Source organism: Podarcis muralis, chromosome 6 (genome assembly GCF_964188315.1).
Source record: "Podarcis muralis chromosome 6, rPodMur119.hap1.1, whole genome shotgun sequence".
Taxonomy (NCBI): Eukaryota; Metazoa; Chordata; class Lepidosauria; order Squamata; family Lacertidae; genus Podarcis; species Podarcis muralis.
Window position 1 is genome coordinate 21620277 of NC_135660.1, and position 277348 is coordinate 21897624.

The 277348-nt window shown below is 44.9% G+C and overlaps 2 protein-coding genes and 1 long non-coding RNA gene across 3 annotated transcripts; 1 reads left to right on the plus strand and 2 right to left on the minus strand.

The window, feature by feature from the left end:
* Positions 1-15728: 15728 nt before the first annotated feature.
* On the minus strand, positions 15729-36182 carry LOC144327956 (uncharacterized). Its single transcript, XR_013393132.1, has 3 exons — positions 36055-36182; positions 19756-21545; positions 15729-18669 (listed from the first exon to the last, which is right to left on the minus strand). It is a non-coding gene; the product is annotated as an uncharacterized LOC144327956 (long non-coding RNA).
* A 25-nt stretch (positions 36183-36207) lies between these two features.
* On the plus strand, positions 36208-43778 carry SSR3 (signal sequence receptor subunit 3). The gene is made up of 5 exons (XM_028731362.2): positions 36208-36468; positions 38780-38906; positions 39878-39976; positions 40715-40846; positions 43384-43778. The coding sequence occupies exons 1-5, from the start codon at positions 36315-36317 to the stop codon at positions 43448-43450; spliced, it is 579 nt and encodes a 192-aa protein (XP_028587195.1). The 5' UTR covers positions 36208-36314; the 3' UTR covers positions 43451-43778.
* Positions 43779-45519: 1741 nt separating this feature from the next.
* Positions 45520-213934, minus strand: KCNAB1 (potassium voltage-gated channel subfamily A regulatory beta subunit 1). Its single transcript, XM_028731361.2, has 14 exons — positions 212617-213934; positions 116462-116505; positions 95633-95670; positions 86456-86535; positions 85539-85583; positions 84103-84147; positions 76302-76345; positions 74189-74275; positions 63055-63140; positions 60699-60819; positions 56688-56782; positions 54754-54874; positions 49440-49528; positions 45520-49231 (listed from the first exon to the last, which is right to left on the minus strand). Exons 1-14 carry the CDS (start codon positions 212835-212837, stop codon positions 49142-49144), a joined length of 1206 nt encoding a protein of 401 aa, XP_028587194.2. The 5' UTR covers positions 212838-213934; the 3' UTR covers positions 45520-49141.
* Positions 213935-277348: the final 63414 nt, after the last annotated feature.

A 277348-nucleotide genomic window follows, 5' to 3' on the forward strand; every position in this document is an offset into this window, starting at 1 on the left:
CGTTCTCACGCACACCCGGAGCGCCCTGGAGAACCGGGACCGCTTGCATTGCAAAAAAAGGGGGCACTTTGTTCCAGGCAGGGCGAAGTTTGTTGCACGGCAAGAGGCGCTGCAGACACGTGCAAACACACACACCCGCCCCTCTTCTTCCTAACCCCCCCCCCGCGCGTGCACACACACACACACACACCCCTGCGGTAACCCGAGAGGCGCCTTTGAACCGAGCACTGCGAGGAAACTGGGCGTGGGAACGGGGGGCCGCGTCGTCTTGCGCCGCGATTGGGCAATCAACTTGCCGAGCAACAGCCCCAGGTCGGATTTCGGGGGAAACGAGACTGAAGCATGTTAGTTTCTGTCTTCGAGCCGGCGAGGGGGAAATCGGAAACAGAGAATTGGAGCGAGCGACGGGTTGTCGCTGTCACCTTGACATATTGAGGAGCTGGCTTAGCAGAAAGCTATCTCCCCACCTAACCCCCCCCCCCGTTAAATCTTCTTTGTATTGCCATCGCCATAAAGCAAGGAGCCGGGCCAAAGAGGGTGGGGACGAAAGTCGAAGCTGAGAAACGGCTTCGAGAAGAGCGATTCCGTGCAAGGAAGTTGTTCGTGAGAAATGAATGAGCAGATTTCATATTCGCTTTTGGCACACAAAGAACCCCCCGAGCACTGATGACTAGTTCCCTTGTCCTGTTGGGAAGTATCGAGGTGCAAATACGAAAGGGGTAATTTAATCGTTATTTACTCAACGCACCTTCCCGTCTCATTCATCTCCTACTATTTGCATACAGAAAGCATACAGAAAGCTGCGGGGTTGCTATTGCTTTAATCGGCAAAGTATCTCTGGGATTGCCATTGAATTTCCCTCGCAGCAAAATCCCTGAGCTACAGAATCCCCATTTTACAGAGAGGGAAACTAGAGGATTGCAGGTGTATCTCCCTGTAAATTCCATTGGACCCCGTGGGGTTTACTTCTAAGTAAATATGTATAGGTTTGCACTGTAAGGGAATACTTGGGAGTAAGACCCAACATTCGAGGATAGCCTTCAGCATGAGTTACAGTATAAATTAAATTATTGCTAATTATTAAATAAATAATTAAATTTGTATGAATTAAATTCATCCATAGATCTCAAGGTGGTTCAAAATACCTCATAAAAATGAGAACAACTCTCACAAACCAATAATACACACACACACATATACATACACACACACACACACTACAGTATATTATATCAAATACTATATTTTCCAAATTATTTTTATTGATTTTCCAAATTATTACAAATCAAACTGAATTACTTTAATACAGTTTCTTAAAATTAGGTTTTCCGCTCTTGTGGCAAACATATGCAGAGTGGGTGTATCAGGTGGGCTGTTGCCCTGGGCGCACTTGGAGGGAAGGGGGCTAAAACAGGCGCCCTCCCAGCAGAGATCTGGCACGCAAGGGCCTGCTCCTCCAGGGCGAGGGACGGGCTTGTGGAGGGTGAAGCTCATGCCCCATCTGGCGATGAGGGCCTGGTGAACATGAGCGCACACTCACCTTGGGCGCTTGTGGAGGTGCTATACCTGTGACTCCTGCTGCTACTCCTAACGCAGCTTTTAAAGGCAAAGGCCCCCTAGCCAAACGGAAAATGGCAACCCTATAACTGAATAGGTTGCATACTTCTGCCGCCCCCTTTCCAATTCCTTACAGGCTTTGCTCTACAGTGGTACCTTCAGGTTACATACGCTTCAGGTTACAGACTCCGCTAACCCAGAAATAGTACCTCGGGTTAAGAACTTTGCTTCAGGATGAGAACAGAAATCGTGCTTCAGCGGCGCAGCAGCAGGAGGAGGCCCCATTAGCTAAAGTGGTGCTTCAGGTTAAGAACAGTTTCAGGTTAAGAACGGACCTCCGGAACGAATTAAGTACTCAACCCGAGGTACCACTGTACTGTATATTTAATTTGTGCATTAAATTTTTACCTGCAAACAATGTCTATTGATTCTGGGTAGTAAAAAAGAAAAGAAAAAAAGGCCACATTTTGAAGTCAACATTTTGATTGCATTTATTAAGAACAATGAAGTTAGCATTTTTACCATGCCAGTCCATGCGACACTTGTGTTTGCTCGCTTTCGCCACCACGAGGCCCTTCCTTGGTTTTTTTTTTTTAAAAAAAACACATGGTGTACATATTTCCTCTGCTTTTATGACTGAGGAAGGCAAATAGTGTGTTCTCTTTCCCCTTTAACTGCCACCTTTCCATCATGCTCCTTTTGCGTGCTGTGACCAGCTTGTTGTCCCTCCCTCCTGCATGCTTCTAGCATCCTCTGTTCTGAACATTATGCTCGGCAGTGACATTTGAACAAATATGTCAGGTCTACCTGGCATTTTACCCTTATGAACTGTCAGGCTGTATGGAGAGGCAAGCAAGGAGATCTGACACATTTGTTCACATGGCCCTGTCAAGAACACTGCTGAGGACTTGGCAGAAAGGTAGCTGTCAGGCGGCTTTGAAAAAAGGCAATTCACCTGTAAGCTTCTGGGGGAAAGGCAGCTATTCAGCTACAAGCTGGGCGGGAGGGAGGTGGAAAACTATTTCTGCTGCTGTCTGTCAAGGGGGCTGTTAACAATTCGTGGCCTTATCATTATCCATACTCTGCCTCTCTCTCAAGATGACTTACAGGCAGAATACTTAACCAAGTCTTCTGGAAAGGATATTGTAGAGCTGGGAAAAGATTCGGGAAACTGATACTGTACAGGGGATGGAGCAACAACTTCCCTTGTTGTTGCGGCATTTTGGACTTTTCTGTTTGGAGAAAAGGAGGGGCAAAAGCAGTGGCACAAAAGAGGAGTTGACAATTATGCATGGAGAAAGCAGACAGGGAAATGTTTTTCTCTCTTGTAACGCCAGAACTCATGGACATCCAGCCAAGCTGAGCGTTGGAAGACTCGGGACAGATAACAGAAAGTACTTATTCACGCAGCCTGTGGAACTCACTCCCACAAGAGGCAGCGGGGGCCACCAACCTGGACGGGTTTAAAAGAAGGCTAGACAAATTCATGGAGGATAACAATGACTGGCTTGATGGCTGTGCTCCACCACCAGAGCCCACCTGCTTCTGAATTCTAGTTGCTGGAAACCACAGGAGAGTTCTCCTGTGCTCCTATCCTGTTTGCGGGTTTTCCACAAGCATCTGGTTAGCCTCTGTGAGAACATGATGCCTGACCAAATGGGCCATTGGCTTGATCCAGCAGTTCTTAAACTGTCTTTTGGCATAGCCCTGCTTCTCCTTTACACCTGCGGGTGTGGCAGTAGATGTTCTGGACTGTTGCCTTGCCTCGGTAAAGGACTGGATGAGAGCCAACAACCTGAAACTCAACGGATACAGCATTTGTATGGTCAATCCTGACCACATCTAAAAGGAGACCATGAGAAACTTCCTATGTGTCGTTTGAAGAATACCTGCATGAGAAGGAAAACCATGCACTGCAGATTAAAAACCCATCATCTGAGAGATTGGTGGCAGTTGGCTAACGTATCAGAATTGCAAAAGGTACAGTCATACCTCATGTTATGTTTGCTTCAGGTTGCGTGTTTTCTGGTTGCGTCCCGTGGTGACCCGGAAGTAACGGAACAGGTTGCTTCCGGGTTTCACCGTTCGCGCATGCGCAGACATGCAAAATAACATCACGCGCATGTGCAGAAGCGGCAAATCGTGACCCGCGCACGCGCAGACGTGGGTTGCGATCTTTTCAGGTTGCAAATGGGCCTCCGGAACGGATCCCGTTCGCAACCAGAGGTACCACTATATTTTAGAAGTGCCTCTCATTTGGGATGGAAAGCACCTGTGTAATTTATTTCTGGAGGGCGGAGGGCGAAAGCTTCTGTGTGTATCTCCTATGAACCACTAAGAGGAAGGAGCATGTTTCAAAACTTCCTGCACCATCGGTCTCACTATTTAAAAACACAGATGCTTTTGTCCTGGCTGGAAACAGCGAGGCATCTCAGGGGAGTTTGATGTTATGTTTTGCAGGCTTATTCATCATCTTGACCTAATCAGTTGGAAGGCTTGGTGGCAGAGCAAGGCTCTGGAAATGGAACCAGGGAGATAAGACCCACATCCGTTCCTGCATTGCAGTAGAGGCCTCATAGTGCAGCCCTCAAGATCCGTCTGTCTCACCCACCATGCAAGGCTGTGTGTATGGGCAGACGTGCACTTGGAGACGACCTTCAGCTAGGGAATGACTTCAGGAGGAAAACAATACACCGGCCATGATTCACAAGAGACAGTCATCCGAACTGTATATCAGAAAGCAGGCTTCCTCCTCCCCCGCAAAACATTAGCAGCCGCTCCTGTCTGCCTGTGAACATGCAAGTGCCGTGCACTGATGTGGTTTTCTACCACCAAAGCACAGAAACAAAATTAGCAAGAGGAATGAAACAGAGAGAGGCTTCCAAGATCCTTGCAGTCTGGTGTTTTCGCAAGGGTGGAACGTGGGGCTGAGCTAACACATTCGTCGAAATGTCCGTATCTAAATACAGTATTCATGCTGGGTGACATCTATATAGTGCTTCCATACCTTTCAGCCTTCTGATCTGAGCACTCTCCTGTACTCTCCTGTGAATGGAATAAAGGAAAAGATACTGAATCGGACCACTAGTTCCTACAGTTCAGCATTATCTGCACTGACTGGTCTTAGGTCTCCACAGTTTTGGGAGGGGGTCTTTCTCAGTCCTATTTGGATATGCTGGAGATCAAACCTTGGACATTCCCCATATACAGCCTGTGGGAATGTTGACAACAGTAGGAGAGGATATATTGATTAAATACTATCCTTCCTCACTCACGCTAGTGAGCTAGTAGCAGAGCACATTCCCTTGTACATTGCAGGAAGCAGTTGATGGATTCATGAGAATCATTTGATTTACGCAATCCAGTCTGGCTTGTCCAGATTGAATTGTTCTTGGTAAATCCCCTTTAGTTCCCTCTTAAAAACAATCATGACACAACAGTCTTCTTTTAAAAGTAATGATAAGGTTTACTTACATTCAGTTCACAGTATGGTCCTGAAGGCAGGCTTTATCTTGTAGTTACAGTTACAGAGAAAAGTGTGGGTTCATCCTCTGTGAGGGATGAGCCCATGTGCTGCTGGCCGAGAGCCCGCAGACAGCAAAAGGCAAAATGGAGAGAAGGGATCAAGAGAGACAAGAGGAAGATGGCTACGCGACTAGCCCCTTTATAGGGTCTGCCAGGGTCACTCCCATCTACCTGGTCACATGCAGGGGGAGGATGCTCCAGACCAGGTGTGACAGGAAGTCCTCCTGACTAGAGCAACATTCCCCTGTGTGTCCACTCTGGGCAAACAGGAAATGTTGTATTTGAGTGCTTCAGTGATGTTACATCCCACACAGCCTGTGCTCTGCCTATGAGCTACAGGAGGCACATCCCAAGATGGCACTCTATTGCATCCAGTAGTTATATCCCATGGTAGCAATTCATTGTTCATTTAATAAATGTGCTTGTATCAAAATTTCAACGGAAAAGTTAGGTTACTGGCCAGCATGAGATCTCCTAAACTTTCACAACATAATATTCCTTAACCCACCTTCCTTTAAGGCAGGGGCAGCAAACTTTTTCAGCACTGTCCCTAAGAACTTGTGGGGGGCCGGACTATATTCTGAAAAAAAAGAACGAATTCCTATGCCCCACAAATAACCCAGAGATACGTTTTAAATAAAAGGACACATTCTACTCATGTAAAAACACGCTGATTCCTGGACCGTCCATGGACCGAATTTAGAAGGCGATTGGGCTGGATCTGGCCCCCGGGTCTTAGTTCGCCTACCCATGCTTTAAGGTGTTTCTCCCAACACATTCCAGTGGATGTGCTCAGGAGTCGCTTCACAGGCATAGCAATGATGCGTCGATGGCAAATTTGCTAACCACATGCTCCTCACTACTTGAGCTGTGCTGAAGGCATCTCCTACTCTTTCCTTACAGGCTGCAGGAAAACAGACTGGAGCGGGAAGCATGGTTTTGTAGCAAAACAGGTAGGGTTGCCACCTGGCTTATCCTTGTGCTTTTAACAGCAGCCGGAACTGCAGAAATAAGCAGGGGATGCCTTTCATAGCAGGGAAATCAACATTCTTCCCTGCTAATGCCTGCACATCAAGCTGTTATTAAAGGCACGGTGTGGAACATTGTGTCTGTGGATAAGAACTGGTGATAAGAGTTCATTAAAAAAACAACAACACTCTGGTGAATCGGACCAAAGGTCTATGCAGTACAGTGGTACCTCAGGTTAAGTACTTAATTCGTTCTGGAGGTCCGTTCTTAACCTGAAACTGTTCTTAACCTGAAGCACCACTTTAGCTAATGGGGCCTCTTGCTGCCGCTGCGCTGTCAGAGCACAATTTCTGTTCTCACCCTGAAGCAAAGTTCTTAACCCGAGGTACTATTTCTCGGTTAGCGGAGTCTGTAACCTGAAGCGTATGTAACCTGAAGCGTCTGTAACCTGAGGTACCACTGTACAAGAGTTAGCCAGCATGCTGCCTTCCAGAGGCCATGGACTATAATTCCCATCAGTCCCAGCCAGTATGGTCAACAGTCAGGGATGATGGGAGTTGATTTCAAAGGCGCCATATTGGCTAACTCATGACCACCATTTTGTTTCTGGCAGCGGTTAGGCATTTCCTTTGCAAAGCTTCCAAGCTGGGCACAAAATCACCAGCATTTAACAGTGTTGGCGTTTGGATTTGGTGTGCTCAAAAAAGCTGAACAGAGCACACTGGATCCCTGTTGAAGGAGCACCTTTTTACCTTGCATATAATCTCACTCGGACTCCCAAGTTTAGGAGACCAACAAAGCTTTTCGTTTACTGCAGGAAGCAGATCCTTCATAGGAAAAAAAGAGATCCTAGTTCTATCTAACTAAGGCGTTTGAGACATGCTTGCTCTTACACACATAGAGAGGTCTCCTCCCACAAGGTGAGGATGATGAAGAAGGAAGTAGAAAATGAAGCAGCAAAAGAGCAAGCAGAATGATCAAGGGGTGAAGCAAGTCCCCCAGGAGGAAAGGCAGCAGCATTTGGGACTTTTTCACTTACAGAAATGGTGAGTAAAAGGTGGCTTGGCAGGAAATTATAAAATTATACATGGCATGAAGAAAGCAGATAGAGAAAAGTCCCCCCCCCCCCCCATAACACTAGAACTCATAGACATCTAACGAAGTTGAATGCTGGGAGATACATTCAGATAAAAGAAAGAACTTCTTCACACAGTGCTTGGTTAAACTATGGAACTCCCTGCCACAAGAGGCAGTGGTGGCTACTAACCTGAATGGCTTTAAAAGAGGGTTAGACAAATTCTTGGAGGATAAGGCTTCTCAACAGCTACTAGCCAATATGGCTATCTTCGGTCAAGAGACCACATGCTTGTAAATACTGTTTGCTGGAAACTGCAGGAAAGGAGAGTGCTCTCGCACTCGAGTCTCGCTTGCAGGTTTCCCACAGGCTTCTCCTTTGGCCATTGTGAGAACAGGATGGGCCCCTGGCCTGATTTCAGAAGGCTCTTTTTATGAGAGTATCAGCCCGAAAGCGAAAGAAGATCAATAGGTCTGTGCAAGGACAGTCTGGGAAGATCAGAGGTTCCTCTCTGTCTACCATTTGCTTGAAAGTATGTCAGCCTACGGTGCAAGCTGAGCAGCGCTTCGAACAACCAGCCTCCACTATTTGCTGCTAAGAAATATGCAGCCTTTGAACATGGGCTCGTGCCTGTAAAGTACTTTCAAAGCAATGTTGCTTTTATTCCAGTGCACATGACAGTTTATTCTGTTTTGGGCATGTTTCAGTCACTGGTTTTTCCCACAGACTGTGCATAGATCTGTGTGTATGTGTGTGGTTTTTAAAGAAACTGTTATTAATTTTGCTTTGCCGCAGCAGCTGCTTGCTAATCACGCTGTCATCTGTGCCGCAGTACGCTGTGTGTGTACATGTGTGCTTTGCGTGTGCATGCCAGAACATGGTGGGTTAATTAAACGTGGCGGTGCCATTGGCAAAGATGCTTCTGTGTGTGAGTCACACACTTGCATTTGATTAGTAGTCTTCAGCGGAAGGTGAGGTTCCTTGTCCTGTCAATTTTAAGTGAGCCGAGAGTTAACATAATTCCGCACATCTTGGTAATTAACACCCTTGAATGAGTCAATTGTGCACAGCTGACTAATAAAGTCAAGACCATTGGTCACATGACACACCCAGCTTGCCAGTTCCTTTGGCAGGAAATTTGGATGTAAGAAAATATGGGGTTGTGCACCAAAATGCCAGAGTTCTCCTGCATGCTTAAGATAGCAAAACTTGTACATAAAGTATGGCCATTTATAAACAGCAACAGATACTTTGAACCATTAGGGTGTGGTGGGTTTCTGAGGCTGAAGCAAAGCAGGGCTGGATCCTTGGATAAGAGGGTACATGCAGCCTCCGGGTAAGAACAGAATATAATTAATATACTGTATTGTATAATGTTGAATCTAGGGACGCGGGTGGCGCTGTGGGTAAAAGCTCAGTGCCTAGGACTTGCCGATCGCATGGTCAGTGGTTCGAATCCCCGCGATGGGGTGCGCTCCCGTCGTTCGGTCCCAGCGCCTGCCAACCTAGCAGTTCGAAAGCACCCCCGGGTGCAAGTAGATAAATAGGGACCGCTTACCAGCGGGAAGGTAAACAGCGTTCCGTGTGCTGCGCTGGCTCGCCAGATGCAGCTTGTCACGCTGGCTACGTGACCCGGAAGTGTCTGCGGACAGTGCTGGCTCCCGGCCTCTTGAGTGAGATGAGCGCACAACCCTAGAGTCTGGCAAGACTGGCCCGTACGGGCAGGGGTACCTTTACCTTTTTATAATGTTGAATCTCTCAGAACAAGATGGGCCTATTTGAAATGTTGATTCAACATTCCCCCCCCCACACTTTTTTTGCAGATAGACCTGGATTGAATTGTTAATTAATTGACTTGGAAGGTTACTAATATGTTTTGTGATGCATAATCATCTTATTACTGGGCTTTTATGTTTATGAGAGGTGATTTGGGCATGGTTTACTTTGGAAAGGTGGCATCTCTCTCTCCCCCCACCCCCCGCTAAATTATGATAATACTAAATAAACTGAAACAAAACTGTTAAAAGTGTTGCTCATGCAGCAAAGCAAACAAACCTTGAAGCCTTAAGATTATCTCATTGTTGTGCTTTGCTCTGATGTTTATGAGAAGCGCTTCGGGCATTCCTTACCTTGGAAAGATGGCATCTAGAAAACTGAAGATGCTGATGAGAAATAAATGGAAATGAAAAAAAAAGAAGCAGCTTGAATCCTTACGATTATTGCTAAAATTTATTACAATTTTATCCCACCCTTCCTCTAAGGTTTTCAGTGCCCCATGTTGTGATCGCAACAACCCTGGTAAGGTTTGTGAGATTGGGAGATAGTGACAGGCCCAAGGTAAGTTAGGGAGCTTCAGGACTGAGTGGGGATTTGAACCTAACTCGTCCTTCCCTGAGATCTGCAACACACTGGCCATCAGTTACATCAGAGGTGGGGAACCTCGGGCAGGTGGCCCTCCAGATCTGGCCATCTGGCCCTCAGAACTCTCACCAGGCCACACATCTCCCCAAACCTGCTTCACACCCCAAGTGTTTTCCCCCAAGGCTGGAATCTGTCGTTGAACCCTGGCTATGCCTCTGGCTAGCATGGATGGAAGATACAGAGAGGATGTGCAAAGTGCTCAGAAAAGAGCCTTCTGTAGAAACTAGCATTCATTGCTTTGGCTTCTTTGGCCTCTGGCCCTGTTTATCACTGCTATGTGGTCCTTGGAAGGGAGCCCAGAAGGGAACCCTTGAGCTGAAAAAGGTTCTGAGATATGAGAGGAGATATATCTCAAGGGCTGTCACATGGGGAAGAAGCTTGTTTTCTCCTGCTGTGGAATGTAGGACCCATACCAATGGCTTCCAAGTTACAAGAAAGGAGATTCTGATGAAGCATCTGGAATAACTTTCTGATGGAGCTGTTCGACAGTGGAACAGTCCCCCTTGGAAGGCTCTCCTTCCTTGGAGGTTTCCAAGCAGAGGTTGGATGGTCAACTGCCATGGATGCTTTAGTTGAGATTCCTGCATAGCAGGGAGTTGGACTAGATGACGCTTGCAGTTCCTTCCAACTCTACAATTCTATGATTCTACGAACCCTGATCAATATACAGCTATGGCAGGTGTGGTGGGGCTGAGTTATGGAGCTGAAGGTGTCACTGCAGCTTATCTGAAAGTCACCCCATTGAACATTAGTGGAACTTAAGTCTAAGTGTACTCAAGGTTATGTTGTTATCAGGAGAAATCCAGGTTTGCCATGGAGCAGACAGCCAACAGTGGGCTGCTGCTAAAACCTTCTGTCCATTGACATTCACACTTTGCATCTTTAAGTATACATTCCAAGTTAGGTGTGCACCTAGAAATGTGTAAGGAGGCCTTCAAACCACAGATAAAAGGGGTGTTGCAGGTACAGAGACGTTTTGTCTGATGACTACCTGGGAGAAGGAGAAAGATTTGCTGATTAAGCCTCCTAGGAACTCCCAGCCTTGGAATAATCGAAGGCACCAGCCTGGGGTCAGTTGTGAGATGCTAATTCTATGGGCATGCACACATAGCCAGTTCCAGTGTAGACAATTTGAGCACACATTCTCATGGGAAATAGTAGCATGAGCAAAATAAGGAGCAATCCCTTCCCATAGTTAAGTATATTCAGACATACTGTACTTTGTAAGGATCGCTAATTAAGGAGTTGTATGGTTCACTCTCTCATCAGTGCCTCCAGAATGAGATTAAGAGAGTTTGGTACTGGCGTCGGAATCCTTGGATTCCTTCCTTGCCTTGCAAGACTAAGATAATGGAATTCCAGTGATGGTATGAAGCGTACTTTATACGAGAATCTCCCTAGAGCAATATGGGGTCTGAATGTGCAAAACAACCACATGAAAACTAGGAGAGGCGAGAAGCACATTTACCTAATTACATCACAGCAAAACGTTCTTCATAATTATTAATTGGAGCCTTAAGTCTGAACCCAGAAAAAATTCACACGGGTGCTTCATAATTCTTCCTGCTCTTGGATTGCCCCAGTGCCTGAAGCCAAATATTTTATGTTGCCATTTGAATTAGATGGGTGGGATTGCGCTTTTCCCTTTCCTGCCCCCACACTTGCAAGGACATGCGCCGGTAAGTAATACCAGGAGCTGCAGAAATTGAGGCAGTGGGAACAAATGCACAGCACTGAACACACCAGCAAAAGTATTCCGAGACTTACAGTGCAAACTTAACCATGTCCACTCAGAAGGGAAACCCCTTTGAGTTAAATGGGATCTACTCTGACAGGGAAGTGTATATAATAGGACTGTAACCTGAGTCACCCCTTCATGGATCACTGCCTTGCCGTGGCGAAGGGGCTTGAATAACTCAGGTACGAAGCTATGAACTATGCCGAGCAGGGCACCCAAGATGTACAGGTCATAGTGGAGAGTTTGACCAAACGTGATCCACCTGGAGGAGGACCCGGCAAGCCACTCCAGTATCCCTGCCAAGAAAACTCCATGGACAAAGACAACAGGCATATAAAAGTTATGACGCTGGAAGATGAGCCCCTCAGGTCGGAAGGCGTCCAACATGCTACTGAGGAAGAGCGGAGGACAAGTACAAGTAGATTCAGAGCTGATGAAGCGGTTGGGCCAAAGCCGAAAGGACTCTCAGTTGCGGATATGCCTGGAAGCGAAAGGAAAGTCCAATGCTGTAAAGAAAAATATTGCATACCAAACTGTGGGAGGCAGTGGAAGACAGAAGTGCCTGGCGTGCTCTGGTCCATGGGGTCACGAAGAGTCGGACACGACTAAACGACTAAACAACAACAACAATAACAACCTGAGTCAATGTAAGATCTTTTAAGACATGCAAACGGTGAGAATGCAAACAGGAGTATGGATTGTTCTGCAACAAACCTTGACATTCCACACAGGCAATGGAAATAATATACAGCCTATTTTGAAACACATGGGGTTACGTTAGAAAGGATTAGGCTTACTAGTTATTTATCTCAAAACTAGTTGCGTTCAATGCTAATGCTGGGTTACACGTTGTACTGGACACAGAGGCAGCATGCAATGCAGTCCTGTAAGTGTCTATTCAGAAGTTTCACTGTGCTTAATGGAACCTTGTTGTTTAGTCATTTAGTCGTGGTTGGACAGTGTTCTCGAAGCTACGAACATGAGTTTGACCAAGCTGCGGGAGGCAGTGGAAGACAGGAGTGCCTAGCGTGCTCTGGTCCATGGGGTCACGAAGAGTCAGACATGACTAAATGACTAAACAATGGAACTTACTCCTGGGTAAAAGTGCATAGCGTTGGTTCACTAGATCATTAGAACAGCCTTCCTGGATAAGGTCATAGGCTCATCGAATACAGTGGGTTGGGGACAACTGAAACCATCCTTAACCCTTGACCCTTGACCAGCCAAACTGGAATTGATGGGAACTAGAGTCCAACTTACCTAATCTAGTCTCCAGCAATGGCTGGTCAAATGTCCCTGAATCACTCACACATCTATCTGCAGCTGATCTTCCACAGTCTCTGATACCCTTAGATAGATAGCTCTTTAGCTTGGAGGTTCCACTCTAAATCACTGAAATATTGTCTCCCCCATTTGTCTAATTCCTTTAAAATAAAATAAAAACTTTACACAGTGCCTTTTTTTAAACAGTTACTTTACACACATTATCGGCCTAAATCCATAACATAGGGCAGTATTATGTATAAACCCCCCCACAGTGCTGCATTACCAGGGCAATCCTACACGTGTCTACTTGGAAGAAGGTCCTTTAAGTTCAATAGGACATATGCCCAGGTAAGTGCATGTAGAGGTTGCCACCTAATTCTTGCTTGAAATCTAGACTGATCCTAAATCCACGTTCTAAACCAGCCTTCTCCCACGTGAATTAAGATCTTCCGCAGAGGACCTTCTCCAGATCTCTCACTATTGGAGGAGAGGTGGGTGGAGACTGGTAACCGAGGACAGCGTCTTCTCTGTGGTGGCGCTCCAAACTCCATGACAAAGTTCACTTTTTATCATTTTGGTGCTAAGTTAACCCCCTCCTGGGCCATTTAGCTTGGTACTTTGAATGCTGCTTTTTATCTGATCTTGCAGCTGCTGCTGTTACTCATAGATTTCTTGTTATTACATTTGTTTTTCATTTTACTGTTGTGTTTTTAATCTGTGCCATGGGTGTAGCCAAGGGGAGGGCAGGGAGGGGCAGCTGCCCCCCTAAATCAATAAAAATACATAGCAAACTGAGGTTCTGCCCCCCCCCCCGCAAAACGCCTGCCCCCCCCAAAGCTGGCTACACCCATGATCTGTGCTATAAATCATTCCAAGAATTTCTGAAAATGTTTAGAGTAACAATCCTTTGTGTTCTTATCTGGGATTAAGTCCCATTTAATTCACTGGGGGTTGCTTCTATGTAAACATGGGGTTGTACCACACCTTACTCAGAGTAGACCCATTGAAATTAATGGGCATGGTTAACTTTGGTCCATTAATTTCAATGGCTCCACTGTGCATAGGACTTAACTGGATGCAACCTCTGCATAGGATTGTGCTATAGCTAAATAGTAATGCAACCTTATCCATGTATACTCAGAAGTAAGCCCCATTTCAGTTCAATGGGACTTACTCTCAAGTAAGTGTGTGTAAATTGAACTGTAGCCTAAATATACTATCTAGCAGTCACAGCAAAATCAATTGGGGAATGAACTGTATATGTTAATTGTTAATTATGAAGAAGGCACACAGTCTAAATTAACATTACTTACATATCATGCAGGTGGATAAACCTAAATAGGCCTGATCTTCAGCTACTCTGTTTAGGCAAAGAACGGGGCTTACTTACGAAGAAACCAACACTTCTGAGGACAGAGGTAATTACACCAAATTACTGCACTCATGCAGACAAACCCAATTCCCAGTGGCTATATATAGTTGTGTAGATGCGAAATGTGAATGTTTGTATTTTCATTAGGCAGCCATGTAATTTAAGATGATATGTCATGACACAAGCCAAAGGATTACAAAGTGATTTCTGAGGCTATGCCACACATAGAGGCAGCAGCCGTGACCACCGTGAAGGCATGATCTCATTCCTAAATACACGTTTCTCTGCCCTCAGCAATAGAGCACGAGCTTTAATTAATTCTTTTCCACTGGCAAATTGCACTCAGAATGTGTGCATTAGTTTATAATTCAGACTTCCACGCAGTAACTCAGTGTGTACCCTTCCTTTCCATAATGGATCACACAAGGTGGTTTTCTCCCTGAGCTTTTTGTACTTTTTAAGAAAAACAAATCCTGGCTCCAGCATTTTTCTTGATCTTAGACAAAAATCAAAGAGAATCACCTTTTACACCTAGGTTCTATTTTTAAAATGCCAGCTGTGTTTAGATGTAACAGAAAACCTTGGTGAAGCTTCACACCAAATGAAGTCAGCGTAATAAAATAAAACAAACCCAAATCCCATTTTAGAGTTATCAGAATAACCTTCCGTGAGCCTTGGGCTGGTGTGTTTCCCTCTGCAAGAAGGGGCAGAAGATTAACTGCAGTTTAGTCTGTTGTTCAGACCATAAACAGTGGTTAATCTTAACTACGGTTACTTGAAACAAGCAAGCTTCGTAAGCTGTGCTATGAATTTGGCCTGTTTGAACAGGTTAAACACAGTTCATCTGGGTATAGGCGACGTGGCAAGCTGCGGTTAATCCAAAACTGAAGTGAAAGTTTCTGAACTCTCCTTGCAGATGTGCTGGAGGAGGACCAGTGCAATAACTCGTTCTTATTATGCTAAACCGTGGCTTAGCATTATGTCCAAACCAAGGCTGTTTAATGGGATTCCACGCAATTTTAAATACATCCCATGTGTTCTCCCCCCCCCCTTCATTATCCTCACAAACATCCATATCCAAGTGGCAGCTCGCATTCCCCCCTTTTAATGTGGGTTTTCCTGATCCATGGATAATGCAACAAGGAAGAAAATCACATAAAAGCACATGTTGTCCAATTGTGGATGTACTAAAATGCATTATGTGGCGTTCTTTGGATGTGTGTGGTGATATTTTGGTGGGTGCCATTCTTCATCACACACCCTACTTCCATTGGCAAGGCCTCCTTAGTAGGCTCTCTCTCTCTCTCTCTCTCTCTCTCTCTCTCTCTCTCTCTCTCTCTCTGTGTGTGTGTGTGTGTGTGTCTGTCTGTGAACATGCTCAAAATGGACCTCAGGTTTCTGGAACTCAGGTTTCAGGAACTCAGGGATGCGAGTGGCGCTGTTGGTCAAACCACAGAGCCTAGGACTTGCCGATCAGAAGGTCGGTGGTTCGAATCCCTGTGACGGGGTGAGCTCCTGTTGCTCGGTCCCTGCTCCTGCCAACCTAGCAGTTTGAAAGCACGTCAAAGTAGATAAATAGGTACCGCTCCGGTGGGAAGGTAAATGGCGTTTCTGTGCGCTGCTCTGGTTCGTCAGAAGCAGCTTAGTCATGCTGGCCACATGACCCAGAAGCTGTCCCTCGGCCAATAAAGCGAGATGAGCACTGCAACCCCAGAGTCGGCCACGGCTGGACCTAATGGTCAGGGGTCCCTTTACCTTTATTAACTGAGGAGAGGAGAAAACACCACACTGTGTGAATGCATCCTATTAAGCAGTGTCCTCTATGGGGAACACTGAGGCAGAGTTCATTTGAAAGCGTTAATGAGTGGACATAAGTACTATGTTTTGGGGGGGGGGGGATGAACGATTTCCTATGCCCCACAAATAACTCAGAGATGCATTTGAAATAAAAGGGCACATTCTACTCATGTAAAAACACGCTGATTCCTGGACCATCCGGGGGCCGGATTTAGAAGGCGATTGGGCCGGATCCGGCCCCTGGGCTTTAGTTTGCCTACCCATGGCCTGAACCAATGGCTGCAAGTTACAAGAAAGGAGATTCTGGCTAAACATCAGGAAGAACTTTCTGATGGTAAGAGATATTCAACAGTGAAACAGACTCCCTTGGGAGGCTGTGGACTCTCCTTCACGGGAGGTTTTTAAGCAGAAGTTGGAAGACCATCTGTCATGGAAGCTTTAGCTGAGATTCCTGAATTGCGGAGGTTTGGACTAGATGACACTTGGTGTCCCTTCCAAGTATAAAATTCTTTGATGAAAGCTAGAGTCCAGCAATATGTGGAGGGCCATAACTTCCCTATCTGTGGTACAAAACACAAGGACTGTGTACTAAATACAAATTGATTTGTTCATTGCTTTTTATGATACTGGTACTTGATATTTTGTGAGTTCTTCCTCTAAAACATTTCTCTCTTGCTCTCTCCCTTCGGAAAAGAGTTCCAGATAAAGAAGTGTTGTTCTTTTAAAGTTCATGGCTCTGCTAATAGATTGTCGGGAGAGCGGGGGTTGGAGTTGCATTTTCTTTTCTTATTATTGTACATGATGTCGTTACATTGGTTTGAGAGTAAAATATTATACATTTATTTCAGAAATTGCCCTTGAGGACACGAGACAGCTCAAAACAAACAAGTCTTTAGATTCTGATAATAAAAATTCCAGAGCACTTGCAGCCTTGTTTGTATTTTGGGTTGGTGGATTCCTGCTGCTGCGGTAATAGATCTTTCTTTCTTTCTTTCTTTCTTTCTTTCTTTCTTTCTTTCTTTCTTTCTTTCTTTCTTCTTGAATTAACACCTAACATTTATTGACCCAGAAAACATGTCATTGGAGATGAATTTACTGTGTTTATTCATTTATTATATTGGAAGCCCACCTTTTAAAAATACATTTTTTTTCATTGAAAATAAAAATGCCAGCACCAAACCATAGACATTCTGTGATTTTAAATATTATTTTAAATAGTTTTAAATATATTGTTGACGATATGTTTAGGTCAAATTTTGAAACAATTCAGATAAATTTAATAGAAATGCAATACATCTCACCATAGTGTGGGGGGAGGATTGTGTGATCAAGTGACCTTTGTGCTTGCTTATTCTGCTGCCTAGCTGCTGCGTGTAGATGGTCAACTTCAAGGCCCCTTGTGGCTCTTCATCCTTAAGCCCGACTTGGACCAGGCAGCCCATCAAGCAGAAGCTTCCTTCAGCTTGAGGGCCACCATCTGTAAAGTAGGATAGTAGCTTCTCTATTGTGAAGCTGCAGAGTGGTGGTCCACAGACAGGGCAAAACACTGCCTCCTTCTCTGCAGACCCTCTCCGATGCAGAGGTGGCCCTCTTGATGACTCCATCACCCTTCAAGGCTCAGTGGCGGCCCAGGAGAGGGCCTACTCTGTGATGGCCCCTAACCTGAGGAACTCTCTCCCCACAGAGATGCACCTGATGGCTGGTGACTTCACTCCACAGCTTTCTGCAAGTGCTGAAGGCACACTTCTTTACATCTTGGCTTTGACACTTGAGATGAAGAGAAGAAGAGTTTGGATTTGATATCCCGCTTCATCACTGCCTGAAGTGTGACTAGCCCAAGGTCACCCAGCAGCTGCATGTGGAGGAGTTGAGACGTTTTGACTAAGAACCAGTACAGGGAAGTGGAGAGAGGGTTTGGTACAAATCTCTGTTTACCCATGAGGCTCATGTTGGACCAGTTGCCTTCTCTCATCCTAACTTATCTCACGGGGTTGTTGTGAGAATCTTGGTGGTGGTGGGGGATAAATCCTATATGTGTGATAAATGACAGATGGGCAACACTGAGTTTGTGGGATCTGCTCGGTGTTTTTACAAGAAGTTTGGCAATTAGCTGTACTGGAAAGATTGTCTCACAAACTTCAAGTAATGAGAGGTCAAAGAGAGACGGACAAGTTTTTGGCAGACTGGTTTTTGTTTATTGATTTTATAAATAGCCAGGAATCTGGTAGAACAGTTCCAACTGCATATGAAATGGTTTGGGTTTTAAAAAAAGGAAAAATAGGATCATTTTAAGAAGGGTTCGAGGAATTAAGAAAAATGAAATGTGGATCTAATTAATGGAGTCATTTGTTTTGATTATAGGTTATAAAAAAATGAATGCTGTAAGGGGAAAATTAGTGTTATGTATTATAGCAGATTGAATATTACATTACACAGAAGATTCTTAATCCTGCTTGTAGACTATATAGTGTTTTAAAGAAATGTAATTTGAAGACTAAAAAACCCTCTCCTAGTGGGGGAGGAGGGCTTAATTTATATTTATACTTTAATCAATATTACTTTAGCAATACATTTTGCTAGGAAAAATATTTTTTTTAAAAAATGAATGTAGAAACATTACAAGACTTCTGAGACCCCAGGACCCTGGAGTCAGGTGCAAAAACGTGGCTGGCAGTGGATGGGTATACTGTACAATTAGATTTAAGAAAAAGTGTGCCTCTGAGCACATGCTCAACCCAGGAATTCATTTTCGGTACCAGAACTTAATTAAAGAGTCCAGTCACACTAGAATCTACTTCCCACCACCAGCCAGGTTTTCTTCATATCAGCAGCCAAATTTAGAAGAGGGGGAAAACCCCTTTTTGTTGTGATGCAACCAGGAACCTTGCTGATCTACTTCAAACCACTCAGAAATCTACCAGTAGATCCTGATCTATCTTCTGCCGAACCCTGTGATGATGATGATAATGATAATAATAATAATAATAATTTATTTTATGAATTGGTTCTTACGAAGCATCTCAAAGTGATTTCATCGTACAATAAAAACATGTATAAAACAATTGTATATACATAAAAACAGATAAAACAATCACAAGTATTAAAAAAACACCATTTCAAAACCAATACAGATACTGACTAAGAGAAAACAATCTCCTCTTAGAATGCTGTTGAAAGAGAGAAGTCTTCAGCAGATGCTGAACAACAGCAGATAAGGCAATTGTCTAACCTGTAAGAGGAGGGACTACCGTAATTCTAAAGGGTAGGTTCTGCCACTATAAAGGCCTGATTCTGACATTGTGTGGAAATGACTTCCTGATGAGATGGAATCTGCAGGATGCCCTCTCCGGCAGAGCACAGTGATTGGTTGGGAATATAAAGGACGAGATGCTCTTTTAAGTATCTGAGTTCCCAAGCTGTAGGGCATTGTAATTCTTTCAGCCAAGGTATAATACAGTGGTGATATTCTTTCCAATGAGTAGCTCAGCTGCCACTTTTTTGCACCAGTGACATTTTCTGGGTCAACTTCAGCCCCACCTATATTCCCGATGAAGGCCATCCATCAAGATGACCAAAGCTGATTCAGTCCCAGGCTCAAACCAGTGAGTCTAGGGTGAGTCAAAAACCCACTTCTTTCAAGCTGCAGGGTATTGGGGCGGGCGGGCGGGGGGAGCCTCCAGCCAAGGGGCCAACTACAGCCCACGGGGCCTCTTAATCTGCCCCGTGGAAATGTGCCCTGAATACCTCATGCCTTTGCACATTCTCTGAATGGGGCTGAAAGGTTGTAAGCACCACTTGTGTGTGGTAAACACAGCTATACTGTCTCTAAACACTATTTTAATTAACCTGGCTCGTAGGATTTTATTTTTTTTTAATCGTCTATGAGCCATTCAAGTTTGGGGGATATTGTGGGACCAGCGCTTTCGAAAGAACTTTGTTTTCTACCTTCTGGTTTCTTAACAGCTCAGAGAAAAATAACTCTGGAAGGTGAAGAGGCCCTTCTCTCATTAAGGCTGTGTTTATAAGCATACTTACCAAGGAGGACATTCCAATGAAATCAAGGCTGCGTCCAGCTGCATCACCCTCTGTAGTCAGCTGCCTGAAACTGAAGTGTGTTTGCATTTTCATTTTCTCAAACACAGATAGCTGAACTTTGAGACGACTAAAAGAAAAGGCTCTGAATGACTCAGGCTGTTGTGTGGTATAGATCTCGCTTGCAAGTCACCCGAGCCAGGTCCTCTTTCAGATAAAAGGCGCAGCAAAGCCCGGCCGCTGCTCTGCAAACCAGTTTGTACAGGAAGGCCACCGCCCCTTCTGAAACCTCGGTGTGACTGGGAAAGGGGGCTAAACACAGTTGTTAAGTTATTTCGAGAGATTAGTTATCGGAACCGGAGGAAAACTAGCCACAATGGCTGCCTGTTTTGCAAGAGAAAAAGGACGGGCGGGAGCAGTGGTAGCGAGACACGTTCCCTTGCCTCTAGGGTTGGTGTTGGAAGGCAGCGTCTGTGGGTCAAAAGGCCCTGGGAGGGCCTACAAAGAACAGGAGAAGCTGTTCACACCTGCCCTGTCCCTCTGGGCAGTGGTGAGGATTGGAAATCTGCATCACTGCCCAGAGGGGGAGAACAGGCTGCTTGCTGCATTTGACGCTTGCCAGCTGCCAGGTACAAGGAGCAGCTGTCACCTGCTCTCTCATTCCAGGGAACAGACTGGAGAAGGAGCTCAAAGTAGATGCCTCTAGCAGGGTCAAGGAAGGAGTCCTTCGCAAGTTGTATTGCCAAGACCTCCCCCTGTCCTCACAGAGCCTGGGGTGGCTCTGCTTGCCTTCCTAGCTCAAGAAACATAGGCGGTAGCAACAGGGATGTTGCCTTTGTTCAATCCAGTGTTGCCGTTGTACAATTCAGCAGGGAGGAGGATGGGGACAAAACCAGAATTAGAGGGCTCCCAATTAGAATTAGCTCTGGTTCTATTTACCGTTGGCCTCCTTGCACCCTGTCCCAATGGAAACCGGACTCCACTGCCCAAAGGTATTGTAAATTCCTTTACTGGGAATGAAACTTGGCCTGAACAGGTGAAAACTAGAAACCCTAATCACTAGAGATAAAGATTCAAAAGCCCAACCCAAAATATGCCCTAGTTTGTGGAGCACAGAGGTAACCAGGAAGAGAAGTGGAAATCTTATGCACTCGCACTAACTTGGGTGTAAGTCTCACTTAACTCTCTGGTATTTCATTCCAAGTCGATGTGGCATAGGTTGGGTTGCACACCTGATAATGCCAGTTGTCCCTCCTCTAGAGTCAAAACGATGAATTTATGAGTCAGAGAGTGACAGCACCAGGTGAAAAAAAAAAGTGTTGCTTTTCCTGACTTGTCTTTTACAGACTGGATGCATATCGGTTTTGTAACTCGCCCGTATTTCTGCTGCAGGACAACAGAAAAGATTAGAAAAAGTTTGTGATTCCTGTGTCCCTACATTCTATTGCTAAATCTGATGCAGGAAAATGAAGCAGTAGAGTTATTGAGATTATCCAAATGGACCGTATCAGTTCAGTATACAGTAGATTATGCCCTCTGAGGAATGGTCAAAAGAGCTGGGAATAGCTAACCTGGGGAAGAGTAAGGCGAGATGTGATAGCAGTCTTCCAATATCTGAAGGGCTGGCATGCAGAACATGAAGAGGTTGCTGGAAGCTCTTTTAAAGCCATCCAAATTGGTGCCCGTCTCATGGGAGCAAATTCCATGGTTTTCACTAAGCACTGTGTGGCGGAGTCCTTTTTTTGTCTGTCCTGAATCTATCAGCATTCATCTTCAATGGATGACCCTGGGTTCTAGCAGTAGGAAAGAAGGACAAAAATGTATCCTTATCCGTTTTCTCCACACCGTGTATAATATTATGCAGCATTCCTCTTATCAAGTACAGCCACAACATAGGTTTGTACGTCACCATGATGGCATTGGCAGTTTTGTTTTCAGTTCCTTCCCTAGTGATCCCTAGCAAATGCTCCATACTGGGTCAACATCTTCACCAAGCTGCCCACTGCAACCCCAAGGTCTTTTTCCTGGTAAGTCACTGTCAGTTCAGACGCCAGGAGCATATAAGTGAAAATTGGACTTTCTGCCTCAATGTGCATCATTTTTCACTTGCTTGCATTGAACCTCCCTTGCTTCCATTTTACTGCCTATTCAGCCACCTTGGAAATATCCTTTTGGAGCTCTTCACAATCCCTTTTTGTTTTAACCACCCTGAAATAATTTAGTATCATCAGCCAACTTGGCTTCCTCACCCCTAACTCTAGATCATTTATGGGCAAGTTATGGTCCCAATACCGATCCTTAGGGGCCTCTGCTTTTTGCATCCCTCCATTGGAAAAGATGGAGCGGACTTGCTCTCTGTGTTTCTGAGGGCAGGACTAGAACCAGTGTGTGGACATTGCAGGGAAGCAGAAACACTGGAAGAAACCTGATGGGGAGAGCTTTTTGACCGTGGAACCGACTGCATTGGGGAACCATGGGCTCTGCTTTCCCAAAGGTATTGAAATAGAGGTTGGATGGCCACTTGCCAAGGATGCTGTAGTTGCATCCTACATTGGTCAGGAGGCTGGAGTCAATGACCTCTAGGTTTGCTTCCCATTCTTGTGATTCTGCAGTGTTTATGAATGCTCCTCTACTCCCTACAAGTAGAAGACATACACAACAGGGAGTGAGTTGGGCTAGACCCTCTCTCTGTGGTTTACTTCTTCCTTTTACTTCCCTCTCCTGCAGCCATAACTGGTACCGTGGATTCTACCATTTCATAATTCTACCACGTTGTTCTACTGGGAACAAAGATTCCAACTATTTGATATGCCATGGGGACACTTCATGAAGGTAGACACAGGAGTGTTTGTTGCATTCTTTATTCTTGTAGGCTACTCTGTCCCAAACATTAGGGGTAACGATTACTCAGTCCAGATGTGAAACTGCATCACCACTTAACCCTGGGAGAGATTCAAAGCACTCCATTTACTTGTCATAAGCAAAGGAAGAGTAAAGCAATATTGGCATTTGACAGAGTAGTCAGGGTCCTCTTACTCCCAGATGTCCTGTAAACAGCAGAATTAATGGTTCAACATAATATTTGGCTTATTTATTTTAGGGGGAAAGATTACACCCCACCCTTCCAATGCTCTTACACTGCTCAAGGCGACTTGCAACAATAAAAAAAACCCCACAACTGCAGCGGGTTGGACTAGACGACCCTCAACTGCACAAAAAAAGAAACTGACTTTCTAAAACTTTATGACACAGAAAAATAAACTACCCCAACTTGCCTGGGCATGACACTACTGCTGCTTTTGAAAAATTCCAGTTTCAAGTGTATATAGCATTGTTCATTGGGTATATCTCACATTTCCTCCAAGGAGCTCAAGGTTCTCACCCTCTCGATTTTATTCCCACAACAACCCTGTGAGATAGGGTAGGCTGAGAGAGAGTGGCTGGCCCAAGGTCACCCAGAGAGTTGGGATTTGGACTCTGGTCTCCTAGGTCCTAGTCTGACACTCTAACCACAACTACTTGCTTAGTCATTGTTTGCGTCCTCTAGGGAACTCTACAGCTTCCTAGGCTTCTTGGTGGTGGTGTTGGAGTCATGATACTGAAACTGCCGTGTTTAGCCTTTTCCAGTTAAGCAGCCAGGACATGAAGTATGGCCTCTTGGGCTCTCCTTATCGACAGTGCAAACTTTAGCTGTGAAACTTTCTCGCCCAAGCCAAAAGTCAAGAATATTGCTACCCTATTTTTATCTTTTTATGGGCTTCCCTAAGGATAACTCCGCACCCTCACGCTGGCCTCAAAGGAGTTCCTGCAGTTCCTTTGTTCTCTTCCAATCCCATGGAATTCCCCCCCCCCCAGATTAGCCCTCCAGGCCCTCCCCCCCCCCCACTGATGTCACACTGTGCTCCGATCACTCTGCATCTCCCTGGAAACCCCCAGCTGAGACAAAGGCTCTTTTGGCATGATAAGTCAAAGCATGTCCCATCCCATTTTTAGTGTTTTAAGAGTTGCAAAGTCCCTTTTTCCAAGCATAAATAACAAAGCAATTATCAATCACACATGCACATGATGTGCGGAGCAGGACGGATGCCCTTCAGTTTGCAAATTAGGCAGATTAGTGTTAAATTGTGAAATGGACAGGTTTGTCCCAAATCTCCCCTCTTTCTCTTAAACGGGGACTTTATATCACCCAGGGGTTGCTCAGACCAGGGTTTAGTCTAACATGAAACATGATGCATTTTTTGCATTGTCAAAAAAAAAATCTATGTGATTGTGTGGTTGGGTATATGTTATTTAACAAGGAGGTAGGTCGTTTCTGAAAAAGAAACAGATGAGGAAAGAGAATTAGGAAATAAATATGAATATTGGTTCCTTACAAATCTCCATAACCTTACATTAATAGTTTATTATTGGACTATGAGAATAGTGTATTAATTGACTAGTCAAAGGCATTCACTGAATCACACTGAACTCTACTTAAACAGTATGTAGCTATACAATAGTTTACATACAGAAGACCATGCAGTTGTGCCACGGTGATTCCTCACACATTATGCTGAGCATGTTAACTTTTCTTTTGTTTCAGGATGGGGCCCCTCAGCTTCAGCCATGCTTTGGGAAGGAAGGAAGTCTCGGCACCCAACTGTAGGTTAAGAATGGGAGATAATCTCTTCCCCCATATAACGGGAGGGGCGCATCCCCTTACTTCTCCATTCATTTAAGTTCTTCCTTTAAGTTACAAAAAGTTCAGGGGTGGCCAAGGGGCTGGCTGCTTATGCAGAAGAGGAAAAAACTTAGAATAAACCCTGCTTCAGACCCTGCTTTAATGTGTGTCTATGATTGGCATGTTAGCTTCCACACATTTTGTTTCGATAGTCATTGCTGTTACTATTCACAGTGGTGGGCAAACTGGACAGAATGTGGCCTGTTTTTATCAACCTCTCCTCCTTCCTCCGATACCCTTTTCTGTTCTTGGCATGCACACAGGGATTGCTGTACCTGTGTATGCACAGCTTTATTATTATTCAAAACCCAAAATTCTTCCCTTGGGGGTTCCTCAGCTGGTTTCTCCCACCATTCATCTGTGTCCAGCCAGTCCATTACACTTAGCTGGTCCATCTGCACCATGCTGACCTCCATGTTGTCTTGCCCTCTTGGTAAAACCCACCTCCCAGGAAGCTAACGTACCAGCTCCACTCACCCACAAGAACCATTTCTGTGTGATAATGAGACACTGGTGGTGTCTGTGGATGTTTAACAGGTTATTTTTACTTATTGAATTGTCCGCAAAGCGAGTAAATCTGGATTAAATGAAGAAAAAAGTATGGGCAATTTGATGACGACGACGATGTAATGTGGACGATGAGAAAAGCATCTGAGCATGAACAGTACATGTTCCACAACAAGTTCCCATGTGAAATCCCACCTGTAGTATCATCCAAAATATCCAAAGTTCCTGCTACAATTGTAGAGACACATTTTGCACAGTAAACGCTACAAAACAGGGTGGTTTGAATTAAGGTAAGCAAAGTGCATTATCTTCACATGGGAACCCAAATCTAGGAGGGAAAGCACCGCAAGGAAGATAATTTACAACAAATGAGGAACTAAAACTTATTGGTTGAGCGGCTCAAGAAAGACTTGCAAATTGGACTTGATATAAAGCTTTCACAAAGCACAAGTAAATCACTTTAGAGCTGCAAAGCAACATATGAAGCAAAAGCAGGAACTACAATGTGTGAACTGGAAATTATTCCTCATGTAGTTCTACAAAGGCCAGACTTGTTTTTTATACCCTACTTCTTTGTTGGCTGGCATTTGTCTGTCTCGGGTGAGGTGTCAAACAGTTGGAAGTTGCAGCGCCTGTCGCTGTGGCTGCAGAGACCGATGTGGGAGAGACATGTTTTGCTGCAGCTGGGGCAGATGAAGACGTTTGGTTGTGCAATGCAACATTTATTTGTACAAATCAACATTTCAAGGAGGAACAGGTTAATTCCTCATGCTGGCCAGGATTCCAGAACTCTCACGTATCCTGTAACTGGGTATGTTCCATGCAACATGGGAAATACTAAGCTTTTACAGGGTATTGGTGGCTATTTCCCTCGCTTTGCAAAACTCCAAGATAATTATGGGAAGTTATGGCTGTGAAGCTGGCTGGATCCCCTCTCTGAAGCTATTTTTTAGCATTCCAGTTAATTCAGACTTTACAGCTGCTTCTTCTGCTGGCAACCTCTATGCAATGCATGCTTAAAGGTAAAGGTAAAGGTACCCCTGACCATTAGGTCCAGTCATGACCGACTCTGGGGTTGCGGCGCTCATCTCGCTTTATTGGCCGAGGGAGCCGGCATACAGCTTCCGGGTCATGTGGCCAGCAGGACTAAGCCGCTTCTGGCGAACCAGAGCAGCGCACGGAAATGCCGTTTACCTTCCCGCCAGAGCAGTACCTATTTATCTACCTGCACTTTGACGTGCTTTCGAATTGCTAGGTTGGCAGGAGCAGGGACCAAGCAACAGGAGCTTCCTGCACTGACCTTCTGATCGGCAAGCCCTAGGCTCTGTGGTTTAACCCACAGCGCCACCTGCGTCCTTTGGCAATGCATGCTTAAAGGTAAAGGTAAAGGTACCCCTGCCCGTACGGGCCAGTCTTGACAGACTCTGGGGTTGTGCGCTCATCTCACTCTATAGGCCGGGAGCCAGTGCTGTCCGCAGACACTTCCGGGTCACGTGGCAAGCGTGACGAAGCTGCTCTGGCGAGCCAGAGCCGCACACGGAAACACCGTTTACCTTCCTGCTGGTAAGCGGTCCCTATTTATCTACTTGCACCCGGGGGTGCTTTCGAACTGCTAGGTTGGCAGGCGCTGGGACCGAGCGACGGGAGTGCACCCCGCCGCGGGGATTCGAACCGCCGACCATGCGATCGGCAACTCCTAGGCGCTGAGGTTTAACCCACAGCGCCACCCGCGTCCCTAATGCATGCTTACTCTGAAGCAAATAATAGTGTTCAGTGAGGCCAACTCTCAGAAAAGTGTTTACAGAATCGAGGCCTTACAGCAGAATCCTATATGTGTCTACTCAGAAGGAAGTCCTGTTGTTTGCAGTGGGGCTTATTCCCAGGTTGAGTAGGCACATAGGATTGCAACTGTAACAATCTTTAAAAAATCTGTAAGGAAGATCTAAAATGTGTGTGTAATTTTACAACACTTTTATCTGTCCAGCTGTGACATGAATGTGCCAGTAACTAGGGAAGCTATATAAATTCTTAGGGTAAAGGAATGTTAACAATGCAGACATCAAACAATTAGGTCTATCAGTATTTGAAATTGGTGAGAGGAGGAGCTGTGTTTGCTCAGCTTCTTTGAAGGGAACATCAACTTCAATAGCGAAGTCGTTACATTTATATGCAAAGTAAAGGTAAAGGTACCCCTGCCCTTACGGGCCAGTCTTGCCAGACTCTAGGGTTGTGCGCCCATCTCACTCAAGAGGCCGGGGGCCAGCGCTGTCCGAAGACACTTCCGGGTCACGTGGCCAGCGTGACATCGCTGCTCTGGCGAGCCAGAGCTGCACACGGAAACGCCGTTTACCTTCCCGCTAGAAAGCGGTCCCTATTTATCTACTTGCACCCGGAGATGCTTTCGAACTGCTAGGTTGGCAGGCGCTGGGACCGAGCAGCGGGAGCGCACCCTGCCGCGGGGATTCGAACTGCCGACTTTTCGATCGGCAAGCCCTAGGCGCTGAGGCTTTTACCCACAGCGCCACCCGCGTCCCTTATATGCAAAAGTCATGTATAATTTGATGGGGGGGGGAATGCATTTCTTCACCCTCCAACTGCCTTATCACTCACCATTATTCTCCCTTCTCAACTCCCTGCTCCACTTCCCACCTCTCCTCCCACTCCAAAAACAATGAACTAAATACTTCAGCTTTGCATTCTGGGTAAGGGACTGGTTTGAGATAAGGGGACCAGTCTCTGCTCCTGATGGAAATGATCCTTCCCCTTCTCAAAGCCATCTCCTGGGTAAAGAGACAAGTGTTGAAAACATGCTGCCTGGCTTTCAATTCCAGCTTGAAGGTTTCCCACAGGTACCTGGTCAGCCACTTTGAAAACAAGATGCTGGGCTAGACAGGACATTACCTGATCCAGCAAGTTCCTCTTATGTTCTTAAGACACTATTGCAAAGTTTATGAGCAGGTTCTGGAATTTCCCTACCTTTAGATGCATTTCTTGAAATGCCTCTTGGATCTGTCATGTAAATGCTCCAGATAGCCATCTTCCCAGTCATTGCTTACACAATGGCAACCAAGTGATGAGATTATTGACTACTGTACTGAGAGCCACATAAGGAAAAAGAAAGCAAAGTTGCTAGTATAATTGAAGTTGTACTTGTAGCTCTGGCCCCATCTGGTGACATAAGTGTGAACTTGCTGTGTCCTGAAAAAAATAACCTTTGTGAAAAAACCAGAAGCCTTCTTGTTAGGTATTTTAGGACAAATAAAAACCGGACATTATTTATGTACGCCACTACAGCAGCAAGAATTCTAATAACACAAAATTGGAAGACTGGAGAAATACCATCTAAGGAATAATGGCAAGAAAAATTGAAAAAACTATGCAGAATTGGCAAAGCTAATGGATAAATTGCATGAAAAGGACAATAGCAACTTTGGAAAAGAATGGGAACCTTTTACAACATACTTGCAGAAACAACAAAAAAAATGGACTCGTTGGCAGGATTTAAATAAACATTTACAACTTTATTTACAGAGAACAAGAAATATAATTAGTGATAACAGAACATTATATATAAACAGCAGAATGTAACATTTGGTGTAAGAAACCAGAAATGGAAGTTGGGGGAAGTCAACAGGGAGGGGGAAACTAGAAAATGGATGTTAAATGATGATATTGAATATTTGTTATGAGAAAATGACAGCATAATGACCCACCGATGGACCCCAGAAATATCACAGGTGTGGCAAGCATTCTTTCTTTGTAAATAAACTTGTACTCAGAAACTATGACAGCGATAGTTAAATACCCTATACAGTAATGTATACCTCTTTCTTTTGGTTGTTGTTGCTCTGCTTAGTAACTACACAGGTTTATTTATTTATATACACAAATTTGTACCTCCACTTTTTCTGGTGTCTGCACACCATTCAGGCTGGCTAACAATTAAAACCAATCTCTAAACAAACACACACACGCACGCACACTAATAAAAAGAGAGAGACATGAAGCAGATTCAAACAAAAGCCTTGGTCAAAAACTTACCTGTCAACCACCTGCCTAAACTGCAAGATTCTTGCCCTGCAGTAAAACATCATTATGGATGGAGCCAACCAAGCCTCTTGGGATGAAGAGTTCCAAAATTTAGGTGTGGCCACAGAAATTTCTCCCTTTTTTTGGGGGGGGGGGGGTTTGAGGTATGGGATTGAGGCATGTTTTTTTGGCTCCTGGATCCCTGCAGAACAGACTGGCCTCCGATACAGAGGTTGACCATCTTTCAGTAACAACGCCAAAGAAATTTGTGTTACCAACACTGCTTTTGTAATTAAGCTTTAACATAACCCTCAAGAGTTCATACTTTTTGCAGTTCATTTCACATATGGACTCTGATTCATGAACACTTCCGCATATCCTATAATTGCAAGGTTCACTCAGAAGTCTTATAGGTGAGACACTTTGTCAAAACCTTTTGACAATCCACGAATACCCTTACCAGACCTCAAGATGCATTGTCTAAAGTGTTTTGCAATCCATCTAGTTTTTATGATGTTTTCACTGCTGCTGTTTGTTTGCTTTATTGCTGGCTTGTCTTTGCTGGTTCGATGATATTGACTTATTAATTGCTTATGGCTTCCTTGAACTATGAGAAAAGGGCAGCATACAAATATTTTAAATAAATAATCCATCACCCTCAGCGTCTTGGTCAGGTGCGCTATAATTTACTTTGATCACTAAATTACTTTTGAGGCCTGGTATTTATGTAGAGGTAATTCTGTAGAGAAGACTGCTGCTCCTTTTACTTTTTTTGTTTTTGTCTGCACAGGGTTTCTATCCAGAGAAAACTGTAGCCGCTCCAACTTACCTTTATTTGGCTTGGAGAAATTAGCATATGCCTTTACATTGTGACCTTCTCCTACATGGCACACTACATTCCTTTGAAATCTTTGACTGGCAATCATTTATGTACAATCACTCACTGCCATGTTCCACCTGTCCCACTGATCACAAACCCATCTCCCTGTATTCCTAATGCTCAAATCACGGACTACCACAAACTACTAGACCCTTACCAAATATCTCTGGTGAGAGGGTATCAGTTGGTTAGCCAAGGAATGGGCCTCTTCTAAAGGATCATTTCCCTCTTCATCAAAATGACACTCTCCTTCCCCCTACACCCTAATTTCTGTGACGGCAGAATAGCAGTCACCCTGGAAGTGGGAAAACACCACCACATCTAAGATACAGAGAAGTCTCCATAACATCAGAACTCAGTGAATGAAATGAAACAATGAAGTTCTACATCTATGGTCAAAGGTCGTGAATACCAGTTGCTCATGCCTAGCTTGAGGGCTTCCCATAGGTGCCTGCTTGCCCACTGTGAGAACAGGATGTTGGACCAGATGGGCTATTAGCCTGATTCAGCAGGTTCTTCATATGTTCTTAACGTGGGAAGATTCAGAACAACAACAACAACAAAGCACCACTTGGCTACTCCCAAATTCACTCAATGAACAATGAATTTTGCTACCATGTTCTACTTCCACGGCTGGAGGCTGTATGCCTCTGAAGACCAGCTGCTAGAAATCACAGGTGAGCAAAGTGCTGCTGCACTCAAGTTCTTTCTGTGTACTTCTGAGTGGCATCTTTGTTAGCCACTGTCAGAACTGGATGCTGGACTATATCGGCCTTGGCTGCAACTAGCAGGGCTTTTCTTATGTCCTCGCGGCCTGGTTTACATACCTTTCTGCCTCTCTCAGCATTTGCAGGCTGGCTACCTTGGCTCCAATGGGACCAAACTGATTCCAATAGACAGGAGCTCCTTGTATTCAGAACACACCTATGATTTCTACCCTGTATGCAGAGTGTTATTCGTGTGATAGTACGGGTGAAACACTTATCTCATGACCTTTCAGCTGAGTGTCTTGACCAGTTTTGTCTGCAAGGCTTGGTTTTGTTTCCGTTGTTGTATTTTTAAAAAAAGGCTTACATTTTTACTAGAAGATCTGCACCCTGCTTACGTGCATAGGAGGCAAGTGAGCTGGGTTGCCCTAGCTCAGGTCTTAGATGTGCCCAGATATTCAGCCTGACCAAGTACTTTCTGTGAGGCTTTGTGAGCTGAGTCTCCTGCTCATTGAACTGTCTCCCTCACAAGCTAGCCCTAAATTTATGCTGCAGGCACTGACAGAGGAAGAGGCGTGCAGGGGGAGCGCACCGCCCCCGGCAGCGCGATGCCGGCGGGGTGCCATTGCGGCTGCCCCCCCCCCCGCACTGGGTGCCACATCCCTGCCTGCTCTCTGCCCCCCGGTGCCGGAGCATGAAGCTCCGCCACTGGCTGCAGGCAGCAAGATTTCAAGGTCCTAGTTACATGGTGGACTGCACCCCCCATGAACTAAAGGGGTAGTAGGTCACTCAAGCCCTACAGGTAATGCATCTGAGGCACCCTAAGCTTGGCTAAATCAACAGCTCCGGCAGTTGCTATGAGGACCTGTCTTCAGTAAGAATCTTTCTATCACCTTTAAGATCAGCCAAGGATGCCTTATTGAAGGTACCATCAGAGCATCAATGTGCCATGACTGAACAGCAAGGGAACATGAAGAAGTGGGTGTCTCACAGTTGCAGAACGTGCTGCTCTTGAAGCTAGTTCAGTAATTTTTTTATGAACAAATTTGTGATGTCAAAGGCAGCTTTGGATATTTTTCAGAGCAGTTCACTGTTATCATACAGACAAGACAAGTGAAGTAGTCATTTTGCACACAGAACACAGCGATTTTCAGAAACAGTAAATTTTGCCCCCAATAAATAAGCCCCAAAAGAAGGTAAATAAAAACCAACTCAAGACAAACACAGCCTGAACTTCTGAAACCATTGTAACTGTTATTGGTTGTGAGAGTTCTAGGTTCATATTAATTAGTTCACTGAAATGCATGCTCTCTATCCATTGGCCTATCTGTTTAAGCAATTGGAAGTTAAACAAATTATTAGCAAAGATGGCCTCTGTTAAAAATGGGATCCCATGCTACGGGTGGTAAGGCTTTGAGGGAAGGGAACAGCCAACTGATCACATCTGTTGTGTAGGACAGCAGGACACATGTCTAGCCAATATGGTGCCCTCCATATATTTTTGGACTACAACTCCCATCAGCCCCAGCCAGGGAGGAGAGGAGTTGTAGTCCAGCAATATGGTGAGGACCCCATGTTGGCTAACAACAGCACAATACACTCACCTATATATTATCCAACACTGAATGGGTGAATGTTTGGGCATGAGACAGTGTGGTCAGGTAGGAAGATGACACAGAAAATATTGCATACACAAAAGCATATCCTCAAAGTAGGCTACGCACCAGTCCTCCATACTGGGGAAATCCCATGTCAGATCTGCATTTCCCTCTCCTGTAAATCCATACACATATACCACCAATATTTTCATGGTTACAAGTTAAGGCCCCAATTAAGGATACAACCATATCAAGGATTACTATTTTGTCTTGTGAATTCTACACCATCCAGGAAGGCTTTAAGATCTCACATGAAGTACGTGATGCAGCCCTGCCTGTCCCTTTTGTGAGAAGCACATTAATCTTCTGATACAGCTAAAAACGTATTAGAGACACAAGCTGAACCGTGATCTGATTATGTTTTCTAAACACGTTGCAGCCTTTGGACTCTTGTGGGGATTCGTCGTGAGTCACGAGACACTTGAAGCATTGTTCCCCACTCAGCGACTCTCCACGGCCCCAGCGACAAGAATTTCATCAGGTTGCAGATAAAATCTTAATGTGTGTATCAGATCAATCAGAGAGTGCATCTGAATATCCCTGCTGTCATTGAACCAATCCTGTTACGAATTCCTTTGTTCAAACTGGGGAACCCCTCCCATACCAACAGGCCTAAGGCATTTACAAGACAAACAATAGAAACCTAAAACCTTAAAGCAGCTCAAGTCAACATGACTTGCAGCCTGACATTGTGACTGTTGTTGGCATATGAGAAGGGAGAAAACATTGATCAGGCTTTGTCCCCAGCAACTAATAGTTTGGAAAACAGATGCAAGGCATCAAACTGGGGCATCAAAAATCGTAAAAACAATATGGCATATAATGTGCCCAGTGTAGGGTTTCCACATATGGGCCTTGTTAGGGTATCTGCCCATATTACCGAACTAGAAATAAGGCCTGGTTGAATTTCACACTAAACCTTGGCTTGTGATGATAGGAATGAGTTTCAGCAAGCCTAAGGCTTCTCCCTCCCCTTGCTTCCTCCAGTGACCATGAGGAGGAGAATGGAAGTTTCTGCTTCTGTTTTTCCATTCAGTGTAGTTTACCATTCTGTCTGAATCCTAAACTGTAGTTAATCTTAAGAGTTGGTTGGAACAAGTCAGCTTCAAAGCCATGTTTTGAAGTCAACTTGTTTCAAGCATGAAGAAAAAAAGGACTGCCAAGAGCTCCAGATGCCAGAAATCTACTTTATTGCAGGCCCAAGGCATTAAATTTATTCTCTAAGAGTACATTTTAAGAAACAGTGCTCCCTTTCAAGGTATACTGCTGTTTAACTGCATACTAAATCCAAGCACTCCCAGATGTACACAGATTGGCTGGGGAAACCCAGCCAGATGAGCAGGGTATAAATAATAATAATAATAATAATAATAATAATAATTCACAGCTGTACTATCATGTGTTGATGCTTCTCAACAAGACTATTTACATGGAGCTAATTAACTCTGTTTTTAAATATCTATCTAAATTTAGGTCCCAAGAATATTTAAGTATCGACACATAACCGTTTCCAGGAGTTAGGACAGTATATTTCATGCCTACAAAGATCATATTGCAGAAGCCCTTGGGAATAACTACAGGTCCTTCTTTCCACATTTAAAACTTATTCACCAATCACTAAATATAGCTATCACTTCTGAAACCTTGTTTGGAACGAGATTTACCCTTAACTGACTGGCACAAATTTTTGAAGCAGTCAATTTCCATGTGAAACAGAGCTGCCGTAGGCTATGTGTATTTTGCAACCACAAAAATTCACCCTGGAACTAAGCTTTCGACAAGGGCGGCTTCCAGAGAACACTTAGGTAAAGCAGGCTTAACAGCTGATTCATTCTATGGAGGTTTTTTTCAAGTAAGAACTACCTGTTTGAGAAGAGAAAAAATGAGTTTTTGGGCTGATAAGCATGTTATTAGGCAGTCTTCTAAAAGCTGGAGAAGCTCCACAGTGGCAGTTATTTACTTTTGGCCACTAGGTGCCTCATTGAGCTCTCTCTCTCCCCACCCCCCCGCCCCGCCCAATATCTCAGACTCCTTTTATGGAGGCTGCATATTGCTGTGTACTACAAGTCTGAATTTACTCTGAGGCTGCGCAAGGCTAGGAAGGCTCCCAAAGTCAGGTTTTGTACCTCTGCTACTTTACAGTAACACCACTGCATGCCAATAATTGGCTCTTTAGCTAAAAAAGGCTCCCACAGCAATTTACATCAATGGAAGCTAGCATACTAAATACCAAAATATAATATTTGGGCAAAAATCTGGCAAATATTTAAGCATTCAAAAATTCTGACATACAAAATTAGACATACAAATACACAAAATTGTTATTAGAATTTTGTGTGCATAGGGGTAAATTCTACAAAAATCTTAACACCCACATTCCTTTTCATGCAGGTTGAATGAAATGCTACAGCATCATCTAATGGGCAAAGGTCTTATAGGCAGCAATCTTATACCCATTTATCTGGCAGTATGCACTATTGAACTCAATAGGATTTACATTTAAAAAATGGATTGATTGTACTTCTAAAAGGTATTACTCAAACAATGAAAGAGGCTTTGGGATTTCCCACCCTTTAGTTTTTACATTTTAGTGCCAAAATATCACGTCTATGCATAAAAAAATGGGTGGTCAGTCTTCCTGCGGGCAATATTTCCTCACTAAAAGGAGTAGTGGTACTGGTGTTCACCACCTTAAGCAACAACTAATCATTAATTTCAGCCATGACAGCACTGTGCTTTCAGTGCTATGGGAACTGATATCAAAACAAGAGTACAACTGTCAATGGCTCCTCACAATGGCTCCACATGTCTTACTCAGATGTAAGCCCTATTGAGTTCAATAGGGAATACTCCCAGCAACCTAATATTGCGAGCCAACCCTGTACAGTTACTTTAAAACACTCATTTTATTTATTCACCACCCACACTGCACCCTTGCAGAGATCACACTGATCCCCATGGGCAAAGAGGAGTAGAAGAACCATAGACACAGGATAGCTGGAAAAGTCTGCTCATGATACACTGGAATATCCTGAATACTATACAAGTGCAAAAGAATATCCTGAACAGAGTCTTACATGAAAACCTCTGTTCCAGCCTCCCTATGCTCCCAATTATTGCCAGACTTTTAAAGCGAGGCACTGTGAAGCATCGGCTTTTGCAGGGGGGAAACACAGCCCGTTGTGGAAAACTTGAGACAGGGCAGCTAATTTCTCAAGCAATCTCAACAATTCAAGACTTCTACCCACTTAGTAGACCCCCTAGCCATCTTTAACATACAACTTTTCCTACTAACTGCTGTCAGTGCAGACAGCACAGGAGCGTATGGAAATAAACAAAAGCCAACTTCTGACCACGTTACAAAAATCACCGCTCCGTTTTCAAAAGCAAATCTAAAACATCAATTTATTTATGCTCTAAAACGGAGGTCGTATTAAACTTCTTCGTAAAGCAGCATAACTACCACTAAAAAAATAAAATAAAATAAAAAAGATACCTACACGCAAGAATTAAGCAGTATTCAGAGTGGGAAACCAAGAGGTCGCTACCCTATATAACAAATGCACCGTTTATTCTGCACCTGAGCCAAAACAGAATGGGCTTCAATGCAGACACTGCAAGCCACGCCCCCTCCGTTTTTTAATCCCGGCTACAGAGAAGAGCCAATAAGACTCTGCCCACAAGCCCCGCCCCTGAATCCAAGCAAAGGACACGTCAGCCGAGTCCTGATGACCCGGATGTACAGGCTTGGCCCAATTCTCCTTGCTTATTACTTTTTTAAAAAATGCTACACAGACTTACTCTCTGCTATTAACCAAACACTCGTAGCTCCGCGGTAGAGATAATAATTCTATCGAGAGAAACGGGGCAGCGGCGGTCGGGGTGTGTGGAATTGACAGGCGACAGCGGAAGTACTCTGTGAGGAGAGCGGCCGTTGGTCGGCGGAAGTCCCGCCTACCAGGCCGTTGCGCCGCGTGTGCTTTCGTGGGCGAGTACGGCAGCCGCGCGGGGTCAGTTCCGGTCTTCCTTTCGAGCTCGGGAGAGAGAAGGAAGCGGCAGCGATGGCTCCCAAGGGCGGTAGTGGCGGCAGCAGCGGCGGGGCCCGGCAACAGTCCGAGGAGGAGCTTCTCCTGCAGGATTTCAGCCGCAACTTGTCGGCCAAGTCGTCGGCGCTCTTCTTCGGCAACGCGTTCATCGTCTCTGCCATCCCCATCTGTGAGTGAGGAAGGGTTGGGTTGCCACGTCTCCCTCTCTTCGCCCTGGAAGAGCTGCTCTGTCAGCAGCGGGGGAGGCAGGGATCCACCTCCCCCACACGCGAGGCTCCTCCCGGGGCGCGGTCTCCGGGCGAATCCGGATAGGAAAGGCCACAGATTTCGGGGTTCGAAGGGGACCCCCGAAGGTCATCCAGCCCAACCCCCTGCTGCAGTGCAGGGGCCACAGCTAGAGAGGCCCTGACGGAAGGCCCTCCGACCTAGAATCACGGAATTGCAGAATTGGAAGGGATCCCTCCTGGGGTCATCTAGTCCAACTCCCTTACTGCAATACAGGAATCTGAACTTAAAGCATCCGTGACAGATGAGGCTATTTAACTTCTGCCTGAAAACCTCTCAAGGAAGGTGTGCCCCACCCAGTGTTAGAAACGGGAGATAGCAAAGCTAGTAGCTAAATGGCGCCTTAAACCTAGAATACCGGCGCCACAATGCACTTTTTAAAAATAACAAGAATACAAAGCTGAAAATGAATGAATGGCAGCTGGTCCTTCCCCTGTCCACCCCCCTAATATTCTTAAGAAGGTCTTGTCTCTTCAGTCTCCAGAGAGTAGCTGGAAGTGGGAAGGCAGAAAAAGGTCCACATTTCCTTCCACTCTGCAGTTTTAATCTGAAATCTTAGGTGCAGTTCTGCGCCCAGAGCTCATGAAATTCCCTGTCACAAAAATGTGCCTAGAACAATGGGAGTTTGTCAAGAAACTGCAATTACTGTCAGAAATTTCTTCCTGGTGTTTAGTCGGAATCTCCTTTCTTGTAACTTGAATCGGCACATATTCCAACTGTCCATATTGTTCTTAAGCTTAAAATGGCATTTCCTCTTCCTCTTTAGGGTGGCTTCTGGCCTTCTCTTAACTTCAAAGCTGTTATTCACTGTGGACACGCATTGCAGTGGGATATAAGAAATATTATTATTATTAAAGTATGTCTCTTTTTTGAACATCACAAAGAGAATATGGAAGTATTGCTATGTGGTTCATATTATCCACTTCTTTGGTATAGATTGAGTGAGGCAGAAAAGGTGACAGCTTATATACAGTGGTACCTCGGATTACATACGCTTCAGGTTGCATACGCTTCAGGTTACAGACTCCGCAAACCCAGAAATAGTACCTTGGGATAAGAACTTCGCTTCAGGATAAGAACAGAAATTGTGCTCTGGCGGCGCAGCAGCAGCGGGAGGCCCCATTAGCTAAAGTGGTGCTTCAGGTTAAGAACGGACCTCTGGAACGAATTACGTACTTAACCCGAGGTACCACTGTACTTCAGGCTCCATGCAAGATTATAGAAGTGCCTGTATACCACTGATTCTCACTAAAGGGGACAATGTGCTGATGTGAGACAAATAAACAAAATTGGCTGCTCATCTACATTTCCATTAGCCCATCCACTCCCCCCCCCCTAGTAAAACACGGTTTAGTGTTGAATTGGAACAACAGCAACCAAGTTTCCTGTGCCTAGAAAGCACTAGACAAGCAGGAAACTGCCCAAACCTGTGTTTTTTAGGCACAGGACAGGTGGAAGTGTAGAAAGCCCCAAGTCAAGGTTTCTAAGGTCTGCGTGTGCTTTAAGGATTTGAAGAGCAAAGGGTTTCAAAAACTATTTAGAATAATAGACCACTAGGTGGCATTGCTACACCTTTGTTGGGTGTTATCATGTTCGTTGACTGTAGGTAGTAAAATGAAAAGAAAAGACAAATGTGCTTGAAATCAGTTTCACACAATGCTTCTGAAGCTATTCATCCTTGTGAATGTGGCATTCTGTTAGTTGTTGGGTCAGTCCAAAGATGACGTATTTCTTCACATTCAGATACTCCCTTTATTATTTTGCATGCTGCTGTTCAGGCAAAGGAAGACATATGTGGTAGAAGGTAGAATAGAAGATTATCCAAAACAGTATGTAAACTGGAGATACATTGTTCAGCTAATCAACATGAGTTGTTGTTGCTTAGTCGTTTAGTCATGTCCGACTCTTCGTGACCCCATGGACCAGAGCACGCCAGGCATTCCTGTCTTCCACTGCCTCCTGCACTTTGGTCAAACTCATGCTGGTAGCTTCAAGAACACTATCCAACCATCTCATCCTCTGTCGTCCCCTTCTCCTTGTGCCCTCCATCTTTCCCAACGTAGCTGCCTTATATAGGAGGTGGGCCTGTTGGTCAATCTAGCTAAACTGACCGGCAGTGGCTTTCCAGGGGTTAAAACTAGAGACACGTTTTACGTTCAAAAATCTTAACCACCTGCACAATGTTTTTTCCTTAGGGCTCTACTGGCGAATATGGCACATGGATCTTGTTCAGTCGGCAGTTCTCTACAGCGTTATGACCCTTGTCAGTACATATCTGGTGGCTTTTGCCTACAAGAATGTAAAGTTTGTTCTTAAGCACAAGTAAGCATTTGGACAGTTCGTTTATATTTCTAGTGCTTGGGGTGAGTTAGGATGTTTATGGGGAAAATGAACGGGAGCTAGCAAACATCTTGCAATATTCCCTCAGACTACATCACCCTGGCTACTAAAAACCATTTCAGATCAGCCTTTCTGTATTTCTGGAGATGGTCTTTGGAGGGTCTATGAAGCAAGACAGTTCCAGAACTAGGCAATATCCATTAAAGTTAATATCATAGCTTTACATGACTTTTAATTTTGGACAAAAAATATTTTGAATGGACGTTTTCTTTGGAAGAGCACTTGTGCTTTTACTTAGACCAGGGTGTTCCAATAGTACTTCAACACAGAACTTGCAGGCCACACACTGAATTCCATTTCCATATCATAAATTAAAGTGTTCACAATAGGTTTAATAATACTTAAAAAACACCAATTAATATATATAATTAAATACACAATTAATAGATTTAATTATTAAACAAATTTAATACTCAAACAGATTTATGCACTTTTGTTAAGAATGCATGACACAAAAAATAAGGCAAAGTTTTTTTTTATCTTGAACGTTGCTGAGGGCCGCCAAAAACGCCTTGTGGGCTGCAGGTTAGACTATCCTGACTTAGACCCTAGTAAATATTCATGCATCCTGCTGCTAGTTGGATGGTTCCAACTGTTTGTTTCTCCTTCAGTGAACTCTGTGTTGTATCTAACAGTTATATTCAGAGTAAACCTACATACATCAATGGGCCTAAGTTAGTCCTGGCTATTCTTTTCAGCGAACCCATTAACATTGGTTACAACCCTGTGATTGGAACCGTTGAGATGGGGCTTGCCGGCCTTGTGGCTCCGCAATATGGGCAGTGGGTCTTTCACAGTGCGGAGGGCATTTTATGAAATGGCTAGTATCCTTGAATTTATTCTGATCTCCCCACCCCAAAAACATTGGGAATGTAAAATGCTTTCTCTTTCAGAGTAGCCCAGAAGAGGGAAGATGCCGTTTCCAAAGAAGTAACTCGAAAGCTCTCTGAAGCAGACAATAGGAAGATGTCGCGCAAGGAGAAAGACGAGAGGTGACGGTCAGATGCATTGTACAGCTTTGTTTGCAGGCAACCTGAATTACCCCCCTCTGTTCATAAAGAGGGATTTATTTCTGTGGTTTTGTGTTTGTTTGGACTTGGCTTGTTGATTACCTCCATCTTAATGCCTACTTTGTTTTGGGCTGAATGTGTTTCAGATGTCACCAGTATTTTTTTAAAGCAGCATGGTTTGTGTATAGTTCATCATTTTATATAACTTGATGCATTAGAAATGCTTTAAAAAGCATCCTAAAAAGCTCTTCAGTGGTGCTAGATTGAATACTTGGCAGTAACTTCCCAACCTAAGCTTCTAATTCTTCATTAAGTTACTATTTCATAGCAGGAGATTCAAACTTGCTTTATTAAGTTTGAGTTATGTGCTTTTTTTAAAAAAAAAGATCTCTAATAGCTAGAAACAAAGACTACATTCAGATAGCAAATTTTCCCCTTTCTCCTGATGCACCCATATCTCATAATTTCAACATTTTATGCAATCTTTCACACAGTGTAAAAACTGCTTTTGGAAATCTAATGGAAGTTTGGCGCTCATTACTGTGTTTCCAAAAAAAAACCCTGTTTGCCTATTGACAGCTGGCAGGTGCCTTCACTGTACTACTTTTGACTCTTAAATAAAATAATCCTTTTTTCAGAAACTGGAATTTAGCATCTAGGTCATTTGGCAGTGGAAAAAATATGCCTAAATTGTTTGAAATGCTGCTTTTGCCTCTGCAGAATTTTGTGGAAGAAGAACGAAGTTGCAGACTACGAAGCAACAACATTCTCCATCTTCTACAACAATACACTCTTCCTGGTCTTGGTCATCATTGCTTCCTTTTTTTTGCTGAAGAACTTCAATCCCACCGTGTATCCTTTCCTTCCAAAAATTTCAGGTACTTTGAGATAGATGGGTTGCATAAGTCAGGTGCGGTAACTGTACTCCTAAGGGTTATAGTTTCAGGGCCTGTAATTCAAAGAAACCAGACACATTATGGATGCAGTTGTAGCAAGAACAGACAACTTTGCCATCACAACTGTAGAGCAAATAGTTCCTGGGCGCCATGAGGACAAAGCAAATAGTCCTACCAGTAATAGAACAGGACAGAATATATGGACAGTATTGTGACACTATTTTATTAGTGACTAAATTACAGGGATGTGTGGGGTATAAATAATAAAATTATTTTAAAAAAATATTACAATGAGGAGCTAACAGAATGTTACTGAAGTGGAGGTACTTGGGACATTCAGGTTCTTAATCTCTGTAAAAAGTTCCCAGTCCTCCTTAGGATTCTCCCACCCTCTGGAAAAGTAGGCATTCTAAAAATCAAAAAAATGCTTTTAATAGCAACTGCAACATGTCATTTTCTGGAAATATTTCTTCCCTTTTGCACAGCCACCAGTAACCCACAAACAGAAAGGAGCCTCTTGATGTGGAGAAGCTTTTGTGACATCATTGATACTCATTCTAAACTCAGATATATAAACCAATTGCCAAATGGCACCTTAAACCCTGGTTACAGTTGCCACAGCAGAATGTCTAGGCACAATTATTTCGTCAAGGAAATTTATTATCATCACTATTACTCATTTTATTTCTATAGTCATTTTATTTTTTTCTTTATATTTTTAAGAGAAAATCTCAAAATGGTTAGTAACGCCTTAAAACATCAAATAAAACAATGCAGAACAAAACAGATTAAAGCTTCAAGGAACATATTTCTGATCCTTCTCTAAGTTACATTTACTTAACTTGTGTGGTTTGGTGGTTAGAGTGTCAGACTGGGACCTGGGAGATCAGGGTTCAAATCCTCACTCGGTCATGAAGTTCACCGGGTGACCTTGGGCCAGTCACAGCCTCTTAACCTACTTCGCAGGGTCGTTGTAGGGATTAACTGAGGAGCGTGTGAACCATGTACTCTTTGGGGAAAAGGGTGGGATATAAATGCAATAGATTAGCTCTTCTGCTTACCTGCTAAAGAAATCTGGAGAGGCCAGCCAGATGGAGATTTCAGTCGCTAGCCTGGCGTCCAGAGATCTCTCCACATGGTTGCAATTGGGTAATTTCTAACATTATTCTAGAACTGTTTCAAGGGGACAATGTTTCCCCATGGGCACAAGTACTGCTGTTTGTGCCAAGGTCCTGCACAGTACAGATGAGCTGTGTGTAGGCCTTATGCTCAGGGTAGGTTACTCCAGATGTGGCTTCCTGCGGGGCTTTCTCTAACCAGCTTACCTTTATATGGGAGTCAGTTGATAGGTTTTCTGGCACCAGGTCTGATTGCTTTTCAGACACAGTGGCACATTCCTCAGCTGTTCCATAGGATGGGCTATAGGTACCGGGGCAACAGCTTATTCTACTGGAGGATTGCTTTTGAGGAGCAGATGGGTGGAAGTCAAGGGTCTTGCTTCCCTCTCCAGTTGCGATTACAAGCCAGTCCTTTGACCACAAGCTCCTCTACTTACATAGAATCATAAAGCAGCAAAGACCTGATGAAGAGAGCACAGCAGAGGTTATATTTTCTGAGAATCCTCCGGAAAAACAATCTCTCAAAGGACCCGTTGATGGCCTTTTACCATTGTACTATTGAGAGTGTATTAACATATGGTCTGTGTGTGTGGTTTGGGAGCTGTACGGTCAGGGGAAAAACGACGCTGTCCAGGGTTGTAAGGACTACGGAGAGAATAATTGGGTGCACTCTTCCCACCTTGGATCAAATCTATGCTTCCAGGTGTCATAAGAAAGCTGCAGAAATAGTGCAGGACAGTGCGCACCCCAGAAATGATCTCTTTCAGCTTCTGCCTTCTGGAAGAAGGTACAGGGTTATAAAGACTAGGACTAGCTGCCTGAGAAACAATTTCTATTCAAATGCGATTTTGGTTTTAAACGCAGTGTAAAGTAGTCTCTATGGGAGTATATTGTATTTAATTATGGGGTATCAGAGTTTTTAGGGGGCTAACCAGGCTGGGATAGCAGGCTTGTTGGTTTTTGAAAGTCTGATGTAGATTCCCCCCCCCCCCCCCAATTCCGTTGCTCTGTATGGGACAATGACAATAAAGATTATCGTATCGTATTGTATTGTAACTGCTCTTGGAAGGGACCCGGGAAGGGGTCATCTAGTCCAGTGCCCTGCAATGCAGCGATCTTCTTTGCCCAGTGTGAGGCTCAAACCCATGACCCTGAGCTTAAAGAGTCTCACACCCTACCAACTGAGCTATCTCACAGGCCTCTTGCTTCTGGGATGGGATGCATAGTACTGGGTTTGATTCTTGGACTTGGGATAATAGATCCCTATTTATACGACACCCTGTTTTTGTAGCAGTTGCAATGGTAGTGAGCATTGGGAGATATACTTACCACCCTTAGTGTTTGGGCTTTCATCCTTAACATGCTGCTTTATCAGAAACTACATCCTGTCCATCAGCGCTTCGTCTGGATTGATTGCTTTGCTGTCTACAGGTTCCAAGTAGACAGAATTGTTTGGATGGGTCAGTCCTATCCAGTCACACTCAGCAGCCTGGATAGAGAGGTGTTGCTTTTTTATAGCTTGAAAACATGAGAAACTATTTTTTGCAAGAAAACAGAACGGAAACACAGATTATGGTTCCTTCATAAAATAACAAAAATGAGTGCACCAGGTACTGTCATTTTAGCTCATGAAATTGTTTTTCAAAACATAAATATGTTACAAATAAGTTTCTCTTTTTTCTGCCAGTGAGATGGGCTTTGTTGACTTCGAGCAGTGACTTCATCCCGTAACCTTTTGTAATCATGTTTGAATAAAAGCTTAAAAGAAAATACAGCCTGAAGCTTCTTCCATTGTGATATCGTCCTCTTTTCTGTTCTCTGCATTGCAGTCTTTAAAGAAATTTTCACTGTGTTTAGTTGAACTTACTCTTAGGAAAATGCATAGATTTGCAGCCTTTGCCCGGCTTTTCCAGTCCTTTTATCTTGTGGGTAAGGAATGTCTTCCTTCTTGCTTCCATTGCAGAAGAGATTCTCACCCCCATCATAGGGTGAAAACTGAAAATGTGAGTTTCCATCATCTTATTCGGTTCAGACTTGTTAATTCACAGCAGTTTGCCAATAGTGAAATAGCATGCCATAAAAATCCATCCTACTTTAATTAAAACTGAACTCACCCTGTGCTAAACTGAAATGAGATGAATTTGAATATTCTAGTTTAGTCCCATGTTTCCCTTTCTGTATGCACCTCTAAATGCTGTATATCTGAGATGCCGCAATTCCGAATCTGCTACATGCAGTAGTTTGTCTACCCTCCCCCCAAAAACCACTACCCTTCATATTATAACAAGCAAATCGAAGCAATGATTGAAGGTGTTGCAAAGAGGACAGAAGCTTAACAAAAGATGATTCAGTTAAGAGGAGTGATCACTGATATTAATTTGGTATAAATCACTGTCTAAAGAAATTTTGCATGTGGGATGTGCGAGGCTTTCTCCAGTAGTAGGAACCCTAGGATTTGAAATGAAACTCATGCAACAGTCATCGAATAATTTAAGTCTGCAAATGAGGCCTGTCAACCAGATGCCCAAAACAGTTTTTCTAGCATGAGGTCACAAACAGTTCACATTTCTTTATGGAAGGTTCACCACCTCTTGTGCAAAAGTTATCTTTTATTCTGCTGGGCAGCACCCTCCCCCCTTTTTTGTAAACTCTGCTTCTTTTAGGCCAGTGGTGGCGAAACTTGGCCCTCCAGCTGTTTGGGGACTACAATTCCCATCATCCCTGACCACTGGTCCTGTTAGCTAGGGATGATGGGAGTTGTAGTCCCAAAACAGCTGGGGGGCCAAGTTTGGCCACCACTGCTTTAGGCCGTGCTGTATCCTCAAAACTGTTGAAAATAAGCTAAATTCATTGTTATATGGCAGGTATGATGATGTCATGGGGCATTACTGAACTGTCAGGATTTCATTGGGCAAAAAACTTTGGGGCTGTAGCAGTCGATTCCATGAATTAAGTTTAATTGTTCTCATCCTTTCTGCCGTCGATCAGCAGCTGACTTTTCTCTGGAACAGTGGTGATGGAATAACCCTTGTTAAATTGCTTAAAATGTGAAGACAAGGGGGGTTGGGGAAGCAGAGACACCCTGAGGATTTCTGTGAAGCCATGTAGGCCGTCTCAGATGAATACAAACTTTGAATAAATCTTCTGAAGAAGAGAGAACGTCTCTAAGGCAATCAAAAATATCCTGACCACCCCCTCCCCCCCCCCGACCCCACTGCATTCCATACTTCAAATCAACGTATGTTAATAGTCACTGGTATCTTATGAGAGACACTGCCCTTTAAATCTGTCTTTAGCTAATGCTCTCGATGAATGAACATTTTCTTTCCTATCAAGCACTCTGTGTAATGTGGTTATCCCTACTGGGAAAGAAAAGTAATATGTATTGATTTTCAAAGTAATGAATCAGAAAGATACAGTCCTATTTTAATCCTAATAATGTAGGCTCTCCACCACTACCCTCCCTGCCCCCGCTCCACCACTCCAAATTAATGGATCCAAAGTAATTAAGCTAGGTGCATAAAATGCCTTTATTATGTCCAAGCAGAAATAGAAAGCAGTTCCTAGTATACAGCAGCTGAATTCATTTACACAGACCATTGCTTTGATTAAACACATTAAAAGAGGAAAAAGTATATTTGTTCTTTAGAACTCGGTGCCTTCTGTACACTCCGTTGCTAGGACTGTCCAATGAACAGTTCAAATGCAAAGGCCCTGCCTGATGGAGGGGAGGGAGGAGGAGGCTGTGATTCAGAAGCTTAAGCTTCACACAGGGTGCGACCTATATGTGCAAATGCACCTTTGCTGCTTTCTGTGGGACGGTACATGTTCCATGTTCTAACCCAGACTTCCCTGTAAGTTCATTGCAGCGGCCGGAGCAAATCTTTGGTATACAATGAAAACAGATCTGCTTGTGCCGCCGAAATGAGCTGAAGAAGTTGTGCCAGGCAGAGAAAGACAACCAGACCAGATGAATGGAGTTGAATACATGTGCATGTTACCCCTGCCCACCAGTTGAACTGGAAGATTTCTGGATATGGAACTTGGCTTTATGGCCATTTGCCTTTAGCAACAAGAGCAATTATCCATGAAAGCAGGTTTCACATCAGTTGCCCCAGATCCAGGCTATCGTATGCAAAAAAGATGAAATGCTTGTTCACCATTTTGGGGTAAGGATACTCATCTGGGGCCAGAGTTAGGCAATATGAAATTACTGCTGATAAGGTACAGCATCAAAAAGGAATCCATTGTTTAGCAGTGGGTATTTAGTATGCTTCTGGATCTGGGACTTGAGCTGCAATCCTATGGATTAGGCCCCACTGACTACACAGATTGCAGTTCGTGTCTGTCCTTTAGAGTGCAGGCTGTGGAAGTGAGATGTAGTAAACTAAAAGGATATTTGTACTTTCCATATAAATACAGTGTTCCCTGCTCAAAGGCCTTGGCACCTCCCCACCCCCAATTGTATGCACTTATATAATTTATTACAGAGGTGAGGAGCCACTCCAGATGTTGGACAGTGGCTCCATCTGCTGGCCATGCTGGCTGGGGTTGATGCAAGTCAGAGTCCAAGATCTGTAGGCTCTCAGGCTCCCCACCTGTGTTTTACAGTAGTGGATCTCAAAACCACTCTTGAGACTTCAATTAGACATGAAAAAGTGGACCTGTCCACAAACGTAATAAAACATCTCAGCTGAGAAGACCTCATTTCTGTTGGCCAAGCCCATTGAAGAAAAAGAAGAGTCCATGATAAGGTCTTTGCAGCCCACAAAATCAAAGTATTCATGGAAAGTAAGAGATGACAGGGTTGTAGCTGGGAGGGTGTGCTGTTCCTAAACGGTGCTTTCAAATGCAATGGTTTGGAGGATTTCTAGAATACACGTATCATATGATAGAGATATACAAATCAAGAGGCACAAAACAGCTGCATTTCATCACTGTGGGATCATTGCCAATTGAATACAACCATGCAAATGGGGCAGGATAGGAGTGGGAAGAAGGGAGAGGAGATCTCCTTATCTGTATTAATCATCTGCCCATCGAATGAGACAGATGGATGCCAACAACAACACCTACCCATCAAATGATTGCTTTCAAGAGCAGAATGGTGTGGGATCAGCCTTCTACCTGGCTGCGCTGCCTAGGGCAGATGGATCTTGTACTCCAAAACATTGGAGGGCAAGAGGTTGGGGAAAGCTGTTCTAGACTCTTTCTAGCTCTTTGATTGCTGATGCTTATGGGCTGATTTACACACAACACTCGCAATTTTCAGTAATGCCGACTTCTAGCTACACTGCAAAAGGAGCTTGCCCAAACCAGCCAGCTTCCATTTGCACTTGGCAAAGCTTGGATGTTTTTGGCATCCCACCACTGGTACTTAAAAAAAGATGCTCTTGTTGCATCAAGATGCTCTTGTCCATCACAGGCCATCCTGTGCCACTGGCATGTGCATGTTAAGTCCAGTGCTTGGCAATGCTTACCATTCAGCAGCACAAGATCACTGAAAACCACAGCTGCCATGTGCCAAAACAAGGATTGGGAACCAAAACCCACGATGTAATGATGATCCTAAATACAGTTTGGAAACGAAAGTGAGAAAAGGCAGAGGAGATTGGGCAAACATAACATTTCCTGGGATCCATTAAACTGTCATGAAGTGCTTACAAACCGCATCAGGCTTTTCGATGGAGGTACAAAAGGGGAAATGAAACCCTTTCCAGTACACCTTCAGAAAATTGTACAACTCTGCACATTTTGTACATTTATTATACATTATATTAGTTAAGTTTAAGTAATCAAAGTTGCAGTAACTACGTCTACAAGCTGCCAAAAGTAAAGCAGGTTCTAATAAAACAGCATTAAATGTATGGCATTTTTTATTTCCGTTTTTGCAGCAGCAAAATGATTATGTGAATTTTACTTGCCTAGCCTAGCCTCTTTCAGCCTGATCCTAAGCACGTTGACTCAGGTGGGGGGGGACCTCTGTTCTGATGGTGCAAACCTCTAGGGGGAACATGTGGCCCTCTCCAGATGTTTTTGGATTGGTGCTGTTTTCCAGCAACATCTGGCGAGCCGAAGGTAAACCACCTCTGCTTTAAGCAGGTGATAGAACTACAACCTTTACTCTTTTTATTTTTAAATGACGTAAAGCTAATGGCTACAATCCAGCTTAAGTTAAGCACTGTGAAGTCTCCCCACCCCCAAAATGGGGAGTGTAGAGTATATGCATTCAATCCTGTGCACTTTTCCTTGGAATTAAATCCCAGTGTGTTCAATAGGGTTTACATACTCCCTGGTAAGTGTGCACAGAAGTGTAGCCAATGGTTGCTTAGCTTTGGATGGATCGAGTCCATTCCCCACCCCACCAGTGAATCTGGAGCTACCATATACGACCTGCCTCTGAAATCCTAAAATAACTGGAAGGCAAAGATGCCATCCTCTGTAATTCTTTGATTTTCTGCCTTTAAATGGACAGCCCGTACTCCCCTAAACAAAGTCCAAACTAGGCTAGTACCCTAGAACTCAGATTCAGCATAAAAAAATGCAAATGGAAAAAAACACACCCAAACTTACTCATCTTCAAGATAGCTCGAAGAATTTTTATGCTTGAAATTGTCTGATATGCGTCTTTGACCTATACCTGTATCTGGCTTTTGTGTTCGTTGAAAAAATATATCTGTACATCCTTCTTCTAATTTCCAAGTAACTAAAGCTTAGAAGAAATCTTTTATTGTTTCTTTACAATGTGTATTTTCACTGCATAAATGGGAAGTGCCGAGAGGATAAGAAGGGTCAACAGGGACCGGGCACGACCCGGCAAGAAGTTGTGCACAAACTCTGCGGAAATGAATGCTAGCGCACAATGTCCTGCAGGATCTCCTTCGTTTCAACAGGGCTTGTGCTGGAAAATCTGTCTGGAGTAAAAAAGAAGAAGAAGCGAAAAAGCAAAGGCAATCTCAGCTGTAAAGAGAGATCGGCTGTGCTTTTGGATTCCGGCGCAGCACGCCGCCTTGGAGAATCTAGTAGACAACAGAGACTGCCGAATAATTCTAATCAGGATATTATTGACTTGGTACTGTACTAAGTACAGAGCGCTATTTTAGCCATGCAGTCCAGTTTAATCATGCAATGCATTAGGATCTGTAGTCCTTCTTGCTGTAAGGTTTGTTTCCCAAGATGTTATCGATCTCATTCACAATGTGGGACGTCATCTTCGGAAGAACCTGTAAGCATAAAAGCGGGCAGGATACGTTCAGGATCATTACGTGCTTTCAGTTCACAAATTAAAACAAAAATGACATTTTTCTCCAAAGGAATGCAGGTAAAGATGGGTTATGCGCTGTGTTCAGAATTTGCATACGTTTGAATAAATTTGCCTATTTTGATCATCCATTTGCTTCGGCTCATCACAAAGCAGGATTTTGTACTTGCCTGTATGGCACCAAGATTCTCTATTAGCTGCTCCGGATTGGAAGATCCTAAGAGGACAGAGCTCACACCCTCGTTACGTAGACACCAAGCTGGGAAGACAGAAAAGCCCATGGCTGTGTTAGGGCTGGTATCGGTTGATGCTGGTGAGCAACCTTAGTTCAGAGGCTTATCTCATGCAGTGGTTAAGACCTTATCATTCAGACATTTTTCCAGATAGGTTTTTTTTTTAACACTGCTGTGATAAGAAGAAAAAAAATTATGTGGCCTTTGGCTACAAACAAAACTTGCTTATGCACCATTTGCAATATCTATTGCAGGGACCTGTCAGGGACAGGCTAGACCATGGGTAGGCAAACTAAGGCCTGGGGGCCGTATGCAGCCCAAACGCCTTCTCAATCTGGCCTGCGGACGGTCTGGGAATCAGCGTGTTTTTACATGAGCAGAATGTGTCCTTTTATTTAAAATGCATCTCTGGGTTATTTGTGCGGCCTGCCTGGTGTTTTTACATGAGAAGAATGTGTTCTTTTATTTAAAATGCATCTCTGGGTTATTTGTGGGGCATAGGAATTTGTTCATTTCCCCCCCCCCCCCAATATAGTCTGGCCCTCCACAAGGTCTGAGGGACAGTGCTGAAAAAGTTTGCTGATCCCTGGGCTAGCCACTGAAGAGTGGTCACTGTGTACAGAGGAGAGGACATTGGGAGAATGGGGTGTTGCAGACTGACTTAGGTCAGTGACCTGGGGGAACCTGTAACAGCCAGGAGACGAGAGTCAGGGGCAGGAGAAGCTACAGGGTTGAATAATGAAGAACAGGGGCAGGAGGAGGAAGAGATAGATCAGGCTGCTGTAGAGTTGAAGGCTTCCACATCTTCTCCTGCCCACACCTCACCTGCTCTGCTGTCTTCCAGGATGAGAAGAGGATTGAAGAGGGAGGAGCAGAAGCAGGTTGCACGCTGAGGCAGTCTTCACCTGCTTGTGTGTAGCTCAGGTGGGGAAGATACATAACCCGAGGCCTCTCTGTTGCTGCAACAGCCTCAGCGAGTGCACGGCTAGGAGTAGCTGAGGGACCTACGACTGATAGACATGCCTTTTCCTAACTTGCAAGTGTACTTTTGTCAATACACTTAATTCTGCCCCTGGTACTGTGACAGGACACCTTTTCAGCTCAAGGGCCACATTCCCTCTCTAGGCAGCTTTTCCAAGGGCCACATGTCAGAGGTAGGTAGAGCCAGAAGCAAAAAGCAGGCAGAGCAGCAATATAAATGAAATTAGGAGCACACAGGTAATGGTGCTGAGGTGAACCGAAACCTATTCTGTGCAGCCACTTTGGGCTACTGGCTTCTGGGGAACGTTCATTGTCACCACGTACTGCCTTTGCTTTCTCCCCGGTTGCAGATGACGAGAAGCTTGTTCCTTTGCTGGTTGCAAAACTGCGAGGAGCACTTCACGGCTTACATTGTCTAGGCAGCAGCCAGAGAAATGGGATTGGGCTGCATTGCTTACCTGGTTTCCCAATGTGGAGGATGCTTCTGGTAACTGACAGAAAGAGATGGAGGTGATGGGCAGGTTGGTGCGGTGCAGGTGCTATGGCAGGAGCAGGGAATTAGCTTCACCTCTGTGTCCGCAGGTGGCGCTGTGGGTTAAACCACAGAGCCTAGGACTTGCCGATCAAAAGGTCGGCGGTTCAAATCCCCGCAACGGGGTGAGCTCCCGTTGCTCGGTCCCTGCTCCTGCCAACCTAGCAGTTCGAAAGCACGTCAAAGTGCAGGTAGATAAATAGGTACCGCTCCGGCGGGAAGGTAAACGGCATTTCCGTGCACTGCTCTGGTTCGCCAGAAGCGGCTTAGTCCTGCTGGCCACATGACCCGGAAGCTGTACGCCGGCTCCCTCAGCCAATAAAGCAAGATGAGCGCCGCAACCCCAGAGTTGGTCACGACTGGATCTAATGGTCAGGGGTCCCTTTACCTGTGTCCGCACCATGTCTGCCTCCCTAGTGTCTTGCCCCTCTCAGCTACCAGCAGTGACCTCAGCATTCGGAAGCCAGGTAACCAGCACTGCCCCATCTTGCTGGCTGCTACAGAATCTGGATTGTTTTGTTTTGTTTTAAACTTATTCCTGCACTGAATGTGTTAGATGATTTTTTTTTTGAAAAGTCATCTGCCAGGGCCAGAAGTGATATTTGAACTTCATCAGACCATTTATCTCCCACCCCGTCATCCCTGTGAAACATTTAAATCGTGTCTTTGCCAAGGCAAGAACGAGACAGCACAGTTAAACATGATTAATGGTCTCTCTCGAATTTCTGCGCTGTGTTAGCTCTATTTTCGCAGCCTGAGTCAATCAGGGCTACACAGCTGTTGGGAAGGAACTGTGCCGGGGGGGGGGGGGAGATTAAAAGGGAAAAAATCCAGTCCTGCTCATGATTATTTCATAGTAATCGCTAGCCCAACTTTGTTGTTGTCGTCCATAAAAACAGCTATTCTTCCCACCCCCAAAGATAATGCAGTCAGTACTGTAGCTGTATCCAGTATCCGGCAAGGTACTTGGATGACTTTGTAAATATTTGCATTCCATAACCAGGCTTGCTGTATTGTTGGGTAAAACAATAGACTTCCTGTCCTGGAAAAGACAGCATTTTTACTGCAGCAGCAGGCGGAAGGAAATTAGGGGATAAATCACAGGTCAGGGGTAGAGCATTTCTTTTCTGGCAGAAGATCCCTGGCTTGGTTCTTGGCATCTCCAATTAAGAGGGTCTCAGAGTCGGAGGATATATCTGCCTGAGACACCCAGGAGCTCTACTGCTAGAATGTAGCACTGGGCTACATAGAGAAATGTTCTGATTCAGTATAAGGCAGCATCATACATTCATTCCCCGCTAGGTCTCTGTGGGTCACCTGAAGATTTGGCTTGCATCCATGTTGGGAGGGACTTGCAAGTGGAAATCGGAGAGAAGTTAGTTTGATCCAGTTAACATTTTTAGGTAAACTTACCTAATTTGTGCTGCCCGAAACAAGGTGTGAACTAAAACAAAAGCAATCTTCAAATTTTGCAATTCTTTGAATTTTGCAATGCAGTTATCAAGTCAAGTAACACATACAAAAATGCATGTACTGGAGTAAAGTGTACATAAAAATGCACAAATCAGCGAAAAAAATGAATTATGTTGGGGGAAACGGCTTTGCAAAAAATGTGTGAATTTGGCAAAACTGCGTACAGATACATGCATATTAGATTGAATTCACTAAAATGGAGATGAAATTTCACAAGGACTTTTATTAGAATTGCTAACTGATGTGGAAGTGTGGAGAACTGATAAAATTTGGAAAGTGAGAGAAACAAAATTGACAGATTGGCTCATCCCTACTTGCAAGAGCAAAACCACAGGAGCTGAGAACACCCTTGCTGAGAATCAGTGAGGGACCAGGGGCCAGTGTGTGTCCCACTTCAGCCTGAAAAACCCAAGTCTAAATCAGTACATTATTTTGCCTCTGTCAGTCATGGCAACATCTTTTACAAATATGAGAACAACAGTTATCCCCTGCCAGAAGCTGTTATTTAATCAGATTCTGCTTTGTGGGAATTATCTCAGTTACAAGGGGATTTATCTTTATTGCCCTAACTGTGAACTGTCCTAGTGTTTTGAAAGGACTTCCTTCTAAATCAGGGATAGTTGATGTGGACCTTCAACTCCCATCAGCCCCAGCCAACATAGCCAGTGGTCAGTGACGATGGGAACAGTTGTCCAACTACATCTGGAAGACCCCCATAGCTTTTCCTCTTCACTGGCAAGTCTTTTAGCCTCTTTCCCAAAGGGATGCTGCATCTGTTTCTTAGGATTTCATGGTACACTCAATTTGTTTTAATCAGGGTTGCAATTAATTAATGTTTAATTTGTTAATGATTGTTTGATTAAACCCTTTTAATCAGCCAAATAGTGTCCCTAATTTAATCAGCCAGCAGGTTTTTCTTTTTAAAAAAAATATTTTTAAGGCAAGTACTATCTTAAAAGAGCGTTCCCCTTTTCTTTCACATAGTAGGGACCTTCTAAGATTATGCTTGCTATGACAATGTGGTGCACATTATCTAGAAACACGTACGGTTTTTACCCCTTAAGTAAATATATGCAAATATAATCAATAACCATAAACCAGCTGAAACTCATAGGAGAAGGGGCATGGTTCAGTGGTAGAGCAAAAGGTCTTAGGCTCATTCCTAGGCATGCATCTCTAAGTAGGGCTGGGAGAGAACTCTGTCTGAAATGCTAGAGAACAACAACAACAATAACCATTTATTATTTATACCCTGCCCATCTGGCTGGGTTTCCCCAGCCACTTTGGGTCAATACTGACCTCAATGGTCCAAAGAACTCTGTACAGTCATACCTTGGTTATTGAATGCCTTGGTACTCATATGTTTCGGCTCCCGAATGATCAAAACTCAAAAGTGAGTGTTCCAGTTTCCGAACATTTTTTGGAAGCTGAATGGACTTCCAGAACACATTTGAAAACCAAGGTACGACTGTATATGATAGCTTCCTATGAACCTTAATTGATCATAAGAAGCTTGATTAAGTTGGGTGTTGTTTCTTTATGCCACCCTCAGTTTTGGAAAAGCAGTATAGAAATGATTTAGATAAATGCATAAATAAAATTAGCTATTGAAGACCACTGCAACCAACTCTCAAAAAAGGCACTGGATAAGTACCTCCTTTGCACCGCAAGTAGCTCACAGTGCCAGCCCAACTGAACATCACTAATGATATAGGTTTCTTTGGGGGGGGGGTGTATTTGTCTATGTATTCTTGACATAATAATAGTCCATTAAAGGTAAAGGTAAAGGGACCCCTGACCATTAGGTCCAGTTGCGGACGACTCTGGGGTTGCGGCGCTCATCTCGCTTTATTGGCCGAGGGAGCCCGCATACAGCTTCTGGGTCATGTGGTCAGCATGACTAATCCACTTCTGGTGAACCAGAGCAGCGCACGGAAACGCCATCTACCTTCCCGCCGGAGCGGTACCTATTTATCTACTTGCGCTTTGACGTGCTTTCATTAGTGGTGGATTATGGGGCTTCTCCACCCCACCCTCCAACATTTGTGGTATGAGAAGTTACAGGATTTCAGCAGAAAGTTACACGATATGCACTGATTGGAAGTGAAGCAGTGTGACTACCCCAAAACCCGAGCAGGCACAAACAGTATTGAATGCGGAGTTGTGTCTGACTTCACTGATAGCATCATGAACACGAATAGTCATGAATACACAATGCAAAAGACATTTGGAAGTGCCCAGAGGGGGACTCCCAGAATCACCCACCAACAGCCAGCTGAGGTAGGGTGCATCCGAGGCGTTCAGCAATGGGGAAGAGATCTTTCAGCTTCGACTGCTGTTTTCTCCCCTCCTCGCTCACAATCTTCTCCTTTAGCCACTGATAGCACTGGGGAAACAGAAGACAACAAGATGTTAAAAGGAAGACAAACCTTAGAACCCTGCAGTTTAAATCATGCACTGCCCTGTTAGAGCTGCTCTCTATGTCACAACTGCCAAGGGTGCTGGCAACTCACGGTGTAAGCTGAGGCCATGGAGTAGCATTTCCCCATCAGCAACGGCAGGGTGCAATGTGCAACATGCAATAGCTTGAGCACATGCAGTGAACACTAAACACAGCAGAGAGATGGGAAACTGGGCTGCAGCTGCCTCTGGTATGACATACTGTATTGGCCAACTCAAGGAGCAGTACTTGGGCAGTACTTGTTTTCCAATGTTTTAGTGCTCTCTGGGTGAAAGAAGGAGAGTTTGGATTTGATATCCCGCTTTATCACTACCCAAAGGAGTCTCAAAGCGGCTAATATTCTTCTTTCCCTTCCTCCCCCACAACAAACACTCTGTGAGGTGAGTGGGGCTGAGAGACTTCAGAGAAGTGTGACTGGCCCAAGGTCACCCAGCAGCTGCATGTGGAGGAGTGGGGAATTGAACCCAGTTCCCCAGATTACGAGTCTACCGCTCTTAACCACTACACCACACTGGCTCTATGAGGAGCTTATTGAGTTTATGAATGCTACGCTCTGGAGAGAAACCGGGGAGAAATGAGCTCCTGGCTCTCACTCGCAGAGCCAGCAAGCAAACAAACACTCAGTTATCCTTTGGCCGCAAATCTTTAGCGCTGGACAAATCCATTTTCCTTAAACACGTGGCGCTTTGATGATTTCTTTCAAACATACCACAATGATTTCAGTGTGCTGCCATCCTTCAAAATGTCAAACAAGGTTGCTGTGAGGGGCATGGGGGTGGGTGGGTTGGCAACAGTGACAGTATGTCACAGATAACAGGCTATACTAAACAGGCTGCAACAGCAGCCAGTCAATGTGTCTGGGCAATTCATGTCAATATGTCCTTGTTAAGTTTCCTTTAAAAAGGCTTAGAAGCAATTCTGGATACAATTTGTGGCTGACATGCCAGCTTGATTTAATCAATAACGCCAGGAGTGAAAACACTGATCTAAGTGTTTCAGAGCAGACTAAAGGCTGTGGAGGGACATCTGTTGGTCTTCAGTATATATATCAAGGCTGGGAAACCTTTTTCAGCCTGAGAGATGCATTCCTTCCCTTGTGGGCTACCATTAGGGGCCATGGGCAAATGGTGGATGGTGTCAGAGGCAAAAATGTGTAGCAGAACACAGCTGGCCAACCGTTCAATTGCATCCCAATGTGGTGCAAAGATGCACAGCCATGGAAAAGTTTAAACTGTCTCTAGGTCTCCTCCACCTCCACCTCTTGCGTAGTGAAAGCCTATCATGTATTCTTATCTAGCCCCACACCACGAATCTTAATAATCAGGGAAGCAAGAAGAGATAACATGGAAATATGTACAGTATGTAACAGGCAACTTGGATGTTCTCCCAAGAATACTTAATGAAATCAGAATCTCCATCCAGTTTATGAATAAAATCAAAATGGTAGCAATGGGATAGGCTTGTATCTAATGCTAGTCATACTGGGCGTAGACCTCAGCAACAATGTTCTCATTAATGCTGAAATCTTGATTGTCAAGGGAATTATTATTGTTGTTGCTATTTATTAAATTTGTATACCGCCCTTTACTTGTAGATCTCAGGGGAAATTCTTGCCATCATTCAAACATGTGCACCTTCACACTTTTCACCTACAATCCTGAGCTCAGAAAAGACATTTCTCTAGAGCACGGGGGAAAATACGTCGTGATCGTATAAGTGGTTAGCATGGGGAAAATACCTTCAAAGAAGCCCTTGAGCTTTCGGGAATTCCATTGGCGTATTTCCCTGAGACAATCCCACAGGCGAGAGGGGACCACGTCATTGCTCCAACTCCTGCAGAACAACCAATCAGACAAGAGATAACACTGAGATACAGTAGTACCCCGGGTTACATACACTTCAGGTTACAGACGCTTCAGGTTACAGACTGCGCTAACCCAGAAATAGTACCTCGGGTTAAAAACTTTGCTTCAGGATGAGAACAGAAATCGTGCTCTGGCAGCGTGGCAGCAGGCCCCATTAGCTAAAGTGGTGCTTCAGGTTAAGAACAGTTTCAGGTTAAGAACAGACCTCCGGAAGGAATGAAGTACTTAACCCGAGGTACCGCTGTAATGTTAACAAGATCCTATAGACACCTCTCTCTCTCTCTCTCTCTCTCTCTCTCTCTCTCTCTCTCTCTCTCTCACACACACACACACACACACACACACACACAAAACATGTGTGTTATGGATTACATAAGCAAATAAAAGCAAATATATACCACAAACGACCAAAGTACCTTTGCTATGAGGAAAAACTACATCATTTGGCCTTTACAGTTTAGAAAAACAGAAGGCTGAGCTTCCAGGGGCTGGAGGGCCGGAGGCGACATGATAGAGTTTTATAAAATTACAGATGGTGTGGAGAAAGAGAGATGTTTTCCTCCCTCCTTCATAATAATAGAAATTGGGAGCATTCAATGGAACCATTGCTTAGTGGGCAGAACCACAGCAGATTCCTGACAGTGGGACCAGTGCTGCTTTACTGGGAGAGGGAGGGAGAGGGATGAAGGCTGTCTCTTGTGCGGATTCCCCAGCAAAGCTGATTCAGTATTCCCACAGCAGCCTCTGCACGGCTTCTACCGCTTGGCAAGCGACAGCGACTCCATCGCTGGGCAAGCTGCCCCCGAGTGAAACTGATTGGCAGGAGGTTCAGGAGAGGCAGAAACAAGCAATTCTTCCCGCAAAGCATAATTAAAACATGAAATTCATCGGCACGGGACATTGCGATGGATGCAAACTCAGACGGCTTTCGGAGGGGAAGAAGGCAAATTTGTGGAGGAGGGTGGGTCTGCTGGCGGCTGTCAGTCATGAAGACTGAATCATGAAGATTGAATGATTCACTGCCTCTCTTGAAAGGCAGTGAATATTAGTTGCTGGGAAGCAACAAGGGGAGAGAACATTTTGTCTGTGTGTGTGATTTAAACAATTTCTATATTGCTGGACTTGTGAGTGGTGTACAAGAAATACAATACAGAAAAGGGAAACATCATTTTAAACTATAAAATCAGACTCCAAGTTAAAATGCCTGCTGGAATAATAATTAAAAAGTCTTCAGTAGGAGCTAGAAGCTGCACAGGAGGTGGTGGGAGTTGCTGTCTGACCTCAGCTGGAAGATTGTTCCATAAAATTGGACCCACAACAATAAATGCATGGCTTCTGGAGCATCTGAGATGCACATCTGAGCCATGGGGGACTGCTAACACTGAAGACTTCAATAACTGGGCAGGGATATTAGGGATTGGTTGGTCCTTGAGGTCAGTGGCGTAGCATGGGTTGTCAGCACCCGGGGCAAGGCAAGTAATTTGCGCCCCCTAACCTGTGGATTTGCGCCCCCTAACCCATGGATTTGCCCTAACCCCAGATGTTGCGCCCGGTGCGGCCGGCCCCCCCTGCACCCCCCACGCTACGCCACTGCTTGAGGTACCCTGGGCCCAAGTTATTAAGGGCCTTGTAAATTAATACCAGAGCCTATTGCCCTCATGCTCTGCCCATGAGTTTCCTAGATACAGCTCATTGGCACTGGCATAGTGGAGGGGGAATGTGGGAGAGTGCATCTCCAGGACCTTTTTCCAGAGTGGCAGCCATGTTTCCAAAAATGCATAGATTAGAGTAAAGTGTGCTATTAATGACGAATACATTTGCAGGGGTAAAGGCACACAAAAATGCATTATTTCAGGAAAAATCGCTTGCGAAAAAGTGCACATGAGTCAAAACTGCACTAAAATGCTGAAGAATGTTTATGAGGATTTTAAAAAAGAATAGCAAATTGCTGCAGACTGAATTTAATAGTAATAATAGTAATAGTAATAATAATACATTTTATTTATACCCCTGCCCTCCCTGGCCAGAGCCAGGCTCAGGGCGGCTAACACCAATAAAATCACAGTAAAAACATGATAGGGGGGGGGGGGGACCACAATTTGAAATACAGGTTAAAATGAAATTTAAAATGCAGCCTCATTTTAAAAGTAGCTGATAGATCAGGACCATAAGGGGAGGGCAACATAAGGGTCAGACTGAGTCCAAACCAAAGGCCAGGCAGAACAGCTCTGTCTTGCAGGCCCCTAGTCTCTTGTGACAGAGTGTTCCACCAAGTCGGGGCCAGTACTGAAAAGGCCCTGTCCCTAGTTGAGACTAATCTAACCACCTTGCAACCTGGGACCGCCAAACTTGTCATTTGTGGACCTTAAGGTCCTCCGCGGGGCATACCAGGAGAGGTGGTCCCGTAGGTACGTGGGTCCTAGGCCACTGGACAAATGAGAAACTTGTAGACTAGAAACTGGTAGATGACTTTCATCAGTGGTGACACAGTTGAATCACAGAATTGTAGAGTTGGAAGGGACAACGAGGGCCATCTAGTCTAACCCCCTGCAATGCAGGGATCATTGCCCAATATGGGGCTTGAACCCACAACCCTGAGATTAAGAGTCTCATGCTCTACCTATTGAGCTATTCCAGCTCATGACAGTGAAGCAGTGATCACACACGTGCCATACCTGGGTCTGAAGGAGCAGGAGAGATGTCTAGGGTAGTACTCTGTGTAATCCTCTGTACTGAACCACAGAACTGTAAGAGTTAGAAGGGACTCCAGGGTTCATCTAGTCCAACCCCAAGCAATGCCGGATTCCTGCCCACTGATGTTCCTGCGTGGGCTCGAACCACCAACCTTCTGGTTAATAGCCAGATGCTTTGACCCATTGTGTCACTGTGGGGCTCCCCATGTTTACTTGGATGTGGGTGGCGCGGTGGTCTAAACCATGGGTAGGCAAACTAAGGCCCAGGGCCCGGATCCGGCCCAATCGCCTTCTAAATCCGGCCCGCAGACGGTCTGGGAATCAGCTTGTTTTTACATGAGTAGAATGTGTCCTTTTATTTAAAATGCATCTCTGGGTGATTTGTGGGGCCTGCCTGGTGTTTTTACATGAGTAGAATGTGTGCTTTTATTTAAAATGCCCCCTGCTGAAAAAGTTTGCTGATCCCTGGTCTAAACCACTTAGCATCTTGGACTTGCTGATCAGAAGGTTGGCAGTTCGAGTCCACATGACAGGGTGAGCTCCCGCTCCTCTGTCCCAGCTTATGCCAACCTAGCAGTTCGAAAGCACACCAATGCAAGTAGATAAATAGGTACCACTGCAGCAGGAAGGTAAACAGCATTTCCGTGCACTCTGGCTTCCATCGTGGTGTTCCATTGCACCAGAAGCGGTTTAGTCATGCTGGCCACATGACCCGGAAAGCTGTCTGTGGGCAAATGTCGGCTCCCTCGGCCTGAAAGTGAGATGAGCGCCACAACCCCATAGTCACCTTTGACCAGACTTAACCGTCCAGGGGTCCTTTATCTTTTCACCCACTTGGAAGTAAACTCTACTATTTTCAAAGAGGCTTTCTCCCTAGTAACTAGAACATTGTAGTTAAGCATTCTGCTTCTTTAGCCTGACACTATGGACCTGCTATATAGGGTTCTGATGACACTGTATTTATTATAATAATAAATTACAGAGGAAAGCCATCGAAGAAGCCTGGCAGACATGCTGTCACTTACCTCTTCGCACAGGGATAATTGCTGCTGGCAAGAGACTAATTGCACCTCTGATAATTATTGAACAGCAGGGGCTATGAAATATTTTCCGAGCAGACACCTTTTGCATAGAAATGATTCGTTCCTCATTCCCTCGCGAATATTAACAATACAGGCTTTCTGACATTACCTATCTTGTGATACAGTTCCGGCAACTGAACCTCTACTTTCTCTCTTTGGAAAAGGTGGTATTCTGCTTGTTCGCACACAGGTGGAATCATATTAAACTGCCTCGCTACAGAATAGGCTTCCTGTGGAGAGTCAGCAAAAAAAGAATAGCACATTAGCGGAGAGTTCTCCTGGGAGAAATGACGGAGCATTAATCAAATCAACTCTTTCCAAGGCAGTACACAATACAGATGTTTTATTAGGGGTGCAATGTTTAATACATTTGAACAAATTGATTAAAAGAACATCGGATTAACTGGAAGCCCTTAAAAAACACACACAACTACAGTCATACCTTGGTTCTTGAATGCCTTGCCAATCAAATGTTTTGGCTCCTGAATGCCGCAAACTCGGAAGTGAGGTTTGAGAATGATTTTTGTAAGGTGAATATCCAACACGGCTTACACGGCTTCTGATTGAGTGCAGGAAGCACCTGCAGCCAATCGGAAGCTGCGCCTTGGTTTTCAAACGTTTTTGGACGTCAAACGGATTTCCGGACCGGATTCCATTCGAGAACCAAGGTACGACTGTGCAAATGACAGGGAACATCTTCTGTCCTGCTTGCGACAAGGCATCACTTAAAAGCACCTGCCTGTACCACAAACATATGCAGCCTGCTTTTCTTCTCCTGAATTATTTTTCTTATATGCATGTCTATGTGGATTTCATCAATTCTTTCGAGATTCCTATCCACCCCCCACCCCACCAATGATCACACTACCTACCACAGCGAAAGGGGTGTGGTCTGTCGAATTTTGGATTGCTTCCAAGTAGGTGGCTCCTAGAGCTGCTGCTACCGCAACTTACTCTGATTAATTAATTAATTAATATACTGCTTAGTGTCAGAATAGACTTCTAAGTGGTTTAGAAAACAGAGGAACCAGGAACACAAACACTGCTAATGAATGCTTTCCCGCTGTAAGCTGGTTTTCAGATTGCCTTTTGTACTGTTAGGGGCATTGCACTTTTACTGTGTGCCCATGCTGGTATGTTCCCTGAGTCCCTGTAAATAACTAAATTATTATTAATAATAATAATAATAATGATGATGATGATGATGATGATGATGATGTCCCATTGAGCACAGCTGCTTAGGGTGGGAACGGCTAATTTCCAATTTACTTGGGCAGTCTTCTGTCTTTCTGTCTGTCTGTCTGTCTAAAGTGATGCTTAAAAATAATAACCAAATATTGAATTAGTGCTAAGTGCTTATGCATTCATGTCCTTATTGATTCAAGCTCGATGGCCCATTGCTGAACACAAAACATTTTTTTAAAAAAAATAATTATTAAAGATTTTCTTGTTTTACAGAAGTAAGTGTAATGTCTCTCATATTTTTTCCATGTAACATTTTTACAAATCCGTTTCATTTGTTGAGACATTGGAGGGGGGGGAAGGGGGTGGAGGGAGGGAAGATGGGTGGGGTTGGGTGGCGATGTTTCTGTTATGCTTAATGTATGTAGGGTTTGGTGTCAGCGCTGTTTGTTTTCTTCACTTGTGTTCCTTTGGTGGTGAGAGAGGTTGGGGTTGGCCTAGGGTGTGGTTGTTTGTTTGTGATTGGCTATGGTGATCTTCGTTTTCGTGTGTGAGTGGGGTGGGTGGCTGTTTCGGATCAGGTTAGCCATATTGATTTGTATGCTGTTGGTGGATTATTGTCATTGTCTTGTTGGGCTACCTCCTCCCACAAAGTTTTTAATATTTGGACTGGAAGTGCAGATTGGAAGCCCTTATCTAGAGAAAAATGCACTAAAATGACAGCGAGTAGGAAGGCAGTGGGGAGTCAATTTGTTTTTAAAAAATCATTTTAAAATGTGTAATGGAGCTATTGCTGAACTTTAAAAAAGTACGGTATATAGATGGACCCGTGCTTAAGAGACTTTAGCATAAATAAAACTTAAGTGATAACAGGAGTGAAAAAGCAATAGCAAAGGTGTGCTGAGCAGGCAGTTGGTTTTGGCAATAGGGTTACTGTCTTAATATTTAACTGCACACATCAAAACTCCAACCTTTTAAATAATAATAATAATAATAATAATAATAATAATAATAATAGTAATAATATGGAAGAGAAGTGCTATGGGAGTCTCTACCAGCTATGTTCTTCTCTTCTTCTAAAAAAAGCTAGACTTTTTGGAGCCTGGGAAAAGACTGAAGAATCGGAAGAAAAATACAGGAAGGCAATGATTGGACGATGGCACTGTGTGGATGCCCCGTAAAAAACGAGGGAACAGACCATGGCAATTCCACAAATCACACCTGGCGCTGTTTCAATGCTTGCAGCTCTAATAACGCTGGATCCTCTCGCAAAGCTACCTTACCATTATTTCCATGGCACTCCATCGGGAAGTTCCCCAGTACATGGCCATGCCTTGGTTTATCACATGAGTCATCGCCCGGACAATTTCTAAATTGGAAAGAGAGAGAGAGAACAGAAACATATCATATGCAATTGCAAGCAAGGTGGTTAGCAGAAATATGCATTTGGGACCAAGGGTGTGTGTGAGAGAGAGATGCAACGAGGTCGTACACTTAGCAATCCTCCCTAAAAAGAAAGTTGGCATTTTCTTATTTCTCTTCCCATATGTCGGCCTGCAACTTATGCTAACAAAGGTTGGAGTCCAGCTTTCAATTATGCATTTATAAGTTTGCCTCTTTTATGTGTTGTGCATCAAAAGTAACCGTGGAAGAAAAGGCTCCCCCCTTTACGTATTCAGGTGGTATGAATGTTCTTCATGCGCATTTAACTTGTGTGCATTCAGCTTTATGAGCATGGCAAAATAATATTTTTAAAAATATTAAAAGAGGTGGGGTTCCGGGAATAATGACCGTGGCAAACCCTTCCACCACTGAGCCCACTGGGTTTTGACTATACAGTCATACCGCATGTTACGTTTGCTTCATGATACGTTTTTTCAAGTTGCATCCTGCGGCGACCCAGAAGTACCGGAAAGGGTTACTTCCAGGTTTCGCTGCTCGCGCATGCACAGAAGCGCTAAATCATGCTTTGCACAAGCGCCAAATTGTGCCGCACACCTGCGCAGATATGGCGCTTCAGGTTGCGGGATTTTCATGTTGCGAACGGGCCTCCAGAACGGATCCCGTTCGCAACCAGAGGTACTACTGTACATGATTTTGACTTTAGGTATGATCCCCAGAACATATCCCTCACAGAATTTGCAGACTTACTATGAGAATATGCAACCATATACATGTCTGACCACCTGCATGTTGTTGAGGCAACTAGAGTCAAAATAAGGATAGGGAAAGGATAGTGAAACAGCTTTGGTGGATCTCAGTGTGTGTATGCCAACCTAGGTGTTGAGCCTATTTGCTGCTGCCTCCATCACCCGATGCTCTCTGGCTGGTCATCTGGGTATCTTGGACTTTGGCCCCCTAGCTGTACCATCTTCATGATGAAATATTCACATATCCCTATGGCATGCCATAGGGCTATCCCTATGATAGCCCTATGGCATGGTCACGATAAATAAACTCACTGCAATCCACCAGGTTGTGGGTTAATATCTAGTAGATTCAGTCAGGACACCTTGCAAATGTCTAAGAATCATCTGTCTCCAGATGTTCTGGTGTCTACACTGTCTCTGGATTGTGGAAACTGAGATGCTGATGGGCAACTTTGAGCCCCACATCACATCTCCAAGGCTGATCGCAGACGCAAAATATTATCCTCGCTTTCACACAGACAAACCATGGGAAATCATTACCAGGAATATGGAAGGTTGCCAAAGGCTATTATTACAAATTGTATTTGTTGTTATTTTGTGAGAGGCTAGTGTAATTTATGTACAACTGAGGAGAATCAACACATGATTTTGTGAGTTTCCTACTAAGCAAAAAAAAACAAAACAAAAACACACACACACCTGTCCACAAAGAGAAAAGTTTAAAACTTAAACAACACAAGAGGGCAGCATTGTAGAAAGAGATATATGGGAATACTAAGGTTTTTTGGGTTCTTTTTGCTTTTAAACTTCATTGAATTAATTTCTCAAGTGGAAATCAGCTTATTGATCCAAGGGCAAGATGCGCAAGGCTTGCACAGTTGTGCTTTTGTACAAATCCGTGTATTTGGGCCCAGGGCATGGTCTAAAGCGGCAACCTTGCTAAAGCTAAGCAAGATAAGTGCCTAGATTAGAAGCCACCCAGACTGCATCCCCATGCATGTCACCCAAGCAGAACATGTGGATAGGCTTGTCCTCAATGAATCCATCTAATATTCTTTAAAAGCCACCCACCCAACTTGGTGGCCATCACTGCCCCCTGAGGGAGCAAGTTCTATCATTTAACGATGTGCTACATGAAGAATGACTTCCTTTTTATAAAAAGGAAGCCTACAATGGAAACATAAATAAATTTCAGTGGGTCGATTCCTACAGCCATTTTGGGATGATGGCTGTTCCGCTGATGAGGAAATTGGTGCACTCACAAAGACTCTGACATGGCTTGTGCCTGTGCAGGATGCTGCGAGGTGTGAAAAGATGAATTCATCCTCTCTTTGCATTTTCTGTGTGTAGCTGCAAACCGAGCAACAGGAACACTAGGAGTGGTGTGTCAAAAACTGATCTAGACTTCATCCAGCACATAGCACCACTAAGGGAACAACTGCCTCACCCTGTCTGGCAGGACTAGAATTCAGAAAAGACCAAACTTTCATCCATAGTCACCATGAATTAAGGTAGTGAGGACAACTGAACCATCCACCAGGCCTCTACACACTTCTCCTCCTCCAGCTTGCACTGTAGATCTTGCACTGAGCTAGGAGTTAGGCTTGTTGTTGTTTAGTCGTTTAGTCATGTCCGACTCTTCGTGACCCCATGGACCAGAGTACATCAGGCACTCCTGTCTTCCTCCCGCAGTTTGGTCAAACTCATGCTGGAACACTATCCAACCATCTTGTCCTCTGTCGTCCCCTTCTCCTTGTGCCCTCCATCTTTCCCAACATCAGGGTCTTTTCCAGGGAGTCTTCTCTTCTCATGAGGTGGCCAAAGTATTGGAGCCTCAGCTTCAAGATCTGTCCTTCCAGTGAGCACTCAGGGCTGATTTCCTTCAGAATGGATAGCTTTGATCTTCTTGCAGTCCATGGGACTCTCAAGAGTCTCCTCCAGCACCATAATTCAAAAGCACCAATTCTTTGGCGATCAGCCTCCTTTATGGTCCAGCTCTCACTTCCATACATCACTACCGGGAGTTAGGCTAGATGACTGCTAAGGTCAGCTCTATAATTCTTTGAGGCCATTGTCTCCTTCTCCCTTAGGGCTGGTCATGTTTGGTTGTGGCTCTCCGTGGTTTCCAGCAGACCTCTCTCCAATGAGCTGCTGCCTAGTCCTTTTTACTGGAGATGCCGGAGATCAAACATGGATGCAAATCACAAGCTCCAACATTGTGTGACAGTTTGAAAACAACCACATTATTTTGTCTTCTAGCCTGCGACACATACATGGGATTAATAAAGTGCTGCTGCTGCTGCTGCCCTTCCCACAGCCCAGTATATATTCCCTCTGAGCTTTCTGAAACCACTACAAGATCAGAAAAGCCAAGCCAACTAGTGACCAGAAAACAGTATACGTGTTTTTTCTTTAATGAAATGTGTAAACTGTGCCAGTTTCTATGGGCCTCGCTTAGTCATCCATCTATTGAGTTGACAGCGCAGGGGATGATTACATTAGAACTTCTTAACGCCTCCAGGAATTTTTCACTGTAGAGTTTATTATCTCCCATGCCCCAGCCATTTATTTTTATTCAAGGCATTGTTGCTTTTTGGAAGTTAACTCTTTTATATCTTGCTGCACAATCTTTTGCTTGAATGAGGAAAACCGTATCAATCAACACAGAGTTGCCAACCTTTGGTCTTAGGGGAGGGAAACTACAACTAATCCAGAATGCGGCAGCTAGACTGGTGACTGGGAACGGCAGCCGAGACCACATAACACCGGTCTTGAAAGACCTACACTGGCTCCCAGTACGTTTCCGAGCACAATTCAAAGTGTTGGTGCTGACCTTTAAAGCCCTAAACGGCCTTGGCCCAGTATAGCTGAAGGAGCATCTCCACCCCCATCATTCTGCCCGTACACTGAGGTCCAGTGCCGAGGGCCTTCTGGTGGTTCCCTCATTGTGAGAAGCAAAGCTACAGGGAACCAGGCAGAGGGCCTTCTCAGTAGTGGCGCCCTCCCTGTGGAATGCCCTCCCACCAGATGTCAAAGAGAACAACAACTACCAGACTTTTAGAAGACATCTGAAGGCAGCCCTGTTCAGGGAAGTTTCTAATGTTTAATAGACTATTGTATTTTAATATTCTGTTGGAAGCCGCCCAGAGTGGCTGGGGAAACCCAGCCAGCTGGGCGGGGTATAAATAATAAATTATTATTATTATTATTATTATTATTATTATTATTATTATAGCTGAACATACTCTCTTTGAGAGTTACTTTCCTGACCTTCAAAGAGTAACAGGGCCCACCAGTCATGGATCTCCCCACATTGCATCTCATAGGTACCTCCAACGTTGCAAGATAAAGCCATCATAATATGAACCCATTTCACAGTAATCAGGCAGCAAAGGTGTGAAACAGTATGAACTAGGTAGGTCTTCTTTCATAGAACCAAAGAATTGTGGATTTGGAAAGGGTTCAAAGAGTCTGCTAGATGGCGACGCAACCTCTGTTGAAAAACCTTCAATGAAGGAGAGTCCACGATGTTCTTTTATCATCCTCAGTCCTCTTCATGCTCAGAAATTCTGAGAGGAAGGCCCTAACTTTCAAACCAGGGACTGCAATTGTTATGGGTACTACAAAATTCCCATTCCGCAGAAGAAAAATGGGCAATGCTCAGAACCACCCCTGCAACCCCTCCCCCAACCCAGGCAAAACACCTACAGTCAAACGAAATAACACATATACAACAGAAGCAGGAAATACTCAAATACTGTAGACAACACATCACAACCTCCATATCGTTGAGCCTTTCATTCAGCTGGACAAACCATTGGAACCTGCAGTTTCTAGTCTCTCGCCATTGCTATCCTATCTCGCTTCAGATCAATGCTGTTGATTTTTTAAGAACAAATCATAATAGTAAATGCAGCTTCCAGTAGCCAAAGGTGTTGCTGTACTTGGGCACTGTGGCTTGTTGGGATGAAATATCGCACTCAGTCTTAATTGCAAAGCATCCGTTTAGAAAAACAAAACACATAACAAGCCAAAAGATGGCTTCATCCCTCAGGGCCAGAACATCAGAACTCATGTGTGTGTGTCTGTGTGTGCGCGCGCACACACACGCACACACAAACGAGCAGTTCAGAGTGACATAGAGTGCACCGTTGCCATGGAAACTCCACACATGGTAGGGATGCCAACAAATTACCTCTGCCTTCCCCATTAGCAAGATCCTATGCACATTTATTTGGAACTAATTCCTACGGACTACATTGGAAGTTACACCAATGGATATAGGATTTCAACCTTATTCTCTACACTTCTGATACAGGAAGAAAGCAATGCCTCTGATTACTGCGTGTCCAGAAAGGAGTAACGAGAAAGATATTCACAAAAGAGGAGGATGGAAACAGAGTATTTTGAAATGTTCAGAGTTCCTGCCCCCCTCAGTATTGTTGCATATCCCTCTAATCTCTGAGCAGTGCAAGATTCCAGGGGTCCCAGGTGCTTCCCCAGGGTTCCTGTTTCCACAGAGACTGTGATGTCTTTATGATATATGGTTTATTTCCACATATGCACAACCTGAGCCTACAATGGAGGGGTCCACAGCATTAACACCACCAAAAGGGTCTTGTTTCTCCCATTTCCGCAGCCTTGGATTCAAACAGAAATCAAACATTGCTCTCCAATGCTGCTCTGACTCTCTCTCCAGTTTGCTGCTTTATTTGTAGGCCACATCACTGCCAAACTCTGCTCTAAAACTCTAAAGAACTTTGTCCTTCTAACTAGCCACAAGCTGGGAGGGATCCCAGCCATTTGCCATCTCACACAGAGCCCCTTTGCTTCCCTTAATGGCCCATCACCCAGGCTATCGCCAACACATGAAGCTAGACTGGCTTATATTTCAACATTTGATGGATCCAGGGGTTAGAAGGGTCTTGCACAGAAGGTATAGAAAGCTCCCTCCCCGGCCCCAAACTCATAACAATTAGAGTGTTATTCTCCTCGGCATCTTTAATGCCATTTGTGACATGTAACATAGATAATAGAATAGAATTCTGGTCCAGGAATCTTTTGCCCAACACAGGGCTCAAACCCACGACCCTGAGATTTAAGAGTCTCCTGCTCTACCAAGTGAGCTGTCCCAGGTCCTCGACTACTGTTGTAAATGGGCTAAAAGAGCTCAGCCTCCTCCCCGTCCACTCTGTCAATTGCGGTTCCATGGATATTAAACTAGCACAGACACTCCCTCTCTCTTGCCAGCAAATCATAGCAACCCTCCTTTCTGTGTGACACTCAAATCACATGAGCAGCCGTGCAGCGAGAGTATTTCCAAAAGACAGCGGTGCAAGGGATGTAATTATCACAAACACCATGTGGAGCTCTTTGTTTTCTCTTGTCTATCTGCCGCGTGCGCGCGTGCATGTGCGTGTGTGCAGCCTCCCACGAACTGCTTAATTCCCTGTCAGTCTAGAATGTGAACAATGAAGTGTGATCTCCATTATTCTTCCCTCACCCAGAGATTGACTTATTTCGCTGCCGCCACCACTGATTCAAGTATTAACCCCTCAGATATGCCCGTAGGGGGGGATGCCATGAGGCAGCAGGAGGAGATGGTGAGAGGGTGGAACAAGTGATGCTTGGCAATAAATCAAGCCTGAAGAAGGAAGAGTGGGATTGAGAAGGATCAAAAGCTTGAAGGCAAACCTCCTTCCCATTCCACTACCCCTTAAGATTGTTGCTGTTCCTGAAGCAGAGTGTGCAGAAGATAGACTGGGATCCACGGGTAGATTGTCATATGCCCTCTTTTCTCAGGACACATCCTCTTTTTCATGGGTAGAGTCATCATAGCGATCCATAGTTAAAAGTAGACGTTGACGAATGTGTCCTCTTATTTTTTGCTCTTCAAAATATGGCAACCCTAAATAAATCCCTCTTTCAACAAACTTTCTAAAATAATTGTCCCAGTTGGTACCCGTCTTGGAACTGATTTTATTTTCCTATGTGCTGTTGCTTTAAACTGTTTATATTGATATTTTTTTAAAAATCATTTTTAAACGCAGTGGCGCTGTGGGTTAAACCACAGAGCCTAGGACTTGCTGATCAGAAGGTTGGCGGTTCGAATCGCCACGACAGGGTGAGCTCCTGTTGCTCGGTCCCTGCTCCTGCCAACCTAGCAGTTTGAAAGCACGTCAAAGTTCAAGTAGATAAATAGGTACCGCTCTGGCAGGAAGGTAAATGGCGTTTCTGTGCGGTGCTCTGGTTTGCCAGAAGTGGTTTAGTCATGCTGGCGACATGACCGGAAGCTGTACGCTGGCTCCCTCGGCCAATAAAGCAAGATGAGCCCCGCAACACCAGAGTCATTCGCGACTGGACCTAATGGTCAGGGGTCCCTTTACCTTTACCTTTAAAAATTGTTTTAAAAAATGCAATCACTTTCATTATTTTTAGATATTTATCTGATATAGATAGATGATAGATAGAGAGAGAGAGAGAGAGGGAGAGGTATTGTATAATATATAGTATTATAAATCACTTAGTGATGCCTCAAGGGAAGAAATTCATAAATGACATAAATAACAGCAGCAGCAGCAATAAACAGATCTCTGTGTGATTTGCAATAGATCAGCATGGGTTTCTGACTCCACATCCTGGAGCATCAGATAGCAAAAACTAAAAAGCTTTTTCAACCCTTCCAAATTCAGTTGCTGAAAAAGGATGCTGGGGAGCGGAGGGGGAGCAGGAAGATTTGGCTCCCAGGCCTGGTCTTCCCCATTCCTGTTTTACAGCAATACCTACATCTTGTCCGGGGCTGTCTCAACCTGACTTGACCCAAGCCCAGTTCCCCCCACGAATTGGCCTGATTTGGTTCTGAATCTAGCACACAGGTTTAGTGCTGACGCCCTGACAAAATGCTACGAATTTAGCATGGCTCATCATTGCTAATGCTGTGAAAGCTTTGTGAAAGTGTAACATTAAAAGGCTTCTCTCTGGCATTCTGCTATTTGCTCAAAAGATTCTTTTGCACTTTGTCAAAAGCAGCAAGTAAAGAAGTGCCGTGTTGACTTGTGGAACAGCCATGAAGGCTGCTGGGAAAGGTCAAGATCATCTGCTAAAGAGGTGAGTCGCTGACAGCAAGCAGCAAAGACAGTGCAAGTTCTGCTGCTGCCGCCATACATTGTACAGGTTGTCCAACGGTAGGAGCAGCTTACTAGGCGAACCGTGAAGAGTTGACTGTAGGAAAGAAATGTCCCTAAGGCTAAGGCTGCAATCCTACACCTAGTTACCTGGGATGAAGCTCCATGTGACTTAATGAGATTTACTTCTGGGTCAACATGTATAGGATTGCACCGACAGTCTCTCTTTGAATTATTCTCACCTTCTGGGTTGCACAGATGGCTGTCAGAGGTGTTGCCATTCTGCTGGCAATATTTCAAATTGTCTCCAGTGCCTCAAGTGGAAGCACTTAGTGGAAGCATAAATACTTGTCACTATAACCAAGAGGGGGAGCTGCAAAAATGTGTAGACGGAGCTGACAAACCTCCCTCCTCCATCATCTGCTCTCTGATGTGTAGTTATCCCTGCTGAGGATTAATGGGATGAGTCACGAAAGGGCTTTTACTGCTTGCGTGTCAGTGCGACGAAGAGGCTGGGCAATTGCCTGTACATCTGCAGAAGCAAACAGGGAGGGAGGCTTCGGAAAGTTGCTGCGGCTTGTGGCAGAAGGTGAGGAGGGTGATGCTGCCTGAGCGGTATCAGGGGTGTCACCAGACTAAATAAATCTCGCAGCACGACCCTTTGCAGTTTTGTCTATTTAGACGTTTAGCCCCAGTGAGTTCACTAGGACTTACTCTCTGGTAAGTGCGTGTAGCAGGCGTGGGGAACCTTTTTCAGTCTGGGGGGGCATATTACCTTCTGGCTGAATTTCAGGGGGCCGCATGCCAGTGCTGAGTGGGGAAATAATAATAATAATAATAATAATAATAATAATAATAATAATAATAATGCAATAAAACATCAGACATTAAAAACTTCCCTAAACACGGCTGCCTTCAGACGTCTTCTAAAAGTCAGATAGTTGTTTATTTCCTTGACATCTGATGGGAGGGCATTCCACAGGGTGGGTGCCACTACCAGGAAGGCGCTGTGCCTGGTTCCCTGTAACCTCACTTCTCACAGTGAGGGAACCGCCAGAAGGCCCTCGGAGTTGGACCTCAGTGCCCAAGCTGAACGGGGTAGAAATAAATAAATAAATAAATAAATAAATAAATAAATAAATAAATAAATTATACTGGGCTGAAGCCATTTATAGTATGGATTAGCTTCAGTTACACCAGTACAAACTGTGCCTTTCACCAGTGGAGCCAATGCGTAATACTTTTCCTCAAAAGCAGGACACAGAAAGCCCCCATTCCCTTGCTTTCCCTTGTATAACTGGTGGGCTGTTGCACCAGCCTTCCTAGTTTTTATGCTCCAAAACAGCCCTTAGCTTATGGCTGTAGAAGGGAGATAAAGGCTACCTTTCTCCAATCCGCCTGCCAAAGCTGCAAAAACCCACCTTTTTGCCACACAGGATTTCCTCCGCTCTTAGTGTGTGTAGAATCACAGGATGTTTATGGCCCTTTAAGTAATGCTGCCTCAATCCCTTGATGTGGTACATTTCTCTTAAGAAAAACAGGTGCTCACAGTTCAAAGTGGGAAGCTTACAACCTGGACGGGAGATGCTCGAAAAAGCACGAAGCAGATGGCACAGAACATCCAGGGTCAAAATAGACAAAGCAGAATGCTAACAGCCGAGATGGGTATTGGTACAGAAGCACAGGGCCGTCAGAAACTAGCACTCGTCAAAAAAGGGAATCGCAAGAAGGCAGCCTGGTACTTCTCCAGCTAACAAGTCGGGGCAAACTCCATGCTTCTTGTTTCAATAGACTTGGCCAACTATGTGAATGTCACCCTCCCACCTCCCTCTCTCTCTCTCGCACGCGCACACACACAACTTAATGTTATATATAACAACTTAATGTTATATGTACCATGATTGCAATCCTGTATAAGGTTAGGCGTCTCAAATCCCATTGACTTCAATTATCTTCATAGTTAGTAGGCTACTGGGCTTTAAGAGATTTTAGCTATGTGCAAGATTGCAGGCCTGTTTTTTATCTTTCTATATATTATAACTGACTGAGCAAAAAGGTTATGTCTCCCTCCAAGATACAAGACATGTTATGCTCCGTGACCTCATCAACTGCTGGCAAATTTGCACTAGACTCCGTCTCCAGTGAAAACTCTCAACCCTACAACCGTAGGGCATTGTCAGCAAGCATCACATCAAAGCAGCCTTTCAGAAATTGATATTGGCATTTGTTCCAATTTACACTAAAGGGCCGCATCATTTTGCTTTGCAACGTCTTACAAATTCATCTACGCAGAGATTAATCTACATGTAGGAAATTGTGCCTGATCTGTGCATTTGGGGGGAAACAAAAGCCCATGTCGCAGATTATGTGTTTGGAATAAGGAGTTCTCCAGCTGACCCTGGGCTCAGGAGAGGTAAACTGACTGAAGTCCTTTATCCTGGCTGAGATGGAGATACTCTGGTGTAAGTCCTCTATCCCAGCTCAGCCAGTTCAGCTGGGATTCAGCCGAGGCTGTGGTAAATCCCTTAAAAGTGGTGTTTTTAGGGTGTGGCAGAAGGAGACTTGCTATGATTTCACACTCCATTCAGTCTGGTCATGAGATCTAGGAAACCAGCAGAAACTACATTGGCAAAAAGCTTTATTTTAAATGTTTATTTTCCCTCTGAGCTGAACAACGGTAAGATACATCAAAATAATTTACTCCCGTGTAAACAACACTGGCTTTCTATAGTTTGGATTGTGACCACAATCTCTGTAACGTTTTATTTCCATGGTTGGCGACTGAGGCTGAAAAGAAATTGCGAAAACACATACAAACCCCTGCAGCCAACTTTAATTTGTTTGACTATGTCAGGAAAAAGAAATATTTACATACATGGAGTGGATGGCATCAAAGTTGCTTCGGGGATATTAATAATCTGGCCCTGGGGTTATAGACACAGTTAACACATTCTTCCGCAGAGCTGAGTCCACACACAACTTTCTCAAGAGTGGAAATGTGAAAGACTCCAAGAGATTAAGACTGAGATGTTTTTCAAGTAATTTCCCTCACCTGAATACCTGAGGAGAGCCATTTTCCTGTTGGTATAAGCTCCTGAGCTGGGGCCAGCCAAGCAAGAACTTTTATTAAATCTCTTACTAACCTTCCATTGGGGTATTATTGTCTGGTCGATTTGCAAAGACGACGTCCACATATTCAAGCTGCAGCCTCTGGAGAGAGCCTTTTAATCCTAGAAGTAAAATAAGGAAGCATTAGAAAGAGAGAGAGAGAAAAAGAGAGAAGAGGACGTGCGGAACCCATGACAAAGAATCTGATGACTCAAAAATATCATGGGCCTGAACCATCTTTAAATCTGCTCCAGAGATCAGTGACGTTATGTTGTCTATTAAAAACAACCAAAGCATGAGTTTATGCAGAATTCATGGCCCTCCACATTTTTTAATTTTTTGAAAATCATAATTACATTGAAACTTGGATTGGAGTCGACAAGCATTTAACCACAGTATCCTTCTGCGCTTGTCAAACTGTAGCCTCGGGGGACAAAGCTGATAGTGCAGATTTTGTTTCACAGTACGTCTAATCAGAATCGTGTCAGAGTGAATTATTTTGCATACTCCGCCTCTCCCTGCAAGACTGCACTGGTATTGTTCCATGGAATTAAGCCCTGCCAATCAGCGAACCACTAGGATTTAAAATCTGGAGGTGAATCTGGCACTCTAATATACAGTCATGATTTCCAACCTGGTACAATGCTGCTGAAGGCAGATTCCAAACAGGCATCCCTGCAGCAGGGATGAGCAAATGCCTGTGAATTTTGATTTCTTTCAGTTTTCCAAATCTTAAGTTCAGTTCTTCTTCATTTCTATTATTTTAAGTGAAAAGGTCCTCCAGCAAATTCGCCAGCATTTTAGCACGAAATTCTCCCAGTATGTACATTTTTGTATGCAATTTTACCTAATACACATATTTTTGAAGCACACATTTCTCCCAATGCAATGCATGCATGCATGCTATTTTTACTTACTGTATTTTTCTGTGTATAAGACGCCCCCTATTTTGGGGGACTACAGTTTAAGAAAATGGGGGGAGATGGCCCAGAGTTGTTGAGCTTTTTTTCCGGGGTGGGGGGTGGGTGGGAATGCCGACTCACCAACGCTGAGAATCACACATGTCAACAAAGCAAACAAGTGTCTGCCTGCTCACCACCAGCAGCCAGCAATCACCCACCCAATTGTCGCAGCAGAAGCCAATCAAAAAGAGCCCTTGCCGCAGACTCCACCCACCCACCAAATTGCCGCAGCGACAGCCAATCCTAAGCAGCCCTAGCCGCAGACACCAAGCACCTACCCAATCACCAGTGACAAGCTGCTGCTCGCGGCTGAAACAAATCGCCTGTCCCCACTCTGCACTATCCATGTATAAGTCAAATCCTGATTTTTAACATTCTTTTTCAGTAAAAAAAACCCCTCGTCTTAGACACGGAGAAGTATGCATTTTAATGCGCAGTTTGCCTTAGTATATGTATTTTTGTACACATTACTGGCAAAGTGATTGTTCCATCCGGACAAGTGTTTTGGCTTGCCAGGTGGAACAATCTCCCCTTCTCCTCCCCCATCCAATGTTCTGGGGGTTGTCTCCAAGCCATTGGGGGTTGCATGGGGTGGGGGTGGGGAAAGTCCCATTGCCCTTACGCAGGGCGTCCACAGGCAGCACTCACTAGCTGCATCCTGCCCTAAGTGCATATCTGGTCTTAAACATGGACTCAATACATCTTAAGCCACTATTTACTAGCTTCAGCTCTTTACTTGCAAGCAACTGAAGAGCAATGCAGGAATAGCAACATCATTGGGTTGTTGCCAACTATTCAGATTCATTGAAATTAATGGACATGATTCACTCATACCCTCCAAGTGTCCCTATTTTTGAGGGACAGTCCCGGATTTACAGAAGCCATCCCGGTTTCTGAATGTTGGAGGGTATGTTAAGTCCACTCCTTTCAGTAGGTCTACTCTGAGTATACCTGAGCTGGGTAGAGCCCAAGGCTATTGCAATATTATGCCAAATGCAGTGCTTTTTTCTAAAATAATGTTTAGGGGTACTCTCATTTTCCTACTCATATTCAAATACTGCCCCTCAATGAGGCCAAACTTGGATTCACAAAATGTTTAGGGGTATGCACACCCCTATGGGAAGCACTTTACCATAATAACACATTATCACATGCACACCAAGTATTTCTTATTCATACGATATACCTTCAATAATGTGTTTTCTTGAGAGTCCTCTTTCTGTTTCAGCTCTGCAAGGAGAAAAGGCATACATTTTCATGTCAACATTGTTGTTCCATACCCTTTGACTTACAAATGGGATTCTGCTGCGTCAAAAATAGTCTCATAGGACCTTTCGCTAACAGCTAATACCTTTGGTTAAAGCAAACAACTGGCTATATTGAACAGGTATCCCAAAACAATTATCACACATTGGTAGATCCACTTGCTTTTATATATATATATATATATATATATATATATATATATATATATATATACAAACAGACGAATAAATGCACGTATCGCAGAACACAAGAATGCCGTCAAAAAAGAAGAAAAAACTTCCTCTCTTTTCCAACACATGAAAGAAACAGGACACGAAATTAATTTTGCAGATTCCAAATTGCTCTCTAACATGGAACATCACCACAAAAGAATAATCATGGAAGCCATCGAGATAGAGAAACACCCTCACAACATGAACAAGCGTGACGACACATCCCGCTTGCCAGACATCTGGAAATTAGCCCTCCCCACAAAAACTGACACCAGATCCAGAGGCACACAGAACGCCATCACCAATCAACCACACCAGACCCAAACCCAGACCCTCTCCACAGATAAATTACAGACACCATCCAGTAGCCAAACCATGGTGGCACCTCCGGATGCTGCACCCCCCTGCAATCCCTACACAGATCTGGCTGGCACAGGCCACAAAACCACAGCTCGCCCCTATACCCGAAGCCAAGCCAGAGCACAACTAAATGCAGTACAGCCATCTTCTCAGAAAAACTCTTCACAAAGTTCAAGAGGTCAAGACACAAAGGCTTTAGCAACTAATCCACACCTAATGACCCACCTAAGTGGTACTCAGGATATCACTCAAGAAATCACTCAAGATATCCCTCAAGCAATTAAGGAACAAAAGAAGAAAAGGCACACTAGCCTGGGAACTTCCTCTCGGCCCAGAACATTGGAGGCTATACACCACACCTCCTCAACAGTATTTATAGGAACTCAAACACTGAGATCCTGCTCTGTTCCAGTAACAAGAAGCCGAAAGCACCAGCCTGAAGATGACGAGTGAGACCTCGTCGAAACGTCGCCTAGACACCCCAACTTTTACACGGGAAGACACCCGAGGACACCAAAACCTGCATTCCTGTACCCGTGAAAATCTACGAAAGCAAATATATATATATATATATATATATATATATATATGTTAACCTTGGCTTCAGCAACAGATGAATAATTCTACATGAACACTTTTACAATTCACAGTCCGGATCCGGTCTTTCATAGTTACCTATGTGTATCGCTGCATAGTTTGCCAGAGCAGAGAATTTGAAAAGACCAGCCCAATTGCAATGCAGATTCCCTCAGGGCTGATAGGTTAAAATTCTTAAGCAGAGCAGGCTCCCTAAATTAGGGTTGCTGTGTGCAGGGGTGGAGGAAGGGGTGTGTGGTGGGGGCGGACTGTCCCAGGTGTCTTTGCTGAGGGTGTGTGTGTGACATTTGGCAGTCGCGGGTGGGTGGCGCGCCGAATGTCCGCCATCGGCAGCTCACTCTGCCCCCGGCTGCAGGGTGCACACGCCACTCTGTGCACCTGAGCGGCTATCCTGCGCCTGGGAGGGCACTCTCTGCGTCCCACCCGCCTTGGGAGCGTGCCCACCCTGGGTAGTGCGGGCATATGCTCCGCCGCTGACTGTGTGTCCTCCTTTCCCCAGACATGTCCTTCTTTTTCAGGAGTAAAATTTGGGACACATTCTATTTATTTGCTTTGAATGGCCATCATAGCATTCTCTTGTTTTGCTCTTCAAAATATGGCAACCCTACCTAAACGGCCTGGGTGTTTTGAAAGCTCAAACAGCAACACTCCCTATTTGTACAGAGCATATACGAGAAATAATGCCCAAGCAGTAGTAATCCAATAACAAAACATTTATACCAAGATAGAGCTGAACACCAGTTTAGTCTCTCTGAGTGTGTGTGTGTGTGTTTGTTTGTTTGTTTGCGTGTGTGTGTGTGTTCTTGCGCACATAAAACCAAGCAAAAACTTCTTGGTTCAATTAGAAAGCACATTTTCAACTTCCTTTTAAAAAAAGCCTTTTCAAACTGTTGCAGGAATTTATGTATAGGATGGGGGGGGGGGGGTTGCCCCTCCAGCAGATATCATGCACATGCAGCCCACTACCAAAATCAGCACAATCACTTTTGTGACTTTTGCGATTTGTCCCCACAAAACACTTCATCACGGTTTCTTCCTAGCTATTCAAAGGGCCTTTGCTGCACGATACCAAATGTAACAATTCACTGATAAATGTATCTATGTACTGGCTCACTGGGAAAACTTCAGAAATTCATATAGACATGTGAGTTCAGCTATTCAGCAGCCCCTCTGCCTGAGTGATAATCCCTGGCCTCCTGATACCTGAGTGCCAGACAGGTAGCCATTCAAGAAATAACAAACCCAGATGAAGACAAAAGGGTGTGATTAACTTGGCTTGGAAACAGGGAAATGTAAAGATCTCTTTTGTTACACTTGATGGGTGTTTGGTGGAGGGCAAGGAGAACCATAGGGCAGCATCCAGAATGCTCAGATTACTGCCACCAGACCTCCCCTTTCATGATGTAATCATGATGTATTAGTGATGTAGTTGGGGCGGGGTGTAACATGGGGATTAAAGGTAAAGGTACCCCTGCCCGTACGGGCCAGTCTTGACAGACTCTAGGGTTGTGCGCCCATCTCACTCAAGAGGCCGGGGGCCAGCGCTGTCCGGAGACACTTCCGGGTCACGTGGCCAGCGTGACATCGCTGCTCTGGCGAGCCAGAGCCGCACACGGAAACGCCGTTTACCTTCCCGCTAGAAAGCGGTCCCTATTTATCTACTTGCACCCGGGGGTGCTTTCGAACTGCTAGGTTGGCAGGCGCTGGGACCGAGCAATGGGAGCGCACCCCGCCACGGGGATTCGAACCGCTGACCTTTCGATCGGCAAGCCCTAGGCGCTGAGGCTTTTACCCACAGCGCCACCCGCGTCCCATAACATGGGGATTAGCAGATAATAAAAGCTTGGGTTCTCTTTTGTTCGGGGCTTCCATCTTGTTCCACCTTGTGGCAGGTGGGAGTCCTGTCGCGACAGTCTTCAATAAAGACCAAGCCTACTGGCTGCTGTTTTGCTCTAGTATTCCTGGCTGGTGTCCTTGTTTTTTGTCCAAGGGAGCCCTCAGATTTCTCCGTTAACAAAACAGAAATCTGAACCAAGTCAAATAACTCCGATTTGTGACGCAGCTCCCTGCAATACCAAAATTTCTCTTTCTGTGTTAATTCTTTATTATTATTTTTTTAAAAAAGAACAACAAGAAGTTTCAGTGTTGCTTTCCTTCTCCTTCAACTCTACTGTCTGTAACAAGAGCCTGAGTGTTGGCAGTCAGACACACAGGGGTTTCTGAACACACGCACCCCCGGTTTCAGAAGTCCGTGGAAAGTTATATTGCAGCTAAAATTGCCAACTGGCAAGCAGCCAGACATCCTTACTTAATAGGAAGGAGCTCAAAGACGTTTGGCATGTAGGCTACATTCAAAGCCTGCATTTTAGCTTAATTCACCAGAAGGAAATCTTCATGCTAATTATCCAGGATTAGATTCCTATGTATCAAAGAGACCATTTCCTCCCCTACGTAGCTAGGACACGCTATGAAAGGAGCTGGATTCTGATTAAACTCTCGTCTGAGCAGCAGGAAAGAAGGCAATGGCTACCTGCCCCCAGTTCCTGAAATGGCCATTTTAAAAGTGCAAAAATATTTTTTTGGCTTCATCAGCATGCTTTTGATTTTGTGTGTGTGCTTGTGTTCATTTTCTTCCCCAGCCTGCATGCTGCAGCTGGAAGTTAGACAGGAACAACCTCATTTGTGGTCTGCAATCTAAGAAGTATGATTTGAATTTTTAGTTTCTGCTTCACCAGACACCTACAGACTTCAAGCACTAGAGGGAGGGGTGGTCCGTTGGCCTGTTCTTATGTTCTTAAATTATTTTCTCATTGAAGGCAGCAAAATCCCACAAGCACTGCACCTCTCTCTGGCAGTAAAAAAAATGCAACAACAAAACATTAAATACGGCAACTAACTGTTTCCTTCCCTTTTATGACACCCAAAATCAGTTGCCTCACTCTGTCTATCAGGTGAAGTGTTTTTATTTTAAATGACTTTTAAAAAATAACAGTTAAAGCCTATTCAACTCTGAATAATTTTGCCTACAGTTCAAATGGTGGATTGAGCACAACAGTAGTAGTAGTAGTAGTAGTAGTAGTAGTAGTAATAATAATTATAATTATAATAAATTATTTCTACCCTACCCATCTGGCTGGATTTCCCCAGCCACTCTGGGCAGCTTCCAACAAAAGATTAAAAATACATTAAAACATCTGTCATTAAAAACTTCCCTAAATGGGGCTGCTTTCAGATGTCTTCTAAATGTCATATAGTTGTTTATTTTTTTGACATCTGATTGGAGGGCGTTCCAAGTAATTTTAGCCAGCAAAATTTGTACAGAGTTCCTGTGAACAGGGGGAAATAAATTTTTCTCTTCCATTTAGGCCAACATGGGAAGAGAGAGAGAGGTGGTCACATTTTATTTTAAACAAGATGGTCTTTTTGACCTGGTCTTACTACAGGGAGTGATCTGAGCTTATGCCCCAGGGGGTCACAGGAAGATATTTTTAACTTTCTGACATTAAATAAAATGCTGCCATTTTTGGCAAAGGCTGAATATTATTTCCCCCTTACTGCTGAACATTACGCAGTATGCACACTTTTTAAGCTGAGTTTGGAGGAACGAATGGGAGGCTATTTATATATATATCTTTATTATGCCTGCAATCCTGCACCCATTTAGATTGCTGAAATTGATTCAAATGCTCTTTAAGCAGCCTGTGTGGAGAATTGCAATTTCATGTATGTATGTATGTATGTATGTATGTATGTATGCATGTAATTTAAATCTTTCTAGGCTACCTCATAGGGAAAAGCCCTCTCAAGTTGGCTTACATGAAAAAAAAGAAAAGGGAGAAATAACACAATTGCAATAAAACACCATCGTGTTAAAACAGCAGTTCAAACATTTTATAAATGGCTTGGATGAAGGAATTGAGGGGATGCTCATCAAATTTGCAGATGACACCAAACTGGGAGGGGTAGCTAATGCTGCAGAAGGCAAAATCAGGATTCAAAATGACCGTAACAGATTGGAGAACTGGGTGCAAGCTAACAAAATGAATTTCAAGAAGGACAAATGTAAGGTTCTGCACTTAGGCAGGAAGAACCAGATGCACAAATATAGGATGTGGGACACCTGGCTTACTAGCAGTACATGTGAAAAGGATCTAGGGGTCTTGGTGGACCACAAACAAACAGTGTGATGCAGCAGCAAAAAGAGCTAATGCTATTCTAGGCCGCATCAACAGAAGTACAGCGTCCAGATCAAGGGAAGTAATAGTACCACTCTATTCTGCCTTAGACAGACCACACCTGGAATACTGTGTCCAATTCTGGGCACCACAATTTAAGAGGGATGTTGACAAGCTGGATTGTGTGCAGAGGAAGGCAGCCAAGATGATCAAGGGTCTGGAAACTAAGCCTTATGAGGGGCACTTGAAGGAACTGGGTATGTTTAGTCTGGAAAAGAGGAGACTGAGAGGAGATATGATTGCCATCTTCAGATATCTTAAGGGCTGTCACGTGGAAGAGGGAGCATGCTTGTTTTCTCCTGCTTTGGAGGGTAGAACTCAAACCAATGGCTTCAAGTTGCAAGAAAGGAGATTCTGACTAAACAATCGGAAAAACTTTCTGACAGTAGGAGCTGTTCAGCAGTGGAACAAACTCCCACGAGAGGTGGCGGACTTTCCTTCCTTGGAGGTTTTTAAACAGAGGTTGGTTGGCCATCTGTCATGGATGCTTTAGCTGAGATTCCTGCATTGCAGGGGGTTGGACTAGATGACCCTTGGGGTCCCTTCCAACTCTCAGATTCTATTAAAAGCGTGCCACACTCAATATAAAATTAATTCAAACAGCTAAAAAGAACAATTTAGAACCACCAGCTTAAAAACCAGCAGCAATATAGGCCATGAAAAAGTCCCACCTGGCATACAAATTAAAAGCAAGCAAACAAACAAACAAAATAAACAGGTTTTCAGGGTGCATTGAAATCCAGCAGTGATGGAGCCAAACATCTGTATTTTGGGAGTCCCACAGATGCAACCACTGAAAAGGCCCTGTCTTTGGGGTCTGCCAATCTAGCAGATCTTATAGGGCTCTGCAAGCAAGGCCTCTGAAGCTGACCTTAATGCCTGGGCAGGTTCATATGGATACAGGCTGTGCTTCAAGAATGTTACCCATTTAGAATTCACAAAGGAAGAGGATGAGGATACAACTAGAATTAGTTGGCTCTGCTTGTCACTGGCTCTGGCTCCCCCTCCCAGATTCCTGCCCCACAAGCCTCAATGGGCACCAGCCACCCCTTAAGGCTGATGGGGAAATATTATGAGGGGAAAGGGCCCTTCGAATACTCTGAGAGGCCCAGAAGCCCACTTCCTTCTCTTCAGTTTCACTGTACTATTTGCCAATATTCAGGAATGTCAGCTTGGCCCCGCGACTGTGGGTGCCTGGGGCTATGGGTGCCATGCACCTAAATTTGTGGGTGCACGGCCCTTTCATGGGAAATTTTGTGGGTGCTCAGGGGCCCAGGGAGTTGGCACATATACCAATATTGATTTGAGGCACACAGCAAGGCCTGGGGTCAGTTGCTCCCACTGCTCCCTAAATGGGGTCATTTGAAGGAGAGAATTGGGTGGCGATAAGAAAAGTTTAGTACTCCGCCCTTTTGCCTGTTGACCTTCCCTCATAAGTGTGCTAATTATCCTGGCAAATGCTAGGCCAGGGGTCCGCAAGGTTTACCTCACCTGGGCTGGTTCACTCCCACAGAGATCGCTCTGTGGGCCAGATCGCGTCTGCGCAGACGCAATTTCTGGCGCTGCGGAAGTGAGTCCCCACTCTGCGCTGTGCCGGTTTAGCACAGCATGTGGGGACTCACCTAGCGGGTGGCTTGGTTTGGGGACTCATGGGCTGTTTAAACAACCCCCGTGAGCCGCTTGTGGCCCATGGGCTGGAGGTTGCCGACCCCTGTGCTAGACATTACTTAGCGCAAGGGTGGGCACGCTAAGATGTTGTTGGGCAAACATGGCCAGGGATGTTGGGAGCTGTAGCCCAAGCCCAACCACATCTGCAGAGTCACAGGTTTCCCTCCCCAGGGATTTTTTTCCAGCTGGAACTCTACAGAACTCAGTTCCAGCACCTCTCAGGTGGGCGCCATTACCATTCTAAGAGAACGAGGGAGGTCTTCATAATGAGTTATGGCCCCTCTTTTTCTAGAAAAATAGTACTGCCCAACCCTGATATAGCAAGTGGTACGAAGAAGCTAAGAAAGTGATGGGAAAATGCAGTTACAAGTGTGAGCTAGCACACTCGTGAATTAGAATGGATGCTCATTAAATAGCCAGTGGTTTCTAATTAGGATGAACGCTCAAGAAACGGTTAGTCTGAAAGCTACCTAGGATAACTCCCAACTCCGCTCTCAGGTTTAAAAATCGACGGCTCTTCAAAGAAAGCAAATTATCTTTCTTGGTTTCACCAACCTAAATGCGTTTTGATGGTACAAAGCCATGCGGTACATTTTTTACTTTTAATAACAAATGTTTTCTACAACACAATGATTAAAAGAAAACTTACTTTCCTCCCCAGTAGAGTTTTGTTGTAATGACCAGACTTGACCTCCTAAACAAATAGAACACATAAAAATTGAAAAACAGGCCATTATTTCTTTTGCAACTGCACCCTTCCTAATATAGCCATGCCTGAAATTCATCCATAAAGAAGAAAGGGAAGCAGCAATAGCTCTTACATCATAAAAACTCTTCCATCAAAACTGTGCAGTTATAGAACAAGCTCTATACGGAAACTGACAGAATGTTGGCACTGTGACCCACACACACAAAGGGTGTGTACACATTACTGGTTTACAATGCAGCTAGGTCCTTATTTTTCTTAATTCGGTTTTGGACCAGGCATTACAGGAAATGTCCAGGACCCTTGAATTGCCTTTGCCCTAGTCATTCCCAGGCCATAGCTGTCAACTTATAGATTTGAAAATAAGGGACCAGCAGCCTCGAAAATAAGGGATCAGCAGCCAAAATAAGGGATTTTAGTCAACCACCTGAAATACGAAGTTAAAAGGGACCAGATAATTTGGGAGAGCAGCACCGGTTTTTGCCCTTCGTTTCCAGAGGTTGCTGCTCAAGACACTAGCTGATGAAAAACTGCAATTAAATAACTACAAGCAGCCACCACTTTTCGCGCAAAACGAAGTCCAAGCTACGAAGATGCTGCTGCAGTTCTGTATCTTTTCTCTCGTGCTCCATCTGCAGCTCACAGTTCCATCAGGCGGGGCAGGAGGAAGAGAGGGGGGGAAATAGTGCCCGAAGTAAACCCACAGATCAGACCATCTATGCTCGTCTACCACTACAAATCTATGGGAGAAGCACTTGCGGTCCTTCCTCCGCTTTCCCCCTCTATGATTAGCCCTTGGAACACCTGCCTGCACCTCTGCCTCCTCCTCCTCCTCTCTCTGAACTGCTTTCCCTATGGTTGCCCGCGCTCTCCTCTCAAGGCTCCTCAGTCCCAGTGGGGAGGGGCTCCCGGGGGCCGAGGCTGGTGAGAGGAGGCCGGAGGGGGGCAGGCCGGGCAGCCAAGCAGCCAAGCAACACAGTTGGAGCTTCCCTCCTCCCTGGCTGGCAGGGAGGGAGGGAGAGGAGCTGTTTCCTTTGAAACCCGGGAAATTTAAGGGACATCATCAATAAGGGACAGCAGCGGGACACGGCACTGGGATAAGGGAGTTTCCCACCAAATAAGGGACGGTTGACAGCTATGTCCCAGGCCGGCCGCTTCTTCCACATAACACCAGCAAAGAGCAACTTGGAGGAGGTTAAGCAGCCTGAAAAGTAGAAGAATCTCAATACTAGCCTAGTGTTGGCTTGTTTTGTGGGCAGGTTTGCCAAGCCTTTGTAAAGCAAAGGGCAAAGATTCAGAGTAGCTCTGTAAGTCCTGATTTAGTAGTCTCAATTCCACCATTGCATACCAAGAATTGAATGCTTAAATCTTTACATTACCTCCAGCCTTTCTTTTTTATTATGCTTCCCAAAATCACCTCGGCCCTGTGGGAGGAATAAAAAAACCCAGATGCACCATTCGGAAGAAATGTTTTTGGACATAGCAGTATGGTTCCACACTCGTTTATCGTTTTATGCTACCTGTTACAGGTCTATTTATTGCATTCAGTTGTTCATTCATTCACAATATCAGTGCTTGAGTTATTTGCACAATTTCATTGCAAGTCAGCATTGATGCTGCTTTGAAAGAATACATCTGCTCCGCACTGTGTGTATAGGCACTTCAGAGCTTAAAAGATAACCAACAATAGCTAGTTTTGATGCTACTTGGTAGATGTCTTCTAAATCAGGGATGGAGAACCTGCAGCCCTCCAGATATTGTTGGACTTCAACTCCCACCAGCCTCAGCTAGCACATCCAGTGATCAGGGATGATGGGAGTTTTCGACACATCACAGGAGGAACCAGCTTGGCTTAATTAGCTTTTGACACATGTTGATCGCATGATTGAGAAGTGTCTAGTACACAGCTTCAATACATATGAGTTTGGCCTAATACACATGAGTCTAATACACAGGGTCTAGCTATGTTTTAGCACTCCTGGACTTAATTAAATTCTAGTACCCACTGGATACAGGTATTTAAGGGTGTCTAGCACCTGCAACCCATAACAATATTTTATGCATGATGGAATAATTTATTTATTTTAAAAAACCCCAGAACACAATTGAAATATTCAGCTGAGAAATTAGCACATCAACACATGGTAGAAATTAGACGGCCATAGGGCCATTTTATCCTAATGCCCCTTGTTACTCATGCACGTTTGCTAGATTCTTCTGTTCTGCCCAGGTGCTGCAGCAGAGCTGCAAGTTAGTTTCTTTAACTGGAAGCAACAAAGTAAGCACAGATACTTACTTTCCAGCTGCGTACACCTCTGCTGTGTCAAACAGGTTTACTCCACTCTCGTACGCGATAGTCATGAGCTGTTCCGCAATCTTTGGGAAAGGGAAGACATGACATTAGTCCTAGAGAACATGAAAGGTAGCACCACCATCTACTGCTCTGTGCTGCAGAAACTACCCATAATTGAGTGTGCGTTTGCATAGAGAAGGACCAAGGAACTTCACCCAAACAAAACCCCAATTTTTAAACCGTAGAGAATGGACCAGGGGTATTGCAGCGCAGGAAAGAGAACTGATGCTGCTTCGACTGCCACTTCCCATTTACTCAGTAGTGGCTGGTGTTCATTTGGACAGACAGAGCCAACTATCTATGGTTCGTCCCCTCTTCCTTGCTGCTGAAGTCTACATGAGCCACACTGAGACTAAGGAGCAGGAAGCTGACAGGTAGAACTACGGTACCCCCTGGAGTGGTTCCCAGTAAGAAGGTGGGAAGTGGGGGCTGGCAAGAGCAGACTGAAGTGGGTGGGGCAGCACCCCATTCACCCTAAGGAACCAGCCTCTGCTGCAATTGTCACCCCCCAAAAAAGTAAGAAGCATCAGTGCTGATTACAGAATTCAGGAATCTTTCACACAATGTGAGGCTCAGACACACCATCCTGAGATTAAAAGTCTCATGCTCTCCTTTGTGTTTTGAAGACACAAAGTAAATTTGGCCTTTGCAGCAAAGCAAAAATAGTATATATCCATATGTATTTCCACAGTTTCATGTTGGGCAGTCAAGTACACATTTGAAAAACCAAGCATTAGCAGCCACAGCAGTAATTACAGATGCCACAAATGGTTATGATTTATTTTGCAAGCCTATTTAGGACCGGCTAGGATGATGCCAGCTAGCATAGCTGAATCAGCGTTGCCATTATATGAAGTACAATGCTCAGGGGATTGGAGAAACTTGACCATTGCAATAACGATGATGAAATAGTTGGTCAGAAGCAAATTATGAAAACCAGGCTGCTTGTTTTATAGTTGCATCAAAACGGTGTCTTGTTTTAGCGGCAGGAAAGGCAAACTTAAATGGCCATTTAAAACGATTACAAATCTCTCCATTGCAGGTGAAAGGCAATTATAAGGAATGTGCATAGTACATCCAGCATTTTTGAAGCGCTTCCCTTATAAGAGTTTTATTCTGGGACTGGTGCCATCTCTTCCCATTGTTACAATCAGGCCCCATCTGCAGTGTTGTATCCGACAGTTATAGCTTCCCCCAAAGAAATCTGGGAAGTGTAGCAGAGCTACAATACTCAAAATTCCCTGGGGAAATGGAGTGGTTGTTACTCAGATAACTGAAGCTCTGTGAGGGGAATGTTGTTGTTTAGTCGTTTAGTCGTGTCCGACTCTTCGTGACGCCATGGACCAGAGCACGCCAGGCACTCCTGTCTTCCACTGCCTCCCGCAGTTTGGTCAAACTCATGCTGGTAGCTTTGAGAACACTATCCAACCATCTCGTCCTCTGTCGTCCCCTTCTCCTTGTGCCCTCAATCTTTCCCAACATCAGGGTCTTTTCCAGGGAGTCTTCTCTTCTCATGAGGTGGCCAAAGTATTGGAGCCTCAGCTTCACGATCTGTCCTTCCAGTGAGCACTCAGGGCTGATTTCCTTAAGAATGGATAGGTTTGATCTTCTTGCAGTCCATGGGACCCTCAAAAGTCTCCTCCAGCACCATAATTCAAAAGCATCAATTCTTCGGCGATCAGCCTTCTTGATGGTCCACCTCTCACTTGCATACATCACTACTGGGAAAACCATAGCTTTAACTATACGGACCTTTGTTTTTTGTTTTTGTTTTTAAATTCTTTTTATTGGTTGATTCCATAAGAAAATAAAAACTAACACACAAGTAAACAAAGAAAACAAAGAAAAATAATACACAAACAAACAAAAATAGAACAAGAAAGAAGAAAAGATACACAAATTTATAATTTTCACATCAGCACAATTACTTAGCCATCCCTTTCAAGACTTCCTTCAGCTTGTCCATAAATCATTCGAAGTAGTGATTAAAGTTATGCATTTCCAGGCTTCTATTGCCATTATACCTTTCTCTGTCTCCTATTTTCTTTGTACAATAACTCATAGTCTTTCACAGTGCATCTCTGAATCCCTTATACGGACCTTTGTTGGCAGGGTGATGTCTCTGCTTTTTAAGATGCTGTCTAGGTTTGTCATTGAGGGGAATAGGGGTGTCCAAACCACTCTTAACACTCATAACAAACTACAGCTCCCAGGATTCTTTGGGGGAAGCCATGACAGTTTAAAGGAGTATGATACTGCTTTAAATGTAAAGTGCAGATAGGAGCCTAAAACTAGCCTGACGTACCAAGCCAAAATCAGCCTCTCTCTTGCTCACCGTAAGCAAGATAAACCCATGTAGTTTTTGCCCGAAGGCATGGCAGCAAAGCTCTCCCAAGCTGGGCTCAGAATCAAACTTAGGAATACTGGGAAGCCAGATGCAAAATGAAATGTGCCTTTTCAAAGCTCCAAACTTTCTTGCTCGCTTGGATCAAAAAAGAAGTCCTGGCTCCTCACCTGTCTCCAACATCTTCCAATCCCCCCATACCCAGCACCCACAGGTCCCAAACACATTCTCTGGTCCCTCGCCTCTTTGTTGGCAGTTCCACAGGTATGGTGACAATGGCAACTGAAGAGGCAAAATGGAAACTTTCTCCCACCCTATTCACTGTTGCTCAGACTGAGTGATGTTGTGATCAGGGTTTGGGGACTGGATCCAGCCAGCAGGACTGATTCTTATTTCCTCCCTTGATGGCTGGTTGGGACCAAACACCTGCCAGTTATCATAGAGCCATAGCATTGTGGAGTTGGATGGGTCCTTTAGTCCAACCCCCATGCAATGCCTGATGTCACCATGACCCAGAAAATCCAGGGTGGGGGAAATCGCGGTTCATTTCAAGGAAAGTAATGCAGGGCTCCTCAAGGGCTGTCAATTCATTCCTTTATTTCACAACGTCTGGCTAACTGGGCTGCAACTGGAATGAGGAGTCCCAGGTACATTTGCAGAGCTGGCTGTACCAGTAAGCAGGGTGAGTTAGTCCACCTCAGAGATATCACTAGAGATGCAAGAGTAAAAATAAATGTGGCATCAGCAAGTCAGTTGTTAAGAATTTGAGAATAGGTGAAATTTGAGAAAAAGTTAATTTTTTTTGGTTAATATTATGCTTAATTAAGTATTTAAGCTTTTGGAAAATAAACTTAAATCTAGAGACATAATATGGGAAAAACATAAATAAGAAACTGAAACAAGGTGATAATTTGCTGTTTAGAATTCTATAAATTTGGAAAGCAGGAACGAAAGATGTGAGGTAGTCCAAAAAGTGAGGAAAGTATGAATATCAAGAATTTGGATTTGATGTTATATTTTTTCCTTTTCTGTATGTTTTTGTGTTTTCTTTCTTGTTTGTCTATTGTATTGTTGGGGACGGGATTATATGTGTTGGGTGATAAATGTTTAAAACTTTGAATAAATATTTAAAAAAAAACAAAAAACAGAGATATCACTAGAGGAGAGTTGTGTTCCAAAAGCAAGGAAGGATTGGAGTCTGATTAATAAAATATACACGAGGCTTGACCAGCAAGACTCTGGAAGTGCCAATAATAATCCGTCCACACCTTGGCCCAGGTCGTTTTATTGACAAAAGAACTTTTTACACAGTGTTCATAAGAACCAATCAGATTTCCTCTGAGCATTTAAAAAAAACACCATGTGGGACAAAGTCAGATCAGAAGAAATCCTTTTAACTACAAAAGACGACTTTGAGCATGCATACATATCTGAGAGTAAATAAAACAGGACTAAAGGAGGAATGCATTCAGCAAAACCCTGGAGGTCAAAAACCGGCAGAAAAGGAAGGAAGGATGGCAAGGGAAGAGTATTTACCATCTCCTTGTGAACTCTCTTCCTGGCCCTTAAGATCTACCTAAAGATTAACAAACTACATCAAAGCTACCTTATATCTTTATGACCCAGGATGCCTGGTGAAGCAACTGGCCTGTGTTTCGAATGCTTATACGTGCCTGTCAGGCGTAGAGAAAGAAAATGGCAGAGGTGCAGAGAGTTGTGGGATTTGATCAGAAATTATTGTCAACGAATCAAACCCAGTCAACGCAATGCTTTCATTGCGAACACAATGGCTTGCTCCATATTTCATAATTCCTCATCGCAATCCCACCTGACCCCCACACTCTGGATATTTGCACCCCCACATCGGAGCAGAAAACGGTCTGTTTTGTATTTATTATTCTTTCTTTATCATCATGACAACACCATGTTGATTTTCTGCCTCAGGTGCCAAGACTATTCTTGGGCTAAGTGTCTCTTATGGATGTTTTCAGCTGAATCACAATCGCTTCAGTTAGGTCTGCAGCTGATCTCCCAGAAGGCGAAGTTACAGAGAAAGCGCTCGTTATTTCTGTTGCCAAACACAGCCTTCATTAACTTGGTGGCTTCTAAGTGTCTTGAACTACAATTCCCATCAGCCTCAGCCAGCTGGCTGGGGCTGATGGGAGTTGTAGTTCAAAATGTTTGAAGTCTATCAGGTTGGTGAAGGCTGGCTTCACTCTTAAAACTTGGACATAACAGCCTGCAGGTGACAAAGTGCTTGTAAAAGTCATTTGTGGCTGCCTAAGATTTTGGCACTTTATTTCACTCCCTGCAGCATTTCCTCCTGTCACAGTGTTCCACTTACTGGATTAGTCCCGTAATCAGTCATTGTCTTTCCCCACTGCATATAACCTCTCTTATATGTAGCAAATAAAATAAGCCTTAGACAATTTGTGGAAGGAAAAGAAATATCTCCATGTAGCAGGGTTTTCCCCCCTTGTCATTCTCCTGAATTTAAATGTTCTTCAAATGGCACTTCCGTGTCACTATTGCTTCTTTGAAATAATTTAAAATATTGATCAGAAGAAGATAGCTTAACTATAGGAGATGACAGGGAAAACTCATTCTTAAATGTCTTTTTTTTTTTTACACCTTTAGTTAAGGCTTAAAATTGGCTTGTCAGGCCTTTAGTGCATTGATTGGTCACATTAAATAAAATTGCATGTTGCCGAACATCAATACAGGTGCCTTGTTTAAGGACTCTGAAGGAAAGTAATTTCCTCTTAAGGGAATGTGCTACCATAATGCCCTTGGTGAAGCCTTCATTTTAGTCCATTACGATATTGGCATAACCAAAGAACTGCATCGGGGGAAACAGCCTCTCAGTCACCTTCTGTGTTTCTGGCCTTTTACCTTATCTGCTGGGGTGGAATCACCAGGAAGACTGCACTGTAATAATGATAAGAATAAAACTATCTGGCTGCAAAAGATTGTGTCTTTGATCTACAGAGGCAAGTTCTCTTGAGAGTGGGTGCTGAAAGCTTGAGTTTGACAAATGTTAGGGTTTAATTAGAACTTGCATGTTGGCACCACGAATAGCCAGAACCAAGTGTATGCTAGGGGTAGTCAGAGATGTGATGGACTCACTGATAAGCCTCTGTAAAAATGCTAGTTAAGTAGGCACACTTCCCGGGTTGTGTGTTGGACATTGTAATCCAAGCCAAATCAGCAAGTGTTAATGAAGTCAGAAAGACTTCTTTGTGAGGTGACCTCCTGGGGTGGGGAGAAACAATTAGGGGGTTCAGAGCATCAAAATATTAGGTGTTCACACAACACAGGATCAAAGGATGTGAGAATGCAAATGTGAGGCATCTCCCTGTGTTAGAAAAGGAGAGCCTAGCCCTAGAAGCTATGGAGTGTGAGCCAGGAATGATGGAACCAGGAAGCAGAGAGGTTAAGCTGGGATGTTCCCTGCAGAGCAAGAGAGGTTGCAAAGAAGGGATGCTGATGCTCCTACTATGGAATAAGCTGGCGTGTTTTGGGGTGCTGTTGCTGCTGCTAGCCCCTCTGTTGAAGGTTCTAGGTTGCATGTATATGTAAATAAACCATATGTCATAAAGACACTATAGCCTCAATTGTACCTAATTTTCCAAAAGAAACACAAACCCTGCGTGAGCACCTGAAGTCTCACATACCGCTCAGCTGAGACTGAGGCAATTCGTAACAGGTATAAATTACAAGGATAAGCAGAACAATGGAAGCTCATCCCAAGTGTCCTGTAAAACCAGGAAACAGTTTATAAAATAGCATGGACTTAGTTCAGTAAATTAGCTCATAGGATGGAATCAATTCAATAATTTTTGTAAAGGTGTAAATTTAAATTTGGCAATAATAATAATAATAATAATAATAATAATAATAATAATAATGGCAGCTATATATCTCCAATGCTGCTGCTACAGAGCCTATTAACTACACATTCCCCACTTCTTGTCACCATTATTAGAAATCATTGCGAGGGCTTCTCAGCGGCACAATTTATTTCACCAACACTTGCAGGCACAGTTTCTTTTCTCCATTGCTACGCAGTGCTCTGCCACTCTTCATTTTTGCAGCCGAGCAGGCTTATTTTGGAAAACAACATAGGGCTCTAATCTACATGTGTCCCAAAGGAGACACTGAATAGTGGAGTGAACGCTCCAATGGACTGGAATATTCCCACTACGGGGAACATCTGCCAGAATTCTGCAGGGGTCTTCAAAGGGCTCTTGTAAGTTGCACAGTGTTGAAGTGCTAATGCTCTGATTTTAAAAGAAATAGGGCCTATACATTCTATACATGTGTACTCAGAGGTCCTAGTATGTTCAGTGGGGCCTACTCCCCACTGTTAAGATTGCAACAACAACGGCAGGAATTGTGCTTAGAGCAAAAAATAAATGACAAATTCCCCTATTCTAAATACGATTTCTTTGTTTTGGTTGCTTTTCAGATACAAGTGAGTTCTGAAGCTGCGCTGATTATTGAGTAGAGCAGTCAGGAGAGGCAGCTGTGTGTTGCTTTATTTTAATCACTCATCTAAGTGACCCTCAGGGACACGGGTGTCGCTGTGGGTTAAACCACAGAGCCTAGGATTTGCCGATCGGAAGGTCGGTGGTTTGAATCCCCGCGATGGGGTGAGCTCCCGTTGCTCGGTCCCAGCTCCTGCCAACCTAGCAGTTCGAAAGCACGTCAAAGTGCAAGTAGATAAATAGGTACTGCTTTGGCGGGAAGGTAAACAGCGTTTCCGTACACTGTTCTGGTTTGCCAGAAGTGGCTTAGTCATTCTGGCCACATGACCCAAAAGCTGTACGCCGGCTCCCTCATCCAATAAAGCGAGATGAGCGCCGCAACCCCAGAGTCGGTCACGACTGGACCTAATGGTCAGGGGTCCCTTTACCTTTACTAAGTGACCCTCAGAACACAGAACCCACATCCGAATCTCCAAGGCACTTCTAAAGTCTTTGGGAAGCACTGTGTCTCTCAACAGGAGTTGCACCAGGGAGTAAAGTCCAGAATATTTGGGAGAGCACAGACCTTGGCCCTTCCTTAATATTTGCCATGTTGCAATGAAATACACATGAAAACCCACCCAGCATTCTTTTGGGGGGAGTGCTCCCCAAAGAAGGAACTTATCCCTACTGGCCCCCAATTTTTGGACTCATTAATACACACTGCTATTTTTCTTTCAGAGATTTAAGAAGTCACCCAACTAGAAATATACAGTGGTACCTCGGGTTACAGATGCTTCAGGTTACAGACGCTTCAGGTTACAGACTCCGCTAACCCAGGAGTAGTACCTTAAGTTAAGAACTTTACCTCAGGATGAGAATAGAAATCGCGCAGTGGCAGCGGGAGGCTCCATTAGCTAAAGTGGTACCTCAGGTTAAGAACAGTTTCAGGTTAAGAATGGACCTCCGGAACGAATTAAGTTCTTAACCCGAGGTACCACTGTACTTTGCTCTTTCTGTTCCCTGCCTGATGTCCGCCACCAATGCCAGCAAGGCCAGCGGTCAGGAAAGATGGGAGAAACGTCTGGAAGGCTGCATATCCCCTATGCTTGCTTTAGTGATACACAGCTGGAATACTGATGGGGGCAAGCGCCTTTCATGTGTCCAGCACACCATTTTGAAATACTGCAGAAGCAGGGCCAGCGTAAGGGATTATGTGAAGGACAGATGGTCCCCTTTCTTGGTGGACAGTAGCCAACTAGATTGGCAGTTACTCTCACTTGTCACACATCTGAAGCAGCAAGCCAGGTTAGGAGGGGCAGGATAAGCTGTGCAACACACTCAGCTCTGTCCTCTAGCACGTTGCCACCCGCCGAAAGATCTGCTTAGCAGCCTCTCCCACCCCAAGCCCAGAAAAGTCCCCTCATAGGTCTTCTCCCTTATAACCTCCCTTCAGCTCATGTTCAAGCAAGAAGGACAAGTTTTAAAACCTGAAACCTGAAACCCATGTATTTACTAGCTTGGAGTAGCTATCAAATGTCAACAACTTGGACCCTGTTGCCCACCATCACGGGCCGATGTCATGGAGAGAAAAAGAGGCCAGCTTTGGCAAGCCAACCTTACAACGCGAATGTAAGAAATGGGCAGCGCAATCCTGCTGAGAAATGTTCCATTGAATTCAATGGGACTCACTCCCAGGAAAAATAATCATCTAGGATTGTAGCCTCTTAACCACTGTTTTAGCATAACATAGAGAACATAGAAAGGTGTGGAGAGGAGTGCCTAAGAAACAACGAAGATAATACCATGTTATCTGTGTAACCAAACACTACTGGGGATATGTTGCCAGTAGGAGAGGTCTTGTGTTCATAGTCATTTGTAGCTGGTGCCTGAGGTTATCGACTGAGCCCATGTTGGAGCTGAATTGTGAATCAGGTCTGCTAAGCTCACAACTCACGCTCCTCACTGCCCTGACCTCAAAATGTATTCTTCATATCCCTGTCAGTGTTCCACAGGTGTCTTTTCTTTTCAGGAACATGTTTAAAAAGGTATTTTAATTGGATCGCAGAGCCATTTAATGCCAGAGGTGCTGTCCATTAAATTCCAGGTTCTGAAAACATGTTCTGAAGTGCAAGAAAAGCACAAATCCCTTTTCTTTTATGTATGATCATTCCTGTTGCCGGAATGGACTCTGTACATTCTGTCATCTGCGGTTTGCCTTTTAATTAAAAAGACATATAAGAAATAAGACGCAGCCAAATCTCTCTTTTTTTTTTTTTGCAAGTTGTAGTTAAATGAAACTTTGCTTACCTCGTCTGAAATTTGACCTCCAAACGTGACCCACGTCCCTAGGAAGAAACACAGTGATTTGTTACTCTTTAGGGCTTTCCTTTAATATATGAAACACATAATAATTAGGAAATTTTCCCTCAGAGAATCTCCCCAAGCTGATTTGTTCGACGAGCTCTTTCCTAATGAGAATGTACTCCAAGGATGTTGAATGCTTTCAATTTAATTGCCTGACAAGCGACAGTGGCCGGGTTTCCGTTACTTAAACAGCCTTGTCATAGCTAGGTAGGGATTTCTCCTTTCTGAATAGGACATGGATGAAATGTTTCGATAGGAAGAGATTACAGTCAGTGAATGCACCGCTCCTGTTAGCAATTATGGGTAAGTCAGTATGAAAAAGAGCCCATGGTGCAGCTAGAAGCTAGATTTGATCAGACATCCGCTCCACATGGCAGTTCCCACATTAACTGCTCTGCGCAGAATTTCTGAATAGGCGCAAGTCAAGCTCACTTAATTCAGTTTGCAGCGCAGTCCTCTACATGCCTTGTTAGGAGCAAACCCCACTGAGTTCAATGGGGTTTACTCACAGGTGAGAGAGTGCAAAAGCAAGCCTTCCCCTTCATAGCAACCTCTGAATGTTTTGGAGTACAACATCCTTCAGTCCCAGCCAGCACCCAGTCAGCTCCCAACAGCACATTGAGGTCATGGATGTTGTAGTGTAAAAGGTCAGAAGAAGGTTAAACCACAGAGCCTAGGACTTGCCGATCAGAAGGTCAGCGGTTTGAATCCCCGCGACGGGGTGAGCTCCTGTTGCTCAGTCCCAGCTCCTGCCCACCCAGCAGTTCGAAAGCACATCAAAGTGCAAATAGATAAATACAGTGGTGCCTCGCAAGACGAAATTAATTCGTTCCGCAAGTTTTTTCTTCTTGCGAGTTTTTCGTCTTGCGAAGCACGGTTTCCCATAGGAATGCATTGAAAATCAATTAATGCGTTCCTAGGGAAACCGCTTGCCAGGCTGGCGGTGCGGAGAAGGGCTTTTCTCCCCACCGCAAGCCTTCAGGACAGGTACGGGAACAGAGGGGAAGGCGCGCAGCGCTTTCCCTCTGTTCCCGGGGCTTGCGTGGGAGGAGGGTTTTTCCTCCCCACCGCCAACATTCAGAACAGCATTCTGAATGTTGGCGGTGGGAAGGAAAACCCTCCTCCCACCCCAAGTCTTCAGGAAAGCCATCCGAAGCCGGGCGGCGGGAGAAGGTGTCCCCACCCCGCCGCCCGGCTTCGGAGCTTTGTTCCGATGCCGGGCGGCGGGAGGAGGCGTCCCCGCCCCGCCGCCTGGCTTCGGAGCTTCGTTCCGATGCCGGGCGGCGGGAGGAGGCGTTCCCGCCCCGTCGCCCGGCTTCGTAGCTTCGTTCCGATGCCGGGTGGCGGGAGAAGGCGTTCCCGCCCCGCCGCCCGGCATCGGAGCTTCGTTCCGATGCCGGGCGGCAGGAGAAGGTGTCACCGCCCCGCCGCCCGGCTTCGAAGCATCGTTCCAAAGCCGGGCGGCGGGAGGAGGTCCGAGGACAGTGGGGAAGACGCGCTGCGCTTCCCCGCTGTCCCGGAGAATTCCCTAGGGGCTTTCGTCTTGCGAAGCAAGCCCATAGGGAAATTCGTTTTGCGAAGCGCCTCCAAAACGGAAAACCCTTTCGTCTAGCGGGTTTTCTGTCTTGCGAGGCGTTCGTCTTGCGGGGTACCACTGTAGGTACCACTCTGGCAGGAAGGTAAACGGCATTTCCGTGCGCTGCTCTGGTTCGCCAGAAGCAGCTTAGTCATGCTGGCCACATGACCTGGAAGCTGTACGCCGGCTCCCTCGGCCAGTAAAGCGAGATGAGCATCGCAACCCCAGAGTTGGCCACGACTGGACCTAATGGTCAGGGGTCCCTTTACCTTTTAAGGATTGAGTCATGGAGCCCTATCGGTCAGTTTATGCGAGTGAAAACTTCAAGAACATACTTGCAGCAGTTATACAGCTGGCTTCTGTATGTGCCGCTAGATCTGCAATCAGCCATTACAGATTAATTTTACTCTGGTAGGTGGGTGGGTGGGGGGAGAGTATGATCTTGTATCCGATAACTCAGCTAGTAGAGAGAGCAGGATGTCGTGACGATGCATAGTTCCTGCCAGCGCTCATTGCCACCAGCTGTAGAGAGATAATACCCTGGGATTTGAAAAACCTAACTAGAGCTTGGATTATGCATATCATTGCATTGTAGGCAACATTAAACCTATTCAGGCACTGTGGAGAAAAAATATATACGTTGATAAACAGGCAAGGGAGAAGGGCAGGCCCATACACACTCACCCGACAAAGCCCCACGCTCAGGCTTAAGCAATAGAGAAAGATTGAAGTTCTTCATGAGAGCCTCATTCTCTGGCAGGGGCAGCAGGAAGCCAATTGCTGCCTGTTGTGTCTTTCCTGCCCCCCCCAGCTGTCAACTTTTGGATTTGAAAATAAGGGATCAGCAGCCTCACCTGTCCCAGAGACAGTCTACGGCAGCCTTTCTCAACCTGTGGGTCCCCAGATGTTGTTGAACTACAACTCCCATCACCGCTAGCTAGCAAGGCCAGAGCTCAGGAATGATGGGAGTTGTAGTCCAACGACATCTGGGGACCCACAGGTTGAGAACCGCTGGTCTATGGGATATCTAACACTCCGGGATAGCAGCGGGAAGCAGCAGGAAACGGCGCTGAAATAAGGGAATTTCCTGCAAAAAAGGAAAGGTTGACAGCTATGCCCCACCCCCCGCCAGCCACATACTGTACTGTGGTGAAGTCTATGGTGGGGAGTACAGCAATGGTGGATAAACTTGGTGCGGCTTGCCTTTCAGTGAGAACCCACCTAATGTGCACTTCCTAAACCATTATGTGAATTGAAACTCAGTTGGTTAGAGCATGGCATTGGTAACATGAAGGTTGCAGGTTCGATCCCCTTATGGCAGAGGTTTTCAACCTTTTTTGAGTCCACGGCTCCCTTGACCAACTGCATTCTTACTGTGGCACCCCTGTGGGGCTCAGGAGCCCAGTTATGCCACCCCTTGCCTGCAGAGCTGGCAACCTCTCACCCTTTTCAAACCCTTGTGGAGTGTTCCCTCAGCTGCTTCTCCTTTCCCCTCTCCTTGGGAGTCCTCTGGGCAGCTGCTGCTGCCATCCCTGGTCTCTGAAGAAGAAGAAGAGTTTGGATTTGATATCCCGCTTTATCACTACCCGAAGGAGTCTCAAAGTGGCTAACATTCTCCTTTCCCTTCCTCCCCCACAACACTCTGTGAGGTGAGTGGGGCTGAGAGACTTCAGAGAAGTGTGACTAGCCCAAGGTCACCCAGCAGCTGCATGTGGAGGAGTGGGGAAGCGAACCCAGTTCACCAGGTTATGAGTCTATCGCTCTTAATCACCACACCACACTGGCTTTCCTCCCCTCCCCACCACAAAGAGAAGTCACTGTGGAGCTTATAGCCATGGCTGGTGCAATAAACAGCTGTGCAAGCCTTTGGGAGGCAGAGATGCGAGAGGGCATCAGAGGGAGGGAGGGAAGGAAAGAGGGACAGAGGCCAGTGTTGCCCGCAGCACCCCTGAATATCGTTCAAGGCACCCCAGGGTGTCACGGCACACTGGTTCAGAACCACTGCCTCATGGGACAGCTGCACTTTCCCGCATTGCAAGGGTTTAGACGAGATGATCCTCAGGGTCCCTTCCAACTCTAGAATTCTTTGAAAGGCAGCTATTTGCAGAAATTCACATTTCTCTGAATTTTGTGATGCAATTCTCCAACCCATAAAACCCCCCAACATACAAAAGTGTGCCTAAGAATTGGTGAAAATAACAGCAATGCATTGTAATAGGGAGAAATGCCGGGGGGGCGTATATTGGGCAAAATTGTATACAAAAATACTGTGTCTTAAGAAAAATGCGTTCTGGAATGTAGATTAATGTTAATGAGGATGTCCTCCCCACAAAAGTTTACAAACAGATGTGGAAAGGTGGCAAACTGAACTTATGATTGGGAAAAATGAGAAACGGAGAAAAACTGAAATTGACGTATGTGATGAGCAGACTTGTGCAGTCAGGGATCTACATTTGGGGGGAAGCCTACATGCACAGAGCAGGGTTCCCTTGTGTCCCCCAAATAGTAAATGGGGTGAGGGGAGGTCAGCATAGATGTGGCAACAGGGGCCGGATCAGCAGACACAGCCCTCTTCTCTCGTCCGCAATATTGCAATCATGTGTGAAGGGGAATACATAGTTAACCTTAATTCTAGATGTAACTCTTGCTTCATGGTGTCAAGATGAGTTTCGAGATTTCTGAAACCTCTCATCAAACATTAAGGTCATCATCCACTGAGAAGTTCTCCCGTCTAGGCCCCATGAGAATGATTGAGAGCTGTGCAAGATCATGCAAAGTTCGCAACAGCTAATGGCACAATCATTCTGTTCATCTTTAAAGCTTCTGTGTTTGTTTTCCAGTAATGGATTAACCCAGCAACCTCCCTGGTAGTGAAAAGTGAGTGTGAGAATGAGTTTTAAAATGAACCTGTCTGCAATATAGAAGAATACTATTTTTCTCCTTAGTATTTTTCTTACTTCTCTTTATTATTTTAAATCCTTTTTGCGCTTTAAAAAGTCCTATCACACACAAAAATCTCTCACCTGGAGCAAGCATTTTTTTTGGCGATTTTGACAGTTGGGACAAAGTTGTGCGTTCTGTTGTTCAAGTTTGCCAACCAGTGCCCTAGTCATTTGTTAAGGGGTATCCTTTACAGGTATGCAATATGCTAGTAATTCTCTCGCTGTGTGATCTATCTATCTACCATATTTTTCGCTCCATAAGACACACTTTTTCCCTCCTAAAAAGTAAGGGGAAATGTGTGTGCGTCTTATGGAGCGAATGCAGGCAGGAGGCTCTGCTCAGCGCTCCCTTTAAAGAGCCGCACGGAGCGTGTGTGTGGCTTTTGGGGGTTTTTCCCCAAGGAGGGAGAAGGGACTGACGGGCTACCCTCTGTCCCTTCCCACACCTCCCGGAGAAGCCAGCAAGAGTCGCTGCCAGGCTCTGCTCAACGCTCCCTTGTAAGGGCTCCCTTTCGTCCCTCATCCCACTTTGCTGGGAAGCCAGCAGAACAAGAGGCGCTGAGCAGCTATCACTCTTGCTCTGCTGGCTTCTCAGCGAAGCGGGAGGAGGGAAGGAAGGGTTTAAAGCAAGAAAAGCGAGAGCCACTTACATGCTCTGCGCAGAATTTCCCCCCCTTGCTTTCCCTCTCTAAAAACTAGGTGCGTCTTATGGTCAGGCGCATTTTATGGAGCGAAAAATACGGTATCTATCTATCTATCATCTATCTATCTATCTATCTATCTATCATCTATCTATCTATCTATCTATCTATCTATCTATCTATCTATCATCTATCTATCTATCTATCATCTATCTATCTATCATCTATCTATCTATCATCTATCTATCATCTACCCACACAACAGTTAACATATATAAAAACAGTTAAAACAATTGTAGATATATAAAAACAATTTAAAAGTTTCATATACAGTTTAAACAGCTCATGTATAAAATCAATTCAAATCCAATACAAATGCCAATTAAGATAAAGATCTTCATTCTGAAGATCTGCCCTGCTCTTGTTCGTCAAATACCTAAAGCTGAAAAATACCACAGATGAGTAAGAGCTCAAACAGCCTTTGCTTCTGTCACCATCACTTGAGTTTGCACATCATGATGCAGAAGACAGGGTGCTGTAGTGTGAAAAAATGGGAAATTTAAAAATCACCCCATGCTCTTTATCACCTAGTTACCGTGTCACTTTGATTCAATCACAGCCGCAAAGCAGCCCTAAACATGTCTCGCTCAGAAATGCATGTGTGTTAATATGCGCATTATCAGATAGTCGGAAACCCCACCGCCTGACTCCTACCCTGTCCCCCATTTTGATCAAATAATGCTCAGGGCCGGCTGAAGACTTTTTGTCGCCTGAAGCAAAGGACAAGATGGGGCCTCTCTCATTTCAGCACAAAAGCTAACCCAATGGGCAGCTCCATCTTACTTGAACACTGGCGATGGGAGAGTATTTTTCACCAGAGCCAGACCAGGTCATGTGGCATGCACAGCTCTCTCCTCCAAAAGAGGGGAATGGTTGGAGGGCTCAGGAGCAGCAGCCATGGGGCTGACAGCACAACCTCCAGCATCTGCTACCTGGGGCAATGGCTTCAACTTTACCTAATGGCAGGGCTGGCTGTGATCATGACCTCCCCAGTCTTTTCAAAAAACAGTAGCTTGACGTTAGGAGGCTGGAAGAAAACCACAGTGCCACTACCTACCTATGACAGCTGCTGCTTACCTGAATGGGCAGGGCACCAAGAGAGGTTGGGGCTTTGTACATGTTGCAGGAATTTATGTATAGGGTGGGGGGGGGTTGCCCCTCCAGCAGATATCATGCACATGCAGCCCACTACCAAAATCAACACAATCACTTTTGTGACTTTTGTGATTTGTCCCCACAAAACACTTCATCACAGTTTCTTCCTAGCTATTCAAAGGGCCTTTGCTGCACGATACCAAATGTAACAATTTACTGATAAATGTATCTATGGCTCACTGGGAAAACTTCAGAAATTCATATAGACATGTGAGTTCAGCTACTCAGCAGCCCCTCTGCCTGAGTGATAATCCCTGGCCTCCTGATACCTGAGTGCTAGACAGGTAGCCATTCCAGAAATAACAAACCCAGATGAAGACAAAAGGGTGTGATTAACTTGGCTTGGAAACAGGGAAATGTAAAGATCTCTTTTGTTACACTTGATGGGTGTTTGGTGGAGGGCAAGGAGAACCATAGGGCAGCATCCAGAATGCTCAGATTACAGTGCTTGCACCAGACCTCCCCTTTCATGATGTAACCATGATGTATTAGTGATGTAGTTTGGGGGGGGATGTAACATGGGGATTAGCAGCTAATAAAAGTTTGGGTTCTCTTTTGTTTGGGGCTTCCATCTTGTTCCACCTTGTGGCAGATGGGAGTCCTGTCGTGACAGTCTTCAATACAGACCAAGCCTACTGGCTGCTGTTTTGCTCTAGTATTCCTGGCTGGTGTCCTTGTTTTTTTGTCCAAGGGAGCCCTCAGATTTCTCCGTTAACATACACCAGGAGGAGCACAGGATTGGTTCCCCTGGTGCACCTGGGCAGCCCCAGTCTAGGAAGCCAACTACAAACCTTGACTCCAGATCATGGTTTGTTTCCGGGAAAACAAAGCATGATTCTGTACTCACACCTCTTGACCCACCAAGTTACTTGGCTTGCAGCTCCTGCATGCACAAGATGAGGAACAAAGTAGGAGTGATCTGCTCATTGCCAGTAAGTCATAAACCATAGTCTACCATGGCATGTGAAAAGAGGCGATTGTAACGTTAGTGGCATTTAAAGAAGCTCTGTAAAGGTCTAAGAAATATTGTAAAAAAGAAAAATAGATGTGGTAGGGTGTGTTAAAAAGCAATAGTAAATTTAGGAAATGTGTAATTAGGAAAAAATTCGGATGATTGTCAGAGAGGCAGAAGGAAGTCCAAAAAAATGAGAAAATTTGTGAGTTGTAATGTGGTGTGATATGCATTTTTTATTGATGGAAAATTAATAAAAATATTATAAAAAAGAAAAGAAAAGAGGCGATTGTAGAATTCCTTGTAGACTCATCAAGCATCTCAGAAAACCTTGGCAAAAACAAAGACCCAAAAAAGATAAAAATGGAAAAGGAAATATTAGTGGTGTCAACTCACAAAACCAACTAACCTGCTAAATAAAAACAATCCAGGAAACTTACATTTCAAAGCCTTAATGGTTTTCACTATTAAATGGGTGAATTAAAATGGTATTGCTAACTTTATGAAGAAACCTTCTGACTGACCTTGTTAAATATTGCTGCACATTTCAAAAGGTTTAGGGTGACTTATTGTTTGGGTGCAGAGGCATAAAGGAAGAACAAGGAAAAAGTAATCATGGGTGCACTTTGTGGATTTAAGATAAGAATGTATGAACAGCAGAATGTATGGTCCTACTGAAGATAGGAGAAGGGGGAAGCAAGTTGCCAAAATACCAAAGCATTTGGAGATAAACATGAATGTGGGAAGTATTCTGCACCTGCATGATCCTGATGGGTACAGTCTCTTTCTCTAACTAATGCCTGCTATTTACTCTAGCACTGGAGAAAGGCAGATTCACAATGCTAATATGATTCACTCTGTTAATTCCAATATTCAGCTGCATAGTTAAGCTTTGGAACTTGGGGAAATAGAGTTGATCATTAGTTACATTCTTGAGTAAAACTAGCCTCTCTGTGTATTTTATAAATTTGTCCACGGTCCCCTCATACAAGCCAGTTTGTTGTTGGAACATTTATTTGACCTTTATTTATGCTTATGCATTTTGATGCATTTTAATTTATTTGTGCATTGACATATGCAGGAGGTTGTGCATTAGGTGAAAGCTAGCGTACCATACTGCAGCTAAGAAACTGAGATTTGAGCTAGAAACTCCAGCGTTCAAATGTCACCCCTGTAGGGACAGGCAGATCAATCTATTTCTGGACTGTGTCAGTTTCTCATCTATTGATTCATATACCCAGTCCATCTCATTTTTTCCCAGCCCCCCTCCATAAATATATGTATCCTATCTCAATGGGCACATTTCTAAACATACTTTTAAAATCCTAAAATGTACATTTGACACATTTGTGATAATGAACAACCACCAGCAGTTGTGGAGATTGCTAAATGTATGTGAATCATTTTGAATAAAGCCCTAAACAGCTTTGGCCCTATATACCTGAAGGAGTTTCTCCACACCCATCATTCAGCCCAGACACTGAACTCCAGCTCCGAGGGCCTTCTGGCAAGTTCCCCCATTGTGAGAAGTGAGGTTACAGGGAACCAGGCAGAGGGCCTTCTCGGTAGTGGCGCCCTCCCTGTTGAACACCCTGCCTTCAGATGTCAAGGAAATAAACAACTATCTGACTTTTAGAAGACATCTGAAGACAGCCCTGCCCAAGTGAAGTTTTTAATATTTGATGTCCTATTGTGTTTTAATTTGTTGGAAGCCGCCCAGTGTGGCTGGGGAAACCCAGTCAGATGGGTGGCATATAAACAAGCAAACAAACAATCCAGTCACATCAGCTCCCTGGTTTTCTGGGTAGCTTAGCTGGAAGCAATGAAACAGCTGGGGAGTGTGTCTGTGGAAGGCTTGTGATAAACCCAACCGAAAACTGACTAGAGCCCATTTTAAGGATTTAAGGAGGGTGCCTAAGAAACCATTGACAGGGCTCATGCTCTCCACTTTCAAATATTACTTTCAGGGGCTGCTTCACCGTCCTTGAAATCTCTTGCAATCCTTCGCATTAAGCCATTTCAGCCTTCCAGTAATTTCTCCATTATGATTCTTTCAAAAATGACATGTTACCAAAGCAACCGAGGAAACCTGAAAATGTTTACATGCAAGTGCTTTAAACCTCATAGGCAGAGGTAACTTGTAAACACTGGGAGATGAAAATCCCAAAGCACAAAGAGCCAAGCATATGAGCATATTACTTCCAATTTTTGAATTGCTTTATCTGCTAGTGGAGGAGCTGTCACTTATCTAGGTACCAGGCAGTGAAAACAGATGTTTACTTAGGAACATACAAAGCAGCCAAATGCAGGTATCAAACTATTGGTCCACCTACCACAGTATTGTCTGCTCTGGCTGACAGTGGCATTCCAGAAGTTCCAGAACTACAACTCCCATCATTCTTGTCCACGGACCAAGCTGACTGAGGATGATGGGGGTTGGAGTTCAACAACAACTTGGGACACTGCGGTAGAAATTCTATGGATGCAGGAAATCACTGCAGCTGGGCACCAAACTGCCATTTTATTTCTCATCCACTTGCCTTCTGGAGATTTCTTTCAAAATATTGATAATTACATATTCAGAAATAATGGTAAACCATGGATTGGCAGTGGGAGCACTCCCTCTTCTTCTCATGGGCAAAGGTTAGAAACTTCAGACCTTTTACCGTTTGGTTCCAATCTGGCAAAGCTTACACTGAGGTTTGGACTGAGGCTCCACCCACATTGTGGCCTAATGTACACAGCACTGGGTACTACAGTTTAACACTCATCCTGGGAGCTATAGCTTACCATTCAACTCCCAGCATACATAGAATCATAGATTTGTAGAGTTGGAAGGGGGACCACAAGAGCTATCTAGTCAAAACCCCCTGCAATGCAGGAATATTTTTGGCTAATGTGGGGCTTGAACCCACAACTGTGAGATTAAGAGTTTCATGCTTTACCATTGGAACAGACTACAGTTCCCACAGAATTCTTTATGTGAGGGGAATGATGTGTTTTGAATGTGCTTCAATGGCATGGTGTATATGCAAGCTTATGCCCAGTCTTTATTGAACATTTGTTCTGATTTATTTGTGGGGAGCTTCCATGACGACAAGCATTCATCCTGACCCAACACTTTTAGTGCATTCCCTGGTTGCTTTCTTAACTATAAAAACCAGATGATTCTTATTACAGTGGTACCTCGGTTTAAGAACAGTCCGGTTTAAGAACAATTCGGTTTACAAACTCCTCAAAAGTGGAAATAGTGTCCCCGTTTGAGAACTTTACCTCAGTCAAAGAACGGAATCCGAATGGTGGAAGGGCACCGGCGGCGGGAGGCCTCATTAGGGAAAGCACGCCTTGGTTTAAGAATGGCTTCGGTTTAAGAACAGAGTTCCGGAATGGATTAAGTTCGTAAACTGAGATACCACTGTTTTTTTTTTAAAAAACTGCACCTGGATTTGTTGTGCAAAGTGACAAACCTTTAATCCACTTGAATAGCACAAACCTACATTTCCAGTATGTGCCTGAATTCCTCCTGCAAAATACTGACAGCCTGGTAGCAACTTTAATGCGTTTCTCTAATGACTGCCAATTAGACTAAAAACAATCACTTCAGTACTCCTATGAAAACTCTAGAGTATTCCAGCAAATATTGAAGGTTTAATCATGCATGGTCTATGATTCACCTAAACACTGTCTACTCAAACATGCCCAGTAATTGAGAGATCTATGTAGGTGCCTGGGCTTCCATGCTGCATAGCAATTTGTCTGATTCAACTCAGGGAGAAAGTAACAGCTAACTGTCTCTAGCATGAATTGACTGGAATAACAAACAAAAGCTACCCTAGAATTGTATCACAAAACTGAAAGCAGCAAGCCCGAGAAACCAGGGCAAGAGATAAAATAGCAATTTAAACATCAAAGGAAAAGCTAGAAATATTAATGGATTAAGGATATTGTTTTCCACACACTAGACATTCCTAAGGGTGGTGGAGCCAGCATGACGGGGGCAAGAGAATAAGGTCATTTCCAATGTTTTTGATCACTTTGTTTCTGGAAGGGTAGACACTATCTTGTGGTGCTGAAGTCTTGGGTAAAATTGCCTCAAAGGTCCTATATTAATTATAAGGATGCGGGTGGTGCTATGATCTAAACCACTGAGCCTCTTGGGCCTGCCGATCAGATGGTCAGCGGTTCGAATCCCCATGATGGGGTGAGCTCCCATTGCTCTGTCCCAGCTCCTGCCAACCTAGCAGTTCGAAAGCACACCAGTGCAAGTAGATAAATAGGTACCACTTTGGCAGGGAAGGTTAACGGCGTTTCCATGTGCTCTGGCACTCATCACGGTCCTCAATAGTGGTTTAGTCATGCTGGCCACATGACTCGGAAAGCTGCCTGTGGACAAATGCTGGCTCCCTCAGCCTGAAAGCGAGATGAGCGCCACAACCCCATAGTGGCACTCATCGCCTTTGACTGGACTTTACTGTCCAGGGATCCTCTACCTTTTACCTTTACATTAATTATAGCCCCCCCTTAAAAAACAAAGTACTCATGAGAAGAGAAAACTCCATGGAAAAGACCCTGATGTTGAGAAAGATGGAGGGCACAAGGAGAAGGGGACGACAGAGGACGAGATGGTTGGACAGTGTTCTCGAAACTACCAGCATGTGTTTGACCAAACTGCGGGAGGCACTGGAAGACAGGAGTGCCTGGCGTGCTCTGGTCCATGGGGTCACGAAGAGTCGGACATGACTAAATGACTAAACAACAACAACAACTTAAAAAAACTAATTAGAGGATTCTCTCCTCCCTTCTATATCTTGAAACCCTTGAGATGCTGAAATAAGGATATGTCACAGAACAGGGTGCTATCGATTATGTGAATGATCCTGAGTTACATAGATAATTCCTTAGGAACATAGGAAGTTGCCTTATACTGAGTCAGACCATTGCTCCATGTAGCTCATAGAATCATAGAACTGTAGAGTCTTCTAATCCAACCCCCTGCAGGCCAGGAATCTCAACTAAGGCATCCCTGATATTCAACCTTTGCCTTCAATGATGGGAGCCCATCACCTTCCGAGGGTGTCCATTCCACTGCTGAACAGCTCTTACCACCAGAAAGTTCATCCTGACGTTTAGTCAGAATCTCCTTTCTTGTAACTTGAAGCCATGGATTTGGGTTCTACCCTCCAGAGAAGGAGAAAACAAGCTTGCTCCACCTTCCATGTGATAGCCCTTCAGACCTTTGAAGATGGTTATCATATCTGATCTCAGTCTCCTCATACCCAGCTCCTTCAACCATTCCTAATAAGGTTTGGTTTCCAGACCCTTGATCATCCTGGTTGCCCTCCTCTGCATACATTCCAACTTGTCAATACCCTTCTTAAATTGTGGTGCTAAGAACTGGGCACGGCATTCCAGGTGTGGCCTGACCAAGGCAGAATAGAGAGGTACTATTACTGCTTCATTGATTTTTTAAAAAAAGAACCCTCCAAGTGGTGTAAAAGTAAAGGTAAAGGTAAAGGTACCCCTGACTGTTAGGTCCAGTCGTGGACGACTCTGGGGTTGTGGCACTCATCTTGCTTTACTGGCCAAGGGAGCCGGCATTTGTCAGCAGACAGTTTCCAGGTCATGTGGCAAGCATGACTAAGCTGCTTCTGGCGAAACCAGAGCAGCGCACGGAAACGCTGTTTACCTTCCTGCCGGAGTGGTACCTATTTATCTACTTGCACTTTTTGGCGTGCTTTCGAACTGCTAGGTGGGCAGGAGCTGGGAGTTCACCCTGTCGCAGGGATTTGAACCGCTGACCTTCTGATCAGCGAGCCCTAGGCTCTGTGGTTTAGACCACAGTGCCACACGCGTCCTCTTCTAAGTGGTGTACAAATATATAAAACAAAACTTTAAAAAAACATTGATTAAAAACAGTTCAAAACTGGTATTTAAAACATTCAAAAGATTATTAAAATCAACAATAGAGGGAAAAGAGTTAAAACAGATGCAACTTCTATATGTCTGGATAGACCTGCCTAAACGAAAATGTTTTAAGCAAAAATAATTCAGCCAAGGAGCCTACTGGATACCAATAAGCAGGGAGTTCTGAAGCGTAGGTGCTGCCACACTAAAAAAGATTTCTTAAAAGTGTGAAATAAGTATTATGGGGAACTCATAACAGTGCTGGTTTTGCAGGTTGATGTGGCCAAGTGGGGGTATATGGGGCATGTTGATAATCCCATCACTTCAACAATATTCCCCTTCAGTAGGCAGTGGAGCACCATAAAACTGATTCAGGATAACTGTTTGACCATTCAGTGATTGACTGTTGTAATCTGGTGCCAAGCACTCCACGACAGCGCTGTTCAAAAGGGCCACTGCAGTGCCCCCATGTGTTCTGCATATGCCCATGTTAACTGCAGCCAAAATGTATGACTCAAGATCTGGAGGTGGAGAGCAGAGTAAGAGCAGTTCATATATACCGGTATACTGAGCTTCTTTGGAACAATTAATGGATTAAGGATTTCCTCTTCCGAGCGGCGAGTGCGGCAAACTGTATCCCCGAATATCAGACTGTTGCAGGCTTGCTGATAAATATGTTGTTACTAAAACGTCTCTGGGCTTAGAAAGTAACCGTAAATATTTGGCATTTGCCAATTGATTGCTAGCTAAAGGGAACCATGAAGGCATTTTAAGTTACGAGCAAGTGAATTGGGGTGGGTTGTGAGGGGAAGATCACATATTCACTTGGACATGTACGAGTCCCCTATTGCCAATTCTTTCTTTCCGTGCATCGAAGGCTCCTTGTCCGCTAGAACTTCTTCTAGTAATTGCTATGGCAAGCAGCCGTGTGTTTCATTTTCAAAGGGCAAATCAAGTAGAATTGGCCTCTTTAGTTTTACGCTGCTGTATTATATTTTTGGGACGCGGGTGGCGCTGTGGGTAAAACCTCAGCGCCTAGGACTTGCCGATCACATGGTCAGCGGTTCGAATCCCCGCGGCGGGGTGCGCTCCCGTTGTTCGGTCCCAGCGCCTGCCAACCTAGCAGTTCGAAAGCACCTCCGGGTGCAAGTAGATAAATAGGGACCTCTTACCAGCGGGAAGGTAAACGGCGTTCCGTGTGCTGCGCTGGCTCGCCAGATGCAGCTTGTCACGCTGGCCACGTGACCCGGAAGTGTCTGCGGGCAGCGCTGGCCCCCGGCCTCTTGAGTGAGATGAGCGCACAACCCTAGAGTCTGGCAAGACTGGCCCGTACGGGCAGGGGTACCTTTACCTTTACCTATTATATTTTTACATCTCTTAAAAAAACAGCAACAAATTCCATGATCTCCCCAATTCTAGATCTTTCAAAAGAAGGGAATGGTCTGCAGGCTGCTCCCCCCCCCCTGTTAAATCAAAATCCACTTGCAATGTCTTACCACAACAGCTTTGTCTCTGCCTAAAATGCACATGTGTGCGCTCGTGCATGTTTTCACATAGCAAAGATATGCATTTGCTAGGCCACATTTGACTATGAACATAGAATAAACAACTCTAGTCCATTGGACTAGATGAGCCTTGGAGGCCCTTCCAACTCTACAGATCTATGATTCTATTCAAATAGCTCTATTTGTTCCAGCTGTAAAGTCCCAATTCTGGATTTGTCACCATCAGCAATTCCATGTCCCATACCCACCTCCCCCATCATTGACAGAAAGCTGCCCGTTCAAATGCTATAAGGCAAATAGATCTGGAATGACAGGAGATCTGCATGACAAAGTACTACATTTTGATAACTGGGAACTCTGCGTCTACCTTTCATGAGTAAAGATTTGAGCAATAGTGGTCAGCAGGTGAGGGCAGTGGCTGCTATCTGACCTCCCTTCACTGTCATAGCTGCGGCATACCAGGGAAAGGGCTGTGAGATGGTTGGTGAGCTGCAACCCAGCATGGTTGGCTGCACTGCTCTGACCTCACCGCTGCCTCCGTCTCTCCCAGTAAGCCCAGTAATGCTGGTGATGGGGAGGTCAGTGTATTGCCAAAGGGGCAACGGTTCTTTTAGGGTTTTGAACACAATGAAGACATAAATGGAGAGAGGGTTAAATATTTCATTAAGTACATCAAACAAAGCTACACAGCTTTGTCACAATCTCATGCCTCTTGGCTTTTTGGGTTCCTGGGAACTCTCTTAGGAACAGGCATGACCCCTGAAGACCGTCCAGAGGTTCTCACTAACACAGTCCCTGGGGCTTATATGCCCTTGGGGCCCATCTTCACCAAAGTTACGTAAACCACAGCTTGTGTTTGGGTAAAACATCCACTTCCCATCAGAGTTGAAATACTAAATAATACTAGGCAGGAAGTCAACACAGATAACTTCCAAGGACTCTTTACTCCAGGTGTCAGCTGCAGCCTTATCTTAAAGATAAACATTCATGCACATTTATATCCCATGAGAAACTAGGCTGCTTATTTGTGGAATAAACAGAATTAACCACTTAACGGCTCAGGATTTAGACATGATCTGGGCATGAGAAGGGTAATTGCTAGGCACCACCTTAATCTCCTCACGATAACAATTGTCTTCCACAATATCGCAAATGCCATCCTCCTGCCCGGCCAGCTGCTCCTGCTATTAAGTCAACACATTTTCATTCCCCCCCCCCCCTTCTAGCCATGAGAGCTAGAACTTTGCTATTTTCAAAGGAGAAAGAAAAAAGATTAAATTTACATTACAAGCCTCATCTTTCCCTCAAAGGTAACCGAAGCCTAAGTGTGGGACAACAGCTGCAGTGTGAGAATTTAAAAACAACCAACCCTACACTGTATATAAATATATGCTGCTGTTTCTGCTAATAGCAGCCCATCTGGAAACTGCCAGATGCTGGCGAACGGCTAAAGGTCTAACAGTTGAAGCGTGGTACCAAATGATCTGGGCAGTGGCACTGGCAGAACAACTAACATGCCAAATCCACACAGCAAAAGGAAGTGCAAGCTCTTCTTCTTTTTACACAGCATGGCAACTCTTTATATCACATGCAAAGGTGATGGGGGGCTGACGTCACAAGCGTGACATCATGTGTGATGTCAGGAGGAGCTTCAATGGCTGGCGGCTCCTCCTCCTCCTCCAGCAGGGGGCTGCTTCGAACATCCTTCACCTCCACATCAGGCCACTGAAGCCACACTTTGCTTAGCTTCTCACTTGACCTCCTCTGCCCCCTGATTTTGGGGAACATTGGGGGGACTGCCCCAACCCCCCCAAAAATTGGGCCCCCCAAAGGGCTTAGCACTCATGAGTGGACATCCCTGTGAGGCAGGAAAAAACAGACAAGGACTCCCCCCAGTTTCATGGTGGACTTTGGAGAGATCTCCTTGATTGGAGCATCGTCTTGTGTGCTATTTGTACCGCATGACAATGTATATTATTTTCAATCATGACTCCTCTAATGCAGAGGTTTTCAACCTTTTTGAGTTCATGGCTCCCTTAACCAACTACATACTTTCTGTGCCACCCCTGTGGGGCTCAGGAACCCAGATATGTCACCCCTTGCCTGCAGAGCTGGCAGCCTCTCACCCTTTTTCGAACACACTCCCTTGTGGAGGGTTCCCTCAGCCTCCTCTCCCCTCCCCTCTGCTTGGGAGTCCTCTAGGCAGCTGCTGCTGCCGTCCCAGGTCTCTGAGCTGAACACCCCCCCCCCAAAGAGAGGTGCCTCCTCACACTGCCCCATAGGGGCCTGGGACTTGTCTGTCCATTCCCAACAGCAAGAGCTGGTGGTGGACTGGCTGGCTGGGCTCCCTCGCCTGCTTATTCTGAGGCCACATCGGCTCCTAGAATTATAGAATCATCTCGTCCAACCCCCTGCAATGCAGGAATCTCAGCTAAAGCATCCATGACTGATGGCCATCCAACCTCAGCTTAAAAACCTCCAAGGAAGAAGAGTCCACCACCTCTCGTGGGAGTCTGTTCCACTGATGAACAGCTCTTACTGTCAGAAAGTTTCCCTCAATGTTTAATCGGAATCTCCTTTCTTGCAAAGCCTCTCCTCTTCCCAGAGGGGGGGGGGGCGTGTTGTGAGCGGGAACCGTTCCTGTGTTGGTTCATCTCCCTGGCTGCCGCCCGGGAGATAAAAATAACAAAAACCGTAGCATTTATTAATTTCTACGGTTTACCCTACATCTATAACACCATGCAAAGACAGTCAAGATATTTGTAACAGTTCTTGTCCGTTATATATTGCAAAATGAGAAGAGGGGGAAAAAAAAAACACAAACACAAACCAAACCAGAAATAAAAGAAAGTTAATTCTGTCTGAGATCCAGGGGCTTAAAGTTGGAATTTTACTATCTGTAAAATTCTCCCTTATAATGAGCGCCGTTCACATTTGCTTCAGAGTGTGACTGGTTTCAAGAAAGACCAGGATCCTACACATTATCATGTTTTTATTGTTGGATCTTTAAGAGGCGTTCAAGTTAATCCCATACTAAAGGCAGGGTTTTCTGCCCAGCTTTGTGTAACTTAACTCCCTTCTGCTTCTTCTGCATTTCCCTCTGTTCTTTAACCTTATCTGAACAAGATTCCCTCTCACCTTCCCTTACACATGCATTCCTTTGTTCTGCCCATAAATCCTCAGTCCTGTCTTGCTCCCAGCCGACAATGGCACCTCTTGCTCCCAGCAGATGCCTTTTCAGCAGCCCCAGCTGCATGCCAGAAGGTTTCCTTTGTCTTGCCTTCAACTCACCATTCCTCTTCTGGCCTGCCAGTACTTAGAATCAGGTCATCTGCAAGAGCAATACCAAGGCATCACCCCCCCCTCCTTCGCACAAGCCTAGTGACCTGGTGCAGTCACACCTCAGAGCCCTCTTTGGGCTCAGGGGAAAAAAGGTGTGCAGTGTTGGCCCTTGGCTGCTATCAGACAGTATGAAAATGTTTGTGCCTAAGGATGACCAAACCTGTCAATTTTTGTTTCTCTCTGTTTCTCATTTTCACACCCTTAAGTCCAGTTTTCTGGACCAGTTCCTGATTTTATTTTGAAGTTTTCATGAACAAACACCTACCAGCATTTTACTGCAAATTTCTCCTCATATACCGTTTTGTATGCAATCTAATACAAATATTTTTATAAGCAGCCCCACCCTGACCATAGGGCATTTATACATGTTATTTTCACTCATGCATGTATCCATGCACACATTCTTCAAGTACATACATTTTTGCACACATTATTTGATTGGAGAACTGCCTCAGAAAACTCAGAGAAGTGATGATTTTGAAGGATGGCTATATTTCAGTTCATATAAAATGTCTTAAAGGTGAAAGTATCCCTGACCGTTAGGTCCAGTCGCAGACGACTCTGGGGTTGCGGCGCTCATCTCGCTCTATAGGCCGAGGGAGCCGGCGTTTGTCCACAGACAGCTTCCGGGTCATGTGGCCAGCATGACTAAGCTGCTTCTGGAGAACCAGAGCAGTGCACAGAAACGCTGTTTACCTTCCCGCCAGAGAGGTACCTATTTATCTACTTGCACTTTGACGGGCTTTTGAACTGCTAGGTGGGCAGGATCGGGGACCAAACAACAGGAGCTCACCCCGTCGTGGGGATTCGAACCACCGACTTTCTGACCTGCAAGCCCTAGTCTCTGTGGTTTAGACCACAGCGCCACCCATGTCTTATATACTGTAATGTCTTAGGAAGCACATATTAGATAGGTTTGCCTTTAAATGTGAACTGGATCAAATTTCTCCACCAACCTTAATTGCACTCTAACAAATTTTTAACTTAGAATTCCCCGAAGGAAAAAGAAATCAGGTTTAAAAAGTCTAGTGATTTACCAGGGACTGGTACAGTACCAGAAAATATATCCCTGGTAAACAGAATTAGTTGCAGTGTGTGAATCTGGCAAATTCCTCTTCCATCCGGACCTACTTCTGAAGTCCACTGTGAGAATAACAATAGGCAGCAGAGCCCTGTGATTATGGGAAAAGTCATATAAATAAAGAAGGATATGGGGCAATGAACAGGTTGCATTTCAGGCTATAGGGTACACTTTGTTGCCAGGGTACGGTCTTGAGGACGTTTAGATATCTCTGCTTATAAATTGATACGTTTTCTCAGGATTAATCCAATTTCAGGTTGCACAAAGCCTTGGGAGCAGTCAAATTTGATTATTATGTTTTCACTCTCATCTATGGACCCCACAGCGTCGAAAAGCTTACGTCTCATAGCAACACAGTGAGGTATGCTAAGCTGTGCCAGATTCCACGCGGTGGAAGGTTTTCAGAAAGAGCCCCCGTACGATAAGAAAACTCTGGAGGTATGAATTTCAAAGTTGTCTTAGATTTAGAGGCAGTGAGCAAATGACACACATAGAACGCATTACTGGTTGGACCTGCATGCAAACTGGGGTCTCTTTGAAGCTATGGAAAATGTCACTGCAATGCATGCTTATAGGGCTGGATTGTGCTCTTCCTCTAAATGGAAAGTTGATGGATTTTTTTGGTCTACTGCCCAATATATGTACACAGAAATATATCCCCTGAATAAGAACATTGGAAGCTACAAATCTGAGTAGAAAAATTTCTTTTCTTTTCGGGGGCACAACTCTGAATCTTGCTTGATTTGAAATCACTGTTCCTGAATCTAGCTGCACTTAAATTCATCATACATGGGACTCGAAAATGTTAAATAAACTGCTTTCTTGACTGTGCAGATTATCTGTTTGAAAGCGCTGTTTGATCTTAGAAGCACTAAAGGCAAAAATATGCAAGATGTATGGAATATAATATTTTTATATGCCCCTGTAGGTGAACTAGATGCATGCAACATTGACACAGTTTCATAGAAAGTGAAGTCAAATAAATGCACGTGTCATGTATTCATGCAAATTTTCAAATCAAAAACAGTACTGGCCTCCCATTTGTGGAATACTCTCCTCAAGGAAATTCACCTGCCAGTGCCTCTGCTAACATCTTTTAAGCATCAGGCATTTGACTTGCTTGTTAACATCTCTCTTATCTTTATGGGTGTTTTAAGTGGCTAGTTAAAGATATTATTATTATTATTATTATTAGTTATTTCTTGCTGATCATGTTGGCCTGCATGCGCTTGGAAGAGAGTGGGGGTATCTGTTTGTTACTTTTAGCATTAGGCTGCAATCATAACCCCACTTACCCGGGAGTAAGCCCCACTGAATTCAATATGATCTACTTCGGAATCAACATGGTTGGGATTGCATTGTGGGAGTATAATAATTTGTAAGTGCTTGTTGTCACCATTTTAATATTGTGAATATTTTTCATCATAATACTGTATATTTTTGCATTATGCTGGGCATCTTAAGAAATGGAATAAACAGAGGCAATAAGAACATGGGAAACTCACTATTATTCACATTTTAAGCCAGAGCTACTACCATTAGCAGAATCATGCAGATGAACATGGCTAGTATAATTTCTTCCCTCTATCCTTAAAGTAACAATAAAATACTCACCTAGCCCCAGACACGAAACTCTTAATCCAGACTTTCCAAGGTTTCTAGAATCAAAATAAGAAGACAATTAGCTCAGATTTCAATTGATATAATAAATAAATTATATGATTACTGTTACCAGATTTATCTCTGTGCAGGCAGTAACATGTGCTAATCATATACATGTTTCACACACATTGCCTGCACACATGCAAGTGAGCTTCACCTTCCCAATATCTGCACACCAGGTGTGTATGCAATTTGTAAGATAGTACCTTCCATGTGTGCATTTATTAGAAGTATTTATATATCACGCGGGTGATATATATATGGGACGCGGGTGGCGCTGTGGGTAAAAGCCTCAGCGCCTAGGGCTTGCTGATCGAAAGGTCGGCGGTTCGAATCCCCGCAGCGGGGTGTGCTCCCGCTGCTTGGTCCCAGCGCCTGCCAACCTAGCAGTTCGAAAGCATCCCCGGGTGCAAGTAGATAAATAGGGACCGCTTACTAGCGGGAAGGTAAACGGCGTTCCGTGTGCTGCGCTGGCTCGCCAGATGCAGCTTGTCACGCTGGCCACGTGACCCGGAAGTGTCTTCGGATAGCGCTGGCCCCCGGCCTCTTGAGTGAGATGGGCGCACAACCCTAGAGTCTGTCAAGACTGGCCCGTACGGGCAGGGGTACCTTTACCTTTATATATCACCCATTAATAAAGTTTTCTGCGTGGCTTGTAGAAACATTAAGAGTACAATTATAAACTGTAAGAAAAAAGGGGAGGAGATCTTGTGCAGCATGAATACCTCAGTGGAAGAGAATAAAACCAATGAATTAAACACACACCCTTAAAAGGCGTGGAAAACCAAACAGGTTTTCTTCTAGCCCAGAAAAGAGCAAAGGAAAACAAGTGTTGTCAGGGAACCCTGGTTTGTTAAACCCTATACAGATCTGGAGTGGAGTCTCTAAGATAGTTGGATGGCACCTTGTATGTCTCCTTCCAGGAACTCCTGCAGCCAAACATCTCTCTGCTTTCCTTTGGACCACTTCAGGGAGGCTGAGAAGTCTTGTCTTCTGGGCAACTCAGGACCTCCATTCACACTACCCAGGCTTGCCCCCTGGGGAGGTCGGTTTGGTGCTGCTAAAACAGCAGTTTGACTTCACCCCCAAAGTTGCACTCCATTGCCTCTCGAGGCAGACAGATGCCAACAACAGCAACAACAACGTCAGGGAAATATTTGGGTTCACTACCCAATACCTTGTGGGTTCAGCCTGGACGGCCAATAAAATCTAGATTCCAGAGGTCAGCAAAACAGGACGTTCTTTTATTAAAAGCATTGCAATGGATGCAAAAGAGGAAAGTATCATGCCAGGTAAAAGGCACAGTAATATTTAAACTTTGAGCTTTCATAAACAATAGGTATTCTGTCTGGCTAAGTCATGTAGCATAACAACACCCTTCTGACATAGCAAGGGCCTTCATCCTTCATCCTCCTACAGTTTCTCCTGCTTACGTGCTACTTTGTCCTTCTCTCCTGGTTCTCTTGCAAGCACAATGTTCACATCCCACCCTTGCTCAGCCCTTCTTTCTCGCACTTCAATTTTCATTCTATATTTTCTATAATTCCAAAATTTTCTCTGACGTGCGGTGAACAGGCCTCCCTAGTGGAGCACTCCACTGGGGTGCTACCTCTGAAGTGGTCCTGTCCTAAATACACATCTGCCACACCTCATTCGGTGAGGGCATCTGGAGATGAGTCTCTGAGGATAGTCCTTAGGTAAGGGACATCAGCTACGAAATTAAAAGACAGCAGCCATGAAATTAAAAGACGCCTGCTTCTTGGGAGAAGGGCAATGACAGGCCTAGACAGCATCTTGAGAAGTAGAGACGTCACCTTGCCAACAAAGGTCCGTATAGTTAAAGCCATGGTTTTCCCAGTAGTGATGTATGGAAGTGAGAGCTGGACCATAAAGAAGGCTGATCGCCGAAGAATTGATGCCTTTGAATTATGGTGCTGGAGAAGACTCTTGAGAGTCCCATGGACTGCAAGAAGATCAAACGCATCCATTCTTAAGGAAAGTGAGTGCTCACTGGAAGGCCAGATCGTGAAGCTGAGGCTCCAGTACTTTGGCCACCTCATGAGAAGAGAAGACTCCCTGGAGAAGACACTGATGCTGGGAAAGATGGAGGGCACAAGGAGAAGGGGACGACAGAGGACGAGATGGTTAGATAGTGTTTTTGAGGTTACCAGCATGAGTTTGACCAAACTGTGGGAGGTAGTGGAGGACAGAGGTGCCTGGCGTGCTCTGGTCCATGGGGTCACGAAGAGTCGGACATGACTAAACGACTAAACAACAACAACAAGGGACATCAAGGAAGAAGAGTTATTTCAGGTAATCTGATCTCAAGGCATTAAAGGCCAAAGCCAGCTGTCTGGAGCCAGAGGCAGAGGCAGGACAGCAATAAAACATCCAGTGTCAGTGAAGTTAACCCCTTATTCAAAGAAATCAAAGCACTGCAGGCCTAGTGATCACAGCAACTCTTCCCAGTAGGTCTTGCCCCAAAGAAGGTCCCTGCCTTCTTGCTGCTCTCTCTAAGGCTCCTTCCCTAGCAGCTTAAGGCTACTTGGCCTGGCCTCTCTTTGCTAGCAGCACCCACTGGAGGAAGGAAGTCTTGATTCCTTCCAGCGGATGCTGCTAGCAGAGGGACCCAGAAGTGGTGGTGGTTTCACTAGCAATATACCACTGAGTGAAGGCAGCAGTGTGGTGTACCAGTTAAGAGCGGTAGTCTCATAATCTGGTGAACCGGGTTCTCATCTCCGCTCCTCCACATGCAGCTGCTGGGTGACCTTGGGCCAGTCACACTTCTCTGAAGTCTCTCAGCCCCACTCACCTCACAGAGTGTTTGTTGTGGGGGAGGAAGGGAAAGGAGATTGCTAGCCACTTTGAGACTCCTTAGGGTAGTGATAAAGCGGGATATCAAATCCAAACTCTTCATCACAGTCTGCTCTTCATACCAGTCCTGGGAGATATATGGATCTATTGCCCAGGCCTAGTGTGTGCTGGTGCCCCTCACCTGTGCACAGGACTCCCTTTAGAGACACAGATGCATCTCTGACACATCAAGTTTGGACTTGAGAATGCAATGTAGGTACAGTCAGAGATGGGGGGCGCAGCGGGAAGGATGGCAGAGGATCAAACTAGGGACATTAATTGCATGTGATTGCAATCAACAAGTTTAGTTTGTGGGATTTGTTTCTGATCTCAGGACTGGGATGGTAGTGCATACGGAGGAGGGCTTACCCTCCCGTTGTTATAGTACCAATGACAGTCTATCTGTCCTCCCCGGGAGCGGGTGGCACTGTGGTCTAAACCACTGAGCCTCTTGGGCTTGCTGATTGGAAGGTCGGCGGTTCGAATCCACGCAATGGGGTGAGCTCCTGTTGCTCTGTCCCAGCTTCTGCCAACCTAGCAGTTTGAAAGCACACCAGTGCAAGTCAATAAATAGGTACCGCTGCAGCAGGGAGGTAAACAGCATTTCCATGTGCTCTGGTTCTGTCACCATGTTCCATTGTGCCAAAAGCGGTTTAGTCATGCTGGCCACATGACCCAGAAAGTTGTCTGTGGACAAACACCGGCTCCCTTGGCCTGAAAGCGAGATGAGCGCTGCAACCCCATAGTCACCTTTGACTGGACTTGACCATCCAGGGGTCCTTTGCCTTTTTTATCTGTCCTCCCCACTCCCTCAAAAACCCTGGCAATAACCCCCATAGGCACAAATGGAAACTTCCTTCCAGGAACCAAAAGCAGCCACTGTACTATTTTCATCAGGGCTGCAGCATGGGAGGAAAGGGTTAACCACTTCCCCTACGCATTGGGTCCTGATCTTATTGCCCTGTGCACTTCTTTCTCTCCCCACCCATGGCTGCTATTGGATTTTTTCAAGCTAGACATGTTAATTGCAATTACCCAATTATCACCACGCTTCATTTGGCCTCTAGGCAAACCCTCCTCCTTGCCTCTAGGCTCACCTATGGCACGCAGACATTTCAACACCGCTTTCAGAACTGGAAAGATGAGGCTTCTGATTCTCCAACAGCTTTTTATTGTTACGATTCCATAACCCTGAAGTCTTAAGTATGGGTTTCACAGGCAATGATAATTGCTGTAAGAGTCTGAAGTGCTAAATACCTCTCAAGAAGCAATACTGGATGGCTTCTTAATGTCTGCACAAAGAGGAAGATTGGAATGGGCTGGACATTATTGGATTTGCGCGTCTGAGGATGTGGAGACGATACTGTAATTTGGGGCACGGCTGCACAGATCTCTTCCGTTAGCTGTTTTCAAGAAGGATGTATTGTCTTTTATTACCAGAGAGGCTTCTGCTGAAGCTTCATGTTGTAGTTGGGGAAATAAGTGGATATATTTAGAGAAGTGTGACCTGACGTGAGGTGTGCTGCGCATCTTCAATTTCGGATAGTCTAGCCAGCATTTTGCATGCACTGTAGTAACACTGATTAATGCATTGGCAATATTCGTAACCCAGAGATTGCATTTTTGCACCAGTTCAAACTTCTGGATGCTTTGCAAGGCTTTACAGTAATCTGGTCTCGGTACATCTGTGATTTGGTGTGATTACCCCCCCCCCCCCGCATCAGTTATTGTGAGAGAACACACTCAAAAGACAGTAGAATTAATAAAGCAAGATGTCAGGAAAGATCACTATCATTAAGGCTAATGAGCATGCTACGTTAAACATGGACCCTGGCTCAAAGTGATCTCTGTAGCATGTAACTCCCTTTTAATTATACCTTTCTGCTGGAGCACTTAAATTATCAGCTGTACTGATAGCAATTTGGGTGCTTTCCCCCTGTTTTGCTAAGATAAAAGGTATAATTTGCTAACAATCTCTCCACCTTTGATTCAAGAAACCGTCAGCAGCTCTAGCCTTCTGGGTAATTTTATGCAGCTGTGAGCATGTGTTATTTTAAAGCAAAACATGCCTGAACTGTTTTTCTCTTAACGTGGCTTACTTGGGCTGGAATCAAACTTAGCGGCTCATAGAGCTAGAGACTTGGCCAAGAAATAACGCCATTCAACCTGCCCTACATGTGTAATAAACTGCTGAGTACTGCAGGATTACAACACAGACCTGCTGATTTTGGATAGACAGATGGGTTAAAAACAAAAACAAAAAACAAAGTCTGCTCAAATTGGTCTTCATTGGGCCAAGCTAATGAAACCAGACGAATTTCCATCCATAACCCTTAGCACACACTTGAAATTTTGAGAAAATGGCTGCCGTGGAGGCACGATATATCGCTAAATGGCAGCAGTGGGACCCACAACAAAACACAGCTGTGAGATAATGGCTGTCACATCTACAGGAACAGAATACAGTGGTACCTCTGGTTAAGAACTTAATTCGTTCTGGAGGTCCGTTCTTAACCTGAAACTGTTCTTAACCTGAGACACCACTTTAGCTAATGGGGCCTCCTGCTGCTGCAGTGCCATGGGACCGCGATTTCTGTTCTCATCCTGAAGCAAAGTTCTTAACCTGAGGTACTATTTCTGGGTTAGCAGAGTCTGTAACCTGAAGCATCTGTAACCTGAAGCGTCTGTAACCCGGGGTACCACTGTATGAATTGAGGCTGCAAAATGAGGGGAGGACATTCCCCCCCATCAATGGAGGAAAGGTCCCTACATCGGTCACCGCCACACTAACTCATACATGCCCTCCAACATTTCTCTGCTGAAAATAAGGTCACCCTATTTCACACCTGCCAACATTTCTCCAGTGAAAATAGGGACGTCCTGAAAAGCTGGACATTCCATTATCAGGCCAATGGTTCATCTAGCCCAGCATCTACTTCTGACAGTAGCCAACCAGATGCCTTCTAAAACCCTCCGAGTGTCCCAATTTTCCAGGGACAGTCCTGGAATTATGAAAGCCACCTTGGCTTCTGATTTCTATGAGGGAGCATCCCTGTTGCCTCTCCATGGCTGCCACTGTCAGCCTCCTCCCTTGGGCAGCTCGTAGCAGCCGCTGGAGAGCAAGTGAGGAAGAGTTGAAGAGGCTGCCACTGGTGGGGCTCAGCCCCACATGCCGGGCTGGCTCTGAGGGGCAGGCAGAAGGCAGGGCCACCCTGGGTGGGAATGAAGGGGGAGCAAGGAGTCTTGGAGGAGAGGGAGAAATGTCCCTACTTTCATCTGAGGAATGTTGGACGGTATGAGAAAGACTGTAAACCTGTCTAACCCTGACAAGTACATTTTCACACAGGGAAAGCTGTGTATGCCCCTCTCCCCCCCCCCTTCCCAAAGGACCATATAAATGCTGATGTGTGTGAGTCTTAAATACATTTGTTTTCTTTCATTGCCTTGGCACCAATTTTCCTAACCAAAAAATGCCCCCCCCCCCTTTAAAAGCCTTTTCCCAGTACAGCTTTTTCACAGAACACCGTTCATTCCTTAAGGTACATTGATTTGGATGGATCTTTAAACTCCACAAACTCAAACTCAAAATTACAGTGAGCTCTGGAAATGAAACAATGGTGGTTCATTTTTTTTTAATATAGGCTGTGGGGTTTTTTGGCTTCTTTTCACTACTTATCAATTACCAAATGTAGTATTTAAAATGCTGTAAGGTTATAGCTGTCTGTGTGGCTGACGGAACATCACAGGCTAGAGAGCTCAAAACTGATCTCTTGGGATGACGTAGAATTCTAGATTACTTTGTGAAATGTTCCACCCACTCCAACATGCTCTTTAAGGAACTCAAATCCACTTTGCCTTTTAAAACACGTATAGAAATTACTTTGTTTCTCTCTCTTGTGTGTGTTTTTTTAAAGTACACAAGCGTCCTGCTGAGGGCTAAATTGCAATTCATGGTTGACTAATGAAATGTCCATCATTATGATAGGATGAGGGGAGGACTGTACACTTGCAAGACCCCCCTGAGCGTGGGGGTGGTATATTCCTGTGAGATACACTGCACCCTTATGGGGCCTTGCTTTTAAGATTCTCTTCATCTTAAAGATATATCAACACACGTCAGTGATGATATTCCAGATGAACTATTTAAAATTTTAAAAGATGATGCTGTTAAGGTGCTACACTCAATATGCCAGCAAGTTTGGAAAACTCAACAGTGGCCAGAAGATTGGAGAAGATCAGTCTACATCCCAATCCCAAAGAAGGGCAGTGCCAAAGAATGCTCCAACTACCGCACAATTGCACTCATTTCACACGCTAGCAAGGTTATGCTTAAAATTCTACAAGGCAGGCTTAAGCAGTATGTGGACCGAGAACTCCCAGAAGTGCAAGCGGATGAAGCTGGGCACCGCCCCTCGTGTCCACACCAACATGTGGTCGATAAGCATTTAAACTCAGGTGCATATCCTGGCTTCATTGTCCTCTGTCCCTCCTCACCAGTTGCCACTGCCCAGAAGAGGAAAGAATTAATGTGAGTAAACAGAGGGGGGCAATAAAAAGGAGCTTAGATACTGTACATGTCACCCACCACCTGGTGACAATTTTCACCAGTCAACACGACGGTTCTTTATCCTGTTTTACTGTAGGGAGACAAAATCTCCCCCGCAGCTTGTTTGTCTCCATAACTGCACTATCCACGTGCTTATAAATAATTTGAGAGAGTGCCTAAGGCACGCAACAGAAGTAATCCATTATCACTTTAAGTTTCCTTAAGCAGTCATTTAGCTTTACAGCTCCCTTCTCAGCAACCCGATGTTGAAGTGTTAATCAGGAAGAGAATCCACTGAAGGCAAGAAGAGAAAACTGTGTTATGATAGCTAAGTGGTGGTGGGTGGGTGAGTGGGTGGCTGTGGAATGGATCTGGTGGGTTATCTAGATCCTTCTCTCAGCAGGCCATGTTCAGTGGATGGGGCAGGGTGCCTCTCTGTCAACTGACCTGCCTTTGCCCTACATAGTTTGAAATCAGACTTTTTTGCTGAGGGAGCCAAAACCCACAAAACACCGCAGATCAGATGACCTGCACAGTGCCTTGTATGCTCCAGCAATCAGCTGTGTGTGTACCCCAATGTATATAGTTTGAGCATGGAAATAATGTTGCTTTCTATCATTCATATATATATATATATAATTATATATATATATATATATATATATATATATATATATATATGTATATATGACACTTAAAAGCCCTGGAGCAAGCACTCAGGGGCGTGGGTTTAAGCCCCAAGTTGGGCAAAATATTCCCTCATGGTCGCTTCCAACTCTACAATTCTATGATTCTATGACTCCTCTCTTTGCCAAGCTCTCTTGCTATTCAGCAAGCACACCATCAAACAGAGTATTTGGCAGGTTATAGCCTCCTAATGAAGATGTGATGAATGCTATCATCTGCTGTAGAAATGTTCGCGCTGCAAGACATTTAGTTGTGTAATATTTTTTTTTGGCAGGTGTCAGTCGAATAATTATTATTATTATTTTGCAGGTGAAAGATTAAGGTTGCCTTGGCAGCGCAGGAAAAACTCATCTGTACTCATTTTTAAGTACACAACAGAAATGAAACTTCAAAATATTGTTTCACCGTATATTAAAAATTAAGGGACCTGCAGCTTGCTCATTTTTCATGCAGTGAAAACTGTCGCTGGCTCTCTGAGAATTAGGGGGGGGGAGGCACAGCAAGGCTGATAAAGAATTTGCAGGTGCTTTCAAAACATTTCCTTTCCCCACCCACAAAAACCAAGCTACCCAGCACAAGGCCAGTTGAGATGCCACACCTACAAAGCCTTATCTAAGAACAGGGGTGGCTAATATTTCTTGGTCTGAAGGCTACATTCAGCCTCTGCCAATCCTCTGGGGACTGGATCCCAGTGGTAGGTGGGTGTCAGGCTGGCAGAAAAGTCCTTCCATCTGTGGGGCCACCCCACACTCTTGTTCCCATGCACAGAGGACAAAGAGGCACCCAGCCCCTGCCCTTTAGGTGACCCATGCAGATCAATTGAGGATGGGAGCTACTCCCCCTCTCCATTCGTCAAATGATCAGTCTGAGGTCCAGGAAGACCTTGATCTGAATTGCTATCAGGGCTCCAAACTCTGCCCACACCAATACTGTCTCCACTTTTCTTTTTCTCTGCCAAAATCAGTGGAGTCTGGGGGAGGGGACTTTTATCCGGCCCCTGTCTTAGAATATGAGTTGCTGTAGCAAACAGGGATAAAACAGAGGAGTGGGGAGAGTCTTTCAAACAGCAAAGTCATACGTGGGGTGGGCTCAGAAGTGTTCTCTCAGCTGGGCTCCAAGACTGGAAATTAGCTCAGCGGTTGGGAAAAGCCTTTTTGGATCTCCATGTATGGAGGCGGAAGTGGGCAGAGGGAACATTCTCAGCTAGGTTCTTGGAATTGCAAAACAGTGATGTATTTTAAGAGCATTTGCTAGAGTTACTTTTAGTATTGCATAATAATGGGAGATGCAGGTGCTCCAGAATAATAATCGCATGAAATGCAAGGCCTTGATTTTATTGCAGTGGTGGGAACCTGTGGCTCTCCAGGTGTTTTTGCACTACATCTCCCAACATCCCTGACCACCAAACATCGTGGGTGAGGCTGATGGGTATTGAAGTCCGAAATCTGAAGGGTCAAAGGTTCCACACTGCTGTTTTTTTCGTTGTAAGGTAATTGTCTGTCAGCCACCTCAAACTTTTGTGAGAGTATAGATGTTTTAACTAAATAATAAGTGGGGCGGAAATCCTCTTCAAACTTTTACAAGCTCTCCCCCAACCTGGCTAAAGTTTTTTGAAGGCTATCAGGGGAATGATTTGGGTCTGGGTGCAGTCAGGAGGCAGAGCTTATGGTTTCATCGTTGTCATATTTATTTGCATGCTATTTGCCCACAAGGTTGTTCCCAGAGCAGCTTGCAACATGTCAAATGAAGCGCAATAAACATATATAACGAGGTGCACAACGCAGCAATAATCTACAAAGCATGGAGGCTAGTACAGTGGTACCTCGGGTTACAGGCGCTTCAGGTTACAGACGCTTCAGGTTACAGACTCCGCTAACCCAGAAATAGTACCTCGGGTTAAGAACTTTGCTTCAGGATGAGAACAGAAATCGCACGGCGGCGGCACAGCAGCAGTGGGAGGCCCTGTTAGTTAAAGTGGTGCCTCAGGTTAAGAACAGTTTCAAGTTAAGAACGGACCTCCAGAACAAACTAAGTTCTTAACCTGAAGTACCACTGTAATGGAGTAGCAACTTCCCCCTCTATCTTAGCACCAGCAAACATCTACAAGAATACCACTAGATCAGGGGTCAGCAAACTTTTTCATCAGGGGGCCAGTCTACTGTCCCTCAGACCTTGTGGGGGGCCGGACTATATTTTGAAAAATATAAATACCCTGCAAACCAGTCCTGCAGCTGCCTCCAGACCTGGAGGAGGAACGCGGTCTGCATGTGCCGGTCGCTCACCAGTGTTGTTGAGGAGCAGCAGCTGCTCCATCAGTCCGTCCCCACAGAGCTCCCAGGCAGCGTGCACCACGCGCTGTGGCCCATTGTCCAAGGCCAGGTTGACGGGCAGGCCATGCATGTGGAGAGTTGGACAGGCGCATAGCTGTCAACGTTTCCCTTTTTTAAAGGGAAATTCCCTTATTCCGAATAGGATTCCTCGCAAGAAAAGGGAAAAGTTGACAGCTATGGACAGGCGGTGCACAGCTCGCCCTCCAGCTGCTCCAGCGCAGCTGCCAAGTGTGCCACCAGCAGCAGCGCACACCAAACTCTGGTTGAAGCCCTGTGACGCGCCCGTCACAATGCCCATGGCCCAGACCTGCCACCCACCCACCCGCCGGCCTCTCCATCCATGCCTGCGCCAGGTTTACCTCAGCCATGGACGGTGAGGCTTCAGATTGGCTGCAGGAACTTCCTGCAGCCAACCCAAAGCCGCACCAGCATCACTGCCCACCCAGAAGCTGTGCCAGCGTTATGGAAGTCAGTCCCTATGTGGCGAGGCATCTGCAGTGCACGGGGACTAACTGAGCGGGCGGCAGGGTCTGTGGGCTGGATTTACAAGCCTGGGGGGGGGGCCTGCATCTGGCCCCTGGGCCTTAGTCTGCCGACCCCTGTGCTAATGGTGAGTAATTTGAACATGCACCATGAAAACTTATGTACCTTTCATTAATGGCTATTTGTTAACATTTGTAGACCACTGCTCACCAAAGTGCCATAACAACTGACAACTAATAATGGGGGGAAAGAAAATGCTTTCATTTGCCTGTGGAAAGTCAGCAAGGAAGCTATTCAAATTTGCTTTGGCTGGGAGTTCCATGAATACTGGAGATGCAACAAAAAATGCTCTGCTTCTGACAGGCTATTTTAGGCTACATCCATATGATACATTTAAAGTAGTCTTGCACCACTTTAAGCTTCCCCCAAAGAATCATGGGAACTGTAGTTAAGGGTGCTGAAAGTTGCACCTCTCTGAGGGGTCTCCGAACAACTCTCAGAATTATGAACAAATTAGAGTTCCCAGCAGTGCAATAGCTATTGGGTGGGGAGGCTACCTGGGTCTTTGCCCCAAGCGAAGCCTCAAGAGGGCCACCATTGAGGCTCCCAGCCTCTGTGTATGTGCATGCAGATACACCTGGTTGTGTGTGCCAAGCTGGGGGAAATAAAGCCTAGTTTCACCCCTGATTCCCAGAATTCTTTGGGGAAGGATGCAAGAGTGCTTTAAATGTATGAGGTCACATCCAAACCAGACATCTCTTTAAAATGACTTTTCTTCCCAAAACTCACTCTCCCAGAGGTTTCTTGGACAATGTGCAAGATAGCCGGGATGAATAGACAATGAAAAAGGGGTGACCAAATTTACTGTGACAAGTTAGCCACCCCCCCCACCTTAATCTAAACACTTTTCACAGTGCTAAAGCCAATGCATATTCCCCCACATAGGTAGAATTTGTCGCAAAGAGAACATTTATTCAACAAATAAAATGAAATTGTGCTGTAATTGCAAAATAAGCAAACAAACAAAAAAGCAAACTAAAAATACTTATTTGGTTTAAAGGTAGAACACATTGCAGTAACACAAGTCATAGTACACAGAGAAGGTAAAACTAAAGAAGGTAAAACTGTCCTAGCTCATTTGGGAGTCCCACACTCTTTGATGTCCTATGAAATACCAAACAGGCTAGCCGTCTCATTCATGGAAATTGGCACAAACAGTTTATGAACTCCTGTATTGTGTGACATGTTCAGAGTGTTTGCAAACTAGATGAACCATCTTATCCCGACATCTGGGAATAGCAGGCAGTGTCTCTGTTGCCCGAAGACATGACGCTCAAGAAGATCAAATGAGAGTCAGATTTTTCATGAGCACACAAATATATCTAGCTGCAAGGTCAGCAGCCAACAGCCATCACAGATGCTTTTGGTTCCTCATTATGTGCCCAATTACAGTGGTACCTCAGGTTAAGTACTTAATTTGTTCTGGAGGTCTGTTCTTAACCTGAAACTGTTCTTAACCTGAAGCACCACTTTAACTAATGGGGCCTCCTGCTGCTGCCGCGCTGCCAGAGCACGATTTCTGTTCTCATCCTGAAGCAAAGTTCTTATCCCAAGGTACTATTTCTGGGTTAGTGGAGTCTGTAACCTGAAGCATATGTAACCTGAAGTGTATGTAACCCAAGGTACCACTGTAATGATTATTGTGATGTGTAGAATTTGGGGTGCCCTGAGTGTGTAGGAAGTGGAAAGAATCAGGATTGCGCCTGCTGGTTCCACTCTCAGCCTCACGTGTGAATCTTGTATTCTGTACCAGGACCTGCATACTTTTCAGATACCTTTATTTCTTTAAAGTACAAGTTCATTAAAATCAATACTGTAAGCAACAGACAATACAGCAGCATGCCTAACCAACTAAAATACGGCAAGTCAAACTAATAGGTCTATTTAGGAATGCCCTCAGCTCACAGAAAGTCTGACCATTTTTGGAACGTTCAGCAACACACCCATAATATTTATGGTGGGAACCATTTCATGACACCATTCTATGTTATTTTCATTTATCTTTTATCTGTCACAAAAGTCCAGTAGTGCACAAAAGGCAGGGCCGATCCTCACTTCCACTTGTACTGCTGCTTTCCCCTGGCGAAAACCACTCTTCCGTGCTCAATCGGAGCGAAGAGCAATTTGGGTTTTCTCCAGATTGACATTTGCTCAGATTTAGCACCAAAGAGTGGGTTTTCCCTGGACCCGTTCTTTCTAGGCATGAGACAAGTGGAAGTGTGGATGAGTCCTCAGTTGCAATTCCTTTTGTGGAAAGGCAATGACATATCAATTTCCCCCTGCAGGAGTACGGCAGCCATTTTGGGTGGCTTACTCCCACGTGATTTGGGGCCAAGATCTCACCCTGAAAAAAGCATTTTTTTTCCAGGTCCGCAATCTCATGTAGGTCACGTGACTCACACAGGATTTCGGACCCAGAAGATGGTGTCCCAGATTTGGGCTGCATTGTGTTGGAGGGTATTCAGTAACTGGGAGCTGTTCGTCTGGGAGCCGCCTGAGCCTTTGATCCTTACTGGAAATCTTTTCCTTTCTCCTTCCCTGTGGAAGTTTGTTTTTTTGCTCCCTGACAGCTGAGAATTGGCACCCTGCTTAGCTTAGAAATGCTCCACCTGAGCTGGAGCTATTTGGAAGAATTAAGCTGCATAACACAGGCACTTACAAGCTTTATATTACAAGTTTTGCATTTCAGCACAGCGTAGGCATGCCAGCATTTCAAGATGCCCTGATTTCTTCAGTAAGCGGCTTTTGCAGATTGACACATCATTTTTACATTCATTTCGCCCCCCAGTCTGTTTGCGAACTACTGTTGTGCTAAATATCAGCAACTCCTATCGCATCTTTTGGGGGTGATGTAAAACAGGACTTTCTTTAGAACATGTGGAGCTCCCCAGCAGCCTTGTCTTATCTCCTGGAAAAGAACCACCAGCCCCATGAAGAAGCTCCTTCATTCAGCTGATAAAGGAGTAATGACTTTATTTTTAGCTGGGAGATTACAGTGGTAGGGGAAGGACTACAGCTGTCAAATTTTGCATTTTAAGCGCTCTGGTGTTGGGGCAGGATCAGTGACCAAACCAGGGCTCTGGCACTTGAACCAATAGCTTTTCAGTGTAAAACTATATTGGCTATATTGGTGATGGGTTGTAGAGCATGTATCTCCAGGTCTCAAAGAACCTTTCAGGCCCAGAAGAGGGCTGTGAAAGTGCAAGAAATTCAAAGCCTCTGGATTTGACATGATTTGTACAAATTAGAGACAAACAAAAAGGTTTAAAACTATTGCCTTGATCTGGATGAGCAAGCAGAAGAAGTGCATGAAACTGGGGGCAATTTCGGGGGGGGGGGGGAATGAAAAATCTCACAGGGTTTCAGGGTGTTGATTTGTCCTTTTAAAAATGCAAAACTTTTTGCCACTGCCTGTGGTGATGGACGAGTTCCTCTTGGCAATCGGTGGCTGCTATCTTCCCCCTGCCCTTTCCCCCAAATGCCTCTAAACAACGTTACTTTATGACACAAATATTTTCCCGGGGGTATTTGCGATGAGGAAGATTTGGGATATAGGTGTGAAATGTGGAATGGTGGTCATCAGACTTCAGCTCCAGGTTTTTTTGGGGAGGGGTACTGTGTAAGGGACTCGGGTGGCGCTGTGGGTTAAACCACAGAGCCTAGGACTTGCCGATCAGAAGGTCGGCGGTTCGAATCCCCGTGACGGGGTGAGCTCCCGTTGCTTGGTCCCTGCTCCTGCCAACCTAGCAGTTCAAAAGCACGTCAAAGTGCAAGTAGATAAATAGGTACCGCTCTGGTGGGAAGGTAAACAGCGTTTCCGTGCGCTGCTCTGGTTTGCCAGAAGCGGCTTAGTCATGCTGGCCACATGACCCGGAAGCTGTACGCCGGCTCCCTTGGCCAATAAAGCAAAATGAGAACCGCAACCCCAGAGTCGGTCAAGACTGGACCTAATGGTCAGGGGTTCCTTTACCTTACTGTGTAAGAGAATCCCAGTGAGGTCCACTCCTCTCTTTCCTAAGGCACCACTGTCCACTCACCTGCCCCTCAAATGAAAAAACAAACAAACCACCATTTATAGGGGGGCTTAGAAGGTGCCCAATGATGCCTACCTGGTATCAGAGACAAGAAGTCAGATTCATCATCTTCAGGTGAAGTGTTCAAGGACTCTGAATCAGAACGGGATAGGCCAGGCTTCCTCAACCTCGGCCCTCCAGATGTTTTGAGACTACAATTCCCATCATCCCTGACCACTGGTCCTGCTAGCTAGGGATCATGGGAGTTGTAGGCCAAAAAACATCTGGAGAGCCGAGGCTGAGGAAACCTGGGATAGGCACACAGGGCCAGCCCCCAAAGTGCTTCTGTTGGACAAGCCTGTGAGAGCCAGTGCCCCTCTCGCCTGGGAATGTGGCACTGCCATTTTGGTCTGAGAGACTTTATTGCAGAAGACCCTATGGGACTGGAGGCTCCTCTGCTCTGGTGTGATAGGAGACTACTGGAAACAGGGCTAGATCCCTTTAATTGAATCAGCATCTTCCAACATAGATGGGGCTAACAATTTTAGGATGCACCTGCTGCTCATTCTCAGGTTAGTTCTTGCTTCAGAGTTCTGTGTTCCTAGTGTGTGGCCTGAGCCCTGCCCCATCTTGCAGGGCCTTGAGCCTGAAGCATGCTTTACTTTGGCCTGTGCCCTCCCCTGTCTTGTACCTCCACTATGAGTCCTAGGTCCTGCTTGGACCCAGTCTGGGCCTTCTCACAGAGCAGGACACCACTAACCCTGGCTCTGGTTTTAGGGAATACCTGTATATAATATTGGGCTTTATCATGGGCAGACAGTATAACATCTCTGGTTTGGACAGTATGACTATCAGAACCCTTGCTTGCTGTGGCCATCAACTCCGTTGTCCCTTGGTCATGCCCATCAGTTACCTCCATCTGGAGAGAACACACTGGCCACAAATATATTTGCCTTGGACTGATTGTGTGTGTGGCTGGCCCCAGACTTTTGCAGTCCATAACTTCACCACTAATTCATGAATGCTGAGAAAATCACAACCCAACATGACTTTACTTTCAGTCCAAAATCCACTTAGCTTGACCTACACTCCCAGTACGTTTCCGAGCACAATTCAAAGTGTTGGTGCTGACCTTTAAAGGCCTAAACGGCCTTGGCCCAGTATACCTGAAGGAGCGTCTCCACCCCCATCATTCTGCCTGGACACTGAGGTCCAGTGCCAAGGGCCTTCTGGCGGTTCCCTCATTGCAAGAAGCAAAGCTACAGGGAACTAGGCAGAGGGCCTTCTCGGTAGTGGCACCCGGTCTGTGGAATGTCCTCCCACCAGATATCAAAGAGAAAAACAACTACCAGACTTTTAGAAGGCATCCGAAGGAGCCCTGTTTAGGGAAGCTTTTAATGTTTAATGGGTTATTGTATTTTAATATTCTGTTGGAAGCCAGATGGGTGGGGTATAAATAATAAATTATTATTATTATTATTATTATTATTATTATTATTATTATTATTAAGCCAATTTAGGATAGCAGCAGTAGGGTTGAGCCACACAGGCATTCCTCCCTACTTCTCCATAACGAAGCCAAGGTAGACTGAGTTTTTCAAAGGGTTTTGGTATGATGACGAGCCAATTTCATGAATCCTTCAACACGTGCCAGCACTGCAGTGCACCGAATGCGAGTAAAGCCTGCTTTCCAGGACAATGTGAGCTCGGGATCTGGGCAGGGATTCAGCTCAATCGGCAGAAGTTACTGAAAAGTCTGCAGCAACACTTCCTGGTGGGAGTGAATGTCCCCAGGGGCTTAGCTGGCATTGGCAATATAGCTGTTAAAATATGCCATTGTATGGGTGGGTAATAAGACCCCTGTGGGCAAAAGGCATTACGCAGGTGCAAATTGTTAAGAGCCCATTCATTACATTGGTAAGAATAACCTCACGCTCACTGCAGCTCTCACCTTTCCTCCAAGCACATTCAAAGTTTTCACGACAATCCACAATCGCACTCTCAGATTTCCTCCTTTCCTGTCACCAAGTGGGCATGATTGGAAAGAAGAGAAGGGCAGGGACTACACTTCCCTTTCTCAACATGGGGTATGGGGAAGGGCCTCTATAGGTGCAGCAGCAGGTGTGGAGCCTTGGATGGGGGGGGCAGCGGAGCTCTCAACAGGTATGAGGCAATGTGCACTTTTCCATAGCAGATAATTTGCTGATTTGGAGAAACTGAGTTCAGTCTCCCGCTGAAATTGCCAATGAATCAATCTCTCAAGGCACTTGAACACAGTGGCGTAGCGTGGGGGGTGCAGGGGGGGCCGGCCGCACCGGGCGCAACATCTGGGGTTAGGGCAAATCCACAGGTTAGGGGGCACAAATCCACGGGTTAGGGGGCGCAAATCCACGGGTTAGGGGGCGCAAATCCACGGGTTAGGGGGCGCAAATTACTTGCCTTGCCCCGGGTGCTGACAACCCACGCTACGCCACTGCTTGAACATAGGAACATAGTAAGCTGCCTTATATTGAATGAGTCAGAACATTGTTCTATGGGCAGGGATGATGCGTGTTGTAGTCTGAAACATCTATAGGGGGTTGGAGTAACTGGACATGAGACAGGGTTAATTTTCTTCAAGAGCATAAATCACCCTGTGGATGAGCTAATCACAAGTGCAAGGTCAGCCAAGCCAGTTGCTATGGTAACAGCCCAAGGCCCCAGCTATATCTGTGATTAATGCAAGTCAGCTCAGTCTGTTACTTTGTGAGTCATCATTCTCTTAGTGTTACTTGTCCAGTGTTACGTCTTGAATTGTTGAACTTATTTAGCGCAGCTGAGACACTTTGTGCTTGTATATATCTGTATCTGCAAAAGCCTACCAAATGCATATATCTATGTCCAGAACTGTTTTACTGAGCCTTATCTTCTGCAGCAATAAACTATCTGAACCTTTCTCTGCTTCCCTATCATGACTGGTACTGGGAACAACTTCCACAGCATGGCTATATCACCTGTGATTCCCTTCTTGGATACCATGTTGGCTACCCCTGTTCTACACTGACTGACAGCAGCTGTCCAGGTTTTTCAGACGGGGGACATTCTCAGTCCTACCTGGAGAGGATAGTGCTTGGACCTGGGACCTTCTGCCTGCAGAGCAGCTGCCCTACCACTGAGCTATGGCTCCTTGTGTGTTTTCCTGATTTATGAACTTGCTCCAATGAGCATACAATTTAGCAGCAGTCTGCTCAGCGATGAAAATTTACTAAGGATAACTTTCATATATAATGGGTGTTGTTCAACTAAGTCTTCCTCAGAGTAGATCCGCTGAAATTAATGCCCCCAACTTAGCTGCGTCCATTAATTGCAATGGGTTTACTCTGAACAAAACTTAGCTGAATGCCACCCATGGTTATAAATTTAGGACATATGCCATGGCAGACCATAGATCCATCTAGCTCACTATTGTCTATGCTGTTTGGCTTTCCAAGGCTGCAGAGAGGAGTTTTTTTTTCTCAGCCCTACCTGAAGATGCTGAGGACTCAACCTGGGACCAAGGGAAACAGATGCTCTGCCACTGAGCCATTCTCTACCTCTCAAGCTGCCTAGAGGAAAGAAAGCCTATTCTAAAGACACAATGCAATAAGCAAGCTAAAGATGATCACAGTCCCATACCGAAGAGGCAAGACAGATGGAGTCAGGTTCCATGCACATGCTGGGCATTCAGAAGACTTGTTGTTGAGTCTGGTAGGTGACCACATAACATTGCCTTTACATCACAGGGTTGGGCAGCATGCCCCCCTAGCGTAGGGTTACCAGATGTCCCCGGTTCCCGGGGACAGTCCCCAGATTTGCAAATCTGTCCCTGGACAAATTCTGTCCCTGGAATGTCCCCAGATTTGCAAATCTGCCCCCGGGAAATGTGGCAGTGGCAGCCTCAGCAGCCTGGAGCCAGCCTGGTAGCGCAGTTGGCTCTGGCTGGCTGCTCACTGCTGCTGCCACTGCCAAGGGGAAACCAGGGACGTCCGAGGGTACAGATCTCCTGCCCCCTTCCCCCTTTGTTTTGACAGATTGGGGGAGGCTCTGGAGTCATGGGCAGCATGCCGTTGCCCAGTTTTTAAAAACCTCAGAGCATTTATGTTTCACAGAGTGCGAAAGAAGGGTTTCCACCTTTATACAATATACATGTGTGCTTGAGCCCAGGGTCTTTTGCCTCACCGTCCCCCTTACTGATTCCCTGTAGCTACTCAGCTTTAACAAAAATAAATGTCCCCAGATTCATTGAAAAAATGAAGATTGGACAATTAACAAGTTAGCATAACTAAGGTGCCATTCTTACATCAAAGAACTGAAAGAGTTTAAACTCAAGTATGTCTAGATGAGATTCCGAGATGGTAAGCAGGAAACTAGACCCCAAGTCCAGGACAAGAGCAGGATCTGAGCACAAGATTTCAGATTGCTACAGTTCAGAACCTTATGTGATTATAAAGACAAAACAGTAACTCATAAGAACATTAAACCAACAGTGTAGATACCTCTGTAGGAGGTGGAAAAATAAACCCCAAGATACAGTATTTCTATTTCACAGTGATTGCTATATGCCAGAATGGTCCAAGGCATACATACGTTTACAAGGGGTTGCAAATGCTTTGCTTAAGATAACAGGCTAAACAGACAGACAAATTCCAAGACAGAAAAAGACACAGTGTGTATGAGAGAGCAGTTCACATGTAGCCCTTTGCCTAATTTAATGTAGGTGGCAAGGTGCGGGGGGAAGGTGGCTGGCAGAAAGAGAGGCATAGAGGGAGAGAGATTAATGAAGGCAGCACCAACCAGCTTTGGCTCCAGCCCTGCCCAATACCAATGCATGCACCCCAGCAGATTTAACCCTGAAGCAATGCACATATCCCTCAGGAGGAAAATGGTTTCTCATCCTTGCCATATAAGAACCAGAGAGAGAGAGAGAGAGAGAGAGCACAGATTGCTAGAATTTGAGGCACACAGGAGCGCATTTGATGCTGATCTAATGCCTGGGCTCTGTTAGTGGTGCAGAACATACTTAGATTTCCCAAGACTTCAGAATTCCTCGTGTGTATATTTACCAAACAGAGAGCATGGAATGACCAAGGGAAACGGCTTCAAGTTTAGAACCGGAATTGCAAAAGAAAGCAAACCAAGCTGCACTTTTGAAATGCCAAGTACTTGTTAGCTGGCAACGTCGTGTTGTGAGATGTGACACAATGTCACGCCACAACTCTCTGAGAAATTAATCAAGTGTGATGAAACCCATTGGAGGAGGAGGCTTCCCTCTGGGGCTGAACACGGCGATTTGCCAGGAAGATTTCGAAAATGTGATCATTATTCATAAATGGAGAGGGCTTATTTCAATCAGCTCTGTTTCTAAATCCTGCTAATCTCAAAGGGCTTTCTGAAGAGAACTACCTTGAAAGTTGCAGCTTTGATCATCTACATGCAGTGCATTTGATCCCCATGCTTGTCATTTCAGGTTGTTTTTTACTCAGCCCACATCCACACTATGCGTTGAAATAGTGTTGCCCAAGGTTGTTGGACTTCTCTTGGCAAAATCACAAAAACCCCACAAAATTTTCATTTTTGAGCTATTTTAAGGGGAAAACGGCAGTCAGCACTGCCGACATGGGCTGCCATACAGCTGGATTTTCCCAGACATTTGGCCGATTTTCGCCTGGACGCTGCTGACGAACACGGTATTCCGAATTTGTCTGGGAAATTCCGGACGTATGGCAACCTTCATTTAAAGCACTATAATACCACTTTAACAACACGTATGGCAACCTTCATTTAAAGCACTATAATACTACTTTAACAACGTCTTCCAGTTTGTTTGTTTGTTTGTTTGTTTGGTAGGTAGGTAGGTAGGTAGGTAAAAGAAATCAGGTGCCAGTACTCATGTCTTGATAAAAAAAAAGTCATCAATGCCAGCACAGAATGACTGCCATGGGCTTCCAAAAAAGAGATGACAGTGTCTGATACTGGTGAGTAACTTTTTATATATATAAAAAATATGCACTGATGGCTTACCCCAAAGAATTCTGGAAACCTGTAGTTAGTCAAGGCTGCTGAGAGTTATTATTATTTATTTAATTCATTATTTCATTTATTATTATTACTATTACTATTACTATTATTATTATTATTATTATTATTATTATTATTATTATTATTAAATGGACTTTTTGTGGTTAAGAAAAGGATAGGGAAATGCACTGAAAACTGTAGGTTGAATGAATGAATAATAGGAAGATGTATCAATGCAATGCAAGCGAATCAGACTGATTGCTCAATGAAGATCAGCAAAACATAGTACTGTTTCACATTTTCGTCTCACTTTTAACTCATTGTAGTTTCCCCTCACTTCCTGCTCAGGGCCAGTCACCAACTCTTGGTCTAACCTACCTAACTCAGCTGTTGTGAAGAGGTATAACATGACTGCAAAAGGTGCTTGTATCAAAGGAATCAACCTATTTATTACAAAGGTATTTGGAAAATTCAGGTATATGAGATATTGTTGTTCTTGTTTTCCTGATTCTAATGCTATTGCTTCTGTCCAGTTTTCTAATGTTCCTTCTATACCTGTTGGGTTCAGGAACTGTGGCTTTTTAAAAATTATTTTTTACCATTATACCAGCACTTTGTGTTAAAATCTTCTTCGTACCAGTGGGTGTGGTGCAACACAACAGTGAACATCATTGAACAATGATGTTACTCCCCCTCCCTTTGCACATGTGTGCTTCTGCCCCCCCCAAATGATTCCTTCATGAAAACCTAGGGAAATAACTGTGCGCTGGTATATACTGCCCCAGATTTCATCACGTTACTCCCATGATTTTTCAGCTTAATGGGGCTATAAATGGATTCCCTCCCCTGGAATCAAATAACATGGAAATGAGTGCTAAGCATGCACTATATTCCATTAGTTTTCTGGAAGTGGCTTTTCCATTGTGTGAAAGCTCAAGTATAATGTGAAAATTAACAGAGGAGTATCGGGGGAACGGAATGAACTGCAGTGTGGATGCAGCCACAGTTAGGCACTTGCTGTTGGCAGGACATTTGGAGGTGGCATGGCATTGGAAAATGCCTGGGGATTATACTCTGCAGTGCTTTTATGCGAATCTCGCAGTTTCCTTTATTTGAAAGACAGATGCAGCTAGCAAGAGATCAGATGAAAGAGGGTACATTTACAGATATCTGGTTCCTGTTCCTCGCATATATTGACAGGGGATTGTGAGTGTGTGTGTGTGTGTGTGTGTGTGGCCTCCAGATACTTGGAGGTATTTTGGGATGGATTTGCTGAATTAACCAGATGGAGGGAAAGCTTGATTCTTGTATAATGATATTTGTACTCAATGACTCGTGGTATTCCAGTAGGTGTTTATTGTTATAATGCTAACAATTAACAGTAAAGAACTTTGGCTGCTGATTTGTTTTCAGATCCAATTCAAAATTCTGGGGTTTTTTTAAAAAAACTTTTAAAGCCTTATATAGACTCGGACCCCTATACCTAAGAGCACGTTTGCCTATAGAACCTGCCCAGACCCTTCGATCATCATCTGAGACCCTTCTCTGGTGCCACCTCTGAAGGAGGTCTGGAGGGTGGTGGTGATGAAGAACAGGGTCTTCTCTATAGTAGCCCCCTGTCCAGTGGAATGCTTTCCTGAGGAAGGCCCATCTGGTGCCAGCTTGGGTATCATTTTAGCACCAGGCAAATGTTTTTTTGTTTTCTTGGGCATTTGGGCAACACCAATGACTGGAAATTTTTATTCTGTGTTTTAAACATATTTATAAATATCCTTGCACTTTATCACTGTTTTGAATAGCTCTCGGACTTTTTGTTGTGGGAAGGGATGTATGCATTCCATACACCAGTGATGGCCAAACTTGACCCTCTAGCTGTTTTGGGACTACAATTCCCATCATCCCTGACCACTGGTCTTGTTAGCCAGGGATGATGGGTGTTGTAGTCCCAAAACAGCTGGAGGGCCGAGTTTGGCCATCACTGCCATACACCAATGAACCAACCAATGACAAACAGTTGGATGCAGCTGAAAGTGTCATGGAGCACACACACACACACACACACACACACACACAAGCACTTCCCATGGATACTACCATATGGCAGTATGTTATATAGGCAACACAGCCAGGACACTTTGAGCTTTTGACCTTTAAAATTAAGATAAAGATAAGTCTAAGACAGAAGCAGAACACTGCTTGACATGGCCTCAGAGGCATTATTGTAGTGGTCCTTTTCTCTCCCTTTAGCAGAAGATCTGACAAACTCTGTGCCTATTCCCCTTGTCAAGCTGGTTTTCTATCAGTGCTGTGTCACTGACAGCAATTCAGTTGCTCCCTATTTCCACTGATGTGAGCCAGAAGAGGACAAGGCATTTCTTACATCTGGTATATGTAGCCCAAGAGGCCCTTAAGAAAAAACAAGCCAAGTCAGTGCCCTATGAAAAACCTTCCGGCGGGCCTTTGAGTATCTTTGCATAACATTTGTGTGGGTCTGTGTTCCTGCAACTCTTTCTGCTGGTATCTAAACCTGCCTTTTGCAGTCATATCATCAACAAGGGTAAAGGCAGTGGTAGTTAATGCAGAAATCACCAACTATCCTAGAGGAGATTTGGGTGTGATGAGCTGTGTGTGTGCTCCTGAAGCTCGCCAAGAATTCCCCATCAGTTCTGCAAGGTTAGTGCTAGATGTAAACTCACCTCCTCTTTGATAAATTAGTGTTAAGTGTAAACTCATCTCCTCTTTGATAAATTTACCCTGTCAATCAGGGTGTGCCAGAAGTCAGCAGACGGCATGAGCAGAACTGCTTGGCAGAGTTTTGTCAGGGAACAGAATGGCTGTATCCCACTTTGCCAAACCAGTGCAGCGTTCAGCACCGATTCTGTAATCCGTTCCAGCCCACATGCAAAGGTGGACATGTTGGTAAGTCCTCTATCTATAAATCCTACTTTCTGGAATTAGTTCCTAGCGGTAGTGTTGGACGTCAGTTGCAAGCACATCATGCATTTATTTGGACTTGATGAATTAATTTAGAAGCATTCAGAATATAGGAAACTGACCTGCATCAAACCATTGGTGCATTTAGCCCAAGATTGGCTAGGCTGACTAGGAACCTGCCTCATACTGAGTCAGACCATTGGCCCATCTAGCCATCTGCACACTGATTGACACTGGCTCTCCAAGGTTTTAGACAGAGGCCTTACTGAGCCTTGCCTGTAGATGCTGAGAACTGCAGAATGGCTATGGCCCCTCTCCAGCTGCTATCTAGGTCTTCTGACAGGAATTTTCCCCGACCTGCCTGGAAATGCTGGGAATTAAACCTGGGTCTGTCAAGAGCAGGGGTGGGCAAACTAAGGCCTATGGGCTGGATGCGACCCAATTGCCTTCTCAATCTGGCCCGTGGACAGTCCAGGAATCAGCGTGTTTTTACATGAGTAGAATGTGTGCTTTTATTTAAAATGCATCTCTGGGTTATTTGTGGGGCCTGCCTGGTGTTTTTACATGAGAAGAATGTGTGCTTTTATCTAAAATGCATCTCTGGGTTATTTGTGGGGCATAGGAATTCATTCATTATTTTTTTAAAAATATAGTCCGGCCCCCCACATGGTCTGAGAGATGGTAGACCGGCCCATGACTGGAAAAGGTTGCTGACCCCTGGTCTGCAGGAAGAGCGTGTACTCTGTCACTGAGCTATGGTCCTTCCAGTGATAAGATTTATTCTTCCTAATTTTTGTGTGCAAAGATTGGTGTCTCTTAAGTGTGTGTGTGTGTGTGTGTGTGTGTGTGAGAGAGAGAGAGAGAGAGAGAGAGAGAGAGGGAACTTAACAGGCCAAGTTCTCAGCTGAGTAGGTGAAGTTCTGACTTAGCACATCTGAGAGAGAGGCCAAAGAAAAGAAATAGGAGGAGGGAAAGCACGACTATTGCTGGAGCCTGGAAAGTACATAATAATACACTAAAATGATCTGTGCCCTTTGCCATCATATGACAAGTTGCCTGTGTAGCGCTCTGCAATTTTTCTAAAGAGATTAATTAAAATTGTTTCTCATATATCTGGCATGTAAAAAACCACAGCTAGACTTCTTTTTAAAAATCTGTCTTTGTTTGAGTCTAACATCTTGAGAAAACCAGGAGCGGAGAGGGCAGAAAGCCTTCTGAGCTATATAAGGTCATATAAGATGGTGAAACTACACGTGGACTCCTGTTTCTGTATAGCTCATGCTAGAGTGAGGGTGCAGACCTGAACTGACCTTGACTCATTTGCCAGACATTCACCTCAATTTGATGTAACTAGGGAAAAGCTTGATCAGTTTGTGGGGGCCCCAGCCCACAACTCTGTCATTTTTGCTGTGTGTTGTGGCTGTTGGGTGCTTAATGAGCTGCCCTTTTTATTCCTAGCTCATGCTCTACTGTCTGAGCTATTCCAGTAGTCATAAATATGGTTGGTGTTTTCCTTCATCTCTCTGATAGGGTGACCATGTATCCTACTTTACAGAGGACCATTTTCTGTTTGAAGAGCCAAGTCAAATTTAAATATGCAGCAGCAAAAGAAGAAAGAGCAGGAGGGGCCTTCAAGTTGTCCATCCCAAGTCAGCACCGGGACAGCAACTTTTGCAGTTACAAAGGTCACTTTGTCACAATCTCTGTTTGGGTGACCAAACAGAGGGGGTGGGAAGGGTGATGCAGAAGAGACCCGCTCCCCTCTGTGCAAGATGACAACCTTAGCAAACAGTTCACAAATAAGAGATAAGAAGCACCGCAACTCATCCTCACGATGACGCTGCCATGTGATTGTTTCATATGCCGGGTTGATCTTCAGTGAGCAATGAGCTGAGTATGAAAGAAGGACTGTCCGTGTCACATGCCCCAAACTGATCTGCATGCAAGTGATCTAATTGGGTGACTATTTCCCACCTTCTCACCCACCTATAACTTCCCACCAGGCAATCCTGACTCCTTGATGTGTATAAGATACTCATGTCCTCAAAGTGTTAGGTGGCACGGTGGAAGGATGCAAAGTGAGCATCTTTGGTTTAACAGTGGTGGGTTTTGTTTTTTTTTAACCTTCAAAGGTTACCGTATTTTTTGCTCTATAAGACGCACCAGACCACAAGACGCACCTAGTTTTTGGAGGAGGAAAACAAGAAAAAAAATATTCTGAATCTCAGAAGCCAGAACAGCAAGAGGGATCGCTGCGCAGCGAAAGCAGCAATCCCTCTTGCTGTTCTGGCTTCTGGGATAGCTGCGCAGCCTGCATTTGCTCCATAAGACGCACACACATTTCCCCTTACTTTTTAGGAGGGAAAAAGTGAGTCTTATAGAGCAAAAAATACGGTATGTATGCTAAAGGTTTTGTCATGAACCAGAACCCAGGCTCTGTTTGCTGTCTGGCTTTGCCACCCCTGCTGACCTCAGCTTCACATTAGGTCTATGTTTGAAGGTAGTTAAAACAACTTGCAGCTTGTCACTTGCCACTTGCAACTGATACAAGGATGTCTCTCTGGAACAGATTTAAACACATGCCACGGATGCAGTCGCAGCACCCAAAAACTTGTTATCTTCCTTCAGCGGATTCATTCTTCCAAATTTATGAATTACATGTCCTGTATATTTTATTTTCAGGCTAAACAAGAGTAGACTGTGGAAAAATGTGTGCATTTCCAGCTAACATTCATCTTATTGTTTTGCATTTGTTTTGCTTTGCTAAATTAAATAGAACCAAAAATAACTCAAATGGTCCGCTTTCTTACTTAGACGTTTGGTTGCCTATGGTGCCTTTCACAATCCCATCACCACCTAAGAAATCTAACTTTGAGTGATGGCTTTGCCTTCTGGACGCGGGTGGCGCTGTGGGTAAAAGCCTCAGCGCCTAGGGCTTGCCGATCGAAAGGTCGGCGGTTCGAATCCCCGCAGCGGGGTGCGCTCCCGTTGCTCGGTCCCAGCGCCTGCCAACCTAGCAGTTCGAAAGCACCTCCGAGTGCAAGTAGATAAATAGGGACCGCTTACTAGCGGGAAGGTAAACAGCGTTTCCGTGTGCGGCTCTGGCTCGCCAGAGCAGTGATGTCACGCTGGCCATGTGACCCGGAAGTGTCTCCGGACAGCGCTGGCCCCCGGCCTATAGAGTGAGATGGGCGCACAACCCTAGAGTCTGTCAAGACTGGCCCGTACGGGCAGGGGTACCTTTACCTTTACCTTTGCCTTCTGAGCCACATGGCCGCATCCCACAAACCACATGGTGGAAGTAACTGCTATGCTGTGATCTTTGCCAAGCTGGAATGTCTCACTTGTCACTCACATGAGGAGGCGTGTGTCACTAGACCAGGGATGTTTGTTCACCACCAGCACAGTCTAAACTCAATTACTACTGCATGCAGTGGAGTGGGGGGGGGGAGGAGAGATGGTTTCGTACAGACAAATTCCACATGATTCATGATGGCTCTGCTTAACCTGGACTTCTGGATGTTGCCAAATCTGGCAAAGAAGCTGGTGACTACTATGAATTTCTAGATTGCCCCAGAATGATTGCTAAAGTGTGTCCCTTGGGTTTCAGAATTAATCACAGAAGTCATTCCTTTTCTAGCAACACGAGGAACTCTCTGCAGAACATTTACATCTTTGAGGTCAAGGATGCATTTTTTTTTAAGCCTGCTAACCAACCACTGTTCCTTTCCTCTTTGGACACCTACAGAGCACTCCTGATCCCCAATCCATGCTGCTGAGAGAACTGGTGGTCGGATGTGGCAGATGTCTCCCTCTGATGGGCTCCTTTCTGGAGTGATGGGGACTCCCTGGAGCAACCAGGCAGTCAGGGAACAGTGGGGCTAAATGATACATCAGAGCCACTGAAACTCTGCCACTTGTGCCAGTTAGGGTGAAAGGGGCAGCACGTTAGTGCCAACTCCAGGCTGATGTGCTATTGGGCTGAGACACCCTTTGGCTGCTGGACTAACTTAAGATCACCAGATCTTTGGCTGGCTCATCTCCACCCCTCTCATCCCTGCTCTGCCCTGCTTGGGGGTTTTCTAATTGCCAAGGGGGGGGGGGAGATAGCTTCTCTTTACCTGCCTCTACCAGGCTCCTTGTTGCTCCTCTATTCTACACCGAACTTAAAAATGGAAAGCGTAGTGCTGGTGGTCAACAAAAGAGGTTCAAACACTCTCTCAAGACAAATCTTTAAAAAATGTAGTATAAACACCGACAATTGGGAAACACTGGCCTGCGAGCACTCCAATGGGAGAACAGCCTTTACGAAAGGTGTAATGGGTTTTGAAGCTGCTCAAACTCAGGACGGAAGGGAGAAGTGTGTGAAGAAGAAGAAGAAGAGTAGTAGTAGTGTGAGGTTTGGAACTTAACTGGTTAAGTTGTTCCCATGATGCCTCAGCATTCTGACGTCAGCTTTAGAAGCTGGGAGGAGTTTCGTTCTGTTCCTCTCGGTCTTGTGAGAGGGAAGGTCATGGCTGCGGTGAGTCCAGGAGAATCCTGGGGAATATCGGAATAAAGGACTGAAAGAGACAAACCTGGGCTCCGTGTGTGTTTGTCTGGAAGCTAAGCCAAGCTACGTGACAGTTTTCCACCGCTGTGTTTCAACTCTGCTGAGGCGTGACTGAGAGCTCCGAGCGGAAGTGTGCCGGGCGGCCATAAATAGCTAATTGAGGATCGCAAATCAATTAGCGGGGGTCACGCCAAAACAATCAATCAACTTCACAGGTTATGGGCACTTAATCACCGATCGTAAAACTGTCACTGGTGCTGCCGGAATGCGTTTGAAGTTTGCGGTTTAGAGCAAAGGAGCTGCGGCAGGAGGCGGAGTGATTTTGCCTGGTGTTAAGAGGCAAAGAGAGCTGCGGAGCTAAGAGAGCAGCTGGCTGAAAGACGCAAAGTGTTTGCCTGTGCTGAGGACTCGTTTCTCCGGACGGGTGCTGGATAAGCTGTAAGTAAGCTTGGGGCCCCTTGGGAGAACGGAAGACAATGGCAGGCAGCCAGGTCTTGGAGGACATTGCGTTTGAACAGCTCACTTTAAGAAGTTGGGCAACATGGCTGCTGATCTGAAGTCTATTGTTCTGGGTGCCAGAAAGCCAGAGGCCGCTTGGCTAGCGCTCCAGGAAGCTTGTGAGGCTGGAGGCGGAAGCAAGGGCCGGGAGATGGCTGCATCAGAACAGGAAAGGCAAGATGGCGCAGGAAAGGCAAGATGGCGCAAGGAGCTCTGTGAGAAGTGGGGGGGGGGCAAAGAAGTCCAAAGGCATGTTTAAAAAGTTTTCCATTGAACCTGCTGGAATGAGATGGCGGTTCAGAGGGGGCAGAGCTGGCAAGGAGTGCTTTTCCGGAAGAAGGAGAAGGAGGCCAGCTGGGAGGAGCCCCGGGCAGTGTTTTTCCACTGGAGTTCAACATCTGCGTGGCAGTTGCTCCCACCGGCGCAGAGAGGCAAGGCAGGAATTTGCCAAGGTCATTTCTCATGGGAATCAGTCGGGTTTCCATGGCAACCAGTCTGGAAGAGGAGGCCAGCGTGGGAACGCAAGAGAAGGACGTGGCTCAGACACTGGGGAGGGTTGTTTTCTTATCACTGCTTCTATGGCAACTGTGAAGAACAACTCCAGCCAGGACACGGTGACACGCTGGGTTTTGGATGCTACTGTCAGTCGTCACCTGATAAGCGAACCTGCTGGCAAAATGCGGAACTGCAGGGCTGTTTCAACTGGAATGACTGTTATGTTCGCAGACGGAACACAAATTTCAGTCTGTGGTGTGGCTAACGTGTTTTTTTCCCCTTTACAGGAGGAGCTAGAGGTCTACGTTGTGCCGGGACTGAATTGTTGTCTTTTATCTGTATCAGCTCTAATGAAGCAGGGATACAATGTTTGCTTTGAAAATGACACCTTTTCCATTTTCAGAGGAGGGAGACAACTGGTCAACGTGCAGAGGGAGAACAATCTCTTTGTTCTGGAGTCACCTCTGGAGGGTGGTGGGAATGCTGGAAAAGCACAGATGCAGTGTGCTAAGGTTCCCAGTCATGTGCAAAAGTTGCACAGGTGCACAAAAGGGTGTAAAATCACACAATGTGGGAGGAGGTCCCAAGGGTGCAGGGCATGCAAAGGTGCAAAGGTACTTGGTTTTCCCGGGTTTGGGAGGGTAGCCAAAGAGCCCTTTGAGCTTGTTCACACAGATCTGTCAGGACCCATGAGGTGTGAGAGTCTGGGTGGGGCCAGGTATGTGCTGTCGCTGACAGATGACCACAGCCAGGTTGGCTGGTGTTTCTCTCTCAAATCACAGGGGGGTTGCGGAGGTGGAACGACGGTTCTCCACCAGGGTGCAAGGGTTCAAGAGCGACCGAGGGTCACAGTTTACTGGGTCTGCTCTGGAGGAATTTTTCAAGGGAAAGGGAATACGTCACCAGGTGACGGGTGCAAAGTCTCCTCAAGGGGAGGAGAGGGAGGCAGAGGCTGATCCCGGTGATAGGGACCAGGTCCAGGATCAGGGTTCAGGGCAGGTTTGGGCATCTCCGAGGGTTGTGAAAGGAGTGTCCAGGTGTGAGGCTTCATCTCCGGTAAGCGTAATGGAGAAAGCTCACGGACGGGTTGTCAAGTCAGAGGGGGAAGAGTCTGACGGAGAAGACACAACTGCTGGCCCTAATGGGTCAGTAGGGTATCAGGTCACAAGTGCGTGGATAAGTGTCGCACAGTGTGATTCTGGGAATGTTGAAGGGGTTCAACAGGTGCCTGGGAAAGATGCCGGGAAGGGGCACAAGACAAAGGGGAAGGTGTTGAACTCAAAAAGGTCTTGTCAGAATGGTTCGGCAAGAGGGGGTGTGAGGTTTGGAACTTAACTGGTTAAGTTGTTCCCATGATGCCTCAGCATTCTGACGTCAGCTTTAGAAGCTGGGAGGAGTTTCGTTCTGTTCCTCTCGGTCTTGTGAGAGGGAAGGTCATGGCTGCGGTGAGTCCAGGAGAATCCTGGGGAATATCGGAATAAAGGACTGAAAGAGACAAACCTGGGCTCCGTGTGTGTTTGTCTGGAAGCTAAGCCAAGCTACGTGACAGTTTTCCACCGCTGTGTTTCAACTCTGCTGAGGCGTGACTGAGAGCTCCGAGCGGAAGTGTGCCGGGCGGCCATAAATAGCTAATTGAGGATCGCAAATCAATTAGCGGGGGTCACGCCAAAACAATCAATCAACTTCACAAGTAGTAGTAGTAGTAGTAGTAGTAGTTTGGACTTAATATCCCGCCTTTCACTCCCCTTAAGGAGTCTCAAAGTGGCTAACAATCTCTTTTCCCTTCCTCCCCCACAACAAACACTCTGTGAGGTGAGTGGGGCTGAGAGACTTCAAAGAAGTGTGACTAGCCCAAGGTCACCCAGCAGCTGCATGTGGAGGAGCGGGGAAGCAAACCCTGTTCACCAGATTACGAGTCCACCACTCTTAATCACCACACCACGCTGGAACGCACACTTGGCAAACCCTCACTGTGATCAACTCTCGCTCAGAAACCAATGTCTCCACTGTGGAAGGACGTGTGGATCCAGAATTGGCCTCCACAGTCACTTACGGACTCATTGTTAAAACCATGTTACGGAAGACAATCTTACTCAGCTACAAGTGATTGCCAAAGAAGAAGTTGCTCCTCTGAACCCATGGGCTGTTAGTAGCCCACTACCCACAGTTTCCCCACCAGAAATAGTGAACTATAGTGTGGGATGAAGGAACTCTTACGCCATGCACTAAGGTATTATATTGAGCTAAGCAGGCCTGGCCCCAGCCATGCAGCAAGGTGAAGAGTCTTGCTTTAGGTGGCACCATGAATGGAGGGGAAAGAGGTATATCGGATATATCGATCTGGCCCTTGATCGATAGAGCCGCGACTTCAGACAGCTTTACGAACCCAATCAATCACTTACAGCGGTCCGGCACGCTTCCTCCCAAGCTGCGCAATAACTCCTGCTGTCTCTTCTCCGTCACGGCTTTTAGCAGAGTAGAAACACAGCGTGTAAAGCAGTCGTACTCCTTGTAAGCACACATAGACAGGTTCGTCTATTTACAGCTCTTTATTACAACATTTCAGCATCAAAAGTCCGTCACTGCTGGCAGCCATTGCTGCAAACATCCTTCTCCCCTCAGAGTCACAGGGGGAACTGAACAAACAGGGAATAGTCCCGCCCAGCTTCTAAAGCTTCTGTCTCCGCCCAGCTGTAAGCTGACGTCAGCAGGTGACACACACCAGGGAATTTAACCAGATAAATTCTGAACTATAACACCCCCCCTTGTGTCCCTGCGTGATACCTGTGCAACATCTTCAGTAATACCTTGTGAGATCAATTCCTTCCCCAATGCCTTGCGCCTTCCCTTGGCAAACCTGTTTGGCATTTGTGGAACCACCTCACAACTTTCAGAATCGCACTGTGCGAAACTTATCCACGCACCTGTGGCCTGATACCTCTCTGGTGGGACACCCTTTGTTGTGCGACTGGACCTCCTAGGCACAAACTCAGGTGTTCCCTCTGACTCACTTTGATCAGCAGGTGTGTCCTCTGCATCATGGGATTCTCCTTCTGACTTAAAGCGTTTTCGAATCCTCTCCATTACACTCACAGGAGAACTAGGCTCGCTTTTGGGTGCTCTCTTAACATCTTGTGGAGAAGCTACCGAAACCTCATCCTGCTCCTGACTTTGCTCCTGACTTTGGTCGTCATCAGCAGCCTCAGCCCCTTCTTCCTCTGCCTCATCAGAACTGTCTTCTGGATCAGAGAGACAATCTGAGAGAATATCACGCCTAACAGGAGTCTTTGACTTCACCTCCTCCTCTAAGAACTCAGCGTGTTTACTGATCAGCACCTTACTCTGATCACCTGACGGGTAAGCAAATCGCCATGCACGGGCTTCTGGCTCATACCCACAGAAGATCATTTTCTGGACTTTGGCTCCATCTGGCCCTCGCAAAGCCTCAGGCACAGAGACAAGCGCAGGAGTCCCAAACGTCCGCAGAAAGTGAACCTGGGGTTTTTGGCCATTTAACAAAGAGAACGGTGTGTCACCTACCAATGAGTTGTAGACACGATTCCAGGTGAATGACACAGCCCTCGTAGCCTCCAGCCAAAACTCAGGAGGTAACCTGGCTTCTTTCAGCATCACCTGTGCAGCCTTAACCAGAGCTCCACTTCTCAGCTCTGCCACCCCCCCTTGCTGGGGTGAAATAACTGTGTGTCGTATCCCTTTCTGTTGAAAGAACTTCTGCAAAGCAGAACCAGTGTACTTAGCATTTCTGTCACTGATGATAGCTTGAACCCTGGTGGAGAACCTCTGTTCCACCCCCTCAATCCAGCTCTTGATCAGCTGTGCTGCATCCTCCCTGGATTTGAGACCGTGAGCCCAGGAATTCTGCGAGAAATCATCCAGAAAAGTTAGCAGAAACCTGGCCCCCCCTAGACTTGGTGCCTTGACAGGACCGGACAAATCTATGTGAACCAGCTCAAAAGGTTTAGTGGCTACACGTTCCACCTTTGGGTAACTGCACCCTCTCACCTTTGCCTGCTTGCAAGTGTCACAATTAATGGCACTTTGACAATTTTTAATCTTACAACCTGTAACAACCTCAGGTAACACCTGCAAATCCTCTAAAGGATTGTGAATCGTTCTCTGATGCCATACGCATGCACATGTAACATTATGAGCGGGAATTGTAGCACGCTGGTTGGGAACTGTAGCACGCAACGCTTGTGCTTTCTCAACCTTCCCCTCACCTCCAAGAGACGTTTTAAGAATGAAAAGATCATTCTGTCCCTTCCGCACTTTGGCCAGTAACCTCCCCCCTTTGGAGATTGTGCAGACATCATTTTCAAAACAAACTTTGAACCCCTTACTTAACAAATAAGGCACAGATAACAAACAATGTTGAATCTCTGGAACAATACAAAAATCCACCGTTTCCTGTAAAACAGAAAGATAGGCATTAGTACACCTGGAAACTCTAGTTTTCTGTCCATTTGCAAACTTAATAGTCTGTCCCTTCGGAACTGCCGTGCAATTCCACCTCTCGACTGCAGGGGTCTCTGGAACCATGTTGCGGTTAGCTGCAGAGTCTATTACAAAGGCCATCTCGGAATTTTCCACTCGGCCATCTTCAAACACTGCCATACTCGCTGAGACTTGATAAGACTCTTCTCCCTGCTGTTTACCACGGCCACCTGGCTCAGTTCCACGCCTGCCTGTCTTCCCAGGCCTGTTGCCATGGAAACCCGCCTGATTCCCATGGGAAATGTCCTTCACAACATCCTGCCGCGGCTCTCTGCACCGGTGGGGGCAACTGCCACTCAGATGTTGCGCCGAATTGCACACGTAGCATCGACGAACTCCAGTGGAAAAACACTGCCCGGGGCTCCCAGCTGGCTTGGCCCTCCTCCTTCTGGAACGGCGCCTCCCACCAGCCTCGCCCCCCCTGAAGCTACTCTCCGCTTCAGCACAAAGGGAAAGTCCTTTAAACTTGCCTTTGGAACTCTTCGCCCCCCCGATCTGCTCACTAGCGCTCCTAGAGGCCAATACATCGGGAACAGGGCCTGCCAGTCCAGCCTTTCCAGGACTCAGTCCATCACACAGACGTGTAGAAGCATTACAACAGCTCCCCAACACTGTCCCAGCCCCCATTGGGCTTTCTGGGCATCCTTCTGCCTCTCCAGGGCTTCCTCCAGGGCTCTGGCCTTTCGCTGACGCCTCACACAAGCCTTTCAGCAAATTCCAGGCGGCCCACGCTGTCGTTACGCCCTCCAACTGAGGCCTCAGTGACGCATCAACGCATGCTTTGAGCATATTCAGCTCTTGTTGCAGCCTCTGGCTATCTTCAGCCAACACAGCCCCACAGCTTGCTTCACCTGCTCCAGCTGCTGGCCGGCTAAGGGGTGTTTCTTTTGGCTCCCACTGGTTTGCTTCCCAGAGCCCTTCAACCAAGAACCATCCCCTTATTCTTCTGGACCACGTTGCCCAACTCTTTAGAGTTAGAGGCTCCACCGGCATATCCTGGCTTTCAGCCATCTTCTCCCGTTCTCCCAAGGGGGCCCAAGCTGTACTTACTCAGTACCAGCTGACTCCGGCCTTCCTTTGCGTGGAGAAACGTCTTGAGCTGCGTCTCAGCTTCCAGCTCTTAGCTGCTTTTCAGCTCCAGCTCTCTGTGTCCCAGCAGCTCTCTTTCAGCAGCTCCTCATGCCTCTCAGAAGCAGGCAATTACTCATTTTGCTCTCCGGCATCCGGTCAGCTCCCGTTCCTCAGAACCCAGCTTCAAAGCCTCCTGAAGCTGTTTTACGACTGTTTTACGAGCATTGGCTGACCTCCCATAACCTGTTCGGATATATCGATCTGGCCCTTGATCGATAGAGCCGCGACTTCAGACAGCTTTACGAACCCAATCAATCACTTACAGCGGTCCGGCACGCTTCCTCCCAAGCTGCGCAATAACTCCTGCTGTCTCTTCTCCGTCACGGCTTTTAGCAGAGTAGAAACACAGCGTGTAAAGCAGTCGTACTCCTTGTAAGCACACATAGACAGGTTCGTCTATTTACAGCTCTTTATTACAACATTTCAGCATCAAAAGTCCGTCACTGCTGGCAGCCATTGCTGCAAACATCCTTCTCCCCTCAGAGTCACAGGGGGAACTGAACAAACAGGGAATAGTCCCGCCCAGCTTCTAAAGCTTCTGTCTCCGCCCAGCTGTAAGCTGACGTCAGCAGGTGACACACACCAGGGAATTTAACCAGATAAATTCTGAACTATAACAGCCAAGAATTAGCCAAGTAAGGCTTTGTAAAGCATCATTCCTAGGAGGAATTCATAGAATGTCCTGGGAGATTGAAGTGTTCACCTACTGGTTTCTGACATCAAGAATCACAAGACAGAGAAACCAGTAGGAGAACACTTCAATCTCCCAGGACATTCTATACAAGATCTCAAAGTAGCTGTTTTACTACAAAGGAATTTCAGAAATAGACTGGAAAGAGAAGCTGCTGAATTGCAACTCATTACCAAACTTAAAACCATGGAGAGACCTGGTCTGAACAAAGACATTGGATTCTTATCTCATTATACATGACAAAGCCATTTTTCACCTTCTCACCCCTTGCTTTTTCCTGTAAGACCTATTGCAGTCGTTAAGAGTCGTCAACAGGCTCATCACACCTATCTGCCAATCACCCATTCCCACCACCCTTCTGAGTAATGCCCCTCCCCACCTTCTCACTATATAGAAGGATCTGGCAACTTCTGTTTCAGTGTATCTGAAGAAGTGTGCATGCACACGAAAGCTCATACCAAGAACTAACTTAGTTGGTCTTTAAGGTGCTACTGGAAGGAATTTTGTTTTGTTTTGACTATGGCAGACCAACACGGCTACCTATCTGTAACTGATTCATAGAGAAAGGATGTTTATTCTGATTGCGTAGCTTAGAAATAAAACTCTTTACAATGTAGCCCAAACCTCTCATCTCTTTCCTGTGCTGGAAACTCTGCTGAATGGAACATGCCTTGGAGCCTTATCAAAGGTTCAGACTCGGGGGAAGAAAATGAGCTTTATCAGCTTGGCCGAGCGGAGATCCCGACAGGCCATTGGTAAGAATGATGGGAGTCCACAACATCTGGAGGTTCATGGGTTCCCCATTTCTGGCCTGAGACTATTTCACACAACTGCTTTTCCACCAAGGAAAACCAGCGTTCACTGGGCAATGCTGTTGTGGCAGTTTTGGAACGGTGCCACCCATTCCTGTGAAAAGCTTCATGACACAATCCACCACTAAACAATATACTGAATTTTGCAATGCCATTCCGCTGCCAAGTGATGTGTCCAAGAAATGCATATATCATGGTAAAATGTGCATAAAATCCATATAGCAATAAAAAGCATTCTATCAGGGAAAGCCGCTTTACAAAAAACATACGTATTAGGGAACATTGCATACAAAAATGTTGTATTAGGAGAAATTTGCACTAACATGCTGAAAAAATTTAATGAGGACCTTTTTTAAAAAAAATGCAGACTAATGTGGAGAACTGAATTTAAGAGGGGGGGAAATGAGACACTGAAATTGACAGATATATTCTCTAATATATATGTAGATATTGGGGTTGTCTTAATATATGAAGATTGCCTCCCAACTTGTAGCAGTGTATCTTCAATTTTTTTAATCATTCAAAGTCATTTCATTCCTTCTGACAAGATGCCAGAAGACACATCGATCACAGCAAACATCCCACCAGTTCATTTGTGCCTGATCGGTTCTTTACATAATGTTGCTCAATTTCATCTGCTTCACGTGAACTGCCTTTCTCCTGGAACACCTGTTTCCCCAATTAACTCGTAATATCTGCTCTGTATTGCTGAGCTTAATATGCAGCTCATTAAAAAGGTTCACCTAGTTCGTGATCAGAAAAAAGCTTTGTAAGTAGGGGGAGAAATCATCACATGGAAAAATATGCTGCTGTTAGCTGAAATGAAAGGACTTCTCTACCCTGGTGATCACATAAGCCTCGTTTATCAACTGGGGGATTATTTTAAGATCTGAAAAATGATACTCAATGCCGCGTGTGGAAAAAAAAAGCTAATAGCCATCTAAACTTTGTGTGACAGCGGCTCTTATTTAAATTATGGCTTAAATTCTTAGGCAACGTGCTGACTAAGCAGAAGCGATGGAATGAAATGTCAAGGGATGTTGCCACAGTTGGCTGCCCTGAAGCAACTTGCAAGACCCTGCTCTCGATTGCAACCAGGTAAATCAAGGATGATGTGATTGAGGTTAATGAAGTTCCAGTTGCATTACATCCTGAATTAGGTCATAATTGGGACTGCTGGTCTGTGAAAGAGATCTCCCATAACATAACATTGAATGATGCAATGTTGGTGCAGGGCTACCCAGTGTTTTGTCTCCTGGATGATGTTGGAATTGTTGGAAATATTCCATTCCACCTCAAAATGATTGTAAAATTAGTGAAATGTATAAACTTGAAAAGAATGAATGAATGAATAGTGCCTTATCTTGCCCCCTGAAACAAATAGGAAGATAGCAGAGATTAGTGCAATTTGTTCTCAGCAGCCGACTTCAATCAATACTGTGACTGCCATATTCTGAAACAGTGGGATGTGGTTCTGAGCAGTTTTCTGAGTACCGTATTTTTTGCTCCATAGGGTGCACCGGACCATAGGGCGCACCTAGTTTTTAGGGGGGGGGGAATAAAGAAAAAAAATTATTTCCCCCCCGCCCCAGCCCAGTGGGGCTGGGGCAGGGGAAGGCTGAGCTTCCCCCGACCCCAGCCCTCAGAACAGCTCCAGGAGTGGCGGCAAGATTGTGCGCAACCTCGCTGCTGCTCCTGGAGCTTGTGGGGCTGGGGACGGGGGAAGCCCCAGCCCCCAGAACAGGCTGCTATCCGCAAGCCTTCGGAGCCCGGCGGGAACTCCCACCTTGCTCAGAAGGCTTGCGGATAGCTGCCTGAAGCCTGCATTCGCTCCATAGGATGCACACGCATTTCCCCTTCATTTTTGGAGGGGAAAAAGTGCGTCCTATAGAGCAAAAAATATGGTAGTTTCTAAGTAGCTTCCAAGGGCAGCCCTAGGCATACTGTACTGAAGTAGTCAAGTCCAGGTGTCCCCAGGTGCTGCAATAATAGTTATGACTGGTTGTGGCTGGTTGGAAGTACTTGCATCACAAATAAGCCCCAAATGCATTTTGGGTATCATTTTGTACTTGTGGAGAGGGCGCTTAATTTGTCCCTAGAGATGCAGGGTTAGGAAACGGTGATAATTATTCATTTTTAATTAATTCTAAAATATTTGAATCAGTGAAACAACTTGCGAATGACTGGAGCTTAAATTTAGAGCTGTATCCAGGTAACAGGAATGCACTGCACTCTGTCGCCTGCATAGTATGGTTATTTTAAGGGGATGATGTCTGTGTAAGCTAACATAGGTGACACAATGGACTTGTGATTTGGAAGTGCTTGTCAGTGATACTGAATATAACTACACTTTATTAGTCATATATGAAATGCACCAGGGGAAACGCTAAGCTCTTCCTCTACCCAGTGGCGTAGCGTGGGGGGTGCAGGGGGGGCCGGCCGCACCGGGCGCAACATCTGGGGTTAGGGCAAATCCACAGGTTAGGGGGCGCAAATCCACGGGTTAGGGGGCACAAATTACTTGCCTTGCCCCGGGTGCTGACAACCCACGCTACGCCACTGCCTCTACCCCCTTACGGGGAAGAAGAGAAGGAGAAGCAGTCTTCGGTGGTGTACAGGTATGAATTCACCTTTGCAATTAGCATATGAAAGCACTCAGTGCCAATTTTCTAGAAAAAGAGGTATAGAATCATAGAACCGTAAGACCATGAGGGTCATTGTGGCGATCACACAGGGTCCCCGGACGTTTGACGGTCTATTGATCCCTGTGCCACCACTGTGATTGCTTCCCTGCTGCCACCAACCCGTTTCTCTCGGGTACACACGGAGTCCAGACAGTTGTTAACTTTAAACCAAATAAACAAGTTTATTTTATACGCATTAACAAGTTTGTGGTTTCAGATAATTTCTCTTGTCAGTTTCTTAATCTTAGTTTCTTTACCGGCCTATACCTTCCTAAAAACTCCTAACTGATTATCCCAACTGTCTATCTGACTCCTCTTAACAGATTCTCTCACTCTCTCACATCAAACTATCCCAAGCCACAGACTTATCCCCCCTCTCCCTTCTCTAACACCCTACTGACTCCTTAACAACACTAACTCTCACTCTAACTCCTCCCCTTGGGTTCCCACTGGCCAATCACTTCACACTCATTTAACCCTTTCCTTATGACCCAGCATGATGTCACCTAGGAGGGGCAAACGGCACAGTCATCTGGTCCAATGCACGAATCTTTTGTGCACTGTGGGGCTTAAACCCATAACCCTGAAATGAAGAGCCCCATGATCTGAGCTGACCATGGACACCTCCTTTGTTCTCTTAAAATGGCAATGGTGCCCACCTGAGAGGTGCCAGAACTGAGTTCTGGCAAATTCTGGCTGAGGGGAAAGCCCGGGAAGCCCTAGAATTCTAGAACTAAGTGATATGTTAACAATGCTATAGAGTGAGGTCCCAGCCAGAGGAAGTCCCAGTGCATAAGAATGTAAGAACAGCCTGCTGGTTCAGGCCAACGGCCCATCTAGTCTAGCATCCTCTCCTAACAATGGCAAACCAAATGCCTGCGGGAAAACACTTAGCAGGATCCAAGCACAAGAGTCCTCTCCCCTTCTGTGGTTTCCAGCAAAGCCACTTCTGAGCTAGAGAGGAGGTGGGGTTGTGGGCTTCCCCCGCGAGACTGGGGGAATCCTCGGTCGCATCATCTCCCTTGCCAGCAAATCGGCTGGCCCGGGAGGTGTGGCCTGCGCTATTTAGGGCTGGCACAGCCAAGGATTTCCCTCTTTCTTCGTTCCAGGTGATCCGGTTTCCCATCCCTCCCACCCTTTAGGTTTTGCTCTCTGACATTGCTATGGACTTCGGTTGGTCGCCATCAAGGGGCCTGGTAGGATTTTTTCCCACTTGGCAAATTGGCACCAGCCATTTGGTTTTTCGCCTACCACGTAGCAAATTGTCACAACTTCTTCGGCATTGGCGGTTAGGCATTGGTAGGGGTATTGTTATGCAGATGAGGGGGGGAGGAAGCGCCATCACCTTCCCCCATAACGAAGGGTAGTCCGGTAAAGGATTCCGGGGGTCGTTGCCCTGTCCGAAGCCTGTGGAGGTGTGGGCCTAAGGCACGCCCCCGAGCGGTGACCCCAGGGGAGCTCCTAGTTGATGTGCATCAGCAGGACTCCCCCTACTGGCGGTTAACCCTTGCCGGTCTTCTAGCAATCAGGCTGAAGCCGGTTAGTCGATAGGACCAATGCCTAAGCCAATCAGTTCCTGCAATCAATAAAGTTGTGGCCTATTTTCGCCCATTAACCTAAAATACTGTGTCTGGTGTCTTTATTTCCGAAGGGGAGGCGGGAACTCGCCACGCAACTGGTATACAGAAGCGTTTACTGCCTCTGACCAAGGAAACAGATCATAGCCATTGTGGTTAATAGCCCATGCTTCAATCCAGGGCTTTATGGGAAGGAAATATACTAATAGGATGTATCATTTTAGGGGGATGAAACTTAATCTTGGGAAATTTCTTCACTGATGGGTCCTGATTTAAGGTCCTGGTTTGGACCTTTAAAGCCCTATGCGGCCTAGGACCCTCGTACCTACTGGACCGCCTCTCCTGGTATGCCCTGAGAAGGCCCTTAAGGCCCATAAATAACAATACTTTGGAGGTCCCGAGCCTCAGGGAGGTTAGATTGGTCTCAACTAGGGCCAGGGCCTTTTCAACACTGGCCCCAAATTGGTGGAATGCTCTGTCACAAGAGACCAGGGCCCTGCGGGATTTGACATCTTTCTGCAGGGCCTGCAAGATGGAGCTGTTCAGCCTGGCCTTTGGCTTGGACTCACTCTGACCCCTTATATGAGATTTGGTATATAAATTTTCCCTTGGCTTTTTTGCCTGCCCGCGTAGGACCAGCATGGATAGCTGGCTCGGGTGGATATCTAATGTTTCCTCCCTTTATGGTCTTTATTTATGGGCTACTACTAAAATGAGGCTGCATTTTAAGCCGTATTTTAATTAACTTTCCCCCCCTTTTTTCTATTATGTTTTATTGTAATTTACATTTGGTGTTAGCCGCCCTGAGCCTAGCCCTGGCCGGGGAGGGTGGGGTATAAATAAAAATTTATTATTATATTATTATTAACTGCAGTGTTTGCTTCCAGCCTCATAGAGCAGATTCTGGGACCTCATTCTTCATTGGTGCCAAAGTGGTGGAGGGCTCTGTCTGCTGCCAAAATAAGAAGAGATGAAATTTTCCAGGTGGGCAAAACTCAGCTCTTTCAAATTTCAAAACCCAGCCTGCACTAGTCTAATACTTAGAGATGGGTGGTGGACTAGTCTGGGGAGACCCAAACTCAACTTCAAAACACTGTTCAGCTATGAAACTCACTGGGTGACATTGGGTTAGTCATTTTCTCTCAGCCTAAGCCACCTCACAGGGTTGGATAAGAGGAGAGAGAGCCATGTACGCGGCTGTGAGCAACTTAGAAGAAAGGTGATCAAGAAAGGGTAGTAAAGGTAAAGGTAAAGGGACCCCTGACCATTAGGTCCAGTTGTGACCTACTCTGGGGTTGCGGCGCTCATCTTGCTTTATTGGCCGAGGGAGCTGGCGTACAGCTTCCGGGTCATGTGGCCAGCATGACTAAGCCGCTTCTGGCGAACCAGAGCAGCACACGGAAACGCCGTTTACCATCCCACCGGAGCAGTACCTATTTACTTGTACTTTGACGTGCTTTCGAATTGCTAGGTTGGCAGGAGCAGGGACCGAGCAATGAGAGCTCACCCCCTCGCAGGGATTCAAACCTCCGACCTTCTGATCGGCAAGTCCTAGGCTCTGTGGTTTAACCCACAGTAGGATGTAATAAAATAAATAAATCCTAAATCAAAAGAAAGCATTAAGTCCTTGAGCTAATATTTTGGGGATGCTGGTCTAAAGGAAGTACATGGTGTTCCTCTTTAATTTTTGCAAGGTTTAATTGTAACTCTTGGATAATATTGAGGGGAGGGAGGTGGGTCTTAAATGCAAATTACAAACAATACAATGTGTGTGTGTGTGTGTGTGTGTGTGTGTGTGTGTGTGTGTGTGTGAGCGCCATGGTAACCAGGACGAAGCTTGTGAAGTTAACTCCAGCAACCCATGTAGAAAGCTTGGTAAGAACACTGTTTCTATGGCAACTAGGAGATGATGTAGGGTTCACATTAACCTTTTGGCTGGAAGACTCATCTGAGCTACACCAGAGTGTATGCAAGTGAGTTACCCAATATATTAGGGGGGAAAAGTTTTCAGAAATGAAATTTTCAAATCTTCTGAGGACCAACGAACAAAGTAACTGCATCCCTCTTATGTAAAAGGAACAGAAGTGACACGGTCTGCTTTGTAGGTTTCAACATTTCTAAATATTTTGTTTGCTAACCTCCTAAATGTCAAGAGAAGGGAGTCAAGGCGATGTGAGGGTTAAAGCATCAGGTTTTGGTGTGTGAAGCCCAGGTTCAAGTCTCTGTTGACTTATGAGTCTCCCTTGGTCTACATTGAGACCAGGCCCTTTTGAGGGCCAGTTCAGTGGATAGAGCAGGAATGAGCAACCTCAGATCTGTAGGCCGAATGAGACCCTCCAAGTTTCTCCATCTGGCTTTCCTGCCTATACCCTCTCTCTCCAAGGCCACAGTCTTCATCAGCCCTGCTTCTCACACTCTGCAAGAGTTTTTGCCTGGCTAGCAAGTATCCTTGAACTCTGGAAATGCCCCTTGCCTGCCTGCCTGGAGGACAAAGAGGGTGTCTCTGTGCATTTATATTTCCAACATTTCTCTGATGAAAATTAGGACACCCTATTTAATCATAACCATAATTTTATTATTTATATGCCACCCATTAAAATTTTGAAAACATCCCCATACAGGACTGCCTTCAGGTGTCTTCTAAAGGTTGTATAATTACTTATCTCCTTGGCTTGGGAGTCACATAACTCTATACCTGCCAACATTTCTCCGATGAAAATAGGGACATCCTACCATACTCTCCAACATTTCTGATGTAAATAGGTAAAAGGTAAAGGTACCCCTGCCCGTACGGGCCAGTCTTGCCAGACTCTAGGGTTGTGCGCCCATCTCACTCTATAGGCCGGGGGCCAGCGCTGTCCGGAGACACTTCCGGGTCACGTGGCCAGCGTGACATCGCTGCTCTGGCGAGCCAGAGCCGCACACGGAAACGCCGTTTACCTTCCCGCTTGTAAGCGGTCCCTATTTATCTACTTGCACCCGGGGGTGCTTTCGAACTGCTAGCTTGGCAGGCGCTGGGACCGAACGACGGGAGCGCACCCCGCCGCAGGGATTCGAACTGCCGACCTTTCGATCGGCAAGCCCTAGGCGCTGAGGCTTTTACCCACAGCGCCACCTACGCCACCTGATGTAAATAGGGACATCCTAAAGAAAAGCCAGGATCAAACTGGCAACTGGGATGGCTTCTGTAAAACTGGGATTGTCCCTGGAAAATAGGGACACTTGGAGGGTCTGATATAGAAACTGATCTATTGTGCAAAGGTAAAATTTATATTCATTGCGCCGTCCATGTTTGTCTCTGGCTCCACTCGCCATCCGCATGTCGCCCTTGGAAGGCTGCCCAGAAAGCTCTCAGGCTGAGAAAGTTCCCCCACCTCAGGCTAGGGTGTTATGCTGGAACTAGGAAAACAGGAGTTGTTAGGAGACTCCTATTCTCCTCACAGAGCTACAATTCTCAGAGCTGCCTGGAAAGGTGGATTGGTTGTTAAACCGAAATTGTAGCCCTGTAAAGGTTACAGCTCTCTCCTAACCATGGCTTTCTGTTCAGCTGGAACTCTCCGGAACTCAGTTCCGGCACCTCTCAGGTGGGTTTCATTTTAAGAGAACAGGAGAGGCCTTCATGGTGAGTTCTGGCACTTCTTTTTCTGGAAAAATATAGCACTGCTCCTAATGAAATGCAGTTCCCAGGATTCTTGGGGAATCCATGACTGTTAAAGTGGTATCATAATGTTTTAAATGTACAGTGCAGATGGAGTGTGAGTCGATCAGTTATCATGTGAGATTTGATCTGCAATGGGGAATGAACAAAAGCAAGCCTAAGCAAACATGCCCTTTAAAGTGTGGACTTCTAAGCAAGGGATCCAAAGTCAAGGGAGGCACATTAAATTTTCAAAGAACTGCAGACAAAGCCTATTTTGCCATCAGGGGCTTTGTTTCTCTAGCTTAAAAGTTGTTTTTCTAAGTCTCTTTCAGAAATGTAGTGAGTCACGATAGTTAACCTACTCCGCTTGGGGGAAAAGAATGCCCACTATTACACCTCAGAGAGGATTGTCAATATGGTTTAAACGAGTTGTTTATCAAGCTCCAAAGGCTAGGTGCAAATTCTGCCCCCACCTCTCCACAACAACACCATTCTGCAAGCCCCGCGATGTTGTTCCACGGGGAGTCTCGCTTTGAATCGCAAGGCTCAGATTTCCCACTACGAACGAACCGCCATGTGTAATGAACCACAAACATCTAGCCACAGGGAGAAAATACCCTTATACAGGAGAGTCTGCAGCGAAGCTGCCACCAACACTCGGAGGCTTTGTGTGTCTTACAATGACAGCGCCACATCTGCATCGTGAGCACACGCGGAGCTATGTGAGAGAAGCAAGCCTACAGCTAAGCTGCGGATGGCCTCAATAGGAGGAGAAGTTGTGGGGGAGGTATAAACAGATTTGCAGGCAGATTTTTTGATGTGTTTGACTTTCAAAGTGAGACAAAAGGCAGGCAGCAAAAAGGAAAAGATGCAGAGGAAGGGAATGTGTTGGAACACGAAAGATGGTAGCATTGAAGGAACCATAATGGCCTGTCTAAAGAACCAGATTCCTCCTCTTACCCAACAATGTATACAGTGGTACCTCTGGTTGTGAACGGGATCCGTTGCGGAGGCTCGTTTGCAACATGAAAAGAACGCAACCTGCAGCGGCGCATCTGCGCACGCGCGGGTTGCTATTTGCCGCTTCTGCGCATGCGCATGACATCATTTCCGAGTACGTTTCCGAGCACAATTCAAAGTGTTGGTGCTGACCTTTAAAGCCCTAAACGGCCTCGGTCCAGTATATCTGAAGGAGTGTCTCCTCCCCCATCGTTCTGCCCGGACACTGAGGTCCAGCTCTGAGGGCCTTCTGGCAGTTCCCTCACTGCGAGAGGCCAAGTTACAGGGAACCAGGCAGAGGGCCTTCTCAGTAGTGGCGCCCGCCCTGTGGAACGCCCTCCCATCAGATGTCAAAGCGATAAACAACTACCTGACATTTAGAAGACATCTGAAGGCAGCCCTGTTCAGGGAAGTTTTTAATATGTGACATTTTAGTGTATTTTTCATCTTTGTTGGAAGCCACCCAGAGTGGCTGGGGAAACCCCGCCAGATGGGTGGGGTACAAATAATAAATGATGATGAAGATGATGATGATGATTATTATTTTGCGCTTCTGCGCATGCGTGAGAGGTGAAACCCGGAAGTAACCCTTTTTGGTACTTCCGGGTTGCCATGGGACGTAACCTGAAAGAACGTAACATGAAGCGGATGTAACATGAGGTATGACTGTACGTACCTATACATCAACCAAATAGAACAGCATTCCCCTGATCCAACAAGCTTATAACGCCATCAAAAAAAAGAAGAAAAAAAAAAGAGATTCGTTTGACATGACTTATTTTTGAGAAACCCATGCTGGGTCTTAATAATCACAACATCCTTTCCTAAGTGCTCACAGAACAACTGTTGGATTATTCTGATCTAGGACCTTTCCTGGTACCAATGTCAAACTCACCAGTCGGTAGTTATCTGGGTCTTCTTTCCCCCCCTCTGTTGAAGTTGGGGACAACATTTGCCCGCCTCCAGTCTGCAGGGGCCTCACCTGTTCTCCAAGAATTCTCAAAGATCATAGACAAAGGCTTTGAGATTACACCTGCAAGCTCCTTTAGTACCTTTGGATCAGGCCCTGGGGATTTGAATTCATAGCAAGGGTAGTGTAGTTAGGATCACAACTAAAATGATCTGCAAATCGGCACTAGCTGTTCCGGGGGCACATCCTGAGTAATACAGCTGGTGTGGATACAGACTTACATGTATGCATGTCACTGAGGACCACGGTCTTTCCCACTTCTCAGTCAAGCCCACCCTTGCCAGACTGACTGTGAGAGAGCTTCAGAATTCCTATGCATTATGTAGTGACTCTCCAAGGACTATTGCCAGTCTCTGAGTAGTGCTTGACAGATATATGCCTTGCCGGGAAAGAGCAGGCTACAAGCCTCTCTAATGGGAACAGAATGATGGATATTACTGCCTCCAATCCCTTAGCTGTTCTTCTGACTATGCCTAGAGGCTGCCTTGTGTCTTCATCCCTCTGCAGTTGCCGGACAACCAGTCATTTTCCTCCCACGGTAATTAGGGCAGAGTGAGTGGCTGGACTTGTCGCACCATCTCCTAGTCTTGCTCAGTGCGCAAAGGTGGTTGCAAAGCTAAATGAGACGAGAATGAAAAAGCAATTGATACACTAAAAGTGCTTCTTGCTAGGCCTAGCAGGATGAAGAAGTCAATGGCGAATAGCATATGCCTGGTGTTCGCAGGACTTCTTACGCTGCAGACTGAGGCCATTTTTGTCCGAATTGCTGCAGCGATTGATAAGAGCAAACATGGCTCTCGTGATATTTATTCCTGCATTGCTGGGGGTTGTACTAGATGACCCTTGGGGTCCCTTCCAACTCGACAATTCCATGATTCTGTAGTAGAACTGGGTTGTGATTCACGATCATTTTATTTTATTTATTTATTTATTGAGGCACTGATATATTTTAAATCTTTCCTAAATATTCAGGACATTTTTACACTTCCACTATTTATGCGCACGTGTGAATGCTGCCCAAATGGTATAGAACAGGGGTCGGCAAGGTTTACCGGCCATGGGCTGAATCACCCCCATGGAGATTGTCCGTGGGCCGGACTGGCACAGTGCAATGCTGGAAACCGCGTCTGCGCATGTCTGCAGTGCTGGAATTCACTTCTGCGCATGCCCAGATGCCAGAAATCATGCCTGCGCAGAAGTGATTTTTGGCATCTGGACATGTGCAGATGTGATTTCTGATATATGCGCATGCGCAGACGCCATTTCTGGCACCACTCGGTGAGTCCCCACACTGCATTGGTTTAGCACAGCGTGAAGGGGACTTGCCAAGCAGGTGGCTCAGTTTAGGGGCAGCTCATGGACCGGTAAAATGGTCTTTGTGGGCCGCACATTGCTGAGCCCTGGTATAGAAAGTACAAGAGAGCCACTCTGAAAGGAGATGCAAATTCAAGCCAATGGATGTTTTATTTTACAGGTGCAGGAAACATAAGGGGCACCTTGATGCTACAGTCCAAATCCAAGACAGCCTTCAAGCAAGATGTTGACCTCAGATGTGTTGGGGAACAACTCCCATCAGTCCCAGCCAGTATGGTATAAGGTTGGTCCCAGGGCCTGCCTGTCTGCCTGCCTGTCTGTCTGCCTGCCTGCCTGTCTGTCTATCTGTCTATGAAATACTTGGCACACAGAGAGGGGAGGGAATTGTCATCAGGACTGTGACATGCAGGGAGGGGAAGTCTAAACCTCCTCCGCCAGTTGCAATCTCTGTGAAATCCCCACTTCTCATGGCTGCCCCCCCCCCCCGGAGCTAATTGGACTGGGGTGAATTTCATGGAGCTCATTGCTGGGGAGGAAAGGCTCTCCTTCCCCTATTCTCCCCATGTCTAGTACTGAATTTCAAAAACACACACAGCATGATCACATTGTTAATGTCTCATGTAATAAGGCACCATGTGTGATAAACCTGAGCTAGGATTGGGTAAACCCACCAATTCTGGTTTCCTCTCAGTTTCTAACTTTTCCAATCTTATATTCATCAGTTTGCTTCATTTCTACATCAACATGCTCCTTTTTTAAAAAAAATCAGCTTGAAAATTCATACAGATTTGTATTTGTATTTCTCCTCATATACTCTGTTTTGTATGCAATCCCCCCCAATGCAATGCATAAGTGTTGCAAGCTGTTTTGCCTTTTGCACATAATCTTCATTTCTGTTCAGTTTCTCCTAATATGCATTTTTAGAGCACATCTTTTTTTTCTGTTGGCAAATGGCATCGGAAGATTTGAGGAAGTGAACGTTTCAATGAAGAGCTACATTTTGGTTCGTGTATTGTTTCAAGAAGTGCAAATGAAAAGGCAAACTGAATGAAGTTATATATTTACTATTATAAACCAGTCTAATTTATACATTGCACATCATGAACTTGTTGCCTTCTCTGGTCCTTGGGGAGTGCTATTTGGAAAGGATGCAGCTAGGGAGCCACCTGCCAATTCTGCTTTTAATAAAATTTGTTTTTACACTGCGAATCCAGCATTTGTGCGGCAGTGAACATATGTTTGCTACAGGTCACTGACGGTGAGCTACTAATAGGATCACAAGGTGGTGATTTACCGCAACCTACTTGTTACTTGAGGAGGAGATTGTGTCATCTGCCTTTAATACTCTTAACTGTCATTAAGCCATTAGGACATTTATTGCAGTGGTGAGAAGGGGGTTGCTTTCTGCCGCTTGAGGTTCAGCTGCCTGGTGCCTTGTGATGATTTTATTTCCCCTCTTTTTCTGCCAGCTGGATCTGGGCGAAGCATCTTATTGCTAGGTGGAACTGACTCACTGCGTAGGTTGGAGTCCCTACACTAACTTCCTGGCAGTGGGTCACTGATGCTTACTGGGAGGCAGAGGGAGAGGCAGTGAGGAGGTCAGTGCAGTGCAAATGCACCAATGGAGTCCATGGCTGCATCAATGCCATTCATTTAAAGTACTATACTACTTTCAACCCACCTGGCTTCCCCCAAGGAATTCTGGGAGCTGTAGTTTGTTAAAGGCTCTGAGAATTCTTACGAGTCCTCTATTCCCCTCTCAGAACTATATTTCCCAGAATGATTTCTCTCTTCATGGGGGACTCTGGGAATTGTAGCTCTCGGAGGGGGACATGGTCTCCTAACAACTCTCAGAATCCTGAACAAGCTACAACTCCCAGAATTCTTTGGGGGAAGGCATAACTGTTTAAAGCAGCACCACAGTGCTTTAGGGCCCTAAACAGCACAGAGCCCTAAACGGCCTCAGCCCAGTATACCTAAAGGAGCGTCTCCACTCCCATCGTTCTGCCTGGACACAGAGGTCCAGCGCCTAGGGCCTTCTGGTGGTTCCCTCGCTGCGAGAAGCCAAGTTACAGGGAACCTTGCAGAGGGCCTTCTCGGTAGTGGCACCCACCCTGTGGAACACACTCCCACCAGATGTCAAAGAGAAAAATAACTACCAAACTTTTAGAAGACATCTGAAGGTAGCCCTGTTTAGGAAAGTTTTTTAATATTTGACTAATTATTGTATTTTAATCTTTTGTTGGAAGCCACCCAGAGTGGCTGGGGAAACCCAGCCAGATGGGTGGGGTATAAATAATAATAATAATTATTATTTCTATTATTATTAGATGTACGGAGTTAATCTGGCTGATGATCTGGCACTCCCGTTTGCACTGTGCTGACCTCCCTACCATGTTACCGCTTCCCCCTTTCCTCCAAAAAAACAACCCACCTGCCAGCAAACTAGTATAGCAGCTCCACTCCACCTGGTGTGCTGCTCCTGTTGTTGGGTCTCTTAGTTATGAACTGTTTAATAACATGCTTAATGTGGGTATTAAATTGATCTTATTCAGTGGAAGTTGGTCCATTAGGTTCACTGTCTCACCATCCTCAGCTAGCCCCCATCTGTCTGCTGTCAGGGACTGGGCAGAGGAGGAATGGTGGAGACCTCATCCTGACCCTTCCAGGGAGGAGGAAGAGGAAGGACAGTATAGATTTGCAACAGGGGTTTGGGGGAGGTTGCAGCTCAGAGGCAGATGAGGGGGAAAGCTGGGAAATCATGGGAGAGCCAGAACAACACTCGGCTGACATGTTGCCATTAGAAAGTATTTCAGACCCTCCATCTCCCAGAACCCGCCGAGCCTTAAAAGTAGGAGGGCAAAGAGATCAAATACAGAGGCCATGTAGCAGCACCTGTAGAAGTGACTGTGGGGGTCGGGTGGGATTGCTATGAGGAATTATGACAAAATGAAGCAAGCCATTGTGTCAGCGATCAAAGCATTGCTTTGACTGGGCTTGGGTCATTTGACATGAGTTCTGATCAGCGGCGTAGCGTGGGTTGTCAGCACCCGGGGCAAGGCAAGTAATTTGCGCCCCCTAACCTGTGGATTTGCGCCCCCTAACCCATGGATTTGCCCTAACCCCAGATGTTGCGCCCGGTGCGGCCGGCCCCCCCTGCACCCCCCACGCTACGCCACTGGTTCTGATTCAGTCCCACAAGCCTCTGCATCTCTGCCCCATTTTCTCTACTGCCCATATTCTCTATGCCTGACAGACACGTATAAGCATTCTAAAACACAGACCAGTTGCTTCACCAGGCATCCTCAGTACATAAGATAAGGAGGTCACTTTGATGCAGATTTTGTTAATCTTTAGATACATCTTAAGGGCCAGTAACAGAGTTTACATGGAGATGGTAAATGCCTGTCCTTCTTTCCTATGGGCTTATGACCTCTGGGGGTACTAAATGCATTCCTCCTTAGTTCCTGTTTATTTTAGCTTAACCATGTATGCATGCTCAAGTAGGAAATAGTTTCTTTGTAGTTAAAAGGATTCCTCTGATCTGACTTTGTCCCACGTGGGGGTTTTTTTTAAATGCTCAGAGGAAATCTGATTAGTTCTTACAAACGCTGTGTTAAAAGTTCTTTTGTTAATAAAAGGGACCTGGGCCAGGGTGTTGCAGATTATTATTGCACTTCCTCCCTGAGTCTTGCTGGCCAAGCCTCGTGTCTATTTTATTAATCAGGGTCCAGCCCTTTCCTTTGCCTTCAGAATGCAACAGTGATGAATGAGGAAGTGGGAGGGACGGGGGGTGGAGATTCACTCAGGACAATGTCATTATCCAAGAGGCTGCGTTCTATAGCCTCTCTCTGTAAATATTGAAATAAAAATGGACAGTAAGAAACTTTTCCTTGTCTTTATACTTTCCTGGGCAACCAGCCGGGAGCCTCTGACAGCATCCTGACACTAGCCCTCTTTATTTATAATCATTCAGGGTAGATCAGCCTGTCATTGACTCTGTCTCCACCTACTGCTGGTCTTCCCACCTTCCATCCAATGGGCACCAGCCGCCATGGATGGTTAACCTACCTCTTGGTATGTTTCATGCTTGTTTCAACTTTAGATATGTTTTAAATGAATTGTGAATTGTTGAATTTGTGATGATTATGAATATTGGTTGCACAACAGTGGACACTACTCAGAGTAGACCCATTAAAACCAATTGAGCTACTCCATGTATGGCTAATGTTGGATATCACCTATTGCATTTAAATGGTTTAATCTGTTTGAATCCTTCCCACCACTATATATTTGTGGAAATGTGGTATACAAGCAAATTGGCTATGAGTACTCTTATTTTCACCCTACCCTGACTATTTCTCCCATTTGCTGGAATATGTTCAAACAGAGCACTTCAAAAGAAAATTGTTCTTTGAAATCTGGTGAGTAAGTACTACAAAGCTTAGTCTAGCTATCATTTCTGGAGCTGTGTTCTTTAAACGTTCAGATTCCTGTCTTACCCAAACACTCTGGAAGCCGCCATACTTTTCAGATTTATAACAGAAATACAGCCAATATCAGTACAATTCATGCTTTTGTGAAATATTTGCATGCGATCAACATGAGCACTGCTTAGCCTGAATACAATAAGCCATATACTTCTTTTTTGGAAAATGTTTATGCAGCATACAAAGTGAGTTAAAAAAAATTCTGAAGATTCAATGTATAGGGATGGAATTTTCTGAAAATCTTGATGTCAAGCTTATTTGCATGGATTCTTATTTTTTTTTTACCTACTTCCCATCTTGCACCTTAATCACGACAGGAAGCAAGTCCACACACCCTACCTGGTTCTGCTAAAAGTGTAAAAATTACATATTATATGCATTATTATACATATTATTATTTGCATAATATTATACACACATAGGGACGCAGGTGGCACTGTGGGTTAAACCACAGAGCCTAGGACTTGCCAATCAGAAGGTTGGCGGTTCGAATCCCTGTGACGGGGTGAGCTCCCGTTGCTCGGTCCCTGCTCCTGCCAACCTAGCAGTTCGAAAGCACATCAAAGTGCAAGTAGATAAATAGGTACCGCTCCAGCGGGAAGGTAAACGGCATTTCCATGTGCTGCTCTGGTTCGCCAGAAGCGGCTTAGTCATGCTGGCCACATGACCTGGAAGCTGTACGCCGGCTCCCTCGGCCAATAAAGCGAGATGAGCGCCGCAACCCCAGAGTCGGTCATGACTGGACCTAATGGTCAGGGGTCCCTTTACCCTTTACCTTTTATACACACATACACTCCAGGTTTCCTAAAGTAACCAGCACATAACATATAACAAAGCACATAACTGTATAAAATTCACATGCATTAATATAAAAATTATGCTGCTGAAACAAGAGTACTGCACAGGCATATATTTTACATATATATAAAAAAATCCTTCCAGTAGCACCGTAGAGACCAACTAAGTTTGTTACCGGTATGAGCTTCCGTGTGCATGCACACTTCTTCAGATACCATACAGGTATTCTTATGCACATATAATTTTGCTTCTAATTTGTCAGGCTTTCAAAAAATAAACTCTGACAATGTATGAATGGCTCAGACATAAGCGGATGCTCAATACAAGAGGCTGCCCAGTCTGGGCAAAGCAAAAGCAGGTAGAAACTGCCTCTTACAGCTCTAGCTGGAAATTAACATGGGAGGGAATAAGGGAAGGTGCCTGCCTAGTAATGAGGGAAGAGATGAACTGAATATTAAAAAATAATGGTATCTTATCTAGGAACACAGGAAGCTGCCGAATATAAGGTCAGACTATTCACTCATCTACCCAAATATTGTCTTTTCTGACTTACAGTAGCTCTCTAGGGTTCCATGTGAGGTTTTCTCTCTCTTCATATTACCTGTTACCTTATCCTTTAAAAAACACACAACTAAAACTGGAAATGCGAGCAATTGAACATGGGACATTCTGCATGAACAGCATATGCTTGGGGAACTGTAGCGTACTAGAATTTCAAAGCTTAATAATAATAATAATAATAATAATAATAATAATAATAATAATAATTTATTTATACCCCGCCCATCTAGCTGAGTTTCCCCAGCCACTCTGGGTGGCTCCCAATCAAGTGCTAAAAACAATACAGCATTAAATATTAAAAACTTCCCTAAACAGTGCTGCCTTCAGATGTCTTTTAAAGATAGGATAGCTGCTTATTTCCTTGACATCTGATGGGAGGGTGGGCACCACTACCAAGGAGGCCCTCTGTCTGGTTCCCTGTAACCTCACTTCTTGCAATGAGGGAACTACCAGAAGGCCCTCAGCGCTGGATCTCAGTGTCCAGGCTGAACGATGGGGGGTGGAGACGCTCCTTCAGGTATACTGGAATGATACAGTTGCTCCTGAAGAAGAGTCTTATGGCCGACTCGTGGCAGCTGCCTCTGTTCACTTCGTTCACCATCCCCTCAGCCAACCCCTCCTTCCTTTACACTGGTCCAAAGCCCGCTGCCTGTACACCTCACCCAACCCCTCACCTCACAGTTCACCCCTACCCATTTTAAGGAAGGCACTTCAGAGAGCCGTTTCCTGTTAAACCTTCCTGCCGCCATGTTTAACAGAGAGGGGAGGTGCTTCACAGAGCAGTTTGCAGAGATGCTTCACACAGCAGTTGGCCCTTAATGCATTGTTCTCATTCATGTATTCAGCACCTTTGAAGTCTCCTTCTTTCGTCTGGAAGATTATTATAGAGGAAAAAGCACTAAAGACAAAAGCTTTAAAGGCAGAGTTGCAAAATGATGCTACATTCTCTGCAAAGCAATGGACAGGTCACATCTGCACCATGAACTTCAAGCACATTCAAAGCACTGGGAACTAAGGTTTGTTAAGGGTACTGGAAATTGTAGCTCTGCGAGGGGTAAACTACAGTTTCCAGGATTCTTTGGGAGAAGACATGCACTTTATTTTTTATTTTTTTAAATAATTTTTATTAATTTTCCAAACATGTAATAAAAACAAACAATAAAACAAAACCAAACATACAAACAAATAAACATGTATAATTTCATAAACTTATTTTCCTTCACCTTATTTCCCGGACTTCCCCATACCTCCCTTTTTCTGCATCCTTATTTTTCCCTTTTGACAGCAACCCTCCATTTAATTAATTAACTCATCTTCATTATAATTCCCTTAAATTTATGATTTACAGCTGCAATTCTCTGTTTCTTAACACCATAACATCTCAGCACTCCTCAATGTTACAACAATTTTTAAGGTATATTTTAAATTTCTTCCAATCTTCTTCCACTGTCTCACTCCCCTGGTCACGGATTCTGCCGGTCATCTCTGCCATTCCCATGTAGTCAATCACCTTCGCTTGCCATTCTTCCAGAGTGGGTAGCTGCTGCGTCTTCCAATACTTTGCTAGAAGAATTCTTGCTGCTGTGGTAGCATATATGAAAAAAGTTCTGTCCTTCCTTGGCACCAATTGGCCCACCATGCCCAGGAGAAAAGCCTCTGGCTTTTTAGAAAATGTCCATTTAAGGACCTTTTTAATTTCATTATAGATCATTTCCCAGAAGGCTTTAATCCTCGGGCAGGTCCACCAAAGGTGATAGAAAGTACCTTCAGTCTCATTACATTTCCAACATTTATTATTGGGCAAATGGTAAATTTTTGCGAGTTTGACTGGGGTCATATACCACCTATAGATCATTTTCATTATGTTTTCTCTCAAAGCATTACAAGCCGTAAACCTAACACCAGTATTCCATAACCTTTCCCAGTCATCAAACATAATGTCATGACCTATGTCTTGTGCCCATTTGATCATAGCTGATTTTACTGTTTCATCTTGTGTATTCCATTTCAGCAGCAAATTATACATTCTTGACAAGTTCTTAGTATTGGGTTCTAACAATTCTGTTTCTAATTTCGACCTCTCCATCTGAAAACCTATTTTCCTGTCCTGTTTGAATACCTCATTTATCTGAAGGTAGTGCAACCAATCTCGTACTTTAGACTTTAATTTGTCATAACTCTGTAATTTAACCCTTTCACCATCTTGCTCTAAGATTTCACAATATTTTGGCCATTTGGACTCCATATTAAGTTTTTTTGTCTCTTTAGCTTCCATTGGTGATAGCCACCTGGGAGTTTTACTTTCCAGTAGATCTTTGTATCTTATCCAAACATTGTATAGTGCTTTCCTAACAATATGGTTTTTAAAACCTTTATGTATTTTTACCTTGTCATACCATATATATGCATGCCAACCAAATCTATTGTCATACCCTTCCAGATCCAAAATGTCTGTGTTCTCAAGAAGCAGCCATTGTTTCAGCCAGCAGAACGCTGCCGATTCATAGTAAAGTCTCAGGTCCGGCAGGGCAAACCCCCCTCTATCTTTTGCATCAGTTAAGATCTTAAAGTTTATTCTGGGCTTTTTGCCCTGCCAGACAAATTTTGATATGTCTTTTTGCCACCTCTTGAAACAGTCCATTTTGTCCAGGATCTGGAGTGTCTGAAATAAAAACAACATGAAGACATGCACTTTAAATGTGCTGTAAATTTATGGTGATAATGTTGCCTAGTTTTATTTGACCCAGATTTAGTTGTGAGTCATTGGCCACATTGAACAACTTAAGGTCCATAATGATCTATGCGCAACAGTGCCATTCACATCAAATGCCACACCCAGCCAGTTCTATGAGACACCAGTGAATAAGTCCATCACCATGTGGAGAGTAGATGCAGATCCTGGCTCCACACATGGCTCCTCCTTGCTGGATTATGTCTAGGGAGCTCAGTTTTTCAGAAAAATATAAATGAAAGGGCAGAGGACACTCTGACAATAGGTCATGCAACCATTTGACATATTCGTTAGGACTGGGAATCTCTACTATGGTAGAATATTTATGATTAAACGTCCTGCCAAAGCTGCAGCCTTTATTTACAGCTATACCTTCAAGTAAACATGAATATATTATGTAGCTGGCAGAAACTAATTTTAAAACTTGTGTGGGCAGGAGAACATTCAAGAACGCTTGCTACAAAATTTTTCAATGCAGTAGCTATAGGGAGGTATGGATTTATCAAATTACGGCCTGCAGTTAAATGTCATGGATGGGGTGCCAAGTGTTCTGGGGAAGGAGAAGTGCTACTTTACCTTCCCCTTTCATTATATTTCTATTTTTGCTACATCTTCTTTCCTTGCTTGCTTCAGCTGAACATTCGAGCCTGTTTAGCCATTATTTTGGAGCATGCAGGAAGCTGATTGAGGTTAACCCCAGCCTCTACACCAGGCACCCCCAAACTCGGCCCTCCAGTTGTTTTGGGATTACAACTCCCACTATCCCTAGCTAACAGGACCAGTGGTCAGGGATGATGGGAATTGTAGTCCCCAAACATCTGGAGGGCTGAGTTTGGATATGCCTGCTCTACACATTCAGGGGCTAAATTTACAAGGAGTTGAAATGCATATACCCAAACATACATAAGTTGTTGGATACGTAAGCCTAAAACTTTGCAATACCCAGGCTCAGGGCTTTCCCCCCATCTGCAGCTCAGTGGAGCTCAGCTCCTGCACCTCTCAGGTAGGCACCATTTCCATTCTAAGAGAACAAGGGAGTAGTTCATTGTTCCTGCACCTCTTTTTCGAGAAAAATAGCATTTACCAGGCTGAACACGCAAGCATTAAAAGTGTGGACAGGGGTGTGATAGGGGTGTATGCAAAGCCCTAACCCCAATGCATGGAGCTCCAGATAGAACCAGCGATTTGCTTTTGAGGAGTAATTATGTACGGCTCTGTCTAACATCTCTGTACTTCGATCGATCAGTCAATCCATCAACTACGGTAAGGTGTGTCTGTGGTTGGGTGGATGTATCTGCTTGTATTGAAAACACAACCACAACTCTTGTGAGCTGCCAAGAAAATCACAGTGAATGCTCCACCCGTAGTTTGAGCAGGGATGGTTGTGCAGCCCTGACACTGTTCCGAAAATGCATCTCCAAATCTCACAGTGCGGTTCCCCGGCTGCAGAAACGCATACGCTAAAGTGTGAATAAAAGCGTGCATAAAATAACATATTAAAAATGTAACCTGCAGAAATGTATTACATATGGGGAAATTGCCTTGCAAAACTGCATATTAGGCAAGTCTGACTAAAGAAATATGTACGTTAGTAAAACTTTGCCCTAAGATGCTGATGAATTTTTATGAAGCCTTTAAAAAATAAATAAATCACACACTAATGTGGAAATGTGGAGAAGTGAACTTAAGATTGGAAAAATGAGAAAAAGATAAAACCTGAAATTGACAGATTGGCCCATCTCTCATTGCATAACATAAAACTAAAATTTATTATCAGCCGGGCTGCCTGGGTCCTCCTCACACTTCACCCTCGACTTAACCACAAGTGAATACAAGTTCCGTTCATCCTTTAATTAATTTCACTGCACTCCAATGTCATCCTGCGTGTTGATATTAAGATGATACTTTAAAATTAATTGCTTTTTCAATAGCTAACTGATGGGGTAAGAACTGTGACAAGGAAGAGTGCCAGGAAGCAATACTAGAGGTTTTGGTGATTTTGTTCTAAGGCTGAGCTGCATCACAGGTTCCAAATTTCCACCCAGTATTATGTGTATTGTATATGTGTACACCCATTTACAGTATACAAATAAAAGTGGGTATCATTAGAACAAGAGTGGCCAACCAGATGCCTATGGGAAGCCTGAAAACAGAACTTGAGCACAGCAGTACTCTCTGCATCTGTGACTTCCAAAAACCAGTATTCAGAGACATACAGCTTCCAATGGTGGATAGAATGCGGGTGGCACTGTGGTCTAAACCACTGAGCCTCTTGGGCTTGCTGATCAGAAGGTCGGCAGTTTGAATCCCTGTGACAGGGTGAGCTCCTGTTGCTCTGTCCCAGCTTCTGCCAACCTAGCAATTCAAAAGCACACCAGTGCAAGTAGATACATAGGTAGCACTGCAGAGGGAAGTTAAACGGCGTTTCCATGCACTCTGGTTTCCACCACGGTGTCCTGTTGCACCAGAAGCGGTTTAGTCATGCTGGCCACATGACCCAGAAAGCTGTTAGTGGACAAATGCCAGCTCCCTCGGCCTGAAAGCGAGACGAGCACCACAACCCCATAGTCGCCTTTGACTGGACTTAACCCAGGCCTGTCTTACCCATTGAGGGTAGGGGTGCGGGGTGCCAAGTTCTGGAGGGCTCCCATCGAGCGTCGGCTTGGTTTCTTCCCTTTTAGCCTGCAGGCACCGAATTCTGTGGGGCGCCAGAAGGCTAAAAGGGAAAAAACCGAGCCACTGCTCAGCGGGAGTGGCACATGCGCCCTTGCTCGCTCAGCGCAGACCCGCTTGCTTGGTGTGCTGCCTGCCGTGGCCACTGTGGCACGAAGAGGCCAGCTGAGCCAGGAGGCACCGCGTCCAGCCTCTGCCTCTTCCCCACCGGAGGAGCCACCCTCTAGCCACTGCCCGCCTCCTCCAGCCCTAAAAAAAGGTCAACTCTGGTAAAGGGGGGGGGAGCCGGAGGGATCTTTGCGCCACAGCACTGGATATGCTTAAGACAGCCCTGACTTAACCATCCAGGGGTCTTTTACCTTTACCTTTACCTAGAACATGAGGATGCGGGTGGCGCTGTGGGTTAAACCACAGAGCCTAGGACTTGCCTATCAGAAGGTCGGCGGTTCGAATTCCTGTGATGGGGTGAGCTCCCGTTGCTCGGTCCCTGATCCTGCCCACCTAGCAGTTCAAAAACACCTCAAAGTGCAAGTAGATAAATAGGTACCGCTCCGGCGGGAAGGTAAATGGCGTTTCCGTGCGCTGCTCTGGTTCGCCAGAAGCGGCTTAGTCATGCTGGCCACATGACCCGGAAGCTGTACGCTGGCTCCCTCGGCCAATAAAGTGAGATGAGCACCACAACCCCAGAGTCAGCCACGACTGGACCTAATGGTCAGGGGTCCCTTTACTTTACCTAGAACATAAACACCATAGCCAGTAGCCATTGACACTACGCTGCAGATTAAATTTAGTGATGATCCCTGGATCTGGAAAAGTTTGGAGGCTTACTTGCTACGCACTTTTTGATACTTAGGAGTTCAGTTATTTTTTTCTTCAGAGATCCCTATATATCATCCAAGCATGTGATGAAGAGCCCTGCTGTATCAGTCCAAAGGTCCGCCCAATCTCGATTTGCATTTTTGGCAGTCTTCTCAGGAACATAACTAAAATGTAGAGGAGGTGACATAAATGAGCCAGGACGAACAGCAGACAGGAGCTGGGATGAAGAATGGCTCTGCTGTTCTGTCAGTTCCCTCTGCAATATTTTATGTCAGCACAAGAATCGGGACTGTGGTGATCCTGGATGGAATATTGGATCTCGGTCCTATTGGAATACCAAATGATACCGTGCAGTGAGAGCTGCAAAGTTTCAGCTCCTTGTAGAGTGAGTATAGATAGGGGGAAGATGGAGCTCCAGCTCTGTCAATTGATAGGTTTATCATTTCGCCAATGACCAGCAAATGTTGATAAACAGAGAAGACATTTCTCCTTTCTGCCTTCGGCGATTTGCTTTCTCCAGGAAAGAAAAAACTCAACATTGCTTTCCATTGATGTTATATCAGAGGTCAACCTTTTTTGAGCCTGTGGGCATGTTTGAAAGTGGAGAAACTATTGCAGATACCATGCACACACCATGGTCAAATATACACCACAGCCTATGATACTGGCAACCGTTTCTTTCAAGCCTGATTGAAGGGGAAGGGGACCCCATGAGATGTTACAACTAGGGTTGCATATCTATACCCATTTCCCTGAGAGTAAGCCCAACTGAATACTACAGGCCATGGTTCCATGGAGATCTGCATAGGATTGTGCTAAAAGTAACGACTTAGCTTGATTGCATATATATACCCAAATCTGTATCTTTATATCTAAATGTGATTGGCAAAATAGAGTAAGTTCATGGTGGTCATTTTGGTAACCCACCAAACAGATGGCCCTCCTACTGGTGCTATGTCCTATCAAGTTGATGGGCCTAGGAAACTTGCAGGGGGAAATATCAGTCCAAGGTTGTGTCTAGGGATAAATGTTAAAAACTACTCAATGCACACTTTCTGAAACAATCTATGAACTGAAACACAGCGATCCTTCAAAAATTCTCTGCATTTTGAGGTTCCATTCTCCAGCCAAGTAACATGTACAAAAATGCAAATGAGAAACTGTGCCTAAAAATGCATATATTAGTTAAAATAACACACAAAATTATTACTTTTAAGGAAAACTGGCTTGCAAAACATGTATAATAGGGGAAACTGCATACAAAAATTTGCATATTTGCAATAAAAGGCTGATGAAATTTCATGATGACTTTTTCTTTTTAAAATCACAAACTGATGTGGAAACTTGGAGAATGGAATTTGTCCAATTCTCTCTTAAAGCCACCCAGGTTGGCAGCCATCCCTTCCTCCTGTGAAGGCAACATAATTTAACTATGCACTGAGTGAAGAAATCATTTCTTTTTATCTTCCCTGAATCTTCCAACATTCAGCTTCATTGAATGTCTGTGAGCTCTAGTGTTATGAGAGAGGGAGGAAAACTTTTCTTTGGCCAATTTCTTCACATGCCACGACATTGGTCTGACATGTGTTTTGTGGATGGGGTGAAGAAGAGGCTGGGACAGAAACTGTGGCACAAGGATGGAGGCATGCAAGTGGCAGAAAGGTTATTTAAACCCGGGTCTCCTCTCCCTTCAGTCTCTTTGAATTTCTGGCTCCTGCCCACCATTCCTCTGATACTATAAAGGTTTATATTGGTCACTTTAGGGCCAAATAGGAGATTTTGACCTGCCTGTGCCACATTGACTCCATGAACAGATTTTTCACCTACTCAGTACAGTAGTCCTGGTGCAGGCATGTCCAAAGTCCGTTTCAGGGGCCTAATCCAGCCCGCCGGTCGATTTAATCTGCCCCCCCCCCCCGTGGCAGTATATGTCATGGGGTATGTTATGTACTGAGCTAGCATCCTTGGAACACGAGCCAGAACCCGAACCCCTGACCATGGAACACCCCAGGCCGCAAGGCACACGTAGGCGGCTGGCGTACCTAGAGTACTATGAATGCAACCTCCCGGGCAGGACTGGAACTTAGAGGGGAGGGGTGTTATGTACTGAGTTGAATAGGATCCAAAATGCAGCAGTCTGATTAGTCCGCAGGAGCCACCCAATCAAGCTTCAGGTAGAAGTGAATCCACAACCTGATTGGCCTACAGGAGCATCCCGGAATTAGCCAATCATGTGGGGCCCATTGTGTAAATAATGTATATAAAGAAGACACTTTGGGGGAACTTGCATTCCTCACTACTATGAGCTGAATAAAGAGCATGAAATCTTGACTCCGAGATTGAGTCTTGACTCCGAGTATATTTCAGGGTGAAATCCTAAAAGAAGTTCAATCCTTTAAAAAGCTTAACAACTTAGGTTGACCCTCATGCATATTCACTTCATCAAATCCAGCCCTCTTTGAAAAAAGTTTGGGCACCCCTGCCCTGGTGCAAAGAGGGACAGTTGGTGTTAACTGACCACATTTGCAGAAAGGTTAACAGGTAGCGGATGAATTTAGGGCCATCATCCTTAGGCACCTTTGAGGGTAATAGACACATTTTGAGGCTTGCCACTCAGGGCTGTGAGGCTGTGGCCAGGAGTGTCTCTGTGGCTGGAGTTGTGGGGTACTTCTCTGCTCACCTGAAAGGGCTGGAACGTAGGGAGAAAGGGAGATTATATTTGCAAATTAATGAAATGTAGACCTAGTACTACCCATTTACATGCATCTTGCCCTTGTTGTTTTTCACCTCTCTCCCTGAATATGATTCTGTGGTCTTTCTACATGAAGCAGGCATTGCCTCCAGGCTGGTTCAGATCAAGGTGTGTAGCTTCTTAAGCAAAAACCTTGCCATTTCCACCTTCTCTGCAATGGGAATTCTGATGAAGGAATACAAACCCTGCCATAATATCTACAAAGGAACTTAGCTCTCAGGGCTGCTTTTGTATCCACACCTAGTTTCCAAGAGGGGCTTCTTGTAGGTGCAGCAGGACAACCTTGAAACATGGCTATCCATGAAAGATTTGTCAGATCATTAGATCTTTAGTGGCAGATTTGCTGTTTAGCTTGGTTGCTGAGGCAACTGCATTTTCTATTTTTGTGCAGGTATTAGAACTAGCAGCAGCAGCAACAATGTGGAACTACTCGCTACCTTCCTTTGCAGGCTACTGATTCATACGGTTTGACCTTTCGCGTTTCTTCAATGCAGATGCAGAACTTCCTTGGCTCATAAGCATTCTGCAGATTCATCCCTGAAGATTTCCAATGTGTTTTGTTGTAAGGATTCGAAAAGCCGGGATGACATTGCGTTATATAACATAAACACATAGGACTTACACAAATGCAGACAAACACCCACACCGCACAGAGATGCAATGAGACAGCTTAATATTCGCCTGGGTTCTTTTGCAGGAAATGCAGCATTATTGCACAACCGAAGGAGCAGGAGGATGATCTAGCTGAAAGGATTTTAGGGAACACAGATTTTGTGGCTGCTGAAAACTGTCACAAAGGAGGCGCACAAGCAGGCTGTTAGAAAGAGGAGCAAAATCACATTCCGTGGGCAAACACTGCTGGCTTCATAGGTGCCAGCCCCATGGGGCCCTGGGTGCCCAATCACCCACACAATTCCCCATGAAAGGGCTGTTGTTGTTGTTGTTTAGTCATTTAGTCGTGTCCGACTCTTTGTGACCCCATGGACCAGAGCACGCCAGGCACTCCTGTCTTCCACTGCCTCCCGCAGTTTGGTCAAACTCATGCTGGTAGCTTCGAGAACACTATCCAACCATCTCGTCCTCTGTCGCCCCCTTCTCCTTGTGCCCTCCATCTTTCCCAACATCAGGGTCCTTTCCAGGGAGTCTTCTCTTCTCATGAGGTGGCCAAAGTACTGGAGTCTCAGCTTCACGATCTGTCCTTCCAGTGAGCACTCAGGGCTGATTTCCTTCAGAATGGATAGGTTTGATCTTCTTACAGTCCATGGGACTCTCAAGAGTCTCCTCCAGCACCATAATTCAAAAGCATCAATTCTTCGGCAATCAGCCTTCTTTATGGTCCAGCTCTCACTTCCAATTTGTGGGTGTCCAAAGGGCTGGACACCCACAAATTTCGGCGCCAGGGTCATGCACTCTGCATGGCACCCACAGCCCCAAGCACCTATGGTTGAAGTCAGGGCCGGATTTAGGTTTGATGAGGCCCTAAGCTACTGAACGTAATGGGGCCCTTTGTATGTCCAGCTGTCCTTTGTCAACAACAAATTGTCACTTTTTTTTGTGTTGAATATATGCTATATGGTAATTTGTGGACCTAATAGGTATCTAAAGCCATTTGCACATAACAAAAGGCTAGCAGGCGGGCCACATTTACAATGTAGGAGCCTACGCAACACAAAACATTATTTTATTTGGTGTTTATTTTGGAAACGTACATCCAGTTTTCCCCCCTTTAAATTTTTTGGGGGGGCCCCAAGAGAGTGGGACCCTAAGCTATAGCTTGTTTAGCTTATACGTAAATCCGGCACTGGTTAAAGGGCCAAGCTTGCATGCCTGGCTGACTTGTTAGTCAGAAATACTGTGAGAATTTTTTTGAAATGTGGGTCAAGAAGGTAAGCACATGAGAGCAGATGTGATCACTGACATTCTTGGGTAAGGTGACAGAAATGAGGCAAGCCAAGTGACTGGAGCTGGCAGGCATTAAGAGCAGTGAACAGGATTGTTCCACAGGGTTGTTTTGAGGGGGGGGGGAATGGGCAGAGGGGAAACTATGTAAGCCACACTGAGTTCCTAGGAGGAAAGATGGGATATAAATATAATACTAAATAAAACAAAATAAAAATAAATTGACAAAGCAGTTAACCCCCCCCCCCCAAATATACATAAAATAAAATCAGATAAAATCAGTATTGGAAACTAAATTGTAAGTCTAAATTATATGTCTTTGAATCATTACCTCAAACTACGTTGTGAATTCATGGCAGAACAGCCATTAAATGGCTTCCCCACATATCCAGTTTCAGGAAACTAGCATGTTTTAATGACCCTCACATCACTGAGACGCTTGATTTTGCACATCTGCTTTTTTCACCATTTGGAGCAAGAATATGTTTAGTCTGAAAGCAGGAATTCCCAGCCAAAAGCTGCCTCTGATTTTTTGGGGGGTGGGGTGGAATAAAAAAGCATGCAAATAATTATCAATCTTTAGAGTGTAATGATTAGCTCTGTCGCTTTAATACAAAAGAAAACTGTGAAATATTCTATAAAACTGACACATCACAGCAGGATACATGCATATTTAAAATATGCCTTTCAAGAAAGAAGTCAAAAATTAAGTTGTTTTCTGTTCCCATGGCAGAAAACTAGACATCTGTATCGCCATCAGATTCATGGATGAGGCATGTTGCAGCCTGATCCTAAGGATTTTCAGTGGGACTGAATCAGAGGGAAGCCTTAACTGCTATGAATCTGTGCCCCACAGACGTTGTGGGACGTGATGGCTGGGCTGGGGGGAATTGAAATCCTCCAACAACTGGAGAGGCACAGGTTTCTCATCCCTGTCCAAATGGATACTACACCCCGTCTTTCTGAACATAAGGACAGCGGAGAAATTTGCTTTGTTTTGCATTTATAGGAGAACTTATCTAATTGGCACTTCCTGAAGCAATACATGAACCAAAACACTGCCATGCTTCGAAATTACCACTTTCCTGAATTTGTGCAGCCACGTAACGTGCACAGAATTGCACATACCAGAGGAAAGTGTGCATATAATTGCATATAAAATGCACATGCAAATTGTATAGTGTAACAATGGGTGCTAGTCTGGACTTCTCACATGGTTTATTTCTATGGATCATGGCACTGGAAGAGTTGTCATGAATTTAACATAAAACATACCCCTTATGAACTATGTGTGATAGTGGCACAAACTCCTATCTCCTATGTGACCTGAAAAGAAAAGCTAACATCCTGACTCTAATAGTTTGAAGAACGATGAGAGCAGTAATTCTTGTATTTGCCAGGAAGGTCTTTTTACCATTTATCAGTCTCCTGTAAGCAGGAGCCAGGCTACAAGCAGACAATGAAGAGCTGTTTTAGGGTAAATTTATGATCCAAGAATTACAGAGATAAAGATGTGGTCTTCCCAAAATTATGGTCATTTTCATGTCAAACTTACGTCACAAAAAACACAAAAAGTACACTAGAAGGTACAATTAAGGCTTTCTTGCCCAAGAGACACAGATGAGGAAACAGCACCGAGTGAGAAAGGAAAGGTGCATTGTGCTGACCTTTAAAATAAATTAAGAATTAATTTGGAAACAAGGGTTGTTCCCCCATATATATATATCTCAAGCTCAACCAAGCAACAGAGCAATGGAACCATAACTTTTATTAAAACAGTGGAAGCAATCAAGGCCTAGCCAATCAAGATTACAGCATCAGCCAGCTTGGAGGGACTGGTGCTTTCATGCAATGTTTCAGAAGCATATTTTTTTGCGTGGACGAGCGGAGTCCCCCCAACACCAGGCAACCCCTGAGCAGAATAATGACTCAAGACAATGTGCTATGGGATTAAAATTGGCCACAGCTTTATTAAGTTTCAGATGTAGGGAGACCTTGGCTCAGGCATTGGGTGTTTATCCTTCCCAGCTGGGGATCTGGGGGACATCAGGGTTATCCAGAATGTGTGGGGATTGGGCTGGCTCTGGAGAACATATGTTCAAGCAGGGAGCCCACCCCCCGTTTCTCCGCTGTCACTGGGGAGAGCAAAGACAACTTCTTGGTGTATGGCCAATGACTCCCCCCAAGACCCCTTTAACAGGGAACCCTGGGATCACTGCCGCAAGGGAGTGTGGGTCACCGCTTCACGCCCCCCCCCCCTTAGGAAGATATAATGAAGGATTCCGCCGAAGGCCTGAAACCGCCAAAGTTGTGAGGTTTTGCTACGGGAAAGGCAAAACCTGCCAATGCAGGAAAATTCCTTTCTGCCCCTTCAACAGTGACCCTGATGTAGCAGTGCCTGCGTACCTGTGGAGAAGAGGTTAACCTGCAAAAAAAAAAAAAACTTAACTGAGGGAGGGGAGGGTGGGAGAAGCTCTGGAGCTGACTGCTACTTCGCAGGTAAGATTCACCTTCTGTTGTGTGGGCAGGACGGTCCCTCCCCCTACCTGGCCAATCCCCTGGCAACGCCTCCCCAGGCGGGATTGAGCGATTGGCTGAGGAAGGTGGAGACCTCCAGGTATCCAGCCTGGGGAGGATGAAGCCAGCCTGAACTACCAGGAATCGCACTGGGATCCGGGGGGCTGGATGCAACCATGCAAAAGCTCCCCCATTTGATGTGGGGAGCGGTCATTCCACTGTTATTTCCATTACTGATGAGATAAGACGAAGCCTTAGGGTAGTGGAAGCACAGTCTTCAAGATGTTGGGAGTCACCTCAAGCAGCAGAATGGAATGCACCACCCATGGCAGAGGTAAACTATCGCCATAGTGGCAGCGCAATTCTATGTGTGCTTACTCAGAACTGAACTCCCAATGTATGCAATGGGCTTCACTCAATCAATAGTTAAGTGTGTTAGGACTGCAGTCCTCATCACCATCTCTTTTGGGACAATTTGGTCCAAACCTAACTCCATCTTAGAGCAAAACATGCACATGAAGAAAAGGTGTTGGTGGTCGCTACATCCAGAGTTGAAGCAACTCACTCCTGTTACTGCTTTGTCTGCTCACATAAATCTCATGTTTTATGCAGCCTAAAGGATGACTAAAGACGTGTATGGATTCCTCTGTATAGTGCAAGTGAGAAGTCATATACAAACTACAGCACTAAATGTGTCCAATTAAATACGTCAATAAAATGCTGTCCAGTCATACCAGCCAGAAAGTATTAAAACTTTCTACTAGTGATGATCCAGTTTCTGAAGTTTCAAATATCCAGTCTGTGAAGGCAGTGGCAGATATGAAAACCCAACCTAATCTCCAAAAATAGTCACCAGTGCATATTAATGAAACAAATTGCTTAGCACTGTATTGTATTTTGCTTTGAACTAAGATCCCCTTCTGAGACTATGTAATTAAGCTCCTTTGGGAGATGCACTGCAAGAGCCTAACCAGTGGGAAATCTTTCAGCTCAAGATATTCTGAACACTGCTAAGTACTACAGGTTATATTACATGTAAGCTGATGGGCACCAGAGCCTTGAATGAAATTTGAAAGTTGCTAGGAGTTTCTAAAAGAAGAAGAGAATATTTTTGCCTATTTAAGATAAGTAAAATAGATCTCAATGTCTCCTTTGCCTTCCTTTCAAAACCCCCTCATCTTATAAACTCTTGTTATAAGAGGGATTGAAGCAAGGAGAGATACAATACCATGTGTTCCACCCTGTACCCAGCTGGGTTGTCAACAGCAAAGACTTTTATTTGCTGGAGTGATGAGCACTGCACAGATGCCTATAATCTGCTCAGGCAAAAGAAAAAGAAGCTTCACTTCTACATTACCTTGAAACACTTCATGAGCCTGATGAAGTGGGGTGTAGTCCACAAAAGCTTCTGGTACATTAAATTCGTTAGTTTTTAAAGTGGCTGCAAGTTGGATGGTTGCTGAAATCACATCACAAGTGGGACCTACAACAGAATGTTGCCATGGGGAGTGTTCCCTGTTCAGGAGTTTAGCCACTCCACTCCCTCTTCTTTTGTCCCCCTGTGGCCACTGAGCATGCACAGATATTATTGGACTGTTCACTTTCCTCTTAATTCTGCACCACCCCAAAGATTTTTTTTTTAAAAAAATAAATAAATTCTGCAACCTTGAGAAACCTATTTGGCTGATACCTCTCCTATTGTTTGTGGGGTGTGTGTGTGTCATTTTTTTACTACATAAAACAGGGGTGGCCAATGTGATGGTCTCCAAATGCTGTTGGACTCCATCGGCCATCAACTCCAGTTAGCATAGTCAACGGTCATCGGTGATGGGGAGTTGTAGTGCAACAACAACTGGAGGGCACCATGTTGTGGACAAAAGCAACAACACAGCCTGAACATTGGAAATAGCAAGAGCCGCAGAATTCTAGGGATGCAATCACATGCGCGGGCATAGTGCAATTCTCTGCGCATCTCTTCATGTCAGTCTCTATGGTTAGAAATGTTAGTCTCTATGGTGTTTGCTAGGGCTTTCCCCCAGGTAAGTGTGCATAAAAACTGAGCTCAGCTGGGCTTACTTCCAAGCAAACACACATAAGATCTGAATGTGTGGCGAGCAAGGATCAAAAAACCACCACCTACACAAATTGCAGATCTGATAGCTTTTCCATTTTCCAAAAATGTATTTCATGTGCCCTTTGTTGTTGTTTGGACTCATTATGTTATTTGAATTTGTTTGCTTTTCCCAGGTCGATGCAGATTAGAAAGTTGCATTTGGAAAGCAAACAAGCATTGCATTTTCAATCTCTGAGTCATGATTCATTTGGCATATTAGAAAGCTCCCGAAGTGAGCAAATGCAATTTTTTAATATTTATTTTTATTACAGGTCTCTCCTGCCCTGCTGCTCAAAGGAGTCCAGGGCCACAAAGAAAGAATGCAGCAAAAAACAAACAAACCACCATTAAAAAACAAATGGAAACATGTTAACTATTTAAAAACATTAAGAAGAAGAAGAGAAGAAGAGTTTGGATTTGATATCCCACTTTATCACTACCCTAAGGAGTCTCAAAGCGGCTCACAATCTCCTTTCCCTTCCTCCCTCACAACAACAAACACTCTGTGAGGTGAGTGGGGCTGAGAGACTTCAGAGAAGCTGCATGTGGAGGAGCGGGGACACGAACCTGGTTCACCAGATTACGAGTCCACCGCTCCGAACCACTACACCACACTGGCTCTAAAGGTTCTGGCTTTAGAGGTTCTTAAGAACCTCTAAAAACATTTTGAAGCTGCCCCATAATCTCACAGCTAATAACTTTAAAATTGCCAGGAGTGGCATATTTCAGCCATGAAATGTCTGGATGAAGAGAAATGTTTTCAAGTCCCTGCTGAATGTTAACACTGAGGGAGACAGACACACCTCACTCATTCCACAAATTGGGAACAGCCACTGGGAAAGCCCTGTCATGAGTCAGTGCCACCATCAACGGCACCTTGGCTGATGATCATATGGCTTAAGGTGATTGATAGGTCTTAGTGTGCATTGTGGGGAGACTGGCATAAAAAGGTGCCTGAGAACTCGTTCTACGTCCGGCCCTGCAATACAGTGCAACAAGATGTAGGGCAATCTAGCACTGATAAGGGATGTTTGAGGTGTCAATGAAGCAGCTGACTGCAATGGAATCACTAAAAGGATGGCATCATTAGGGGAGAGATGATAGATCTTGGGTGTCAAGCTAGAGAAGGAAGATATATTTTATAGGAGAAAGAATTGTACCAAAAGGACATAGAAGACTTTGAACAGCCACTCCTAATTGCTGAATGTCTGACAGTCAATTTACATTTACACAATGACTATCACTCTATCATTTGAAACTTCCATCATATGTCTAACGTATTTGTCTGGGCTTTCGCATTAATTACTACATGAGCTGCATGTATAAATCTAATATTAATTGTTTAACACAGTTTGTCTGGTTCCTCCTCCTCCTCCTGGCATCATTTATGGGTTTTGCAGGTATATCAGTTTTAAAAAATAGATGTGATCAGATGTCAATCAGTTACCGGTAATTTGTCCTGGTTTTTTAAAAGAATTTTCCACAACTGGGACTAAACAAATTGGTATAACTGTAATACTAAATATCATCACGTGGTTATCAATTAAAAGCAACCAGATAAAACTATTACCCTAAATCAAAGACTATTTAATATGTTGTCAAAGGGGGTCTACCAATGCTTTCAATGTATCCTCTGGAGAACTTACAGCTCAGTGGTGGAGCATCTGCTTACATGAGAAGTTTCCAGGTTCAATCTCTGACATTTCCAGATAGTGCTGGTAAAAACTCCCTGTCTGAAATTCTGGAGAGCCTCTGCCAGTCAGTGTAGACAATATTAAGAACATATGAAGAGTGTTGTGTTGGCCCTATATGGTCCAGCATTCTGTTCTCACTGTGGCAACCTAGAGGCCTGTAGGAAACCTACAAGCAATACCTAAGCTCAAGAGCACTCTGCCCTCCTGAGGTCTCAAGCCATCAACCTCTCAGTCTGCATTTCCATGGATCAGAAAACCACCGGCACTGCTACCATGTTGTCAGAATTAAGCCTTATCAGAGGAATTGGCCACTCTCCAGGCACCCGGCTTAATTCCTTGTTGACCTCCCCGGTCTGCGACTCCCGGCAAGATCAGGCGAGATCTTCTATCGGCGATCCTCCTCTAACGTGAGAAGGACACACCACTCCTCCCCTCTTCCCTGCCATTCCCCAGGGAGGGGAAAGAGACAGACAGAAATGTATTTACATGCCTTTTATTTCTGTCTTTCAGCAGTACAGAGAAACATGTCTGTACTCTCTTAACACCAACAGCAGAGAAAGAGACTCCTCCCCTGTACTTCCAGCACAGGTCAGATGACACTCTGAGCTAACATCCGGTGCTCAGCACAGTGAATAGACTGCCCCTTTGTTCCCACGGTACAGCCACAAGCATCAACATACTGTTTGGCTTTCCAGCCATCTGGAGCTCGCATCTGCATTGCTCCTTTTTCGTAACACAAACAAACTCTATAGTTTATGCGCTCTTTGAAGGAATACTTTATTTTATCTGCCTGGAATCTTCCAATATTTAGCTCCATTGGACGCCCACGAATTCTGGTGTTACAGGAGAGGGAGAAGGGAAACATTTCTCTATCCACTTTCTGGATAGTTGTATAAATTTCTGTTATGTTACCTTTTACTCTCCTTTTCTCTAAACTAAAGAGTCCCAAATGTTGTAACCTTTCTTCGTAGTGGAGTTGCTCCATCCCTTTGATAATTTTGGCGGTCCTTTCCTGAACCTTTTCCAACTCTACATGATACTTTTTTGAGCTGATTCAGTACTAGGCAGCTTCCTGTATTGCATCCCATGTTAGTTCCCATGAGTTCTTGGGCAGCTTGACAGGAATTCCTCAGTGAGATGAAGAGCTGAAAGACAGCTCACTCACTACCACTGATCTTCCGCAACACTAGCCACAAGAAGGTCGGCGGTTTGAATCCCCGCGACAGAGTGACCTCCTGTTGCTTTGTCCCAGCTCCTGCCAACCTAGCAGTTCAAAGGCATGCTAGTGCAAGTAGATAAATAGGTATTGCTGTGGCGGGAAGGTAAACAGCATTTATTTGTGCTCTGGTTTCTGCCATGGTGTTCCATTGTGCCAGAAGCGGTTTAGTCATGCTGGCCACATGACCCGGAAAGCTGTCTGTGTACAAATGCCAGCTCCCTTGGCCTGAAAGTGAGATGAGCGCCGCAGTGGCAGAGGAACCCTCTCCGGCACCCGGGGTGGGGCAGCCCATACAGAGTGTGCATGTGCGGCATCCTGTATGGACTGCACATGTGTGGCATCCCACACATGCACACTCCGTACAGAATGCCACACATGCACAGTTAGTACGGGATAACACTTGCGCATTGGGGCCGTATGGGCTGCCACTTGCACGGCGTCCATACAGGCTGCGTGAGAGGCATACCATACAGAGTGTGCATGTGCGTCAGCCCGTATAGACGGCATGCAAGCGGCAGCCCATATGGACCTTGCATGTGTGGTGACCGTATGGAATGCTGCACATGTGCAGTCCATACAGGCTGCCACTTGCATGTGGCGGCCGTATGGGCTGCTGCTTGTATGGTGACCGTACAGGCTGCCGCACAAGCAGCATCCTGTATGGACTGCACATGTGTGGCATCCCGTACAGAGTGCATACACGCGGCAGCCTGTACAGTCGCCATGCAAGAGGCAGCCTGTACGAGCACCCGTATGGATGGCGCGTGAGAGCGGCAGCCTGTACAGACACCACACGAGCGGTGCCCATACGGACTATGTGCGCCCTCAGCCGCTCTACAGCTGGGGGGAGGCAGGGGCTATCTTGTCAACCCCCCCCTCCCAGAGTGGCACCCCAGGCAGCCCACCCCTCCACCCCCCACTTCATACACCCCTGGAGTTCCACAACCCCATAGTCCCCTTTGACTGGACTTAACCACACAGGGGTCATTTACCTTTTACCTACCTGTTGTGGGCAGTGCTATTTTTCTAGAAAAGGAGGTGCCAGAATTTACCATGAACTTGTTCTCTTAACTGCAATGGTGCCCACCTGAGAGGTGCCAGAACTGAGTTCTGGAGAGTTCCGGCTGAAAAAAAATCCCTGGTCATGGGTATAGGAAGATCCCAGGAAGTTGTCTTATACGAGTACTGAACCAGTTGCCTATACCAATCAGCAGCAGATGTCCAGGGTTTCAAAGTGGGAGACTTTTCCAGCCCTCCCTGGAGGTACTGGGGATTGAACCAGGGACTTTTCGCCTGCAGAGCATGTGACACACTCCCATTTCACAATAAGTGTGAACCAGGTGTGCACCATGGGATGCTGCCCCAGAAGAAAGGGTGTAGACACCCAAAGGTTTCATGTCAGCCTCTGATACAGATACGGTTCCCTGAAGGTTGAACGTTTGAAAACACTACATGACATCACTGTGTATCAGCCACCAGCACTAACAACCATTAAAATACTGTGTTGCACATCAGCTGCCAAATATTGTTAAATATCAGCTGCCAGATATCAAATATTGAAAATGAATTCCCACTGCATGTCACACACAGGCATCAAGGAATTGGCAAATACCCTGAAAATATCACATTTGTAACGGAGAATTTTGAGAGCAAATTCATTTCATCTGTCCCTTAGCCCTACCAGGTGCTGCTGAAAGGCTGGAGAGAAGGCAAGACCTTCCGTATTTGCCCCGTTCATAGAATCATAGAGCTGCAGAGTTGGAAGGGACCACAAGGGTCATCTAGTCCAACCCCCTGAAATGCAGGAATCTTTTGCCCAACATGGGGCACAAACCCATGATTATGAGATTGAGAATCTCAGGCTCTAGTGACTGAGCTAAGCCTGCCAGGTTATGCTGCTGAGAGCCTGGAGGGAAGGCAAGAATCTTGTATATTTGGTCCAGTGCCCAGGCATCACCTTGTAGTAGCATATTTGGCCATAACATGGAAGGCAGAAGAGGAGATGGTGGAATTTGCAATAGTCACCCAACAGTTAAGGCCAGCAAGCAGTGAAAAAAAGAACATCTTAGTCACTTAGAGCACCAATGGAATTGAAGTAGGCAAAAATGTCATTACACAGGTTGGAATCTGGCCAGGCCATTGGCTTTTACACCTTTGCTGACACTTAAAGAGTACCCAGGGGAGCAGTCAATACTGCAAGTAGTCAGACGGGTCTTTCTTTTGCATCTCATTTGGAAGGCGACAGCAGAGCATCCTTCTCTTTCCTTTTTCTGTTTACTATGCACAGGCATTGCTTTCCTTGCTTGGCTCTTCATTGTGATTCTAATAATCTAATATAGAACCAGCCTCACTGGGTTTTAGCAGGGGTGTTGTTAGCAGTGGTTTGGGGGGGGGGTGCACACTTAGCTCTGGGTCCCTTGCACCACACCATGCTTTGCGTCTCTTGGCCTGCTTTTTTTTTAAAAAAAAATGCAGTCTTTCCATCCCTTTCACTAGAGTTCCCTCCCATCTACGTATGTTAATTCCTAGGCTCAGCCACAGTGGTGGAGGTCTTGGCAATTGCTAGACCAGCCTACTGCACTGTGCTCTATGTGCATCTACCTAGGGCTGCCATGTGTCCGGGATTTCCTAGAGATATCTGGGCTTGGTCTGTTGGAAATAGCTGAATTTCTGAAAATTGGTAAAAGTGTTGGGGATTTTTTTTTTTTTGGCGAATTTCTTAGAAATAGTTCAAAAACTCCTGAAAATAGTTCAAAAACTCCTGAAAAAGCTCAACAACTTTTGTGTCCTCATTTTCACTTTTTGAAATGTGGCAACCCCACCTACCCTTAAAGCTGGTTAAGGAATTGTAGCTAGGACAGAGTTCTGTGGCCTGCCATACCAGTACTGAAAGTTCTGCACTGGCTGCTAGTATATTACCAAGCTAAATTAAGGCTATGGCATTTGGTGTAGAAAGCCCTCAACAGTCTAGGACCAGGTTGCCCAAAGGGCGGTCTTGTCCCTTATACATGAGCTAGATCAACAGAATCATTTGGAAGAGTTCTCCTGCTCCTTCCACATATATCTCATGTTCACTTAATTTCTAGGTTAACCAAGACTTTAAGTGAAGTGGCACCAGTACCTATTGAAACCAGGCAGGTTCTGATTTTTCGCTGCTGGTTGTAAATGTTTTTGCTTTGGCAAGTATCAATTTGATTCCATGTTGGTTATTCTGTATTTTAATGATTTTATAATTCTGGCAGACCAACTCTGTGTTACAAATATGTCTGCAAATGGGACCTGAAGGCTGGCAACACTGACCCCACCATATGGGAGTCAGATCCTGCATCCACAGCAGTGACCAGAGGAGGAATGACTGCTGGGAGGAGCACAGAGAGAAGATAACACCATGGTGCACCTGCAGCAGCACAACCAGATTCCTTCCTCTGCCCCAGCTGTAGCAAAACATGTCTCTCCTGTATCAGTCTCTATAGCCACAGCAGGCATTGCAACCTTCCAACCAAAAGGGTGCTGCTCCATTATCTCCTGAGACAGACTGTGATGGTCTGGGATTTGGATTCGGATGCTGAACCTGAGGAATCCCAGCCTGCACAGGATTCCCCGCCTCCAGAACCAGGTGGGCCGGGGCTGAGCCTGAAGGGTCCTCACCTGTGCTGGATCCTCAGGTGCAGGCACCAGCTGAGTCTGCTCTGGCTCCTGAGGGGATGGAGGACCCATTGCCTGCAGGTTCTCCACCCTCAGCCCCATCAGAGGAAACTGAGGTTGCCTCTGGGTCTGGTAACCCTCCAGCCTCTCCTGAGCTGCAGAGGCTCAGGGCAGAGAGGCGGAGGGAACTAAGTTCCCATAGGAGGAGTGCTCACCTCCAGGCCAGGAGAGGCGAGTCACCTGAGGATCGGGGCCGCCCTGTGCCTCTGGGCAGATAACGTCCCAAGCCAGCCAGCCCCAGTCCCAAGTTGCGGGAGCAACTTCGTTGGTTGACAGTTCCTGCCTGAACCCTGTCCTGCTATCCTGCTGGAGCTCCTGACCTCACCTGATTACCTGCCCTACATCCAGCTTCAGCTTTTACGGACTGCCTCTATACTGCACCTTCGACCTTGGACTGGACTCAGACCTCGCCTCCCAGTTAGCCCACGGGACCAGCACACAGACAGATGCCAACAACAACCAACAATTTTATGATACTTTAACGTTTTCACCATACACTATCATGCTACTGTTTATGATCTGTTGGCTTATAAATATTCTTAAAAAGAAATAATAGCAAGGACCTTTCCCAAGGTGCAAGGCTCTAATATCATGGTTTTGTCTTTTGGAAACTGATGTTGCTTTTTTTATTAAGAAAAATAGCACCATCTGTCCGAGTGTTTGCCTGCTTTCCACACACTCAGCTTGCATATTTGTAAATAAAAGGCGATTGGAACTGATTCTGTAGGAAGTTGCTTCTACCACTCAAAGAAATAGGAAGTGTGATAGAATTTCCACCTTTAGTGGAAGCTTTTACCATAGTTTAACAAGGGCCTTTTCAGTGGTGGTGCCCCAGTTTGTGACGCTCTCTGCCCCTGGGGAAGTAGGTCTGTTCCCTACAATGACCATTTTTAGATGTTGACTGGAGACACAGTTGTGCACCCGACCTTTGGCGACATAAGCAACTGGTCTGGTTGTGTTAAACTAGGTTTTTAATCTTTAGCTATGTATTCCTAAAATGTTTTGATTAGTTATGATTACTTATGATTATTATTCATTACAGTTGTATACCGCCCTTCATCTGTAGTCTCAGGGCAGTTGACAGCATAAAAATACCAGATAAAAACACAAAACACATAATCAAAACACGAACAGCCAATAACCACCCCTCCCCCACTTTAGAAATGGTGTTTGTATTACAAGTCTTCCCTGTAGGTGTGCCGCTCAAAGCCAGATGCTCATATATCTCCAGGGAAAACAAGGCTGGCTTCGTAGTGAACCCTTGGGTTTCAGTTGTATCTGTTTATGATGCAAAGTGACAAAAGGACTTGGAGGTATTCAGCTTCATCAACACATATGCAGGACAGCCCACCAATCCACAGCTGCCTGCAAAAACCAGCTAAGGCATAATACTTGACTGTGCTGTATCTATAAAAGCTACATGTAGAGAAGCATTATGTGCAGGTGCTTTGAAGGCAAGCTATATTCCCTGACACAAGCAGGTCAGGTGAAGGCAAAAGTACAACCCCAAATGAAATATGTCCAAGCCAAGGTGGTGGTGTAATTGGTCATTTCTCATACTAGCAGTCAATCCTGTTCATTTTGTCTGAAGGTACAAGGCATCCACCCAAACCAGCCTGCAAGTCAGAATTGTTCAAAGGGTTGCAGAGCAACTGAAGCACCAAATTTTCTACCAAGAAGTTCAAAATGTTGTAATTCAGACTTACCCAGTTTGAATTTGGTTGAACCATACTAAAGACAGCAACTTCTACACTTATTTAATATTGAGGTTCTATTCCCTGCTAACTTGAAGCCCAGGAATCATGTCTCTGCTGTCTATGGTTTCACCAGCTATTGCAATAGGGAGAGCTAGAAACGTTTTTGAAAAGAAAATAGCACTAGAGGTCAAATGCTAAATTTGTCCGCAGCACTTCCACAATGTTTTATTGCACCTTTAATGTCACTTTGATTTCATCCCCACTTCTAAAACTCATACATGCACTGTATGACTGCAAAACAGAATCCATTCACCGGCTGGAACTATAGATATTGACTAAGAGCTGTATTGAAGCAGTGATGGACTGCTCTAACATTTTCTGTACCCTGCCACCATTGTTCCACGATCCATTATGAAGTGCACTGCACAGTAATGGTTTTCCGGAACAGAATAAAGAATAAAACACTCTAAGCTTAGGTTACACTTGAGAGACTCCTTCAACAGTAGTCCTAATTTTTTTTAAGTCACAATAGCTCACAGATGGTTCTTATGCCAAGTTATCTGAACTGCTTCTTTGGTTCCTTCTGGGTCTGCCCACAGCTTGCTAGCAATTGTCTCTATCTTATGATCCTCATACAATGAACTAAAGTGAGACTGGAGCAGATGCTGTACATGAGGTCATGCTCTGTGCTACCACCTCTGGCATGAACATACGATGCAGCGATTTCCCAGATGCTCTTGACTGCACAGCATAGGACAAGTAAGCCCTGGATACAAGCAGTTTTCGGCTGATGAAATCAACAGGGAGTAGCACAAAAAAAGAGAGAATTTCTTTTCCTAGTGCCCAACAGTCAAGGAACCTGGGCAGAAGGGAACTGTCAAAAGATACTTGAGAAGCCCCACAATCTCTGAAAGAATTTTGCCTTTTATTGCACCTTTAATGTCACTTTGACAATCTCTGAAAGAATTTTGCCATAACAGTATTTCCCCAGGCAATAACAGTCATTAACAAGGAGAAAACCCTGAGCCTGGTTTGTTGCTGATTCTTTTTATGTCCTACTCATCTGGAGACCAAGGCTGTGTACACACTATACCCAAAAAGCGCGCGCGCACACACACACACGAATTCTGGGCACCGTAATTTGCTACGGGCGGCTAGAAATTGTAAACTAAAATACTCAGAATTCTTGGAAAGGGAAAAATGTACTTCAAATGTACTTCATACTTGTATGGTGTGTATGCAACCCAAGTCCTTTGATGAAAAGTTGACTAGAGTTAGGTTATGTTTCGCCTGGAGAACAGACAAGATATAGCTGTCTTCAAATGTAGAAGGTGGAGCAACTTTGTCCTCCGTCACTCCAGAGGGTTTTAACTCAAACCAATAGTTTCAAAGGACAAGAAAGCAGACCTCAGCTAAACATTAGGAGGAACTTCCTGAAGGCATGATCTCTTTAATAATAATAATAATAATAATAAATTTTATTTATATCCCGCCCTCCCCAGCCGAAGCCGGGCTCAGGGCGGCTAACAACACTAAAACAGTTGACAATGGAGCAGGCTGTCTTGGAACCTGATGGACTTTCTTTCATTTGAGGTTCATAAGCAGAGACTGGCTGGCTATTTATGGGAGAAATTCAGTGAAAGCTGGAATTTCATGAGTCTCAATGTCCCCAGAAATTTGAAGGGATGAGATTCTGAAACCTGTACTTCTATAATCAAGACCCACCCTTGTAAAAATGAGGGTTCAGGACTGTTTCAGCCTAAATGTCACATTGTCTCCCTTCTGGGGAGCACATCCACTTCTGGGCAGGGCCAGAGGCAGTGGCATAGCATGGAGAACACAGGGGTGGTTGCCCCGGCTGCAAAATTGTTAGGGCCACAAAATTCCAGCACCTGGTGCTGCTTCAATACAGCTGTGTGCTTCTGTTGCTAGGATCCATTGAAAACGGCTTCTCCATGCGAACCAGGAAGTGACCTATTCAGACAATGGAATGACTCTTCTTTTCTTATCTCTGCAGCTTCAATCTACAGAGTGATGTGCAGTTAAATGCACATGCGTACTCCATCTGTTTCCGTCCCTCTGCCCCAGGCACTGGCAACCAACCCACGCTACGTCACTGGCCAGAGGCAAAAGTGGGTGAAGCAACCAATGGGACACCCATATTTATACAGCAGGCTACATTCCAGCCATAAAAAAGTCAGAGAATTCTACACACACATTTTTGTCCATCTAGGCAAACAAGAGGCATTATCACAGATCAATGACACATTCTAGCCAGTCAAAAGTGCTCAAGGAGGGCACAGAGCAGGGTTGGTATGGGGTTTGGCCTGGGAGGGAGCACTGCCTCAGGAGAATTTCAAGGGCCAAACAGAATGACATGGAGGGCCCTGTTTGGTCCCTGGGCCTGAGGGACTCCACCCCTGACATAAATGTAGTCAAGGGGAGCAAGCAGGAGAGATAGAGAGTTTATTATGTGGTTACTCTCGTATGTCGGTATGGGGAAACTGGACTAGGGTTTTCACGTCATGTTTCGTTCAGAATTTCATCCTTCTCAAGAACATTTCAGAAAGGCCCACTATAGGCCTCTGGCTGTGGCGATGTGGATAAAAATACAAGCACATGCTTACATCGTGTGCATTTCAAACAGATCAAATGTTCAGATCAAACCTTGCATAACAGATCAAACCTCGCATAAAGCAATGCTAATGTTCTTTTTTTAAATGAGGAAATAATCACAGACTCCAAAATAACTAGATAATATTAATTGCTTCCTTTCTCTTTATCTCGCTCCTCCCCCCTGTTGATATTCTCTCTTTTTGCAGGTTTGGTGAAAAAGAAATACTTCCATGCCTTACATACAGTCCAGCTCTGGCCTTATGTTTTGCTTATGTCTATCTATATTATCAGATATTGAAGGTAACCAACGGGGACTGGGAAGAGAGAAGTTACAAGACTTTGTACAGCCAGCTATCAGAGTTACAAATGCCCTGGAGAAGAGATGCTGTTTCTAAAATATTCTCAGGAAAAGATACATCTACCCATCTCATGTTATCCCTCAAGCAGTTGTTCTCCCCCTGCATATATCAAACCACACAACGAGGCTTGCTAGTGGTGAAACCAGCAATCCACAAGCCAGCAGAGATTCAAATTATTTTCCTTTCCCACCCAGTATTCATCAATTGAAAATCAGAAATTTCATGAAATGTCCACATGCCCTCAGTGGCAACAGGAACAATCTGGTTTTGAATCTTCTGGATTTCTTTTACTCAAATTTAGATGCTTTGGTGTGTTTTGATAATGGTGTTTCACTAATATTTAATAGACTGTACGATTAGAAATTTTATAAGTATTAAGCAGTACAGAAATGCTTTTAAATAATTTTTTTTTTCAAAGCTTATGGTTTCATATTCGTGGGTGGAATGAGGGGGCAGTTGCACCCATCTTGATGAACACAATCCCAATATTTCTAGCTTTCTTTTTTTAAAAAAGAGAGAAAAAGGTTCCAGCATTTCTAGAACATGAGATATGAGGGAAAATATACAGGTAATATTCTTCACATATTTGTGCAAGAAACTAGCTTTACTCTCCCTCCCCCACAGTGGAAAAATCCCTATGGACACACATCTTCCTATCTTCTCCACAGAATGTTTCTGTGTAGAGCTAACTGAAGATTTGCAGATATTATTTCTTTTAAAAATTCTGAGATTCCCCACTGCCTCTTTTTCTTGTTCTGCTACAAACTGGTCAATTTGCCGAATTTTCTCTGGATATTCCCCACCATTTCCTTTGGTGATGGCTGTCATTCTTTTCTCCCTCCCAGAACAATACTAGGTTCAGGGCATTGTAAAGTATTCAAAACGGTTGACAAATTGCAGGCCGAACGGAGGAAGACATTCGAAACAGAGATTTGCAACCAACGTAATTAATGCAACAATAAGCAATCAACATTTTATAACACCCCAGAAAACATTCTGCCATCGAATCAGGATGGAGACACAATAAATTTGGAAGTGACATCAGTCCCTCTTCAAATTTACCATGTCTTAAAAACCATCTCTTTTATCAACTTGTGCTGGCAAGATCAACGTGAGAGGCCTAACTCTGTTCTCCATCATTGTTAGAAGTAGGGTAGGTGGTCACAAGAGGAAGAACAGTTTCTGTGGTGGCACGTTGATGATGGAACGTGCTCCGTTGAACCAGAATCCCTCTTCATTTACTTTCAGACAGTTAAGGACTGCTTATTTCAGCAGGCTTTGTCCACCTGATGGTTGCTACTGTGCTTTTAGGTAAAGGTAAAGGGACCCCTGACCATTAGGTCCAGTTGTGACCGATTCTGGGGTTGCAGCGCTCATCTCGCTTTATTGGCCAAGGGAGCCGGTGTACAGCTTCTGGGTCATGTGGCCAGCATGACTAAGCCACTTCTGGTGAACCAGAGCAGTGCACGGAAACGCTGTTTACCTTCCCGCCAGAATGGTACCTATTTATCTACTTGCACGTCGGCGTGCTTTCAAACTGCTAGGTTGGCAGGAGCAGGGACCAAACAACGAGAGCTCACCCCGTCGCGGGGATTCGAACCACTGACCTTCTGATCGGCAAGTCCTAGCCTCAGTGGTTTAACCCAACAGCACCACCCTCGTCCCACTGTGCTTTTAGTTGTACCTAAATGCTGCTGCTGCTGTTTGTCATTAATTCTGAATGTAATAAGAACCTCTGTGGAGCAAGTCAAAAGCCTATCTAGTCCTGCATGCCTTCCTCACATTTGCCAACCAGTTGCCTTTGAGAAGCCCAAAAGCGGGACCTGAGCACAACACTACTCTCCCCAATTGTGAGTCCCAGCATGTGGTGTTCAGAAGCACACTGCCTCTGACAGTGGAGGGAGGGCAGAGCCATAGTAGTTAGTAGCCATTCATAGCCTTGTTCTCCAATATTTTTATTATTTTAATGCTCTTAAAAGTTTTGTTTTGTTGTTTTAAATGAAGCTCTTAGCTGCTTTGAGTACACCTCATACAAAAGTGGGATCTTGCCATACATATGTGTATAATAATAATAATAATAATAATAATAATAATAATAATAATAATAATATACTGTCCATCTGTCTGGGTTGCCACTCTGGGCAGCTCCCAACAAAATATTAAAGACACAATAGAGAAGTTTCTTAAGAATAACTTCAGTACCTTAAAATGTAAAGGCACTGAATGCAAAATGTAAAATTCTAGGACTACATTTGGAAATTTGTATCTTTTCTGTGAAAAGGCCAGCAAATCAGTCTCTCGTTGGGCATTTAAATAGCTAAAGGGTTTCCTTAAGAATGAAAAATCTCATGTGATTATATTTTTTTACTGTGCAGATGGATTTGTTTTCACACTCAGATGAACTGAGATCTAATATTTACCATCGCAGTTGCTTGTTTAGGGTTCCCTTCCCACCCTTCCTTTCATTTTATCCTCCAGACCTCACATTTCCACATATCTTTATGCGCAGTTCAACTGCTAAGAGCGTGTCCAGAACATTTTAGAAGTAACACGGACAGTGCCTTGGGGCTACAAATAGATGCTGGTTGAAAGATTAGCTTATCTTTCAAGCTTGTTACCTGATTTTTCACCTTCCTTCAGGAGCAGTTGAAATTTCTTTCTGTTTTCTAGTCTACATCGATATGAAAAAGTATAAACATACTAGAGGAGAATCTGTCATCAGAAATGGGGCTCAGGGCTGCTGGTGAATTTTGTTCCTGTTGAAGGGAGTCCATAGCACAGAGTTATCCACTAAGCACAAAATTTATGAAATGGGATATTCACTGGGAATGCTGTATTGAAGGCAATTAAAGTGAGGACACACACACACACACACACAGAGAGAGAGAGAGAGAGAGAGAGAGAGAGAGAGAGAGAGAGAAGGCTGTTTTCAAAAAAACCATAGGAGATAGAGCCTTTTTTCTCCCAGCCAAGCATTTCAACAAAAAACCTTTTCAAAGATTTGCAGCACCTATTAGGACAGCGTTAGAGGATATGGACTTTTTCTGGGCCACCGAATTAACGAACCATAATATGAATAGATTTAGAAGGACTGAAAATATTTTCACTGGCTTGTCAGGTTGCTGCCATCTCACATGGAGTGGAATCTGAGACTCCTGCAGGCTTTAATGCTTCTTTCGACAAGGTAACATGTGGTGTTATTGGAGAAGGCACTGTGTGCTGAACTGATTTGTTTTCGAGTTCAATCTGGCCGTGGCCAAGCAGTGAGTCTGTGAGCTCATTTGCCTCCGTGGGCAGGGCCTGTTGCAAGACAGGTCCCTTCCAACTCTACAATTCTATGATTCTAAACTTTGGATCACATGCCATTTTGTTCTTCCTCAATTTGGCACCACATGCCAAAGCGTCTTGACAATGTACAATATCATGCCATAAGTACATCCCATATCATTGGTGCCAATGTGAAATCAATAAAACAAAGCCGCAGCAAGGAGGACAAAGGGATGGAAACCAAAGAACCCTTAGCCCAGAAATGGAAGCAAGAAGAAATTCCGACGAAAGAAGAATGGCAGACGAAATTAATGGACTATGCAGAATTGGACAAAATGACAGGAAGGATTCGAAACCTGCGGGACCAGAGATTTACAGAAGACTGGAAGAAACATATGAATTATTTGAAGAGCAACTGTAATCAACAAATTACGCTAGTAGGACTACAAGAAGTTTTGTAAGGAGAAATATACGAAGTGTTACAAAGTAGAAAAAGATATTGGTAATGAGTTTGAAATGTAATAGGGAAAATAAGAAATGCATACTAAGGGATTAGACTGGAAAATTTTCAGACAGGATGAATTGAAGTCAAAAAAATTGATTAAGATGTAAAAGTATGTTTAATTACTGCTGAAAATGATACGTTAAAAAACATTATATATATATATATATATATATGCAGGTTTTGGTGTCCTCGGGTATCTTCCCGTGTAAAAGTTGGGGTGTCTAGGCGACGTTTCGACGAGGTCTCATTCGTCATCTTCAGGCTGGTGCTTTCGGCTTCTTGTTACTGGAACAGAGCAGGATCTCAGTGTTTGAGTTCCTATAAATACTGTTGAGGAGGTATGGTCCTCACCTCAACTGAAACCAAAGTACTCTCCAAAGGTTTCAACTTTGCAGTCGCCCCGAGACGCATCCCCACGGAAAACATCATATGCGGAGTCGAAGCTAGCCTAACCAAAATCAACCCAGATGAAGCCAATAAAATCAGACTTGAAGTCACCAACATCCTCTGCTCCAGCAAACCACCCAGAAGCAATTTACACAAAGAAGAACAGAAAGCACTCACCAACCTGAGGAAAGACAACAACATAATCATTCTCCCAGCAGACAAAGGTAATGCCACTGTTGTGATGAACACATCGGACTACCAAGCAAAACTATCAAATCTACTCCAAGACCCTACCTACCAACCTATAAAAACAGATCCCACCACCTACCTGGAAAAAACCACCAAATCCAAAATAAAAGCCTCTCCTATCAGTGAAGAAATCCAGCTAAGAATCATCCCCAGAGAAAAATCATCCAGATGCCCCAAACTCTACGGCCTCCCCAAGATACACAAAGAAGGAACACCACTCAGACCAATAGTCAGCTCCATAGGCTCACCTCTACAAAATCTCACTAAATTTCTCGCCAAGCAACTCCAGCCCTATGCAGAATCCATCTCTTCACACGTTCCAAACTCCTTCCAGTTCATAGAAACAATAAAGAAGCAAAACCTACATCCCAATGACCTACTTGTGAGCTTCGATGTTGTATCTCTCTTCACACAAGTGCCCATTAATGAAGCCTTGACAGCCATTCAAAACAAATACAATCCCCCCGAATACATCTTGGACCTGACCAACCACTGCCTAACCAACACGTACTTCATCCACAATGGACAAAGATACAAACAGATAGAAGGAGCACCTATGGGATCACCCCTCTCACCGGTCATCGCAAACCTGTACATGGAACACTTTGAAACCAATGCTTTAGACAAGTCAGAACACAAACCCAAACTTTGGCTCAGATATGTTGACGACACCTTTGTAATTTGGCCACACGGGAAGGAAAAACTGGACAGCTTCCTCACACATCTCAACAGCCTACACCCCAAAATACAATTCACTATGGAAATAGAAGCCAACAACCAACTTCCCTTTCTTGACGTCCTAATCTACAAAAAACCTGATGGCTCCCTAGGACACACTATCTACCGGAAAAAAACACACACCAACCGCTACTTACATGCACAATCACACCACCACCCTGCACAAATAAACTCCGTAGCCAAGACTCTCATCTCCAGAACCAAACGCCTGGCTGACAAAGACCACTTGACAACTGAGTTACAGAATCTCTCAAATGTGTTAATTGCCAATGGATACCAGCAAAACAGGGTTACGAAGCTAATCCAAAAAGAAACACCCCCCAAAAACCAAGACACAGAAGAAAACAATGGCATGGCCCTCCTTCCTTATATCAAGGGCACTACAGATAAAATTAGCAAAATCCTCCATAAACACAATATCAAAACAGCCTTTTGCGCCAACCAAAAAATAGCCAATATCCTCAGAAACCCCAAGGATAAAATCCAGTTGGAAAACCAAGGGGTCTATGAAATACCCTGCAAAGTCTGCCCAGCCACGTACATTGGACAAACAAACAGACGAATAAATGCACGTATCGCAGAACACAAGAATGCCGTCAAAAAAGAAGAAAAAACTTCCTCTCTCTTCCAACACATGAAAGAAACAGGACACGAAATTAATTTTGCAGATTCCAAATTGCTCTCTAACATGGAACATCACCACAAGAGAATAATCATGGAAGCCATCGAGATAGAGAAACACCCTCACAACATGAACAAGCGTGACGACACATCCCGCTTGCCAGACATCTGGAAATTAGCCCTCCCCACAAAAACTGACACCAGATCCAGAGGCACACAGAACGCCATCACCAATCAACCACACCAGACCCAAACCCAGACCCTCTCCACAGATAAATTACAGACACCATCCAGTAGCCAAACCATGGTGACACCTCCGGATGCTGCACCCCCCTGCAATCCCTACACAGATCTGGCTGGCACAGGCCACAAAACCACAGCTCGCCCCTATACACGAAGCCAAGCCAGAGCACAACTAAATGTAGTACACCCATCTTCTCAGAAAAACTCTTCACAAAGTTCAAGAGGTCAAGACACAAAGGCTTTAGCAACTAATCCACACCTAATGACCCACCTAAGTGGTACTCAGGATATCACTCAAGAAATCACTCAAGATATCCCTCAAGCAATTAAGGAACAAAAGAAGAAAAGGCACACTAGCCTGGGAACTTCCTCTCTGCCCAGACCATACCTCCTCAACAGTATTTATAGGAACTCAAACACTGAGATCCTGCTCTGTTCCAGTAACAAGAAGCCGAAAGCACCAGCCTGAAGATGACGAGTGAGACCTCGTCGAAACGTCGCCTAGACACCCCAACTTTTACACGGGAAGATACCCGAGGACACCAAAACCTGCATTCCTGTACCCGTGAAAATCTACGAAAGCATATATATATATATATATATATATATATATATATATATATATACACACACACACACACACACACACACACATACACACACACACACACACACACACACACACCAAAGAACCCTTCAAGAAAAAAGCAGTCATCAACAGACTGACAGGGGAAAAAAATTATGATTGAGATAGCCAAAGTTGTTAAAATTATGACACGATTAAGCTAGCAAAAGCTAAAATGATTACATCTTGTTGCCACCCTCCATACTTCAGCAGTAAGGCCTGCATCGTTGATATTAGGGTCTAGGTAGGCACATAGAAGTAGAGGCATTCTGTTAGGTCAGGGGTTGGGAAACTCAGGTCAAGGGGCCAAATGCAGCTCTTCAGGCCTCTCAATCTGGTCCTCAGAACTCTCCCTTCCACACACCTTCTCCATAGGAGAAGGACTTCATGGGTTCTGCTTTGCACCTTAGGGTTTTGGCTTGGTTGGAATGTGCCCTCGAACAAATCTTTGGCTTGTCTAAATGTGGAATAGAGTGGGGTGTGTTTATAAACCTATCCTACTGTACAGAAATTACTGGGATGCAGCAACACTCAGAATGCCATCTGCTTCACTGGCACTCCAAAAAATATTGATGCCCCAAGCAAGTAAATGTTGTACATTAATGCACACAGGCAGTGTAATTTTTTTAAAAAAGGAAAAAAGTTATAAAGGAGCAAAGCTGCTTTGGCAGGGGGGAAATTATAGTTTATGTAAATCTGTGCTTAACCATTTCTAGGCATGTGAGGTTGACCATTTCTCTGATGGGAATTTTTCTACTCAGGAACACCTCCCGCCCAGCTATTTTCCCACTCGTGGACTAGGGTAAATGTAGACTTGGAACCCCACAAGAGAGAAGGAAAGAGCATATGGGGCAACCTTGAACAGAAAAATAGCTCAATTCACATCCATCTAAATCTGCATGATTTCAGTGGAATGTCAGCTGCACCTCCTCATTAATAGGGATTCCCACCCTCCTGTGTTTGACTCTACAGCTGGTCTGTGATCTGGAACTAATCCCACAAGTTTGTTGTACGCATGAAGGGCTCTCTTCATTGCTGAATCACACATTAATTCTCTCTCTCCCCCCCCTCTCCCCTCCCTTTATATAAACCACTGACAGGGCCATTCTTTTCAGCTGCAGCAGTTCAAAAGCTGCCTACCAGACGTAGGAGGCAAAGTACTGTGTAAGTAAATGAAAGATTAAAATAGTAAAGCACTAAAAAGTATTCTGTGCAACAGCTCTGCCTTAGTATTATCCAGGTCTTACGGAGACTTAAAATTGGGCAGGTGTTCATCATTAGTAGGTACCGAAATATACTATTTCTAATACATAATTCTAAATAGCATCTACATTTTCTAAGCAGTGACATACCTGAAACAAAAAGAGTCTAAAACGCAAAAATAAATAAATAAATAAATAAAAATGTTCACTAGCAAAGGATGGCAAAGCTCCATGACCCATACCTTGGTTATTTGATTGTTCTGCTCATATGAACCTAAACACCACAACCTTTCAATGTAGCTCAGGTTGAGAGATAGCAACTGGCCCAAGGTCAGTTGTATCTGAATGGGGTACCTGGAACATGTCATGGGTCCCAGATCAGGAATCATACAAAGCCTCCTACATCAGTGGCCCCAAGAAGGAGATGGATCCACTGTCCTTGCCATGTAGATCCACTGTCACTGAAGCCCTCCTTGAAACTGAAGAGGCATCTCTGCCAGCAGACACTGATGACTGGACCACAGAGAGGATTAGGAAAGACACAAGGAGCCTTCTTGAAAATGTTCCCCCAGCTTGAATCCCCACTGCCTAGAAGAACTAAACACCTGCAGGGAAAGGCACTGGCCCGTTAATTGTCCAGATGCACCACTCAGGCAGCTGGGTTCTCACCTTGATCACCCAGCCCAGACTATCTGTCAGTTACTGCAAGGCACTGCTGAGACAACATCATATTGTCTCAGGGGTCAGGGCTGCCTGGGAGTGGGTCCCAGCCAACAAAATGGCTGGGGCAGGTTCCACAGGGGGGGGGGATGCACTGGGAGGGCCTTCTGGTGGTTCCCTCACTGCAAGAAGTAAGGTTACAGGGAACCAGGCAGAGGGCCTTCTCGGTAGTGGCACCCGTCCTGTGGAACGCCCTCCCACCAGATGTCAAAGGGTAGAAGACATCTGAAGGCAGCCCTGTTTATGGAAGCTTTTAATGTTTAACAGACCGTTGTATTTTAATATTTTGTTGGAAGCCTCCCAGAGTGGCTGGGAAAACCCAGCCAGATGGGCGGGATATAAATAAATAAATATTATTATTATTATTATTATTATTATTATTATTATTATTATTATTATTATTATTATGTTTTGCATGCATGGCTGCTAGCCATGGTCCTGAACCTTACCCCTTGTCCAGGGTCCTGACTTTGCTGCAGTTTCCAGCTGATTCCAGAACTCAAAGTCTGCTGTTCTCAATTTTGATTGGGCCACCGCCTCCCCTTGGAGCTGCACATCATAATGGATCAGGGACGGATCCCTGCAGCTCAGCGTTATAACCATTACACCACACTGGCTCTCCATACAGTCCTGTGCATATTCTGTAGTGCACATTCTGTAGTGCACCTATTTGAAACTTTGGAAGATTTAGCACGGTCAGCAACACACTATGCATGTGTGCCTTCAGTGTACAAAAACTGCAGATTTAATCCACTCACTTAGATTCAGGTGGCTGTTTTCCTTCGTGATCAAGTCAGTGAGTTCTCTCAGTTTGCGATCTTAGCGAGGAGAGTATTTCTGGCTGTTCATGGAAAAGGGTATGTATAGAATCATATATAGAGTTGAAGGGGGTCTTGTAGCCTATCCAGTCCAACCTTCTGCTTGATGCAGGACATACAGAGCTAAAACATCTGATTGATGGCTGCCTAGCACCTTGGTGCTTGAAGAACTCCAGTGAGGCACAGCCCACCACCCCTCTAGGTCATTGGTTAAACTGAGAAACTGCTCTCACTATCAATAAGTTTCCATAGAGCAGAGGAAGCTGCCTTTTTCTGAGTCTGATCATTAATCCATCTGTATTGTCTATCCAACAGGATGCGGGTGGCGCTGTGGGATAAACCACAGAGCCTAGGGCTTGCCAATCAGAAGGTCAGCGGTTCGAATGCCCGCGATGGGGTGAGCTCCCATTGTTTGGTCCCTGCTCCTGCCAACCTAGCAGTTCAAAAGCATATCAAGTGCAAGTAGATAAATAGGTACCACTCCGGCGGGAAGGTAAACAGCGTTTCTGTGTGCTGCTCTGGCTCGCCAGAAGCGGCTTAGTCATGCTGGCCACATGACCCGGAAGCTGTACGCCGGCTCCCTCAGCCAATAAAGCGAGATGAGCGCCGCAACCCCAGAGTCGGTCACAACTGGACCTAATGGTCAGGGGTCCCTTTACCTTTATTGTCTATCCTGATTAGCAAATGCTCTCCAGGGTTGCAGATGGAGATCTCTTCCAGTCTTACCTGGAGATGCTGGGAATGGAACCTGGGGGTGCTCTACCACTGAGCTACTTCCCTTCCCTAAGGGACACTATTTGCCCCTCTGTGACTTAAGCTTCTTAGGACTAGTTCTGTACCATGGGATGGCAGAGAATAAGTTTTTGCCCTCTTCAGTGTATGTATGTATGTATGTATGTATGTATGTATGTATATATGTATGTTTGAGCTAATAAACTGTTCTTCGGGACAATAATTTCCCAAAGCAGTTTGCGATCACTAAAATGTATTAACGACTATAAATAAAATACAACAGCAACAGGGCTTGCCTGGCTCCTCCCAGAATTGAGTTCCTTAAAAGGGGGGCCACCAAAAAAAAAAAAGGCCTTGTTCCTTGTGCCCACTTTTGTTGATGGACATCTGCCATAAGATATGAATAGGCTGTTATGGGTCCTAGGGGTCTTGAAGTTAATCTGGTCCCAAATGACATTGAACAATAGAGGTTTAGATCAGGGTTAGCCAACGTGGTACCCTCCAGTTTTATTGTTAAACTACAACTTCCATAATCCCTTTCCATTGGCCATCCTAGCTGGGATGATGGATGCTGTTGTCCCAAAACATCTGGATGACATCACATTGGCTATCCTTGGCTTCGATTATTGTTACTCTTTCCATTTGGGAGATAAACAAAAACTGTACAGTGATACCTCAGGTTATGAACTTATTTCGTTCCGGAGGTCCATTCTTAACCTGAAACTGTTCTTAACCTGAGGTACCACTTTAGCTAATGGGGCCTCTTGCTGTCGCCACGCTGCCAGAGCACGATTTCTGTTCTCATCCTGAAGCAAAGTTCTTAACCCAAGGTACTATTTCTGGGTTAGCGGAGTCTGTAACCTGAAGCGTCTGTAACCCAAGGTATCACTGTAAAAATATAGGCTCTCTTCTTAGTTCCTAGCCAATGTCAATTTGCTCTAAATATGAATAAAAGGTTGTATCCCCAGGGGTTGGGATTATGAGGGAGGGAGGGAGGGAGGGAGGGAAGGAGGGAATAATGAGATACAACCTTCAGAAAGCAAAGTTTATGTCATAGTGCATCAGAGCTCAAGGAGCAGAATTATCATCAGTGAATTTGCATTCAAAAGATGCTGGCCTTCAGAGAAATTAAAAGATATGTAACTTTTTATTCACCCAGCCCTATACACATGCTACCCTATGGCTACAGATTTAATAAGAAAAGCTTCCAGCTGTATAATACTTATTGCAATGCTGTATGTTCCAAAGAAAATTCAAACACAGAAGGTGATCAAATCCTCTGTTTGCTAAGTAGCTGTGTGCAAATTCAGTGAAAGGGCAGCTAGTTTACAGTGCCCAAACTTTACACAAGAAAGCTGTGGATATTTCCCAAGTACGCTCAGCTCTCACATTATATCAGCATCATCCTAAAGCAAACTGGTTAGATATTAACTCGAGAGAAACCTGCAGCAAAGGCCGCATACAAACAATATATTTAAAGCACATATTTAAAAATCATGGGAACTGTAGTTTGTTATGAGTGCTGGGAATTGTAGTTCTGTGAAGATAAGTGGTAGTTCCCAGGGTTCTTTGTGGGGATTTGTTTTAAATGCAATTTAAATGTATGGCGCATACACAGGCAAAATGTGCTCCTGATCAGGCTGCCAACTACCCCTGTCCTTTTATGTACAGCTCCATTCTGCACTTAAAGAGACAAAGACCCCATCAAAGACTCACCAACACAACAAAGAAACCCTTTCTCTCCCCATGTAGTTCTATGTCCCTCTGATTATTTATTGAAAAACATTTCTAACTTCATGCAGGGATGGAAGCAATGCCCATAACAGACAGCTGGTTGGAATATCCAGCACACATTCCAACATATCTTTCCATGTCCAATGCGCATACAGAGTTTGGAGGAAGTGAATCTCCTTCTGTCCTGTATGTTAATTCATACTAGTTCAGGTGTGGAATGATGGGTAAAGGATTTAGATACACAAAAGCTACTTAAGATAAGAGGATGGGTGGATAGAGTGGGAGAAAACAAAGAACTTGCTCTTTGCCACAAGTCTCTATCTTCCAGTCAACTCTCCTGCCCTTGTCTTTCCCTTGCAAACCTCAGCAAACTTCCCATTCTCCCGGTTAGTCATGCTCTGCCAAATTTCTTTAGAGAATGTGCCTAGTATATCCCAAAGAAGGTATGAATCAATACAGATTTTTAAAGACTCTGCCCTTTACTCGATAAGAGGCTCCAGTTGTACAACAAAGTGTTTATTTCTGTCTCTTTGTTAAGATTAAGGTGATGTCCACATATATATATCTGTTTTGTTTTATTGTAAATCACACTGGGATGTCTCACAAGTGATTTATCAATGAAATAAACAGCATACAGAGATAGTTCTTTGGTGCTGTCTCTTTGTGTGGCAAAGAAATAGAAATCTCAGCAAGGAGAGACAGGTGAAGACAGAGAGCTCTGCAAAAGAGAGAGGGCTCTTCCAATGATTCCCTTTGACTCCTAAAGGGTCACTAGGGGCTGATGCGGCTTCAGTGACTAGGAGTGACTTTTACCAACTTTGACTAGTAGGCCAGCTACAACCATTCCTAGACAGGAATAATCTGGCCACAATGGTCCATGCATTGGTCCCCTCAATACCTGGCTACCGCAATTCACTTTCTGTGGAGCTGCCCTTGACGTTGGTCTGGAAACTACAGTTAGTGCATCATGCTGCTGTGAGGTTGCCATCTTGAGCTAGCCATCCTCAACATATATGAGGAAGCAGCTGCATTGGCTGCCTATATGCCACCAAGCAAGGTGCTGTGACTTGTTTAGAAAGTCCTAAACAACTTGGGAGACTACTTGAAAGACCGTATCTCCCCTTATGATCCAGCCTGGCCACTACGCTCCATGACAGAGGACCTTCAGGTGGTTCCAAGAGAACCTTTGATTTGCCTTGCATCTCCTAGTAGCAGGGCTTTCAGAGTCGTGGCCCCTTAGAGGTGTAATTCATTATCAATTGAGATAAGGCATGCTCCAACAACCTTCTCTTTTAGATGCATGCTCAAGGCCTTTTAATTTCAGGCTTTAGTGAATGAATTGTTAAAATCACTGTCTGCTGATCATCTTCTAGTGTTGCAGTGTTATTTTAACCTTTATGTACTGTGTATTTTATACTTAAATTTGGTTTTCTGTACACCACTCTAATTCTAATTCTAATTCTAAATATTCTAATGTGAGCAGCTGTCTTTTAAAATAAGTAAAATAAATAAGGAATGGGTGCCAACTGATGAATGTGTTGGAGGAAGGCAAGGGGTTCCTCTTTTCTTGGACCATGAATGGGTGCAGATTTAGCCTCCACTAAATCTTCACCCCGCAACCAACAGTCTCTGTAGTGGAGACTGCTGCCTCCCTTACCATCCTTGATTATTGCTACTTCTAATGGCTTATTGTGTAGAAGAGCTGGATGAGTGTAAACCATCACAGTGCCCCCCCCCAAATTACTCAAAAACTACTTGTAGATGTCCCCCCCCCCCCAGAATACAGAGCCTCTAGACTAATTACGAGGACCTGTAACTACAGGGACCACTGCTCTTTGTCCTTATGTCCCATCGCCAAGCTCCAGTATGTCTTCAGACCCTCGACCATCAAGATGATTCTCTAAGATCTGGGCTGCTTGCTATGACAATGATCATCTACCTCTGGAAAGCACAAGTATTCCCAGTCATGGGGGGCGCAGCACATTCTTTCCATCATAAAATTTGCCTGCTAAACTAGTATTTGTTAACTGGTGTGATGTTTTTGAGTAAGAAAGTGGTTTCACCTTGAGCTTGAACATACTCAACAAGAGCCTTCTTCCAGAGCAAGGGTGGCTAATGACCATTTTGAGGGCAACTTTGAGGAAACTGTAGCTCAAGGGTAGAGCATCTGCCTTGCATGGAGATGGTCCCTGGTTCAACCACCAGCATCTCCAGGTAGGGTTCTGAAACCCTGGACAGCCACTACCAGTCATTGTAGCCAACACTGAGCTAGATGGACCAATGAATCTGACGAGGTGTAAGGAAGCTTCCTATGTTCCTATTTGCCTGCCAAGCAATTTTCTCTCCCACCCAGCCCTTGGCAATTTGGGGGGCAATGACAAAAAGAAAAACAATGAACATATACATAGTGCTGAAGTGGATGAATTGCCCTCTTCCTGGTCACCAGGTGGATCATTTGATGAATGGAGAGGGGAGTGATGATAACCATCCCCAGTTGATCTCCATGGATTAGTTAAGGTGTGTGCATGTGCACCTGTCTGTGTGCCCACATGTGTGAGTGTGCATCCTGTGTGTATGCTTGAATTTGCAAGCGTGCAGGCAAGTGTATGGGCTGGCCACACCCACTGCTGACAAGCATATCCTGGAAGTTTGGTGATTGCCTCAATTAGACCACCCTCACCCCTCAAAAAGGTTAGCCATCCCTGTCCTGTGGTTGCTAATAATGATCAGTTCCCTAGCTCTATTTGCTAAGCAAGACTCCAGCTGCAATCTTACTCATGACTTACTTGGAAGTAAACTCCACTGGACACAGTGGGATTTAGTCCTGATCAAGCAACACATAAGATTGTCCTATCTGAGTGACTTTCCCAAAGCCACCCAATGAATCCGGCAATTTAAAGCCATGTCTCTTGGGTTCAACTCCAATACTATCCACTGCATGACATCAGAAAACTCCGTGGGTTGTTCAATGACTAAGTCACAACTCTGCTCCTAAGAGAGCCTATGAATGCCGCCATCTCCCCCCCTTATTTTTGGAAAACAAGCCATTCTGACATCAAATGGCGTATGCTGGAAAGGAGGCATTAAAAAAATAAGATGTGTGAGATTAATTGCAATTGATTGATTGGCCAAGCAAAACAAAAAAACCACACAAAACTTCAGTCTGCAAAGTTTCATTTGTGACAGTCTTCAGCTCTCTCTCCTTTCTACTTTGCAGAGGAGATGATTTGGGATAACAAATTATATTTTATAGGGACAAGCATGTTGCTTTGCCTGCATTTCACAAAAAGCAAACCCTTCCCTGTCCTTAGACAGCAAGTCACTTACAGGCCTATGAGTGATAATTAGAGCACCAAAGACCATCTAACTTAGTTTAACAGGCGCTGCTGTTTTGCATCAACCAGCAAGTGCCTTGAGAGGCAAGCTTTCCCCCAAACAGAGCTTGGAGTGTCATCTATTAATTCCAAGTCCTAAATGCAAGTAAGGCAAAAGGCAAAACATCCGATGCAATGCTGCTTCCCTGAATACTCTGTAGAATTCAGATAAACCGGAAAACCGGAATACAGAAAAAATACAGAATATAGGGAACTCTGCAAAAGGAAAGACGGAAACCTAGGTAGGACTGGAGTGACTTTCTAAAGGCGTCAAACTTTCCTTGCTGCATCCATTTCTTGGACTCTAGAAATTTGCTGGTGGGGTTTATGCAAAGATTTCCTGGTTGGTTAGCAGACAATCTCTCGCAACGTGGGGGGGGGGGGTGAGAGAGGACACTGAAACAGTGTGAATAAAGAGTTTTCCCATACCTATATTTCATGCCCGTCTGCTTTGCAGTGGACTCTTTTAAGGAAATGTGGTGCTGAGGGGTAAAGGTCCCAAGACTGCGAGCGATAATCGCCACCGTCCGGAATTTCGCCCGGGCTGCATTGACTGAGTTCGGGGTGGTGGTGTTCTGTTTGCTGATGAGTCGGTCTTCCCCATTCCGGTTCTTGAGGTTGTGCTCCGTGCAGGCGATGGAGACTTGCATTGCGCTCTCGCCGAGCCCTCCTTGGCAGAAGAGAGAGGACCCCTTTCGAGTGGCAGAGCGCGACTGCGGTGCGCCGAAGGGGCCGGTCCCTCACAATGCAGCTGCAGGAGACTTCAGAGGGGCGCTCTCCAACTTCGGGCTCTGCTGCAGGACGGAGGCGACCCGAGGCGCTGTCCCCTTCGCGAGTGCTGAACTTGCTAGAAAGCCAGAAACACCGAACGAACTGGCAACGCCGCGCGTCTTGATCGATCCTCCACACTTTGCAAGGATTCCTTCTGCCCGCTTGGATCCGGCTCTTAAATCGCCCCCTCCATTTGCTCTGTGGCTTTCAGAAACCTCGAGCCTGCATCGTCTTCACCGCAAACCCGAAGCAGCAGCATGGGGGCTGCTTCAATGCTGGCTTGACTCCGCTTGCTGGATCGAAATCAATGCAGGCGCGTACTGCAAAGATGCGTCTGCAACACCCGGTGGACCATGGAAATGCTGAAGGCGCAAAGCTCAGGAGCCACCAAGGAGCACCGGATCACGGGGCAGGTCTCCGCAGACCCAGGATATCCATCTGAGCCTTGGTCGGCTCCTGCAAAAAAGCCTCTTCGGGATTCCCTTGTCTTATTTTTTCCCCACCCCTTGACAGCGAGGTGAAGCTGCACTGGATGAACCCGGCGTTGCAGCTGTGAGGCTGAGCATGCAGCGCTCCCTTTAAGAAGCTGGCAGAAAGCGGGAGAGGGTGGCTGGCTGGCTGGCTGGCTCCCTTTGTGTGCAGCAGCAAGCCAGGCACTTGCAATGGGTCGGGCTGCCCGGATAACTGGCAGCGCAGCTGAAGGGAAAGGCGGTACCCCCCGCCCCCCCACAATCACGCTGACTGCGCCCAGCGATGCTCCAGCATGCTGTAGCGTCTCGAAGTATGTTGGGAGGGGAAAGGAATTACTATTCCAGGGCACGCTGCCGAATTAACTCCTTAATCCCTCTCATCTGCCATGCTTAAAGCCCCCTCTGCCTTCGCAATCCGTCCCTTGCCAGGAGGGCCAGGGGTTAATCTCCTCTCCTCACAAAACAGGTCCCCGGCTAAAATAGATACCCTGTGGCACGCCCTTTGATCCCCGTCACACAACTCGCTGCAAAATCAGATTATCCCCAAGGACTGGGACAAAGGGATGGATGCGTGCCGAGGCGCAGGGCGGTGCGAGTGCAGGCGAGAGCGTTCAGACATCCGTCATGCGCTGGATTGCTGGTGCTTAGATGCCCGCCCCCCCCCCCCGCCCCCAATGCTTAGGGTGACACTTTTGGCAGGCCACAACATCTGCTCCCCACCAAAGGGAATAAAATCCCACGTCCCCAAACGCCTGCTGTTATGTGTAAAAAGGTTTAATCCTGCACATGTCAGTAGCTGGTCAAAGGCAGAGAGCAGCCATGTGTACAGAAGCTTCAGTCCTAATGAGCTGGAGGTTCGTTGTGGCCCTTGGGCCACAGTCTCTGCCTCAACCTCTTAGCTCTCCATCTGTGAAATAGGAACAAGAGCAGCCTGTTTTATGGAAAGAGCTGAGCTGCCAGTCCGTCTGCTTGACTTTGATTACCCCTTTTAATTGGTTATATATATATATATATATATATATATATATATATACACACACACACACAATTTAAAGACTAATAAATTGAATTAATTAACTGATAATTCTGCACAGTGCTGGAACTGGGCCTTCTGTGTGGTGGCACCTACTCTTGGCAACTCCCTCCCCTTGCACATCAGAAAAGCACCTCCTCTATTGTCTATCTGTGTCTGCTAAGTACATTTTGCTAAAGCCTTCTTTATCCCAGTTGGTGTCTGTCTTGGATTTGCATTGGCTTTAGGTACAGTATGTGCTGTTGCTTTAAGCTGTTTTTTATACAGGTAACTCATAACTTGCATTTAACTTGTGTGCATTGTGTGCTTTGACAAATATTTTTAAAGGGGGCAAAGAGGGGGCAGGCATCAGGTTGGTGGTAGAAATTTTGGCAATTCCACCCGCCATTGCACCCAATGTGTTTTGACTGTATGCAATTTTGGCTTTAAGCAATGTAACCTGTCCGTAAATTGAGAGTTGCTGTATATGTTGTGTGTGTGTGTGTGTGTGTGTGTGATTATATTGTAAATTGCTTTGGGATGCTTCATGGGAAGTGATCGATAAATGAAATAAATGAAATAACAACAACAACAATAGTAATTTTTTGAATTAGTGTTGTCTTTTCATTGTGGTCCACCACACACACACACACACACACGCATGCCGGTTGTGTTCCAGGTCATCTTGCATGTTGTTGAAATGCACCTAAGTCCTTCCCATCCTGTTCCACCCCCGTCTCACTCCACCACGTTCCAGGGCCGAAAACAGCATGCACATTGATGGTCATGCGCCAATCAAACACATGTTAAAAGGTTGCCACCTGTATGGCGCTTGGACACATAGCTTGAAATTCTCATGCACGTTCAGGCTTGGTTCTCCTATCACATTCTAAGATGTTCAATGACAGAGAAACAGTTCCTGAAACAATTGCTGAAGTTGGTGTGGCAAGGTTATTATTATTATTATTATTATTTTATTATTATTTCTTGAATTTGTCAGTCACTTTATGTTTATCTTACAGCCAACTCTGGACTCCAGCATCCCTGAGATGTTCTGCAGGGATGGGACAGGTGTGCTCTTTATTCCAAAGAACAGTGTCAACAACTCTGTTGCCCTCTAGGAACCTAGTCTCCAATTTGCTTGAATTTGTGTATCAAAAAAAAAAGCATTCCCTCAGGGACCTGGAGCAAAGCAAGCCTTGACTTGGGACTCAGCTATAGAGCTGCAAATAAAACATTTTAAGTGTGTTGTAAATTGCATTATAGAAATGTGACACTAGCTGGCGGTGGTGAGCTATGGCAAATTCAATATATTTTTCAAAACGTTTTTTAAGAAAGCATTTTCACACCTTTTTTTATATGTCTCTAGACTCCACCTTGGTTCCACCACAAGCTGAAGTACCCAAAATAAGGGAGAAATTGCCCTTCACCAGTGTTCTGTGTCAGAACTTTAGTCACTCTCCTAAAATGCAAATGAAAAAGGGGTTTGGGGTGTTTTTTTTTAAGTGTGTGTGTGAGTGAGCATAACCAAGACTTTCTAAGCCGCTATGCATTTAAAATAGGCTGCATCTAAAATATCTCAAAGCTGACAGGACATTTTTTGCCACAGCGAAGTGTTCAGAATAAGGATTTGCGACTGTGACACTATACTCAAATACATGAAATGGCCAGTCAACCGAAGGCCTTTGCTACCATCAGTCATCTGGCAATGCAGCAGAGCAGCTCTTGAAAATCTTGAAAAAACCCACCAGCTTAGCTAGGTAAGTGCAAGTGGGGTAGTTGACTGCTGAAAAATCAGAAGACCATGGAAGGGAGTGCTGACAAGCACTGGGAGGAACAAAAAACTAGGAAGGCACCTCCAGATGGGTGATTTCTTATTTTTTTTGGAGGGTGGGAAGGTGTATTCTGCAACATGTCATTGACACATGAATAGTACATTAGATGTGGATTTATAGTGGGCAGTTCACACTTCGTTTTACTTTATTACAGTTGATCTGCGATGCTTCCTGAATGATACTACTAGATTGCCATCTAGAGGGGCACTCTTGTAGTAAAGTGCAACAAAAGCGAGACGGAAAATAAACACCCCAGAACATTTGCAGCATAAAAGGTTAGACCATTTCAACAGGAAAGTATGGGGAGTGCACTGAAAGGAAGCAAAGCAGTATAGTTCTTCCTATCACCACCTTGAAAGGGTTGCAGGCTCAAAGAATATTGAAAGGAGGAGTATATCTTTCTGCCCTGATACCACCAGGATATCTGTAGAGGCCCCAAGATAGTCTGTAGTGCAAGAATAAGCAGCTCCCATCATTTCAAAGTTACTGAAATCGGTGTGTGTCCTGTGATGTTTTGAAAAATATATAAAAATGCTACTTCAACCTTCTCCCCGAAAGTTTATAGTCCTTAAGCCCATGGCAGCATGTGAGCAAGATCTAGTGACATTTTTTGAAGCTGGGGGGTGGGGTGGAGTCAGGGTGGCATACAACTAAATTTTACTCAGAGATGACTCACCAAAATTAATGAATTGAACTTACCTATAACCATTAATTTCAATGGGTCTACTCTGACTAAAATTAGTTGAATGCCACTTTACATGTCAGAGGAAGAAGGGAAAAAAACTGCAGCCTGCGTCTATTACAATCAGATTTGTATTTCATATAATTTATCTTGCTTCTCCCAAAAATGAAAATGCTACTCTGGCCTCGAAAATTTCATCAGACACTGCTCACATGCTGTCATAGCCTTAAGCACCAGAAGCTCCCTTTTTGAAAAAATTAAGAAGAAGAAAACACACTCAATGCCAATTTCTGTGCTTTTTAGCTGCACTTGAGTAGAGTAATCAGCAAACCAAAGGGACTGGCTCAGATATTACGCTGCTAAATATCCTAGCATCTTCTTAAAATGTCACTGCTAGAGTTACGGCACACAGGCATTCCATTTTTAGAAGCACAAAGGATACTTGCATCTGCAATGCCCTGTATTCAGAAGTCTATTGCAACAGAATCTGGTTTGAGACAGGGGTCAGCAAACTTTTTCAGCAGGAGGCTGGTCCACTGTCCCTCAGACCTTGTGGAGGGTCAGACAATATTTGGGGGTGGGGCGGAGATGAACAAATTCCTATGCCCCACAAATAACCCAGAGATGCATTTTAAATAAAAGCACACATTCTACTCATGTAAAAACACACTGATTCCCGGACCGTCTGCGGGCCGGATTTAGAAGGCGATTGGGCCGGATCTGGCCCACGGGCCTTAGTTTGCCTACCCCTGGTTTGAGACCAGACATGCTCCAAGAGTGAAGCAGTAACAGTGCACTCTTCTTAAACACAAAATGAGTTTATTGAGTACGAAACATGGACAGCATCTATATAACACACCCTGCAACTGAGAGATAGCAGGCGCCACAGCCATTGCATAAGTGTAAAGTTTTCACCAACATATGTGCATGCTTTTAAAGCAATACAAAATCCATTGCTACAAATAAACGGGTTTAATGCCTCTTCCTCAAACAGGCTCACAAACTTCTCACATGAAAAAAAAAATACTTTTAGTCAAGTTCACCAGAGTAAGAACATCTTAAGATAAATAGGGATCCTTGGCTGCCAACACTCACGGCTCCTTGTCCTTCCCCAGGAATGGAGGACAAATTCAGTTTTGTTTCCATTTGAATGATGAACTACCTAAGTCACACTCCTTGAATCAAAATGCAAAGCAAAAAAACCCCAAAAAAACCCAGCTGTCCTTCAACATTTGCTCGTCTCCAAGTTTTGTGGTATAGTTCTCCAAACCAAATAATAAGTAGTAAATGCATATTTTGGGGGGGAATGTGAGTGGAATTGCATCTATTAGTAAAAAAAATAACATACAAAAATGCATTACATTATGGAGCGTGACTTGCAAAAATGTGCGTATTATTTATTTATTTTACTTACATATTGCATTTATAACCCGCTTTTTCCTCCAAGGAGCTCAAGGTGGGATACAAGGTTTCGCCGCTCCCCATTTTATCCTCACAGCAACCCAGTGAGGTAGGTTAGTCAAAGCTACATGTAGAAATATGTTTATTAGGAAAAATCTGAACGAAAATTCTGATGAATTTTCATTAATAATAATAATAATAATAATAATAATAATAATAATATATTTCTGCAGAAACGTGGAGAACTCAATTGGGGGGGAAATGATAAAATCAAAGAACTGAATCTGGTCATCTAAATTTTTGCCTTTTTGGAATGTTTTACGACCCCAAGCTATATTCCAATATATATTTGAAGTAGTAGTAAAATGTTCCTCAACTAAACCTAGGGTGTGGAGTCGGGAGAAGTCTGCTTCTGTAGATCATTTTTGCTTTGAAAAATACTATGGAGAATGTTTCTCCCAGTATGTTCTTAACAATGCCTTGGACACAGAAGCATTGCAAAAAATCAATGTATTTCTTGGGATATTTCTTGTCTCGAGCTTTTCTTTCTTTTGTTATCAATTTAAAAAACCTCTGAGCCTTTAAATTTCTACCAATGAGCCATTTGTTGTTGGAAAAAATCTTCCCTAAACACATGCTAGTTGGAACAAAACACACACACAGCCCTCAGTCGCAAAAATCAAGAGACCATGGGATATTTTCTGTACCAGAAAGAAAAATGTAAAGAGGATATAAACATAAATAATTATATCTGTATGCTGTCTTTCCACAGTTCAAACCACACTCAAAGGTGGCTTGCATCAAGAAAAAAAAGTGCATAACTACAACATAACAAAAGTAGTCATGAACAATAAATAAAACTTTAAAAATATGCAACCAAACTAAAAAAATTCTTCACAAATAACAAGAATATCTAAAAAAAGAGATACAAAAAAACAACAGCCAGTAACTCCACCCCAAACAACACCCTATCAAGTGCTGAAAGAGCAAGTATCTGAAATTTGGCATCAATGTTTCCTACAGTGCAGTCCTTGAAGGACTATGTCATAGGTCTACTTTTGAGTAACTTCTGCAATGAGCAGTGCATCTGTAAGCTGCCCAGAGTGGCTGGGGAAACCCAGCCAGATGGGCGGGGTATAAATAAAATAATATTAATAATAAATATTATTATTATCAGGGTGCAAAACCGCAGTGCCAAAGGTCCGAGATAACAAGCACTATGTGTTAAAAACAAAGCAAGATGTCAAAGCAAGTTGCTGAAGACCCAAAGAGCTTGTCCCCAGCTGGAGATTCAGGTGTCCAGCTTCATCTTAAGACTTTTAAAAATACTTATTTTACCTTTGTTGCCTAAGGACCCCCAAAGCTGCCTCTGCGCCCCCCCCTGACATTGGGCACAGAGGCATTTAAATGTCATTCATTATATAAAAAGCTACTTATGCATTAAATAGCAAATGCAGAAATCTGCATCCGTAAGTTCCGTAACTATATATATCCCCCTGTGTTCTTCGTTCCATTTCTCCGTCCTGCAACTGCTACAATTATGTATCTTTTGTTATGCATGATGCTTTGCTTATCGCACTGAAGACAGTAAGGCGCAGAGTTGAAAAGAAGAGAGGAGGCAGTGGAAAATCCAGATGCAAGGCTAATTGGAACAGTCGCAGCACAAGTGGTCCATGGTGCCAGATGGAAACATCATTTTCCCTTTAGAGCCGAGGATGCAGAGGATGGATAATTCCTAAAACCACTTTCCTGATTAGAACCCCAGAGTCCATCTTTCCTGTAGGTATGCCTCAGCCATAGCGCTAAGGAAGTCTAGAGTCACACACAATTTTCTAAACTGAAAAGACACCGTATTGTTATAGATTTGAGGTACCAGAGTATTAGTGAATAGCAGAAATTAATAAACAGTAGTATTTAGATATTTGGGATATGAGGGGGAAATACAAGGTGCCAAGGACTTTCTGGTTTGCATCACCGCAAACACAAAAGTGACACAAAAAGGGGCAAAAATAGTGCGGAAATAGCATCTAGAAATCCTACAAGGCTTTGCAAGTGCAATCCCAGGAGTCTTTGCACAGACCTTTGAGACCTGTGTAGAGTTGAAGTTTGAACAAGGGTTTAGAGGAAGCAATTGTGGCAGAGTTGGGTGGATTTTTTTTGGTTTTTTAAAGGGTTATTCAAGGGTTTCCAGAGGTTTAGAGGGTGTTTGCAGGCTTTTTCAATGGTGTTCCCAATACAGTGGTACCTCAGGTTACAGACGCTTCAGGTTACATACGCTTCAGGCTCCGCTAACCCAGAAATAGTACCTTGGGTTAAGAACTTTGCTTCAGGATGAGAACAAAAATCGTGCGGCGGCAGCAGGAGGCCCCATTAGCTAAAGTGGTACATCAGGTTAAGAACAGTTTCAGGTTAAGAACGGACCTCCAGAACGAATTAAATTCTTAACCCAAGGTACCACTGTATACACAATTTCACTTAAATGCATGATGCTTTGGAACGTAACCCCGGCATAAATGGGGAGTTGGCTGTACTAGGCCATTAAGGGCCCTTGACAATGCAAAGGAATTGTCCTTTCATGCTGCTCAGCAAAGTGGACAGAGAGAGGAGATCAGGAAAAGGTTGCCGGGGTAACTGGGTGTGATGTCACAGGAAGATTTTGAGCTTTTTGCACCAGGCTTGGAAGAGCTGGGGCTGAAGGGAATGGGCTGTGTTATGCAAGGAAGAAGTGTTGGGAAGAAGAAGAACAACAACAAAGGAGAGGACCATCTTGGCTGCTGGCTGAAAAGGCAGAAACCTAGAGGCTGAGGAACACGGCTGGCAGCTCTAGACTCAAGCAGCAGGGAGAGACTCTCTTGAGATGACCATGGTGCAAGATCTGCAACTCCTTCAATCTATGCTCAGGTTGTATATTTGTGAATAAACCATATATCTTAAAGTCACTACAGTCTCAATGGAAACATGACCCTGGGTGAGCACCGCTCTGCAGAGATTGAGGGCTGGCATGCCACCTTTGTAACAACATTATGGGAGGACCATGATGCAAAGCAGGGGGAGGGCACTCTACCCTGTAACCATATGGTGTAAGCCCTACTTGTTTTTTTACTTAAGTGGCTGCCCTGAATTTGACAACAGAGGTGCTAGCCAGGTTGTATTGAAAGTGGGATTTGACTAGCATCATCAATGCTCACTAGGTCAACCTCTCATTGTGATTCTCCTTGATTTGGCTGTAGTTTCAATTCCCTCCAGACCTCTTGAGTTACGCACATAGGGGCCAGTATTGCTGTTGCTGTTCCTCTCACCCAGGTCTTAATATTGACCACTAATGAGACTGATATTCAGGGACTGAAGGAGAATCAAGCCTACCTCCTTTAGTAGCATCCTCAGCGAGCAGCCATACAGAATGACTTTGGCTACTCTAGTAGCTAATCAGCCTGGCATGGGACAGAGGATATGGTATGAAGAAACTTTCCAGCTTTGAATGGTTGCAGATGCCCTTCTGTCATTGCCTACGCAGATGGCTTCTTAAAGAAACCCATCAAATCACAGCTGTTGAAAATGTTAGAGGAATGTTGTGGCACTGCTACGAGCAACCTACTCAGAAGAGTTGGCAACACACAGCTTGCTTGGTTGATGGGTGGCACAGCTGCGATTCAGAGTCACACTGAATGGTGAAAGAACACTTTATGATTTAGCCAACTCTGCTCTACAGTCCATTGTTAGATCTCATACAAGGTATTATGCGATTCCTTGGATTGACATTTTCACCACAGAGATCAGCTTGTCAACCCAGAAGGGTTTCTTCAGCTGAGCTGAGGGAATCGTTGTGCTATCTCCTCTACTCTGAAGTTCAGCAGATTGGGATGTCCCTATTTTCTTCGGAGAAACATTGGAGGGTATGTAATAGCATTAACAGTGCTGATGACAATAATAAAACTCTTCTTAACTATGCAGGTCCTATCAATGTTTAGGTAAGAGGGCTGCTATCTGCCATAGAACAATGTACCCCTTAGTGTGATAACAGCTGCTCTAGCAGAAGGCACCAAGGTAATGATATTGCTGGGATGAGGACAGAAATAGAAAAGGCCTGAACGAATCTGCAAGAGATGTTCAGGTGCCAACCTTGGTGCTGCTGAAGTTTACCCTTCTCCGTGGGTTGTGTGTTTGTAATCTGCCAGTTCCACTGGGCAGAGGGAAATGCATACCCAAATGGCCTCAGAAGAAAGACTAGAATCCCACTGTGACTAATGCTGCCGCTGAGTTGCACAAGAGAACAGTAAATGGCTTGAAGAGATTACATCCCTCTCTGATTGCAAGCTGGAAGAAACAGTGTTTCCTCACACTATTTCCTGGAGCGTTGCCTAGGACGGCTCATTTAGTTCCGTCTCCTTGCATTCAAATGACTAGGCTTTCAGAATGAACGTGCTGCAATCCTTTAGGGAGGGCAAACGGGCTGCTGTCAGCTCGCTTCCTGCTCCTTTGATTGGTTATTCAGACTTACATGCACAAAGCACATTATCTGTGCACCAAACACAACTTGACCTTTGGGGGGAACAGCCGTAGGATGTTAGCAAAGGTCCCAGCTCCAGTCACTGGCATCTCCATATAGGACTGGGAAAGGAGCACTGCTTAAAATCCTGGAGAACCTCTGCCAGTCAGTGTAGACCAGAGCCTTCCAAACTGTGCATCGTGACACGTTAGTGTGTTGGCTGCAGTGTGTAGGTGTGTCACGTGAACACTCCCCATGCTCCTCCTGGGACTGGAAAGGGGATAGTTTAACTTCCAGTTTGCTAGTAAAACTGAATTACTGTTTCACAAACTTATACATGTCTAAAAAGTGCATCACAAACATGAAAAGTTTGGAAAGCTCTTGTGTAGACAACAGTGAACTAGACGGAACAATGGTCTGACATTGTGTAAGGCAAGGAAATTCTGTCTTTTTAATTTTATTCTGGAATGACAAATTACAAGAGGTGTTAATCCCTTACATTTCATTAAGATAGATTTGACCTTTAGCTTTAAGACCATCCTTCACTATCTTTTGTAATCTTATACGCTGCCCTTGATTATATTTATTTGATTATATATATTTTTTTACTCTGAGTCAACAAAGAGCACTTAATTAAAATCACCCAGATGTTTGAATCACATGATACAAAGGCAGAGCTTTCTCCAAGGGAGATGCAGGAGTACGCATACCCCTAAACATTTTGTGAATCTAAGTTTGGCCTCATTGAGGGGTAGTATTTCAATATGAGTAGGAAAATGAGAGTACCCCTAAAAAACCCCCACTGTAAATAGGTAACCTGTAGTTAATTGTCAGTCAATAAGAAGTCCACAAACACCATTTGGATTTCAATCGGTATATAGCATGCTGCTTCGCACAGCAGTCAGTGTATGAGCCCTGCAAATTTGATTATTCTGAACTTGACATTCTGCGTGCAACTGTTTTTTTTTAATGAAGCACTTATTTTGAAGTATAACCTCATATTATCAGCAGTGCTATGTTAGTTGCAAATGATATGAAACAGCACATCTGAACAATTTTTTCTGATTGTTGTGGGAATTCTCTTCTGACTTTAATTGAGATGCGTTTTGCATTGACAACCCTGGACAGGCATGCCAGTTTCCACCCAACATTGTGGGTGCCCGGCACATGTGTGTGATGTCACGTGTGTGTGTGACATCACATGTCGCTGCCACAGTGGGAGGGGCCAATGGAGCGGCCCACCACAGCTGCAACGTGTTGGGTTACCTGGCCAGGCACCCACAGTAAAAATTTTGTGGGTCCCTCAGCAACCATGGCTCCCAAGAGATGACACCTATGACCCTGGATCTCTCTGGGCAGCCCAATCCAGGAGATATCTCTATCCAACTCTTCCAAAGCCCAGTCAACCTGGTCCTGGTTTCAGCAGAATCTGGTGCACAGCCTTAGCTGAAGTGGCAGTGTGCCATTCGCTGTACTATATTAGGCCCTACTGTTCCAATCCACGGTTCTAAAAATGTTAAATCAGGCTCTCTGAAGTGGCACACTTTTAAAAGGCCAGCAAGTGCACTCCTCCCAGACATCTCTTAAAGGGCAGAAGCATAGCGCCAAGACAAGGTTGAAGCAGTGTACTCCCTGCTAACAGCTGCTTAGTGCAGGTTGTAAATAAAAGCAGAGTTTCCAAAACTCCTGTGAGACACCCTCTCGCACAGCCCAGGCGGCACAAGTAAGATTCAATAAAGCCAGTGGGACTACCTGTGAGTAAATTTGCATAACCTAACATTTATGGTGAAAAAGGGTGCCTCCCGACTGTCACTGTTTTGTAGGGTGGATTCAAGCACATTCCAGAACTTTAGGTTTGCACAGTTAAAGTTCTGTGCCATCCTGGTGCAAAAAAATTGTACGTGCACTTTTTGCAGTTAGGAAAGTGATGAGGAAAATGCACTGAAAAAACGGGGTGAACAAGCAATTAAAGGGATGACATATAAATACCCCATAAGCAATTCAGGATGAATCCTTATTGTGATATAACCACCCTATAGACAAATCAGAATCAATGCTCAATGAAGACCGCAAGCAAAATAGAATGAAAGGTCAACTGGGAGTGTACAAAGGCATGGAATATTGCAATATTGATCATATATACTGGAATGATATGGTGTTATGGTCTGAATGGTCTCTCAAGGGTGTACCCCCCCCCCCTTCCTGCAAAAGAGGCAAAAACTGGTTGGTCAAATTTAGCCTGGCAGACCCCCTTTTACAGAAAGGTCAGCACCAATGGCCCTAGAATGGTCTTTCCTTTGTATGGCTAAGGAAATGGCAGGAGAATTTATGCAAGGGGGGTTAGCTTCCCCCTCCCCCTCACAGCTACATAAATGTGCTAATTTGATGGGGGAAATGAGCAGTTCAGAGTCAAACAGAGGCGCTGCAGATCAGAGAGCTTAAAAGGAGCTCTGGAAGCATCTTTAGAGTGTGAGATCCACCCCCATGGGAGCAGTAAACTTTGGGTTATTAATCTGTGAATTGCCACCTAATCTCAACCAGTATATTTGTAACGTAAAGGTAAAGGGACCCCTGACCATTAGGTCCAGTCGTGTCCGACTCTGGGGTTGCGGCGCTCATCTCGCTTTACTGGCCAAGGGAGCCGGTGTACAGCTTCCGGGTCATATGGCCAGCATGACTAAGCTGCTTCTGGTGAACCAGAGCAGCGCACAGAAACGCCGTTTACCTTCCCGCCGGAGCGGTACCTATTTATCTACTTGCACTTTGACGTGCTTTTGAATTGCTAGGTTGGCAGGAGCAGGGACCGAGCAACAGGAGCTCACCCCGTCGCGGGGATTCAAACCGCCGACCTTCTGATCGGCAAGCCCTAGGCTCTGTGGTTTAACCCATAGCGCCACCTGCGTCCCTAAGTATATTTGTAAATTAATGCAAATGCCAAAAACCCCACATAACCTGGCTGCGAAGGAAACCAAGCATCAAGGTAAGCCCTGGAATACTTGAAACCTTGACGCTCAGAGAATCAAAAGGATTATACACTTCTTTAAAATAAAATAAAAAATGCTGCACCTGCTAGACATATCCCAACACACATGGCATGATTTTCACAGGCATTGCATGTGACATTGCGGGGTCCCCTCCAAAAGCACAATCTCTTGGTCAAATTTAGCCTCAGGAAAATCTAGGCAAGAAGTCTTTCTTTTTGGGTTGCTGGCTCCAGTGACGTCTCTAAATCCAACTTCTGTGAAGAGGAAGTTAGCAAGGATAAATAAATGTGTTCAATCTTGCTCCAAATATACACACCCGCGAGGATTCTCACATTCACCCCAGGTCTTAGCACAATTAAGTCAATAGGACAGCTTGCAATCTGTGCCATTCAAACTCTTCATCTGGTCTGTGCAAAAGTACCGTATTTTTCTGACCATAACACTCACTTTTTTCCTCCTAGAAAGTAAGGGGAAATGTCTGTGCGTGTTATGGGTATGTCTTGCAGGAGATGCACAAACTCCAGTATGCTTGTAATTTATCCTGTCAAAATGCTCCAGTGTTTAACTGGTAGCCAGAAATTGACTCTATTTTTACTGTTATGTTTTTGCACAATTATTTATTATTTCATATCCCTTTTTTACTGTAAGGAGCTCAGTGCAATATATAGCTCCCCCCCCCCTTTATCTTCACAACAACAGTGCAATGTAGGTTAGGGCGAGTGATGGTGACGGGCCCAAGATCTCTCAGTGAGGATTCAAACCCAAGCCTTTCTGGTTCTAGTCAGGCACTACGGCACAGGGGCTTTTACTATTGTTTTGTGGTTATCCAAGTGGATAGCTCAGTTGGTTAGAGTGTGGTGCTGATAAATCTAAGGTTGCTGGTCTGATCCCCATACGGGGCAGCTTCATATTCCTGGATTAGATGATCCTCAGGGTCTCTTCCAACTCTACAATTCTATGATGGGACCACTAGGCAAAGAGTACATTTTTCCCTTCACCCTCCCCAGTTGGTGCTGGCTGTTACAATCCCATGTTATTTTGATTGACAGTACTAGAATCCACGAGAATACCCATCTGCTTTTCATAGCTGCCTGGGGTGTCTTCATCTATGAAATTTAACTGGCAGCCTTAGCAGAGAGTGCTGTGTTTGAAGTGACAGAAAGATAGAGACCCTTAAAATTCCAACGGGCACATGATAGATCACCACCCCATGCTGCAGGGGGAACTATAAATGCTGATATGCCACTTAAGAAAAAGTAATAGGCAGTGGCTTTTGAGCTCAGCGTTAAAATATAGTTCAAACTCTGGAACATTTGGAGAGCTTCTTGGCTTACTTTAATTGGATCAGCTAAACTTATAAATCTTCCGGGATGAAATATATATCAATCTGTGTGTCAGCACCTGCTTTCAACTGAGACACCCTGAGGACTGAAAGCACATTGATCAGTGATTGCAGAGAATTTAAAACCTAGCAATGCACGGCTACCCAGAAGTAAGCCCTACTGAGTTCCTTGGGGCTTCCTTCCAGAGATGTGGATATAGGATAGCATCCTACATTTCACATATCAAAAGGGCTTCTTAAATACATGTTTCTAAACTTGCACAGTTTCAGTTTCCTAAATATACGGAGCAATCACTTAAAGGAGAGGGTAATCTGCTTCTCGTTGCAATTAATATTTAAGCTACCTCTTAGGAACAGTCGCTTATAATTCGAGAAATATGACTTATGGCCCGAGCCCATGGTCAGATCTGTGCTTAGGAACAGGACATAACTGAGGGTGTGGCAATAATGCAGAGTCACAGATGGACCCAGGACTGGGGCATGGCACAGATCCATAGTGTTTTGTTATTTTTTTAAAGCACCATTTTGGTAAGTTTGGTAAAATGCATCTCATGCTCCAGCAGAATGTGAGAAAGTGTTTCTGTAATTCTAATCAGGCTTTGTGGCAGGCTGTGCATGATAAGGCAGCCTCCAGTTCTATTAATCCTCTCCTGTCCAACTCCATAAGAACCCTACAGGACCAGTCATGGTGGCCAATCAGGTGCCTATTGAAAGCCAACAAGCAAAATCGGTGCAATATCACCCTCCCACTTGTGATTCCCAGCAACAGGTATTGATAGATATAGATATATAGTACCTCTGTTGCAGGGACACGGCTGGCGCTGTGGGTTAAACCACAGAGCCTAGGGCTTGCCGGTCAGAAAGTCGGTGGTTCGAATCCCCGTGATGGGGTGAACTCCCGTTTCTCAGTCCCTGCACCTGCCAACCTAGAAGTTCGAAAGCACGTCAAAGTGCAAGTAGATAAATAAGTACCCCTCCGGTGGGAAGGTAAACAGCGTTTCCGTGAGCTGCTCTGGTTCACCAGAAGCGGCTTAGTCATGCTGGCCACATGACCTGGAAGCTGTATGCTGGCTCCCTCGGCCAATAAAGCGAGATGAGCGCCGCAACCCCAGAGTCGGTCACGACTGGACCTAATGATCGGGGGTCCCTTTACCTTTTTACCTCTGTTACTGGAACTTAAGAACTTATTGGATCAGACCAGTAGCCCATCTAGCCCAGCATTCTGTTCTCACAGTGGCCAGTCAGAGGCCTGTGGGAAACTGGCAAGCAGGACCTAAGCTAAGCACAAGAGCACTTCCCTCTCTTGCCATTCCCAGAGTTGTACTGCCTCCACCTGGGATGCAGGTGGCACTGTGGTCTAAACCACTGAGCCTCTTGGGCTTGCCAATCAGAAGGTCGGCGGTTCAAATCCCTGTGATGGAGTGAGCTCCCATTGCTCCGTCCCAGCTTCTGCCAACCTAGCAGTTCAAAAGCACACCAGTGCAAGTAGATAAATAGCTGGTGGGAAGGTAAATGATGTTTCCGTGCCCTCTGGCTTCCGTCATGGTGTACCTGTCAGTGTTTGAAAAAGAAAAGGTTCTGACCTCCTTTTTACTCCTTTGCCTAGTCCTCAGACCTTAGTTGGCACAAAAGAGTCTTTGAGAAAGAGTATTCTTGCAGATGGGACGCGGGTGGCGTTGTGGGACGCGGGTGGCGCTGTGGGTAAAAGCCTCAGCGCCTAGGGCTTGCCGATCGAAAGGTCGGTGGTTCGAATCCCCGCGGCGGGGTGCGCTCCCGTCGTTCGGTCCCAGCGCCTGCCAACCTAGCAGTTCGAAAGCACCCCCGGGTGCAAGTAGATAAATAGGGACCGCTTTCTAGCGGGAAGGTAAACGGCGTTTCCGTGTGCGGCTCTGGCTCGCCAGAGCAGCGATGTCACGCTGGCCACATGACCCGGAAGTGTCTCCGGACAGCGCTGGCCCCTGGCCTCTTGAGTGAGATGGGCACACAACCCTAGAGTCTGGCAAGACTGGCCCGTACGGGCAGGGGTACCTTTACCTTTACTATTCTTGCAGATATTGATGCTTTTATTATTAAAAAGTCTTCTTCTCCAACCACGACCGACAGCTTTTACACACACCAAATGCAACCAGCTTTCTACCATCCTACCAACCCACACCCAACACTAACATTGACCACTCTATATATACAGGTACAATTTGGTGAAAGGTTGCGTGAGTCATTGTAGGCCACTGACTCATGCTGACTTAGTTCTTTAAGCATTAAAGAAACAGCAGCCAATTTTTAACCATGACAGTACCGTTGCACCAGAAGCGGTTTAGTCATGCTGCCAACAATGACCCGGAAAGCTGCCTATGGACAAACGCTGGCTCCCTTGCCCTGAAGAGAGATGAGCGCCACACCCCATAGTCGCCTTTGACTGGACTTAACCGTCCAGGGGTTATTTACCTTTACTGTCTCCACCAGTGAAGGTAGAATATAGCCACCGCTTTTTTTCAGCTGGAACTCAGTTCTGGCACCTCTCAGGTGGGCGCCATTGCCATCGTAAGAGAACAAGGGTGGTGTTCATCGTGCACGGCTTTTTCTAGAAAAATAGCACAGAACTGTGCCATTGTGTCTAGTAGTCATTGGAGTGATGCATTTATGTGTGTTATCTTAAGCCAATCTCCTAACATGTTGTTATTTATAAAAAGAAAAAAAGAAATGTCCTAAGTAAAATAATAACATGAAGCAAATTCTCTCAGAAATAAAACATAATTAGGGAACAGCACACTCTAGGACAGAAAGCTTAATTTCTCCGGACTAATTATTATATACTCCTGAAGTCTGAGGTCTGTCATGTAAGATCTAGGCAGGGGCCCTGGCTGAACAGCAGCATATCTGAACAGCCTGCCAAAATAGTCATCTGACTAGGCAATGGCTAGTTTCACATGATCACTTTAGCACTTGCTACCAACAATTTCTGGGCATGGCAAGGATTCATGCGCTGAAACGCGTCTCACAACTAGTTCCAAGAGGCAGATGGCAGAAGCCACTGGGTGCAGAAAAGCAAATGTAATGCCAATGCATATCAGACCCCTGAGGCTTCCTTCGGAGAAAACAGCCCCACCCCCCACCCCCCACCACCTTCAATATGTAGCTATAACATTCTAGCTCAATTTGTTTTCCTCCAAGTTAAGGGAAAGTAGATCAGGGGAAATACAAAAAATGTACTCTGCTCCGGTTTGCTGTTCACAGAGAAGCTGCTGTCTCCAAGCTGGACTAACTTCAACCAGAGAATGTAAGCTCATCCAAGGACATTTTCACTTCTCTTCTTACTGTGGTGAGAGCCTTCTAGCAACCAAGCAGGAGGCTGAGGGCAGCTTGAGTCAGGGTCAAGCTAGACGTGCAGTGAATTGTACAAGTGTGTTGGATGCTGATGGGTAGAGTAATATAGCCACCCTTTGTGTGAATGAGGTGGAGGTATTCCTCTGCCCAGCTCTCCTGGTTCAGCCAACCTGCCAGCGGCTGAATGGGCAAGTGGATAGAAGGCTCACTAGTGAGTTCCTGGCTGGCAAGAGCCAGCAGAAAGTCCCTAAACAGGGTGTTCTGCATCATAGAACTGAATGCATAAAATCAAACTATACTTTCACACCGCTTGCCTATTTCAGTCAAGGCAACATATCCCTCCATAATGGAATCTGTGAGAGTGGAGGTCTGGCCTTCCCAGGGTTTGAATTGATGTACGAGGGCAAGGAAAGGCCACCAGTCATCCGAAAAAGTGTTCTGTTCTCTCTCAGCTTATAGTGAGCCTACAATAAGTTAATCTGCAAGTTCCAATTGCCATATTCAGCCTGTCACCTACCCAAGGCAAATCTTTCTTCGTTTTCACCAAATGGGCCATTTCCATTCAAGATGCAATTAAAAATGTATTTTATTATTGGAGCCTGAATAAATGAGTGTCCTATTTTGCCTTTGGAAAATAGAGTGAAGCCAGACCTGGGTCCATGATGCTCTCCTGTCGCACCACTTTCCTAGTGACTTGCTGATATCTATTCTTCATTAAGGACATTCACGTGTGCTCACAAGTAACACAGGGATGTGTGAAAAACCATTTTGGATTGCAGTACTCTTGATCAGATGAGCACCATACACTTCAAATTAATTTGATCTGTCAAGCTTCCTAAATGCATTTTCTTAAAGAATAATAGCAGTTATTGTAATGAACCTATATAAAAATTAATTAAGTTTGATATAGGAAATATCAGTCAATGTCCTTTGCTGTTGCTTAGCCAATACTCTGGTTTCGAGGATACCAGCTCAGTCAAGAGTAGCAGATGCCTAAAACTAATTAAAAACATAATTTGGAAAGAAAAACTTGATCACTGCAGAAAGTACAACATAAACCAGATCATAATGATTTGGTGTAATATGCATGACACATTAAACTACCCTCTGAAAACCTTTCCATATTAATGATGAAAGAACCCAGTTACATTGTCTAAATGGTTACAGCCTCATTTATCACTAACACCACTCCTGCCCAAAATGATTTTTTATAAGCTAGCCGTGAATTGTGAAAGCGCAGTAAGAGAAGCCAGCCCCATTTTTTGCAGAATTCCTTTACTGGTATTTTTTAAAAAAATTTGGACACCACAGTCTCTAAATGGGGAGAGGTTTAAGGAGTTCCAGTAAAACATTCCTTCAGATTAGCTTCCTTGGAATGAAGATCACTGGAGACCAATAGTGTTTTTTATGATATAAAATTTTATTTATAATCATATACTGGCTGAGTATGAAATGGAAGGTTCACAGCATGAACACTCCAGCGGATCTTGCCTTCCCATCAGGTATTTTTTGCATGGGAGTAGAGCGGTTGGCACTGTGGGTTAAACCACAGAGCCTAGGACTTGCCGATCAGAAAGTCGGTGGTTCAAATCCCCACAACGGGGTGAGCTCCCATTGCACGGTCCCTGCTCCTGCCAACCTAGCAGTTTGAAAGCACGTCAAAGTGCAAATAGATAAATAGGCACTGCTCCGGTGGGAAGGTAAACGGCGTTTCCGTGCACTGCTCTGGTTCGCCAGAAGTGGCTTAGTCATGCTGGCCACATGACCTGGAAGCTGTACACCGGCTCCCTCGGCCAATAAAGCGAGATGAGCACCGCAACCCGAGAGTCAGTCACGAGTGGACCTAATGGTCAGAGGTCCCTTTACCTTTACTGGAACACCCAAGCCACAGCTTTGGATTCTGCACAGAAAGCAGTTCAGTTCTCTCTCTCTTTCCAGTCCCAGTCCCAAGACTGCCTGGACATACAGAGAGACCTTGATGACATCATCTCCAGCAAAAGGAACAGAAAGAAATAGCCACTTCAGTTCAGCCTCCAAAAGGATCTCCAGCTAGATTCTGTACAACTCATTGCCCTAGCTGACATTACAAAGCAGATACTTAACAGACTAGATTATTTTCTTAACAAAGAAACTGGTTTGACCTTTTCCCCTTTCCCTTTTGCAACCTTCCTCTTCTGCGGAATTTTTCAGCTTTAAATTCACAAGTATGGAAGGGACATTCCAAAGACATCAAACCCAACCACATTCCTATAACTGTTTTGAAGTCTTGGACCCCATAACTTTCCTGACTGGAAAAAGTCAGATTTTGAAAAAGAAGGTTTGTCGCGCAAAGGCACCAAATCCATTTTTGTTGTGTGGTGTGAATTTGTTGGCCTGCGGCTGAATCCCATCTGCAAAATAACGGCAGCTTGGAAGCAGCCCGAGAAGGTGAGAAATGTGGATTTCTGAAATGGGGTGCTTCAAAGTTTTTGTTGGTTAGTTTGTGTAATCGGTATATTCTCTAGTGCAGGTTTGCACCAGCACTCCATGTAAATGACAAGCCGGGAAAAGGAAACGAAGGTTCATTAACTGGATTGTAATTTATAGGCCTGTACTTTTCCCATAAGAATCTGGAGAAAGTCAGTGGAAAAGAGCAAGGCATGCTCCTTCACACCATGCAGCCCAAGTAACAAGTGCCATAACCCAATTTTTCCTTTCCTACTGAGCCAGCACTTCAGTGTTCAAAGCAGAATGCATGCTGCCAAGATGATAAAGCTCCAATGCTCCAGTACGAGGCCAGCATTATAAGAAAAAGCTTGCCGCCTTCCCAGAATAGACTCGATTGCAGAGGAGACTCATCTGTAACATCCTGTGGATAGCGTTTCTCCTGCTGCAACACGGATATGATTGGCACTGTGCAGCTGATGCCACACATTGAATGCCAAGCATTCCTCTGTGCGCATGAGTTCCCTACGTGGCAGTGTGCTATCCCCAATAGAAGTGCTCCTGTTCAGAGTGCCAGGCAGCCAACCCGCCATTTGCTATGGCCTTAGACTAGGAATCTTCAGTGGCAGAGTCCTCCTGGGAGACCAGGGTTCAAATCCCCATTCAAGCCATGAAGCTCCCTCAGTGACCTTGGGCCCATCACCATCTCTTAGCCTACCCTACCTCACAGGGTTGTTGTGAGGATGAAAAGAGGAGGAGGAGAACTGAAATATACTTGGAGTCAAGAGTGGATTTCATGCTCTTTATTCAGCTTGTAGTGGTGAGGAGGAATGGAAGTTCCCCCAGAATGTCTGCTTTATATACATTATTTACACACTGGGCCCCACGTGATTGGCTAATTCCAGGATTCCTGATTGTAGGCCAATCAGGTTGCAGATTCACTTCTACCTGGAGCTGGATTGGGTGGCTCCTGTGGACCAATCACTGCTGCATTCTGGGTCCTATTGTTCTAGGACCAATCAGACCACTGCATTCTGAATCCTATTGTTCTAGGACCAATCAGACTGCTGCATTTTGGATCCTATTCAACTCAGTACATAACACCAACCATGTACACCACCTTGGAAGAAAGAGTTGGTATATAAATATAATAAACACATGAATAAATATCAGCAGCACCAAGAGTGAGAAAGATTCACTCCTTCTAGTCCTTCCGCACATAGCAGCTTCTATACAACTGGGAATCCTCATAAGTTAGAGTTCCCAATGGCACAGAAGCTTATAAGCATCTCCAGTCAAATGCATGCAGGAGCTGTCTTCAGATATTTGAGCTGTAAGAAGTGTCCTCCCTGTATCTAATAGCAGAGGCTTCCAACCAGCCCCTATCATTTGAAAGAGACAGGCAGACTCCAAAATGTCAACTGTTTCTTCAAACCTCCAAAGAAATGTAAGCAGTCAGTCAAACCATCTGGGACACCGGTTGTTATAAAAAGAGCTTTTATCTGCAGACTTCTAATCAAAGTAATTCATTCAGGAGGAACAGCAAATGAGTAATTACCCATGTTATATCACCAGTCTATATATTGATACACGAGGAAATTTTAAAGGTTCCAAATTAATGTTATATAGGAACACAGGAAGCTGTATTGTACTGAGTCCAACAAAACTGTAAGTAAAATGTAAACATTAGGAGAAATGCTGGTGTTTTTTTAAATTTGGCCATAAACAAACAAAAAGAGACCTGATGCAGAAATGCAGTGGAAATAACTTAAGGTTGAAGACATGAGAAACAGAGAGACCAAGACTGACAGATCCATCCATCCCTATCTGTCATCCCACACAAAAATCCCTGCACATTTCAGGAAATTCAGCAGACTACAACTTCTCAGAAAAAGTATCTATGCCTACAAATTCCGTCGACTTCTGCAAACAATTTTTTTAAAAAGTATAGGCCTTTGTTTATCTCCACATTCTAGCTGACAAAGAAGGCATCTAATGTTTTTTTAAACGAGTCAAGGTGACCATATTGAATCCAGGGTGAAGCATAATGTTACTCTGTGGTTCTAAGGTGAGGCACCCCCTATCTCAGAGATGAGGAATTGGACAATGCTTCAGAGGCCACTGACTGATGTCAATCACCCAACATCATGTGACATCAGATGCCTGAAACTTCAGGCCACATCTGCAAAGGAAGAATCAGGGGCACACTCACAGTAAGCTTAGTAAATGCATCTAAAGTAAAGAATCCCATAGTAAGATGACTGAAGGAACGAACTCGGTCTAAAGCCTGCAGCTAACTTCATCAAAAGTACTTTGTCAAAATCTCTGCACAAGTTTGATACTCACATCTCTTGGCAAAAAAATTTGGAGGCAGAAGTAAAGAAATCCAAGCGAATTATTGTACCTGGTGGTTGGCAAAGAAAGCTAGGTGCTATTTGACTTTTTTCTTACAAAAAACAACAACAACACATGCTAGTGTATTTGCAAGTAAGAGTGCAATTTACAGTTTGCAATGATTATACATCAGAACAAAAGAGATTTCTATGCCCATTGCACAACCTTGAAGTAGCTAATCTTTTGGAACCATTCAGTACACCAGTTAACACAATTAATTCCCTGTTGGGAGTCTTAAATGACTGCCTGGGAAATTCACTTTATTAGACCCATTCTGAGGGAAGAATATGATGTCTCCGAATCAAACCAAACAGTTCTAGGCTGTCAGGCAACAGAGGAACCAACCCCCACGGCAGGTTGCCAGGAATGAATAAGACAAGGAAAAGTCCTTACCAACTGCTTTTTATTCAATATTCACAGAGAGAGGCTTGGGAATAATGGTGTTGCCCTGAGTGAGTCTCCACCCCCTCAACCTCTCCCATTTCCTCATGTGTCATCGCTACATGTGCTGAACAGTGCCCTCTGCCTTTGAGCTCTTTGCTCTCCTACTTTCAATGCTCGCCGGATTGGGGGGTCTGGAATGCTTTCTAAAGACACTGTGTCCGTTAGCTGTCGCCCCTCTGGTGCTTTTTCTTCTTCCTCCTCTTCCCATTATTTCCCAGCTTGCCCCCTCATCTGCCTCTGAGCTGTGATCCCCCTCAAACCCCTGTTGTAATTCTGAACTATCTTCTCCTTCTCTGGAAGGTTCAGGCTGGGGAGGCGGTCTGCACCATTTCTCCTCTGCCCAGTTCCCGACACAGGCTTGCTCTCTGCATGACATTTTTCCCTATTGAGAGGTAATTTCCACATTAGGAAACCTGTGCATATCATCACTTGTGAAGTGTGGCACAAACATTTATTCCGTACTGAGAATACACCAATCAAGAAACTGACGCAAACCACACTTCCCCAACATGTACAGCCAAGGGGAGGGCCATAGCTTGATAACAGTGTGCACTGTGGTTTGTATGCACTTAGGTTGAACCTAGAATGAACCGAGGTTCAATCTCTAGGTAGAGCTTGGAAAGCTCCTGTCTGAAATCCTGAAGAGCTTAAGGCAGGAACAGGCAACTGAGCTAGAAGGACCATTGGTCTGACTTGGTATAAGGCAGCTTCCAATGTTCCTACTAGGACTGGGCGATATCTGGTTTCCAACATCGCAGTATATCACCAGGTAAACATTGCGCTATACCGATATATCACGATATCTGAAATAAAGATGGTGCTATGTCGAGGCAATGGCTTCATGGTTTTTCCTGCATCGAGATTTTTGCCGACACCTGATCTTGTGATTCACCAGCCCCTGCAGGAGGCAGGGGAGAGCTGAGCCAGCAGAGTCAACAGGGGCTGCAGGAACTGAATGAAGCTTTGGTTGACTTCACAACTTCCACACATTGTGATTTTTGCATAGCACACTGTATTGCCAGGTCAAAAATTATGAAACTGATATCACAATGTGGACTTCAAACCAGTTTGGGACAATATATCAATATATCACCCAGCCCTAGTTTTTACAGTAAAATAAATGCTTAATAATAATAAATTTTATTTATACCATGCCCTCCCCGGCCAGAGCTGGGCTCAGGATGGCTAACATGAGTAAAATTACAGTAAAAACATAATGGGGGGACACACCAATTTAAAATACAGGTTAAAATGCCATTTAAAATGCAGCCTCATTTTAAAAGTAGCCCATAGATCAAAACCATAGGGGAGGGAAACATAAGGGTCAAACTGAGTCCAAACCAAAGGCCAGGCGGAACAGCTCTGTCCTGCAGGCCCTGCGGAAAGATGTCAAGTCCCGCAGGGCCCTAGTCTCTTGTTACAGAGTGTTCCACCAAGTCGGGGCCAGTACTGAAAAGGCCCTGGCCCTAGTTGAGACCAATCTGACCACCTTGCGACCTGGGACCTCCAAAATGTTGTCATTTGTGGACCTTAAGGTCCTCTGCGGGGCATTACCAGGAGGAAGTTAGAGCAGAGAGAGAAATGAAATTATCAAACAGCATTTCAGACAAATTTGTTCTTGATCCTGGTAAGATGCAGTTAATCACCCAAACCATATATTCAGTACAGTGACTAACAAAACAGAGGTGTTAAATTCTTGCAGCAAAACGTTTCGGCTTCCACCTTTATGAGCTGCTCTGGTTCAAATGATGCTGTTTTTAAGGTGGAAGATGCAGGGCTTTGAGGGTGGAATGCTCAGAGGGGCTTCCTTTGCTGAACTGCAGTGGTGCTGGTACTATTCTCTAGGATGAGGCCATGCATTGCTAATGTGTCTAGCATGTACATCTAGAAGTTCTTGCTTTAACATCATTGGATTTATTGGCATCTCTGTAGCAATTATTGACAAGTCTAACAGGCTGTGGTTCTCCAGAATCGAAGTGTTTAGCAACAGGGTTGCTCCATTTTGGGGGGTCAAAATCACCAATATATGGTTTCTGAAATGCGTGCACAGGCTGTTACAGAGATTATTGCCAGGTTGGGAGAAGACTTGTGTATGAAACAGATCTCCAGCTGCCATCAACATGAATTAAAGACCTTTAGATGCCAGTATCAACAGCAGCTGTTGATCTCTGAAAGGTCTATTTCTATAATGTTCTGGGCTGGGTTTCAGCAAGTGCTGAATACTATTCCCCCTGCAGTTTTCTCAGAGTTTCTGTAACTCAATTCCACCAGGAAAGCCAGACTAGTCACTGATTAGTATTGCTTTACTATTTAACTTATACTAAAATTGATGTCCTACCAATAAACTTAAATAAAAGCTGTCTTGGTAGCTTTTTCAGCCCCAAAGGGATATAGAAGGACATTTACAACATATGAAATTAAATTCTCAGTGGTGCTCATGCAATCAATAAAACAATAACATTACAGTAAGGCAATAACACACTAAAATCACAACCGAGAGGCAACACATAAAAGCTGCAGCACATAGAAAACTGCCTCAGCCTCCTTAAACCTCCCAGCTCTTTTCATTTAAAGATCACTTGGCTCTGCCAGGTTAATGCTGGCCTGCATACAAAACATCATATTTCATTTCCTAAAAGCCCTCTATCACATAAGTCTTAGTTATATCAACAAAATATCTGGAGTCCCAGATCACACAACATAAATTATCCATTGGACCCAGACTTCTTGCTGTACATATGTTTGTCTGTACCCCCCCCCCCACACACACACATACACACACATGTACAGAAGCTACAATTCTGAAGTCTAAGTATCTGGCTAAGGTCAAATTTGCTCCAGTTACAACGGCTGTTTAGGCCAAAACATTCCAAAGCTCTATTTCAAAATATTAGCTGCTTCCAAATTAGATGTTTACTCTAGAAATGCCATCTGTTGCTCACGCACTTTTTATGGGGGAACCAGACCACATCACTGCTAGCCCATTGCATTCTTGAATTTTCTGTGTTGTCCTCCCACTTTCCCTCCGGAAATGATTAATGACATTTTTTGTTATCTTAAAGCACAGTTACAGCGCCACCCTGTCCAATGTGGACTGGCAAAATGCTATTGAGGCTCTTGAGGAGTTACCACGCCTTTAATTAAACCCATCCTTCTATGAAAAATATAGTTTTCTTCACCTCTAATTCTTTCTGTTTGGTGCAGCCCCAGTATTGTTGATGAATTGCTAATTAATTGCCTCTTGATAAATCAGATCTTGTTCTCATGGGAGTTAGTAACTGTTTTTTTTTTTTTTTAATAGCCAAAGACTTCTATTTCTCAGTAGATGAAAACAAAAAACACAGAGAAAATTCCAGGAATGTTTTCTCTCTAATACACGTCTGTATACAGTGGTACCTCGGGTTACAGACGCTTCAGGTTACAGACTCCGCTAACCCAGAAATTGTAACACGGGTTAAGAACTTTGCTTCAGGATGAGAACAGAAATCACGCAGCGGCAGCGGGAGACCCCATTAGCTAAAGTGGTACCTCAGGTTAAGAACAGTTTCAGGTTAAGAATGGACCTCTAGAATAAATTAAGTTCTTAACCCAAGGTACCACTGTACAAGGAACAGGAACTAACTAATTATGTGATAGTGTAAAAGCTAAAGGGACCCCTGACCATTAGGTCCAGTCATGGCCGACTCTGGGGTTGCGGCGCTCATCTCGCTTTATTGGCCGAGGGAGCTGGTGTACAGCTTCCGGGTCATGTGGCCGGCATGACTAAGCCGCTTCTGGCGAACCAGAGCAGCGCACAGAAACGCCGTTTCCCTTCCCGCCGGAGCAGTACCTATTTATCTACTTGCACTTTGACGTGCTTTCGAACTGCTAGGTTGGCAGGATGTGATAATGTAGCACTCAATAATTATTAATGTTGCAGCTAAGCTGAACAGGAATCAATTAATGGCAGAAACATCTAATTAAAGTTGTGGGAACTTCTGCTGATCATCACTTACTTCTGGGTAAACATTATTGAAGGCTCTTGGCCACAGGACCAGATCCTGATGGCAAGCACTGTGTTATATTTAGTGTTGGCTGGAGCCACCGATCTCATTCCGCTTTTAGCTGATGGCAGGAAAGCATTGCCTCAACAGTGCTCAAGGTCCCCTGCCTAGCAGCAGCCTTCGTTTCATTCTCTTTGCTAGTGAACCAATTTAAACTGAAACAAGTCAATTCTGAGGAGGGAAAGACAGCAGACATCCAGGGACTTATGACCAAGTCTGTTTGAAGCGATACCTTAACTGTGATTCCTGCTAGCTGAAAACACTAAAGCGTTTGTCAATATCTTTTCTAAATTCACTCCAGTCACTGCTAGGAGATTTGCAAGGCCAGATTTGACTGAATCGGCGCCCACGTGAGGCATGCAAAAGGTAGCATTTCAAATTCCAAGGGCTAAAGTGCTCAGAGAATTTCTGCTCTGTAAAAGTCCAAAAGCATAGGGGAAATGAATCAAGAGAGGTTCCTTTGCCCTCATGCAGCTTCCTTCCCACAGCATTGCTCCAGGCACTTCAATTAGCTCACTTTGGTTTTAAGAGTTCAGCTAGAGGAGAAGCAAAACTAACTTTGGTAATGGAGGTAATGGACTATGTGGGATAACTTGCCAGAGGATTACCTGCACGGTCCCCACAGCTGAACTTAGGCTTCTGCTTTCACCGTGAATGGGGCAGAGCCTGATTTAAACACAGGCTTCCTCAACCCCGGCCCTCCAGATGTTTTGAGACTACAATTCCCAGCATCCCTGACCACTGGTCCTGCTAGCTAGGGATCATGGGAGTTGTACACCAAAAACATCTGGAGGGCCGAGGTTGAGGAAGCCTGTTTAAACACATTGGTTTTAGCCATCATCACATCTAAGCTGGTAACCAGGTGGCCAAAGAGCTCCTCCTCTTCCTCCAGGTCTAACCAGAGAGTTTAATGAACATGTGAAAGCCACAGAACAACACAGCAGTAGGGAATCTTTTCCAGCCTGAGGACCACATGCAGTTCTGGGCAATCTTCCAGGGGCCACTGATCAGTGGTAGCCACAGGCAAAAGTGAACAGCAATGAATGTCAATGTTGCCTTTGTGCAGTAGGGTAGTTTCTACACACACACAAACACACCATCCTTCTCCATCTTTCACCCAGGCAAGCAACAAACATCAACAGAGTTTGAGGACACATTCCAGCCAATCAGAAACACTCAAGGAGGGTGCAAAGCGTGGCCGGTGAGGGGTGTGGTACTCCATGAGCCAGAGAGAGACACCAGAGAAGTGCATTGAAAAATTTGGAGAAGAGCCAGTTTTTAAGGTTTGCTGCATTGCAGTTTGCATCTTTTCCCACAAAAGTGCAAATTAGGCAAGTTCATCTTTAAATGCAAACTGAATCTAATCTCTCCTCCACCCCTGTCCTTTACACAATTTCCCATTTACATCCATAACTGAGAATTAGTCATCTTTACACCCATTGCTTCCTAAAATGGATCTAAACCATAAAAAACCCCAATACAGCATAAAGGTACACCTGATCAAAAACAGCATTTATTTACTCTGATATTTTTTTTTTCATTCTTCCTTATGGTGCCTGTTTCCTTGGCATAATACCTCACAGGGCAGGTGGGCTGGAGAAAAACACATTATTGCAGTTCCCCAATCTCTCTGCCAGCAAATATTGAAGCACACAGGAAAACTGCTTTTATGTTTTGCAGTTTCAAAAGTACAGTAAATGAAAAATTCTCTTTTCTGTTTCAAACCAATTTGAGTTCCCTGCCTCTCTTACAAAGGCATTTCTTCACTTTTTTTTGGTTTTGCTGATCGGAAATGCTTTTCACTTTTGTGAACGTTGCATGCATAAGATGGTATGAGAGCTCACTAGTGTGTACTCACCCCTGGGGTACTGCATTCTAACCCAAAATGGTTGGTGAAGGAAGACAAGTAGACAGGACAGTTCTAGGATAGTAACAACAGCCAAACGACTGAGATTGCCTCCAGACTTTTGGAGGACAGATTCAAACACAGGTTTGTGCAATTAAAGTGGATTACAAAGGTCCGTATAGTTAAAGCTATGGTTTTCCTGGACCATAAAGAAGGCTGATCGCCGAAGAATTGATACTTTTGAATTATGGTGCTGGAGGAGACTCTTGAGAGTCCCCTGGACTGCAAGAAGATCAAACCTATCCATTCTTAGGGAAATCAGCCCTGAGTGCTCACTGGAAGGACAGATTGTGAAGCTGAGGCTCCAATACTTTGGCCACGTCATGAGAAGAGAAGACTCCGTGGAAAAGACTCTGATGTTGGGAAAGATGGAGGGCACAAGGAGAAGGGGACGACAGAGGACAAGATGGTTGGATAGTGTTCTCGAAGCTACCAGCATGAGTTTGACCAAACTGCGGGAGGCAGTGGAAGACAGGAGTGCCTGGCGTGCTCTGGTCCATGGGGTCACGAAGAGTCGGACACGACTAAACGATTAAACAACAACAAACAGTTGTCATATAACCTTCCCACAAACAAATCAGGATAAATGCTCAGTATAGACCAAATGCACACTCTAACCTCTGCATAGGTTTTGGGTAAGTAAATTAGGATGAATACTCAATAAACAGCTCATCTGGAGGAGCCCAGAGACGCTTTCAGGAAGTGAAAAGCACTATGCCTACAAAAGACAGGTAGAAAACAAATTGGGGCAATTGTCTTTTTACAGGTAGTGTAATCTCAGTAGTAGGGAAGCCACTTGAAAATGTTATCACCACTTCAGATTGCAGTTGTTCACACAATCAGCTCCCAATGAATTTGCAATGATTTTCCAAGAGAGAGAACTAGCATGAAAGGAGCAAAAAAGTACTGTCCACAAACAGCTTCCCAAGCAGGGCAGCCACTCTGCTGTTTTCTGTTCAGGCAGCTTCTGTGCTATTGACTTCTATGCATGAATTGGACCTCAAGCAGTATCTTGTCCCTGCCAAGCAAGCATGACAGAGCTCACCAGCTCTGCCTCAACCCATCTCCAATCACCTGCTGTTCGAAAATCCCTGGACATGGTTCAATGGATGGAAGAAGAGAGAGGAGGAGAGATTTTTATGTAAGGAGAGAGGAATCAAGATCCGCTTGTTTTGCTCTTAGTTTGCTGTAACCAAATATTCCAGGTTTTTATTTTTTTCTTTGCTTGTTTTTCTTTGAGAATCTTAATAAACTGTTCTTAAAAACTAAATGAGTGGGGGGGGGGAGATTCAGCTGCTTTTAAAATCACTTCTTGTTATTTCCTCTTTCTTTTTAATTTCATAGGAACTATCACAATGATACCTATACAGTGGTACCTCGGGTTACAGACGCTTCAGGTTACAGACTCCGCTAACCCAGAAATAGTGCTTCGGGTTAAGAACTTTGCTTCAGGATGAGAACAGAAATCGTGTGGTGGCAGCGGGAGGCCCCATTAGCTAAAGTGGAACCTCAGGTTAAGAACAGTTTCAGGTTAAGAATGGACCTCCAGAACGAATTAAGTTCTTAACCCGAGGTACCACCATACATTTCCTGCAGTTACGTCCTCCACCCTTTGAATCAAAGGGATGTGTGCCTTTGGCATACATATCTAGCTCATGGATTGTTTGGTGGCTTTTACATGTCTCTCGCTTTTTATGAAAAGGGGAGGGGGATAATTACTTCAATGCCAAATGTTTTGGCCATTATGTGAGTGCCTGTGAAATTATTGCTTTAATAAACAATTACACATTACAGTAGAGTCTGTTCATCCTGCAAAGCTGCTAGCTGACCAGGGCCTAACCTCTTAAAAAATTAGTCTAATTAGTCAAGAGAATAAAGCAACCACATGAATGCATTCTGGTGCTGTTTTCTTGTGGGAAGTCAGGGTGATGGTCAGTTTTGAAACTGCATTTTAAAACATCTCCTAAGAGGCTTAAAATTAATAGGCTCTGGCTGAGCAATTTTCAGCCAACAGGACTGGTATGGAAAATCCCAAGAAAACATTAGTAGCAAATGTATAGGGAAGGTTCTACTGTGGGACTAGTATTACTAGTGTTAAGAGAGTAATTAAGCATATAAATGGGGGAGCTTTTTCCACCTGAGGGAAACATTCTCTTCTGGGCAACCTTCCAAGGCCACATGCCAGTGGTGGGAGAGGCCAGAGGCAAAAGTGGGTGGAGCAACAAATGAAAATGTCACCCTATTTGATTTGGGACCCAAGTAATCTAAAATAGTGCCCTTCCTAATACCAAGCCTCTCGGGCCTTATGATCAGCATAGGAAGCTCTGCTGGTGGTGCCACCATTGGGGAGGTGAGCCAGGACAGGGCCTTCTCAGTGGCGACCCCTCATTTGTGGAATTCACTTCCTAGTTAGGTTCATAAGGCTCCCTCGCTATTACATTTTAGGAGAAATTAAAACAGTCCAGTTTACCCAGGCATTTGATGATTGAAAGTTCTGTCCCTCGTCACTGCAAAATTATTAGTGATTGCTTTTAGGAGTTTCGGGCTCTTATTTAGAAGTTGCAATTGTATTGTTTCACTATTGACATATTTACCAACCTGGGCTCCTTTGGAGGATGGTGCAGGGTATAAATTCAATTAATAAATAACTGTTAAGAGCACAGCAGGCTAGTTTTGGGAGACACTCACCTATCCCTCTCTCCTTCATCCAGAGAAACAAAAGACAGTATCAGGAAGGCTATGTCAGGCTATGAGAACGGCGCTTACTCATTGGTAGAGCAACTGCTTTTCATGCAGAAGGTCCCAGGATCAGTCCCTTCTGGGAGAGGCCCTTGTCAGAAATCCTTGAGATCTGCTTGCCATCCATGGCAAACAATACTGATCTTGTGGATCAATGGTCTGACTCAGTTTAAACCATATTCCCATGTTCTCAGATCTCCATGCCAGGTGGTGCTCCAAGCAACCTGGAGACAGAATAGACTAGAATAACACAGTATGGTATAGAAACTGAAAAATCAATCTTGTCAGTTTTCTGGACTAGGTATTGGAGCTTGATTGTGCCTGAACCTGTTGCCAATGCTCAGAGAAACCCACTGTGCCATATAGAATGCTCACACCATCTGTGCATTTAGCAGAGGAAGGCAGTGCTAAAGAAGCCTATCAGCACCAACCTGATATTTGTTGAGCTGCGTTTTGGGAGCAAAACATAAAAGAGATTTGGGAAGTGTTTAAACCTTAGTGGACAATGACTTCTACTTCTGCTTCTTTGAATCCACACCGTGGGTGCAGAAGTTAAGCAGCGGGTAACAAGCTCTTTCGGAAGTCCACAAATGGATTTGGGGGGAAGGAGTTGCTTTTGCTACTTCAATATATACACTTCCCTTTCGTATTGATTTGAAACGTAAGTGAACATTCTGTGTTCAGCTCCTGCTGGCTTGGAAGGTACCTTTCAATTGTGCGCAATTGTTCGTCTGCCACATCTGTTTTTGAGATTTTCACACTAAGAGAGAATGCTTAACTCACTTAAGTTCAGGTTGAAAGCAAATCCATTCATTATTTCATGCTGTTTAATTTAGTATGGAAAACAATGAATTGTTAATAAGGGACACTCATCAAATTCTCATAAGCTGATTTATTTATACAATGATTAGCTTTTCTTCCTCTCGTGCAATGTTAACAAATCCTGCTAATTCAGCTTATTGTTGAATAGTAGAATGCTAATACTACAGCTTATTCCTCTTCTTAGCTAGATTTTGTTCATTACCCTCCACCCCACACACAAACTTTTGTTTACATTCTACTTCTTTAAAGCTTGCTTTCATGGTTAAATGGTGGAAGTACTCAGCAGGCAGAAACTTGCAGAGACCCTCCAAGGTTTTCCAAGGTTTGTTCCATTCTCCAAGGTGTTAAATGCATACTTTACCATGCTTTTCATTGGGGGGATCTGCAAGATCTAAACATGACATTGCTTAATAAAAGACTTGCAAGATTTGTTATAGCTTATGAACATGAAGGGGACGCAGGTGGCGCTGTGGGTAAAAGCCTCAGCACCTAGGGCTTGCCGATCGAAAGGTCGGCGGTTCGAATCCCCGTGGCAGGGTGCGCTCCCGCTGCTCGGTCCCAGCGCCTGCCAACCTAGCAGTTTGAAAGCACCCCCGGGTGCAAGTAGATAAATAGGGACCGCTTACCAGCGGGAAGGTAAACGGCGTTTCCGTGTGCGGCTCTGGCTCGCCAGATGCAGCTTTGTCACGCTGGCCACGTGAGATGGCCTCTTAAGTGAGATGGGCGCACAACCCTAGAGTCTGTCAAGACTGGCCCATACGAGCAGGGGTACCTTTACCTTTACCTATGAACATGGTGCAGTTGTCATACCTCCTTCATTTATGGGAGATGTATATTTTATTTTCAGGAACACGCTCAGGACAAACTTCCGAAAGGTTGGACATATACCGTAGTGGGAAGGTGGGGTGGGTTTTTCCTCAGAAGGGTAGTAGGAAATAGGTGATTGACTCAATGGGTATGGTAAACCTGAGGGAAAACCCCACCCCACCCTCCCACTACATATAAGGGTCTGGCGACTTCTGTTTCAATGTATCTGAAGAAGTGTGCATGCACATGAAAGCTTATACCCAGAACAAAATATATATTTCTATTCAGAGGAGGACAGATGCTGGCTAACAGCACAATCCTAACCATGTCTGCTCAGCAGTAAGTCCCATTGAATCCAATGGGCATCACTTAGGTAACTGAGGTTAGAGTTGCAGCTTAAGTGACTGTAAAATAAAAATGATTTAAGGAGGCAACACGGACCTCCAGCAGACTCTCCCCCCCCCCCCCCACAAAAGCTATAGTTTCCAAATAGTATCCCATTTGTTCCAACAGTCTTCTCAATTGAGGAAAAGGTTGGAAGAAGTACCGCATTCAGCCCAACAGAGAACTGCAGGGAGGAGGCAACTATAATGCCTTAAAGTCTGAGAATAAGCAGGATGGGTTAAAAGCAACCAACTCCTAAAATGTGCTACAAGCTCAGATGAAAGCACTGCAGAACAGCCCCAATGTAAGTATAAGCAGACAAAGACAGGACTGATCACGGATCTGGCAGAAGTCCAAGTGCAGTCATCTCACTAAATTAAAAGCACACTCATCATCTGTCAATGAATGCAGGTACCTGTATAGCATCCCTGTGGCAGCTTTGACAGTTTGCTGTATCAACAGTCCATGCATAAGCAAAAACTTCTCCAGTAGCTTTTGTTCTGCTGGACTCCTTAGTTCTCCAGGCCAGCATCTTACTGGAAGGCAGACTTTAGGAACCATTTTTTGCCTCGTATCCTTCAAAGGTGTTTCACTAGACTTCTGCACACCTCTTTTTGGGGGTGGGATATCAGTACACACTGGCTTGTACAGATTCATCTTCTACTGTAAAAGCCAAGAGCTAAACCCCACACCGCTCAGATGCCAGTGAGGTGTAGTGGTTAAGAGCAGTGGACTCGTGATCTGGTGAACCGGGTTCGCTTCCCTGCTCCTCCACATGCAGCTGCTGGGTGACCTTGGGCTAGTCACACTTCTGTGAAGTCTCTCAGCCCCACTCACCTCACAGAGTGTTTGTTGTGGGGGAGGAAGGGAAAGGAGATTGTTAGCCGCTTTGAGACTCCTTCGGGTAGTGATAAAGCGGGATATCAAGTCCAAACTCCTCCTCCTCCTCCTCTTCTGTCCACAGGCTTCTCTAATAACCTCTTGCCATTATGCTTCTGTTTTCAGAAAATGCTGTTTGCCCACTAGATCCCCAGAAAATACAGCACCATATTTTCCATCCAGTCCCCCAGTAGGTTCTGCTTACCATCTCATTTTAATGGATGCATAAAATGAACCACATGGTCACAAATGGTCAAAGGGAGCTGGGAACTGCCATGGGAATAGAATGCCAACTCTGTTTCTCATGCAATTATATTTAGATAAAGAAAAATATGTTTGTTTGGGATTCAGCCCTCAGTTCCAGGCTCCCACAGAGTTTATTTAAAGTCAAGATTGATTGTGTCATTCCCAAATATCCTTTTATAATAAATAATAATAATAATAATAATAATAATAATAATAATAATAATATAGTTGTTATTTCTTTGTTGCAAAGAAACTAAATGTATTTTTCCTCAAGGTAGTTCATACCTTGTAGAACGTGATAGTTTCCCCAGTGCTGAACTTGGAATGTTTTCTTGCTGAAAATAGTTCACCCCTCACCTGCCAATCTATTCTGAGATGTGGTTGTGAGCTTGCTATGTCATGGTTTGGAATTGGTGCCTGTGATGTCATTAGTGATGAGTTCACTTCACACTCTTATCAATCTCCATTTCTAACCCTTTTCTATTGTAAGAATGTCTTTGTAGTAGCTAAACTTTCCCCTCTGTATCACCAGAGGGCAAGACTGTTCAAATAGCCTCAACATTTTGTGAACTTTCCTTATTACCGACCTAGGCCTTTGAAGGCTAGGGCTCCATTGCTGAAGGACATATATTCTTTTTTTAAAAAAAGAAAGAAAGAAAGAAAAGTTAATTTGATCACCTCTTCAGCAAGGCTACCCCTCCCTCCAAAGAAATAGTGAAATCAGCAGTGCACCTCTAATCACACCTATTCAGAAATAAGTCCAACTGAATTAAATGGGGCTTACTCCCAGGTGGGTGGGGCTATTATTTGTGAAACACCTTCCACATATATGCCCCAAGGTGATGTACGGACGTATCATTTAAAGCAGATAAAATCAATTTAAAAGCAATACAGGGACAACCAAGCATAGGTTTATGAACCAACACTAAAGGCAAGAACTTTCTCTACAAAGCTTGTTGAAACTACAATGGACCCAGTTGTTTCCAGATGGTACAAATAGCTATTGATGATATTTATTTCACAGCCTTAAAAACTTTCCCAGGTTCTATCAATGCCGTTGAGTGAGATCTTCTATTGGTGCTTCCCAAAGTAGCCTCTGGTACACCTCTCGTGTATTGACTATTCCGCCGCCGCCGCCCAATAAGCTGAGGCACAGCATCAGACCCTTGAGAAGAATATCCTCCTCTCTGGTATAAACATCCACAGAAGCTAGAATAACCTTGCCTCAGGCATTTATGGCTCTGGGGAGCTGTATTGTAATAGCCAGGCCATTCCTAACCCGGTCTTTCTTTCTGTCAGTAATCCATCAAACAGAATGTCATTAGATAATCAACTCATCTGATGATGATTCATGGCCTCAACTAATCTCTAAATCTTTCAAAAGCAGATCAGTCAAGATTGATCTGCAAAGAGAACATGCTTTGGAGAAGATTATATTTCCGTGCAACGGAGAGACTTATTCCTGCTTTGCAAGCAGTGGTTGACCAATAACCTGTGGGATTTCAATGACCTTGCCAATGCCAGTTGTTGAAATGTTTCACCAAGGTCTTATCTCCAGTTCCTGGTTATAATACATAAGGTCAAAACTTGCTTTTAACATCTGCTTTGGAAACCTGATAGATATTGTTGTACTATCTGCCAGTTGGACAGATCCAAAATTGCAGCAGTCAGGCTGATATTCCAGCTTGCACATTGAGCAGGAACATACTAATCTTGGACACACTGACAGTTTTCAAGTCTATAATTTAGCAACACACCTTCACTCTCCTGTTCTTTCTTATTTAGGACATGTTCATAGATCTGTCACTTTGGGGAGCTCGGCTGGAGGCAGTTGCATGATGCCACAGAGGTCATTGCAATGAACCACTTTACTCTGAATGGCTAATCTTGTCTCGTCTGCTTGGGGAATTAGCAAGAGCCACACCATTTACTATGATTAAAATATGTACTTATGCAAAGTCGTTGGCAATGAGTAAAACGACTTTGTGGCTTAAGTACCAATACAAAAATATAATCTAGCACAGGTAACCCAAACTCATATTGCCTGAAGCATTCAATGCTTATTAATCGAAATGTGGGAGAAATTTCAAACCCAACATCAGGCTTCTGCTATTGATCCAAGAACTATACAGCAACATAGAAATGAGGGTCAGAGTAGGTTCAAATGGTGGTGTGACAGATACTTTTAAAAAACTGCAAGAGATGAAGCAAGGTTGCCTTCTAGATCTCACTCTTTTTAACTTTTACATTTATGATTTGATGCCATATGTAGCCAATACAAACTCCCTCTCTCCAGTAATTAGGAACATATGATTTACTGTTCCTCCACTTTCCCGATTGGGGCCTCAAAAAGCTCTTGGAAGTATCCAGCTCATACGGTAAACAGGAAAGCCCATCCATAAATGAATCTAAGACCAAGATGCAAATTTGAGCAGACACAGTCCTGGGTATAGATGATGCTTGGATCAGCAGGCTATAGAACAGGCTTGCTCATTTAGATGCCTGGGTGTACTCTTTAATGAAACTCTCTCTTGAAAGTGTCATATGGAGATAGTGAAAGGAAGGTAAAAAAAAAGGTAAAGGACCCCTGGATGGTTAAGTCCAGTCAAAGGCGACTATGGGGTTGCAGCACTCATCTCGCTTTCAGGCTGAGGGAGCCGGCGTTTGTCCACAGACAGCTTTCCAGGTCATGTGGCCAGCATGACTAAACCACTTCTGGTGCAATGAAACACCATGACAGAAGCAAGAGTGCTCGGAAACACTGTTTATCTTCCCGCCACAGCAGTACCTATTTATCTTCTTGCACTGGTATGCTTTTGAACTGCTAGGTTGGCAGGAGCTGGGACAGAGCAATGGGAGCTCACTCTGTTGCAGGGATCAGAACCTCCAACCTTCCAAAAGGAAAGGCGCAGATAACGACAGGGGCATTGATGAAGTTCTATTACAATAAGGGAGGGCAGCTGATTGAACCTGCTTTAAAGGTATTTGGTAGCTTACCCAAATGCTTTATGTCATTGAAATATGAGGCTCCGATTCAAACTCCGTTAAAGTTTTGGAAACTGTGCAGAACCATTTTTTCCATGGAAACGATACTCTTTACCATCAGGAATATCAGCAGCTGTTCTTCATACAGAATCTGGGTGGCTACCAATAAAGGCAAGAGTGGACTGTATCCAGTTAAATTATAACAATTTTAAAGCTTAAAAATGGCTCCTATGTCTATTGAGCATTTTCCTACTCTGTGCTATATGGAACTGGATGATAAATAACCTCCGGAGAGCAGCTTGTCAAATGTTTTAGACTGTTGTTATTTTCTAGAACTGAGCTCTGCTTTGACCTTGAATAAATTCAACTAAGGGATTGGCTCTTCTGGATAGAATCTGGACAGGACCTGCAACCAATTAGAAACACCAAAATTCCCTTGGTATCCATTATATGTTAACCTACCCCTTATATATAGACCCAAGAGATCACTTTCTGAAACCTTTGTTCACACAAGCAAGCTGGTACACACCAGCAGAAAGGTCCAGTTTCTTTTGAGTGACAACAATACCTCTGTAACACAGAGAGTGGCCCTCTATGCACTGGCTGGGGGGGGGGGGTCAGAAAAAATGAGTTGGATAAAATTGCTACAAATTGTTGTAGTGATTTGGAAGTTTAAGTTGAAATCAAGTTGGATGTGTTGGTGTCTCTGATAACCTCTGTATTATATCACGGGTGTTGGTTCATATTATGGATGTATTATCTGTATTGTTTTATTGGTACTGTTGCTGTGGGTTTGTCATGGCCTTTGGCTAGAACAATAAATTCATACTGAAGACTGAATAACTCCTATTGCAGAAAGAGAGGATGGGGAGCTGGAAAGATGGCCTTATATGCAATAGAAGCAAGTGCGAGAGAATTAGGCAGGTAGAGTGGGTACCTAAACACACCAGGGGGGGGGGAATTCACATGCAAATGACTGGGGCTTGGACTAATGCAAAGGTCTGTAGAAGGTAGAAAAGCAGGGCAAAGTGCTCATAATTACCTGTCCAAAGAAACAGGGGTGTGGCTGAGCCTAGGGCTGCTGAACAGTAATTATGAAAAGTGGATTGTGGGTCCTTTTGGTATAAAGTGAGTAAGCTTGCACACTTACTCTGCTTCCTGAAAGGATACTCAAAAGACTCAGGCTGTGACGGAGTGACTGAACGCAAACAAACCTTTATAGGCAGACCCTGAGCCGAAGTCTAATTCCGCTCTGGGTTCCAAGAACCTTCCCAATAAAGTTCCAGAAATAGATAAAGCTTCCTTTGGGATAATCCTGGTTTGTGCCTCAAGCAAGGAAACAGATGGAAAGGAGAAGGAGGCAAGGGAAGACTGAAGAAAGCTAATGTCTGCAGGAGTTGAAGCTAGGGATGCTAAATGGCAGCGATTTCCACTCCAACCTGTATTTGTCACAATCAGCATGTTTCTGTTCTACTGCAGTTCAGCTTCTTCCAAAATACCGTATTGGCTCGAATATAAGCCACACTTTTTTTTCCCAAATTCCGACCATGAAAAGTTAAAGTGCAGCTTAAATTTGTGACCTTACAAAAATTGGCTTTTACGATATCATTGCTGAAACAGACATACAGTAAAATGGAACGGGTTTGATTTCCTGTAGAATTTTAAGGGAGCGGCTTATATTGTCTTTCTCTCTCTCCCCCCCCCCCCTTGAATTTTAAAGGTGCAGCTTATTTTTGGGTACAGCTTATATTCGGGTCAATACAGTACTGTGCTATTTATCTCCCTGTCTGCTGTTCAACACAACTTGCAGAACTATTTGCATAACTGATGTAACTTACATTCATTTCAATGTAAAGGAAACATCGAAACAATGTTCTAAAAGGAATCAACTTTGTAGCTTTGCAGCCTTAAAAACAACAGCCACAATGTGGAGGAATACTAATTGTATCCTCTTGATCAACTTCCATTCCTGACCACTGAAGAAGATGCGAAGTGCAGCACTATCCACTTCCTTTTCCGCTTTCATCAGAATTCTCCTGAAATCCCTGCTTGGAGCACAGAGTTGAAGCAGACTTGGAAAAGAACCTCCTGGGGGATTCCTAAAAGCTGAGCAAAATGATGCAGCCTCCCGGGCAGAACAAAGCTGGGACCAAGAGGTGTCCAGTTTCAGGAAAGGCACTTCCTTGTGGCCATTGGCTCTAACAGAAATGGTGATCTTGTTAAGGGCAGGGCAGGGTAAAAAGGACATTTTGTGACAAAAGAGTCCGGTACTAAACATCACAACATCATTTTTCCACCAGAAAATGGCAGGGGATCTCTGGTCAATGTGGAGTCACAGTCAGATAGCTGAGGATGTTGAGATTATTGCATTACTTTTCCTGGTTATAATGCTAGTGCTTCTATCCCAGTTTCTAATGTTCCTTTGACACTGCATTAACTCTTCCATTATAGAACTGTGGTGTGTGGTGGTTGTTGTTGTTTTTTTAAAAAAATCAATATACTGCCATGCCATGCTAAATTTCGTTCACACCAGGGAGCATGGTGTGACACAATGATGGATGTCATCAGATCACCCATGAAAACAGTGGGAAAGAATGGCTGCTTATCCAGTCCAGGGTAGGCAGTGGTTGCAACCCATCACAGTGGCTCTACTACTGTCCAAAGCAGGGGTCAACAAGGTTTAGCTTGCCTGGACTGAATCAGTCCTGCAGAGCCCCCTCCGTGGGCCAGATAGTGAGCGCGCACACCCGCAATTTTCAGCGTCTGCGCAAGTCTACACATGCGCAGACGCAGTTTCCGACACCACGGAAGTGAGTCCCCAGGCTGTGCCAGTTAGTGGTGCAGCGTGGGGACTCACTGAGTGGGCGGCTCGGTTCTGGGGTGGCTCATGGAACAGTTAAACAGCCTCTGTAGGCCGCTCCCGACCCATGGGTCACAGGTTGCTGACGCCCGGTCCAGAGCAACTCCATTGCTGCCACAGCCATTTGTTTCTTCCCCAGGAGCATCATGGGGCCCCCGCCAGACCCAGTTTGAATTTGCACCAATCCGCAGTGGGGGGGGGCCACTTGGGAGCAGACCTGAGCACGACAGTCTTCACTCAGGTCCGCTCCCACCTTACTGTAAAGCTGCCTTATACAAATTGGTGCACCTAGTACTTTACAGGTGGCACTGTGGTTTAAACCACAGAGCCTAGGACTTGCCAATCAGAAGGTTGGCAGTTCGAATCCCTGCGACGGGGTGAGCTCCCGTTGCTCGGTCCCTGCTCCTGCCAACCTAGCAGTTTGAAAGCACAAAGTGCAAGTAGATAAATAGGTACCACTCCAGCGGGAAGGTAAACGGCATTTCCGTGCACTGCTCTGGTTCGCCAGAAGCAGCTTAGTCATGCTGGCCACATGACCCAAAAGCTGTGCGTCGGCTCCCTCGGCCAGTAAAGCGAGATGAGCGCCGCAACCCCAGAGTCGGCCACGAGTGGACCTAATGGTCAGGGGTCCTTTAGTACTATACATTCCAATCATCTGATTCTTTGCAGTGTCCCAGGCCAGAGCAAAACTTATAGGTATGTGCATTATAGCTAAGGGCCTCCCAGATTAATAGTATACATTGTTGGCTGAGAGGATACATTTGAAATGTGACTGCAAACAACGCCATTGTTGAATTCTAGTATTTTATTGTGTTGCATTGCTTCTACTCCTGCATTTCTCCTGTTCCCCAGTTAAAAGCCTTGGAGTCTGGTCCATTAGGGCCATGAAGGTCTTCATTGGTGCCGTCAAATAGGAGCGTCAGTCTAAGTAATTTTTTAACAAAGTCGACTCCAGCACTTCTAAAAAAGAACATTTTGCCGTATAATATGCAATTTCTAAGCAATATGTGTTAAATGAGCCAGACAGATGGCTCCCACCTATCAGTTTTCTTTGCCATTGAGTGAAGCCACAGCTATTATGATTGATAAGTTACTTTGAAGCCCAGCCCTAGAAGTCCCTGGGATCTTAACAGGTGCAATAGTGGTGCAAATGGAGTGATGGCACAGGGCCCATGCCAGCAGGGACCCCAGAATCTTAAACAAAGAAGTCTCCAGTCCTTCTAGAAAGGCAGTTATCAAGCATAATGTGCAGGCAACCTTCTAAGTCTAGAGTTGCCAACCCAACACAAACAGGAGGAGGAGTATCGATGCTTCTCCTGGTTCTGCAGCACTTGCTGAAGTTGGAAGATCCCAACCCACTTCCTGTTCCAATTAACTATGATCAGGGGTGCCAAGATGTGATGTGACTCCAGTGGCTGGCCCCCTTTCCCTCTTCCTCTTTGGACAAGAAGGCTCCAAGCAGCCTCCTACTGGTGGCAGTACAAGGAAGAAGAGGGAGAGCCACTGGCCATTGAAGTCATGAGGCCACCACATTCAGCTTCATCCCTGGCTCCTCCCAACATCCTAACATCATGCACATGATGTCAGGACATCTGGACATCATGTGTCACATGTGAGATGTTGCCCCCCCCCCAATTGCCATCGTAAGCTATCGCCTCTGGCTATGATGTAAGCTCTTCCCCTCCTTTCTGGAAGAAAGAATTTGCCTGGGCATTTGTTGTGGGACGACAATGGAGAGGAGAAGATGGATAGTTGCCACCCCTTTGGGTTTTTGGAGGATGTTCTGGATGGAAGAATAGCTAAGTATACCTGAAGGAGCGTCTCCACCCCCATCGTTCTGCCTGGACACTGAGGTCCAGTCCCGAGGGCCTTCTGGCAGTTCCCTCACTGCAAGAAGCCAAGTTACAGGGAACCAGGCAGAGGGCCTTCTCGGTAGTGGCACCTGCCCTGTTGAACGGCCTCCCACCAGATGTCAAAGAGAACAACAACCACCAGACTTTTAGAAGACATCTGAAGGCAGCCCTATTTAAGGAAGCTTTTAATGTTTAATAGATTATTGTATGTTAACATTCTGCTGGAAGCCACCCAGAGTGGCTGGGGAAACCCAGCCAGATGGGCGGGGTATAAATAATTATTATTATTATTATTATTATTATTATTATTATTATTATTATTATTATTCCATTCCACCTCCTCTGTTTTGATAGCCCACGGAACGACTTCTTGAAAAGGAGGGTGTCAGACCCTCCAAGTGTCCCTATTTTCCAGGGACATCCCTGATTTAGAGAAGCCGTCCCATTTTCTGATTTGATTCTGGAATGTCCCGCTTTTCTTTAGGATGTCTCTATTTTCATTGGAGAAGAGTTGGAGGGTATGGAGTCATCCACCCCCTGCACTGATTGAAGGCAATCCTGTATAGGGAAGGTTTTTTTAATGTTTAATTATGTTTTTATATATGTTGAAAGCTGCCCAGATTGGCTGGGGCAACCCAGTAAGATTCATGGGGCATCAATAGTAAGGTTATCATTATGGAATGGGACGTCCCTATTTTTATCGGATAAATGTTGAAGAGTAGGAAGTTTTTCTTCTCCTTTCTTTGCTACCCATGTAAAGGGTTATTGAAAGAGGGACAGGGAAGACTTCTTGTCCCTGGAGGGGCTTTTTCTGAAAAAGTGGCGAGAGGAAGTGCCAAGGTCTGCTTGCCTCGCCTTTGCTGCCCACAGGCCTTGTGGCACATACAGCAGTCAGCTGCTCTGGCCAGGGAGAGCCTCTTAGAAATTATGCATGTGTGTGGAGTGCTGGAGGAAGAGAACAGGACCCACCCATTTGCTGTTCTATTTGTTTTGTTTTGCTGCCAGCCAGCTGCATGGAGCAGTAGGCAAGCACAGCTGTTCGTTTTGCTTTGTAGCAGACAGCTACTTGACGGACATTTTGAAAAGATGGGGGTGGGAGCAGGGTTGGAGGAAGGAATTCTGGAATTGTCCTGTTGCTGCTGTGCTTGTTTTGCTGCCTGCCGGCATGTGGTGCAGGTAGGCACTTGAGAAGGGTATCAGTTGAATATGACAATATGGAAGCCCTTTCAAGTTTCTGCTTCATGCCATAAGATTGTTCCAAAGCTGGTGTGGACGTAGAGGGGGAAGCCCTGTGTAGAGTCACCATAATTGTTATCACCTTTCCCCACATTGTTCCCAAGTTGTTTGGGAGCAGGGGCAGGGTAGAGCCATTCATCATTACTATCAGCATAATGATTGCCACATTTTTCCTGATTGTTCCCAATGTTGTTGTGGGTTTTTCTGAGGGTTGGGGGTCATCCATTTCAGAGGCCTCATAATTATCATCACCCTTTCCTCCTGCCTGGCTCCCAGGCAGGACTGTTCCCAAGTTGTTGGAGAGAACAGGGAAGTACAATGCAAAGGCAGAAATGTTATTACCAGATCCTCATACACTCCTAATACTGACCTAGTCACATTTATTCAGGCAAACAAATAGGGACCCTGAAATGGCTGTGCCCCTTGGACCATATATCTGCCACTGTCTCAGACAGAGGTCTTTCCCAGTTCTACAATGAGAGCTTCTTTTCATTAGAAGACATTAGTGATTAAACATGACCTTAGATACACAAAGCATATAGCCTGCCACTGTGTTATAAAGTGGTTATTTATTTCATCCATGCAAATACAGAGAGAGACATCAGCTGAGCACAAATCCTATAGATCTTAGATATGGGTCAGGAACAGGTGGCCATGGGCCAAATTTAACCCTAAATTGATGTTATCTGGTCCCTCAGTGGTCAACCCTGGAAATAGAGAGTGGTGTGGATAAGAAGCAGCTAAATTAAGGGGGCTTTTACATCAGGTCATTTTGAGAGTAGGCAGTGGGTACTGTCATCCTTTTGTCTAAGAGAAAGATGGGGGAACCTGTGGTCATCCATATGTGGCTGTACTGTAACTTAAGTCACGTCAGTGGTCAGTGGTGGCTCAACAACATCTGGATGGCCACAGGATCCTAATTTCTGGTGTAGGAGAAGTCAAAAAAACTATTCCTAAAAATTGTATGGATATCCAGCTCTTGTTTTTCTGTTTCCTTTTCTGGAATTTTGCTGGAACTTGGTTTGTCTTCTTTGTTCTGATTTATCTGCTTGGCTCAGTTTATGAAATCACTATTGGTTGCTGAGCTGAATTGGGGTGCTGCTATTTTAAGAGCAAAAACCTGTTGCTTCCTGCAAATGCTCCCCCCCCCACACACATTTCGAGAACCCTTTAAGCTGTGGGGAACCAGAGCGAAGTCATAGGAAAAGCAAAGCTACAAGCCAAAATTCTCCCCTTGTCTGACTACGCCTGATATATTAGAAGCTGCCCTCTGACCAAGTCACAATCACGCTCTCAAAGTAGCCACCCCGTAGCAACAGGCAAAACTGATTAGTGAAACGAGAGCTTTTGCAAGAGGCTTTCCTGGTGTCTAGCAGAAACAAACAAACAAACCCACACCAACAAACCCGTATCTTTAAAATACATTAAAGCATCACCGCAGAAAACAACTTCTGTGAATCCTTTGTGTACTCGAAAAGGTATCGTTTCAATTATCTGTCTTTCAAGGGCAGCACATTTAAGGAGCTTACCTGTGTGGCATGCCACTCATATAGGCTACGGTGTATTCATGGGATAATTCGCATGCCTTGAGGTACCAGGTCATTTCCATCTCACGCAGGAGGGCTGCCCGCCGGGCCTTTAGCTGCATCTGGTCCAAGGTGGTCTTTTTTGTGTCCTTTTCCACGGAGACCTTTGGAAAGTGTGTTGGCTTCTTCATCTCGGGGTTTCTCACGGTCCCCCCAGTACGAGCTGCAAGCATCTTGGTGCTTTGCCGGTTCAAAAGGCACACACCATCTAAGTCTCTGGCCTGAAATCATACAAACTGATTTTTTTTTTCCAGCAGGCACTTTCATCCCTCTACAACCTTATCCTGGTCGCAAAGCTGTAATCAGATACACATCTACAGGGCTTAAACTAGAAAGCAGAGCTGTACCCTTTCCATGGACACATCTGGTCACAGCTTTCTACCTTTTGATGTCCTTGACTGCAACAAGCACTTTATTTTTTAAAAAAAATTGAATAATTTTAAATAAAAATCTGGAGCAAATCCAGAAGAGGCTGAGTGTGGTTCCTCTGTTTAGAAAGCAGGGGCACTCTGCACATGCTCAGAGCCACTTGGCTACTACTGCACACATTCTATGGCCCAAGTCTGGTAGCCCTGGCAGAAATTGGAAGGCAAGACTGCAGGAGATAGCAAATTTCATAACAAAGGGAGAAGGATACAGGTTTAGCCAGGTTTATGCAGCATGTGAATTTCACTGTGTACAATCTTTATACAGTGGTACCTCGGGTTACATATGCTTCAGGTTACATACGCTTCAGGTTACACACTCCGATAGCCCAGAAATAGTGCTTCAGGTTAAGAACTTTGCTTCAGGATAAGAACAGAAATCAGGCTCCGGCAGCGCGGCGGCAGCAGGAGGCCCCATTAGCTAAAGTGGTGCTTCAGGTTAAGAACTGTTTCAGGTTAAGTACGGACCTCCGGAACGAATTAAGTACTTAACCCGAGGTACCACTGTAGCGTCAAGCCTTGGGGTGTGAAGATGGAGTTTGCAAAACAAATTAGGGCTCCTTCACACTTCCACTTGCCCCATCATTTTTCCCAGGGAAAACATGCTGTTTACCACTGAATCAAAGCAAATATCAGCTGAGTTTTATCCAGATTGACATTTGCTCTGGTTTAGTGCTAAAGAGTGGGTTTTCCAGGGGGGAGCTGTGGGGCAAAGGCACAACCACTCAGACCTGTGCCTAGAAAACATGGGAACAGTGGGAAACTGCTTGGCCCCATACTTTCTAGGCACAGGACAAGTAGAAATTTAGAGAAGCCCCACATCTCTGTTGGGGGCTTGCAAGCATCAGGTTACACCCCCATTTTTGACAACCTAGAGTCCGCCTGTTGCCCAATTCTGTGCCAGGCCATGAGAGAAACACAAAAGTTCCTGATGAAGCAGAAAACAGATGCAAAGAGAAGCATAACAGTCTTTATATTAGCATTTCTTGTTTATTTTATCAAATGATTTGCTTGCAAGATTACTTTTATTAATCAAAAGAAGGCAGTGTTGTCTAGAGTATGTTCAGTTTTGCAATTCTTTTTAGTAGTGCCTACTTCTTCATCTGTCAAAAAGCCACTAAAATATTGCAATGAAACAATGGAAGGAGATATACGTATATATGCATGAAACCAAAGGTTATGGTTGGTATTCAACTAAGTTTCACTCAGGATAGACCCACTGGGTCCATTAATTTGGCCAAGGCAGATTAATTGGATGCACGAGGTCCATTAATTTCAATAGGTCTGCAGTGGGTAAAATTTAGTTGAACACCACCTCGTGAAAAAAAAGTCCAGAGGTTAACACAGCTGAAAATCTGTGGAACAAGGCAGGTTTCCTCAATCACAAGTTGACATTGTAGAATTTCTGCACGGGTTTTATGTAAGCAACTCAGGTTGAATGCTCAGTTAACAGGTTGTCTGGAGGAGCCCTGGCTTACATCAGATGGTTATCCGCAGCTTGTAGGATTTGAAGAAGGTTTATGCAAAACCAAAGTTCATTTTTTCATGCTTTTCATTTTGTGAAACTAACAGCACTACCCCAGGAATGTCTTCTGAAAAGTAAGTCTATATTTAGTAGGGTTGCCATATCTTGAAGAGCAAAAAAGAGGACACCCCAAGCCACACCCATGTGCCTCTTTCCATGGCTCAGGCTGGCAGCGAATGCAGCATGCGGCGTGCCCTTGCCCGCAAATCTCTTTCCCTGGCACAGGCTGGCAGCAGCCGTGGTGTGCAGAGCAGCCCAAGCGCAAGTCCAACCCCCCCCCCCCAAAAAAAACCCTGAACATTTCCTGTAAAAATCCACCCAGATGGGCATGTTGATCCCCAAAAGGAGGACATGTCCAGGTTTTCCTGGACATATGGCAATCCTATATTTAGTTCATTGGGAGTTACCTGGAAGTAAGTGTAACATTGTAGCTGCAGCACAGAGCTAATTCAGAAATGCAGAAAAGATAGAGGCTGCTACTTAAAACATCAAGTAAATACAGTTGCAGCTAATCTGCAGTATTAGTTGTTCATTTCATAGCAAGCCGTTGTCAAGGAAGATATTCCCTTAAACAACTGTTTAATGTTAGCATGCATTAATCCGTTCAGGTGGCAATACCTTCTTGGCCACCCAGGGTAATCCCAAACCAACCTATGAAAAATGTAGAACTGATACACAGTGGATGGCTTTGCTCCTAGAAAAGGGATCTAATGGTCTTTAAATATTGATTCCGGGATTCTTCAACCGAATTTCCATAACCAGTTCGGTTTACTCACAGTCAGTTGATCAGCCATAGCCAAGCTGTTAATGTACAAACCAAGGTAAAGAATCCTTTGTGGAATTAATGGACACAATTTTCCCACTTAGTTTATGGGAGGCGATCGGAGACTTTTTGCAAGAGCGTATATCAAATAGGAGATTTCAGAAAGGAGGAACGGAACGAATTTTTGCAAGGTACAGCTGCAGGACAACGGAGAAAGCTCTTGGACCGAAGGAGAATTCATTGGCATACAATGCAATCACAATGCAGGTCAAATAAAAGTGTGGATGAGCTCATTAATTTCAGTGGGTTTACTCTGAGTAACACATAATTGAATACCGCCCAATGGTAATGTCAAAGGCCATTTGCTCTGAATTCCAGTTGCCAGGAATCACAAGTGGTAAAATGTGATTCTACCCAGTTCCTTTCAGGCTTCTTGTATGCACCTGGTTGGCCACTGTCAGAACAGGAAACTGGTCTAGATGGGCCAGGGAGCTCATCAAACTGGTTCTTCTTATGCACTCGCAGGTGAGTGGGGTTAGGATTGCCACCTAGCTTGTCCCATTGATTTAAGTGGGTAAAGGTTAAAAGGTAAAGGACCCCTGGATGGTTAAGTCCAGTCAAAGGCGACTATGGGGTTCCGGCGCTCATCTTGCTTTCAGACCGAGGGAGCAAGCGTTTGTCCACAGACAGCTTTCCAGGTCATGTGGCCAGCATGACTAAACCGCTTCTGGCGCAACGGAACACTGTGACAGAAACCAGAGCGCACGGAAACACCATTTACCTTCCTGCTGGAGCGGTACCTATTTATCTACTTGCACTTTGACATGCTTTCAAACTGTTGGCAGGAGCTGGGACAGAGCAACAGGAGCTCACCCCGTCACAGGGATTCGAACCGCCAACCTTCTGATCTGCAAGCCCAAGAGTCTTAGTGGTTTAACAAAATTAGTCTGGCTCCAACCCTGTGAGGAAATAATTTTCGTGCTGCTACAAATGCTTGTTTAAAGGACAGTAAGGTGAGGCTTGCTGGGTATCCTTTCAGCATGATCCTTTCTCTTGTAGGTGAGCTCCTGTTAGGAGGCCAGCTTGTTATTTAAGGGAAAGGGACACAGTTCTGCAGTCCTGACTTGGGGAGGACGACGTCCCGTTCAAGCTCCTGTATCAAGATTCATTGACTAGTGTGGTGGTTGATTGTGTGTTTAGATCTGTGTTTTTCCAAATAAGCAAGTCCCTGCTTCTCTTAAATCTGCCTTGCACCGTGTAACCCTGGGCTTTGTTTTCCGAGAACAAGGTTTTGATTAAATCCTGCTTTTAAGAAGCGGCGAGAGTGTTGCTTCTTCCGCAGAGCAAAGGATCCATGAATGGACCCCCCTTTTGGTGTTCTCATTTTGAAGTTGTGAGATTATATTTTATTGATAGCATTTCCTTCTGTTATCTAGGAGTATCACTTTGAACCTGTTGTTGTCGTTTAGTTGTGTCCAACTGTTTGTGACCCCATGGACCAGAGCACGCCAGGCACTCCTGTCTTCCACTGCCTCCCGCAGTTTGGTCAAACTCATGCTGGTAGCTTCGAGAACACTATCCAACTATCCAACCATCTCGTCCTCTGTCGTCCCCTTCTCCTTGTTCCCTCCATCTTTCCCAGCATCAGGGTCTTTTCCAGGGAGTCTTCTCTTCTCCTGAGGTGGCCAAAGTATTGGACCCTCAGCTTCAGGATCTGTCCTTCCAGGCAGCACTCAGGGTTGATTTCCTTAAGAATGGATAGGTTTGATCTTCTTGCAGTCCATGGGACTCTCAAGAGTCTCCTCCAGCACCATAATTCAAAAGCATCAATTCTTTGGCGATCAGCCTTCTTTATGGTCCAGCTCTCACTTCCATACATCACTACTGGGAAAACTTTGAACCCAGAGGATTCCTATCTTGCATTTGGGGATTCCATATTTTCTCAGCCCAAAGTGAGTTTCCCAGTCAGTAAGCACTTTAGTGGCAAGTGCCTCAAAAGCAAGTACATTCGCCCCGGCCTCCTTCCATTCTCGTGAAGATCTGCTGTTTCATCAACGCTGAGTTTGTGCACAATCTGACACACAACAGAGCGACTTCTTGCATTTACCCAGAACAAACAACAGCTGTGCTTGCTTTGCTTCTACAGTCCTTTTGTTTGGGTCTTGTCACAGAGAGTCAGATTAGAAAGTAATGCTTAGGCTGTCCTCTACTGGTGGGGAGACCTTCCTACACTTGGAACTTGAATGCTGGAGAAAATGGGGTCTCTTATTATTAACATTTCACATTAGAAAGCAGGGTGCATTGCAGACATAGACCCACAAGCCTCAATTCGATTTTGATGCGTTATGGTGGGAATTGCAGCCCAAAACTTCTGAAGGGCACCAGGCTGGCGAAGGCTGCATCATGCCACTTGGGTTATTTCCTAACACGGAGTGGGGAACCTCGGGCCCACGGAGAAAATGCAACCATCCAAGCTGCTCTGCCCTTGAGATTCCCTCCATGCAACCCTGCTCCCAAATCACACGCCATCTCCTCATGCCACATATCCTCCAACATTTCCCCAATGAAAATAGGGAAATCCTATTCCATAGTAATAATAATAATAATAATTTAATTATTTATTCACCACCCAGTAAACACTTTAAAAAATCCCTGTACAGAGCTGCCTTCAGAAGTCATCTAAATGTTGTATAGTTACAGTACCTATCTCCTTGGCTCGGGGGTTGCATAACTCCATGCCCTCCAATATGAGAATAAAGACATCCTAAGGAAAACTAGGACGCAGGTGGCACTGTGATCTAAACCACTGAGCCTAGGGCTTGCCGATCAGAAAGTCGGCGGTTCAAATCCCCGCGACGGGGTGAGCTCCTGTTGTTTGGTCCCTGCTCCTGCCAACTTAGCAGTTTGAAAGCACGTCAAAGTGCAAGTAGATAAATAGGTACCACTCTGGTGGGAAGGTAAACGGCGTTTCCGTGCGCTGCTGTGGTTTCACCAGAAGCGGCTTAGTCATGCTGGCCACATGACCCGGAAGCTGTCTGTGGACAAACGCCGGCTCCCTCAGCCAGTAAAGCAAGATGAGCGCCGCAACCCCAGAGTCATTCGTGATTGGACGTAACTGTCTGGGGTTCTTTACCTTTACCTTTAAGGAAAAGTGGGACATTCCAGGATCAAATCAGAAACTGGGACGGCTTCTGTAAATCTGGGACTGTCCCTGAAAAACAGAGACACTTGGGGAGGGGGTGTCTGGGAATGTCCTGCTTTTCCCTAGGCTGTCCCTAATTTCATCAGAGAAATGTTAGAAGGTGGAGTTATGTTACCCCCCAAGCCATGGAGAGAGTAACTATACAACCTTTAGAAGACATCTGAAGGCAGCTCTGTTTAGGGAAGCTATGTTGGAAGCTGCCCAGAGTGGCTGGGGCAACCCAGTCAGATGGGTGGGGTATAATAATAATAATAATAATAATAATAATAATAATCAGGACAGCCCTATTTTCATCAGAGAAATGTTGGAGGGTATAAAACCCTGGAGAGCCAATTCCAACTAGACTAACCAGTAGCGAGCTAGGTATCTATCTCAGTGTGTCTCATGGTCCTGCTCTGAAGGCTGAGCATTCCGTTTTTTGAATGTGCATCATTAGTGTGAACACCATGCATTTGTTAAAAGGAGGGGGAAGCAGCATGCTTATCCCACCCTTTGCAGCAAAGCTATATCCACCCAGTTACACGTGGGCTGTTTCATCTGCCATTTCCTGAAGTGCAATAGAGGAGGTCTACAAGCCAATTGCCGGAGAAACCGCTGTGCTAGGCTGGCTTTGTGGAGAGGGCCCGCTGTGTTCCGTTTACCGCAAAAGCCTGTTTGAACAAAGGAGCCATGTGGTCTGTTTCCTGGCTTCCGAGCTAATAATAAACAACTTGTCAAAGGCCTCCCAAGGGGCTGTTGCCAGCCTCACCCATTCCCTGTGGGACACAGCTTAAGTGGGTGCTTCAGTTCGCTCCTCACAATCAACAGGTTGATGACATTCGCTGCTCCTATTTGAAATAATTTCCTCATCAAGAGATGCATGGTTCCCCGCAGGGTGTAAATATGGCCTCTCCATCCATAAAAAGAAACCTTCGGTGTGATAATATATAGACATCCGAACTTAGGCAAGTTTGGCTTTTTGAAATATGGCTCTGCCATGTCGCGTCTGGTTACCGGGTTGCTGTTTTTAGGACTATTCATAGGCTAGTTTCTTCGGGGCTAGCTGGCCCTCTTCTGTCCAACAGGCTGAAAAACATCCCACCTGGCAGGTAGCTGAAAACTACCTGGTCCTAAAGCTAGGTAGCTGTTTTTGCAAGGCTCTTTTGGTAACAATGCAGCTGGTGAAAATTCTTCTAGTTAACCTGGGCTTGCAGCAGTTGTAGAGTTTGGATTAGCTGCGCCCATCACCCACAAAATGCAATCACCTGGAAACATTCTTCATTAGTGACTAAGCCACTGCTGTTTTCTGCTTTGTCCCCATTCTGAAAGGAGGGGATATCACAGTTCATGGAGGAGGGGGAGATGCAGGTCCAGGAGGCAGATGTGGCCCTCTTGGCTTTCCTGTCTGGCCCTTGTAACTCTCCCCTGGCTACACCCCCAGACCCCTCCAAGTGTCCCTATTTCAGGGTCATCCCTGATTTAGAGAAGCCATCCCAGTTTCTGATTTTTTCCTGGAATGTTCCACTTTTCCTTAGGATGTTCCTATTTTCATTGTTGGAGGGTATGGAGGGTATCTGACCCCTGAGCCATCTGAAGGCAATCCTGTATAGGGAAGGGTTGTTTTTTAATGCTTAATGTTTTTATATGTGTTGGAAGCTGCCCAAAGTGGCTGTGTGGTGTAGTGGGTAAGAGCGGTGGACTCGTAATCTGGTGAACTAGGTTCGCGTCCCCGCTCCTCCACATGCAGCTGCTGGGTGACCTTGGGCTAGTCACACTTCTCTGAAGTCTCTCAGCCCCACTCACCTCACAGAGTGTTTGTTGTGGGGGAGGAAGGGAAAGGAGATTGTGAGCCGCTTTGAGAATAAAGCAGTATATGAAATCCAGACTCCTCCTCCTCCTCCTCCTCTTCTTCTTCTGTGGCAACCCAGTAAGATGCACAGGGTATAAATAGTAAAATCATCATTACGGAGTGGGATGTCCCTATTTTCATTGGAGAAATGTTGGACCATCCCTCACTGGTCCTGTTTCACACTCGTATGCTTTCGCCTGGCTGTAATGTGTCCTTCAACTCTCATAATGCCTTCTCTATGAAGGACAGACGTTTATGTGTGTACAAGCCTACAGTACAAAGGTAACATATGAATCAGTTGCTCCACCCACTTTTGCCTCTGGCCCCGCCTACCACTGCCATGTGGCCCTCAAAACATTGGCCAGAAGGGAATGTGGCCCTCAGGCTGAAAAGAGTTCCCCACCCCTGCCCTATTAAGGACCAATCTGGATTCTAGACACTAGACATCTTCACTGTTCTTTTCCTGTTCTTCCCACTGGAATGCTGTGAATGAAATATGATCTACACATGCCGTGGAATGAAATGTCAGGGAAGTGGAGGTGGAAGAATTGACTGGATTATATTAGGCTGTGAGTCATTTTTAATTTATTTATTTATTAAAAAAAAAGCCCACCAATCAGAAAATTAGCACAGCAGGGAGTGGATTATGAAATAACCTTCCACTCAGATGTTATTTTTCTCTCTCCCTCCCTTCTCACTGGAAATGTAATACGTGGGAGAACATTATTGGATTTATTCCCTGTCCATCAATAAAATATCTAGGATAGCTTACAAAGTTGAAAAACAATACACAGAGAAAGAGAGTAAAATAAAAAAGGTTTTCACCAGGTGCCAAAATGATGCTAGGGTAAATAGATGTCAGGGACTGGCTGTATGCAGGAGGGGCAAGAACCAAGCTGGGCAACCCCCAAGGGTAGAAGGGGGTTAGTGGTGGGACGATGAGTGGTCAGAGGGAGAAAAGAGGGAGGAGGTGATGGAAGCTGAAGAGTTAACAGGGCTTAGTGAGCAGGAAGAGGCTGTGACAGAGAGAAGTCCAGAATAAGGGGCAGAAGCTGAAGCAGGAGAGGAGGGAGGCCAAGAGGCAGAGATGAGTCCAGCTTGTGAAGAGGCATGGGTGCTTCCCCTTCCTGCTGTGACAAGCTCCCCTCCCCTCTGGTGTCCCAGAACCAGAAGAGGCATGAAGAGGGTGGAGGAAAGTTAGCTTCACACAAACGCAGTCTCAGATTGCTTGGGGGGAAACCCTGGAGAGGAGGGGACTCAGATGGCTGTGGGGAGGTGGGGATCTTCAGCCTCAGCAACAGCTTCATGGGGGCAAGACCTGCCGGAGTTCAGTCTGTGGGCTCATTAGGCCTGACACTCCTGTGCAGACCCTGTTTTGGCTAATAAAGAGTTAACTCCAGCTTGCTTGGTGTGATTTACTGCTGGCTCGCTCCTGACAATAGCTGGTTAACCTCAGGGAGAGCATTCCAGAACTGATAGCCAGTGTTGTGCAGTGGTTGGAGTGTTGGACTAGCACTGGGAGGTAAAGGTACCCCTGCCCGTACGGGCCAGTCGTGTCCGACTCTGGGGTTGCGCGCCCATCTCGCTTAAGAGGCCGGGGGCCAGCGCTGTCCGGAGACACTTCCGGGTCACGTGGCCAGCGTGACAAGCTGCATCTGGTGAGCCAGCGCAGCACACGGAAACGCCGTTTACCTTCCCGCTATAAAGCGGTCCCTATTTATCTACTTACACCTGGGAGTGCTTTCGAACTGCTAGGTTGGCAGGCGCTGGGACCGAGCAGCGGGAGCGCACCCCACTGCGGGGATTCGAACCGCCGACCTGACGATCGGCAAGTCCTAGGCGCTGAGGTTTTACCCACAGCGCCACCCGCGTCCCTTAGCACTGGGAGGACCAGGGTTCAAATCCCTACTCCGCCCTGAAGTTTACCTTGGGCCAATCACCATCTCTCAGCCTAAACTACCATGTATGGGTGTTAATAAAATAGAGAACCATGTATGAGGTTTGTCAACCTGCTTGTAAGGAGAAAGCAAGGCCACCAGAAGGACCACATAAGCAACCAAGACTTAGGAGAGTAGGGGTTTTTTTGGGGGGGGGGTTGTTTTGTTTTTTTAAGGAATTTTTTAAAGCAACCTCTTTCTCTGCAACAGTATGAGAGGCCCTGTGCAATGCAGCCACTTGGGGCAGCAGAATGACTTGGGCCAACCCTGAAATTACAGGAGGCTAACAAAACAAAAGCAAAGCAGTAACCATGGCAGCAAGATCATAAGCAATTACTCTGAGAAAACAAGGCAAGAGTGGAAGCTGCCTCAGTGCTACGGATGCAGCAGAACCCATTTGCTTCAGCCAAGGATGCAGCCCAGGACTTGACAAAGTCCAGTACAAGGTGCTTTCTATTGCATTCTGCACACACACACAGAGAGAGAAGATATTCACCATCACAAGAGAAAAGAGGTAATAACACGAACAGTTAAGATGTAAATGAGGCACAGTTGGGAACAAGCAGAGTGTTCCTCTATTAAGGTGAAGCCACCAGTGTGTTGGTGTTGAGGCCTCAGTCCCAAAGGAATGCCAGCTATTAACTGGAACAGCTTGAACAAGTATTTCTCCTTTCCCTTGTGAAAAGCAGCTGTTGTATTTTTCTTGCCACAAACGGCGCTGAGCAAATTAGACAGACAGCATCTGGCTGTAATAATCGTCTCCCCACAATCTGAGCCTGTCACTTCCACTGTCCTTCCTTCCTAGAATTCCATTTGCAGGCTCATCCTTGGTTGACAAAACCTTTGCTTTTGAACTGATGGGTTGAAATATATTCGGAGTCCTGTAGTGATTTCATGCTCTTTATTGCAGCTTGTAAAAAAGTGATTCAATTGCCCCCCAAACCTCAGGCTTTTATATACATTATTTACATAATGAGTCCCGTCTGATTGGCTGATTCTGCTTCCCTTCTGGAGCCTGATTGGTCTTTTCCTGCAGGCCAATCGGTTGTTGCAGTCTACAATCCTACCAACCTAATAGGCTGATTAACTTCCTCCTGGAGCCTGATTGGTCTTTTCCTGAAAGCCAATCAGTTGTTGCATTCTAGGATCCTACTTGCCTATTGTTCTAGGATCCAAGCTTAGTACATAACATGGGTTATAAAAAGAGGTGTCTTGCCCTACTTCCCCAAGTGGTAGGAGGTTCCGCGGGTGGCCTCTTTTCAGAGTCTGATTGCAATGAGGAAATGTTGGCAACTTATCGGGCCTAATAGTTGTATGTCCACAAGGATGCATGCAGAGCATATTGGAAGCAAATAGGCTCCTAATGCAAGGCAGCACTACCATCCATCCTGCCTCAGACTCTGTAAAGATGCCTCCACCTGTTGCCAACTGAGAGCCAGTGTGGTGTAGTGGTTAAGAGCAGTAGTCTCGTAATCTGGGGAACCGGGTTCGCGTCTCCGCTCCTCCACATGCCGCTGCTGGGTGACCTTGGGCCAGTCACACTTCTTTGAAGACTCTCAGCCCCACTCACCTCACAGAGTGTTTGTTGTGGGGGAGGAAGGGAAAGGAGAATGTTAGCCGCTTTGAGACTCCTTAAGGGGAGTGAAAGGCGGGATATCAAATCCAAACTCTTCTTCTTCTTCTTCAGGTTGGTTCCACAGGCATTCTACAAGTATTGGGACACAGGTGGCGCTGTGGTCTAAACCACTGAGCCTCTTGGGCTTGCTGACCAGAAGGTCAGCGGTTTGAATTCCCACGGCGAAGTCAGGTCCCATTGCTCTGTCCCAGCTCCTGCCAACCTAGCAATTCGACGTCATCCAGGGGTCCTTTACCTTTTTTTTACCTTCTACAGGCATTGCTTTTCCACAGTTAGCTGGATTCAGAATTAGGATGAAGGATTCACACAAGTTCTTAATATAATACAATATTATCTGGTAACACTTGGCCTCAGGGTATTAGTTTACTTGCACACAAGTGAGTCGTGTTTATCAAAAGTCCTTTCCAATCTTAAGCAATGTTTTCCCCCTTAAATAGCCTGTTTTAATGCTTCCTGAGGATTAGTGATGAATAACTCCTTGAACAGACCTGGTTAATTGCCTGAATGCCAGTTTCTGTTTGGAGAACGGGAGTGGGCTTTAATTACTGTTTCCTGATTATTTTCTTTGAATTGCTACAAAAAAATAAGGTTAGTTCACTATTAAAAAGAGAAAAAGAGAGAGAAAAGATAACAGTCTCCACCTCACTGCATAATGTCCTCTCTGCATAACCAGGAACAATCAGGTTTTCCAATCATAGGAAGAGAACCAGAGGCATATTCATACAGAGGTTAGTTTCCTCCCTTCAGAATGAATCTGTAGGGTGAAGCAGGGGTTGCTTTCATTTGTGAAAACAGTTATAAAGTCAGAATATGAATCTGAGACCCATTTTATGAGTGTAAATGGGGTGGGAGGAATCTCCAAATTATTGTTTGTTTGCTTGCATTAGTTTTCTATGCCACTCTTTGCACTCCAATGTTTCCACGCAATTAAAAAGAAAACACAGTTAGATCATTAGCTCCTTATACAGTAAGCATATATATCTGATCATACGAACAAGCCATCAGCTTAAATGAAACTTCTCCCACTCTGCCTTAACACGCCACGGATGTTTTTGATATGGACAGTTTAGCAGCACCAGATCATTGCTGTTCTGCTTTAAGGCAGAATATAAACTCTGCTTTCAAAAGACCAGTTTATTAAGCTTTCATCCTGATTTGTTTGTGCAAAAAAAAATTCAGGGAACTCCTATGACACCAGCTCTTTATGGAGCATTTCTTTTGATATGTTTATAGGAAGATTGTACAACATCACACCAAGCAGTTATTCCCTCTGTCCCTACTTCTGTGTAAGGATTGCAGTGCAACACATGCACGCCCCCCAAAAACACCACCCCGGGGCAAGTATAAGGTAGTGCTAGCAATGAACTTCAACTGAAGGGGGGGAAATGGGCTTCATTTAGGGGCAGAGTGTCTCTGGCAGCCCTCCAGGTTTCTCCAATTTGTCCTCTCCCCAATCCACACCTCCTTGAGGGCTTTTGCTTGACTGGGATGTGTTCTTTGGCTGTACTAATGCCCCTTGCTCAACAAATTTTTGTCAGGATTTTCACTGTTTGAAATATGGCAACCCTAGGTGTGTATGTGTATAAAAACCTCCAGGTTTCACATGACCAAGATGTAAAGATAAAAAGGTAAAGGACCCCTGGGTGCTTAAGTCCAGTCAAAGGCGACTATGGGGTTGCTGCGCTCATCTTGTTTCAGGCGGAGGGAGCCAGCATTTGTCCACAGACAGCTTTCTGGGTCATGTGGCCAGCATGACTAAACCGCTTCTGCCACAACTGATGGAAACCAGAGCGCACAGAAACAATGTTTACCTTCCCACCGCAGTGGTACCTATTTATCTATTTGCACTGGTGTGCTTTCAAACTGCTAGGTAGGCAGGAGCTGGGACACAGCAACGGGAGCTCATTCCACAGGGATTTGAACCGCCGACCTTCTGATCAGCAAGCCCAAGACCCTCAGTGGTTTAGACCACAGTGCCACCTGCATCCCAGATGTAACCCAGAAAGGTAGGACTGACATCCATTGTTCCCCCCCCCCACACACCCCACTAGTATGTGACCCTCAGCTGCGAAAGCTTCACCTCTCCTGGCTGAAATAAACAACTGGAATCCAGTTACATTGAGGCATATTCTGCTACCCAATGATAACCCTTAGGATCCTTTGCACTGAGCAAGGGCTAACCTGTTCCTGGACGGCTACAAAATGTCTGCCACTAAAGACAAAGGCAATTTTGCCTAAGTGATAGTAAGAACTGCATTGCCATTTTCACACCAGATCACCTTCCTGCTACTGCAGCTCCTCAAGTGCCCCATTTATCACTTTGGTTATGCTCACAGGGCCATAAATAAATGCCCCTCGTTTAATTTATAGAGCCTAGTGGAGAGCAAGGCGTTTCTAAAGGGAGGCCTCCGTATTTCAAGCTGACCTCAAACCTGACTCATTTCCTGGAATGGATAGGTGGTGACACAGATTTTCCGCAGGATGATTTACTTCTCAAATTGTTAATCTGAAGGTGGGCCTCTTTCCCTGGTGATATTTCAAATAATCCTAAAAGAGTGTCAGGGAAAGTGCACGTCGGGGAATCAGGAGGGCAAACTGCAAAATTAATATGGCCTGCATATCTTGTCAGAGTTGGGCCGCAGTCTGGAGCATGTCAGGAGCCAAGAATCGGGAGTCAACAGTTTCTCACACATTGTCATGGACTAGGAGTCACCTTCACCTGCTTAACAGCAGCCTGAAGGTGGAGAAGGTGAAGTGACTCCACCTGCATCTGATCAGCCTTCACAGAGGAGAAGATACTGATGAGAACCAGCTGGCTCTGGCCTTCTTAAACAGAGCTCTCAGCAGCAGCCTGATGCTGGAAACAACACCTGTGGTTCCTGGTCCTATCTTGCTGCTTCCTGTTGGACTGTGCTGGTCCTGTGGGTTACCCAAATGGTGAGGTCCAAGTCTGGTCCATGGTCAAAGGTGCAACGTGGAGGCAATCCATAGTAGCTGAAGCTGGGTGCAGGGCAGGGTGTTGGGTGAAGTCAGGAACAGGCAAGGAAGCAGGGAGCCAGGGTGGGTCAGGAGCTCAGGCAGGAAAGCAGGAACTAGCAACCAACCATGTTGCTCCCGCAACTTGGGACTAGGGCTGGCCAGCTTTTACATGCCCCGAGGCATAGGGCGGCCCCGATCCTCAGGTGACTCGCCTCTCCTGGCCTGGAGACGAGCACTCCTCCTGCGGGAACTTAATTCCCTCCGCCTCTCTGCCCTGAGCCTCTGCAGCTCAGGAGAGGCTGGAGGGTTACCTGACCCAGAGGCAACCTCAACTTCCTCTGATGGGGCTGAGGGTGGAGCACCTGCAGGCAATGGGTCCTCCATCCCCTCAGGGGCCAGAGCAGACTCAGCTGGTGCCTGCAGCTGAGGATCCAGCACAGGTGAGGACCCTTCAGGCTCATGCCGCAGCCCCGGCCCAGCTGGTTCTGGAGGCTGGGATCTCTCAGGTTCAGCATCGGAGTCTGAATCCAGGCCATCACATGGACCCTCGGCTCTGCAATCATCTGGATTCCCTGATCTCTGAACTGTTGGACTTCATATATGGATTCTGCTCTCAAGCAAGAGTTACTCAGAGACTCCTAGCCTCTGCTTGTTCGGCAACAGAACTGAGACGGGGCTATGACACACAGGGCTCTTCCAGACTAGCCCTTGTCCAGCTGCTTCTCCCCAGGAAACCCAATCTTTGCCGCTGAATCAAAGCAAACATCCACTGGGGTTTCTCCAGATTGACATTTGCTTTGCTAAAGAGCAGGATTTCCCAGGGAAGGCAGCAGGGCAAGGGCAAAACAACTTAGACTCATGCTTTCTAGGTGCAGAACAGGCAGAAGTGTGGACAAGCCCACAATGTTTATCTTCTAAGCTACTGAACAGCTATTTGATAGAGCGTAGAAGAATTGCTGTTTGGGGGAAGGGCGGTCGCTCAGTGGTAGAGCATCTCCTTCATGCGCAGAAGGTCCCAGTAAAGCTGGGTATGAATGCCCCCTGTCCGTGTCCCTGGTCAGCTGCTGCCCATCAGTGTAGACAGTAGATGGACCAATGGTCTGTCTGATTCTGTTTTGCCAATGTTGATAGTGCTTGTGAAAGATTAAGGGCTTTTGCAAAGGCATGGTAATAAACTTCCATCATTCCAACTCCCCTTTTCAAAGGTAAAGGGAGGGATATCATGAACCTTTTGCCTTTGTTTAAAAAGAGAAGTGCTAAAAATATGTGACACGGCCTGCAGCAGACTTCTTGAAGGACAGACAAGTTAACCCTTTGTGGCTGCATGATTGCCAGCCCATCATCATCATAGCAGAAAAATGCCATCGTTTCCAGGAAAGGGATCTTGTGTCCAAGCCATTGTGCCAAATAATGTTTCTCATTTTGGTGCTCTGGTCTTTGAAGCTGCTTTGTGTAGTTCTTCATGCCTCCCATTCGATTTCTGGCAAGTATGGCTTTGTTCCCCCTCCAAGGCTTCCAGTCAGAGGTAGGAGGAGGAGGGGGGTGGAAAAATCAATGTTGCATGAATCACGCGCTGCATTGTGGAGATTTACTTTGGAATTGCTCCTTTTGTTTAATAACATATTGCCCGCATGCAGTGCTGATGCCAGGCTGTTTTGCACCCTAGGCATCTGCCTTCCCCACCCAAAATTTCAATTTTCAAAAGCAAATGTCTCGTAGTAAAAAATGAAAGGCAATTCTAATGGGGAAAAATGGGGGGGTTGCAATGTACTATTTACTTCAAAAGTGATAAAATTCTTCAAAATATTAAAAATAAAAGTAAAATATTATCAGGAATTAAATAATAATAATAATAATAATAATAATAATAATAATAATAATAATAATTTATTATGTATACCCTGCTCATCTGGCTGGGTTTCCCCAGCCACTCTGGACAGCTCCCAATAGAATATTAAAAACACGATAAAACATCAAACTTTAAAAACTTCCCTATAAGCTATAACAAAATCTAATCTGTATAAAACTCTGCCCCTCAATGGTCAGTTCTGAGTCCTAGGCATCTATCTGCCTAGTTGGCCTAATGATAGCCCTGGCTCTGCCTGCATGATATTGGTGGTTGGTGGAAGTTCAATACATAGAGAGTTGTCTCTGTATGGCTGTGCTTCTCAAAAGCCTAAAAACCTGAAGTCCCACATAAAAATTGCAGGGAGTCATCCTACAGGTTGGCACCCCTTAGTTTCAGCCAAAGTGTTTTTCTAGGATGCTGCCTGCACTTTAGACTAACAGCCCCATCGCTCTCCGAGAAGAGAAGGCACATCTACCGTGACATTATCCACACAAAGCCTTGGCTGAACGTTGAACCCTGTAATAAACAGCAGCCCTGCTCAATAAATCTCTTGATGGCCCATGGAATTAGAGAACTAGAGTAAGCTCATTAAAGCCACTCAGTTGATTATGACAGCAATTTACAGTATGTTGTGCTGGGGCTCCCGGTGGACTGCCTGCACTTTGCTGAAAGGACAATGCAATCAGTTGCAACACAGGCAGTTGAAAGAGGGGAGGAGAAAGTGGTGGATTTCTTCATGAAGCTGGTGGGGAGAGCGTTGAGTACATTAATGCTTTGCACAGGTCAGTAAATCCAGCAAACTGTTTCCTGCAAAACATCCAGATCTTTGTTGCCTGTCATAGTGAAGGTGGTCAGCTGCACTCTGCATTGCTCATGTGAAAACAAATTATTAGGTTTCAATTAAAAGATTGCACTGGGGTTTAAGTTCCCTGGTGGGTGACTTGCAGCTTTTCCTGATTGTAACACTGCTCTGATTTAGTGCTGGGTGCCTGGCAAATGAAGCCTATCTCCTTGTTTTGATCAGACTCCGACAATGGCCTTTCAGTGGGGACCATTCATGCCCCTTCCAGTAAATCCTAGAAAGGTGAAAAACTGCCTTATTTTGAAATAATAATAATAATAATAATAATAATAATAATAATAATAATAATTTAATTATTTGTACCCTGCCCATCTGGCTGGGTTTCCCCAGCCACTCTGGGCGGCTCCCAACAGAACATTAAAAACACAATAAAACATCAAAACTTCCCTAAACAGGTTTGCCTTCACATGTCTTCTAAAAGTCAGATAGTTGTTTATTTCCTTGACATCTGACGGGAGGGCGTTCCACAGGGCGGGTGCCACTAGCGAGAAGGCCCTGTGCCTGGTTCCCTCTAATCTCACTTTGCGCAGTGAGGGAACCGCCAGAAGGCCCTCGGTGCTGGACCTCAGTGTCCGGGCTAAACGATGGGGATGGAGATGCTCTTTTGAGTCAGACCAATGGTCCATCTAGATCAATATTGCCTACACCAACTGGCAGCAGCTCTCCAGGATTTCAGACACGGGTCGCTCCCAGTCCTGCCCAGAGATGCTGGGGATTGAACCTGAGACCTTTTACATACCAAACCTGAGCTCTGCCACTGAGCCACAAACTTTCCCCTGGTGCATCTGCAGCGCAGGTATAGCCTTGCGTTTCTGAACATAGTTCCTCTCATAGTCAGTGTGGTATAGCTATAAGTGGATTGGTGGCAGCTCAGGTGTGATGGACAGCCATCCTCGTAGAGACCCAGTAACCAATCAAGGCTGGGCAGGGTGTCAACCAACCAATCAGGAATGAATGCAGAGTTAAAAGTTGGTACCCAACAGTTAAACTTTCAGATAGGGCTTAGATAGAGCCTGGAAAGGGATTAGGAATTTGCTAGGTAGAGCAACTGTGATTATTACCCTGAGGGGAAGGGGAAGATCCTAGAAAGGGCTGGGTGTGTCTTTCTGGATTATTAGAACAAATAGTCATTTTAGGAGAAGCTCAGAAACTGGTTAAAAGTGGAAGTTTTAAGTAGAATACTCAATTCTTTCTGTAAAGTGGTTTTGACTGAAATAAAGTGGTGTGCCTAATCACAGAAACCATTAAGTTTTAACTCTCATTCATTGTGTTTAGATAAAAATCCAGTTTTGTTTACCATGTGCCTCATCCTTACATTGATCCTCTGGTTGAGGAATAAGGGATCATAGGTTTTCATGGAAGATAAGGCTCTGAATGGTCACCAGCCATTATGGCTTTGTTCCACCTGCACTGCTGGAGGCAGCCATGCCCCTGAATACCGGTTGCTGGAAATCGCAAGTGGGTAGAGTGCTCTTGCACTCAGTTCATGCTTATGTGCTTCTCCATGGCATCTGGTTGGCCACTGCAAAAACAGGACACTGGGCGAGATGGGCCATTGAGTCTAGCAGACTCTCTCTGTTCTTTGATACAGTTGACGCAGTGCAGTAGTATAACCCTTCCTGAATTATCTTTGTGGAAATGTCCATTGCCCTTAAAATATGCCTCTGTGCGCACAATGAGATACATGAACGCCATTTGGAGGAAGTCCTTGGGTGTTTGGGGAAAGTCTGGAATAGTTCCAGACATGCATTTGCATGTCACTCGAAACTCATTCTGCCAGAATGCTCCTGGGAGCTGCATCCCACCAGCCCAGAGTCACTGCTGTCCTTTGCCAAAGTTCTGCCGAGATCAAGAACAAGTGTCACGTTGCTGGGTGCATCTGAGGTCAAGAAACAGAACGCCGCCTCCTGAGGCTGTAGAGCACCATCAGCAGATTTCCCCTGAGTGCCCGTAAGACAGAGGGCCAAAACAGATGCTCACCCCTGCGCACTGAAACATGTTAAACCTGACCAGGCAATTTTCTTTAATGAAGCTTTGCAAACGAAAAGTCTTCGTTTTGTGCCTGCTCTACAAGCCAACTTACCCATCTCTCATGTGATCATTTATTAGTGGAATTAAAGGGGGGAATTTGCGAAACATCTCAATGATTTTTTTTCTTCTAAAAAGTGATTCCAATGCAAGTAAGGTATACAAACCAGCAACACATGTTTTACCTCTGCAGGTTCTCTTCGTTTGCTGTG

Bases quoted from the DNA above. Each gene is read 5' to 3' on its own strand.
- KCNAB1 (XM_028731361.2), bottom strand. From the start codon at position 212,837: ATGCAAGTCTCCATCGCCTGCACGGAGCACAACCTCAAGAACCGGAAT. The intron at 63,141-74,188 runs GTTAGTAAGAGA...TTTCCAATTTAG, and splicing joins CAATAATACCCCAATGGAAG to AAATTGTCCGGGCGATGACT. The intron at 49,529-54,753 runs GTGGGTGATTCT...CTGTCTTCCCAG, and splicing joins CCTACCTCAGCTGGCTGTTG to CTTGGTGTCTACGTAACGAG.
- SSR3 (XM_028731362.2), top strand. From the start codon at position 36,315: ATGGCTCCCAAGGGCGGTAGTGGCGGCAGCAGCGGCGGGGCCCGGCAA. The intron at 36,469-38,779 runs GTGAGTGAGGAA...TTTTTTCCTTAG, and splicing joins CGTCTCTGCCATCCCCATCT to GGCTCTACTGGCGAATATGG. The intron at 38,907-39,877 runs GTAAGCATTTGG...TTTCTCTTTCAG, and splicing joins AAGTTTGTTCTTAAGCACAA to AGTAGCCCAGAAGAGGGAAG.